This window comes from Orbicella franksi, chromosome 12 (assembly GCF_964199315.1).
Source record: "Orbicella franksi chromosome 12, jaOrbFran1.1, whole genome shotgun sequence".
NCBI lineage: Eukaryota > Metazoa > Cnidaria > Anthozoa > Scleractinia > Merulinidae > Orbicella > Orbicella franksi.
Window position 1 is genome coordinate 10,226,084 of NC_138156.1, and position 250,178 is coordinate 10,476,261.

Sequence of the window (250,178 nt, forward strand, 5' to 3'; positions counted from 1 at the left end):
TTTCCCAGAGTGCTTTAAAAAATGTGTTTGGAATATCTAGGAGTTTTGGGGAATAACTAAAACACATGAAATATTGTTGGAAATTTCTATAAATTTCCAAAGTGTCAAAATTAAAGATGAACTCAGTGCATGAATCAATTTCCGTACATTAGTAAAAATCAACACGATCATTTCTCTGTAGTTCCATCCTTTTTTATTGTTGTCAAGCTCCAAGGTAATTATTTCCAAAGAAATGTACATTAATTCCAGTTTAAGTCTGACAACTCAACATAAAACTATAGCACTGATAACATTGCTTTTTAGATCCAACATGATTTGTTAGTGTATATGTGCCCATATGGACCCTTAAATCAAACACCCAGAGTTTAACTGATAGAAAAATGGATGCTCTTAGATTTGATAAATAGATTAAGCAAAAAATTCCTGTCAGCATAAATGAATATATATTATTTACAATTCCAATAAAACCAAAAGTTTATATATGCATGTATATATTTAATATAATTATTGTAGATTCACACACATACCCATCACAGCCCACTGTTGAACAATTTTTGACTTGATCCTTTTTGAATTTAGGAAAAAGAGGAAGACATCTCTCTCAGATGTCATAAATGAAAAGCTCACAGTTTCCACACACCTGCTGTACATTTGTAAAACTGTACTGTGACATTCTCTGGACAAATTACCGGTAGTTTCATTAAAACAACGATATCTTAAGCAGCCTCTCATTGTCATACAATGTCTTGAAATTAAGGCCAGAATAGCCGTACAGGCATATTCTTTGGCAGAAAATGTCTTTTTCTTAGGAACCATTAGTTTCACTTTCATCAGGGGAGTCAAGTGAATGGCCGTCAGTGTCAGAGTTCTCAAATTCTTCAGAGGAGTCAGAACTAGAAACTTCAACATCATTATCTGAATCACTGTCTGTGGACAAATCTGAGTTGTTGTGTATTACATCAGTTGGTATTTCTGTAGTCTTTTCAGGTATATGCAACTCCATTTCATCAAATGCTTCTGTGAAGCTTCAATTCTTGCATAAAGGTTGACTCCACAATCCATCAAAGTCATCCACAACATTTTTGCCAACAGCCATCTCACTCAGGTGAGCCGAAGACTCTGAGGTGTTCTGTTCATGGTGCTGGAAATGATCTCCAGCAAAAAGTGATGCAAGAGAGGGAGATGACATCAACAGGCCTGTGAAGACTGCTTTAAGCGATTTTTGTGGTCGAATCTTGTAGATTTTGGTATGGGCATAGTGGGATCATCAATATGTTTCTTGTATTTCCTTGTCCTTGCGGTCACTTTAATTCATAACACAACAAAATCAAACGAATCAAAAAGATTGAGTCAGTGGGAAACAAATAAATAACTGACACAAATAAATGACAATGCAAATAAAAAAAACCTACATCTTGATGTATTGAAAAGACTATAGATCTCATATCATGTTAATCCTTATAAATAATTCAAAGGAAAAAATGACAAGCATTGCAAATTTATACTTGCTGCATTGTGCTGACTGGGTGTTGAAACATGTGGGCTCTCAAAATAGATTTGGTGGACTAATACAACAAGCTTAAGCTTATTTCGCAGAATTTATCTCGTTTCCTTAAGTCGATTTGAAACTTTTCAGGTGAATTTCGGCTTTTGGGGTTTTTAAAGAGCACACAATGCATCGCTTAGTTTGATTTATTTACAATTATAGCTTATCATAACAGAAAATCCCTATAAAATTGGATTCCTTACCTTTGCAGTGAACTTGATTTAAGTGCCTCACGATCCTTTGTTATCTTGACAACCGTCGAGAACAGATCAACCAGTTAAAGTACGTTCCATTTTCCTCCTTGATTTCTTCGTAAAAGGTCTGTGTAGTTTTTTCCTTTTGAAGCAAGACCCATCTTTCAAAAGACCACCAAAATCGCGTGGAAAGGGAAACAGACTTGCCATCGAAAGCGACTGGTCCGGCAGCCTCGTTGCCAGTCTCTCTCTCCTTCTTCTCCAGTTCCATTCTCTCCTCAACTGATCAACGGAACCAATCACAGCACGCCAATTTTCACCTGACTATCCTCGTGACTGAACGTGACAAAGATCGCGTTATTCATTCTCTTTTGGCGCCCATCTTTGAATTCAGCGTTAACGGTTGATCGCTCGTGCGTTTTAGATTTCACTTCCAAAATTATATCAAAATGGTTTTTGCTGCGGTCCTGTGACCAGAAGAAAACAGGGTGAGTGTCATTAACGAGAAACAAGTTATTCTTGGCGAAGATTTGGAGCTAAAGGAAAGTCTTACTGTGGATGTTTCAACGGGGAAAAATTCAAAGGGAAGATTAGCCGTATACAAAATTATTTGGTGAGTAATCGAATTCAAGTAACCTTATATTATACAAAGTAAATTCTTGTATTTAGACAGAAGCTTTTCAATGAACTTTATCATCACGAATCATACACGAGTGGGTCACTCAGTCATGGTATGAAATTAATTCTGGCTAAAGCAAAGTTGAAACAATTTCGGTTGCCCAGTCAGTGCGTGCCTAAACAATTTGATTTGCGAATAACAAGTAGTTTCTCTCGCCACACTTGTTCAAACAAAACAAATATAGCAGTTCTCTCTGATCCCAGTCAAAGTTCTTCACAAAAACTCCGACGAGGCAGCCACAGTGTGCATGAGTTTGATACGTGTCTCCTGTGTGTTTCAGCCTTACTGTATGGCAATCCGTGTTGATCTTCAATTTTTGTCCATCCGTATATTCCTTTGTGTTTACTCTATTATTTAAATGTTCCTTTAATGTTTTAAGTGTCTTTTTTAATATTTCTAATGTCTAAATTTGGCTAAAAACCGTGATAAATATATCCTCCAATTCGAGAGTTGATGATACACTGACAGAAGAAGGAAAACCTTGATTTAATCAACTGTAAGCTCAAGATTTATGTAACATATTTATCAATAGTATACAAGCACCTTCACAATTATCAAGTCTTCTCTTTTAACATTTCAACCAGCTTACAGTCAGGTCTTAATTAGCTGCATGTATTAAACTGTGAGCACATAAACATTTGGATCTCAGTCTTACAGTACCTCATATATAGCGCAATGTAATGTATTTTTTTAAAATTTGTTTTAGGTGTCATACAACAAAGATGACGATTAAGAGGCTAGCTGTTGACACCCTAATTAGAGGGCAACAAAAGAAGCTGCAGAATCACCAGAAATAACTGAACAGCAGCTAAGTTTGCCCAAACTCAGCCTTTTTTAATTTTAAGGAGTGTTTCAGTTTTGTTCTTACCATTGATTCCTTACAATCATGAAAATCCAGATTTGTTCCACATAATAACAATAATTTAAGCTACAATCTTGAGAATGGAAAATTGTTGGATTTCTAAACCAAAAAAGTAAGTAAATTATCTGAAAGAGTTCTCTTTTTATCAAACATGTAAAAGTTTGACCATCATATCTGTTTTCAGTTTTGCTTTTGATTCTTGATGTAATGAAAAAGAAACAGGATAGTTAATCTTATGTATAAATTCATGAAAGCAAATGTAATAAACCATTGATTTAAAACCTGTTTGATGTGATATCAGTGACTTTATTTGTTATTTTAATGCGGGGCATTAATCATCAAAATTTTGTCTGACCTACAAATGATACAAAATTCCCAGTTTTTCTCAGATTTTCCAAAAAATTCCAACCTATTCTCAAAAAATCCTACAAATTCCAAGTTATTCTCAGAAATTCCTAGGAATTTTTGGGAATTTTAAGGAATTTTCAAGGTGAGTATATTTCAGTTGGAATTCCTAGGAATTCCTAGGAATTCCAAGTCAGCTCTATGTAAACTTGGAATTCCTAGGAATTCCTAGGAATTCCAAGTCCGAATTACCGTGAAAATTCACACCTTAGATTCCTAGGAATTCCTAGGAATTTTTTCCTAGGAATTCTTAAAGTTATCTCACAAGGGTAGCGAGAATGACTTTTAGACAAGTACATCATAGTTACAGCTTACTGAGAGGATAGGCCAAAAAATTGGTTTTCATTTCTCCACACCCTGCTTATACTTAGTTATACTTTGCGAGATGGTGCAAACCGTTCCAGCAGAAGTGAAGAGCACTACATGTAATTGTATCTTCAAGTTAGATACAAAAATCTCCAACTTTACACAAGGGTACACTTATCTATTAACTTTTGATATTTTTGGGGGAGATATGGTAGAGATTTAGGAACTGAGTAAACAAAGCATATAATGATTAATTATAATGCTGTCTTTCTGCTTAAGGAGGCAATAAGAATGTCACCAAGCACAGGAGACAGTTTTGTTACATGATCAAAATTTCCATTACATTGAAAATGCATGCTCTTTTGTCAATGATCAAATCTACAGGTGGATATACACAACTTCTCCCACTTCATATGAATGTCCTAAATATAATGGGTGACACCTCAGAATGTCTGAAAAATTAACTACCCTGAAAATTGATGCTTGAAGTACAAACAGCCCTATGCATTTTAAGCTTGCTTGCCAATAGGAGAGGAGTGATGTGAGTAAACAATTGAAAATCTTTTATGTTGTACTTTCTGGTTGTGACTCCTGCAAGTCAAAACTACATAAGACAGAAATACCACTAACAGCTTACTTGTTAGGGGTTCAAGCAAAGTTTCCCAATAATGTATTCTTAAAATGCAGGAAACACTATTTTTTAAAGAAATACTTATTACAGTCAAACTCACAAAACTGTGAACACCTAAAATATGCCTGGAATGATTATTGTGTAATAACCAATCACAAGTGAGATCTCAAACCACATAAACCACAGAACAAAGATGTATTGCATAGGCCATGGAACTATAAATTCATGTATAGTTTTGGTTTTCGCTTTGTCCCAGGATAAACACTCTGTCTTTATATATTACTGAAAGTCCACATAATTGCTATCCTTTTGTATCAAGAACCACATCCAGTATTTTAATAGTTTGTGGGGTTTTGAAAAACAAGAATCCCCCGACGCTTACGGTTACTCAAGTAAAGCGATGGTTAATTTGACACAGCTATAAATAGGGATGAATAAAAATTTAAAATTTTGGTGGTTTCGCTAACTTTGGTATCATCTTTGGTTAAACTAGCAACTCAGTTTGCTCTCCAATAACTGCAAAGGTACCATGCACTTCAATTGTACAATTTTATAACAGTGGTTGGCCTTTTTAGGGACAACACATTATAGTACATTGGCCAAAATACAAATAGTCCAAAAACAAAGAACAGTCTAGAAAGTAAATTTAACAAAGCCTGCAATGATTACAGAATGATTAAGCCTCATTATTGTTTTAGTCAAGCAACACATACTTAGTATAAGCTTTCGCTGACAAGGATAGTACAAATCTGGAACAATATTCCCACAACTCTGGTTACCGTTGTACTATCTAGTGAAACCACAACCTGCATGCCTCTTGTATGATTTGTTTGTCAAATAGAACCAATAAATTGTATCCATTTTAGCATTCTGCAAACAGAATATAAATGGACATAAATAAATAAACAAATTAATTATTCAAAATTATTCCATTAAATTACTGTAACTAACATAATAGCCACCTAATTTGTTATAAACTACAACTAGATTCTAACCTGGGACCTACAGAAATTTGATTACCTATGATATTTTGAACTTTAACACCCAACATTTAAGTACATTGTATATGGGAGTAGACTCTTTTTCCTTTATGTTCTAAAGATACTAATTTATGCACTGCATCATTTACTCTATACTGATGATACTGCTTACAAAATTCAAACAGTTTAGCTGTTCTATATATTTAAATGATTCTGTGGTTATTTTATCAAAGGGCCTGTATGGTCGAATATTCCTTGATGGCCTATGTAATTTAGTAATGTACAAAGATGTTCCGATTTCACTTCCACTTTGCTGGCAATCAAATTGAAAATCGTCAGTGTAAAACGCAGACTGTGGACTGCAAACCGGGGTAAAATGCAGACTGAGAGTAAAATGCAGACTGCAGACTACAGACTTCATAAGTACATATCGTTTTATAATAATAGTATCAGGCGCTGGTCTTAAACATGATTATTCAGGCTAATTGCAGTGAAAGACTGTGCTCCGGTCAGCTGACTCGCGCTCCGGTTAGACTGAATATCACTCCAGTTGGCCTGGATATCACTTAGGTTAGCCTCCAGTGACACCGCGGAAATACGTTTTTTGACGTCACCGTAACTGGTCAGTGGTCATCACCATCAGGCTGTGCTGTCCTTCGATCGATCAGTTCTCCGAGATCAGTATTTTGGTTCGGTTTAAGGTCGAAAATATCCTTGATACTTCTCGTTATTGGTGAGTTTGACGTCCTTAAATGGGTTTTTAATACTCAAACAATGTTCCGGTAATGAATAGGGGTACAGGGGAGTCATTTTGTGTGGAGTAATGTGTGGTTTGCTGACTCGAACCTGGATCGTGTTGCTTCAGTCGCCCTCGCCTCAGAATTGTCGAAAACAACGATGGGTATCCAGCAAAGCAGAAGATTGGTTCTGTATGAAGCTTTTGCAAGGATTTTGAAGACTAGTTGGATTGCAAGTGTAATTTGTATGAAGTGGTTAAGGTACATGTAAGTCGGGACCGTTTTATTCACACTCACTTTGCGCCGACATGTGGTGCTTGTTCATTTAGATTATATTTCGCAACGCGTCAAAGAAACTTTGATAAGAATTTGTCGTTAAAGACTGGCTTGTTTGGCGTTTCTATCACCTTTCTGACTTTCTGCGCCTTTTGGAACAGGTGAAATAATTTTTTTGTACCTGCCGTTTGTTGTCAGAATAAAACATTTGTTCATTTCATTCACAAGATATTTCTCTATCATTAAAGATTGTTTAAGCCTACATTTATATATAATGATGGCGTTTGCGAAGGGAGTAGAGATCGAAAATATTGTGATTTGTTGGCGGCAGCGAACGCTGGAAATACTGAAAACATTCAACACCGCTCAATATGTTCGGTTCATAGACCATTTTTCCTCGCTTGAGGTCTTTTTTGTTTACATCGATTACTGTACATGTTGATAGTACATGGAAATTTTCAAGGCCGTTTCCTTGGACATGCATGCACAGGTAACTATATATTTTAAAATGCCCAAACACCTGAATTTGTTTACACGAAACCGCTTCCACTTATGGGATGTGGTCAAGTTTCACATCTTTTGATGCTGAAAAGACATTCAACATTTCAGAGAGGCAGTAATCAACTCTTCAATGAAACCCACTAGTTTATGTTGTTTACTCAGTCATTTGAAGCTTTTCGATTTCTATTTCCCAATCTTACATGTGCAGTGTATCAACTGATATAAATAATTGACTGTTGTTTTTCCTTTCATTTAATTTAATTCAGATGAGCTTTGCTCAATCACTACAAAATAATTTTTACATTGTATGTGCTTAATGAATCAGACATGTACATATCATGTGCTTTGAATCAATATGAAATTAATTATGATTCCCTTAGTCATAATATTGTATCATCCTCCCTTCTGTAAGATTCTTACTTAACTTGTAACCACTTTATTACAAGACATTATAGCACCTGATGGCAATAAATTATATAATTATATGCATTTATTTTTTTTCCTGTGATATTTGGCTAACAAGTGGGTTTGTTTATGCCACTGTGTCTCTGAATTGGCTTACTGTCGTCTACAAACCATTGGTAATGTATCTTCGCTACATCCAACTCAGATACTAGACACAAAAGCATGTATTAAACAACAGATACATTTCTTACAAATTAATATTTTTTTGGATTTAGTTCATCACTTAAGTTCTACAACATTGCTTTTCTCCAGTGAGAAATTTTGTGCAAAGTCTGAAGTTGTAAGTTGCAAAAACAAGTTCCGTCAGTAGTTACGAATCACTTAAAATCAGGCTCTGGTACTGTAAACTGAATGGCAGAAAGCGAGGAAATTAGAAATTGTCTCAAATACACAAGTGATAAAAGAGATAAACTTGACTGAAGTCTACAGACTCCTTTTTTTAGGTTTAGGGTTAAGGTTAGGCCTAAGGGACAAGGTGGGAGGTGCGGTGGCCTTGTGGTTAGTGTACTCAGCAATGGATCAAGGGGTCTGTGTTTGAGCCCTTGTCAAGGACATTGTGTTGTGTTTTTGGGCAAGACACTTTTACTCTCACGGTGCTTCTCTCCACAAAGGTGTACATATGGGTATTGGTGAATATAATGCTGGGGGTAACCCTGTGATTGACTAGCATCCTATCCGGCAGGGGGTAGTAGAAATACTCCTAGTCGGTTCATGCTACAGAACCCAAGATAAGCCTGGCCTGATGGGCCACACTTGGCTCTATGCAGACTTTACCTTTTACTTAGGGACAAGGTACTGCATCAAGTGGGGGAAGAGACGGTGGAGTCAGAACCTCCCACTTCCCATACCCTGTTCTCCCACTTACCATTCCTCTATCTCTTGACTCGCACCCTTGTTCATCCTGCTCCTGTCCCCTGTAAATTAAGAGACCCAAAACACATCTTAGTCATTTAGCTGCACACCCCTTGGGCATTTCCTTTTCCTTTGTTTTCAGCCTGGCTACTCTTACCCATGTCTTTCAAGTGAATGACCTATGACGTAACCACTGTCAAAGGGTTTCATTTTGGGCCTCATTTTGAGCCCAAGGGTGAATTTTTCTTTGCCCGTCGGCCTAGAAGTCTCTAAAGACACTAAATGAAAGTCAAGTAACATTTTCAGTTCTTGTTTTTGAAAGTATTTGAAGCCTTAATGAATGACAAAAATTAGCATTTTGCATTTCTCTCTGGATTCCTGCCCCCTATTCTCCCGGGCTCCTGCCCCCTGCCTCTCCCCACCATCAACAGATGGCTGAATGTTCAGGAGAGGAGTTGCCATATGGAGAGCATTGGTCACTGTTCTCTCAGTTGGTGTTTTTACAGCATTGATGTTGTGGAAATCATCCATGGACAGTATCTAAAAGGATTTTTGCTGAGCCAAAATAGAAAAAAATTTACAATAGGAGAAGTTTTCTATTGGGAAATCCAGATAATAGTAATATGTAAACAAATATTAATCTTAGAAAGTTATACAGAGTCTCAGGCTCTAAGGTAATGTGGTCAGAAATTATCTGGGTGGCCTTACAATCAGAAGATTGCTTTGTGAATACAGGGGGGGATAGCCTATTTGTAACTAAAAATGAAATTCATTTATTGAGTTTTAATTGGAAGTTGTTATTACCCAGATTTTATGGTATTTTTATTGTCTTGCAATAACATATGCATGTATTTTTAATTACCCTTTTAACAGCTTTGTATTCCATGACTTCTGCCATCTTTAGATAATCAGATGTCATGTACTTCTTGTGGTTTTTCTAATAGCTAAATAGCTTTTTTTCTAAACTCTAATAGCTATGCAACTAGTTTAAAATAATTTTCACACTTTAGAGGCGCTAAAAGCAAAATACAGAACTGCAATAATTCGAAATTATGACAAGAAACAAAGAAACAATAATAAACATGAAAATTTAAAATTTTATTTTCGCCAGCCTCAAGCTTACTGAAGTACAGTATAATTAAAATTGGGTAATTTATGATAAAACATACCTCGGTGAATTCTTCCCCGAGTTGAGTCCAGATTTTGAACCCTTTTAGGGATTCAGTCCTACACTTGTTACACCAACGTGTGCAAGATTTATACGAAGCACTGCTTCGATTTCGGCCAACTTGGTCCATAATTCGGTGATACCGAGTGGAGACAGGATGACCGTGTTTACTTACGCGAGTGCCCTCAATCGAACAAGTGGATGAACACGAGCTTGTCTTCCCGACGAATTTGATCGAAACGCCGTTGACATACCGACTCACACGGTTCAAGCCCATCAATTCAACAAACTTGAGAAGTTGATGTCCTCAGAACACCGCTACAGCAACACAAAAGCTGCTTAGTTTTAGCCTTAGCGCACATCGTAACGTAAATTGCCACTGGCTCGCCGCTTGCGACCATGAACTTTCACGAAACAACAACAATTTCACACCGTGTGCAGGTTCAGTTTTGCTTTGGCACAATATATAATATTAACTGAGAACTAACCAACAAATGAGCGGAGTCTAAAAGCTAAGTTTACAGTGTGCGCTCTAAGTTTTGTATCTTTTTGACTGTCGACAAGACTCGCTGCGTAAACAATGTAAAAGTTGCAGAAATTTTGTAGTTGTGTTAAGGTGTACCGCTGACCAGCAAAATACTGTATCGCGCCCCAAAAAACGTATTTCCGCGGTGTCGCCTCCAGTTACCCTGTTTTCGCTTAGGACTCAATGGTCAGTCTACATTTTAGTCTGTAGTTTGCAGTCCGCAGTCTACGTTTTACACTGACCGAATCAAAAATCTAGTGTAAAATAAGCCTACTTACACTGTAACATTGTAATCAACCCTAAAGCCTACCACTATCAACAATGAAAAATATCAGATGGCTTACCTCTTAATCTTTTCAAGAAAGTACCTATTCTTGTGTCAACATTTCATGGCGTTCAACTTCGAATTTTTCTGTTGCGGATCTTGTTAGACCTTTCGTGAACACGTTGCTTATGATCTGACATGTTTATAACTGAGCGTTAATTTTTCCGATACCTAATAAAGAGGAAAAATCACTTGAAACCTAAAAACTCTGATCAAAATGGTTAAATCCGACGTGTTTTGCAGGGTTATATACTTGCCACGAGCGGCGAATTAATGTCTTGTTCCCAGTGTTCCTCGGCCCCTCTCGAAAGGGGAAAATCCGCTGAGTGCAGGCGCAGGGCTACGTGAACGGCGACCCAACATGGGACGATTTGTGCAACGAACGTTCGAAGAGATCTAGATAGAAAAAAGTCGTGGGGCAGGGGGAAGGGGTGGCGTCTTAAGTTCCCCTGAAATCTGCCCATGAATTAAGGCTCAATTTTCGTTTTCATTATCACATCACCTAGACTGCGAGCAGTCTCTCTCTTCCTCGAAAATCCATGGGGAAGAACGCAAAACAAGTAAGCGCGCGAGCGTGACTCATGACTGTGAGCGTGACGTGCGAGCAACGATGCCGCGAGCCGCTAGTAGCGCGGACATCGGAAGACGGCTGCTAGCGGCTCGCGGCATTGCCATTCGTCGCTGGCACGTCACGCTCACAGTCACGCTCGCACGCTTACTTGTTTTGCGTTCTTTCCCACGGTTTTCGGTATAGCATGCGTGGAATGTGTTCAATACAGAAAAACCCTTTCTCTGTTCTTCTCACACGTTGATTTATTTGGTGCATACAATTCAGCCCAATAGCCCTTTAAGTTTAATGCTTAGCTTTTTTTATTTGCATTACAATGTAATCCATGCCATGCGGATGCCATGCAAGTTGGATTATAAACAATTTATTGGCTGAGGTTTTTGTGATATCCGGAATAATCAAGGTGGAGGTAAGTGAAGCTGATAACACTAACCGAGCCCTTGATTATTTCGGATATCACAAAAACCGAATCTAATAATTGTTTTCTTATACATTGATTTAAAGAAAATAACGACAAACGCATTATCGCACCGAACACAGTTTATTTTCGACAAGCCATCTTCTTACTTCGCTGTTCGTGAACTTGACGTTACTCTTGAAAATCATGCATGGCGCGCGCAACCTACAGATTATTCACTGATCTGCTAGCAGATTAGTGAATAATCTGTAGGTTGCGCTGTTTCCCAGAATTAACTGTAGTTTTTTTTTTAGCCAATGAGAAGACAGATGGTGACTACAATGTATAATGATTTTAACTATTAACAACATCCAATTAAAATTCTGAGGAGCTCCGCTTTTAGGCCTGGCTAAATCTTTATATTAGGCTAATGGAGATGGGCCGCTTGATGGGATCGCATTTTCACAAGTGGATTGACTAGAATGGGTTGCATTTTCAAAGGAGTTACTAGAATGGGGTCGCGCAAGAAAAGTTTGGATTTAAAAATGGGAAGATTCGCGGTGAAAAAGTTGTTACCATTCTACGTTCAGATTTACAAAGGTGTCACTTTATTTTAGGGTGAACTAGTTTTCATAAGGTAGGTGCATAAACAGAAAGTGACTAAATTAGGATTGCGAAAATTACATTTACTTAAAAGTGAGTAAGATAGACTCTAAATTGGCCACAGACTAGGGTATTTAAACAATAGAGTGTTTATGTCGAGGAATTATCGGCTGATAGTTGCCCCCGCGGAAATTTGATGTCCTTAACCCTTTGAATACCAACTACGCATAGCGTCATGGCAGCTGAAAAACCTGACTAAACGGTTAAAAACGGTATTTTTTGGCCAAAGTTTGGTATTCAAAGGGTTAAAACAAATACATGCCCGAGAAGCAAAGCTTCGAGGGCAAATATACTACTTTTAAGAAAATCAAATTTCCAAGGGCGACTATCAGACCGATAGTTCCGAGACATAAACACTCTGTTGTCTTTATTGTTCACCTCTAAATTTTCTTCCGCGCGCCAGTTCAAAAGTCATATATTAATTATTTTCAACTTTTTTAGATCAAAACCATGAAAGCCAAATAAAATTTGAAAAAGAAGACAGACAAAAACCCACTTAATACAATTCCAATTGTTCATTTTTCATAAACCCGCTTGGTTACAGAAAAAATTTCACGGACAAGTGCTATCCATCCTTTTATTTTCCTCGGACGGGCACTATGGGCTGATAGTCTCTCTCCGCGGCTGAACACGATCGCGACGTGTGATCAATTTAAACCAATACGAATCGGAGAAAATTTAGTGGTGACCTATAAAATGGGATAGGGGTTCTGAGGGGACAGCGGCCAATACCCAGTAAAAATTAAGGCCCCATCCCGGGTTACTACTGAGAGAATCAAGTCGCTTTTCATTTGCAAATCAATGCCAGTGAATAGTGGTGGTTATCATTACTGCTATTTCCATTGTTATGTTTTGTTAAACTACCACTGTTCAGCGTTCTAAACATGATTTATAGGTACCCTATGCTTAAACAAAATGTACTGTTAATACTGGGTTTCACTATAACGACGCTGATCGGCATTTAGGGACTTTGTGCGGAGGGGGGTGCGAACGCACTCGGTGCACATCCTCTAACTACAGGCCTGAGCTAGCAAGCGTGTAAAACTAATAATTAATTTCAAACACAATAATTAAACGAGTTCAAACACTTACCCAAAAATGTAGAAAAGCTACAAAAAATTGTGAAACCTAACCCCAGCTGTGCTCAAAGGATTTTGAATTCTGTGAAATCAATCGCGTAGATTGGTAGTTAAATAAATCAATCGCCCTTTAAACTTCCCCTGTTTACAAGCATAGAGCATCACGACAAATATGGGAAAATATTGAAAGAGTTTATTGACATTTCTTCACCTAACAGTTTTTATCTTACAAGACAAGCGCGAATCCACTTTTACCCGCTGGTACATTGTCACACTCATTATTAGTCTTGTTAATGTCACACAACATACACTACTGATTGTTTCAGTGTACAACAAATTCAAAATTAAAATGTTCTTTGTTAAGGACGCATCTTCTAAACTTAGGTGAACCTACAAATTACTCCGCTAAATAATTTTGAGACAAGTAATCTAAACTAGCTATAGCAATGATAGATATTGACAACTAATATCACACACTCTACCACTAATAAGGAAATATACTGGTTTTAGAACCCTTGAAATTTAAATTTTAAACAATGCAAGTTTTTAATCTTTTCCCCTCGAAACAATGCACACGTTACACTCGAAACGGAAAATAAATGTGGTAGCTACTTGAAAGGTAACTTTTCAGCTTCTTCTATTCTGTGAGTTTTTCTAATATGTAACGAACTAACGACTACCATTGACAAACAGTTTAAAATCATATATTTAACTTATAGCAATGAGTAAACCGATTCATATTACATTACAAGTGAGTGGGTGTATCTACTCAAAAATCTGAATGCGATGGTTCCGGTAGTCAGTCACTATCATCCTACCATCACTAAGAACTGCTGTAGAGATTGGAGTATAAAACTCTCCTATCCCGCTACCTTTTGTTCCAAACTTTTGTACAAACTTTCCACTCAGTTCAAACACCTGAACTCTGTTATTCTCTGCATCACAGACCATCAAGTGTCCTGCCTTGTTAACAGACAAGCAGCCAGGTTCATTGAACTCCCCGTCCCCCTCGCCCTCCTTTCCAAATTGGTAAACAAACTTCCCATCGCTATCGTGCACTTTGATACAGTGTTCATACCTGTCTGATACTATAAAATGGTTGTCATGTTGCACACAGTGATAGGGAAAGGTAAAAAAACCCTCTCCGCCAATTTTACGTAAAAACTGACCGCTAGGAGAAAAGATCTTGATTAGTTTGTTACTTGAATTAGCAACAATCTAATTTCCGTCACTGTCAATGGATAAACCATAAGGATCCTTGAGCTGGTGATCTAGATTTCCCTTTCCACCAAACTGGTTCAGGAACTGACCCTGCTCACTAACAACTTGGACTCGGTGGTTGTCACTGTCCACTACTACAATATGGCCATTCTTATCAAAAGCTATCCCAACAGGATAGTTAAACTCTCCCTGTTTATCACCCTTTCTACCAAACGATCTTAAGTCAGTTCCATCACTATTAAATACCCGAATTCTGTGTTTAATAAAATCAGTCACTGCAATTTCATTACGTTCATTCACTGCGACTCCCCAAAGGGCTAAAAACATTCCAGAAGCTGAGCCAGGTGGTCTAAACGATAGCACGGGTCTGAAATGTCTGGGTTTGACTTCAACAACAAAAGGGCTGCCATAAACGTGATCTTCATTTACCTTCACTGCCAAGTCACGTTTCCCGGTTTCTTTAGCGAAGTAACTGATCTTGAAGCTGCCGTCTTTGTTATCTTGAACTCGCGCTTTCGTTGTGCAGTCCTGTCCTTGATGATTTTTGATTTCCACTGTTACACAGTCACTCGCTTCATAACATTGTTCTCCATCAGCATTTGCTGTTGTCAAAACAAACTGTGCCTCAAGTCCAACAATAGCTTCACTTGTTCCTTTTCCTTGGGCGCTTGATTGATGCGCGCTAGTTTTGCTGATAAGTGTTTTGAAAGCGCCGATTCCTTCAGTGACGCTTTTCGCCATTAATGAATCGTTTTCTACGAAAATGAATCGACGAAAGCCTTCAAGGTCGCAGTCCACTTGGTCTTCTCCATCGATGACATCTTCCTTAAACATTGTGTTCAATGACTTTTCTAACTGTACAATCTCAGCGCTTGTGCTTCGCTTTAAAAGTGTTTCCGTTTTATCAATCCCTGTCTCGATAAGCTTTACTTGTTGGTCCCCATCGCGCTGTTCAGTTCGCAGACGTTCGTGAGATTCTTTTACTTGTTTGTCCACTTTGTTCGATATTTCCTTCTCCTTTGCTTCGATAACTGCCATCAAATGTTCAGCAAATCTGTGTACCTTTCGCTTGACGGCAGCGGCTTGTTGTTCAATATGAATGCAGTTCTCGTCAAGTTCAGCGATTTTGTTTCTCTTCTGTTGCGCTTTTTGTTTTTGCAATTCAATCGCTGATTTCACTTGTAACTTGCGTTCATTTGCAACTACCTCCAAAAGCATCTTGGCATGACCCTCATGATCTGTTAAAGCACAGGCGTTGCAGATTGCAACTTTACATCCCTTGCAAAAGAACTTCAGCTCTTCTTTTTCATGGTGTTTCTGTTGGCAAAATGCTGGTCGTTTTAACACGTCCTCGATGTCTTGATCTTGAAAGTCTTTAAGCGCCAACACTCGGTGTTCTTTGTTAACTCGAATGATGTTGTGCCCGGTAATACAGTCGTCACACCAGAATGCACAACACTGGAAACAGTACAAACTCTGTGCGCTTCTTTTGTCGCAATTTCCACATTTCACCCCCGTGGAATTACACTCTTTGATTGCCAACACATCTAGCAAACTGTTGATGCGAAAGTTGGTCGGCAAGTCCTTCAGGTTTCCACTGCTAGGGACTCTACTCTCTCTTCTACATTCTGGGCATGTAATGATATCATGGCGGCCACTCGTTCGTAGAATCCCGTTCAAGCAGTGAAGACAAAAACTGTGTAAACATGGCAGCTGTTTTGGATCAGTGAATGTGGTCATGCACACAGAACAGGATACTTCTTCGTCAAGATTGTCTAGTAAGGTTTTTATATCCATGATTAAAGGCAGAAAGACAAAATGGGTTTGGAGATGAAAACAACAACCTACAACAATGGAGCCTTGTGAAATAAAAATACCGTATTTATCAAACTATTAATATTGACCAATAACGAGAGATTATACATGCTGCATGACCTCTAGGAATTGTTTCTATTGGTCGCCGAGATTTCTAAGAATCTTGATCGCAAAAGTGTGACGGATTGCGAAACTCTTATGCAAGAGCCTCCCTGTCTCTCTCTTCGTCAAGAGACAATCATGCGTGTAAATATCAAAGCAAACAAATAACAAGCGTGACTGGTACATTTTGCAAAGTAGTATTTTTTGTAGGGAAATATTTGAAAACCAGTCCTCTCCAATTTATTTTACATTACCTCTTAAGAACACCCAGAATATGTTACCGTGATTTCAGCCAGCTAAGAGAAGGGCTGTAAAAAAAAAGGTTTATAACATTTGGAAAATGCTCATTTGTTTTATTCGGGTTCACGTGGTCTCCATATAAACAAGGGACATGCAAAGTTGAAGCGAAGAAAGCGTGCAAAAGGTGTTTTTTGTCAAAAATTCGTGACGTATTTGTCAGCTGATTGGCCTAATCACATTTTGCATATTCATGATGAGTATTGCTGATCTGAGGTGCTTGTTTGTCATTTTAAGGTATCTTACATCAAGGTCTACATCTAAAGTGCCCACCCATGTGCCAGCAACATAAATTTCAACTGGACTGAAGAATTTCTAAACGATTTATAAGAAATCCGTGTTGTTACGAATTACACCCACAGCCTTAGAGGAACACAGCCATGTTATCATAGAATTGAAAACAAACAAACAAACAAACACCAAGAAAATATACCTACAGTAGAAGTCATTTGCGTTCCCTCATGGGGTGAGAGATTCTCGCCCATATCAACTTTCTTTTCTCTGGTAAGTTCTCGCACGTTAAGAGATGCGCCACACTCGCGTTTCAGGTGCAGGAATCCCAAACAATGCTTGCCTAACTTTTTAAAAACTCCACTTTTAGCCCTCCACCAAATCTACGCACGTGTATTTCACTTGTGAAAAACTATCGATTTGCACAGGGTTTGGGTTGGACATTCTCGCCCATATCAACTTTCTTTACTCTCGTAAGTTCTCGCGCGCTTACAGATGCGCCACACTCGCGTTTCAGGTGCAGGGATCCCAACCAATCCTTACTAAACTTTTTAAAGATGCCACTTTTAGCCCTCACCCAATTCTACACACGTGTTTGATGTGCTTGGGTTAGACATTCTTTGTGCTTTATGTGCTTGGGTTGGATATTCTTGGGTTGGAGATTCCCGACCATATCAACTTTCTTTTCTCTCGTAAGTTCTCGCGCCTTTAGAGATGCCCCTCACTCGAGTTTTAAGTGCAGGGATCCCAACCAAACCTTACCAAACGTTTTAAAGATGCTACTTTTAGCCTTGCCCCAAATCTACACACGTGTATTTCACTTGTGGAAGTCTCTCGGTTTGTACAGTGCTTAGGTTGGACATTCCTGCCCATATCAACTTTCTTTTCTCTCGGAAGTTCTCGCACGTTTAGAGATACGCCACACTTGCGTTTTAGGTTCGGCAATTCCAAGCAATGCTTAGCTAACTTTTTAAAGATGCTACTTTTAGCCCTGCCGCAAATCAACACATGTTTTTTTCACTTTTGGAAAACAATCGATTTGCACAGTGTTTGGGTTGGAGATTCCCGCCAATATCAACTTTCCTTTCTCTCATAAGTTCTCGCGCGTTTAGAGATGCGCCACATCCGCACATTAGGTTCACGAATCCCAACCAATGCTTACCTAACTTTTTAAAGATGCTACTTTTAGCCCTCCCCGAAATCTACACACGTTTATTTTAGTTGTGGAATTCTATCGATTTGGACATTGCTTGGGTGAGAGATTCTTGCCACTATCAACTTTCTTTTCTTTCGCAAGTTTTCGCGCGTTTAGAGATGCGCCACACTTGTGTTTTAGCTGCAGGGATCCAAACCAATGCTTGCCTAACTTTTTTAAGATGCTGCTTTTAGCCCTCCCCCAAATCTACTCACGTGTATTTCGCTTGTGGAAGTATATCGATTTGGACAGTGCTTGGGTAAGAGATTCTCGCCACTATCAACTTTCTTTTGTCTCGTAAGTTCTCGCACGCTTAGAGATGCGCCACACTCGCGATTTAGGTGCAGGAATCCCAACCAGTGCTTACCTAACTTTTTAAAGATGCTACTTTTAGCACTTCCCCAAATCTACACACGTGTATTTTACTTGTTGAAGTCTTTCGATTTGGACAGTGCTTGCGTAAGAGATTCTCGCCCATAACAACTTTCTTTGCTCTTGTAAATTCTTCCGCGTTTAGAGATACGCCACACTCGCGTTTTAGGTGCGAGAATCCCAATAAATGCTTATTTTAGTTTTTAAAGATGCTACATTTAGTCCTCCCCCAAATCTACACACCTTTATTTTACTCGTGGAAGTCTATCGATTTGGACAGTGCTTGAGTGAGAAAGTTTCTCTCGTAAGTTCTCGTGCCTTTAAAGACGCGTCACACTCGCGTTTTGAATGCAGGGATCCCAACCAATGCTTACCTAAGTTTTTAAAGGTGCTACTTTTAGCCCTCCCCCAAATCTATACACGTGTTTGATGTGCTTGCGTTGGATATTCTTTGTGCTTGATTTTCTTTGGTTGGATATTAGTGGGTTGCAGATTCCCGCCCATATCAACTTTCTTTTATCTTGTATGTTCTCGCGCGTTTAGAGATGGGCCACACTCGAGTTCTAGGTGCAGGGATCCAAACCAATGCTTACCTAAATTTACAAAGATGCTACTTTTAGCCTTGCCCCAAATCTACACACGTGTATTTCACTTGTGGAAGTCTATCGATTTCGACAGTGCTTGAGTTGGACATTCTCGCCCATATCAACTTTCGTTTCTCTCGTATGTCCTCGCGCGTTTAGAGATGCGCCACACTCGCGTTTTAAGTGCGGGAATCCCAACCGATGCTTATCTAACTTTTTCAAGATGCTACTTTCCGCCTTGCCCCAAATCTCATACGTGTTTTTCACTAGTGGATGTCTACCGATTTGAAGAGTGCTTGGGTGTGCCATTCTTGCCTATATCAAGTTTGTTTTCTCTCGTAAGTTCTCGCGCGTTTAGAGATGCGCCACACTCGCTTTTAAGGTTCAAGAATCACAACCAATGCTTACCTAACTTTTTAAAGATGCTACCTTTAGCCCTCCCTAAAATCTACACACGTTTATTTTACTTGTGGAAGTCTATCGATTTGGACAGTGTTTGGGCGAAAGAATCTCGCACATATCATCTTTCTTTTCTCTCGTAAGTTTTCGTGCGTTTAGAGAAGCGCCACACTCGCGTTTTAAGTGCAGGGTCCTAAACAATGCTTACCTAACTTTTTAAAGGTGCTGGGTTTAGGCCTGCCCCAAATCTACACAAGTGTATTTCACTTGTTGAAGTCTTTCGATTTGCACACTGCTTGGGTTGGACATTTTAGCCCATATCAACTTTGTTTTCTCTCGTAAGTTCTCGCGCGTTTAGAGTTACGACACACTCGCGTTCAGGTAAAGGTATCCCATTCAATGCTTACCAAACCTTTTAAAGATGCTACTTTTAGTCTTGCCCCAAATCTACTCACGTGTTTTTCACTTGTGAAAACTATCGATTTGCACAGTGTTTGGGATGGAGATTCCTGCCCGTATTAACTTCGTTTTCTCTCGTAAGTTTTTGCGCGTTTCGAGCTTCGCCACACTCACGTTTTAGGTGCACGCATCCCAACCAATGCTTACCTAACATTTTAAAGAGGCTACTTTTAGCCCTGCCCCAAATCTACACACTTTTATTTCACTTGTGAAAGTCTATCGATTTGGACAGCGGTTGCTTGGGTGAGAGATTCTCGCCACTATCAACTTTCTTTCCTCTCGTAAGTTCTCGCGCGTTTAGAGATGGCACACGCTCGCGTTTTAGGTGCAGGGATCCCAACCAATGCTTACCTAACTTTTTAAAGGTGCTGGTTTTAGGCCTGCCCCAAATCTACACACTTGTATTTCACTTGTGAAAGTCTTTCGATTTGAACAGTGCTTGGGTGAGAGATCCTTGCGCATATCAATTTTCTTTCCTCTTGCAAGTTCTCGCGCGTTTAGACATGCGCCACACTTGCGCTTTACGTGCGGGAATCCCAACCAATGCTTACCTAGCTTTTTAAAAATGGTACTTTTAGCCCTGCCCCAAATCTACACACGTGTGTTTCACTTGTTGAAAACTATCGATTTGCACAGTTTTTGGGTTGGAGATTCCCGCCCATGCCAGCTTTCTTTTCTCTTGTAAGTTCTCCTGCGTTTAGATGTAAGACGGTCAAAACGGTCGACGTAGTTACGACAGATACGAATGTACGATTTAAGAGTTTATTGACAAAAATAGCTGAGACAATAACAAAATAAACGGGAACGAGTAACACAAGGGTTATTGAGAATATAGCATTCGAACTAAACTAGTGCTTGACTTGAGAACTTGAGTATAGCTCAGAATAAACCAACTGAATCAACTGAATTTGCTGAACAAATGGTTGCCAATTTATAACAGATTTGAGGAAAGTGTAGGAATAACTCTAAACCAAATAAGGCTAGGGAGTGTATTTGTTGCCCACGAATACAGGATTTAGCTAAGGGAACTAGGAGGTAACTTCTCCTACACAACAGGATTTAGCTAAGAGAAGTGTGTGGGAATGAATCACCAACACATACCAAAATAAGGTGTGTAAGGAAACCAAAATAATATAGGAAAATAACCCAAATAGTAAGAAGAAAAATAATAACACAACACTAATAAAAAAGTTTGAAAATTAGGACTGAAAATGAACTAAAGTGACCTTGTCACATAGAGATGCGCCACAATCGCGTTTTACGTGCGGGGATCCAAACCAATGCTTACCTAACTTTTTAAAGGTGCTGCTTTTAGCCCTCTTTCAAATCTGCATACGTGTATTTCACTTGTTAAAGTCTTTCGATTTGGACAGTGCTTGGGTGAGAGATCCTTGCCCATATCAACTTTCTTTTCTCTTTTAAGTTCTCGCGCTTTTAGAGAAGCGGCACACTTGAATTTTTGGTGCGGGAATCCCAACCAATGCTTACCTAACTTTGTAAAGGTGCTACTTTTTGCCCTCCCCCACATCTACACACCTGTATTTCACTTGTGGAAGTCTTTCGATTTGAACAGTGCTTGGGTGAGAGATTCTTGCCCATATCTACTTTCTTTTCTCTGGTAAGTTCTCCCGCGTTTAGAGATGCGCCACACTTGCGTTTTACGTGCGGGAATCCCAACCAATGCTTACCTAACTTTTTAAAGGTGCTACTTTTTATCTACACACGTGTTTTTCACTTGTGAAAAACTATGGATTTGGACAGTCTTTGGGTTGGAGATTCCCGCCCGTATCAGCTTTCTTTTGTCTCGTAGGTCCTCCCGATTTTAGAGATGCGCCACACTCGCGTTTTAGGAGCGGCATCCCAACCAATGCTTACCTAACTTTTTAAAGATGCTACTTTTAGCCCTCCATTAAATCTACACACCTTTATTTCACTTGTGGAAGTCTTTCGATTTGAACAGTACTTGGGTGCTGCTTTTAGCCCTCTTGCAAATCTGTACACGTGTATTTTACTTGTTAAAGTCTTTCGATTTGGACAGTGCTTGGGTGAGGGACCCTTGCCCATATCAACTTTCTTCTCTCTTGTAAGTTCGCGCGCGTTTAGAGATGCGCCACACTTGCAATTTAGGTGCGGGAATCCCAACCAATGCTTACCTAACTTTTTAAAGGTGCTACTTTTAGCCCTCCATTAAATCTATACACCTGTATTTCACTTGTGGAAGTCTTTCGATTTGAACAGTACTTGGGTGAGAGATTCTTGCCCATATCAACTTTCTTTTCTATTGTAAGTTCTCCCGCGTTTAGACATGCGCCACATTCGCGTTCTAGGTGCAGGGATCCCAACCAATGCTTACTTAATTTTTTATAGGTGCTGCTTTTAACCCTCCCCCAAATCTACACACGTGTACTTCACTTTTAAAGTCTCTCGATTTGGACAGTGCTTGGGTGAGAGATCCTTGCCCATGTCGACTTTCTTTTCTCTTGCAAGTTCTCGCGCGTTTAGAGATTCGCCACACTTGCGTTTTACGTGCGGGAATCCCAACCAATGCTTACCTAAGTTTTTAAAGGTTTTGTTTTTAGCCCTCTTGCAAATCTACACACGTGTATTTCACTTGTTAAGGTCTTTCGATTTGGAGAGTGCTTTGGTGAGAGATTCTTGCTCATATCAAGTGTTTTGTTTTCCATCGTAAGTTCTCGCGCGGTTAGAGATGCGCCACACTCGCGTTTTAGGTGCTGGGATTTTAATTAATGCTTACCTATCTATTTAAAGATGCTACTTTTAGCGCTACCCCAAATCTACGCACGTGTATTTTATTTGTTGAAGTCTTTAGATTTTAAGAGTGCTTGGCTGAGAGATTCTCGCCCGTATCAACTTTTTTTTCTCTCGGAAGTTCTCGCGCGTTTAGAGATGCGCCACACTCGCGTTTTTTGTCCGGAAATCCCAATCAATTCTTATCTAACGTTTTGGAAGGTGCTACTCTTAGCCCTGCCCCAAATCTACATACGTGTTTTTCACTTGTGGAAAACTATCGATTTGCACAGTGTTTGGGTTGGAAATTCCCGCCCATATCAGCTTTTTTTTCTCTCGTAAGTTGTTGCGCGTTTAGAGATGCGCCACACTCGCGTTTTAGGTGCGGGGATCCCAACCAATGCTTACGTAACTTTTTAAAGGTGCTGCTTTTAGCCCTCTTGCAAATCTACACACGTGCATTTCACTTGTTGAAGTCTTTCGATTTGGACAGTGCTTGACTGAGAGATCCCTGCCCATATCAACTTTGTTTTCTCTTGTAAGTTCTCGCGCGTTTAGAGATGCGCCACACTTGCATTTTAGGTGCAGGAATCCCAACCAATGCTTACCTAACTTTTTAAAGGTACTACTTTTAGCCCTCCCGCAAATCTACACAGCTGTATTTCACTTGTTGAGGTCTTTCGATTTCAACAGTGGTTGGGGGAGAGATTCTTGCCCATATCAACTTTTTTTCCTCTCGTAAGTTCTCGCGCGTTTAGAGATGGCACACGCTTGCGTTTTAGGTGCAGAGATCCCAACCAATGCTTACCTAACTTTTTAAAGATGCTGCTTTTAACCCTCCCCCAAATCTATACACGTGTATTTCACTTTTTAAAGTCTCTCGATGTGGACAGTGCTTGGGTGAGAGATCCTTGCCCATATCGACTTGCGTTTCCCTTGCAAGTTCTCGCGCGTTTAGGAATTCACCACACTTGCGTATTACGTGCGGGAATCCCAATCAATGCTTACCTAACTTTTTAAAGGTGCTACTTTTAGCCCTGCCCCAAATCTACACACGTGTGTTTCACTTGTGGAAAACTATCGATTTGCACAGTGTTTGGGTTGGAGCTTCCCGCCCATACCAGCTTTCTTTTCTCTCGTAAGTTCTCCCGCGTTTAGAGACGCGTCACACTCGCGTTTTAGGTGCGGGGATCCCAACCAATGCTTACCTAACTTTTTTAAGGTGCTTCTTTTAGCCCTCTTGGAAATCTACACACGTGCATTTCACTTTTTAAAGTCTTTTGATTTGGACAGTGCTATGGTGAGAGATCCTTGCCCATATCAACTTTTTTTTCCCTCGTAAGTTCTCGCGCGTTTAGAGATGCGCCACATTCGCGCCTTAGGTGCGGGGATTTTAATTAATACTAACCCATATTTTTAAAGATGCTACTTTTAGCGCTACCCTAAATCTACGCACGTGTATTTTATTTGTTGAAGTCTTTCGATTTGGACAGTGTTTGGGTGAGAGATTCTCTCCTATATCATTTTTTTTCTCTCTTGTAAGTTGTCGCGCGTTTAGAGATGCGCCACACTCGCGTTTTAGGTGCGGGGATCCCAACCAGTGCTTACCTAACTTTTTAAAGGTGCTGCTCTCAGCCTTCTTGAAAATCTACACACGTGTATTTGACTTATGGAAAACTATCGATTTGTACAGTGTTTGGGTTGGAGATTCCCGCCCATATCAACTTTGTTTTCTCTCGTAAGTTCTCGCGCGTTTAGAGATGCGCCACACTTGCGTTTTAGGTGCAGGGATCACAACCAATGCTTACCTGACTCTTGAAAGTAGCTACTTTTAGCCCTGCCCCAAATCTACACACGTGGTTTGTTACTTGTGGAAAACTTTCGATTAGCAGTGTTTGGGTTGGAGATTCCCGCCCATATCAACTTTGTTTTCTCTCGTAAGTTCTCGCGCGTTTAGAGATGCGCGACACTTGCGTTTTAGGTGCAGGGATCCCAACCAATGCTTACCTAACTCTTTAAAGGTGCTACTTTTAGCCCTGCCCCAAATCTACACACGTGTTTTTTTACTTGTGGAAAACTATTGATTTGCAGTGTTTGAGTTGGAGATTCCCTCCCAGATCAACTTTCTTTTCTTTCGTAAGTTCTTGCGCGTTTAGAGATGCGCCACAGTCTCGTTTTAGGTTCCCAACCACTGCTTACGTAACTTATTGAAGATGCTGGTTTTAGCCCTCCCCCAAATCTACACACGTTTATTTTACTTGAGGAAGTGTATCGATTAGGACAGTGCTTGTGTGAGAGATTCGCGCCCATATTAACTTTCCCATCTGCAAATCTTTGTAGGTCTCGTTTGACGGGAGTGGCTTGTTCTTCAATATGAATGCAGTTCTCGTCAAGTTCAGCGATTTTTTTTCTCTTGTGTTGCGCTTTTTGTTTGTGCAATTCAATCGCTGATTTCACTTGTAACTTGCGTTCAGTTGCAGCTACTTCCAAAAGCATCTTGGCATGACCTTCGTGATCTGTTAAAGCACAGGCGTTGCAAATGGCAACTTCACAGTCCCAGCAAAAGAACTTCAACTCTTCTTTTTTATGGTGTTTCTGCTGGCAAAAAGCTGGTCGTTTTAACACTTCCTCGATGTCTTGATCTTGAAATTCCTTAAGCGCCAACACTCGGTGTTCTTTGTTAACTGGAATTATGTTGTGCCCGGTGATACAGTCGTCACACCAGAATGCACAACACTGGAAACAGTACAAACTCTGTAGGCTACTTTTGTCGCAATTTCCACATTTCACTTCGGTGGAATTACACTCTTTGATTGCCAACACATCTAGCAAACTGTTGATGCGAAAGTTGGTCGGCAAGTCCTTCAGGTTTCCACTGCCAGGGACTCTACTCTCTCCTCTACATTCTGGGCAAGCTATGACATCATGGCGTCTACTCGTTCGTAGAATACCTTCCAAGCAGTGAAGACAAACACTGTGTAAACATGGCAGCTGTTTTGGATCAGTGAGTGTGGTCATGCACACAGAGCAGGATACTTCTTCATGACGATTGTCTAGCAAGGTTTTTATATCCATGTTTAAAGGCAGAAACAGAAAATGGGTTTGGAGATGAAAACAACAACCTCCAACAATGGAGCCCTGTGACATAAAAATACCGTCTTTATCAGACCGTTAATATTGGCCAATCACGAAAGATAAGACAAGCTGCACGATCTCTAGGAATTGTTTCTATTGGCCACCGTGACTTCCACGAATCTTGATCTCAAAAGTGTGACGGATTGCGAAACTTTGATGCAAGAGCCTCTCTGTCTTTCTCTTCGTCAAGAGACAATCATGCGTGTAAATCTCAAAGCAAACAAACAACAAGCATGACTGATACATTTTGCAAAGCAGTATTTTTTGAAGCAAAATATTTGAAAACCAGTCCTCTCCAATTTATTTTATATCACCTCTTAAGAACACCCAGAATATGTTACTGTGATTTTAGCCAGCTAAGAGAAGGGCGACAAGATATATTCCCAGGGGTCGGGGCTTGGGCTTCAATGTAGCAATATTTCCGGGAAACGTGCGACCTCAAACACAGCTATCCCTGAAAGACGAGCTCAATTTAATTCGCGATAGTTTCAACAGGGGAGGAAACAATGGAGAAAAGGTAAGCACTATTTTTCCGCTCTTGTATTCATTTGTGTTCACGAGCAGCTTTTCAGCTTTTGCTGCAGGTCAAATAGAAATTATGATAATAATCAAGTGATCAAGATTGGCATCGTCCGTGGTTCGTTACACATGGCAGCTCACCCGTCGAGATTCTTTTGATCATTAAATTCATAGCTTTAAACATTGTCAATACCAAGGTTGATGCAAGACTTTTGAGGAAAATGTGAATCGCAATCAAACCGAAGGTAATGTTGGGAATGATCAGATCAACTTGGTTGCGACTAGCATTGACTTTAACGCAGATCAGTTTGGATGTTCGACTTGTTGATGACGTACTATTGTTGATTTCCGAGAAAAGTACCGCGCTTGAAAGCGAAATCATTGTTTTAATTCTGAACAATATTTAGATTACTTAAATGAGCTCAATCAATCAGTCAGTTCCAGGTTGAATTTTAATGAGACTGCAGTGTTTTGCTGAATTTGAAATCCAGCCAAATTCACTCAATTGATGCCACTTTTACAATCAGAGGCTATTTCAAAATTGTGCGCATTAGTTTGTGTTTAAAGTGGTTTCTAGTATTTACTCTCTTATAGGAACGAGCACTTTAATTTCCTTTCGGCACAATAGGCTTTTGATTGAAATTTCGTGGTGGCTTTGTCTTCAAATATCATACCTAGAGCTCTCAGGTCAGTGATGTTATGAGTATCACTCACGCCGGCTAGTTTAAACACGAATCCATTGACCCAAGGATATCAAAACTGATTGATTTAATTCAATTCAGTTCATTTCTATAGCTTATGTCACCCACGGTCATAAAATAACACGTACTGAAACAAAACTCAAGAAAGTGCTGAAAGAAACGTAATATATACGAATACAAACCTTGCTTGCGTGACTAACAAGTTTTCTTTCTGTGGTCCAGAATTGAAATCAGACATTCTGTAGTCATGTTGAATACTTGGGTTCTCAAGTGACCACTTGTTTTAAATTTAACGCGTATCTAAGTATGCGCCGGAGAATTTTTTAAACTTTGCAACAGGTTTAATTGCTAGCCTTTCAATATTCTACTAAAACGAAGAACGTTTGTTAAAGGCTTATCTCCTAAATCTTAACGTGTCTATATATCACCGATTGTTTTGAAATCACGTTATCATAAACTTCCAAGTTTGTCATTTGCACTCAGCCATCTCAACCTTCCCCAGTGTTAACATGATCCTTCCTTTATTCTACTCTAAATTGGTAATTAAACTAATGTCTTAAGGCTTTTCTTAGAATTGAACGCATAGCTGCATACCACCACTGTATCATATCATAACGAATTGAACTCGCGCGAATCAGTCACGAACTGAGTGGGTCTGGCTTCACAGTCGCTTCTGGAGCACGCACAACAGGCGACCAGTAAAACCAGCCTAATATTTCTCTTGCAGGACGATCATCGTAATTGTTGCTCTGTTGGTGCTGATTGTGATTGCGTTGGCTGTAGTTCTTCCCGTCTATTTTTTTGTGATAAAAAAATCCGATCAATCATCTGACAATCCATCATCTGAAGATCCATCATCTGGTGGACCCTACAGAAAAGAGGCCGTCGCCACGGATACACCGCAATGCTCCCAAATCGGCAAGGACATTCTCAACGCCAACGGCTCGGCCGTGGATGCCGCCATCGCCGCCATGTTCTGCTTGGGGGTTATAAGCATGCATTCGTCCGGGATAGGAGGAGGTGGAGTAATGCTGGTGTACAACAGAAGCCTCCAGGAAGCCAGTGTCATCGACTTCAGAGAAACCGCTCCAGCACTAGCAAAAAGGGACATGTTTAAGGGCAACGAGGCGAAAGCCCAAAAAGGTATTCTTTTCCGCTTTGCACTCGGTGAAGACCTTTAATTGAAATATCAAGCAAATAATATAACGAGGTTCAGAAAAAGGCGGGAGAATGGCCGAACGGAAGAATGTTGCGGGTGCTGGATTTGACTGATTCAATATCCCGGATTCAACTCCCCAATTCTGATGACGTAACAAGCTCTTCTGCAGCGGTCACACGACAGCCCTGGGTTGAACTTGTCGGTAACACTATGGTGACTAGTCAATTAACCCGCCTTGCTCCTGCTGGGATTCTGTAGGCTGTAGCAAATTTACAAGCTATTCGTTTGTTAATTTTTCATGTCCGCAATTGGAACTGCATTCTATTGATGCCCCTGTAGCACTGATTCGGACACTTTAATTAAGTTTGTAATATCTCACACGTTTGAAGAAATAGGTTTGGGTTGTCCGGACTAAAGATGACCATTTAATTTTTTAAAACCTCGACTGATTTAAGCAAATACTACAAAGAGCACCTTAATATCTCCTTAGGTGGTCTGTCCATTGCCGTGCCTGGCGAGGTACGCGGTCAATACGAAGCTTGGGAAAAATACGGCTGGTTGCCATGGAAACAACTCGTTCAACCTGCCATCGATTTGGCCAGAAATGGATTTGAAATAACAGAAGCTGTGGAAGACGCTCTGAAAACGACTAAAGGAATCGAACAGGACATCAGAAATGATCCAGGATTGAGGTCAGTTCATTCATAGTCATGTAGTTACGTAACCTTTTTTTTTTTAGTTCCGCCACGTATCGACTCAGTTCAGAGGAAATTGTTCTTTCCTGCAAAGTGCAAAGTTGGTATCAACGAAACGCCTCTCTATCGCATGTCAAAAATAACGCACATGCACGTGACAAATCTAAACATACTCTTAGTAAATGTCACGAGAGGGTCACGTGTGTGAAGATTCTTTTTCTTACTTAATTCTCTCGAGCTTGGGCCTGACAAAGCTATAATTTTGTGTTGTTATTTTAATATTATTTCAGCGAACTGCTTCTGGATAAAAACAAAAAGCTTCGTAAAAAAGGAGACAAAATCAAGAACGAAAAGTATGCAAAGACCCTGGAACAAGTGCAAAACGAACCCAAATCGTTTTACAGTGGACTGCTGGCCAATGATATCGCGGAAGACATAAGAATAGTCAATGGGACCGTGTCTCTGGAAGATCTGAGGAAATACAAGTCGATCAGCAGAAAGCCATATAAGGGTGAACTCTCAGGCATGAATATGTATCTCACCCCACCCCCCACAAGCGGTGCTGTTTTAGCATTAATCTTGAACATTTTAAAAGGTGTGTGCTTAACCTAGTGTTTCCTTAAACGAGGTTAAGAGCCGAGAAAGGATTATTTGCAAACCACTTAAGTTCTTCGACGACAAATACAGTCGAACCTCCGGTTTCGTCCAGCTCTCGTAAGCGACCAGCTCTCCTCAGCAACCAGTTTTCCAAGATACCAAAATATTCCAAATCAAATCACCATATCTGGAACTTCTGGTATGCGACCACCTCTTGTAATCGACCACGACAACTTTTAGGCTAAAAGTTTGAAATTTTCTTTTGTTTGTAACCTCCTGTGAGCGACCACTCGACAGATATTAGAACGGAATTCGGATAATAAGTTGTTGTAACATTATCGCATTCCTGGACAGAACAAGAGACGGAAATTTCTCAATGAGAACTGACCGTACTTTTTATTCGAAATTGACTTAAGTCTCTGCAGTTACCATATGCTAATGAGGCAAAATTTTGACCCAGTATGGTCTAAGCTGTCGTAAGCGGCCAGCTAGGCTTGACATTTTGGGTGGTCGCTTACGAGAGGTTCCACTGTATTTGATATTACAGGATACAATCTGACGTCACCATTCAGTAATGACGTGAATTCCTCAGTATTGACGTATCATCGCATCATTGAAGCTTGCAAGTTCAGTTATGCATGGCGAAGTCGGCTTGGAGATCCAGCGTTTGATTCCGAGATAGACAAGGTGAGTTGAAGAGGCAGGAATCAAGAATAGCTCAGTTTTCATAATTAGGCGTGCCATGTCTCAGTAAATGCTCAATTCACACTCAGCGCTCAAGACGCATTCGACGTATGTTCAGAATAAACTCCATATTTATCTCGCATCTCGATCGACACAGATCCCTGCAGTGTACGGTCTTAATGGGCAGATGCGCGTGCGCTAGAAACGTCCAATCAAAGACACTGCACTGATCTACGTAGAGTTGCATGTACACCTTCATGTTCAGGATGGAATCGTTAATCGTTAATTGCAGAAATGGAGAGCGAAAGGTCTATTTATTCAAGCATAATCTCGATTGCTTTGTGTAGCATTGTTGAAAAAACTGAAGAGCGCGGTGCACAATGGCCAACTCCTTCTATGGCACGTGCCTGCAGGGAATCATGGTAGTTGTATTCATCAAAACGAATATCCATTCTAAGACGATAAATACGCTACCATGATTCCATGAAGGCTCATCTCATAAAGGGGAATTGGTCATTGCAAGTTTCAATGACAATTAAGTCTACGTGATACAACCAAGTGAAATGATCGCTCTCGATTTCTATGAGGTAATACGGTAGTAGTTCAACTATTAACTTAAACAAATCTGGAACTCATATTGTCTAATTGTTAATTGTTAATAGCAGGTGATTGCCTATCCAATCAAAATGGCAAGTTCGTGAGTAGATATCCATTAGTTTTTTTAGTCCATCAGAGAGTGGAGTTTCTGCAAGAATACTTTCTTAAAGTTTATACCACGTTTCACCACAGGTTGCTAGAAAGATGTTAAACCAAACAACAGGCGACCGTTTACGTCAGAAAATATGGGATAACATGACGCACGACAACGTATCATATTACGCGCAATCATTCTCAGACGCTGATTACGGCACAACACACGTGGCTGTTTTGGCGCCAAATGGTGACGCGGTTTCTGTAACAACCACAATCAACAGGAGGTAGGTTTGGAACTTCTTGTTAGTTATAAATCAATGATAAATCGAGATTTTCTGCTATTTAGCTAGAGTTCAGGAGCCCATCACTAGGAGCGTACAACTCCCATGCTAAGCCTCTGTCACGGCATTTTTACAGACCGGTCTATTTTGGGGCTTTTTTTCCCCCGAAATAGGTCATTTCCTGTCTACATGAACGCGCATCGGTAAAGAAAAAAATGGCGGCCTAAGATGGACATGTCGACAAAGTAAATACGCTAATTAAAAATTAAAACCGTGCTTGTGATTGGTCACTGAGGTTCTTGCGGTGGGGTGGAGGGGGTCCAAATTCGCGGTAAATTCAAACTAAAAATAGATCGGTCTGTGAAAACGCCGTGACAGGAATATGGGATAGTTGCAACATCCTAGTGTTGGGCTCCTGCCAGAGGTGCATTACAGTGTTGTTTTGTCTACTATTCGTAGGAGCAATCAAAACCCACTAAATGTATATTTTTTTGCCTTAAACTTAACGTGAGTTCTCGCAAAGTTGCCATAACAGCATGACATCATTACGAACGCCACGTTGCCAAGCAACCTCTCTGATGTCACTTACAGGCTCGTTCATGATTCTGGACAAACCCTTTTCCCTGCACAGCCTGTTAGCTGACATTTTGATTAAAAATCAGTTACCACATGACTGACGTACATTCTCACTGTTGTTTCTTGACAGATTTGGATCCAGATATCGATCTAACGTCACAGGAATCATCTACAACGACGAGATGGATGATTTTGACATTCCCGGTCACAACATAGTGGACGGTATTTCTCCATCTCCTTTTAACTTTCCCGAGCCAAACAAGCGACCTTTCTCGTCCATATCTCCCGCCATTTTGACAAACAACGACGGCAGAGTTCAGCTTGTGATCGGCGCCTCTGGCGGGAAAAGGATCACCACTGCCGTGTCTCTGGTATGTTTAATAGCATTATGTTTCGAACAAGAGAAAATGAAGGGTACGAGCCGGGTTCATCTGCCATACAGGACTTATTTCCAAGTTTATCACTCTCAGGTTATTTTTAGATCAATTCTGATTTTTCAAATCGCAGAAAGGTCCACGGATAGTTAATCATGTGACGCGAATTTTCTCACGTGGACTGCCCGCGTGAGAAAAACTTGACTTGACTTTACACTTAATTTGACTTTACACTTAATTTCATCCTCCAAGAAAACATTTGCGCAACGCTTGTCGTAACGTTACACGCGGGAGTACTGGGTACCACTCTAAAAATAACTTGCCAGGGATTATCTTTAGAATAAAACTTGGGAAATAACTCTCTTACCTAACCCTAACCCTTCATCCTCTCTTGATTTCAAACCCATAACTCTTACGATACAAGAACAAATACTTTAAAACACAAATGTGATTGGTGTTTTACATTAACCGTGAAATCGTCGTTATGAGACTCGGGCCAATTCATGTTCGTATACTGAGGTCTGTCAGCTTGGACTTAGGTTCTCTGTCTAAATTCAGCGGATAACAGTTTTGTTCACATGCGCAGGTGTTAATGAACAAGTTGTGGTTTGAACAATCCTTATCTGACGCGGTGGACAAGCCTCGACTGCATACTCAACTGGTGCCCGATCAGGATGTATCTTATGAAAAGATACCTTTTGACACTTCTGGCAAATATCGCATGTCACACGAAATATTGGAAGGTTTGGAAAAACGCGGGCACAACGTAACTGGCGCGGAATTCTTTGCCGTGGTGCAGGCAGTATTCCGAGACCCTAAAAAGGGAATATTCGCCAAATCAGACCCGAGGAAACACGGCGCGCCCGCGGGACAATAGAACACTTGTCCCGATGCCGATCTCGAAAACTCTTGTAGTATGATTACATTCACACTAGTATTGAAGAGTGACCAAAACATTATATTAGCTAGTAAAATTAGAGTTGCAGCTTTTGATACGCGAAACGTGTACTGAAATTAAGTATCTTGTTTTTTCAAAATCAGGGCCAGTTGTTTGTTACTCTTTCCAACCATAACAAAATGTTTCAATATGGGAAAAATCTTGTAGTTAATGAACGATATTGACGCATGATTCCGTGATTAATGAAAAACATTCATGCTTTGCATTTCTTCACTTATCTTTGTTTTTCATATCGACTCCATTTGATGTAATATGTTCATTTAAGCTCGTTCCCAGTTCCTTTGGGGTGCGTTTTGTCCCCTAGAGGCCTGAAAACGGGATAATGGTTTACTTTTTTCGACGCTGCTTAGCATTGATGAAAAATATGTCTTTACTTAGAAATCAGGATGCACATGTTGTAGATAGAATAAACAAAATCTTTTCAGTAATGTTTCCTGGAAGTGTTGGTTTCCAGCAAAATTGCAATGTTTGCGAGAAAAAACATGCATAACACACCCTTACATGAAAAAAGAAAAAGAAAGCACCGAGATAAGCAAAAGTCTCGGCTCCCAACTCCCGCCTTTTCCGTCCTGTTGCCGTATCCTGTAAATTAGGAGACTCCACAAATATCCTAGCCACTTAGCTGTGAGGTTCCTAGGCGAAAGCAAGTCTGTTTTTCAGCCCAGGCACGATATTTCGTTTGCTTGTTTGTCCTGAAGTCTCTCAGACGATTAATACAATTCATCAAATAGCATTTTGGGTTCTTGTCTTTGAAACATTCTAACGAATGAATAAATGACAAAACTTAACATTTTTCGTTTTTCCCTTGCTTCCTCCCCTCTTTGAACTCCCGTTTCCCTTATTTCCTCTCCCGTTTGCCGTACCTCTTCCGTATCGTCCTCCTCCCCCACCCCCCCCCCCCCCGAAGAAAGTTTCATTTGACTTATCAAGAAGTTTTTTCTCCATTTTAAAAGCGATCTGGGACAGGAAAACTCCAAGTGAATTTTGGCTGCTGTCTTCCCCTGTGAACAATGATTAAGTATCACGACAAAACTATGTGAAAATATTGAAACAATTTATTGACACTTCTCTAGCTAACATTTTCAGTCTTACAAGACAGCTTGTATCTGCCTTTAGCGAGTAAATAGCCACACGCTTTTTAATGTCACATAACATACAGTACTGCTTAGTTACAACAAATTCGGAATTGAAATAATCTTTGTGAAAGATATTTCCGCTAAACTTAGCTCAGCCTATCAGTTATACAGCTGAGACAAGTAATCTAAACTACCTATGGCAATGATAGATATTGACAACTAATATCACACAATCTACAACTATGTAATTAAGAAAACATAATGGTTTAGAACCCTTGAAATTTAAATTTTAAACAATGTAAGTTTTAAACAATGTAATGTAAATGTTACAGTCGAAACGGAAATTAAATATGATAACTATGACGGTACATTTTCAGCTATCTCTATTCTGTGAGATTTTATTATATGTAACCTGCTACAGACTAGCACCGACAGATAGTGCAAAATCATGTTCTAAACTTCACTCATAGCAATGAGGGAACTGATTCATATTACATCACAAGTGAGTGGAACATATCTATTCAAAAATCTGAATGCGATGGTTCCCGAAGTCAGCCACAACTATCCTACCATCACTAAGAACCGCTGTAGAGTCTGGAGTATGAAACTCTCCTATCCCGCTACCTTTTGTTCCAAACTTTTTTACAAACGTTCCACTCAGTTCAAACACCTGAACTCTGTGATTCCCTGTATCACAGACCATCAAGTGTCCTGCCTTGTTAACAGACAAGCAGCCAGGTCCATTCAACTCCCCTTCCCCCTCGCCCTGCTTTCCAAATTGGTAAACAAACTTCCCATCGCTATCGTGCACTTTGATACAGTGTTCACTCCTGTCTGATACTATAAAATTGTTGTCATGTTGCACACAGTGATAGGGAGAGGTAAAAGAACCCTCTCCGCCAATTTTACGTAAAAACTGACCGCTAGGAGAAAAGATCCTGATTAGTTTGTCACCTGAATCAGCAACAATATAATTTCCGTCACTGTCTATGGATAAACCATAAGGATCCCTGAGCTGGTGATCTAGATTTCCCTTTCCACCAAACTGGTTCAGGAATTGACCCTGCTCACTAAAAACTTGGACTCGGTGGTTATTATTGTCCACCACTACAATATGGCCATTCTTATCAAAAGCTATCCCGGTAGGAAAGTTAAACTCTCCCTGTTTATCACCATTTCTACCAAATGATCTTAAGTAAGTTCCATCACTACTAAATACCCGAATTCTCTGGTTAATAAAATCAGTCACTGCAATTTCATTACGTTCATTCACTGCGACTCCACAAAGGGCTAAAAACATTCCAGTTCGTCCAAACGATAGCACGGGTCTGAAATGTCTGGGTTTGACTTCAACAACAAAAGGGCTGCCATAAACGTGATCTTCATTTACCTTCACTGCCAAGTCACGTTTCCCGGTTTCTTTAGCGAAGTAACTGATCTTGAAGCTGCCGTCTTTGTTATCTTGCACTCGCGCTTTCGTTGTGCAGTCCTGTCCTTGATGATTTTTGATTTCCACTGTTACACAGTCACGCGCTTCATAACATTGTTCTCCATCAGCATTTGTTGTTGTCAAAACAAACTGTGCTTCAAGTCCAACAATAGCTTCACTTGTTCCTTTTCCTTGGGCGCTTGATTGATGCGCGCTAGTTTTGCTGATAAGTGTTTTGAAAGCGCCGATTCCTTCAGTGACGCTTTTCGCCATTAATGAATCGTTTTCTACGAAAATGAATCGACGAAAGCCTTCAAGGTCGCAGTCCACTTGGTCTTCTCCATCGATGACATCTTCCTTAAACATTGTGTTCAATGACTTTTCTAACTGTACAATCTCAGCGCTTGTGCCTCGCTTTAAAAGTGTTTCCGTTTTCTCAATCCCTGTCTCGATAAGCTTTACTTGTTTGTCCACTTCGTGCTGTTCAGTTCGCAGACGTTCTTGAGATTCTTTTACTTGTTTGTCCACTTTGTTCGATATCTCCTTCTCCTTTGCTTCGATAACTGCCATCAAATGTTCAGCAAATCTGTGTACCTTTCGTTTGACGGCAGCGGCTTGTTCTTTAATATGAATGCAGTTCTCGTCAAGTTCAGCGATTTTGTTTCTCTTCTGTTGCGCTTTTTGTTTTTGCAATTCAATCGCTGTTTTCACTTGTAACTTGCGTTCATTTGCAACTACCTCCAAAAGCATCTTGGCATGACCTTCATGATCTGTTAAAGCACAGGCGTTGCAAATGGCAACTTCACAGCCCTTGCAAAAGAACTTCAACTCTTCTTTTTCATGGTGTTTCTGTTGGCAAAATGCTGGTCGTTTTAACACTTCCTCGATGTCTTGATCTTGAAAGTCTTTAAGCGCCAACACTCGGTGTTCTTTGTTGACTCGAATTATGTTGTGCCCGGTTATACAGTCGTCACACCAGAATGCACAACACTGGAAACAGTACAAACTCTGCGCGCTTCTTTTGTCGCAATTTCCACATTTCACCCCCGTGGAATTACACTCTTTGATTGCCAACACATCTAGCAAACTGTTGATGCGAAAATTGGTCGGCAAGTCCTTCAGGTTTCCACTGCTAGGGACTCTACTCTCTCTTCTACATTCTGGGCATGTAATGATATCATGGCGGCCACTCGTTCGTAGAATCCCGTTCAAGCAGTGAAGACAAAAACTGTGTAAACATGGCAGCTGTTTTGGATCAGTGAATGTGGTCATGCACACAGAACAGGATACTTCTTCGTGAAGATTGTCTAGCAAGGTTTTTATATCCATGATTAAAGGCAGAAAGACAAAATGGGTTTGGAGATGAAAACAACAACCTACAACAATGGAGCCTTGTGAAATAAAAATACCGTATTTATCAAACTATTAATATTGACCAATAACGAGAGATTATACATGCTGCATGACCTCTAGGAATTGTTTCTATTGGTCGCCGAGATTTCTAAGAATCTTGATCGCAAAAGTGTGACGGATTGCGAAACTCTTATGCAAGAGCCTCCCTGTCTCTCTCTTCGTCAAGAGACAATCATGCGTGTAAATATCAAAGCAAACAAATAACAAGCGTGACTGGTACATTTTGCAAAGTAGTATTTTTTGTAGGGAAATATTTGAAAACCAGTCCTCTCCAATTTATTTTATATCACCTCTTAAGAACACCCAGAATATGTTACCGTGATTTCAGCCAGCTAAGAGAAGGGCTGTAAAAAAAAAGGTTTATAACATTTGGAAAATGCTCATTTGTTTTATTCGGGTTCACGTGGTCTCCATATAAACAAGGGACATGCAAAGTTGAAGCGAAGAAAGCGTGCAAAAGGTGTTTTTTGTCAAAAATTCGTGACGTATTTGTCAGCTGATTGGCCTAATCACATTTTGCATATTCATGATGAGTATTGCTGATCTGAGGTGCTTGTTTGTCATTTTAAGGTATCTTACATCAAGGTCTACATCTAAAGTGCCCACCCATGTGCCAGCAACATAAATTTCAACTGGACTGAAGAATTTCTAAACGATTTATAAGAAATCCGTGTTGTTACGAATTACACCCACAGCCTTAGAGGAACACAGCCATGTTATCATAGAATTGAAAAAACAAACAAACAAACAAACAAACACCAAGAAAATATACCTACAGTAGAAGTCGTTTGCGTTCCCTCATGGGGTGAGAGATTCTCGCCCATATCAACTTTCTTTTCTCTGGTAAGTTCTCGCACGTTAAGAGATGCGCCACACTCGCGTTTCAGGTGCAGGAATCCCAAACAATGCTTGCCTAACTTTTTAAAAACTCTACTTTTAGCCCTCCACCAAATCTACGCACGTGTATTTCACTTGTGAAAAACTATCGATTTGCACAGGGTTTGGGTTGGACATTCTCGCCCATATCAACTTTCTTTACTCTCGTAAGTTCTCGCGCGCTTACAGATGCGCCACACTCGCGTTTCAGGTGCAGGGATCCCAACCAATCCTTACTAAACTTTTTAAAGATGCTACTTTTAGCCCTCACCCAATTCTACACACGTGTTTGATGTGCTTGGGTTAGACATTCTTTGTGCTTTATGTGCTTGGGTTGGATATTCTTGGGTTGGAGATTCCCGACCACATCAACTTTCTTTTCTCTCGTAAGTTCTCGCGCGTTTGCAGATGCGCCACTCTCGCGTTTTAGGTGCAAGGATCCCAACCAATGCTTACCTAACTTTTTAAAGGTGCTGCTTTTAGCCCTCCCTCAAACCTACTCACGTGTTTGATGTGCTTGGGTTGGACATTCTTTGTGCTTGATTTGCTTGGGTTGGATATTCTTGGGTTGGAGATTCCCGTCCATATCAACTTTCTTTTCTCTCGTAAGTTCTCGGGCGTTTAGAGATGCGCCATAGTAGAGTTTTAGGTGCAGGGATCTCAAACAATGGTTACCTAACTTTTTAAAAATGCTACTTTTAGCCTTGCCCCAAATCTACACACGAGTATTTCACTTGTGGAAGTCTATCGATTTGGACAGTGCTCGGGTTGAAGATTCTCGCCCATATCAACTTCATATCAACGGAAGTTTTCGCGCGGTTAAAGATGCGCCACACTCGCGTTTTAGGTGCGGGAATCCTAACCAATGCTGACCTAACTTTTTAAAGATGCTACTTTCAGCCTTACCCCAAATCTAGACACGTGTTTTCCACTTGTGAAAAACTATCGATTTGCACAGTGTTTGGGTTGGAAATTCCTGCCCATATCAACTTCCTTTTCTCTCGTAAGTTCTCGCGCTTTTACAAACGCGCCACACTCGCGTTTTAGGTGCAGGGATTCCAACAGTTGCATACCTAACTTTTTAAAGGTGCTGCTTTTAGCCCTCCCCCAAATCTACACACTTGTTTGGTGTGCTTGGGTTGGACATTTTTTGTGCTTGATGTGCTTGTGTTGGAGATTCCGGACCATATCAACTTTATTTTATCTCGTAAGTTCTCGTGCCTTTAGAGATGCCCCTCACTCGAGTTTTAAGTGTAGGAATCCCAACCAATCCTTACGAAACGTTTTAAAGATGCTACTCTTAGCCTTGCCCCAAATCTACACACGTGTATTTCACTTGTGGAAGTCTCTCGGTTTGTACAGTGCTTAGGTTGGACATTCCTGCCCATACAAACTTTCTTTTCTCTCGGAAGTTCTCGCACGTTTAGAGATACGCCACACTTGCGTTTTAGGTTCGGCAATTCCAAGCAATGCTTAGCTAACTTTTTAAAGATGCTACTTTTAGCCCTGCCGCAAATCAACACATGTTTTTTTCACTTTTGGAAAACAATCGATTTGCACAGTGTTTGGGTTGGAGATTCCCGCCAATATCAACTTTCTTTTCTCTCATAAGTTCTCGCGCGTTTAGAGATGCGCCACACCCGCACATTAGGTTCACGAATCCCAACCAATGCTTACCTAACTTTTTAAAGATGCTACTTTTAGCCCTCCCCGAAATCTACACACGTTTATTTTACTTGTGGAATTCTATCGATTTGGACATTGTTTGGGTGAGAGATTCTTGCCACTATCAACTTTCTTTTCTTTCGCAAGTTTTCGCGCGTTTAGAGATGCGCCACACTTGTGTTTTAGCTGCAGGGATCCAAACCAATGCTTGCCTAACTTTTTTAAGATGCTGCTTTTAGCCCTCCCCCAAATCTACACACGTGTATTTCGCTTGTGGAAGTATATCGATTTGGACAGTGCTTGGGTAAGAGATTCTCGCCACTATCAACTTTCTTTTGTCTCGTAAGTTCTCGCACGCTTAGAGATGCGCCACACTCGCGATTTAGGTGCAGGAATCCCAACCAGTGCTTACCTAACTTTTTAAAGATGCTACTTTTAGCACTTCCCCAAATCTACACAAGTGTATTTCACTTGTTGAAGTCTTTCGATTTGCACACTGCTTGGGTTGGACATTTTAGCCCATATCAACTTTGTTTTCTCTCGTAAGTTCTCGCGCGTTTAGAGTTACGACACACTCGCGTTCAGGTAAAGGTATCCCATTCAATGCTTACCAAACCTTTTAAATATGCTACTTTTAGTCTTGCCCCAAATCTACTCACGTGTTTTTCACTTGTGAAAACTATCGATTTGCACAGTGTTTGGGATGGAGATTCCTGCCCGTTAACTTCGTTTTCTCTCGTAAGTTTTTGCGCGTTTCGAGCTTCGCCACACTCACGTTTTAGGTGCACGCATCCCAACCAATGCTTACCTAACATTTTAAAGAGGCTACTTTTAGCCCTGCCCCAAATCTACACACTTTTATTTCACTTGTGAAAGTCTATCGATTTGGACAGCGGTTGCTTGGATGAGAGATTCTCGCCACTATCGACTTTCTTTCCTCTCGTAAGTTCTCGCGCGTTTAGAGATGGCACACGCTCGCGTTTTAGGTGCAGGGATCCCAACCAATGCTTACCTAACTTTTTAAAGGTGCTGGTTTTAGGCCTGCCCCAAATCTACACACTTGTATTTCACTTGTGAAAGTCTTTCGATTTGAACAGTGCTTGGGTGAGAGATCCTTGCGCATATTAATTTTCTTTCCTCTTGCAAGTTCTCGCGCGTTTAGACATGCGCCACACTTGCGCTTTACGTGCGGGAATCCCAACCAATGCTTACCTAGCTTTTTAAAAATGGTACTTTTAGCCCTGCCCCAAATCTACACACGTGTGTTTCACTTGTTGAAAACTATCGATTTGCACAGTTTTTGGGTTGGAGATTCCCGCCCATGCCAGCTTTCTTTTCTCTTGTAAGTTCTCCTGCGTTTAGATGTAAGACGGTCAAAACGGTCGACGTAGTTACGACAGATACGAATGTACGATTTAAGAGTTTATTGACAAAAATAGCTGAGACAATAACAAAATAAACGGGAACGAGTAACACAAGGGTTATTGAGAATATAGCATTCGAACTAAACCAGTGCTTGACTTGAGACCTTGAGTATAGCTCAGAATAAACCAATTGAATCAACTGAATTTGCTGAACAAATGGTTGCCAATTTATAACAGATTTGAGGAAAGTGTAGGAATAACTCTAAACCAAATAAGGCTAGGGAGTGTATCTGTTGCCCACGAATACAGGATTTAGCTAAGGGAACTAGGAGGTAACTTCTCCTACACAACAGGATTTAGCTAAGAGAAGTGTGTGGGAATGAATCACCAACACATACCAAAATAAGGTGTAAGGAAACCAAAATAATGTAGGAAAATAACCCAAATAGTAAGAAGAAAAATAATAACACAACACTAATAAAAAAGTTTGAAACTTTTTAAAGGTGCTGCTTTTAGCCCTCTTTCAAATCTGCATACGTGTATTTCACTTGTTAAAATCTTTCGATTTGGACAGTGCTTGGGTGAGAGATCCTTGCCCATATCAACTTTCTTTTCTCTTTTAAGTTCTCGCGCTTTTAGAGAAGCGGCACACTTGAATTTTTGGTGCGGGAATCCCAACCAATGCTTACCTAACTTTGTAAAGGTGCTACTTTTTGCCCTCCCCCACATCTACACACCTGTATTTCACTTGTGGAAGTCTTTCGATTTGAACAGTGCTTGGGTGAGAGATTCTTGCCCATATCTACTTTCTTTTCTCTGGTAAGTTCTCCCGCGTTTAGAGATGCGCCACACTTGCGTTTTACGTGCGGGAATCCCAACCAATGCTTACCTAACTTTTTAAAGGTGCTACTTTTTATCTACACACGTGTTTTTCACTTGTGAAAAACTATCGATTTGGACAGTGTTTGGGTTGGAGATTCCCGCCCGTATCAGCTTTCTTTTGTCTCGTAGGTCCTCCCGATTTTAGAGATGCGCCACACTCGCGTTTTAGGAGCGGCATCCCAACCAATGCTTACCTAACTTTTTAAAGGTGCTACTTTTAGCCCTCCATTAAATCTACACACCTTTATTTCACTTGTGGAAGTCTCTCGATTTGAACAGTACTTGGGTGCTGCTTTTAGCCCTCTTGCAAATCTGTACACGTGTATTTTACTTGTTAAAGTCTTTCGATTTGGACAGTGCTTGGGTGAGAGATCCTTGCCCATATCAACTTTCTTCTCTCTTGTAAGTTCGCGCGCGTTTAGAGATGCGCCACACTTGCAATTTAGGTGCGGGAATCCCAACCAATGCTTACCTAACTTTTTAAAGGTGCTACTTTTAGCCCTCCATTAAATCTACACACCTGTATTTTACTTGTGGAAGTCTTTCGATTTGAACAGTACTTGGGTGAGAGATTCTTGCCCATATCAACTTTCTTTTCTATTGTAAGTTCTCCCGCGTCTAGACATGCGCCACATTCGCGTTCTAGGTGTAGGGATCCCAACCAATGCTTACTTAATTTTTTATAGGTGCTGCTTTTAACCCTCCCCCAAATCTACACACGTGTATTTCACTTTTAAAGTCTCTCGATTTGGACAGTGCTTGAATGAGAGATCCTTGCCCATGTCGACTTTCTTTTCTCTTGCAAGTTCTCGCGCGTTTAGAGATTCGCCACACTTGCGTTTTACGTGCGGGAATCCCAACCAATGCTTACCTAAGTTTTTAAAGGTTTTGTTTTTAGCCCTCTTGCAAATCTACACACGTGTATTTCACTTGTTAAGGTCTTTCGATTTGGAGAGTGCTTTGGTGAGAGATTCTTGCTCATATCAAGTGTTTTGTTTTCCATCGTAAGTTCTCGCGCGTTTAGAGAGGCGCCACACTCGCGTTTTTTGTCCGGAAATCCCAATCAATTCTTATCTAACTTTTTGGAAGGTGCTACTCTTAGCCCTGCCCCAAATCTGCATACGTGTTTTTCACTTGTGGAAAAGTATCGATTTGCACAGTGTTTGGGTTGGAAATTCCCGCCCATATCAGCTTTTTTTTCTCTCGTAAGTTGTTGCGCGTTTAGAGATGCGCCACAATCGCGTTTTAGGTGCGGGGATCCCAACCAATGCTTACGTAACTTTTTAAAGGTGCTGCTTCTAGCCCTCTTGCAAATCTACACACGTGCATTTCACTTGTTGAAGTCTTTCGATCTGGACAGTGCTTGACTGAGAGATCCCTGCCCGTATCAACTTTGTTTTCTCTTGTAAGTTCTCGCGCGTTTAGAGATGCGCCACACTTGCATTTTAGGTGCAGGAATCCCAACCAATGCTTACCTAACTTTTTAAAGGTACTACTTTTAGCCCTCCCGCAAATCTACACAGCTGTATTTCACTTGTTGAGGTCTTTCGATTTCAACAGTGGTTGGGGGAGAGATTCTTGCCCATATCAACCTTTTTTTCCTCTCGTAAGTTCTCGCGCGTTTAGAGATGGCTTGCGTTTTAGGTACAGAGATCCCAACCAATGCTTACCTAACTTTTTAAAGATGCTGCTCTCAGCCTTCTTGAAAATCTACACACGTGTATTTGACTTATGGAAAACTATCGATTTGTACAGTGTTTGGGTTGGAGATTCCCGCCCATATCAACTTTGTTTTCTCTCGTAAGTTCTCGCGCGTTTAGAGATGCGCCACACTGGCGTTGTAGGTGCAGGGATCACAACCAATGCTTACCTGACTCTTGAAAGTAGCTACTTTTAGCCCTGCCCCAAATCTACACACGTGGTTTGTTACTTGTGGAAAACTTTCGATTAGCAGTGTTTGGGTTGGAGATTCCCGCCCATATCAACTTTGTTTTCTCTCGTAAGTTCTCGCGCGTTTAGAGATGCGCGACACTTGCGTTTTAGGTGCAGGGATCACAACCAATGCTTACCTAACTCTTTAAAGGTGCTACTTTTAGCCCTGCCCCAAATCTACACACGTGTTTTTTTACTTGTGGAAAACTATTGATTTGCAGTGTTTGAGTTGGAGATTCCCTCCCAGATCAACTTTCTTTTCTTTCGTAAGTTCTTGCGCGTTTAGAGATGCGCCACAGTCTCGTTTTAGGTTCCCAACCACTGCTTACGTAACTTTTTGAAGATGCTGGTTTTAGCCCTCCCCCAAATCTACCACGTTTATTTTACTTGTGGAAGTGTATCGATTTGGACAGTGCTTGTGTGAGAGATTCGCGCCCATATTAACTTTCCCATCAAATGTTCTGCAAATCTTTGTAGGTCTGGTTTGACGGGAGTGGCTTGTTCTTCAATATGAATGCAGTTCTCGTCAAGTTCAGCGATTTTTTTTTTTCTTGTGTTGCGCTTTTTGTTTGTGCAATTCAATTGCTGATTTCACTTGTAACTTGCGTTCAGTTGCAGCTACTTCCAAAAGCATCTTGGCATGACCTTCATGATCTGTTAAAGCACAGGCGTTGCAAATGGCAACTTCACAGTCCCAGCAAAAGAACTTCAACTCTTCTTTTTTATGGTGTTTCTGCTGGTAAAAAGCTGGTCGTTTTAACACTTCCTCGATGTCTTGATCTTGAAATTCTTTAAGCGCAAACACGCGATGTTCTTTGTTAACTGGAATTATGTTGTGCCCGGTGATACAGTCGTCACACCAGAATGCACAACACTGGAAACAGTACAAACTCTGTAGGCTACTTTTGTCGCAATTTCCACATTTCACTTCGGTGGAATTACACTCTTTGATTGCCAACACATCTAGCAAACTGTTGATGCGAAAGTTGGTCGGCAAGTCCTTCAGGTTTCCACTGCCAGGGACTCTACTCTCTCCTCTACATTCTGGGCAAGCTATGACATCATGGCGTCTACTCGTTCGTAGAATACCTTCCAAGCAGTGAAGACAAACACTGTGTAAACATGGCAGCTGTTTTGGATCAGTGAGTGTGGTCATGCACACAGAGCAGGATACTTCTTCATGACGATTGTCTAGCAAGGTTTTTATATCCATGTTTAAAGGCAGAAACAGAAAATGGGTTTGGAGATGAAAACAACAACCTCCAACAATGGAGCCTTGTGACATAAAAATACCGTCTTTATCAGACCGTTAATATTGGCCAATCACGAAAGATAAGACAAGCTGCACGATCTCTAGGAATTGTTTCTATTGGCCACCGTGACTTCCACGAATCTTGATCTCAAAAGTGTGACGGATTGCGAAACTTTGATGCAAGAGCCTCTCTGTCTTTCTCTTCGTCAAGAGACAATCATGCGTGTAAATCTCAAAGCAAACAAACAACAAGCATGACTGGTATATTTTGCAAAGCAGTATTTTTTGAAGCAAAATATTTGAAAACCACTCCTCTCCAATTTATTTTATATCACCTCTTAAGAACACCCAGAATATGTTACTGTGATTTTAGCCAGCTAAGAGAAGGGTGACAAGATATATCCCCAGGGGTCGCAGCTTGGGCTTCAATGTAGCAATATTTCCGGGAAACGTGCGACCTCAAACACAGCTATCCCTGAAAGACGAGCTCAATTTAATTCGCGATGGTTTCAACAGGGGAGGAAACAATGGAGAAACGGTAAGCACTATTTTTCCGCTCTTGTATTCATTTGTGTTCACGAGCAGCTTTTCAGCTTTTGCTGCAGGTCAAATAGAAATTATGATAATAATCAACTGATCAAGATTGGCATTGTTTGTGGTTCGTTACACATGGCAGCTCACACATCAAGATTCTTTTGATCATTAAATTCATAGCTTTAAACATTGTCAATACCAAGGTTGATGCAAGACTTTTGAGGAAAATGTGAATGGCAATCAAACCGAAGGTAATGTTGGGAATGATCAGATCAACTTGGTTGCGACTAGCATTGACTTTAACACAGATCAGTTTGGATGTTCGCCTTGTTGATGACGTATTATTGTTGATTTCCGAGAAAAGTACCGTGCTTGAAAGCGAAATCATTGTTTTAATTCTGAACAATATTTAGATTATTTAAATGAGCTCAATCAATCAGTCAGTTCCAGGTTGAATTTTAATGAGACTGCAGTGTTTTGCTGAATTTGAAATCCAGCCAAATTCACTCAATTGATGCCACTTTTACAATCAGAGGCTATTTCAAAATTGTGCGCATTAGTTTGTGTTTAAAGTGGTTTCTAGTATTTACTCTCTTATAGGAACGAGCACTTTAATTTCCTTTCGGCACAATAGGCTTTTGATTGAAATTTCGTCGTGGCTTTGTCTTCAAATGTCATACCTAGAGCTCTCAGGTCAGTGATGTTTTGAGTATCACTCACGCCGGCTAGTTTAAACACGAATCCATTGACCCAAGGATATCAAAACTGATTGATTTAATTCAATTCAGTTCATTTCTATAGCTTATGTCACCCACGGTCATAAAATAACACGTACTGAAACAAAACTCAAGAAAGTGCTGAAAGAAACGTAATATATACGAATACAAACCTTGCTTGCGTGACTAACAAGTTTTCTTTCTGTGGTCCAGAATTGAAATCAGACATTCTGTAGTCATGTTGAATACTTGGGTTCTCAAGTGACCACTTGTTTTAAATTTAACGCGTATCTAAGTATGCGCCGGAGAATTTTTTAAACTTTGCAACAGGTTTAATTGCTAGCCTTTCAATATTCTACTAAAACGAAGAACGTTTGTTAAAGGCTTATCTCCTAAATCTTAACGTGTCTATATATCACCGATTGTTTTGAAATCACGTTATCATAAACTTCCAAGTTTGTCATTTACACTCAGCCATCTCAACCTTCCCCAGTGTTAACATGATCCTTCCTTTATTCTACTCTAAATCGGTAATTAAACTAATGTCTTAAGGCTTTTCTTAGAATTGAACGCATAGCTACATACCACCACTGTATCATATCATAACGAATTGAACTCGCGCGAATCAGTCACGAACTGAGTGGGTCTGGCTTCACAGTCGCTTCTGGAGCACGCACAACAGGCGACCAGTAAAACCAGCCTAATATTTCTCTTGCAGGACGATCATCGTAATTGTTGCTCTGTTGGTGCTGATTGTGATTGCGTTGGCTGTAGTTCTTCCCGTCTATTTTTTTGTGATAAAAAAATCCGATCAATCATCTGACAATCCATCATCTGAAGATCCATCATCTGGTGGACCCTACAGAAAAGAGGCCGTCGCCACGGATACACCGCAATGCTCCCAAATCGGCAAGGACATTCTCAACGCCAACGGCTCGGCCGTGGATGCCGCCATCGCCGCCATGTTCTGCTTGGGGGTTATAAGCATGCATTCGTCCGGGATAGGAGGAGGTGGAGTAATGCTGGTGTACAACAGAAGCCTCCAGGAAGCCAGTGTCATCGACTTCAGAGAAACCGCTCCAGCACTAGCAAAAAGGGACATGTTTAAGGGCAACGAGGCGAAAGCCCAAAAAGGTATTCTTTTCCGCTTTGCACTCGGTGAAGACCTTTAATTGAAATATCAAGCAAATAATATAACGAGGTTCAGAAAAAGGCGGGAGAATGGCCGAACGGAAGAATGTTGCGGGTGCTGGATTTGACTGATTCAATATCCCGGATTCAACTCCCCAATTCTGATGACGTAACAAGCTCTTCTGCAGCGGTCACACGACAGCCCTGGGTTGAACTTGTCGGTAACACTATGGTGACTAGTCAATTAACCCGCCTTGCTCCTGCTGGGATTCTGTAGGCTGTAGCAAATTTACAAGCTATTCGTTTGTTAATTTTTCATGTCCGCAATTCGGGAACTGCATTCTATTGATGCCCTTGTAGCACTGATTCGGACACTTAAATTAAGTTGGTAATATCTCACACGTTTGAAGAAATAGGTTTGGGTTGTCCGGACTAAAGATGACCATTTAATTTTTTAAAACCTCGACTGATTTAAGCAAATAATACAAAGAGCACCTTAATATCTCCTTAGGTGGTCTGTCCATTGCCGTGCCTGGCGAGGTACGCGGTCAATACGAAGCTTGGGAAAAATACGGCTGGTTGCCATGGAAACAACTCGTTCAACCTGCCATCGATTTGGCCAGAAATGGATTTGAAATAACAGAAGCTGTGGAAGACGCTCTGAAAACGACTAAAGGAATCGAACAGGACATCAGAAATGATCCAGGATTGAGGTCAGTTCATTCATAGTCATGTAGTTACGTAACCTTTTTTTTTTTAGTTCCGTCACGTATCGACTCAGTTCAGAGGAAATTGTTCTTTCCTGCAAAGTGCAAAGTTGGTATCAATGAAACGCCTCTCTATCGCATGTCAAAAATAACGCACATGCACGTGACAAATCTAAACATACTCTTAGTAAATGTCACGAGAGGGTCACGTGTGTGAAGATTCTTTTTCTTACTTAATTCTCTCGAGCTTGGGCCTGACAAAGCCATAATTTTGTGTTGTTATTTTAATATTATTTCAGCGAACTGCTTCTGGATAAAAACAAAAAGCTTCGTAAAAAAGGAGACAAAATCAAGAACGAAAAGTATGCAAAGACCCTGGAACAAGTGCAAAACGATCCCGAATCGTTTTACAGTGGACTGCTGGCCAATAATATCACGGAAGACATAAGAATAGTCAATGGGACCGTGACTCTGGAAGATCTGAGGAAATACAAGTCGATCAGCAGAAAGCCTTATAAGGGTGAACTCTCGGGCATGAATATGTACCTCACCCCACCCCCCACAAGCGGTGCTGTTTTAGCATTAATCTTGAACATTTTAAAAGGTGTGTGCTTAACCTAGTGTTTCCTTAAACGAGGTTAAGAGCCGAGAAAGGATTATTTGCAAACCACTTAAGTTCTTCGATGACAAATACACTCGAACCTCCGGTTTCGACCAGCTCTCGTAAGCGACCAGCTCTCCTCAGCAGCCAGTTTTCCAAGATACCAAAATAAAAATTAATATTCCAAATCAAATCACCATATCTGGAACTTCTGGTATGCGACCACCTCTCGTAAGCGACCACGACAACTTTTAGGCTAAAAGTTTGAAATTTTAACCTCCTGTAAGCGACCACTCGACAGATAATAGAACGGAATTCGGATAATAAGGTGTTGTAACATTATCGCATTCCTGGACAGAACAAGAGACGGAAATTTCTCAATGAGAACTGACCGTACTTTTTATTCGAAATTGACTTAAGTCTCTGCAGTTACCATATGATAATGAGGCAAAATTTTGACCTAGTACGGTCTAAGCTGTCGTAAGCGGCCAGCTAGGCTTGACACTTTGGGTGGTCGCTTACGAGAGGTTCCACTGTATTTGACATTACAGGATACAATCTGACGTCACCATTCAGTAATGACGTGAATTCCTCAGTATTGACATATCATCGCATCATTGAAGCTTGCAAGTTCAGTTATGCATGGCGAAGTCGGCTTGGAGATCCAGCGTTTGATCCAGAGATAGACAAGGTGAGTTGAAGAGGCAGGAATCAAGAATAGCTCAGTTTTCATAATTAGGCGTGCCATGTCTCAGTAAATGCTCAATTCACACTCACCGCTCAAGACGCATTCGACGTATGTTCAGAATAAACTCCATATTTATCTCGCATCTCGATCGACACAGATCCCTGCAGTGTACGGTCTTAATGGGCTGATGCGCATGCGTTAGAAACGTCCAATCAAAGACACTGCACTGATCTACGTAGAGTTGCATGTACACCTTCATGTTCAGGATGGAATCGTTAATCGTTAATTGCAGAAATGGAGAGCGAAAGGTCTATTTATTCAAGCATAATCTCGATTGCTTTGTGTAGCATTGTTGAAAAAACTGACGAGCGCGGTGCACAATGGCCAACTCCTTCTATGGCACGTGCCTGAGGGAATCATGGTAGTTGTATTCATCAAAACGAATATCCATTCTAAGACGATAAATACGCTACCATGATTCCCTGCAGGCTCATCTCATAAAGGGCAATGGGTCATTGCAAGTTTCAGTGACAATTAAGTCTACGTGATACAACCAAGTGAAATGATCGCTCTCGATTTCTATGAGGTAATACGGTAGTAGTTCAACTATCAACTTAAACAAATCTGGAACTCATATTGTCTAATTGTTAATTGTTAATAGCAGGTGATTGCCTATCCAATCAAAACGGCAAGTTCGTGAGTAGATATCCATTAGTTTTTTTAGTCCATCAGAGAGTGGAGTTTCTGCAAGAATACTTTTGTAAAGTTTATACCACGTTTCACCACAGGTTGCTAGAGAGATGTTAAACCAAACAACAGGCGACCGTTTACGTCAGAAAATATGGGATAACATGACGCACGACAACGTATCATATTACGCGCAATCATTCTCAGACACTGATTACGGCACAACACACGTGGCTGTTTTGGCGCCAAATGGTGACGCGGTTTCTGTAACAACTACAATCAACAGGAGGTAGGTTTGGAACTTGTTGTTAGTTATAAATCAATAATAAATCGAGATTTTCTACTATTTAGCTAGAGTTCAGGAGTCCATCACTAGGAGCGTACAACTCCCATGCTAAGCCTCTGTCACGGCATTTTTACACACCTGTCTGTTTTGGGGATTTTTTTTCCCGCGAAACAGGTCATTTCCGGTCTACATGAACGCGCATCGGTAAAGACAAAAATGGCGGCCTAAGATGGACATGTCGACAAAGTAAATACGCTAATTAAAAATTAAGACCGTGCTTGTGATTGGTGGTGGGGTGGAGGAGGTCCAAATTCGCGGTAAATTCAAACTAAAAATAGATCGGTCTGTGAAAACGCCGTGACAGGAATATGGGGTAGTTGCAACATCCTAGTGTTGGGCTCCTGCCAGAGGTGCATTACAGTGTTGTTTTGTCTACTATTCGTAGGAGCAATCAAAACCCACTAAATGTATATTTTTTTGCCTTAAACTTAACGTGAGTTCTCGCAAAGTTGCCATAACAGCATGACATCATTACGAACGCCACGTTGCCAAGCAACCTCTCTGATGTCACTTACAGGCTCGTTCATGATTCTGGACAAACCCTTTTCCCTGCACAGCCTGTTAGCTGACATTTTGACTAAAAATCAGTTACCACATGACTGACGTAGATTCTCACTGTTGTTTCTTGACAGATTTGGATCCAGATATCGATCTAACGTCACAGGAATCATCTACAATGACGAGATGGATGATTTTGACATTCCCGGTCACAACATAGTGGACGGTATTTCTCCATCTCCTTTTAACTTTCCCGAGCCAAACAAGCGACCTTTCTCGTCCATATCTCCCGCCATTTTGACAAACAACGACGGCAGAGTTCAGCTTGTTATCGGCGCCTCTGGCGGGAAAAGGATCACCACCGCCGTGTCACTGGTATGTTTAATGGCATTATGTTTCGAACAAGAGAAAATGAAGGGTACGAGCCGGGTTCATCTGCCAAACAGGACTAATTTCCAAGTTTATCACTCTCAGGTTATTTTTAGATCAGTTCTGATTTTTCAAATCGCAGAGAGGTCCAGGGATAGCTAATCATGTGACGCGAATTTTCTCACGTGGACTGCCCGCGTGAGAAAAACTTGACTTGACTTTACACTTAATTTGACTTCACACTTAATTTCATCCTCCAAGAAAACATTTGCGCAACGCTTGTCGTAACGTTACACGCGGGAGTACTGGGTACCACTCTAAAAATAACTTGCCAGGGATTACCTTTAGAATAAAACTTTAATGGGAAATAACTCTCTTACCTAACCCTAACCCTTCATCCTCTCTTGATTTCAAACCCATAACTCTTACGATACAAGAACAAATACTTTAAAACACAAATGTGATTGGTGTTTTACATTAACCGTGAAATCGTCGTTATGAGACTCGGGCCAATTCATGTTCGTATACCGAGGTCTGTCAGCTTGGACTTAGGTTCTCTGTCTGAATTCAGCGGATAACAGTTTTGTTCACATGCGCAGGTGTTAATGAACAAGTTGTGGTTTGAACAATCCTTATCTGACGCGGTGGACAAGCCTCGACTGCATACTCAACTGGTGCCCGATCAGGATGTATCTTATGAAAAGATACCTTTTGACACTTCTGGCAAATATCGCATGTCACGCGAAATATTGGAAGGTTTGGAAAAACGCGGGCACAACGTAACTGGCGTGGAATTCTTTGCCGTGGTGCAGGCAGTATTCCGAGACCCTAAAAAGGGAATATTCGCCAAATCAGACCCGAGGAAACATGGCGCGCCCGCGGGACAATAGAACACTTGTCCCGATGCCGATCTCGAAAACTCTCGTAGTATGATTACATTCACACTAGTTTTGAAGAGTGACCAAAACATTATATTAGCTAGTAAAATTAGAGTTGCAGCTTTTGATACGCGAAACGTGTACTGAAATTAAGTATCTTGTTTTTTCAAAATCAGGGCCAGTTGTTTGTTACTCTTTCCAACCATAACAAAATGTTTCAATATGGGAAAAATCTTGTAGTTAATGAACGATATTGACGCATGATTCCGTGATTAATGAAAAACATTCATGCTTTGCATTTCTGCACTTATCTTTGTTTTTCATATCGACTCCATTTGATGTAATATGTTCATTTAAGCTCGTTCCCAGTTCCTTTGGGGTGCGTTTTGTCCCCTAGAGGCCTGAAAACGGGATAATGGTTTACTTTTTTCGACGCTGCTTAGCATTGATGAAAAATATGTCTTTACTTAGAAATCAGGATGCACATGTTGCAGATAGAATAAACAAACTCTTTTCAGTAATGTTTCCTACAAGTGTTGGTTTCCAGCAAAATTGCAATGTTTGCGAGAAAAAACATGCATAACACATCCTTACATGAAAAAAGAAAAAGAAAGCACCGAGATAAGCAAAAGTCTCGGCTCCCAACTCCCGCCTTTTCCGTCCTGTTGCCGTATCCTGTAAATTAGGAGACTCTAAAAATATCCTAGCCACTTAGCTGTGAGGTTCCTAGGCGAAAGCAAGTCTCTTTTTCAGCCCAAGCACGATATTTCGACGATTAATACAATTCATGAAATAATATTTTGGGTTCTTGTCTTTCAAACATTCTAACGTATGAATAAATGACAAAACTTCCCATTTCTCGTTTCTCCCTCGCTTTCTCCCCTCTTTGAACTCCCGTTTCCCTTATTTCATCTCCCGTTAACCGTACCTCTCCCATATCCTCCTCCCTCCCCCCACTCCCGGAGAAAGATTCATTTGACTTATCAAGACGTTTTTTTTCATCATAAGAGCGATCTGGGACAGCAAAACTCCAAGTGAATTTTGGCTGCTGTCTTCCCTTGTGAACAATGATTAAGTATCACGACAAAACTATGTGAAAATATTGAAACAATTTATTGCCATTTCTCTAGCTAACATTTTCAGTCTTACAAGACAGCTTGTAACTGCCTTTAGCGAGTAAATAGCCACACGCTTTTTAATGTCACACAACATACAGTACTCCTTAGTTACAACAAATTCAGAATTGAAATGACTGTTGTGAAAGATATTTCCGCTAAACTTAGCTCAACCTATCAGTTATACAGCTGAGACAAGTAATCTAAACTACATATAGCAATGATAGATATTGACAACTAATCTCACACAATCTACAACTATGTAATTAAGAAAACATAATGGTTTAGAACCTTGAAATTTAAATTTTAAACAATGCAAGTTTTAAACAATGTAATGGAAATGTTACAGTCGAAACGGAAATTAAATATGGTAACTATAAAGGTAAATTTTTCAGATATCTCTATTCTGTGAGATTTTCTTACATGTAACCTGCTACAGACTAACAGCGACAAATAGTGCAAAATCATGTTCTAAACTTCACTGATAGCAATGAGGGAACTGATTCATATTACATCACAAGTGAGTGGATATATCTATTCAGAAATCTGAATGCGAGCGTTCCCGCAGTCAGTCAAAACTATCCTACCATCATTAAGAACTGCTGTAGAGAATGGGCTATCAAACTCTCCTATCCCGCTCCCTTTTGTTCCAAACTTTTTTACAAACTTTCCACTCAATTCAAACACCTGAGCTCTGTGATTCTCTGCATCACAGACCATCAAGTGTCCTGCCTTGTTGACAGACAAGTAATGAGGTTCATTCAACTCCCCGTCCCCCTCCCCCTGCTTTCCAAATTGGTAAACAAACTTCCCATCCCTATCGTGCACTTTGATACAGTGTTCATACCTGTCTGATACTATAAGATGGTTGTCATGTTGCACACAGTGATAGGGAAAGGTGAAAGAACCCTCTCCGCCAATTTCAAGTCCAACAATAGCTTCACTTGTTCCTTTTCCTTGGGCGCTTGATTGATGCGCGCTGGTTTTGCTGATAAATGTTTTGAAAGCGCCGATTCCTTCAGTGACGCTTTTCGCCATTAATGAATCGTTTTCTACGAAAATGAATCGACGAAAGCCTTCAAGGTCGGAGTCCACTTGGTCTTCTCCATCGATGATATCTTCCTTAAACATTGTGTTCAATGACTTTTCTAACTATACAATCTCAGCGCTTGGGCTTCGCCTTAAAAGTGTTTCCGTTGTTTCAATCCCTGTCTCGATAAGCTTTACTCGTTTGTCCACATCGCGCTGTTCACTTCGCAGACGTTCGTGAGATTCTTTTACTTGTTTGTCCACTTTGTTCGATATTTCCTTCTTCGATAACTGCCATCAAATGTTCAGCAAATCTGTGTACCTTTCGTTTGACGGCAGCAGCTTGTTTTTCAATATGAATGCAGTTCTCGTCAAGTTCAGCAATTTTGTCTCTCTTCTGTTGCGCTTTTTGCTTCTGCAATTCAATCGCTCATCTCATTTGTAATTTGCGTTCATTTGCAGCTACCTCCAAAAGCATCTTGGCATGACCTTCATGATCTGTTAAAGCACAGGCGTTGCAAATGGCCACTTCACAGCCCTTGCAAAAGAACTTCAACTCTTCTTTTTCATGGTGTTTCTGTTGGCAAAATGCTGGTCGTTTTAACACTTCCTCGATGTCTTGTCTTTAAGCGCCAGCTCACGGTGTTCTTTCAGTATTAGCTCGAGTTCAGTGTTGTGCGTCGTAACACAGTCGTCAAACGAGAATGCATGACACTGGAAGCAGTACAAGCTCTGTACGCTTCTTTTGTCGCAGTTTCTTCATTTCACTCCAGTGGAATTACACTCTTTGATTGCCCACATATCTAGCGAACTGCTGATGCGAAAGTTGGTCGGCAAGTTCTCCAGGTTTCCACTGCTAGGGACTCGTGAAGCCAAAAACTCTGTAAACATGGCAACTGTTTTGGATCTGCGAATGTGGTCATGCACACAGAGCAGGATACTTCTCCATGAAGATTGTTTAACAAAGCTTTTATATCCATGATTAAAGGCGGGAAGACAAACTGGGTTTAGAGATCAAAATACCTCCAACAATGGGGCCTTGTGATATAAAGATACCGTACTTATCAAACCATTATTATTGACCAATCACTAGAGGTTCGACATGCTCTCTGATGTGACTCAATACACCGATTCCAGAAAAAAACCGGAAGTTGCACGCAAGCGAGGCTTAATAGCCCTCGAGCTTTCAAAATGGCGGACGAAATGCTGGGGAAGAACGAAAAAATTTGAATGTATGTAGGTTAGAGCTACTTGTCTGGAGTAAATGTGGTAAAGAAAAGGAAAAGAGTTGGACAGAAGTGTTGTGCGGCTGCAAACTCTAATAATCGAAGCAAAAACCGACCTGATTTATCATTTCCACGACTGAGTTTCCTTCGGACAAGCTAGCCAGATAAACAAAGAAGAAAAAAGTGGGAAATACTTATGCAAAGGGGAGATGTCTATTTTACCTCGGTAGGAAATAATTGTTGTTTTTCCGAGCACTTCTTGCCAAGTGATTTTAAACTGAGTACACTTTTTGAAACTGGGAGCCGTACCCTCGGCTTTCCCTTGGGCAAAAGTTGATGAGGAATCTCTGTGTAGAGCGAAATATGTGATGCATCTGAGTCTGGCATATGAATACCCATCAGCTTCAATCAACTTAGGAATTAATCAGTTTTCATGCCTCTGAGGTAAACAAAAAAAGTTTCCCAAAAACAATGTTGAATGTGGAAGGACATTAGTGATTTAAATACAGCCATTGATGAAAAACATAAGGTGCAGAATAGACTGCAGAGAGATAACAGGTCAGACACCCAAGACCTGGACATCCAAAAGTGAACTTTACTCTGAATAAGTCTGACAACACATTTTAAGGCCTAGTAGGAATTTTCCTTAATGTCGTAGATTTGATAGACAGCTTGTACTGGCAAGCAGGAAGGTTATAATCTTCATCCATTCTATGCAACCAAGTAAATCAGAACTGACTATAATTTTAGTAACAATTTTCTAAGGAAGACTGTTTTCCAACCATGAACCAGAACTGCAAATGTAAGAATACAAGCTGAAATGGCTATTAGGAAAATAAATGGATGGCATGTATTTGATGGTGTAACTCCACTAAGGTTGTGTAGAGTTGTTAATCAACCCTGGATAGTGAGCTATTTGCTTGTAAACTGGCAGAAAAAAGTTATCTGATGTTTATTTGTCATTTGGTAGTGACTTTAAACAGAGTACATGATATTGTTCATCAGTGGTAATTAAACATTTGGTGATTTCCACCGTACTGAAATTGTGCATTATGTGGCTTCATGTTCTATTTTCTGGCACAGGGTGTAACATAGAAGGACGCATGGTAGAGCTGGTGTATAATTTTGCTAACAACATAAAAGTGCAATTGAATTTGACCTCATTGAGAATTTCCTACATCGTATGATCTTATAGATTCCCAATTGTTTTGAACTATTTTGAAATATTTATTCAAATATTCATCACCAGAGAAAAACTGGAAGTAGCTGAATTCTCTCATATTAGATGCTGGACAAACTTTTTGGACCTTTGATATACATTATTTATTCTGGCTTTAGCAATAATCACATCGTGTAAGGCCATCTCTAAGCATTAGGTAAGCCAATTCATATATAATATATTTATCATAAATTGTTCAATATTCTTTAGCATCTCCTTCTACCATTCTATGTCCAAGGCATTTTGCTCATTAAAAATTTGCAGTTACTTTCAATTTATAGCCAGGACATTCCAAAGTCTGTTCACAACAAAGAGTAGTTGTTGTACATTGTACATCATAAACTGAAGTTCATATGACTCTTGTTTACTTTTAAACCAGTGTCAAACATTTTGCACATTGATTTTATAAGGCAATCTTTCAGGGTCTCACTATCCATGACAATGACATTCCTAGCTTAAATTATTTCATGGAGATTGCCCTTACTTGGGTCTGTAACCTTAGTCCAGCTGGGGGACCCTGGGGAGGTCCCCAAAATTTCCCTTTTCTCTTGAACAAAAAAAAAGCATTTTGTTACTTGCACCTTCGTCGATCCCTGTTGATGCATCATTTCAGTGTACTTGTTCATTACTAGTTACTAGTTTTCTAGGCCATCTTTCATGGCATGTGACTGATAGTCTTTGTTACACTGTAGAACACGTCACTGATAATTTTATTGGTGATTTGACTGATGAATCAGCTTTGTGATTGCGTCCTACTCTGTAACGCAATGATGCTGTCACTGTACCGAACCCTTGCTTATACCATTCTTGGCGAGTAGATCGTGGTCTTGTTTGATACTCTGATTAGCATCTTTTGAAATTTTAAAGGATTTCCCTTTATTCTCTAACACCGATTGTTAATTTATGAAGAGAGATTGGATGTTCTCTAACTTGAGAAGACTGAAGTCGTCAGAGAAAAATGAATCAGCCGAAGGAAATTTTTTAAAGTGTTTTGTTGCAATATTCCCGATATCCGGCACAATTTTAAAATTTACTTCCGTAGCTTAAGTAAAGCATTCTTCGGGTCAGGGTCGAAAACTTTTACAATTTTCATTTCATTCAGATTCTTTTTCATAAACCGACCATGAACAAAGTTCTTTTAGGCAATAAAAATGGTGAGAACAGGTTGTTTTTGCGCATATTGGAGATCGAGACGATCGAAGGATGGAAAACATACCCGTCTAAAAGTTCCTTTATTTTGCCCCTTTGATTTATTCGGCGACTTTTAAGCCAGAATTTCGATTGGCTGAGTGTCAATTTTTCAATGTTCTTCGCTCACACTGACGCCGGGAATATCATCAGAAGAGAGATTGGCCTTTCTTCTTCGTTCGCCATGTTGCTTTAATTACCGCGAGGGCTATTAAGCCTCGTTTCGGTGCAACTTCCGGTTTTTTCTGGAATCGGTGTATTCTAAGAATTGTTTTTTGACCGCTAAGATTTCTAAGAATCTTGACCACAGTAGCGTGACGACAATGTGACCGAATGCGAAACTCTTAGACATTCAATAGTCTCTCGGTATCTCTCGCTAATTCTTCTTCTCTGGCTAGATCTCTTTCTGTCTCAGTTTGAGGACAATCACTGTTCCAAGGAAAATATCTCTAGAGGTGGAAGCTTGGGCTCTGCATTTTAACAATTTTTCCCGGAACGGGCGAACCGCCAACTAGTACTCTTGCGGAAAGTCAACTTGAAATTTCAGTAGTTGCAGGAGACAAAAATGAGCCAGCCATGAAATTCAGCAAAAGGTAAGTGCTATTTCTCTCTCTCTCTCTCTCTCTCTCTCTCTCTCTCTCTCTCTCTCTCTCTCTCTCTCTCTCTCTCTCTCTCTCTCTCTCTCTCTCTCTCTCTCTCTCTCTCTCTTTGTCGCATTCATTTGTGCTCCACCTTTCATCTTTTGCTTCAAGTCAAATTGGAATTATATAATCATCAACTGATTGAGATTAGTAGTGTCCATGGTGCGTTGGACGTGGCACCTCGCATCTTACGTTTGGCCATTAAAGTTCTTTTGATTATTAAATGCCCAGCTTTGATAAAGAATGAGAATAGCCAGGTTGATGCAAGACTTAATCAAGAAAAGCGAACAGGAATCAAGCCGAATATAATGCTGGGAAAGTTCGATTAGCTTGGTAGCGACTAGGACTTCAACGAAGATCAGTGTAATCCGACTTGCTTCGACTTGTTTGACAGTTGTTTCGACTGTTGTTGATTTCCGAGAAAAATTTTGCGTTTTAAAGCGTAAACACTGTTTTAATTTTCAATAATATTCAGAATATTTAACTAAACGAAATTTATACGCTTGCTCCAGGTAAAGCTGAAATCTAACGAGGCAGCAGTCAGAGTTCGCTATTTTGCCATGAAAGGATAATTCAAGATTTCCATACAGTCAAAGTGATTCTAACATTTACTCTCTTATAGGAACCCGCTTTAATTTGCTTTCAACGCTAGACTCTTGATTACTATTCAGTCGTCGCTTTGTTTTCAAATGTCATATCTAGAGCTACATCAATTATATTTTGCATACGCCATGAATATTTTAAAGTTCTGTAATAGGCGACGTTCGGTATATCAGTTTTCTAACATGGCTCCGAGGCTTTCAGGACAAACTTCTATATTTTGTGTTGGTTTCTTTGCATCTAAGTCTCTTTTGGGAATTGAGGGACAAAAGAAACTTAAAAAATTTACAATTTTGACCCGAAAGTCTCGGAGCCATGTTAGAATATTGGTATACCGAACGTGGCCTATTGTTGTCCCCGGGTAATTGTCACGGTCTATTGAAACACGCAAAAACATCAGGCACGCAACCTGATGAATGAATGAATGTTCTTAACAATACATTTGGTTAATCGAGTAGTTGCGTGTATAACTGCGATGATCAATCATATCATGCAAGTTTTATAATCCATATAATTACGCTAATCTGTTAACGAGCCTGATTCAAGTTTGTTTTGTCGTGACACCGGTTCGATACGAGGGTCGGTCGATTTTTTTTTTTTTTTTCGGTCTATTTCTTTACTTCTTTCGAAAACCAAAACATCTACTTAAAAAAAAAAAACCGTGCTGTCGAAGCTGCTAAAAGTAACCGTTTAAGTTTGCGTCGCGTCGAAATCCACCTTCGAAGGATTCGCTCCAAAAGATGCCGCTTGGAAAACTGAGTTTTTGCATACGTTATTTCTCGAAAATGAAGCGCAAATCAACAAGAACAATTACGGAACGATGCTTTTCATGTCACAACAAGTCAGTCTGCCAAAAATAAGCTCCCATATCCTGCAAACAATGAAAATCGGCCCAAAAAGCGATATAAGCCCTTTTTGCTCGAAATCCCTCAATTATGCTTCGTATTTTGAATTAGTATTGGTATTTAAATGCAAACTAAACTTAAGGAATGGTAAGCGTGCAGCGTGCAACTATCGCGTTATGGATGCACGCGGGAGGTTGCTAAGCACGAAAGAAGCGTAAGAGTCGCACGAGGCTATCGCCTCGTGCGACTCTCAATCTCGTCCGGCTTACATGAAGTGAAAAGCGCGATAAACCGCGCGAAAATGTTCAGTCAAAAATCTGACAAAGTGACACATTAAAACTTTTCTTGGATCGCGGCGAGTTAGTAGTTTCTAGGGCAAGCAAACAATTTCAAACTGCTCAGTTAACCCAAATATCAAGCTGGCAACGAACGAAAATTGCACTCGGTAATAGCGTTTCTCAAAAAATTGGCTAAGCTTAAATTTGGATTAGTTTTCCGAAGAATTGAAAACAAACTGCACATGGTTGAAGCTTCTGGTGGTTGAGCTCTCTGTCCTTCACGGCCTCTTCGGCAAAAGAAAAGAACACTGAATATGGAACCAGACATTTCTTAAAAGCGAGAGTGAAGAAGAAAACGAACAAACACCCCTGGCTTTGAGCTGTTTGAGATGCTCTTATTCAATAGCAGTTACGTTTTCCTTTCCACTGCGTTTTAAATTTGATGAGTCGCGCGTCTAAGGCTGAACTTGAACACACAAATGGCTTTTAAAAATGATCTGTCACTTTCGTTACTTGGTAAAATAAGCTTTAATGAACAGAAGACTGCGGGTTAAAGGAAACTGTCAGAAATGCTGGAAATATTAATGTAAGCATATATTTGTGCACGATGCAGTCTTTCCTTCGAGCGGCTGTTTCTTCAAGTCCTTCAGGTGTTCAATTCACGATCGCGTGACAAGCATTCGAGCAAAATTAAAACCCGGGAGCTGAAATAATTCATCATAGGCTACCAATATTTGATAAAACTTCCTTTATTAAAGCTCAGAAAAACTATTACCTTTAACGTTTTTGGAACAGAAGGATTTCGTATGTAAGACTTCACAAACAGAGATTTGTTAAAGCTTTCTTGTTTCGTTCGCCTAAAGCATTTAAATAGCTTTCGATGCCAGAAAAGTTTTACAATGAAAGCTTGTGCTGAATTTATTGTCGTCAAATCGCTAGAAATTCTCTCTAAAATTCCCGCTATGCACTATTAACCTCGAAAGGTTGATACAGACCAGTTTGTTGTTTTTTGTGGTCCGTCTCCGAGTGCTGAGTCCCTTTGTTCAACCAGCCAATTCAACTCCACTAGTAAATTCGCAAATTTATTAGGTGGAGGTCCGGCAAGAAACTTAAGCTCGAAATTTAGTAGCTCACACTAATAATATTCCTCTTCTCCGGAAGAATTATTAGATTTTTCCATATTTTAGGAGAAGAAAAGTAGGAATTATGTTTTACAAAGCGTCAACATCGATGAAAAAAAATTGCCGAAAAAAAGTACAAATAAACAAACTCACGTAAGCGTGCAACCCACGGGCAAATGAATAGAGCGTATTAGCCAATCAGAGCGCGCGCTTCGTTAAGGCTATGTTATAAAAGATAATATATTTATACAAAACTGGAAAAATATGTATACACAGATAACTACTAGGTACTTACTAAATGTATAGAATAAAGGGAATGACAGGCAACGAAGAGATATTTAATCGTAAAACAGTTGATATAAAAGATATAGATAGATCACTAAACTTTTTTTCATAGTTCTTTAAAAGACCATTTCTGAAAGCAGATAGGTAGAATGCTTACTTAGGTGGTGATGACTAGTAATCTTTTGTAAATGCTTATGGGCTTTCTAGTTCCCCGGAGAATTTTTTAAACTTTGCCAAAAGGTGTATTTTATTAAACATGGCGACCATTAGACTTAAAGGTAAGAGCATTTTTGACAGGTAACACTGTTACCAGTGGAGGTGCAGTGGTCTCATGGTTAGTTTGCTCGCCTCGGGCTGTTTGAGTTCGGGTTTGGCACCAACTGATCTAGGGTGGCTGTATATCGATCCATTCATTGAAGCACAAACGCTGTAAAGTATCAACATACAGAGTCGCCCGTTCCAGTTATTTTACAGTTATTCACCTCCTTGACGATCAGATGTTTTCTTTTGATCGTGGCTTGTGCACAGAATTGAAATGACCGAGTACAGAGAAGTTCGAATTCAATCACACCGACATAGGAGCAATATGCATATGCGAGCAATGAATTGTTCAAGCATTTTCTTTTATATCTTCACGTATCTATATCATCACCGATATTTTGTTTCGAGTTTAAGTCATCCTAAATTGCAAGTTTGTAAATTGCCAGTTAGTAAAACCAACCTGTTTCTCTTGTAGTTGTTGTTTGCTGATCCTTGGTGGGATATTCCTGATTGTCGTGATTGTGCTTGCTATAGTTCTTCCCGTCTATTTTTTGGTGATAAAAAAATCCGATCCATCATCTGGTGGACCCTACAAAAGAGAGGCCGTCGCCACGGATACACCGCAATGCTCCCAAATCGGCAAGGACATTCTCAACGCCAACGGCTCGGCCGTGGATGCCGCCATCGCCGCCATGTTCTGCTTGGGAGTTGTAAGCATGCATTCGTCGGGGATAGGAGGAGGTGGAGTAATGCTGGTGTACAACAGAAGCCTCCAGGAAGCCAGTGTCATCGACTTCAGAGAAACCGCTCCAGCACTAGCAAAAAGGGACATGTTTAAGGGCAACGAGGCGAAAGCCCAAAAAGGTATTCTTTTCCGCTTTGTCTGCAACGACGACTTCTGAAAATATGAACAAAATAGTATAACGAGGTCCAGAAAAAGCCACGAGAATGGCCGAATGGTAGAATGGACTGGGTACTGGATTTAACTGATTTTGCAGCGGTCACACAAGAGCCCTGCATACTATTGTGACTAATCAATTGGCCCGCCTTCTGCCAGGTTGGGATTCAGTGTAGCAAATTTACAAGCTATTCGTTTGTTAATTTTGCGTGCCCGCAATCGGAACTGCACATGGTGTTAATGTCCCTCAGCTTTTAACACTGACTCGGACTGTCAACTGGCTAGTAATTCTCACATTTTGATGAAACATTTTCGGGTTCTTTGGACTAAAGATGACCGTTTAAATTTTTAAAACCTCGACTAATTTAAGCAAATACTGCAAAGACTATCTTAACTTCTTCTTAGGTGGTCTGTCCATTGCCGTGCCTGGCGAGGTACGCGGTCAACACGAAGCCTGGAAACGATATGGCTGGTTGCCATGGAAACAACTCGTTCAACCCGCCATCGATTTGGCCAGAAATGGATTTGAAATAACAAAAGCTGTGGACGATGCTCTGAAAACGACAAAAGGAATCAAACAGGACATCAGAAATGATCCAGGATTGAGGTCAGTTCATATCACCTGCTAACTCAATTACAAGCAGTAGAGGATAAAGCGTAAGAGTGTTAATGCCCAGTGTAGCCCTTATTCCTGAGGTAATCCTTCTCAAGTTATTTTTAACTGTGTTATCTAGTGCACGCACGGATCATTGCAATGTTACCACCCGCTTGCTGCGTTTTCGGAAAAAATTCATGTAAAGCTGCTAGGGCTGTCCCGGCACGTGAACAAAATACACGTCACTGGATGGATTGATTCTAGGATTTCCAAAACCGGGAGCTGGTGATCTAAAAATAAATTGACAAGGATTACTTGAGAAATAAAGCCTATAAAGGGGAGTATCTATTTTCCCTTCATCTTCTCTTGGTTACAAGATGGTCTAATGCAAATCTAAACATACTCTTAGTAAATTTCATGCATGAGGGATGTCACATGTGTAAAAGTTCTGAATCTTACTTCGTTCTCTCTAGCCTGGTAATGCCACGATACTGAGTTGTTGTTTTCAATATGATTTCAGCGAACTGTTTCTGGATAAAAACAAAAAGCTTCGTAAAAAAGGAGATAAAATCAAGAACGAAAAGTATGCAAAGACCCTGGAACAAGTGCAAAACAATCCCGAATCGTTTTACAGTGGACAGTTGGCCAATGATATCGCGAAAGATATGAGAATAATCAATGGGGCCGTGACTCTGGAAGATCTGAGGAAATACAAGTCGATCAGCAGAACGCCATATAAGGGTGAACTCTCGGGCATGAATATGTACCTCACCCCACCCCCCACAAGCGGTGCCGTTTTAGCGCTAATCTTGAACATTTTAAAAGGTGGGTGTTGTTCTTCAAAGTTTTTTTTTTCCTTATTTTACTCTCTGTCACCTGAGTTGGAAGAGGTCATCAACATCAAACATTCTTGAAAAGATATATGTGACAGAAAATATCTTGATCCTTGCTTAATTTAAATTAACAAATCGACGTCAGTGTTTCATGCGTCTGTCCTGTTATTCATCATGAATTTCGTCTTAACATTTTCAAAGTAGCTGTGGATCTACGAGGCGATAGCCGAGTGGATCTGCGGTGCTTTTTGATAAAAGCAAATAGCCAAATTATCCGGTTTCGCTCGTTAATGCATCGTATAAATTATAAATTCATGTGTCTGTCCGCTTATAGAGCGTTTTCACATGACGTCATGGCAGCCATATCGGTGTTCCAAAACAATGAAACGGCGGCCATGTCGGTGTACCAAACCAATCCTGTGGGAATTGAACTCTTTTCTTATGTAAACACTTTCTTTTGTTCCAAATAAATTTGCATGGCTGTTGCCCACGTGAGGGAAAACGCTCTATTGACAATGAAACTTAGCCAATGAGCGCGCGAGAGTTTTTGCAGTTATCGTAAAAAGTCACCTGGAACCAAATAGTAAAACACTCCTGTGGCAACCTAGTGTTTCCTTAAACTGCAAAGCATAGAAACAAATTCTTGGGTGCTCTAAAATAGAAGAAAAAACCTAATGTAACTAAGGGTTAAGAGCGGAGTAAGGATTCTTTACCAAAACGTTAAAGTTATTCGATGACAAACATTTGACATTTCAGGATACAATCTGACGTCACCATTCAGTAATGACGTGAACGCCTCAGTGCTGACGTATCACCGCATCATTGAAGCTTTTAAGTTCAGTTATGCATGGCGCAGTCGGCTTGGAGATCCAGACTTTAATTCACAAATAGAAAAGGTGAGTTAATGAAATAGGGAACAAGAATAGCTTAGTCTGCATGACTTTGAGTAGCATGTGTCACTAAATGGTCAAGCCCCACTCTCCGCTCAAGACATATCCGACTTTTGATCAGAATAAAATCCGTATTTACCTCGCATCTCGCATGTTCATAGTGTATAGTTATGGGTGGGCAGAAAACAGCTAATCAGAGACACTATACTTAATCTGCGCAGAGTGAGATCTTCATGATCAAATCATTAACAAGACGATCTAAGATCGTAAGTCGCGCTGTAGCTAGATGCGCTACTAGCTACGAGTGTTGATCATTTGCGGTGCGCAGCGATTCTAAAAATAGCATGTACTGATGCATGTCTCAAAGAAATATCATTAAACCGTAATCATCACGAAAACATCGCTTATTTTAACTGACCGATAGATGAAAGTGAAAGCTACGGTAATCGTAGTGAAGTTGATTTGAATTGTGACGTCACTTATGTGTTTGAGGAGATTGGGGTCACTGTCTTCTTCTCTCACCCTGTTCACTGCGGTTATTTCATATGTACACAGTCTGCACTTCTCTGAGTTCATAATAATATTGTCACCAAGTGAGTGTTTATAGATCTTTATAATAGCCTGGAAACCTGTATACATATACAAAGATAGATATTTGCCCAAAAACTCTCTGCAACTCGACGACTTTCGATTCAGTGTTGACCGTGTAGAATGCCGTTTCTTTCTCATCTTTTGTACAAACTTGACACTGTCATTATTGCTCCTAATTCACGCGATCAAACTTAAAAATCGTAACCATTTAATAAATTAAGTCAAGAATCTGGGATATGATAGACGATTGATAGGTAAACATCCTCGCCAAGAGATAAGACTTCTGCAGTTTTTCATTCGCGCGTTATCGGGAAAAATATTCATTGAGCTTTGGCGGCCGTAAATTTACAGAAACATCTGTCATTGAGTTTTGCAATTGAAACAAAAAGTTATTACTCCAGAGTTCCGACACGTTGAAATTGGTACTTCTTCTAGGGCAAGAATTGTTCAGTTAGCAGGAACTTAAGCGATAACTCATCGTTTGACCTACGCGACAGCCCTCTCGGGGCGCCATTTGATGTCACGCAACGCAAAAGCTTCGAAAATCAAACTTGCCCTATTACAAAACGAAGAATCTTGTCGAGCTAAAACGTTGTGAAACGTCAAGTTCCTAAAGGATCTTATATCTGATAAAACTAAAACCTCCGAAGAAAAGGTAATTTTTTTTAAAATATGACTGCATCGCATGAAAACCAAGAATACATCACCACGTTATTTGATACCACACAAACACTCGACAACACTAATGGAAAAATAACAGCTGATAATGCACTCTGTTTGAGCAAAAACAAAATAAATGTAGTGATCATGACAGAGGTCACATAAATATGACCATTCCGTTTCTCTTCACCCTGATGAAAGCCACTTTTGCAGTCAAACATGGCGTCTTTGTTATAGTTTCCTTAGTTTTATCACGATACACCTTGTCTTTATCAGAGCCCCTCCCAGGGGTTTTAGGGAACGAGGGAACTGGAGCATTTATTTTCAGGGAACAGGGGATATGTTCAGTTTATTTTCAGGGAACAAGGGAACTCTTGAGTAGATTTTTGGGAACAAGGGAACACCAATCTATTTTCAATAATATGTTCTTTTTTTTTAACTTTCCGAACCCCTAAAATATAAAATCTATTACGTACTTGAGTGTCATGCTAGATTATTTCGAAATGATTATTATTACGAGCTTCGCAAGGCATCTTGGGAATGCTTGTTTCCCCCAGGCAGTCGAGAGACTAGAGCAAGTTTACTCCTTTGACAAAAAGTGTGTTGATGCGGTTATGAGCCTTATTGGTACCACAGCTGTGACACAAGACCCTCAAGGAACTGTTTCATCTGTTGTCATGGAAGATGAAAGAAGGATCCTGAAGTCTCTGCGTAACATCAAGGACCTGCTGGACCGTTTTAATCCAAGCCTTACCACCAAGTTTAGTATCAAAAGTCTTCTAACGCTTGTCGTCGAAAACACATTTTCAGAAATGAGAAGTGGTGCCACTGACATGCCCCTACAGCTTGAATTCGATTACAGATTCAGCAGGGCAATCAAGGAACGGTTGAAGAGGCAATGTTTTACACCATTTGCTTACTTCACAGCTCCGAAGTCCTATTACCCACAGGTTTTCACCACCACACATTACAAGGATTTACCCAAGTTATGCCCTCCAAAGGCACACAAACTATCAGAGAAGTAAGTGAGTGAAATGAGGAACTGGAGAGCAATGTATGGTCAGAGTGTCCCCCAGAAAACAGTGCGAAACATAACAACAAAGGACAATCCAGGAACTCTGCCCATAAATCTGTATGCAACTGACTCTCCGACTGTACAGCCCCTAGATTTCACAGTGCTGAGTGAAGCAGCATCAGTCCCAGTGCCGCATAGGGAAACAACAGAGACTTTTTATAAACAAAGCCAGATTGTCTGTGTTAAAGCTGATTCCAGTGATACTCGTCAGTTGTTCATAATGGCCTGTCTGCAAGAAAATGAGAGTGTTGGCATGAAGAGGGTGAAAGCCAAAGTGTTCATTCAAGATCCTTTCAATCCAGTGCTTTTCACGGAAGATGAAGAGAGATATGTCGATGTAAGCAACATTGTTTGTGCCCTAACCTGCTATAACTACCGTGAAGATATCCTAGAGCTTGAAGAAGGTGATCTTATCCTTCTCCTTGATGTGCTTCACCATACCAATGAAGTCGTAACTGTCGCAGAGGCAGCTGAGACAGTTGAGATGACAGAAACTGCAGCCAATGAAGTACAGCATGAGCGGATCTTAAGGAGAAGAAAGGGGCGGTTCGAAAGCGATTTTTTCTACTATGAATAGAAAGGTAAAACAAGCAAACGAATATGCGGAACAATGATAAACATTTTTGGGGATCAAGGGAACGGTGCAAAAATTTTTCGGGATCCAAGGAACATGAGCTAAAAACATATTTGGGAACAAGGGGTTTTATTAATGGGGAACAAGGGATAAAATCCAAAAATATCAAGGGATCATGGGAACATGTACCCCCCTGGGAGGGGCTCTTATCAGCACTTAAAACTTTCGTAAATTCTGAAGTATCACTCTGTCCACATTTTCTGTTCATTGATAACTCATATAAGTCATTTGATTTCTGGTTCAGTTGGTTCTAGTAAGACCTTCGCTAAATCATTCGATTCTCTCGCTATTTTGAGTTCGCGGAACGACCCGTTTCGAAATATACGCTCATTGACTACGCCATCTTTTAGAGTGGATCTACCGCAAATGGTGAGCGGGTCTGTATGTTCGAACGTAGAAAAGATGGCGCCATCTGTTAACATATTCGTCATAAATTTTTTCCTTCCGGCATCGGCTCCGACATCGTGAAAAGAAAGTTGAGGCTTAACGACGAGTCTGCGGTATTGCCCATTGCACGTGACTGAACTTTGATACGAAATACGAGGGTAAACCTATAGTCGGTTCGCCCAACTAATTAATCGTTAATTTCAGAAACTGAGATTAAACGGTCGGTTTTTTTAAGCACAACGTCGATTTCTATGCGTACGAAATTATTGAAACAACTGATAAGCCCGCGCATACGACGACAATGAAAGTGTGAGCGATACATGTACCATGCGAACAAAAGAAAGTGGTCATGATGTAGTTCATGATGACAATTTCAATCGTATTTTATTTCTTAATTTACACTTTACAGCTGGACTTGCCCTCGGATAGCTAGTGCTAGTCTAGGCGGGCCAGTCTATCAAGATATGGTTGCAAATGTTTTTTTATTAGTTAATAGGAAAATAGAAAGTTAGGAAAAATGTGAATAAAAGAAAAAGGTGGGAAAAGAATGAGAAAAGAAGTGAGGGGTTATCAGATTTATGAGATAATTTTTCTTTTACTACTACTGATATTTTAATTTACAAATAATCTGGTGAACCTCAATGAAGGAATCTTCGTCTTCAAGAACACTTAGTAGTTTGTTTTTAATTCTGAGTTTGAATGATTTCTTTTGGTAGTTCTCCCAGGGAGCTTGGCATCGCATTCCTTAGTTTACCACCAATTCTTAAAAACGCGTTTTTTTTTAATTTCAAGTTTTGAGGGTTTTATGTAAAAAACTATCGGAAGTAGAAGAGCGTGTGCTGCTGTAAAAATGGACACTGAACGGTTTCGTATATAAATTACGTATGTTAATTGGAGCAGAAGCAGATAAAGTTTTATAGTATAAAAAGTTTAAAGGCAAAAACTTAGCGTTAATAAACAGTGGAACGAGTAAACCACCTCAGAGAAATCTCGATCTCATAATCTAATTTTTCGTAGTAGATGGCTGCCTAATCAATCAAATTGCAAGACTGTGAATAGTCTTCCAGCGAATTATTCGAACGAGTCACAGAAACATGTCCTTCAGTCCATCAGAGGGTGGCGTTTTTCCAAGAATACTTTCTTAAAGTCTGCACAACGTTTCACCACAGGTTGCTAGAAAGATGTTAAGTCAAGAAACAGGCGACCGGTTACGTCACAAAATACGGGATAGCATGACGTTTAAGGATGTGAAATATTACGCGCAATCATTCTCAGACGCTGATTACGGCACAACGCACGTGGCTGTTTTGGCGCCAAATGGTGACGCGGTTTCCGTGACATCTACAATCAACAGGAGGTAGGTTTAAAACTTCTTGCGAGTGATTAATTAACTCTTTTTGTCTTTGATGGTTGAGTAAATTTTCCTTTCGACCCTCACTTAGAACCTTGCAATCACGTTTAGCCAGAGGTGCATTATAGTGTCGTTTGGCCGACTGCTTGTAGAAGCACTCAAAAAATTATCAAATCTTTATTTGTTAGCCTTAAACTTAACGTGAGTTCTGCAAACGCTGTGATGTAAGCATGACGTCATCACGTACATCGAGTTGACAAGCACCCTCTCTGATGACATTCACAGGCTCGATCATGATTCTCAAATTTGAGATGTTTCTTGACAGATTTGGATCCAGATATCGATCTAACGTCACCGGAATCATCTACAACGACCAGATGGACGATTTTGACATTCCCGGTCACAACATAGTGGACGGTATTTCTCCATCTCCTTTTAACTTTCCCGAGCCAAACAAGCGACCTTTCTCGTCCATATCTCCCGCCATTTTGACAAACGACGACGGCAGAGTTCAGCTTGTTATCGGCGCCTCAGGCGGGAAAAGAATCACCACCGCCGTGTCACTGGTATGTTTAATGGCATCATATTTCGAACAAGAGAAAATGAAGGGTACGATAGTTCATCCGCCATACAGGACTTATTTCCAAGTTTATCACTCTCATGTTATTTTTTAGCCTGCGAACGCAGACGTATTTCCGGCTGTCGCTTGTCTCCGCCGAAAATAACGTCTTCGAACCCGAGCCAGGAAACGATTTCTGTAACGTAGGAATTCTAATAAGCCAATCACAGTTTAGCTCAAATAGCCCCAGAACTACTGCGCGAGGTATTCGCTGCGAGGAGCACTCGAGTTTCATTTTACCATGGAATCTGATTGGCCAAAGAGAAAACAAAAGTCATTACGTCACAGAAATCGTTTCCTGGCGCGGGTTCGCAGACGTTATTTTCGGCGGAGACAAGGGGCAGCCGGAAATAAGTCTGCGTTCGCAGGCTAGTTATTTTTAGATCAACTCTGATTTTTCAAATCGCAGAAGCGTCCAGGGATAGCTAATCATGTGACACGAATTTTCGCACGTGGATAGCCCGGCTGAGCGACATAATAACACGGTTATACACTTAATTTCATCCTCCAAGAAAATATTTGCGCAACACTCGTCGTAACATTATACGCGGGTGCACTGAGCTGGGTACCATCTCTAAAAATAACTTGCCAGCAGGGATTACCTAAAATAAAACTTTAATGGGAAATAACTCTCTTACTTTATCCTCTCTTGATTTCAAACCCATAAATCTTAAGATATAAGAACAAATGCTCTAAATTACAAATGTGATTGGTGTTTTACCTCTACCGTTATAATGTAGATACAACCCTACGCGCGCTCTGATTGTTAAAAAACCCATGTTTTATCAGAGTATAAAACATAGAAAAAGCGTGTTTTATTGTTTTGCGCGTGTTAAGTCTATATCATAAAGAAAATGAACTCCGGACATTTGAGAACACTCGAGAAATCTTACTCGCGTTCTCAAATGCCCATCGTGTTTTATCACAGTGTAATACACGGCTTAGGCTTCTTTATTCATTAATGAAATCGTCGTTATAAGGCTCGGGCTAATGCATGTTCGTATACCGAAGTCTCTCAGCCTGAATTTAGGTTCCCTGTCTGTGTTCAGTGGATAACAGTTTTGTCCACATGCGCAGGTGTTAATGAACAAGTTGTGGTTTGAACAATCCTTATCTGACGCGGTGGACAAGCCTCGACTGCATACTCAACTGGTGCCCAATCAGGATGTATCGTATGAAAAAATACCTTTTGATACTTCTGGGAAATACCGCATGTCACGCGAAATATTGGAAGGTTTGAAAAAACGCGGGCACAACGTAACTGGCGTGGAATTCTTTGCTGTGGTGCAGGCAGTATTCCGAGACCCTGAAAAGGGAATATTCGCCAAATCAGACCCGAGGAAACATGGCGCGCCCGCGGGACAATAGAACGATTGTCCCGATGCCGATCCCGAAAACTCTGGTAGTATGATTCCATTCACACTAGTATTGAAGAGTGACCAAAACACTATATTAGCTAGCGAATTTCGAGTTACAGCGTTTGATACGTGAAACGTGTACTGGAAACTTAAAAGTCATCATCAAAAAGAATTATTAGCCCTAGAAACCGGCTAGATTAAGCATCTTGTTATTCCCAGCTTAGGGCCAGTTTGTAACTCTTTCCAACCTATACAAAATGTTTGAATATGGAAATAATTTCTTGTAGTTAATGAACGATATTAACTCATGATTCCGTGATCAATGAAAGACATTCATACTGTGCATTTCTGCCCTTCTCTTTGCTTTTCATATCGACTCCATTTGTTACAATATCTTCATTTAATCTCGTTCCTAGTTCCTTTGAGATGGGTTTTGCCCGCAAGAGGCCTGTGAACGGGACTATGGTTTACTTTCCTCGACTCTGCTTGGGACTGATAGATGTCTTTGCTTAGAAATGAGAATGTACATGCTGTAGATAGAATAAATAGAATGTTATCAGAAGTGTTTCCTGTAAGTGTTGGTTTCAACTAAAACTTCAATATATGCAAGAGAAAAACATGCACAACACATCTTTACATTGAAAAATATGACAAAACTTAAGAATTAACAGCTTCGCCTAAATATCAACTAGATTTGGAAATAGCGAAAAAATAGAATTTCTTCAAACTCGCCCACAATGAAGCCCCACGGGCACTAGTTACAAAAATATTGTTTTAAGTTCGATAAATCAAAAAGTATTTTTTTTCCTCAATTTTTTCGTTTCGATGCCCCAAATAGGCCCTTTGCAGCTGGGGTCACGTGACCAAATTTTTCCTATAAAATTTTTATATTATGGGCTTTAACTTAAAGAATGCCAGAAATGGAAAGAGTGCATCGAAAATATCAAAATGGCCAAGTTTGAGGCCCGTGGAATTAAAGAGTAAGTTTATACGACAGTTTGAATTTTCCGAAAATTTAGAGGATTTGTATGGAAAATGTTGCTGGAGAGCAAGGCCTTGCTCTCCAACAACCTTTTCCATACAAATCTTCTTATTCTTTTAAAAATTTGGAGCGTCATAAAATCTCCTTCTTTAATGATGGGGGCCTCAAACTTGGCCATTTTGATATTTTCGATGCGCTCTTTCCATTTCTGGCATTCTTTAAGTTGTAGCCCATAATTTTATGAAAAACAGGTCACGTGATGGCTTAGCTGCAAAGGGCCTATTGGCCAAAATCCATCGAAAATGAGCGGCATATTCAGAGGCTCGTAAACTGAAAAGTAAAAATCTTCATTACAAACTGATTGTACGTCGTATTTGTACTTCCTTTCTTGTCTATTTAGAGCTAAATAGATCGTGATTTGATTAGAACTTAAATATTTGACGAATTTTCTAAATTAACGGCCCAAAACAGCTTTACAAGAGGTCTTCATTTAGCCTATTTTCAAATGCTAAAAAGGCGTTCTGTTACACGGCTTTTCCCAAAATGACTAGTTTGGTCTCAAAGAGCATTGTTTCTTCTTCAAATCAGTGAAATAAAATTTTTGGGTAAATAAAATCGCGAGCGCTGAGATAGCGAACTAAATGCAGCACTTCCTCCTGAAAACGTGACCTTTGACCGGAGCGTAACGAAACCGATTACTGCAAGAAAACCCGGAAGAAAAGCAAACGCTTCATTATTTCTAAACAGTTTCTAGTGATATCTCTCCGAAACCATGATTGCAAGAAACTATTTCCAGATATGAAATCTTACAGGGTCAAAGAAGGAGCTAAAGGGCGCATTTTGACACAATAACTTTGTTTGCTGAGAATTGAAGTCAATGACCGTTAACGAATTCCAGTGAAATTTGCAAACTTGAAGTATGTTAGCCGATACTTACCTGAATATTTATATTTATGGAAGAGTCGTCTTCTAGGATTAACCTTCAAAAGAAGCTGGACCCAGATTTGGAAACCTCTAAAAGAAGAAATGTTTAAAATTCCGTGACCTGCCTGATGCTATAAATTCCATGCACATGCCAACCGCATGTTTGTCGTAAAACCAACTGAACTCCACTGACAGTTTCCATGGGCAACCCCAAAATAAACAATTCCCAAAAATGTAAAGTGAAATTGGCTGTCTTCATGAACAGTTAGAAGCTAGAGTCAAGTTCCATTACCTTTAAAAAGTGCTTGATTTTATTTGTTTGCGTCGACTTTGTTCACTACTCTCACGTTTGAATGCCGCGAATCGGTCACGCCAAAACAGTGGAGACCGTGCAGACTGCAGACACTTGTTTGGGCTTTTCATTGTGACTCCTTTTTTTGGGTCTAGTTACAAAATAGTGTTAAATATATCTGAAAGTTTGTCATTTATCCACAGGCTGCACAAGCGCAGTATTTGACTTTTGATTCAATAGACAAACGCGTACAAGACTGTGTATGGGAAACTTACTCAGTGTGCACGACCGATACTACGCAGTATTCGAACGTGACAGTAACTACTGAGTGAACAACGTAGAATCAAGCCCTTTTAAAAGGCAATGGAACTTGATTCTAGCTTCTATAACTGTTCATGAAGACAGCCAATTTCACTTTACATTTTTGGGGATTGTTTATTTTGCGGTTGCCCATGGAAACTGTCAGAGGAGTTAAGTGAGTTTTACGACAAACATGCGGTCGGCATATGCATGGAATTTAAGCTAATTTATAGCAGCGGGCAGGTCACGGAACATTAACATTTCTTCTTTTAGAGGTTTCCAAATCTGGATCCAGCTTCTTTTGAAGGTTGATCCAAGAAGACGACTCTACTATTAATATAAATATTCAGGTAAGTATCGGCTGACATACTTCAACTTTGCAAATTTCACTGGAATTGACTGCAATTCAATTCTCAGCAAACAAAGTTATTGTGTCAAAATGCGCCCTTTAGCTCCGTCTTTGACCCTGCAAGATTTCATAGCTGGAAATAGTTTCTTGCAATCATGGTTTCGGAGAGATATCACTAGAAATTGTTTCAAAATAACGAAGCGTTTGCTTTTCTTCCGGGTTTTTCGTGCATTAATTGGTTTCGTTACGCTCGGGTCAAAGGTCACGTTTTCAGGAGGAAGTGCTGCATTTAGTTCGCTATCTCAGCGCTCGCGATTTTATTTACCCAAAAATTTTATTTCACTAATTTGAAGAAGAAACAATGCTCTTTCAGACCAAACTAGTCATTTTGGGAAAAGCCGTGTAACAGAACGCCTTTTTAGCATTTGAAAATAGGCTAAATGTAGACCTCTTGTAAAGCTGTTTTGGGCCGTTAATTTAGAAAATTCGTCAAATATTTAAGTTCTAATCAAATCACGATCTATTTAGCTCTAAATAGACAAGAAAGGAAGTACAAATACGACGTACAATCAGTTTGTAATGAAGATTTTTACTTTTCAGTTTACGAGCCTCTGAATATACCGCTCATTTTCGATGGATTTTGGCCAATTTGGGGCATCGAAACGAAAAAATTGAGGAAAAAAATAAATTTTCATTTATCGAACTTAAAACGATATTTTTGTAACTAGTGCCCGTGGGGCTTCATTGTGGGCGAGTTTGAAGAAATTCGATTTTTTCGCTATTTCCAAGCCAAGTTGATATTTAGGCGAAGCTGCTCTTAACATTTTTCGTTTCTCCCTCGCTCCTCCCCTCTTTGAACTCCTGTTTCCCTTATTTCTTCTCCCGTTTACCGTACCCCTTCCGTGTCCTCCTCCCCCCCCCCCCCCACCCGAGAAAGTTTCATTTGATTTATCAAGAAGTTTTCTCTGCATTTTAAGAGCGATCAGAGACAGCAAAATTCCAAGTGGATTTTGGCTGCTGTCTTCGGTTTGTAAACTTCCCCTTTGAACAAACATTAAGTATCACGACAAAATATGGGAAAATATTGAAACAATTTATTGACATTTCTCTATCTAACATTTTCAGTCCTACAAGACAGCTTGTATATGCCTTTAGCGAGGAAAACGCAAAATTCAGAATTAAAATGATCTTTGTGAAAGATATTTCCATTAAACTTAGCTCAACCTATCAGTTATACAGTTGGGTCATTTCTGAGACAAGTAATCTAAACTTACTATGGCAATGATAGATATTGACAACTAATATTACACAATCTACCACTAATAAGGAAACAAAATGGTTTAGAACTCTTGAAATTTAAATTCTAAACAATGAAAGTTTGCAGTCTTTTCCCCTTGAAACAAACCATTTGGTACATTCGAAACAGAAATTAAATAAGGTAGCTATCACGGCCAATCGATCGATCGATCGATCAATCAATCAATCAATCAATCAATCAATTAATGATTTAATTAATTAATTCTTTATTTAACCCTCGCAACGGTAACTTTTTAGCTTTTTCTATTCTGTGAGATTTTCTAGTATGTAACCAATTACAGATCACCAGTGAAAAATAGTTCAAAATCATGTTCTCAATTTTATTGATAGCAATGAGGGAATTGATTGGTATTACTGAAATCACAGATGAGTGGATATATCTATTCAAAAATATGAATGTGGTGGTTCCGCAAGTCAGTTACAACTATCCTCCCATCACTAAGAACTGCTGTAGAGACTGGACGAAATAACTCTCCTATCCCGCTCCCTTTTGTTCCAAACTTTTTTAGAAACTTTCCACTTTGTTCAAACACCTGAACGGGAAGTGGGGGGGAGGGGGAGTTTTGGTAAAAGGACAACAAGGTGACTGGGACGCCAGCGATTGCAAAATAACAAGGTTGCGAAATTTCAGCGCTCGTGTAATATTAACTCAGGGAATGGATTTCTACCTATTTCCACATGACCTTTTGTGTATTTAAGGATGAAGTTAAGCAAGATACTGAGTGGTTGCTTCCTGTCCTAGACAGTGACTGCCTTGAACTGACCACTTAAGCATCTGTTGGCAGAGTTACGATTGAATGAACATTGATTTGCTTGTAATTAGCACTGCTAAAAAGATACGCGCGTATAACTAATACTTATTTTGTAGGCCCCATATTAAGTGACTTCAAATATTCACTCAAAGAGAGTCCAAATTTGGGAAAAGCGATAACGTTCTTGTGAAATCTAATGGCGGCGGTAATCGATACATTACTAATCTGTTGGCTAAATCAATCTCCCAAACAAATCGTCGCAATTAAACTTCACCTGTTTATCATCAACAAAACATCACAACACGTTTGAGCAAAAATTGGCACAGTTTATAATATCTCTCAGTTAGTACGCGCGTTGTGATTGGTCAATTTAGCGGGCCGTATTCTCCTGTACGGCCCGCTAAAATTTCAAGTTGTTTTTGTTGCCAAACTGTTCCGCGATTTATCGCCAATTGTTCTTAACATTTATAGAAAGTAAAAATTTAAAACTTTCTTTTACCCTAAATTGTGTATTAAAGCGTGCTAACGACTTAAAAACGATTTCAAATTGGCTCGTTTTGCTTTTGACGTGCGTCAGAAATTTGAAGCCGCTCCGTGCGAATAGAAATCGTTCACGAACGCGCGTCAGGCGCACAGTAGAGATATAATAAATATCTTACTAACCTCGTCCTCTCGGTCCGTAATGTAGGTTACGGATCCTCGTTTTTTCCCCTTCGATTTTTGGCCCGCGTGCTTTGCGCTTGGGCCATAAATCGATGGGGGAAAAAACTCGGTCTGTAAGTTACAGAACGGACCTCGAACTCGGTTAGTAAGAGGTATTTATTAACATTTCTCTACACCTAAATTAAAAGAGTCTACATAATTTTCAATCTTAACAATCGTGGATGCCTTTTAGGCACTGAAGTGAATAGTCAAACGCATTATGTAATGTTACAAAACATACATGCACTACTGCTTTTTAACACAAATTCAGAATAAAGATGTTCTTTGGAAGAGATATGTCCACTAATTAAACGTGGTTCAACCTACAAGTCATACTGCTATGTTGTTTCTGAGACCAGTAATTTAAACTATCTAACAATGATTAATATCACACAATTTACTTGTGTTATAACACAAACTGAATCCCACTGTTTGTTTGTAGCACTGATTGAACAATATAATGCCTGCTAAAGAAACTTCGATAAGAGTTCGTTAAAAGCGCTAAAGTAATTTTGAGGAACTTATATTTACAACAGCTCAGCCTAAGAGTTATTGAAACAAGTAGTAGATCATTGTCTATCAAGGACAAGGAAATATAACGGTTTAGATACCCTAACGTTAAAGTAACATGTAATACACGAGAAACCTATAATAAAAGAAACAGCTATGCATTTAATTTTCCAGTTATATCATCTGAGTGAGAATTCCTAATTTGTAACTTATAACTACGTTATAACGTTTGTTGCCTGGAATAAAAGGCTGACAAAGAGTTTAAAATTAATTGATAATAGTGAAGGGAACTAATTCATATCACGTCAAAAGTGAGGGGATATATCTATTCAAATATTTAAAGGCGGCCATTCCAGTAATCAGTAACAAGTCAACTATCCTACCATCACTAAGAATTGCTGTAGAGACCAGGTGATTAAACTGTCCAACCTCGCTGCCTACTATACTGTTCCAAACCTTGTGATTAGCTTTCCACTTAGTTCAAACACCTGAACTCTGTGATTCGATTAATCACAAACCATGATGTGTCCAGCCTTGTTAACTGACAAGAAATGAGATTCATTGAACCCCCTTGCCCCAAACTCCTTCTCTCCAAATTTGTATAAAAAAACTCCCCTCCCTATCGGGAACTTTGACACAGTGTTCCTCCCCGTCTGACACAATAAGATATTTGTCATATTGAACACAGTGGTTGGCAAGGTTGAAAGAACCCTTTCCGCCAATTTTACGCAAAAACGGGCCTCTAGGAGAAAAGATCTTTATAAGTTTGTTAATCGGCAACAATATAATTTCCTTCACTGCCTACAGAAACACCTTGAGGATTCTGAAGCTGGTGATCAAGACTTCCCTTGTTCACCCAGCTGGCTCAGGTACTCACCCTGCCTTTGTTTTTGTGGTCAGAAATGTCGTAGATTAATTCCTGTAGTTTCATTCTTGATCTAGAATGATTATATTCCAATGTTTTCCATTTGAAAACTTCTTTTTTAGTACTATCGTTATGATACAACTATTTCTATACACACTGTACATTTTAATTAGCTGGGTCAAGAAGTGGTCACTATCAGGTCATTCCACCTATTAGACCTAAAATTTCAAGTGGAACCCTCCATTCAACCTTCGCAACACACCGAGATAAATACAGTACTAATTACAGTAGAACATTAGATTATCCAAATAATGTTCTACTGAAGGACAACATTTTATGCTTACATCAAGATAAGTTCACCACTCGTAATGAGGAGTCGGACATCCCTACACTAAGATAATAATGTCGTGTTATAAACCGTGTCATCCCCTTCGTCAGGTCTCAACAGAGAGAATGCCAACCAATACTACATGTAGTAATAGTAGCTGCCATGTAGTCAGTTGCTAACTCCCATATCTACACACAAAATTATCCTAACATTCCATTGCCCGATCTTCACACACGCTTTTGGCGACAGCAATTTCGTCGGCGGTTTATACGTCATTCGCTGCTTCGCACGTTGTTCCAACCGGGTGTTAACATCTTTTACCCCTGCTTCCCGATAGGGTGCAGTGGTAGTTCTAGCTTCGGTTTCTGTAATAAATAGCATTTTCTGGGAGCGGGTTATCAGCCCGCCGCCCAACCCCCAACCTGGAGGACCAGGGGCTGTTCTTCGTCTGGCCTCTACCCTTCGACCAATCCGGCATGGTTAGACCTGCCAGGGAACAAAGTCCCCGCCGGCACAGCTCTCCAGGTCATGGAGACACACAAGCTTCACCACCACGGCAAGGTGTCAGCCCAAGGTGAAGACACACAAAATTACCTTTATTTAATAGCTTTACCTGACGTCCACCATTGGCCTTTCCGTACTCCAGGCCTGTCACTTTATGTTCATGTGCTTCGTGCTTTATCTGATAGGTAACACAGACACTTTAATAAGTAACATACTGTATGTATGCAACATTATGTCCACAACGTTCAAACAATGATCAATCAATGAATCAGTCATGTAAAATTAATACAGACTGCTGAAAAGTGTGCATTAAAATAAAGGGTAGTGCATTATTTAGATTATTGTGGGGGTGGGGGGGGGGGTAGGAGGAGCCAATTTCTCAAAAAAGGCAACTGAAGCAGTTGAGGAGGAAAACATGTTGTGCAGGCTTGGAAAAATGTCATGCTTACAACTGCTTACCTATGGTCAGGGTAAGAGTTAATCTCCATCGTTTGGACGTATGCAAAAATGGTGACATAGATGCTGTGAAAAGTTTAATTCAAGCCACAGAAAGAGTGGCATACATTGTATATCTGTCCAGCAACATTTTGTGTGACTGCATTGGTAATCAGTTTTTAAATAACCTTTCTGGTGTAGGCATGAAGTTTGAAGAAAAACAATTTTGTGAAAGTTTACTGTCAGAATCATTATTTTCAGTTATTTGCTTATCATAATTTTTCCTCTTTAAAAGAATAGCGTTTTTTGTGGAAAGAGAAATTTCATATAATTCAAAGATTACCTGCCATGTCAATCATTATTCATAGGGAAATTCATAGTTTTGCTCACAGAGTACTGATATTTGACAATACTGCATTGAAAATAGGCATTACTAATTTCCTGTGTTAAAACCAAAAATCTAACCATCAAAACACAGTATTTATATTCAATACTCTGACAAATTTGACTTCTGATAAATGCATGTACTAAACAAGTAAAGAATTTGACTTTATATGGCTTTTCACGAGGCACTAGTTGCAAGAAGTAAAGCTGTTCACCATCAAATTAAGTTGACAAATTATTTGTGACATCATGATATTATGGCTTAATAACCATGTAAGATTTTTATTTCCTTCTCGAGCAAACTGTAATAAACTGGTGAACTAGTCGTTTCTCTCCCGCGCCCCCCTCGGGGTAAAGGGAAGAGACGGCTGAAATTCAGACTACTGGTGAACTACATGTACATTGAAATATGATTTAATTCTGGTGCAGTCAATGTAAAACACAGACTAGCTGCGGACTGCAAACTGCGAACCAGGGTAACGAACGAACCAGGGTGCTTTCTATACCTTTTGGGGTTAAAAACGCAGTTTTGTTACCTCTTAGGGTGTTTAGCCTCAAAAGGTCCTCAGCGGGAGCTTTTGCGGTACTTTTTAGGGTATTGAGCTCAAAAATATGACAGGAGATAGTGTCTTATGTGAGAATTGGTACCTCTTAGGGGAGAAGAAAATTTCAAACCACGCCCGCAAACAAGGATCTTGGCACCTCTTAGGAGTTCTTTTCAAAATTTCCGACCAGCACCCCTGTCTTTTTTATCTGGGAGTTCCCCTGGGCCCTTCCCCTCCCTCTTAACCTGCCGTTATGGTTGATTGCTTGGCTGGGGAAGATAGACGTCGAAGAGAGCGAGAAATAGGATGTTTCAAGTCTGAGTGCTGTAAGGTTGGCATTGTTTTGTTCCCTCTGATGTTGATAATCGTGTTAGTGACTTTTTAGTATACCCCTATTAGAGGGATATAATTTTATGCCAGCCAACTCGTTCGACTCTTACTGATGTTTTGTTAATGTTTTTAAAAATCTGACCACCGGTAGGCCATAGGGTAGGCCACAGGGTAGGCCATGGCCCACACCATGGTCTATTGGCCTAGGCCATGGCGTACCCCACGTTTTGTCCACACCCAGTACAAAATATATTTAAGGCAGTCAATACAAACGAAACTGGCACCAATCCCAGGGTGGGAGGGAAGGGGAAATACAGTGTAGGCCACTTGCCAACTGCCAAAGTGACTTGTGCAATTAAGACTTATGTTGAATACGCTCGGTCCATGAACTATCCCTATAATGGCCTTGTTTCCATGACAGCCATTGTCTCGCTTAACATTCCTGAAGGCGTTTTGTTCACAGACTCTGTTAAGCAGCTTGAAAATGATATGTGTTTTCACGAGTAAGATTATGTTTCATTTAGGTAATTTGAGCAGAGCACGCTGGCAAATAAATCAATTTGAATATTATGGTGGGAGATCCAAACAAAGCTTGTACATGTACAGTGTATGTGCGTTCTTCTCCTTAAAATAACTGTTTTTATGCGCTTAGTTTGTCTTTTGTGTCCAACGAAGGAACCGATTTCAGTAAAGACTTAAAGATTGCTTGCAATTAGAAGCAGGAGAGAATAACGGAGGCATATTTTCATCATTCGCTGAGAAAAAAAGTGTTCCGTAGAAGGAAAATTGTGTGGGGTGTTGAAAGGCCACAATTTTATTCTGGTTTGAAAACCTGGTTTTCAACCACTACACAGATAACTTTTGACCGGGACATTTCCGTTTCTCACTGCAAACCAACATGAGACGCATGATTCTAGCAAAGACGCGAGTTTTAAACACTAAGCTGTTGTATTTCCGATTTGACAGCCCTGTCAGATGAATAACCGCAAGCAACTACCCATTGGCCGACATAAATTGCCATTTCGCTTCAGCTACCTGGTTTGGTGGATAAAATTTAATGAGCATTCCATTGAAGTTAAAAGCGAGTTGGAAAAGGAACTGTTTTCACAGGATTTCCGGTTGTCACTCACCAAGCAACCTGTCAAATTGCTTGTGAAAACACGGCCAATATAGAGTAGGTACCCAGCCTGAAGTAGAATTACTGCCAGAGGGGGGCATGAGGATTTGTGATGTTGATGTTTTTTTAATGTAATTTTTTTTGGGTGCAGTGAATAAAATCCCACCTTGCGGTGTTGAGGTACTCTCAAACCTTACCGTGTGTGACGTTTGTGCTTTTCATGCTGCGGTGTTTGGTGAAATGAAATTACATGTATTTGTGACCGTAAACGGGAAAACGTACCTTAACGCTTATCCGTTTAGCTAACGGATAGTTATTAACCGCGCGGCCATGGGCCGAGCGCGGTTCTAGGTTTACCCGTGGTTTTTTTTTTTTTTTTTTTGTCGGTGACCAGACGCAGACCTCCGCTCCGCCAAACTTTGAGTCACGAAACGTGTGATGTTTTTCCGCCAGAAGCTGTTAAAACATAAATACACGGACAATTTTACGGATATTATTTTCTTTTTTGTGGGTAAAATATATTTTCTTCTCGTTTTACCAAAGCGTTGGATTCAAAGGGAATAATAAATACGCTAAAAAAAGGTATTACGTCAGCCATGGAATGCGCTGACTTTGCAGCTTTCACTTTCGCTACGTGACAAATAAGATCGTGTTTACTTTGCAAGTTTATTTCGGCAGAACGGACGGTCATTAATTTATTTGTAATTTTGCGAGTATTTCTTGTGGTTTTAGGCAAATGAAGTAAATCCTTTGACTGTTTCATCGCAGCGAGTTCATAGATCGGAAGGAAAATTAAATATTTGCAAGCCAAGCAAAGAACGTGTCAGAACGTGCAAAGATTACGTCATTGATAGGGAAATAACCACCGTACTAAAGATAGCCGTAGATAACGCAATTCTTGAATTATGTGACTCGTCTGACATCTTTGCTAACCCTTAACTCAAGGGAAAAAAACTAATTAAATTTAATCGTGACTTTAAAGAAAGAAAGCGATTTGTAATAGTGTTCGTATCTTCATGCCCATACGTATCCCGAAGAAAGTTCCAGATTAAGACTATTATGTCATCGGAGATGTCACAACGGCTACGACTGATGGTGCGATAATAGAGTTTGTGTTGACATGGTTGATCAAGTGCTGTGATGTCTACAGTAATCAATGAATCATCAAAGATTGCTTTGGAATATGCACTGCGTTGCGACTGTAGTACTAAGAAAACAGTTAAATTTTAAAAGCGCGGTTATAAGATCTAACAGATCTTCTTGTTGGCCTTCAAAGCATTCTAACGTTTTGTCCTAACGTTCTAACGGTTATCTAATTGTGCCTAACGGATGATCAAAGCGTTCTAACGCTTTCTCCTAACGTTCTAACGGCAAACTAAGTATGCCTAACGGATGAAGAAAACGTTCTAACGGTTGCGCAATTAGTTCTAACGGATGACTGGAGCCATTTAACGGTTGTCTAATGGTCTACATCTAAGGACGTTTAACGTTTGTCTAACGGTTTACATCTGAGGACTTTTAATGAACGAATAGCGTAGCTTTCAGTCCCATGTTATAAACACACAATCGTGCCAAACCATTATTACACCCCTGTTATTAGTCTTACACTCACGATTTTAAAAAGCGAATCACAAAGTGCCGATTTCATCAGTCGTCGATGAGACAAACGTTAAAAAAATTATTTCCACGGTGAGCATTGAAAGCAAAACTCTATATCTTCATATTAAACTTTATATCGACACTTATAACTGTCGATCGACACTTACAACTGTCGATTACTAGTTTTAAGTGTCGATCGACAGTTATTATTATGTGTCGATCGACACTTATAACTGTCGATCGCTAGTTATAAGTGTCGATCGACACTTATAACTAGCGATCGACAGTTATTAAAAGTCGAAACAAAAAATAAAGAGATACTTTCGATAACCCTTCTAAGTCACCGTACGTTTGACACTGTGTTAGGCTACCACATTCTACTTCAACACGTGTCATGCCATTCTAACGGAATCGTTACCCGTTTAACGGATGCTAGTTTATTCTAACGGATCCTAACGGCTTCTCTAGCCGTGCTAACGGACACAGAGTTTTTGCTAACGGTTATGCTGTCCCCGTCTAACGGTCTAATGCTAACGGCTAACGGATACATGTCTCTTGCTAACGGTTGCACTCACCGTTCTGACGGCCTGATGCTAACGTCTAACAGTTGGGCTAACGCCTCTAACGTTACAAAACTTTCTAACGGATGACTAACGGATGCTTAACGCTTTTGCCCGTCTAACGGATAAGCGTTAAGGTACGCTTTCCCGTGCACGGTCACATTTGCAGTGCTAGGGTTTCTTGCATGACCTTTCTCAAACCTAAATTTGACCTAAATTTAACATGTAAACTTTATTAACAATTTTTTAGAAACAGATTTCACTAAAAAAGTTAACGTTAAAAAGTAACGACGTTTCGACCATTCGACGGTCATTTTCAAGTTAAAAAGTAAAATTTTTGCACGCGTTCAAATATATACAATCGATTATATTGTGAAGCTGAGTGAGGGGTGGATTTCATTCAATCCACGTAAAGGATAAGCACGGAAAGGATCCAGAGACCACTGGAAGCAATTTCAGGATTTTGGAAAAATGTCATAGTAAACTCGACTGTTTGACTTTTGAAATGCTTTTTATTCGTAAACTTCAACCAAGATTGACCAGAGTGACTCGATCCGCGCGAAGCTATTTACTTAATTATTTTTTGTATTGTTTGTATGTAAATATTTTGGAGTTTTAGTCAGTGTCTCATTAGCATTCTTATAATCAATTGTATATATTTGGGCACATGCAAAAATTTTACTTTTCAACTTGAAAATGACCGTCGAACGGTGGAAACGTCGTTACTTTTTAACGTTAACTTTTTTAGTGAAAACTTCATTAACCGGTGCTAATTTATGACGAACACATACCATTTTGTTTAATTTGTACCAAAATACAGACCAACGCTGTCTAGTTAATCAGCTGCCAATCTGAAGCTGTTTTCATTTATATGTTACTTGACGAGCAACTTGGCCTCTGCCACCTGGAAATCCTGGAAATTCTGGAAATGCCGAGGCCAAATGTATTATTGACTGAGTAGTTTTTTTCTACAAAAAAGGATGAGGAGGCGAAAACTACCAGTCCCAAAATAAATTCACAGATGTCATGTCAGCAGGGAAGAAAGAAGGCTTTGTAAGGTTAGGGAGTGGATTTGGTAAGTTCGTAACTTAGACATCTTTACCTTTTTTTTCATGTCTTTGTTGCTTTCCTTTACATCTGAATGACTTAAATTAGTCCTTATAGTCTAGGGTCATCCAGAGATCATTATAATACCAGTCTATACTTGCTCCAGATTTTTTTGAACGATTATCGATATATCCAAAAAGCAATTTTCTCAGTCAGGACGTAGACTGCTGGCAGTCTGTTTTTCTCTTGAAATTCAGCGGGGGTTACGAGGCGAGATGCTTTAGCCTAAAGGGGAATTGGACGAGACATGGGTGCTGCATGCACTTCCTTACTCGGCCATACCGCCCTTGTCCCGCCTTCTTTCCTACTTGGCCACCTCCATATCGCCCTTTTGCATTTGCGCTGACTAAACACTCGTTTAAGTGACCCTTGAAAAAAAAAATGGCTGCCAGCAGACTAGTCAGGATGGGGCTCCAGTCAGTGGGTTATGCAAAGAAAAGTGAGCAAAGTAATAGAAGAGAGGGATCTGGGATAAAGGCCATCTCTCGAGGCTCCCCTCTTTTTTCCTTTGTTTGCTTCCTTCACAAAAGGTTTCTTCAAAAGAACAAGAAAATGATTGTCAGGCATCAGCAGTATCAACCTGTAGGCAATGAAAGGCGTTGTGATGTGTTTATTTTCTGGAAAATTATTGAGAACTGGTATAAAAGTATTATGTCAAGTGTAGATGTACAAATCATGGGGCTAAAACTTTGTGTAGTAGTGACGGTGTTTAGTTGACTTTTCTCACGGTGATGTGGTGTTTGTTAATATTTTTTGTGGTGTTGCAGTGTTCCGATCCCCCTCCCGCCACCATGTCCCCCACCTCCCAGATAAAACTACAGCCTAAATAATATAAGGGATAGCTATATAGCCTGATGTTACGAAATATCTGATGTTAAAAAAATTACGTAAGTGCAGTGGCTGTACCGTTCTGCGCCCCACACATACCTTAGTACACTGATAGTTTAGAACCGCATCAGTTGTCTACCGATGCATCCATTTACGGTTAACACTCACTAATGGAAGTAACACAATATATAGTTAAAAAGTCCGAGCTGTAGTCTGCAGTCTGGATTTTGCCCTCAGTCTGCATTTTATCCCCGGTCTGCAGTCTGCAGTCTGTAATCTGCAGTCGGCAGTCCGTATCTGCACCCCGCAGTCTTCGTTTTTGTCGAGATTTTAATCCTCGAGATAACGATTCATTTTGGTCAAATAAATGTATCAAAGCATATAAAAGTCTTTTCAACCATTTAAGGAATCAAAAGTAGATACAAAGAAAATAAAACTTATTATACCGAGGATGTTCAAAGCCGGCACTTGATATAATCTTGGGGTCGCTTGCTGTTTCTGGCTCTTGAATAAGTGAGCGAATTTTGTTCCAGTTTGTTCCACTGGCAAAACTTTTTGTCTGGGACACGTTTGGGAACATTTCTTGTAATGCAGACACGGCATTAGGCAGAGGACGGGGAGAAGCTTGCAAGCACCTGCCAAGGTGAAGAAGGAGCGGAAAATTATTTGCAACATTCTCGTCCCCATAGCCCTTTTCGCTTCTCTTAGCCGGCTGAGGGCCTTGGCACGAGAGTCGGCTCTGAAGACATCGGGGTGCTTACCATTTGTCAGAATAAACCGGTTGGGATGACCGTTGTATAATGGAAAGGGTTTTTCCAAAATCAGCAAACCAACCGGACGAGATGGCGCTTACCATTTGCAATTCGATTTCTCGTAATTGTTTTCGGCTGATGAGATACTGGAAACTGGAAAATTTACCAAATGGCAAGGAAATTTCCGCCGTTCCGTTCCGAACGGAAAAAGAGGACTACCTCTGAAGGTAATCTACAATTTCCTAACGGATTTTCCGGAAAATTACTGTTCCATTTGACTTAACTTTCAACCGAAATTTCCGGATTTTTTTGCTAAATGGTAAGCACCCCGGATTTTCGAGTCCTAGATTCTAGGACTTCATGATTGCAGTCGTGATGTTTCTATATACTGTATGGGATTGACGATGGCGGCGTCGAGGCAGGATTTGAGGAATCTTTGTCTCAGGCCTTAAATGGTATCAATTTGGAGACTGTTTCCGTCAGTGAAGACCAGAAAGAGGTGATAAGGAACATTGTTGTTTTAACGAAAGACATTAATTTTTTTACCTGCTTTGGCAAGTCATTGATTTTTCAGTTATTGGCTTTTGTTTTTGACTCCTTAAAATATGCGAGATCAGACCGTGAGGCAAAACGATTTGCAGGTCAGCTGTCTAATGGTTCGGAATACTGAGTCATTGAGCGAGGTTTAAATTAAAGATATCAAGCAATCGAAGTATCCAATAATTTATGACTTCCCGGAGGCATTTGTTGGAAAATTAAGGAAGTCATTGGATTGTGAAGATATGAAACGCAATATGAGGGCTGTCGTAATTGATGAAGTGTATCTCGTTGTAGAATGGCAAGTATTTAATATCTCTCTTGAGTTATTTCCATTTACTACAGTATAATATACGGCTTTGTAAGTCAACGAATTTTGCTCAGCAAATATCCTTTAGGGCCAAAGAATGTGACAAATAAAATTTTGTACCTTTTTTGAAATAGTCAACATGTCTTCTTGTAGATGGCTTTTTGTGTACAAGAAATGTAATTCAGCTTCTTTATTTAGTTTTGCCCCACCTTCTCTAATTGAGGGTGGAATTCTCTGATTAGGTTCCAAATTATTACAGTGAATGGTGGCATTGTTTGTGTGATCATCATTTCTATTTTATCGATGCACTCAGACAATCCCAATCCTGCATGAGTGGCTCTCAAACTGTAAAGTTAGTCTGCAACACTTTGATATACTAGTATATACTAGTGCAAAATGTGGAAATTTAATTGGCTGAGATACTTGTATACTATCACTGATCACACGAAGTTTTACTGTAATACATTTTAAATCTTGTGCTATCTTCGGTAGCCTGTTAATCCCAAAACTGATCGACGTCAATTATCTCCATAAACAAATGAAACACATCAGCAGGAAGACAGGTGATGAGAATTAATTGTTTGATGTACCACCATTTTTGACCTTCATTAACAGGATTATGATTCATTTGTTTCGGGGGTGGAAGCGGAATAATGAATAATGAATATCGGCTTAAAAAATAAAATGAATGAGGAATATATAGGGTTTGGACATTCAGAATAAAGAATTATACGGTTTTCCGTAAAAGAATAATGAATAATAAACCGTGTCCGACAAAGGGAACAAACGTTTAATATCAAACGTGTTGTCATTGATGCCATATATGACCATATATGACGCGCAAAATTAGCGCAATTCAGTCTGTGTTCAATACCTATATTTTCCTCATAGCTGAGTTCAGTCTGCGACACCACTGTTTCTACGGTAAACATTATTTGATCTATCTTTGGCGAGCACTGTGTGGGACTGGCTAATCTTGAATATAAAGTTGATGGAATTGTTCGACAAACTCGAAACGGAATAATGAATATCGAGCAAAATTGAATAAGGAATAGTGAATAACTCAGAAAAAAATGAATGGAATAACGAATGAGAGAGATCCAATTATTCCGCTTCCACCCCCGAATTTGTTTGCCGCTAGCACACAGCTAAAAACATACCTGTGTAAACAGGGTACATATTCCGAAAGCTCTACAATTTGATGGACTTTCACTCAAAGAGATTTCAGACTTGAGAAATGCGATAGCAGCTGATAGCGTTTTTGAGAAATCTAATGCGAGCTTATAATATCAAAAGATATTTAACATTTTATGAAATCAATCTCCCAGACGTACAATCAAATAGATCAAACGTCGTTTAAATTTCTCCTCTTTACCATCGTCAAACGTTAAATATCACGACAAATATGGGAAAATATAAAATCAGTTTATTAGGATTTCTTTTCCTATGATTTTTAATCTTACAACTGAGAGAAGTGTGCATCCACTTTAGCCGGCCTGCTGATACATCATCACAATTATTCTTAGTCTTGTTTAAAATGTCACACAACATACACTACTGATTGTTCAAATTCAGAGTTAAAATTTTCCTACTGGAAGAGGTTTCTTCCTAAACTTAGTTTAAACCTCAAATTATACGTACAGGCGGTTCACTTCTTATCAGGCGGCTAAACTAGCTAGAGCAATGACAGATATTTGTAACTAATATCACACAATCTACCACTAAAGAGCAAATATAATATAATTTTTTTTTGAAACAATGTGAGCTTTCAGTCTTTTCCCTTTGAAACAAAACATGTGTTACATTCGAAACGAAAAATAAATGAGGTACCTATAAAGGTAACTATTCAGCTTTTTCTATTCTGTGAGATTTTCTAATACATCACCAACTACAGACTACCAGTGACAAATAGTTTAAAACCATAATTTTAACTGATAGCAAAGAGAGAACCGATTCATATTACATCACAAGTGAGTGGATATATCTATTCAAAAATCTGAATGCGATCGTTCCAGTAGTCAGACACTACTATCCTACCATCACTAAGAACTGCTGTAGAGACTGGGCGATCAAACTCTCCTATCCCGTTCCCCGTTTTTCCAAACTTTTTTAGAAACTTTCCATTCAGTTCAAACACCTGAACTCTGTGATTTTCTGTGTCACAGATCATCAGGTGTCCTGCCTTGTTAACAGACAAGCAATAAGGATCATTGAACTCCCCGTCCCCGTCCCCCTCCTTTCCAAATTGGTAAACAGAATTCCCATCCCTATCAAATACTTTGATACAGTGTTCACCACTGTCTGATACTATAAAATGGTTGTCATATTGCACACAGTGAAGGGGGAAGGTGAAAGAACCCTTTCCGCAAATTTTACGTAAAAACTGACCACTAGGAGAAAAGACCTTGATTAGTTTGTTACTTGAATCAGCAACAATATAATTTCCGTCACTGTCTATGGATAAACCATAAGGATCCTGAAGCTGGTGATCTAGATTTCCCTTTCCACCAAACTGATTCAGGAACTCACCCTGCTCACTAAAAACTTGCACTCGGTGGTTATTACTGTCCACCACTACAATATAGCCATTGTTATCAAAAGCTATCCCAGCAGGCCAGCGTAATTCTCCTTGTTTATCACCAAACCTACCAAACGATCTTAAGTAAGTTCCATCACTACTAAATACCTGAATTCTGCCGTTACCAACCTCAGTCACTGCAATTTCATTACGTTCATTCACTGCCACTCCCCAGGGACTGTTAAGCATCCCAGCAGCTGACCTTCGTTGTCCAAACCATGGCACGGGTCTGAACTGTCTGGGTTTGATTTCAAAAGCAAAAGGGCTGCCGCAAACGTGATCTTCATTTACCTTCACTGACAAGTCACATTTTCCAGTTTCTTTAGCGAAGTAACTGATCTTGTGGCTGCCGTCTTTGTTATCTTGGACTCGCGCTTTCGTCGCACAGTCCTGTCCTCGGTGATTTCTGATTTCCACTGTTATGGAGTCACGCGCTTCGTAACATTGTTCTCCTTCAGCATTTCTTGTTGTCAAAACAAACTGTGCTTCAAGTCCAACAATAGCTTCACTTGTTCCTTTTCCTTGGGCGCTTGATTGATGCGCGCTAGTTTTGCTGATAAATGTTCTGAAAGCGCCGATTCCTTCAGTGACGCTTTTCGCCATTAATGATTCGTTTTCTACGAAAACGAATCGACGAAAGCCTTCAAGGTCGCAGTCCACTTGGTCTTCTCCATCGCTGACTTCTTCCTCAACCATGGTGATTAATGACTTGTCAAACTGCATAATCTCAACACTTCTTCCTCGCTTTAGAAGTGTTTCCGTTTTTTCAATCCATGTCTCGATAAGCTTTACTTGTTTGTTCACATCGCGCTGTTCAGTTCGCAGACGTTCTTGAGATCCTTTTACTTGTCTGTCCACTTTGTTTAATATTTCATTCTTCTTCGCTTCGATAACTGCCATCAAATGTTCAGCAAATCTCTGTACGTCTCGTTTGACGGCAGCGGCTTGTTCTTCAATATGAATGCAGGTCGTGTCAAGTTCAGCAATTTTGTTTCTCTTCTGTTGTGCTTTTTGCTTTTGTGATTCAATCGCCGATTGCACTTGTGACTGTCGTTCATTTGCAGCTTCTTCCAAATGTATTTTGGCATGACCTTCGTGAAGAATGGCAACACAGGAATTGCAAATAGCAACTTTACATTCCTTGCAAAAGAACTTCAACTGGTCTTTTTCATGGTGTCTCAATTGGCAAAATGCTGGGCGTTTTAACACTTCCTCGATGTCTTGATCTTCGAAATCTTTAATCGCCAACACACGGTGTTCTTTATTAGCTCGAATTATGTTGTGCGCCGAAATACAGTCGTCACACCAGAATGCACAACACTGGAAGCAGTACAAACTCTGTCCGCTTTTTTTGTCGCAATTTCCACATTTCACTCCGGTAGAATTACACTCTTTGATTGCCAACACATCTAGCAAACTGTTGATGCGAAAGTTGGTCGGTAAGTCCCTCAGGTTTCCACTTCCAGGGACTCTACTCTCTCCTCTACATTCTGGGCAAGTTATGATATCATGGCGGCCACTCGTTCGTAGAATCCCGTTCAAGCAGTGAAGACAAAAGCTGTGTAAACATGGCAGCTGTTTGGGATCTGTGAATGTAGTCATGCACACAGAACAGGATACTTCTTCATGAAGATTGTCTAGCAAGGTTTTTATATCCATGTTTAAAGACAGAAACACAAAATTGGTTTCGAGATAAAAACAACAACCGACAACAATGGAGCCTTGTGATATAAAAATACCGTATTTATCAGACTGTTAATATTGACCAATCACGAGAGATTAGACAGACTGCATGACTACTAGGAATTGTTTCTATTGGCCGCCGAGGTTTTAGTCTGCTGGCAGCCAGTTTTTTTTCTCTAAGGGTTACTACGACGAGTGTTTAGTTATCGCGAACGAAAACGGGCAGTACAGTATGGCTGTGGCTGAGTAGGGAAGAAGGCGGGACAAGGGCGCCCATGTCTCGTCCCATTCTCGCCTCATAACCTCTACTGAATTTCGAAAGAAAAACAGACTGCCAGCAGTCTACCGAGATTTATACGAATCTTGATCACAAAAGTGTGACGGATTGCTAAACTCTTATGCAAGAGCGTCTCTGTCTCTCTATTCGTCAAGAGACAATCATGCGAGTAAATCTCAAACCAAACAAATAATAAGCATGACTCGTACATTTTGCGTAACAGTATTTTTTGAAGTGAAATATTTGAAAACCAATCCTCTCCAATTTCTTTTATATCATCTCTTAAGAACACCCAAAATGTGTTACTGTGATTTCAGCCAGCTCTCAGCAAAACAAAAGAGACGGGCGACAAGATATATCCCCAGGGGTAGAGGCTTGGGCTTCATTGTGACAATATTTCCAAGAAGCCTGCGACCTCAAACACAACTAGCACTCAAAGACGAGCTCAATTTAATTCACGGTAGTTCCAACTAGAGGAGAAACAATGGATAAACGGTAAGCGGAGCTATTTGTTTCCGTTGTCGTATTCATTTGTGCTCACGAGCAGCTTTTCAGCTTTTGCTGCAGGTCAAATAGAAATCATGATAATAATCAACTGAAGATTTGCATCGTCCGTGGTTCGTTACACAATTGGCTGCTCGCGCATCGTGATTCTTTTAATCATTAAATTCATAGCTTTAAACATTGTCAATACCAAGGTTGATGCAAGACTTTTGAGGAAAATGTGAATGGCAATCAAACCGAAAGTGATGCTGAGAATGATCAGATCAACTTGGTGGCGACTAGCACTGACTTTAAGGCAGATCAGTTTGGATGTCCGACTTGTTGATATCGTACTATTGTTGATATCCGAGAAAAGAACCGTGCTTGAAAGCGAAAACATGGTTTTCATTTTCAATAATATTTAGAATATTTAATTGAGCTCAATGTTATCTTGTCTGCTCCAGGTGAAGCTTTATTTTAATGAGCCTGCAGTGTTTTGCTAAATTTAAAATTCAGCCAAATTTACTCAACTGATGGCACTTTAACGACGTGACACTATTTCAAGATTGTGTGCATTATATTTAGTTTGCGTTCAACTGAAATGGAGCCTAGTATTTATTCTCTTATAGGAACCAGCACTTTAATTTCATTTCGGCGTGATAGGCTTTTGATCGCAATTATGTCCTTTCTTTGTCTTCAAACCTAGAGCTCTCTATCAGTCATGTTTTGCATATTGCATGAATATCAAGCTCTGTAAGGGCCGGGTCGCACTAAAGCCAATTTGAGCCAATTTTGTTTGTACAAGTAATAAATCTGTCACCAAGTAGTGTAAAATAAGTGCGACCCCCAGTTGCAAAAAGTGGCCAATTTTTTGCGGATTGCCAAAATTTCGCCAATCTTCAAAGGAGCCGAAGTGCTACCTCGGAGGCTTCGAAATTTTGGCAAAGCAAACAATTTTGTTTTTTTAACCATTTAACTGTCATATTTTTTAAAACATGTCTGGATAAAATTACGGCGAGAAAATTACTTTGACGGCTAGTCCAGTTTAGCGCGTGCGATGGCGGGTCAAAATCATTTTTTATCCGGTCAATCTGACGCTTTTTACAGTTATTTCAATGCAAACGAGGAATATGAGCAGCGTTTTTATTCAAATTCTTATGACTCGTACCCTGGATCCGGTTACTGGCGAGACAATTTTCTTCGATCGCAAGTGGCGCAAGCAACAACACAAACGCAAGCCGAGCAAAATCTGCTGGTCCAATAGCTGGTTTTCACATGACGTCACCGAAATTCGAACTACAAAACTATTGATCTTCCTGAGATTTTACTTAAATGATGTATAAGAGCAGCTGAAAACTAATATTCATACAAATTTTCGCTCCGAATGGGTTCTTGGTTTTGTGATACACTGAACTTGAATTTCTAAGCTTTTGCGTGACGCGGTATTTACATGACGGCCTAGAGAGCTGTCATGATGGTTAAAAAGTGACTTATTTCGGGGAACTTGGCCATCTGAACAGTTCATGTCTTAGAAAAAGTGTTATTTTAATGTTTTAGAGTTCCTCGAGGAATAAATTCACGCTTTTCTGGCAAAACTCAGTAACAGATGTTTGTTGGTTTCCGGCCGCCATGTTGGTGCCCATACGGATGGGCACCAGCATGGCGTCTCCATACAAATCTCTATCTACATCTACATTATGGGGGTCTTGCAAAGGGAGGCATGCTCCCATCACTGCAAGACATTAAATAAAAAGCAGGGTGGGGGGTGGGGGGGTTAAAAAACCTTTAAAATATATAATAAAATATGTACATAGATTAAGATTAAAAAATTAGAACCTAAATAAACTGTCATCATTCTAATCTAAGAGCATTCTTGAATAATTGACTTTTTTTAACATCTAAAACATCGTTAGGTAAGGCGTTCCATTCTCTAATAGTTCTACAATAAAATGAGTTCCTATAGCTTTCTGTGTTCGGAGTTAGTTCGATCATCTTGTCTTTGTGAAAAGATCGAAGTTGACAATTACGCCTTTTGATATAGCATGCGATTTCTAATGCTGATTCACCATGAATTGCTTTATGAAGTAATGTGAGGCGAGCAGATTTCCTTCTGTTTTGAAGGGATGGCCATTCCAAATCGTTAAGTAAATTGGAAACAGTTCCCAGTGTTCGCTGCCAACAGTTCTTCACAAATCGAGCAGCTCGCCGTTGGACATCTTCTATTTGCTTTATATGCTTGTCAATCCAGGAATCCCACACCGGGCTTGCATATTCCAGATGAGGTCTCACTAGTGCTTTATAAGCTAATTCTTTAATTGATTCAGGGCAGTTGCCAAGATTTATTTTTTTCTCTATAAATTTGGGTAAAAAATTTCTCCGCATATCTCGCATAAGAAAAATTGTTGTGACCAGAATTTTGGCGAGAGTCTTTGCATATCTACCTTCTTTCATTTCCCAGATTCTGGACTTTATCTATTGACCGGTTTTGATCTTTATTTTGATCTATTTTGAATTGCGTGACACTGAAAACCAGCAATTATGTTGCGAACATCACGAGTTGCTGGAGAGCGCAGAGTCAAGAACATGCAGCGTGGCGAAAAATCTGCGAAGAGTTAAACTCTCGCATGGGATCTAATAAAATACTAATTGAGAAATATAGATCTTGTGACGTATATTTCAATCAGTAACGTTTTGGTTCAAACATGTTGGTCTAATGCGACCACTGCCAAAATTTGGAACTTGCGAAATTTTTGCCAATTTTTTTCCTCGCCCAAAATTGGAAATATGTGAATTCGCTCTAGTGGGACCCGGCACTTAGTAATTGTCACGCTAGACTGCTGGCAGTCTGTTTTTCTCTCGAAATTCAGCAGGGGTTATGAGGCGAGACGTTTTCATCTCGCCTTCTTCCCTACTCGGCCATACCGCCCTTGTCCCGCCTTCTTCCCCACTCGGCCACCGCGATACTGCCCTTTTTCGTTCGCGATGACTAAACACTCACCCTAGTGACCCTTAGAGAAAAAAACGGCTGCCAGCAGACTATTGTCACGCCGGCTAGTTTGAACACGCTTTCATTGACCCATGGTACACCAGCACTTAATTAGTTCATTTCCCTAGATAATTTATGTCACTAACGGTCATAAAATAACATGTACTGAAACATGTACTAAAACAAAAAGTTGAAGTCGAAGTTGAGGTTGAAAACTTAGGTTACTGGACGGAACAGAATAAGATTACAAAACCTTGCCTGCGTGACTGACAAATTTCCTTTCCGAGTCAACTGGGTAAGACATTACTTTAGTTTGGATACTTAGGTTGCCATGGTTGGTAACCGTTTGTGACGCATTACATTTCTCTGTCCAAAATCTTGATAACAATGGGGTGACAGGCCTGCACAACTCCCATCCACGTGTAATAGCCAGTCAAAGCTTTGCTCTAACGAGTATATCCTTTAGAGATCTGCCCCTTTTGTACGAGACAATAGCGGGATCTTTGAATATTCTTCTAAGCAATGGTTGTTGTTGAATTAAATACCAATTCTGCATAAGTATTTGCTTTTAGTTAGGCACTGATGGGGGATTTTGTGTGACAAAACGCAAGATTCGCGTGTCTTGTTTCTCTCCTCAAATGTAATTTCTGCGAGAGTTGTTGAAACGAGAGTTTCAGGATACCCTCTTTCGATGAGATTTGATTTAAATTGTGAAATAGCAGCTATAAATGCTGTTTCAGAGGAGTTGGTTTGTTATATCAGTAAGATGATTATAACTTCTTTACCAATGATTATGCACTGTTCGTTTGATTATTTCTAGAATGCATCGATCTCTCAAAGTACACATGCTGTTAAGTATCACCGTGCAGGCTCGTTAATCACAATTATTTTATAATCAGATTTACGCCTTTGGATGATCAGATGTTCCGTAATCTCATCGCTTGGTTGATCATTTATTTTCGTGAGTTAATATGGAAATTTAATTTTGATCACGCCTGCTCACTCTTAAACGTAAACGTATCTATATATATCATCACCGATATTTTGTTTTGAGTTTAAGTTATCCTAAATTCTTAATTTTTCATCAGCGATCAGCCATCTTAACTTCTCCAATCTTAACTGGTCTTGCTTTATTCTGTTCTACATCGGTGAGCTATTAGGGACTTTAAGATATAGTACGGCTAGGCTATAGTACGGCGGCAGATAGTGAAGATCGCTTCCGGTGACGTCATGACGCGCGTACCAGAACGGCTTTCCCGCCGTAGCCTTGCCATCTACTACGGGAAAGTGCCTGGTCTCACGTACTCTTCACTACGTGAGTATAAGCCTACTTCTCATTTTAACGCTTTTTTCACTGTTTGAACAGCCTAGTTTGAAGATAAAGTTCTTAATCATAAAAATCAGTTCTAAGATTATTGTTTCTTTGTCATTTGTACAGAACGCGAGGTGATCAATTCAGTCAGATTAGTATTGGGCCGAACAGCCGTAGATAAGAAAGCTTCGTATGTTCTAATCTGAGCTATAATTGTTTATTACTACTCAAAATGTATTTTATTTTAATCGAAAGTTTTGTATTTTCGGGCTTAACACGTAATCGTTGTACGAACAACCTGTCCGTGTTGAAATCGAGCTTTTTTATATCAGAGTTTATATTTTGTTTTGTGGTTCAGTGGAATTACAGGCGGTTCTATCAAGTTCTAAAAGGCAAATCTGAGTTCTGAGAGATGTAAGACGGATACAGGAGAAGGAAACCATCGTCATTAATCAAGTCTATTTCGTATGAAAGTAGAATAATCTCTGGTTTCCTTGAAAGTAGTCATTTTTGTAAAGACAGGTAGAGACTGCACATACCGTTGCCGTACATAAAATCTTAATCATTTGAGTTTGGCGGGTAAAACACCGTTGTCAGCCTAGTCCTTCATGGGCAAAGTAGCCATAGTTGCACTCGCCGTAGCGTATCTTAAAGTCCCTATTATCTTATGGCCCGGGTCGTCATAAGCGGTACTTGGACAAATGCAATTTTTTTTCACAATAACTGTCTAATTTCTCGCGCGCTGATTGGCTCATTTTTATCATTAATAAGAGTACAGACGGATAACATTTTAATTTATGCAAGGTTTCAAATGTAACTTACAGCTGTCAAACTGTCAATTCTTCAACCAATGAGATTTTATGGACTTTTAAAGTAGCCAATCAAAAAGCGAGAAAAGCTATTGACAATGTTCGCGTCATTTTGAATAAAATTCACATATCTTTGTTTACGGCAAGTTTACGGCGTCTTTTCCCCTCATTTATTCCCGGCATTTGACCATTTTGGGGTCTTGTTATTGTAAAAAACAAATTGACGTCAGTTTTTTATGCCTCTGTCCTCTTAGTGATGATAAATTTTGTCATAACACTGTCAAAGTTTACTGCGAAACCACTCGCCCTCGGCTCGTGCCTCCACAGCCACTTTGACAATGTTATGACGCAATTTATCATCTATAAGAGGACAGACGCATAAAAACCTGTGGTCAATTTGTTAAAATTATTCTACCCTATACAGAGGGAAACTTTTCGCCGTTTATGACATTTTAATAACTGCGAAATTTTCCCTCGGTATATAATAAAATGGTAAAATATACTTATAAAGCTCTTTGCGAAACTTTATTAAATTTCTGTAGAAAAATTAACTGAAAAATTTTAATTTATATATATACCCGTCTGTTCCTTAGCTGTTCCTTAGAAAGTCACTCAGAGAGTCATATTGCAGCAGGCATGACATATTCTGAACGTTCTCGGTATTCTTGAACGAGAATAGATTTGTGTTCGAATGAGCGAATACACATTATTCTTTGTAACAGCTTTATCTAGAACTGCGTAACTGTGTTATGCTGTCGGATTGAAGCCGGCAACAATGTATGTATTGTTTTTCTTGTTTCTTGAAGCAAATACGCTTATAGAGAACAAAAATGCAGTAAAAGAGGCAAAGCTCTGTAAATTACAAAAGAAAAAAAACAACAACAACAACAACAACTGGATAGCACGAAAGGGCGATGCCGAAATGTAATCAAAGGCTCCCTGAGCCAGCTCATGGATGACTTGTTGACTTTTGCCACCGAAGTGGAAGTAAAGTCTGCATGTGAGCCAAGTGGCCCATCAGGTCGGCACTTATCCCGGTTTCTGTAGCATGAAGCGACTAGGAGTATTTCTACTACCCCCGGATGGGATGCTAATCGATTGCAGGGTTACTCCCACAATTAAATTTGCCAGTACTTATTTATACACCTGAGTGGATAGAGGCACTGTGACAGTTAAGTGTCTTACTCAAGAACACAACACAATGTTCCCAGCCAGGGCGCGAGGCCAGACTGCTCGAAATAGAAAAGAAATACAAAAATCAAATAACAGGTTGTTTACACAGACAGCTTATAAATTTTAAAATGGATAATACTTAATTTTGATATGAATTGGAGCATTGTTATCATATTAACTTGTACATGATGTAGTGTCAAAGAATAACAACAGTCTGTTTCAAAATGAAATCATTAAATGAGAGTTCACCATATTTACCAGTCAGTCCAAAATTGACCATATAATTATGTATATGAGTCAGCAGTGCATTTTGGGTCAAGGTAAATTGGTTATGGACCTTGTTCAGTCAACATTATGGCACAGCTGTATAACAATGATTACTATTATGCAAGAATTACAATACATGATTTTAAAATTTATTTTAGACAACCAAATCGAGAATGCCAGGACTGCCAAGAGTATTTTGCCAAATTTCACTTAAGTGAGACATGGATATTGGCAAAATCTTGTTTACTTTAGGCTAAGTCAAACATAAACAATTTGTAGCTTGCAGGAAAGGCTTTCCTTTCATATACATGTAGCTTCTTGCCTGGAGCCCCTTTCAAAAACCTAATGTGGCCCACTAGATCTTATTTCTGGAATAAATAATCAATTAATGTTTGAAATCCCCGTTCTGTTAAGTCTTATAATACCTCCAGCCTGAAAAAAAGTGCACCTTTAGTCAACTGTAGCAAGAAGTCCCCCAGCTTGGTGCAATACAATAACAAGGATACTACATATTGTAGCGCATGCAAGTAACATAACAATAATTTTCTTTATTATATGGCTGGCTCCGTGAGCGGGTAAGATGAATCAAATCCTGCGCTGTGATTGGCTACCCGAGCGGGCAAGATGGAGCTATCTCGCCCGCTCGGGACTACCCGCCGTGTCCCGCAAGAAAAATTTCCCCGAAAGCCATATAATAAATCATTTATTGACCAAGCTTGTTTGGTCAAGATGGCTGGATATTGGCCTCGTTCTTTTTCTGCGAGTTTATGGACCGAGACGGAGTCGAGGTCCATAAACACGCGAAAAAAGAACTTGGCCAACATCCAGCTATCTTGACCTCACACTTGGTCAATAACTCATACTTCTTGGAAACAACAATCACGGTATTTTATTCCTATATATCTTGGTAATTGTTTGTGCTAGTCTCACTAGCAATGCCATAATACTAAACAAGATTGCAGATACGTTTCTGCTAATAGATTTTTGCAACGATTACAGAACATACTTATGTTGACAAGTATCAAGCATTCTCTTCTCCATAATTCAAGTTTTGATGTCAATTTGTTTAAATCTCTCATTTCTAGGAGCAAAAAAAAAATATCTACATCATCAGCCACCATGCGTCCGGCTTTTTGACACAATTGAACAGCATGTCTTTGTCGCAAACAAATAGATCTACACAGTCTCGTGGACTTAATTTGTTCATCCATCACTAAAATATTGCAGTGTATATTTACTCAATCGTACATGTAGGTTGCCTTGCATATCATCTGTGAAGAAATTTTCACTCTGGTCGAACTGCATGGAATACAAAAGAAATGTAGTGTGAACGACAACAAAACTAAAAGATAAGGCAATTCGACATTTTTTTCCCCTAAGTATTTAAAAACAAGCTTACAAATTTCGAGCTTGCGATACTAACACAGGCAGAATTTCAATGTGTGCGTACAAAATAAAACAATAGAGAAACAATGAAACCAAAACCTAACAAGAATTTAAGCTTACCTTAGACTACACAACGACAGAGAGCGAGTGGAAACCATCAAATTCTCTTGCCAAGAAAAAAAGCTAATCACGATCTTACTTTCTGCTTTGTCTTCCCGGGTGTCTTGCATCAATTCTTTGACCTCGTCATAAATACCTCTACCAGCTTTCATCTAGGTGTGAGCAAAAGCCGATAGGCAAAAAACAACATATTTACGAAAGAAAATGACATGAAACCAAAATGGCCGACTTCAATCTTCGAGGTGTTCGACAAACTCGTACCAGGCTCTCGATTTATCGGGCAAAAATGTACGCCTTTCTAGTCCCCCCTGGTCAAAGAACCTTCCTGAAGACGAATGAACACTCGTGGACAAAAACAATACTTAGAAGGGGAGGTAGGAGAAAATTGTTTAATCCAGGTTTAATGAATAAATTAGTTAGAATCGACTGACTGAGTGAGTGAGCGCCATCCGACTGCCTCCTAAGCTCATGGATGTTACATAACATCCATGAGCAAAAAGGAAAACAAAAGTATTTGATTATTTCTCTGCTTTTAAGGAAAAGATCGTCTGAACAATAGCAATTTATTTCGCATGTTTGCACTCGACCTTTTAAAACTCAATAATGGACACCAATCGCCTTGTAAGTGTAAAGAATATATCGTGGGTAGCGTTACGTTTTTTAAAACGTAATCTGTTTTTGGTTCAAGGTGTATAAACTCATATAGCGACAGGTAGCCTCGTGTCTTACAATTCAGGGAGTAATCGCGCGAGTAATTGCAAAATCGGACGAGCGCGAAGCGCGAAGCCGATTTGAAAATACGAGCACGATTAGTCCCTGAATTGTACGAGACGAGGTCTAATTATTAATTAATCGCATCTATAACAAATTTCGGAATTTCGAGAATTTTGTTATAGATACGATTAACAGCATAAGCGGTTAACCCTAATCAGTAATATGGAACATAGTAACTCTTTTCTAGAAAGACTTTGGATGACTGGAAACTTTCCTTCCGTGAATTTTTAGTCCACAGAATGTGAACAGATGCAGGAGAAAATTGTGAACAGATGCATGCTTAATTAGAGAAACAAAAGCCAGTAAAAGAGGTATAGCGCTGTAAATCACAAAACAAAATATATCCACAGGGATAGTAACAAAGGAAGGCCAAATGCAACAGAAGAACGGAAAAGGGATAACTTGTATTATTTTTTCTCTGATATTTCACAATAGAAATTTATTTCGCTTGATTCGACTCGACCTTTTAAAACCTGAAACAAATTGCGTTATACTAGTAATGCATATAGCGTGGGGAATGTCACTTTTTTAAAAAAATACGGAATCTTTTTTTGTTCAAAAAGCAGTTTTACTTAATATTCGTTTTAACAAAAAAGGTAATAAGTAACGTCTCGGTTTGCTAGGGCTTCTCGTTACAGCTTTGGTTATAAATATCAATACTTTAAAAGCAATGAAGAGAACAAAAAATCCATTTTTTTTTTTTTTTATTTAAGCAGTGCTTTTGTGAGCTAATGGATTAAGACGATTACTGAAAAAATAGAGAAAAGAAGCAGTGATACAATTACTGCCGCGTCCTAAGAATTCCTCCTTGACTAGAGTGAGGTGTCCATCAGAGTGGGTGCCCATGGTGTTGTGGGCCTATATACAACCAGAAAAATCCGAACGCAACCTAACCATCAACCCGTGTAGCAAGCGTTTCTGTAGTAAAGTGCGAACGAGTAGAGTCTGCTCACGTTGAACTAGAGGCGAGAGCAAAAACAAACAAACAAACAAACAACAGCAACAACAACAAAAAAAAAACAGACGGAGTCGAAGGTAACTTTGTGGATATTTTTTGTTCCAGACCCAATTTTCGCCTGGCCAGAACGTTGAGTGTTTGTAGAAGAACGCTTGTTACTAATCAAAGTTTGCTACTCAAGCTACCAACCATTAAGCACCGCGCTCCTTGTTTCAAGCTCTTTGCCGACGAAGCGCAACAGCGCCGGTCAACAGTGTGTAGAAACAAGGCAAGGAAAACACTCCGTTTCAGTTCTTGAATTTCAAAAGAATGGCATCAGTAAGAATTGTTGCACGGTTTGTCTGGACATATTGAGTTAAGACAAGTAACATATCAGTTCAGTCAGTTTCTGTAATACACGAGTGATTCGGCTAACGTGTTTACATCCATTTGCCACCCACTTCAGATCACGTGTGGGAATATGCATAAACAGAACAACTGTAATTTCCCAAATGAATCATCGCATGATCTGAATTGAGCGCCGCCAAGGATGTAGACGCGTCAGCCAAATCCGTCTGTACAGTTCTCTGCTCAGTGACCTGGCCTTTTCGCAGTTAATGACATTCAATAACTGCGAAATTTGTCGTTCAAATATATTTACAGAGGGAGATTTTTCCCAGATAATGACATTTCAAGAACTGCTACATTTGTGATTTAGATATATATACCGAGGGAGACTTTCCGCCGTTAATGATTTCATAATTACATATCACAATTACATATCTCTTATTTGAAAAAAAAGTCAACAACCAGTTTAATGTAATGCTAAGGTTCAGAAACCTTATTTGCAAAGACATTTTAGTGAAACTGTATAAGGCCTACATACTCCCTCATTTTGATTATTGCTCAACAGTTTGGCACTTTTGCAGTGCAAACAACAGGGACAACTGAAATAGAAGCTCTTAACAAAAGGATTCTGAGATTCATTCTAAGCGATTTTGAATCGCCTTATAATGTGTTGCTAGACAGGGTAAACTGTCTCCAACTTCATGATCAACGCATCTGTAAATTCCTTACTATTTTGTACAAAAGTCTATTTTTCACTAGCTATCCGACCTATATGAGAAACATGTTCTCGTTCTGTTCTACTTCATACAACATGCGTGGAAACTATATACTGGAAATGCCCAAACCTAAAACTACAACTTTTGGTCTCCACTCCTTTACTTATCTGGCAACAAAAGAATGGAATTCTCTACCCAATTTTATAAGGTTATGTAACTTCTCAGACTTCAAAAAGCACATCAGTAAAGCCAATTCATGAAACATGTAAACGACAATTTTATAATTAGTTAATATAAGTCATATAAGTAGTTTTTTTGAAAAACATTTCAGAATAAAAACTAGCGGTAAAAAACGACGTTTCGATCTCTCTGAGATCATTTTCAAGTTGCAGAAAAAACGAATGAAATATACATATATAAGTACAAATTAGGGCGTGAGAATGTCAAACGATAAAATATGTAAATACAAGCGCTAAAATGTAAGTGTTAAAATAATAAAATAATATGCTATAAAAAAAAAACCTATATAAATAACTTTGCACGGATTGAATCTGACTGTTTGTTCAAGGTTGGCTTAAGGTCCTTTATAAAGAGCATTTCGTAGATCATGCAGTCGAATTTACTTTGGCACTTTCTCAAGATCTTAAAATCACGATATATGTCACTTGGGACTGTTCCGTGCTGCTCTTTGATGTGATTCCCGATTGAAGACAATCCCTTGTGTTCCTACTAAGCCACCTTGATCTCATAATCTAATTTTTCATAGTAGATGGCTGCTTAATCAATCAAATTGCAAGACTGAATAGTCTTCCAGTGAATTATACGAACGAGTTACAAAAACATGTTTTTCAGTCCATCAGAGAGTGGAGCTTTCCAAGAATACTTTCTATAAGTTTACACAACGTTTCACCGCAGGTTGCTAGAAAGATGTTAAGTCAGGAAACAGGCGACCGGTTACGTCACAAAATACGGGATAGCATGACGTACAAGGATGTGAAATATTACGCGGAATCATTCTCAGACGCTGATTACGGCACAACCCACGTGGCTGTTTTGGCGCCAAATGGTGACGCGGTTTCCGTGACAACCACAATCAACAGGAGGTAGGTTTAGAACTTCTTACGAGTTATTAATTAACTCTTTTTGCCTTTGATGGTTGAGTAAATTACCCTTTCGACCTTCAGTAAGAACCTTCCAATTACGCTTAGCCAGAGCTGCATTATAGTGTCGTTTTGCCGAATGCTTGTAGGAGCATTCAAAGACAATCAAATCTTTATTTGTTAGCCTTAAACTTAACGTGAGTTCTCCAAACGTTGTGATATCAGCATGACGTCATCACGTACATGGAGTTGACAAGCAACCTCTCTAATGACATTCGCAGGCTCGATCATGATTCTCGACAAAAGGTACACAACCTATTAATTGACATTTCGATTGAATATCAGTTACCACTGTCGTTCCGTTTTCACCGTTGTTTTTGACAGACTTGGATCCAAATATCGATCTAACGTCACAGGAATCATCTACAACGACCAGATGGATGATTTTGACATTCCCGGTCACAACATAGTGGACGGTATTTCTCCATCTCCTTTTAACTTTCCCGAGCCAAACAAGCGACCTTTCTCGTCCATATCTCCCGCCATTTTGACAAGCGACGAAGGCAGAGTTGAACTTGTTATCGGCGCCTCTGGCGGGAAAAGGATCACCACCGCCGTGTCACTGGTATGTTTAATGGCATAATCATATTTTAAACAAGAGAAAATAAAGGGTACGAGAGTTCATCCGCCATACAGGACTTATTACCAAGTTTATCACTCTCAGGTTATTTTTAGATCGATTCTGATTTTTCAAATCACAGAAAGGTCCAGGGATAGTTAGTCATTTGACACGAATTTTCTCACGGGGACAGCCCGAGCGACTTAAAAAAACGACTTTACACTTAATTCCATCGTCTAAGAAAACATTTGCGCAACGCTCGTCGAAGCATTATACGCGGAAGTACTAAATACCATCTCTAAAAATAACTTGCCGGGGATTACCTTTAGAATCAGACTTTAATGGAAAAATAACTATCTTATTTTATCCTCCCTTGATTTCAAACCCATAACTCTGAAGATACAAGAACAAATGCTCTAAAATACAAATGCGATTGGTGTTTTCACATCAATCGTGAAATCGTCATTATGAGACTGGGGCCAAGTCATGTTCGTATACCTAAGTCTCTCAGCTTGGACTTAGGTTCTCTGTCTGTCTTCAGCGGATAACAGTTTTGTTCGCATGCGCAGGTGTTAATGAACATGCTGTGGTTTGAACAATCCCTATTTGACGCAGTGGACAAGCCTCGACTGCATACTCAACTGGTGCCCGATCAGGATGTATCTTATGAAAAGATACCTTTTGACACTTCTGGCAAATATCGCATGTCACGCGAAATATTGGAAGGTTTGGAAAAACGCGGACACAACGTAACTGGCGTGGAATTCTTTGCCGCGGTGCAGGCAATATTCCGAGACCCTGAAAAGGGAATATTAGCCAAGTCAGACCCGAGGAAACATGGCGCGCCCGCGGGACAATAGAACAATTGTCCTGATGCCGATCCCGAAAACTCTCCTAGTATGATTACATTCACACTAGTTTTGAAGAGTGACCAAAACATTATATTAGCTATCAAAGTTAGAGTTACAGCTTTTGATACGCGAAACGTGTACTGAAATAAGTATCCTGTTTTTTCAAAATTAGGGCCAGTTTGTTACTCTTTCCAACCATGACAAAATGTTTCAATATGGGAAAAATCTTGTAGTTAATGAACGATATTGACGCATGATTCCGTGATTAATGAAAAACATTAATGGTTTGCATTTCTGCACTTATCTTTGTTTTTCATATCGACTGCATTTGATGTAATATGTTCATTTAAGCTCGTTTCCAGTTCCTTTGGGGTGCGTTTTGTCCCCTAGAGGCCTGAAAACGGGATAATCGTTTACTTTTTTCGACGCTGCTTAGCATTGATAAAAAATATGTCTTACTTAGAAATGAGGATGTACATGTTGTAGATAGAATAAACAAAATCTTTTCAGTAATGTTTCCTGCAAGTGTTGGTTTCCAGCAAAATTGCAATGTTTGCAAGAAAAAACATGCATAACACATCCTTACATGAAAAAAGAAAAAGAAAACACTGAGCTGAGCAAAAGTCTCGGCTCCCAACCCCCGCCTTTTTACGTCCTCTTGCCGTATCCTGTAAATTAGGAGACTCTAAAAATATCCTAGCCACTTAGCTGTGAGGTTCCTAGGCGAAAGCAAGTCTCTTTTTCAGCCCATGCACGATATTTCGATTGCTTGTTTGTCCTGAAGTCTCACGGACGATTAATACAATTCATGAAATAATATTTTGGGTTCTTGTCTTTGAAACATTCTAACGTATGAATAAATGACGAAACTTCACATTTCTCGTTTCTCCCTCGCTTTCTCCCCTGCTAGAACTCCCGTTTCCCTTATTTCATCTCCCGTTAACCGTACCTCTCCCACATCCTCCTCCCTCCCCCACCCCCGGAGAAAGTTTCATTTGACTTAGCAAGACATTTTTTCTTCATTTTAAGAGCGATCTGGGACAGCAAAACTCCAAGTGAATTTTGGCTACTGTCTTCCCCTGTGAACAAGCATTAAGTATCACGACAAAACTATGTGAAAATATTGAAACAATTTATTGGCATTTCTCTACCTAACATTTTCAGTCTTACAAGACAGCTTGTATCTGCCTTAAGCGAGTAAATAGCCACACGCTTTTTAATGTCACATAACAGACAGTACTGCTTAGTAACAACAAATTCAGAATTGAAATGATCTTTGTGAAAGATATTTCCGCTAAACTTAGCTCAACCTATCAGTCATACAGTTGAGTCATTTCTGAGACAAGTAATATAAACCACTTATAGCAATGATAGATATTGACAACTGATACCACACAATCTACCACTATATAATTAAGAAAACATAATGGTTTAGAACACTTGAAATTTAAATTTTAAACAATGTAAGTTTTAAACAATGTAATGTAAATGTCACAGTAGAAACGGAAATTAAATATAGTAACTATAAAGGTAAATTTTCAGCTATCTCTATTCTGTGAGATTTTCTTATATGTAACCTGCTACAGACTAACAGCGACAAATGGTGCAAAATCATGTTCTAAATTTAAGCGATAGCAACGAGGGAACTGATTCATATTACATCACAAACGAGTGGAACATATCTATTCAAGAATCTGAATGCGATCGTTCCCGCAGTCAGTCACAACTATCCTACCATCACTAAGAACTGCCGTAGAGACTGGAATATCAAACTCTCCTATCCCGCTCCCTTTATTTTCAAACATTTTCAGAAACTTTCCACTCAGTTAAAACACCTGAACTCTGTGATTCCTAATATCACAGACCATCAAGTGTCAGGCAACGAGTATTGAGTAACGACTATTGAACTCCCTGTCCCCCTCCCCCTTCTTTCCAAATTGGTAAACAAAATTCCCATCCCCATCAAATACTTTGATACAGTGTTCATTCCTGTCTGATACTATAAGATGGTTGTCATATTGGACACAGTGGATGGGAAAGGTAAAAGAGCCCTCTCCGCCAATTTAACGTAAAAACTGACCAGTAGGAGAAAAGGTCTGGATTAGTTTGTTATTTGAATCAGCAACAATATAATTTCCGTCACTCTCTATGGATAAACCATAAGGATCCTGAAGCTGGTGATCAAGACTTCCTTGTTCACCAAACTGGTTCGGGAACTCATCCTCCTCTCTAAAAACTTGGACTCGGTGGTTATCACTGTCCACCACTACAATATGGCCATTGTTATCAAAAGCTATCCCAGCAGGAAAGTTAAATTCGCCCTGTTTATCAACCTTTCTACCAAACGATCTTAAGTAAGTTCCATCACTACTAAATACCTGAATTCTGTGGTTACTAAAATCAGTCACTGCAATTTCATTACGTTCATTCACTGCCACTCCCGAATGACGGCGAAGCATTCCAGCAGCTGGCTCTTGTTGCCCAAACGATAAGACGGGCCTGAAATGTCTCGGTTTGACGTCAACAACAAAAGGGCTGCCATAAACGTGTTCTTCATTTACTTTCACTGACAAGTTACGTTTCTCGGTTTCTTTAGCGAAGTAACTGATGTTGTAGCTGCCGTCTTTGTTATCTTGGACTGGCGCTTTCGTCACACAGTCCTGTCCTTGCTAATTTTTGATTTCCACTGTCACGCAGTCACTCCCGTAATAACATTGTTCTCCATCAGCATTTCTTTCTGTCAAAATAAACTGTGCTTCAAGTCCAACAGTAGCTTCACTTGTTCCTTCTCCTTGCGCGCTTGATTGATGCGCACTAGATTTGCTGATAAGTGTTTTGAAAGCGTCGATTCTTTCAGTGACGATTTTCGCCATTAATGAATCGTTTTCTACGAAAGTGAATCGACGAAAGCCTTCAAGGTCGCAGTCTACTTGCTCTTCTCCATCGATGACATCTTCCTTAAACATTGTGTTAAATGACTTTTCTAACTGTACAATCTCAGCGCTTGTGCTTTCGCTTTAAAAGTGTTTCCGTTTTCTCAATCCCTGTCTCGATAAGCTTTATTTGTTTGTCCACATCGCGCTGTTCAGTTTGCAGACGTTCTTGAGATTCCTTTACTTGTTTGTCCACTTTGTTCTATATTTCCTTCTCCTTCGCTTCGACAACTGCATGATGGGACGCACGGGACTTCTACTGTAAGTACCGCAGAGAAATGGTAGGAAATTTTCATAGCATTCCTTACATACTCTCCCTAGGGTTGTTCGTCTTGCGGCCAGGGAAGGCGTCATAATCTGTTCCAGTGACATGTCGATGATATTAAATAAAAAATAAACCAGAAAGGGCCGATGGAATATGAGACAAGCTTTAAAATGAAGTCACGATATTAATAGTGCTTTAAAAGTAAATAGTGCGTTCGAGTCATTCCCGATGCTTTCAAATGATGGCGGACTCCACCGACGCCAATAATCTGGAACAAAACAAGGTCATTATATATCGGATCACGTCTAAACACACGCGAAGAAAGACTTGGGCAGGAAAAAAACGTGAGCGGACAAAACCGGGGAATGCCGATAAATCAAGTAATCCCCCAATAATGAACGAATTACACAACATGAACCTTCCTCTGCTTCTCCTCCTGAACCAAGTTCAGATCCACAAACTGAACTTAAAGGTACCAAAGTGCCTACGAATGGATGCTGAGCGCGGCGAGCAGACGTAAATGTCTTGTTTACGCAATGAAAGCCATCACAATAAACTCTGAGCTTGCATCGGGATGCTTGTCCGGGCGTAAAGGAGCGTTTGATTAATCAATCAAACACAGATCTTAAGGAATAAAAGCCCAGATGATCTGGAATACTTGTCTGAGTATGTCGTTAGCAGTGGGAGTCACTTGCAGTATTATCATGCTCGGCAATTGAAGTTATTGTATAGAAAATATCGCACAATTATACAGCCGAGGGCAAAAAAAAAAAAAAGAAAGAAAAAAGCGCGAGGAGAAACTTAGTACATGGAGCTCAGATACATTGTCAATGCTTTAGTAGACCATGCACGGCTACCAATCGCTTGACCAATCGCTTGACCAATCGCTTGGCCAATGGCTCGTACACGCAACGAATCGTAAAAGTCCGTAAGTTACGACCTGCGAAACAAGTGAGCCCACCTCCCATCCCCTGAAAATAAAGGAACTAAGGTTCAAAAGTATAATTATTTTTCCAATCAATAACCTAAATAACGTACGATAAACTGATGACGATTCAACTAGGGAAGGTGTAGCTTATTCCAGGAGGCGTCATAAGGCGCCCTGGTAAAACAAACCTCGCAAAATTTTCATCAAGTATGAAATTATCAAAATTGACAACTTTGCATCATTATTAACAGGAACGCATAAAAAGAATGTTTCATCATATTGAAATAAGAAACTCGACCAGAGCAGTTAAATATTTATAAAGCAGACTAACGTAGCAGTGCATCATGAACGGTAAAAATAGTTTAAGGTATCTTAAGTCACGGCCTACATCTAAAATGCCCACCCATGTGCCAGCAACATAAATTTCAACTGGACTAAAGAATTTCTAAACAATTTATAAGAAATCAGTGTTTTTACGAATTACACCCACACCTTAGAGGAATACAGCCCTGTTATCATAGAATTAAAAAAAAAAAAAAAAAAAAACACCAGGAAAATATATGTACAGTAGAAGTTATTTGCGTTCCCGCATGGGGTGAGAGATTCCAACCCATATAGTCTTTCGTTTCTCTCGTAAGTTCTCGCACGTTCAGAGATGCGCCACACTCGCGTTTTAGAGGTAGGGATCCCAACCAATGCTTACCTAACTTTTTAAAAACTCTACTTTTAGCCCTCCACCGAATCTACACACGTGTATTTCACTTGTGGAAGTCTATCGATTTGGACAGTGCTTGGGTGAGAGACTCTCGCCACTATCAACTTTGTTTTCTCTCGTAAGTTCTCGCGCCACAGTCCCGTTTTAAGTGCGAGAATCCCAACCAATGCCTAGCTAACTTTTTGAACATGCTAATTTTAGCCCTGCCCCAAATCTACACACGTGTTTTTCACTTATAGAAAACTATCGATTTGCACAATGTTTGGGTTGGAGATTTCCGTCCATATCAACTTTCTTTTCTCTCGTAAGTTCTCGTGCATTTACAGATGCGCCACACTCGCGTTTTAGGTGCAAGAATCCCAACCAATGCTTACCTAACTTTTTAAAGGTGCTGGTTTTAGCCCTCCCTCAAATCTAAACACGCATTTCATCTGCTTGCGTTAGACATTCTTTGTACTTCACGTACTTGGGTTGCATATTCTTGGGTTGGAGATTACCACCCATATCAACTTTCTTTTCTCTCGTAAGCTCTCGCGCATTTAGAGATGCGCCATACTCGAGATTTAGGTGCAGGGATGCCAACCAATGCTTACCTAACCTTTTAAAGATGCTACTATTAGCCTAGCCCCAAATCTACACACGTGTATTTCACTTGTGGAAGTCTATCGATTTGGACAGTGCTTGGGCTGTACATTCGTGCCCATATAAACTTTCTTTTCTCTTGTAAGTTCTCGCACGTTTAGAGATGCGCCACACTAACGTTTTAGGTTCTGCAATCCTAACCAATGCTTACCTAACTTTTTAAAGATGTTACTTTTAGCCCTCCCCCAAATCTACACACGTGTATTTCACTTGTGGAAGTCTATCGATTTGGACAGTGCTTGGGTAAGAGATTTTCGCCCACATCAACTTTTTTTTCTCTCGTAAGTTCTCGCGCGTTTAAAGATGCGCCAAACTCGCGTTTTACGTGCAGGGATCCCACACAGTGCTTACCTAACTTTTTAAACGAGCTGCTTTTACCCCTCCCACAAATCTACACAGGTGTACTTCACTTGTTGAAGTCTTTCGATTTGGACAGTGCTTGGGTGAGAGATTTTCGCCCATATCAACTTTCTTTTCTCTTGTAAGTTCTCGCGCATTTAGAAATGCGCCACATTCGCGTTTTAGGTTCGGGAATCCCAACCCATGCTTACCTAACTCTTTAAAGGTGCCGGTTTTAGCCCTCCCCCAAATCTAAACACGTATTTGATGTGCTTGCGTTGGACATTCTTTGTGCTTCATGTACTTGGGTTGCATATTCTTGGGTTGGAGATTCCCACCCATATATACTTTGTTTTCTCTCGTAAGTTCTCGCGCATTTAGAAATGCCCCAAATTCGAGTTTTAGGTGCAGGGATGCCAACCAATGCTTACCTAACCTTTTAAAGATGCTACTATTAGCCTTGCTTCAAATCTACACACGTGTATTTCACTTGTGGAAGTCTATCGATTTGGACAGTGCTTGGGTTGTACATTCGTACCCATATAAACTTTCTTTTCTCTTGTAAGTTCTCGCACGTTTAGAGATGCGCCACACTCGCGTTTTATGTTCTGCAATCCCAGCCAATGCTTACCTAACTTTTTAAAAATGCTACTTTTAGCCTTGCCCCAAATCTACACCCGTGTATTTCACTCGTAGAAGTGTATGGATTTGGACAGTGCTTGGAATGGACATTCTTAACCATATCAGCTTTCTTTTCTCTCGTAACTTCTCGCGCGTTTAGAGATGCGCCACACTCGAATTTTAATTGCAAGGGTCCCAACCAATGCTTACCTAACCTTTTAAAGATGCTGCTTTTAGTCCTCCTCCAAATCTACACACGTGTATATTACTTGTGGAAGTCTATCGATTTGGACAGTGTTTGGGTGAGAGATTCTCGCCCATATCTCGCGTTTTAGGTGCTGGAATCCCAACCAATACTTATCTAACTTTTTAAAGATGCTACTTTTTAGCCCTGCCACAAATCTACACACGTGTTTTTCAATTGTGAAAAACTATCGATTTGCACAGTGTTTGGGTTGGACTTTCCTGCCCATATCAACTTTCTTTTCTCTCGTAAGTTCTCGCGCCTTTAGAGATGCGCCACACGCGCGTTTTAAGTGCAGTGATCCCAACCAACGCTTATCTAAGTTTTTAAAGATGCTACTTTTAGTCCTCCCCAAAATCTACACACGTGTTTGATGTGTTTGCGTTGGACATTCTTCGTGCTTGATGTGCTTTGGTTGAATATTCATGGGTTAAAGATTCCCGCCCATGTCAACTTTGTTTTCTCTTTTATGTTCTTACAAGTTTAGAGATGGGCCACACTTGCGTTTTAGGTGCAGGGATCCGAACCAATGGTTACCTAACTTTTTAAAGATGCTACTTTTAGCCTTGCTTCAAATCTAAACACGTGTATTTCACTTGTGAAAGTCTATTGATTTGGACAGTGCTTGGGTTGGACATTCTCGCCCATATCAACTTTCTTTTCTCTCGGAAGTTCTCGCGCGTTTAGAGATGAGCGAAACTTGCGTTTTAGGTGCAGGGATCCGAACCAATGGTTACCTAACTTTTTAAAGATGCTACTTTTAGCCTTGCTTCAAATCTAAACACGTGTATTTCACTTGTGAAAAACTATCGATTTGCACATTGTTTAGGTTGGATATTCCTGCCCATATCAATTTTCTTTTCTCTCGTAAGTTCTCGCGCGTTTAGAAATGTGCCGCACTTGCGCTTTAGGTGCAGGGTTCCCAACCAATGCTTACCTCACTTTTAAAAGAGGCTTCTTTTAGTCCTGCCCCAAATCTACACACTTTTATTTCACTTGTGGAAGTCTATCGATTTGGACAGTGCTTGGGTGAGAGATTCTCCCCACTATTACCTTTGTTTTCTCTCGTAAGTTCTCGCGTGTTTAGAGATGCCCCACACTCGCGTTTTAGGTGCAGGGATCTCAACCAATGCTTACCTAACTTTTTAAAGATGCTACTTTTAGCCCTCCCCCAAATCTACACACTTGTATTTAACTTGTGAAAGTCTTTCGATTTGGACAGTGTTTGGGTGAGCGATTCTTGCCCATATCAACTTTCTTTTCTCTCGTAAGTTCTCCCGCGTTTAGAGATGCGCAACACTCGCGTTTTAGGTGCGGGAATCCCAGCCAATGCATACCTACATTTTTAAAGATGCTACTTTTAGTTCTGCCCCAAACCTACACACGTGTTTTTCACTTGTGGAAAACTATCTATTTGCCCAGTGTTTGGGTTAGAGATTCCCGCCCATATCAACTTTCTTTTCTCTCGTAAGTTCTCGCACATTTAGAGATGCGCCACACTCGCGTTTTAGATGCGGGAATCGCAACTAATCCTTACCTAACTTTTTAAAGGTGCTGCTTTTAGCCCTCTCCCAAATCTACACACGTGTATTTTATTTGGTAAAGTCTTGCCATTTGGACAGTGCTTGGGTGAGAGATTCTTGCCCATATCAACTTTCTTTTCTCTCGTAAGTTATCGCGCGTTTAGTGATGCGCCACACGTGTTTTAGGTGTGGGAAGCCCAACCAATGCTTACGTAAGTTTTTGAAGATGCTAGTTTTAGCCTTGCCCCAAATCTACACACGTGTCTTTCTTTTGTGGAAAACTATCCATTTGCACAATGTTTGGGTTGGAGATTCCCGCCCATATCAACTTTCTTTTCTCTTGTAAGTTCTCGCGCTTTTAGAGATGCGCCACACTCGGGTTTTAGGTGCAGGGATCCCAGCCAATGCTTACCTAACTTTTCAAAGGTACTACTTTTAGCCCTCCCCCAAATCTACACACCTGTTTTTCACTTCTTGAAGCCTTTCGTTTTGGACAGTGCTTGGGTGAGGGATTCTCGCCCATATCATCTTTCTTTTCTCTCGTAAGTTCTTATGCCTTTAGAGATACGCCACACTCGCGTTTTAAGTGCAGGGTCCTAACCAATGCTTGCCTAAGGTTTTAAAGATGCTAATTTTAGCCCATCCCAAAATCTACACACGTTTATTTAACTTCTGGAAGTCTTTCGATTTGGACAGTGCTTGGGTGAGAGATTCTCGCCGATATCAACTTTCTTTTGTGTCGTAAATTCTCCGGCGTTTAGAGATGCGCCACACTTGCGTTTTAGGTGCAGGGATCCTAAACAATGCTTACCTAACTTTTTAAAGAGGCTACTTTTAGCCCTTCTCCAAATCTACACACGTTTATTTCACTTGTGGAAGTCTATCGATTTGGACAGTGCTTGGGTGGGAGACTCTCGCCACTATCAACTTTTTTTTCTCTCGTAAGTTCTCGGGCGTTTAGAGATGCCCGACACTTGCGTTTTTGGTGCCTGGATCTCAACCAATGCTTACCTAACTTTTTAAAGGTGCTACCTTTAGCCCTCCCCCAAGTCTACATACGTGTATTTCACTTGTGGAAGTCTTTCGATTTGGACAGTGTTTGGGTGAGAGATTCTCGCCCATATCAACTTTCTTTTTTCTCGTAAGTTCTTCCGCGTTTAGAAATGCGCCACATTCGCGTTTTAGGTGCAGGCATTCCAAACAATGCTTACCTAACTTTTTAAAGATGCTGCTTTTAGCCCTCCCCCAAATCTACAAACGTGTATTTCACTTGTTAAAGTCTTTCGATTTGGACAGTGCTATGGCGAGAGAGCCTTGCTTATATCAACTTTCTTTTCTCTCGTAAGTTCTCGCGCGTTTAGAGATTCGGCACACTCTCGTTTTAGGTGCAGGGATCCCAACCAATGCTTACCTAACTTTTTAAACATGCTTCTTACAGCCCTCCCCCAAATCTAGACATGTGTTTTTCACTTGTGGAAGCTATCGATTTGCTTAGTGTTTGGGTTGGAGATTCCCGCCCATATCAACTTTCTTTTCTCTGGTATGTTTTCGCGCGTTTAGAGATGCGCCACTCTCGCGTTTTAGGTGCACGGATCCTAACTTTTTAAACATGCTACTTTTAGCCCTGCTTTAAATCTACACACGTGTTTTTCACTTGTGGAAAATTGTCGATTTGCCCAAGTGCTTGGGTTTGAGATTCCCGCCCATATCAACTTTCTTTTCTCTTGTAAGTTGTCGCGCGTTTAGAGATGCGCCACACTTGCGTTTTTGGTGCAGAGATGCCAACCAATGCTTACCTAAGTTTTTAAAGATGCTACTTTGATCCCTGCCCCAAATCTACACACGTGTTTTTTTTTATCTGTGGAAAACTATCGATTTGCACTGTGTTTGGGTTGGAGATTTCCGCCCACATCAACTTTCTTTTCTTTCGTAAGTTCTCGCGCGTTGAGAGATGCGCCATAGTCGCGTTTTAGGTTCCGGAATCCCAACCAATGCTTACCTAACGTTTTGAAGATACTGCTTTTAGCCCTCCTTCAAATCTACACACGTTTATTTTACTTGTGGAAGTCTATTGATTTGCACAGTGCTTGGGTGAGAGATTCATGCCCGTATCAACTTTCCGATCAAATGTTTTGCAAATCTGTGTAGGTTTTGTTTGACGGCAGCGGCTTGGTCTTCAATATGAATGCAGTTCTCTTCAAGTTCAGCAATTTTGTTTCCCTTCTGTTGCGCTTTTTGTTTTTGCAATTCAATCGCTGATTTTACTTGTAACTTGCGTTCAGTTGCAGCTACTTCCAAAAGCATCTTGGCATGACCTTCGTGATCTGTTAAAGCACAGGCGTTGAAAATGGCAACTTAACAGTCCTTACAAAAGAACTTCAACTCTTCTTTTTCATGGTGTTTCTGCTGGCAAAATGCTGGTCGTTTTGACACTTCCTCGATGTCTTGATCTTGAAAGTCTTTCAACGCTAGCACACGGTGTTCTTTACTAGCTCGGATTATGTTGTGTGCGGTAATACAGTCGTCACCCCAGAATGTACAACACTGGAAACAGTACAAACTCTGTGCGCTTCTTTTGTCGCAGTTTCCACATTTCACTCTGGAGGAATTACACTCTTTGATTGCCAACACATCTAGCAAACTGTTGATGCGAAAGTTGGTCGGTAAGTCCTTCAGATTTCCACTCCGTTAGGGACTCCACTCTCTCTTCTACACTCTGGGCAAGCTATGACATCATGGCGGCCACTCGCTCGTAGAATACCGTTCAAGCAGTGAAGACAAAACTGTGTAAACATGGCAGCTGTTTTGGATCAGTGAATGTGATCATGCACATAGAACAGGATACTTCTTCGTGAAGATTGTTTCGCAAGGTTTGTATATTCATGATTAAAGGCGGAGAGACAAACTGAGGCTCGAGATGACAACGCCTCCAACAATGGAGCCTTGTAATATAAAAAAATACCGTACTTATCAGACTTTTAATATTGACCAGTCACAAGAGGTTTGACTTTCTGTAATGTCTGACTTCTTTGAATTGTTTACACTTTGATTACCAAGATTCCTAGGAATCCTCAGAATAGCGTGACCTATGAAGAAGATTGCGAAACAGCGAGCTGCCTTTACAGGTTATAGACTTTCTGCATCAGTCTATGTGCATCTTTTTGTTGGAAAACCATCTCCATCAAATCTCCATCACTTGTCTCTGATGAATTGAAGATGTTCTTTGGTTTCTTTAAGAAATTTATCGAAATTGTCTACAATTCAGGAATAAACATTCCCGGGAAGAGAGGGGAAGGGGAGTTTGGGTAAAAGGACAACAAAATGACTGGGACGCCAGCGATTGCAAAATAACAAGGTTGGGAAATTTCAACACTCGTGTATTATCAACTCTGGGAATGGATTTCTAGCTATTTCCACATGACGTTTTGTTTTTAAGGATGAAGTTAATAAGTTACGTGGTAATATTCACACAAAGAGACTCCAGTTTTGGGAAAGCGATAACGTTCTGGTGAAATCTAATTGCGGCGGTAATCAATAGATTACTAATCTGTTGGCTAAATCAATCTCTTAAATAAATCATCGGAATTAAACTTTTCTTGTTCACCATCGACTAACCATCACTACAAGTGTTAGCAAAAATTGTCACAATTTATTAACATTTCTCTTCACCTAAATTAAACCGTGAATCCCATTTAGGCACTGAAGTCAACAGTTAAACGCATTATGTAATGTTACAAAATATACACTATACTATTGCTTTTTAACACAAATTCAGAATTAAGATGTTCTTTGGAAGAGATATGTCCACTAAAAGTTGTTCAAGCTACAAGTCATACTGCTGTGTGGTTTCTGAGACCAGTAATCTAAACTATCTATAACAATGACTAATAACACACAATTTTCGTGTTTCAAGGTTCAGTCCATGAGTGAGCAAATCAAGCAAATTGGAAGACAGGATATTAAGATTAAACACGCTCTTTTTATTTTTACATCTTAGAAAAGTTTAAGCCTGAAACTGTTATTACAAAGGTAGATCATTCTATAGCCATGGCTTTCACGCTCAGCTTTCACAATTCATTGTTTCCCTAAACCTGGTTCCCAGGGCTTTTCCCTTAGGTTCGAACAATCTTTAAGGAGAAAGCCTTGGGAACGAGGTTGTGTTTCCCTGACTTTTTTTTCAAATTGTCAATTTTTCCTGAGCCAAAATAAAACTCCATGACATTTCTCTGACCTTGAAGAACTTTTTTTCCATGCACACCATTTCCCAACTTGTTGCAATCATAATAACTGAGAAACTGGCATTGCCGAGTGAAAAAGTTTGATTAAATTTACTGAAATGTTTGTTTCCCTCTTCTTGTTACATGTTGAGAAACCTACATGAATGACAGACCAATTTCTTGTCCAAAGCACTAGTCGCTTCGCCTGCTTCGAAACCTAACCAGCCTTAAGAACCCAGTGAGAGCCCAAGGTTCGGGTACAACCTTTAGCTTACTCCCTTTCTGATGCGAGGTCCGCACTTAAAGCACTGGCTACATAACACAGTCATGCAAAAGTGACACCAAAGGTAATTACTTCTAGATACAAAAAATTGCCAACAAGCGCTCAGACCCCCACTCGGCCAATATGGCGATCGAAAAAAATGCGGACAAATATTTGGCCGAAATATGACCTAGAAATTCCCGGCGTGAGCAGGCGGTTTTCCCCCAGTACGAGGGAAAAATAAACTGAGATGTATGGGTTATTGACCAAGTGTGAGGTCAAGATGGCTGGATATTGGCCAAGTTCTTTTTTTGCGTGTTTATGGACCGAGACGGAGTCGAGGTCCATAAACTCGCAAAAAACAGAACGAGGCCAATATCCAGCCATCTTGACCGAACAAGCTTGGTCAATAAAGAATTTATCATATGGCTTTCGGGGAAATTTTTCTTGTGGGAGACGGCGGGTAGTCCCGAGCGGGCAAGATAGCTCCATCTTGCCCGCTCGGGTAGCCAATCACAGCGCAGGATTTGATTCATCTTGCCCGCTCACGGAGCTAGCCATATAATAAAAATAAGTCTTCCGTCCCTTTCCGTCCTGCTCCTGAGACTCAAAACATGTCCTAGCCATTTAGCTGCGCAATTCTTAGGCGGGAGTAAGTCTTTTTTTCAGCCGAAGCACGAATTTTTGTTTGCTTGGTTGCTCAGAAGTCCCAGAAACGATAAATACAAGTCCCGCACATTTTGGGTTCTTGTTTCTGAAATATTGTAACGTATCAATACATGGAAAAACTCGTTTGGCATTTCTTCTTCGCTTCCCGCCCTCTTCGAACTCCCGCATTTCGCTATTTCCTCTCCCACTTCTTGTTCCCTTTCCGTCTTCACCTCTCAGTATCCTAAACTACAGCGAATGATGGAAGGACAGCAAAAGGAGAGAAAGTGGGAGTTTTGGCTGTTGTCTGTGGCCTGTCTCTCTTCCTTGCACACTATCCATTTAACTAGATCGGAGTTTCGCGCTCATGGACAAGTTAATGCAAATAAAGAATCAATGGCTCGGGCCCGGGGCTAGAGGGGGTACTTCCCATTTGTAGGCTAATGGGGATGGGCCGCTCAATGGGGTCGCATTTTCACAAGTAGATTGACTAGAATGGGTTGCATTTTTAAAGAATGGGGTCGCGCATTTTCGAGATTTCTGTGGCAAGAAAAGTTTGGATTTAAAAATGGGAAGATTTGCGGTGAAAAAGTTGTTACCGTTCTACGTTCAGTTTTACAAAGGTGTCACTTCATATTAGGATGAAGTAGTTTTCATAAGGTAGGTGCATAAACAGAAAGTGATTAAATTGGGATCGCGAAAATTACATTTAACTAAAAGTGAGTAAGATGGGCTCTAAATTGGCCACAGAATAGACTATTTAAACAATAGATTGTTTATGTCGCGGAATTATCGGCTGATAGTTGCCCCCGCGGAAATTTGATGCTCTTAAAACAAATACATGCCCGAGAAGCGAAGCTTCGAGGGCAAATATGCTAAATTAGAGAAAACCAAATTTCCAAGGGCGACTATGAAACCGATAGTTCCGAGACATAAACACTCTATTGTCTTTACTGTTCACCTCTAAATTTTCTTCCGCGCGCCAGTTCAAAAGTCATATATTAATTATTTTCAACTTTTTTAGATGAAAGAGATGAAAGCCATGCATGAAAGCCAAATGTAAATTTGAAAAAGAAGACAGAGAAAAACCCACCTAATACAATTCCAATTGTTTATTTTTTATAAACCCGCTCTTTTACAGAAAAAATTTCACGGACAAGTACTATCCATCCTTTTATTTTCCTCGGACGGGCACTATGGGTTGATAGTGTCTCTTCGCGGCTGAACACTATCGCGACACGTGATCAATTTAAACCAATACGAATCGGAGAAAATTTAGGGGTGAACTATAAAATGGTATAGTGGTTCTGAGGGGACAGCGGCATATACCCAATAAAAATTGTAGCCGCATCCCGGGTTACTAGAGAATCGAGTCGCTTTTTATTTGCAAATCAATGCCAGTAAATAGTGGTAGTGATCGTTACTGCTATTTCCATTGTTATGTTTTGTTAAACTACCACTGTTCAGTATTTTAAAACTGATTTATAGGTACCCTATACTTTAACAAAATGTACTGTAAATACCAGGCTTCACTATAACGACGCTGATCGGCATTTAGGGACTTTGTGCGGAGGGAGCTGCGAACGCACTCGGTGCACATTCCCTAACTACAGGCCTGAGCTAGCACGCGTGTAAAACTAATAATTAATTTCAAGCTCAATAATGAAACGAGCTCAAGTATTCACCCAAAAATGTAGAAAGGCTACAACATATTGTGAAACCTAATCGGGGCTGTACTCAGGGCATTATGAATTCTATGAAATCAATCACGTAGATTGGCAGTTAAATAAAACAATCGCCCTTTAAACTTCCCCTGTTTACATGCATAAAGTATCACGACAAATATGGGAAAATATTGAAACAGTTTATTGACATTTCTTCACCTAACAGTTTTTATCTTACAAGAGAAGCGCGTATCTACTTTTACCCGCTGGTACATTGTCACACCCATTATTAGTCTTGTTAATGTCACACAACATACACTACTGATTGTTTCAGTGTACAACAAATTCCAAATTAAAATGTTCTTTGTTAAGGACGCATCTTCTAAACTTAGGTGAACCTACAAATTACACCGCTAAGTCAGTTTTGAGATAAGTAATCTAAACTAGCTATAGCAATGATAGATATTGGCAACTAAGATCAGACAATCTACCACTAATAAGGAAATATAATGGTTTAAAACACTTGAAATTTAAATTTTAAACAAAGTGAGTTTTCCGTCTTTTCTCCTCGAAACAAAACATATGTTACACTCGAAACGGAAAATAGATGAGTAGCTACTTGAAAGGTAACTTTTCAGCTATTTCTATTCTGTGAGTTTTCTAATATGTAACCAATTCAACTACAGACTACCAGTGACAAATGGTTTAAAATCATGTATTTCACTAATAGCAATGAGAGAACCGATTCATATTACATGGCAAGTGAGTGGATATATCTATTCAAAAATCTGGATGCGATGGTTGTGGTAGTCAGTCACTACTATCCTACCATCACTAAGAACTGCTGTAGCGAGTGGGCCAACAAACTCTCCTATCCCGCTCCCTCTTATTCCAAATGTTTTTACAAACTTTCCACTCAGTTCAAACACCTGAACTCTATGATTTGCTGAATCACAAACCATCAGTTGTCCTGCCTTGTTAACTAACAAGCAACGAGGACTACTGAACTCCCCGTCCCCCTCCCCCTTCTTTCCAACCTTATACAGGAAATTCCCATCCCTATCTAATACATCGATACAGTGTTTATCCTTGTCTGATACTATAAGATGGTTGTCATATTGCACACAGTGATAAGGAAAGGTGAAAAAACCCTCTCCGCCAATTTTACATAAAAACCGACCACTGGGAAAAAAGATCTTGATTAGTTTGTTATTTGAATCAGCAACAATATAATTTCCGTCACTGTCTATGGATAAACCAAAAGGATCCTTGAGCTGGTGATCTAGATTTCCCTTTCCACCAAACTGGTTCAGGAACTCACCCTGCTCACTAAAAACTTGCACTCGGTGATTATCACTGTCTACCAGTATAATGTGGTCATTGTTATCAAAAGCTATCCCAACAGGATAGTTAAATTCTCCCTGTTTATCACACTTTCTACCAAACGATCTTAGGTAAGTTCCATCACTACTAAATATTTGAATTCTGTTATTACCTTCATCAGTCACTGCAATTTCATCACTTTTATTCACTGCCACTCCCCGTGGACCGTTAAACATTCCAGCAGCTGACCCTCGTTGCCCAAACGATAGCACGGGTCTAAACTGTCTGGGTTTAACTTCAACAACGAAAGGGCTGCCATAAACGTGATCTTCATTTACCTTCACTGACAAGTCACGTTTTTCAGTTTCTTTAGCGAAGTAACTGATCTTGTAGCTGCCATCTTTGTTATCTTGGACTCGCACTTTCGTCACACAATCCTCTCCCTGATGATTTTTGATTCCCACTGTTATGGAGTCACGCGCTTCATAACATTGTTCTCCTTCAGCATTTCTTGTTGTCAAAACAAACTGTGCTTCAAGACCGACGATAGCTTCACTTGTTCCGTTTCCTTGGACACTTGACTGATTCGCACTAGTTTTGCTGATAAATGTTTGGAAAGCGCCGATTCCTTCAGTGACAGTTTTCGCCATTACTGATTCGTTTTCTGTGAAAATGAATCGACGAAAGCCTTCAAGGTCACAACCTACTTGGTTTCCAACATCGCTGACATCTTCCTTAAACATTGTGGTCAGTGACTTGTCTAACTGTACAATCTCAGCGCTTGTGCTTCGCTTTAAAAGTGTGTCAGTTTTTTCAATCCCTGTCTCGATAAGCTTTACGTTCTTGTCCAGATTGCGCTGTTCAGTTCGCAGAGGCTCGAGAGATTCTTTAACTTGTATGTCCACTTTGTTCAATATTTCCTTCTCCTTGGCTTCGATAACTGCCATCAAATGTTCAGCAAATCTGTGTACCTTTCGTTTGACGGCAGCGGCTTGTTCTTCAATGTGAATACAGTTCTCGTCAAGTTCAGCGATTTTGTTTCTCTTCTGTTGCGCTTTTTGTTTTTGCAATTCAATCGCTTTTTTCACTTGTAACTTGCGTTCATTTGCAGCTACTTCCAAAAGCATCTTGGCATGACCCTCGTGATCCGTTAAAGCACAGGCGTTGCAAATGGCAACTCCACAGTCCTTGCAAAAGAACTTCAACTCTTCTTTTTCATGGTGTTTCTGCTGGCAAAACGCTGGTCGTTTTAACACTTCCTCGATGTCTTGATCTTGAAAGTCTTTAAGCGCCAACACTCGGTGTTCTTTGTTGACTCGAATTATGTTGTGCCCGGTGATGCAGTCGTCACACCAGAATACACAACACTGGAAGCAGTACAAACTCTGTACGCTCTTTTTGTCGCAATTTCCACACTTCACTCCGGTGGAATTACATTCTTTGATTGCCAACACATCTAGCAAACTGTTGATGCGAAAGTTGGTCGGCAAGTCCTGCAGCTTTCCACTTTCAGGGACTCTACTCTCTCTTCTACATTCTGGGCAAGCTATGACATCATGGCGGCCACTCGTTCGTAGAATACCTTCCAAGCAGTGAAGACAAAAACTGTGTAAACATGGCAGCTGTTTTGGATCTGTGAATGTGGTCATGCACACAGAACAGGATACTTCTTCATGAAGATTGTCTAGCAAGGTTTTTATATCCATGATTTAAGGCGGAGAGACAAACTTGGTATCGAGATGAGAACGCCTCCAACAATGGAGCCTTCTGATATAAAAATACTGTATTTATCAGATTGTTAATATTGACCAATCACGAGAGGTTTGACTTTCTATTATGTCTGACTTCTTAGAATTGTTTACACTTTGATTGCCAAGATTTCTAGGAATCCTCAAAATAGCGTGACCTATGAAGACGATTGCGAAACTGCGAGGTGTGCTTTGCAGGTTATACACTTTGTGAATCAGTCTGTCTACTTCTTTTTGTTGCAAAACCTAAATCTCCATCACTTGTGTCTGATGAATAGAAGATGTTCTTTGGTTCGTTTAAGAAATTTATCGAAATTGTCTAAAAGGATAAACATTCCTGGGAAGAGGGGGGAGGGTGAGTTTGGGTAAAAGAACAACAAAATGACTGGGACGTCAGCGATTGCAAAATAACAAGATTGGGAAATTTCAACGCTCGTGTAATATTAACTCTGGGAATGGTTTCTAGCTATTTCCACATTTCCTTTAATGTATTTAAGGATGAAGTTAAGTAAGTTACCGGGTGAATGCTTCCTGTCCTAGACCGTGACTGCCCTGAACTGACCATTTAAACCTCTGCTGGCAGAGTTACGATTGAGTGAACATTCATTTGCTCGTAATTAGCACAGCTAAAAACATACGCGGGTATAACTACTAACACTTATTTTGTAGGCTCATAATTAGGTGCCTTCAAATATTCACTCAAAGAGAGTCCAGATTTGGGAAAAATCTAACGGCGGAGGTAATCAATAGATTACTAATCTGTTGGCTAAATCAATCTCTCAAATAAATCATCCCAATCTAACTACACCTGTTTATCATCGGCAAAATATCAGAACAAGTTTGAACAAATATTGCCACAGTTTATTAACATTTCTCTACAACCTAAATGAAAAGAGTCTACATAATTTTCAATCTTACCAGCGTGAATCCCTTTAAGGCAAGTAAATAGCAACATGCATGCATTATTTAATGTCGCCCAACATAAACTGGTGCTAATGAATTAAAATATTTTTTGTGGAAGATACGTCCACTAAACGTTGTTCAACTTATAAGTTATACTGCTGGGGCGTTTCTGAGACCAAGGACTTATTTATAACAATGATTGACAACTAATATCACACAATTTACTCGTATTACAAAACAAATCCCGCTATTTGTTTGTTGCCTGCTAAAGAAACTTCGATAAGAATTCGTTAAAAGCGCCAAAGTAATTTTGAGGAACTGATATTTACAACAGCTCAGCCTAAAGTTACTCTGTTGGACTACTTACGTAACAAGTAATGGATCTTCCACTGGCAAAATAAGATACTATAACGGTTTAGGAACCCTGACGTTCGAGGAACACGTAATACATGAGAAGCAGATAATAAAAGAAGTAGCTATGCATTTAATTTTTCAGTCATATTAACCGAGTGAGTTTTCGTAATTTGTATCTTGAGTCTTGTGATAATAAATACCGTATTTATTACATAAATTTTATTTGCCACCAAATAAAAGCGTTTATGGCTTCTACCCACGCTCCTAGAGTTACTTTAAACGCAGTGTTAAATTTTCAACCAAGAGATTAAGATGATGAGGAAAGGCTGGGAGTACTGAACGGTCGAACTAAATGGGCACGGGGTCATAAAGTACAAACTTGATTGAGCAATAGTCTCAAGACCATCACAAGACAATCTTGTGACTTCGAGAACAATAGCAAATTCATTGGTAATAGTCACGAGTTTCACTGGAAAATAACTTAGCCTCGCTTTCAGCGATCGGTATAGGACGGGGCATGTTTCTCGAGTTCGTCCTCTTTGTCTCCAGACCTGACACACGCAGCGAGTTCGACCCTCCTCCTGCCTTCCTCCATCTCTTTTATATTATATGTATTTGTGATTTAGGCCCTTTTCCTTTTTTCTCGCGCTCTCACCTCTGCAAGAGCTTAGCAAATTATAATAATTCGTTAATAATGTATTTCATATTAGTTTTAATCAATAAATCGGCCATTCTGCGTGGCCAAAATTTATCCCAACGACGACTTGTCTGGTTTCGATTTCTTGCCGAGCGCTCTAGCAAACAAAGCTCGACTGTTGACCTAGAAAATTGACATAGGTACAGCTTCATACTTATAACTTTGGAAACAAGGGAAGAAGACATAAAGACTGTTAATATTGACCAACCACGAGAAGTTTGACATTCTGTCTGAGTTGGAGCTTATGGCTCCGCTCACGACTTTTCACTAGGTCGTAAGCTCTCTTGCGACTCCGACTCCAACTCCGTGGCTAGTGAAAACCAGTCTTAATGCGTAAAATTTTAATGGAAGTGTCACCCAACGAAATCAAGGCAAGGTTTCGGCCATTTCACATGTGACGACGTTTGTGAAGCGAAGTATTACTGTAAAACACTTTGAATCTTGCCCTATCTTCGTTGCCTTTAATCCCAAAACTGATCAACGTCAATTATCTCCATAAAGAAATAAACACATCAGCAGGAAGACCGGTGATGAGAATTAAGGCAATAATGAAATTAAACTGGGTGATAATGTTTGATGTACCACCACTTTTGACCTCCATGACAGAATTAATATATAGATTTAGGCCAGCCTAAAAGCAGAGCTCCTCAGTTATTTTTCGGAATGTTGTTACTAATGAAAATAATCCAACATGTATGTGAGGTAAATTACGAATGATTTAATAGTTTCAGCCGGAACTAGTATTACATCAGCAGATCGAGGTGTAAGATGGTGTGATTATGAAACATAGAGCCACGATTTCAAGGATTTCTGGGAAGCCACTAAAAATCTTGATCACATAACAGAACTGTCTTCTGTGCTTTTTGGTGGCATTTCTTGTTCTTTCCTACCTTATTTAGAAAGACAAGGCATTGTTATTAATCATTATATTCTTCCTTAGTTAACATGGGGACTCCCTCACAAAAGAAGTTTACACATTTTTTTGTTGTGGGGACTGATTGAAATGCAGTGGTTACAATATACTCAGTCCCTGAATCTCTACCAAATGAAATCTCACAAAAATACCAAAACAGTATACATATGTGAAAAGTTGGAAAGTTTTGTTTTCTAACTTGTCCCCAAAGATACATTTAGCCATCTTCACTATTGTACAGAGTCTCCTCCTGCTGGAAGGGTTTGCAATAAGCAAAATCACCCTCCCATGAATGGTAATTACGATATTTTTTTTTGCTGATCATGAATACTTGCATAGGCTTCTAATAATAATTTTATTATTCAATTTCAATGTGATAATTGTTCTTTTTCTCGACTGGCATTGTGGACTACAACAGCTGTTTTTGGGTTCCATTAATTAATTTTGCTATGATTAAATTATACCAAGAATTATCAGTAAGCTAAGAGGAAGTTATATTATGTACATGTATTTTGTCTGCACTACACAACCAAATGCACTCCAAGGTTATCAGGCATAGGTACATTTGTCAGAAGAGCCCAGCATATCCAAGATATGTTTTGATTGACATATCAATTAAGATAATTTACAGCAAAATGGATAAAAAATACATCAATATCCTACAAGCACCAAAGCCAGACATGGGGTTACAAGGCAATCATTTAAACAACAGATTGAAATAATTTATAAATTAGAGAACACTATTTCTACAACAGAATGGAACAAATTAACCTTATCGGACATTGCGAATGGTAAAGCTGTCTGTAGAATGTCACAAATTTCTCAACCCTTTCTTTCTACAAAAATGCTAATCCTGAAACTTTGCTTAAGACCCAGTTCTCCATTTCGTGTTGACAAAATATCAATTTATGCCATGTCCAATGCAGATTATCACAAAATTGATTTAAAAGCTCAATAAATATCATTTTAAAGCCAAAAAGCCAATTATTTAAATAAACCATGAGTAAATTATCTCTAAGAAAAACTGATTAATTTAACAGGCACTTAAAAATAATTAGTTAATATGTGTTTCTTAATAATGTAATGCAGTGTATCTGTCACAATGTTGCAGCTATGATATTACTACAAACAGGATGGGTTGCAGAACTGAACCTCCAAGTCAGTTTATTCAATGAACTTGGTGCAGAATTTATAATCCCATCAAGTTGTCTGTAAATACAGAGAAACCAAACAAAGCATTACAATCATAAGTAATGAATTACTGAACTCTTTTACGTGTATGAACAGTGTATGTTCCATTAATATTGGGATCTCTCAGAAGCTGCATCCATGACAAATTAATTTGTTCCCAGATGCATTTGTTGATAGAACTTTTCACAAATTAATATCTCTGTCATAACAGTGATCTCTGTGTTCTACAACAATTAGTACACAAGAAAAATACACTCAGTAAGATATTGTTTACAATAAAAATCAATGCCTCTAAGCAATCATAAGGACCTTAAATTTATATTTCCTCAGAAATATCTCACCAGGCCATGGTTGCTTTGAAAATCTTTGATGTTTTAATACAGGCTCCCCATCTGTAAACTGTTCATATATTGACTGACAGGAACAGGCATGTAATTCCTTTCTTTGATATACAGTGTACTTCATTGTTAGTTGTTTACTGAGTGTTCGTAGTGAATCAAATGCTAGGGGTTGGTACTCCAACTTTCACTGTGGCAGGCTCTGCCCTAAGATACAAAGCAAACTTACATGACTTTTACGAACTTCGCCACTTGCTTTCGAGAGCAAATGCAATTTGCTTCAAACAAGAAACTGGAACATTGAGGGTTACAACAATGTGCACAGTCCCAATCACAGGGTCATCCAGGCTGTTTGGTCGTACATATAACTGTAAAACTGTATATGAGTTCAGCTTCCAGAAGAAAATCAGAGTTCGTCAGGATAAATACTGATGTTCTTGCTTACTCAATGAATGAATGTGCAGTTCCAGAAGATATTCACACCCAACACCCATTCATGGCCAGTCTTTAGAAATTCCAAATTAAAGTATCAGGAATCAAGAGTTCTAAGAGAGAAAAACCCTCCATGTGGGGTATGAATCTTTTCTTGAAGAAAACAATGTCTGAGAAATCATTAATTACAAAATAATGTTTAAGAAACATCTTACCTTTCAGAGAAGTTTGTAATCTACACTGTCTGGCCAGTTCATATATTTGACAAGTTGACACTGGGCATGTTTGTAAATTTGTGCCCTTCAACATCACATTACTATGTAGTAGCACTGGTCAACTAAAAACAGCATAATTTGGTTAATTAATATACACTGTACATTATTAGGTTGAAATATTCGTGTAGCTTGTTGCACATCAACAGATAGAGAAACTATTTGCACCTGAATCATAACGAGTGAAAAATCATGCATGAGACATTTACATGTACATGTAACAGCCCTTCACCTCAGAACCATCACAGATATGATATGATATTTTTAAACTTTCTGAAATTTCAAATTATTCAAGATTAACATATGCACATACATCATCTGGGGCAACCCTAAAACACTGAATTTGGAAACCGAAATCCCGAATCCAGAATCTGGATTCTGGAATCTGGAACCAAAAACCAGAATCTGGAATCCAGATATTATGAATGATGATAGAAATAATTCACTTCAGCAATGTCTAATAAATAAATATGAGCAAAAATTATTTTGTTGTTATTTATTTTCTTGGCTTTACTTCAGCCACAGACTGTAATTGCTAAAAAATTATTGACTAGTTCTGAACAACCCTTAGCTATATATCTGGCCCGGTTGTCCAAAAGCTGCATAAAGCTATCCATTGGGTACATCACTATCCAGTCAGGGTTACTGATTTTTTGGGTGGATAGAGTTACTCATAGCCTGCGAGGAGGCTCTAGTATCTGTCTCTAGTGTCTGAGCAGGCTAAATAGGTGTCTAGTGTTTTTCTGCATTGGCATGTCACCAAGAGCCTTCATGCGGCTTTGCCACTCACGCCCCCAGCCCAAACACGAGAGCCTGCTCATAGGCTAAGTTACCCATCTTTTGTTCAAGCTGGCCCTGGTGAGAGCCTGGTTCTTGTCTAGATCAAATTGCTCTGAGAAGACTGGTGAGCAGCACATTAACAACAAGCTATTATAGGCTATTGCAGTGAGTTTCTGGCAGTCTTTTAGCATCTTTTAACAACATGTGGTCTGATCTGTTAGCAAATGAGAAGCAGATGGAAGTAAGTGTGCAACATTTCTAGAAATTGTTTTAATATGATGGCCGCCAAGAATATGAAATGCTGATTTGTCACAGTATCAGTGTGGAAATTGTGTTAATCTGGAATTGGTCTTGTATCTGTTGGAAAAATCAAATTTCATATTTAGACCAGACGGGTTAGCCTTTGGACTTCAAAAGTGGAGGGCGTGACCGTCAATGTACAGGGGCTGCCACTGACGGATATCCTGTTCTCTATGACATTTTCTATCTTGTTCAGTATCTACTAGAGATAAAGGATAAATTTACACTTCTGGTAAATTGAAGATCACTTATTAAACAAAATGGCAATTACCAGCAAGCTTATTTTAAGAACTCTCGAGGTGCTTGGAATAAAATTAAGACGCACTTTACTGAGATTCTCATAATCATAGCCCTCACTAAACATAACGGTTGCACGATTTCAACAGATGGGGAATTTTTGTTTCAAAAAAGGTTAAGTTTGAGGTCCTTTTTACTTGGCAGCTTACTTTTTACAGTTGAAAAGCTAAGCAAAACAATTTTCACGTATTTGAAGAACTTATTTTCTTTGATTTGCGGATTCCGGTTTCTGGTTTCTGGATTCCGGTTTTTGGTTCCAGATTCCGGATTCTGGTTTCTGGGTTTTAGGGTTGCCCCATTGTTAACAGAGTGTTTGCTTCACATTCAGTTTACACATGGCTGTTATCCAGCATAGGCAGACTTATAAGTTTTCCTTCAAAAATATATTGCAATAACTATTAATGCATCTTTCATTACTTATTCTTGTGATGAAATGACACGAAATCCAAGAACAAGAAGTCATAAGCATAAAACTAACTTACGTGGTAGTGCTTACAGTTCCTCTTACTGTCTGCATATGTTGTCCATAAACTGGTGCTGCCTGGACAATGTACTCATTATTTTTCTGATCACACCTTTTAAAACGTCACTGTTATATAATTTGTCCTGAAAAAGCAATACATGAAATGTTATGCCTTTGGCACTCACCAAATACCTTTACATGATGTATAATGTACACCATATCAACATTCACAATTCTTTTTACTTTCATAATTTGTAACTCTTTTGTGTCATTTTCCCTCACTTGAAGACAGGACTTCCACATTAGGTGATAATTTGCCTCTGGAATCTCTATGAATTCACAGGGAGTGATAACAATTAAATCATGACTAATTTTAGCAAAGGAGGCATTCAAATGTCAGATTTTAATGCTAAGTTGATACTGTAACTTTACATTACTCTTCGTATATATATATAACCTCTCAATTATTGCACCTATAGACAGAAGGTGTGCTGGGGGAAGAAATGTTCTAAACTCTCTGAACTTTTCCCCCTTACCTGTAATAGGATGACCGCAGAGACATCCGCGGTGAATTGGCCATGTACATCGAATGGATGAGGGCCACATTCCCAAGCAACTCTTGTATGGAGAACTAGTACAAGGAAAAAGGCTGGTAGGACGACCGAAGCTCCGTTTCAAGGACGTGGCGAAGAGGGACATGCAGGCCATTGGTCTTCCAATCGATTCGTGGGAGACTCTTGCCAGTGACAGGAGTGCATGGAAAACAAATTGCACTGAAGCCCTACGAGAGGGAGAAAAGCTTCTGCACATCACAGTGGATACCAGGAGAGAACGTCAGAAGGCCAGGGCCCTTGCTCCACCTACTGATTCCACTTATGTCTGTGGTTCTTGTCACCGCATCTGCCGATCACGAATCGGACTCCAAAGCCATCTCAGAAAATGTTTAAGGAAATGTACAATTACTAACACACGCTAAAATTATGGCCTAGATTGTCCGATAATGCCAATACAACATATAATACATTATGAACTACATGTACGGTTTGTAACCAACACCAACATCAGGTGATGTATACACATGTATATTTTGTTGTCGTCTGTAATCATAAAAAAATAAAAATTTAAAATCCTCCATGAAGTTCATACTCAATAACACTGCTACATGTAGCGCTGTTACTGGAAATCAATTTAAGTGAAATTGTTGAAACAGCTCTGTCAAAATTGTTTCTAGCAGTTAAGGCAGGATAACAGAATATACATGTAGCACACAGCAAAGGCTAGAGATACTAAAATAAAATAAAATAAAATAATCAACACTAAAACGAATGTAATTCTTTACTTGAAAATTATTCTCCCGTAATGCCCATGGGCCAATTACAGGCATGCTAAAAAGTCCTAACACAAAGTAAAAGGAAATTAAGAAAAGTATTGCTTTTTTCCAGAAAATTGTAGCGACTGAAGACAATGATGGAACACTCTGAGAGTGCATTCTATCAACCTGATGAGATAAAATTTAAGGAGAATAGAGAATTCACAAAGTTATATCACAAACGAATTGGTAAAGGACAGGAGAAAGGAAACTGTACAGCCACGAAGAAACTGAAACTTTCTTCGACGAGCAAAAAAGTATGCATGCACAACAAAGAAAACAGTCAGTGACATTCATTTAATAAGTTAGTTAATAAAAAATTAGTGTGAAGAAGAGAGCAGAGAGATCAGAGAGAGTGGGGATAGGAGAGCGCTCTCTCCAACTAAATTGTGTATATATGTATGTAAAAGTTATTCTTATATAATTACCGAGAAATGGTCAGGGCAAGAACTTCTATTACACTGTTCAATTTACCGAGTTAATTAGTACCATCTCACTTTTTAGGAACATTTCCATATTAAGTGTAAATACCGCATCGGGGAATAACCTCTTATTAAGAAAATAGGGTCCATGTACCCCCAACCAAAAGCAATGGCACAAATAAAATGAAACAGCCATTCAAAATCAAAGCAGAGCTTTATTTGCAGACAGGATTGCCATGCATAATCGTCTAATCGACATTTTGGACTATATAAGCATTTCACCAAACCGAACTAATTGGACAGACAACAAAATAAAACGAGGAAATCTACATTATAAACACAAGATGCATATCACTACATCTGAGCTCGAGTATCAACAGCAATTAATCCCTTCTCAATGAAAGGTGACCGAATAAAAGAGAGGATAAAGAAAATTCGTTTAAGCTTGCGGTGTTAAAGTTTAAAAATTATTCACGCTTAAATTTGAATATTACTGAGAGTCTGTATTTTTGCCGACGGCTTAATTTAGCTTTGCAGTCATTTTATTGGCAGTACCTTTACCAGTCTTCAACCAAATTAACCTCGGAATTCACAAAAGCATTTCGCCAAACCGAATAAATTGAACTAACAAAACGAGGAAATCTCCATACTTTGTGATCACAATATGCAAATATTCACATAGGAACAAAAGTAAATTTAGGAAATCCTGTTCGCTTCGGCTTAAAATGGTTTGTAGACCTTTCTTGGTTTTCAAAAACAGAATAAGAAATTTTAGCAGTCTACGAAGCGGCAGTGCTAACTTACTCAGAGAAAACTTCAAAACTCGCCCGGCCGTGTTTACAAGTACGGTTTTGGTTAAGCATATTTTTAGACGTGAGGTTATAAGCTTAAGTTGACGACGAAAATCGACAGAAAACTTAATTTGTTTACAACTTACAGCAACCTCCAAAGTGACCCACGTGTTATTGTTTAGAGACGAGCGAAATTAAAACGATGAAATTTTTAAAATCTCTTACAGCATGGCTTCAAATAAGGAAGATTTTTAATGGATTCCAATTGAAAATAAGCTTATATCGCCGAGGCAACTTGTTAATTTTCATTGCAAACGCAACAACAAAAGTCACTTACCGCAAGTTGGCAATTCAGTTTGGCCAGTGTAAATCTTCCAGGCAGAAACTTGCAGCAAAAGTTGTGAAGACTGAACTGACGTTATATTTTCGATACATCAACGAATCAACCACTTCTTTCCGCTACGTTTACTGTTTTGTAATTTTCCTAAAACACTCCGGTACGTTTGATTCCTCTTGTTCATCACCTGACCAAATCAGGTGACTTTTGAATTTTCTTGCACGGCTGCACAGCATCACGTTCGCGCGAATTTTGAACTTGGCCATGGGGAGGTCGGCAGTCTTCTGCATCAATTTGTCGGGTACTTTCGCCTCCTTTCTATAGCCCTCGTTAGCTTTGGTTCACGGCATTGTTCGGTATTATTTCACCTCCTTTCTCTAGCCCTTGACTAGCTATAATTCACGGCATTGTTCAGTACTGTTTCGCCTCCTTCCCCAGCGCTGGCCCGCTCGGCAGTCTTTCGCGATCTTCTTCGCTAATTCTTTGCCTGTTAATTCTTGCTTTCTGTTTTTTGCTTCAGTGCAACCCTGTCTTAAAAATATTAAATCAACCTCCGCCATCGTTTTTCTTTAAAAATCCCGCCAAGAAAAATGGCATTCTCCCGCTATAAACCATAAGGATCCTGAAGTTGGTGATCAAGACTTCCTCTACCACCAAACCGGTTCAGGAACTCACCCCGCTCATTAAAAACTTGCACTCGGTGGTTATTACTGTCCACCACTACAATATGGCGATTGTTATCAAAAGCTATCCCAGCAGGAAATGTAAAAAATTAACTCGCCACGCGGTACTCCCTGAGATTTTGAAGTGCTTAGGCACTGTTTATCAATCTTGTTTTAGAATTTAAAGGTTAAATTGATCATTTGACTTGCGGCATGTTTCACCTCTGCGACTCACCTAAATGACCTCACTATGTCTTTACTGTGGGTTAAATTAGCCAATCATTTCGACAAGAGCATGGAAAGCACTCACATCGGTCATTTATTTCTATATTGCAGCGAAAAAGCAGCTCTTACGTGACGTTCAATTTCAATAATTCTGTCTGGATTCGCAAAAACATAGCCACAGAATTTGACTTGTCACTAATAATTTTGATACAATTCTGTCCTAGAGCTAGCTTTTCACAAGGCTTATCGTTGCTCAAATAAAAGGAAATAACTCTGCCTTTATGCCTTTTGAGGCCAGTAAGACTAAATTCACTGTCTTTCCGTTGAATCATGCGTTGTACAATTTAATTAAGAGTGCTTTTGATATGAAATTGGAGTCTAAATCAACACGAACTTACAGAGATCAAAACTGCGGCGGAGAGTTGATCTATAGCTTTCTAAAGGCCTGCATCGTCCTAAATGGACTGAACAAGAGCTTCCTACATCGAGAATCGATTGAACTTCAAACAAACTAGGCACTCAACATGTTGTCGCTGCGTCAATTACTGACCGGAAGCCATGCAAATAAATTTCTTCCGCGCTAGCAAATCACAGACAGTCTTCCGTTAGCGACATCAAAGTTCAGAGCAAATAACGCCAACAGCAGCTAGAAATGTCTAGTCCATTGCACGTCTAAGCCCTAACTTGATGTCTGCTGTCTAAAGTAAGCACAACATTACCGCCACAGTGCAAACGGTCTACTATCATGGGGCTAAATTTAATGACGTCCCGTTTCAGTACATCTCAGGACCGCTTCAAGTACGATAATGGACGACGCTTGCTAGCAAATCGTTAGACTTGCACCTTCATTGGACTTAAGGTTACAGTATACCTTCGGGTCGGCAATTTTCTTCAAATTTGGATTTTTGGGTCAAAATAGTGGTCGAAGAATAATCTCTAATTTCTGAAAAAATTTTTTGAAAAAGGCTAAATATTGGCGGAGAAATGGCGGTTTTACGTTTTCACCGGAAGTAAAAGTTTACCTCTTGATTGACAGCCCTATGGCGCGTATGCAATCAACCGAGACGATTTTCGCGGGAATTACCTATATGGATGTCACGAATTGACTACTCAGTTGATCAGCATTGTTGTTCTGACCACCCAGCATTTTTGATATTAGGCGTGTCTCTATTAAGTTATAAGTAAACATAGACCACGTTTAAACCATGGACCGGTTCGAAAAAGCGAAAACAGCGAAGAACGAATGAAAATACATCAATGAGTGAAGAAGCGAAAGTTCGCCACGCGGATGAAGCTATAGTTATCGTGTAAGGCGGGCAAATATTCGTGGTAAGAGAAAAGAAAGGTTCTGTAAAAATTTCGGAACTTGACAGCAATAACAGGGATGCTGACAGAGACTCTTCTGATGAGTCCGATATCGACGAATCGTCGGACTCATTGAGACCATTTGAAATATTATCCATGCACAGTTGCCCACACACAGTTGCTCTCCGCGCTGTCTTTTGTTTGTTTCCTTCGCTTAGCCACTCTAGCGTTCGTATCCTTTTTAGTCTTCCCCATTTTGCCTGACCAGCTTCAAGAAAAACCGAGCTACAGAAAAATTATCTCTCTGCCTTCGGTTCCTTGAGCGCATTGCGAAACACAAGAGTTTTTTAGAGATTCTCGCGTAAATTTCACCAGGAGGTTAACGGTAGTAAAGTTTCCCTGCACTGATTGGCTTAGTTATCTGAGAACCCATTTGAAGGCGTTTGTGGGCGGAGTTTGTTTGCGAAGCAGAAAATTTTTCTTAGCGCTGTTTTCTCGAATAAATTTTTTCACTTGAAGCAGACACTTTAAAGAGTTATAATTCAAAGGGAATTTGTTCAATTGCTCTTAAATTTGGACAGTGGCTAGTTTAACATATAAACTACAAAAGCATGTCTGGGAATTGTTAATTTCGAAATACTTTTTCTTCGTGAGCGATTTTTGTACGATCACTCCACATTTTTTAAATCCTATTTCGAAAATGTTCTGTAACTTTTTACTGCAATCGAATATGCCAAAACGCAGACACGTTTTTTAAGCGCTTTGAGCCCTGAAACCGAGGAAAAAATTAAATTGGCGAAAAACAAAATTCGCCTTGACTTGTAGCTTTCGAAAGGTGATTTCGGGCGCTCGCATTTAGTGGTCGTGAAAAATTCGACAATTCATTTTCTTTCAAAATTCTTGGTATAGTTTGATAGCTAGCTCCATAAGCTTTAATTTGATATAGGGGTTTAGGTATCTACAGCTTAAACTGCACGCGCTACATCGCTTGCGCGCGAGACACCCCTGAAGGTATACTGTAACCTTAATGATGTATGGCACGCTAATCGGTCAGCTCCTTCTCAGAGTCACCGCGCGAACTGAAATTCAGACGAGTGTAGCCTGGGCTAAACTTAACACGATAAATAATTTTAAAAAAAATAGATAAATAAATGAAACATGCAGCAAGAAGTTCTCTACATTTCTTGTTAGGTAAGATTTACAAGTTGCTGCCATAGCGAAAGCAAGAAAAAAAAATCAATAAAAAGATAGAAAACGCTTGATTTAGTCTTTAACACTGGTTTCATAAATCCAGACATCGTATTCATTTGTGCTCACGAGCAGCTTTTCAGCTTTTGCTGCAGGTCAAATTGAATCTATAATAATAATCAAGTGATGAAGATTTGCATCGTCCGCAGTTCGTTACACATGGCTGCTCACACATCGGGATTCTTTTGATCACAAAATGCATAGCTTCAAAAATTGTCAATACAAAGGCTGATGCAAGGGTTAACGAAGAAAATTTGAATGGCCATCAAACCGAAAATGATACTGGGAATGATCAGATCAACTTGGTTGTGACTAGCGCTGACAGATCAGTTTGGATGTTCGACTTGCTGATGTCGTACTATTGTTGATTTCCGAGAAAAGTAGCGCGTTTTAACGCGACAATTGCAGTTACCATATGCTAATGAGGCAAAATTTTGACCCAACATGGTCTAAGCTATCGTAAGCGATCACCTAGGCTAGACATTTTGGTTGGTCGCTTACGAGAGGTTCCACTGTATTTGACAATTTAGGATACAATCTGACGTCGCCATTCAGTAATGACGTGAATTCCTCAGTATTGACGTATCACCGCATCATTGAAGCTTGCAAGTTCAGTTATGCATGGCGAAGTCGGCTTGGAGATCTAGCGTTTGATTCAGAGATAGACAAGGTGAGTTGAAGAGGCAGGAATCAAGAATAGCTCAGTTTTCATAATTAGGCGTGCCATGTCTCAGTAAATGCTCAATTCACACTCACCGCTCAAGACGCATTCGACGTATGTTCAGAATAAACTCCATATTTACCTAGCAACACTTGTTCCGTTTCCTTGGACACTCGACTGATTCGCACTAGTTTTGCTAATAAATGTTTTGAAAGCGCCGATTCCTTCGGTGACGGTTTTCGCCATTAGTGATTCGTTTTCTGCGAAAAAGAATTGACGAAAGCCTTCAAGGTCATAGGCCACTTGGTCTTCTCCATCGCTGACTTCTTCCTGCCGGAAAGGTTGTGTTTAATGATTTGTCTAACCGTACAATCTCAGCGCTCGTTCTTCGCTTTAAAAGAGTTTCCATTTTTTCAATCCCTGTCTCGATAAGCTTTACTCGTTTGTCCACATCGCGCTGTCGAGTTCGCAGACGTTCGTGACTTTCTTTTACTTGTATGTCCATTTTGTTCGATATTTTCTTCTTCGCCTTGATAACTGCCATCAAATCTTCAGCAAATCTGTGTACGTCACGTTAGACGGCAGCGGCTTGTTCTTCAATATGAATGCAGTTTTCGTCTAGTTCAGCGATTCTGTTTCTCTTCTGCTGCGGTTTTTGTTTTTGTGATTCAATCGCCGATTTCACTAGTAACTTGCGTTCACTTGCAGCTTCTTCCAAATGTAATTTGGCATGACCTCCGTGAAGAATGGCAACCGACAGGAATTGCAAATGGCAACTTCACAGTCCTTCAGGCAAAAGAACTTTAACTCTTCGTTTTCGTGGTGTTTCTGCTGGCAAAATGCTGGACGTTTTAACACCGCTTCGATGTCTTGATCTCTTAAGTATTGACTGAAGCGCCAGCACACGGTGTTCTTTCAGTATTAGCTCGAGTTATGTTGTGCGCCGCAACACAGTCGTCACACGAGAATGTATGACACTGGAAGCAGTACAAACTCTGTACGCTTCTTTTGTCGCAATTTCTTCATTTCACTCCGGTGGAATTACACTCTTTGATTGCCCACATATCTAGCAAACTGTTGATGCGAAAGTTGGTCGGCAAGGTCTCCAGGTTTCCACTGCTAAGGACTCGTGAACCCAAAAACTGTGTAAACATGGCAACTGTTTTGGATCCGCTGCGAATGTGGTCATGCACACAGAACAGGATACTTATCCATGAAGATCGTTTAGCAAAGTTTTATTTCCATGATTAAAGGCGGAAAGACAAACTGGGTTTAGAGATCAAAATACCTCCAACAATGGGGCCTTGTGATATAAAGATACCGTATTTATTAGACTATTAGTATTGAGCAATCACGAGAGGGTCGACATGCTGTCTTATGTGAGTCAATTCTAAAAATTGTTTTTTGACTGCCAAGATTTCTAAGAATCTTGATCGCAATAGTGTGATGACCATGTCACCGAATGCGAAACTCTCAGACATGCAGTAGTCTCTCCGTATCTCTCGCTAATTCTTCTTCTCTGTCTCTCTGTGTCTCAGTTTGAGGACAATCATTGTTCCAAGGAAAATATCTCTAGAGGTGGAAGCTTGGGCTCTGCATTTTAACAATGTTTCAAGGAAAGGGCGAATCGCCAACTAGTACTATTTCGATCTCAATAGTTGCAGGAGACGAAAATAAGCCAGCCAAGAAATTCAACAAACGGTGAGTGTAATTTTTTTTCTCTCTCTCTCTTTGTCGCATTCATTTGTGCTCCACCTTTCATCTTTTGCTTCAAGTCAAATTGATATTAATCATCAACTGATCGAGATTGGTAGTGTCCGTGGTGCGTTGCACGTGGCACCTCGCGTCTTCAGTTTGGCCATCGAAGTTCTTTTGATTATTAAATGCCCAGCTTTGATAAAGAATGACAATAGCCAGGATGATGCAAGACTTAATGAAGAAGCTTAAATGTACAGAAGACTGCGGGGTAAAGGAAACTGTCAGAAATGCTGGAAATGTAAGCATATATTTGTGCACGATGCCGTCTTTCCTTCGAGCGGCTGTTTCTTCAAGTCCCTCAGATGTTCAATTCACGATCGCGTGACAAGCATTCGAGCAAAACTAAAACCTGGGAACTGAAATAATTCATCAGAGGCTACCAATATTTGATAAAACTTCCTTTATTAAAGCTCAGAAAAACTATTACCTTTAACGTTTTTGGAACAGAAGGATTTCGTATGTAAGACTTCACAAACAGAGATTTGTTAAAGCTTTCTTGTTTCGTTCGCCTAAAGCATTTAAATAGCTTTCGATGCCAGAAAAGTTTTACAATGAAAGCTTGTGCTGAATTTATTGTCGTCAAATCGCTAGAAATTCTCTCTAAAATTCCCGCTATGCACTATTAACCTCGAAAGGTTGATACAGACCAGTTTGTTGTTTTTTGTGGTCCGTCTCCGAGTACTGAGTCCCTTTGTTCAACCAGCCAATTCAACTCCACTAGTAAATTCGCAAATTTATTAGGTGGAGGTCCGGCAAGAAACTTAAGCTCGAAATTTAGTAGCTCACACTAATAATATTCCTCTTCTCCGGAAGAATTATTAGATTTTTCCATATTTTAGGAGAAGAAAAGTAGGAATTATGTTTTACAAAGCGTCAACATCGATGAAAAAAAATTGCCGAAAAAAAGTACAAATAAACAAACTCACGTAAGCGTGCAACCCACGGGCAAATGAATAGAGCGTATTAGCCAATCAGAGCGCGCGCTTCGTTAAGGCTATGTTATAAAAGATAATATATTTATACAAAACTGGAAAAATATGTATACACAGATAACTACTAGGTACTTACTAAATGTATAGAATAAAGGGAATGACAGGCAACGAAGAGATATTTAATCGTAAAACAGTTGATATAAAAGATATAGATAGATCACTAAGCTTTTTTTCACAGTTCTTTAAAAAAACATTTCTGAAAGCAGAATGCTCACCTAGGTGGTGATGACTAGTAATCTTTTGTAAATGCTTATGGGCTTTCTAGTTCCCCGGAGAATTTTTTAAACTTTGCCAAAAGGTGTATTTTATTAAACATGGTGACCATTAGACTTAAAGGTAAGAGCATTTTTGACAGGTAACACTGTTACCAGTGGAGGTGCAGTGGTCTCATGGTTAGTTTGCTCGCCTCGGGCTGTTCGAGTTCGGGTTTGGCACCAACTGATCTAGGGTGGCTGTATATCGATCCATTCATTGAAGCACAAACGCTGTAAAGTATTAACATACAGAGTCGCCAGTTCCAGTTATTTTACAGTTATTCACCTCCTTGACGATCAGATGTTTTATTTTCATCGTGGCTTGTGCACAGAATTGAAATGACCGAGTACAGAGAAGTTCGAATTCAATCACACCGACATAGGAGCAATATGCATATGCGAGCAATGAATTGTTCAAGCATTTTCTTTTATATCTTCACGTATCTATATCATCAGCTATATTTTGTTTCGAGTTTAAGTCATCCTAAATTGCAAGTTTGTAAATTGCCAGTCAGTAAAACCAACCTAATGTTTCTCTTGTAGTTGTTGTTTGCTGATCCTTGGTGGGATATTCCTGATTGTCGTGATTGTGCTTGCTATAGTTCTTCCCGTCTATTTTCTTGTGATAAAAAAATCCGATCCATCATCTGGTGGACCCTACAAAAGACAGGCCGTCGCCACGGATACACCGCAATGCTCCCAAATCGGCAAGGACATTCTCAACGCCAACGGCTCGGCCGTGGATGCCGCCATCGCCGCCATGTTCTGCTTGGGAGTTGTAAGCATGCATTCGTCGGGGATAGGAGGAGGCGGAGTAATGCTGGTGTACAACCGAAGCCGCCAGGAAGCCAGTGTCATCGACTTCAGAGAAACCGCTCCAGCACTAGCAAAAAGGGACATGTTTAAGGGCAACGAGGAGAAAGCCCAAAAAGGTATTCTTTTCCGCTTTGTCTGCAACGACGACTTCTGAAAATATGAACAAAATAGTATAACGAGGTCCAGAAAAAGCCACGAGAATGGCCGAATGGTAGAATGGACTGGGTACTGGATTTAACTGATTTTGCAGCGGTCACACAAGAGCCCTGCATACTATTGTGACTAATCAATTGGCCCGCCTTCTGCCAGGTTGGGATTCAGTGTAGCAAATTTACAAGCTATTCGTTTGTTAATTTTGCGTGCCCGCAATCGGAACTGCACATTGTGTTAATGTCCCTCAGCTTTTAACACTGACTCGGACTGTCAACTGGCTAGTAATTCTCACATTTTGATGAAACATTTTTGGGTTCTTTGGACTAAAGATGACCGTTTAAATTTTTAAAACCTCGACTAATTTAAGCAAATACTGCAAAGACTATCTTAACTTCTTCTTAGGTGGTCTGTCCATTGCCGTGCCTGGCGAGGTACGCGGTCAACACGAAGCCTGGAAACGATATGGCTGGTTGCCATGGAAACAACTCGTTCAACCTGCCATCGATTTGGCCAGAAATGGATTTGAAATAACAAAAGCTGTGGACGATGCTCTGAAAACGACAAAAGGAATCGAACAGGACATCAGAAATGATCCAGGATTGAGGTCAGTTCATATCACCTGCTAACTCAATTACAAGCAGTAGAGGATAAAGCGTAAGAGTGTTAATGCCCAGTGTAGCCCTTATTCCTGAGGTAATCCTTCTCAAGTTATTTTTAACTGTGTTATCTAGTGCACGCACGGATCATTGCAATGTTACCACCCGCTTGCTGCGTTTTCGGAAAAAATTCATGTAAAGCTGCTAGGGCTGTCCCGGCACGTGAACAAAATACGCGTCACTGGATGGATTGATTCTAGGATTTCCAAAACCGGGAGCTGGTGATCTAAAAATAAATTGACAAGGATTACTTGAGAAATAAAGCCTATAAAGGGGAGTATCTATTTTCCCTTCATCTTCTCTTGGTTACAAGATGGTCTAATGCAAATCTAAACATACTCTTAGTAAATTTCATGCATGAGGGATGTCACATGTGTAAAAGTTCTGAATCTTACTTCGTTCTCTCTGGTCTGGTAATGCCACGATACTGAGTTGTTGTTTTCAATATGTTTTCAGCGAACTGTTTCTGGATAAAAACAAAAAGCTTCGTGAAAGAGGAGATAAAATCAAGAACGAAAAGTATGCAAAGACCCTGGAACAAGTGCAAAACAATCCCGAATCGTTTTACAGTGGACAGTTGGCCAATGATATCGCGAAAGATATGAGAATAATCAATGGGGCCGTGACTCTGGAAGATCTGAGGAAATACAAGTCGATCAGCAGAACGCCATATAAGGGTGAACTCTCGGGCATGAATATGTACCTCACCCCGCCCCCCACAAGCGGTGCCGTTTTAGCGCTAATCTTGAACATTTTAAAAGGTGGGTGTTGTTCTTCAAAGTTTTTTTTGTCCTTATTTTATTCTCTGTCACCTGAGTTGGAAGAGGTCATCAACATCAAACATTCTTGAAAAGATATATATGACAGAAAATATCTTGATCCTTGCTTAATTTAAATTAACAAATCGACGTCAGTGTTTCATGCGTCTGTCCTGTTATTGATCATGAATTTCGTCTTAACATTTTCAAAGTAGCTGTGGATCTACGAGGCGATAGCCGAGTGGATCCGCGGTGCTTTTTGACAAAAGCAAATAGCCAAATTGTCCGGTTTCGCTCGTTAATGCATCGTATAAATTATAAATTCATGTGTCTGTCCGCTTATAGAGCGTTTTCACATGACGTCATGGCAGCCATATCGGTGTTCCAAAACAATGAAACGGCGGCCATGTCGGTGTACCAAACCAATCCTGTGGGAGTTGAACTCTTTTCTTATGTAAACTTTTTCTTTTGTTCTAAATAAATTTGCATGGCTGTTGCCCACGTGAGTGAAAACGCTCTATTGAGAATGAAACTTAGCCAATGAGCGCGCGAGAGTTTTTGCAGTTATCGTAAAAAGTCACCTGGAACCAAATAGTAAAACACTCCTGTGGCAACCTAGTGTTTCCTTAAACTGCAAAGCATAGAAACAAATTCTTGGGTGCTCTAAAATAGAAGAAAAAACCTAATGTAACTAAGGGTTAAGAGCGGAGTAAGGATTCTTTACCAAAACGTTAAAGTTATTTGATGACAAACATTTGACATTTCAGGATACAATCTGACGTCACCATTCAGTAATGACGTGAACGCCTCAGTGCTGACATATCACCGCATCATTGAAGCTTTTAAGTTCAGTTATGCATGGCGCAGTCGGCTTGGAGATCCAGACTTTAATTCACAAATAGAAAAGGTGAGTTAAAATGAAACAGGGAACAAGAATAGCTTAGTCTGCATGACTTTGAGTAGCATGTGTCACTAAATGGTCAAGCCCCACTCTCCGCTCAACACATATCCGACTTTTGATCAGAATAAAATCCGTATTTACCTCGCATTTCGCATGTTCATAGTGTATAGTTATGGGTGGGCAGAAAACAGCTAATCAGAGACACTATACTTAATCTGGGCAGAGTGAGATCTTCATGATCAAATCATTAACAAGACAATCTAAGATCGTAAGTCGCGCTGTAGCTAGATGCACTACTAGCTACGAGTGTTGATCATTTGCGGTGCGCAGCGATTCTAAAAATAGCATGTACTGATGCATGTCTCAAAGAAATATCATTAAACCGTAATCATCACGAAAACATCGCTTATTTTAACTGACCGATAGATGAAAGTGAAAGCTACGGTAATCGTAGTGAAGTTGATTTGAATTGTGACGTCACTTATGTGTTTGAGGAGATTGGGGTCACTGTCTTCTTCTCTCACCCTGTTCACTGCGGTTATTTCATATGTACACAGTCTGCACTTCTCTGAGTTCAAAATAATATTGTCACCAAGTGAGTGTTTATAGATCTTTATAATAGCCTGGAAACCTGTATACATATACAAAGATAGATATTTGCCCAAAAACTCTCTGCAACTCGACGACTTTCGATTCAGTGTTGACCGTGTAGAATGCCGTTTCTTTCTCATCTTTTGTACAAACTTGACACTGTCATTATTGCTCCTAATTCACGCGATCAAAATTAAAAATCGTAACCATTTAATAAATTAAGTCAAGAATCTGGGATATGATAGACGATTGATAGATAAACATCCTCGCCGAGAGATAAGACTTCTGTAGTTTTTCATTCGCGCGTTATCGGGAAAAATATTTATTGAGCTTTGGCGGCCGTAAATTTACAGAAACATCTGTCATTGAGTTTTGCAATTGAAACAAAAAGTTATTACTCCAGAGTTCTGACACGTTGAAATTTTGTACTTCTTCTAGGGCAAGAATTGTTCAGTTAGCAGGAACTTAAGCGATAACTCATCGTTTGACCTACGCGACAGCCCTCTCGGGGCGCCATTTGATGTCACGCAACGCAAAAGCTTCGAAAATCAAACTTGCCCTATTACAAAACGAAGAATCTTGTCGAGCTAAAACGTTGTGAAACGTCAAGTTCCTAAAGGATCTTATATCTGATAAAACTAAAACCTCCGAAGAAAAGGTAATTTTTTTAAAAATATGACTGCATCGCATGAAAACCAAGAATACATCACCACGTTATTTGATACCACACAAACACTCGACAACACTAATGGAAAAATAACAGCTGATAATGCACTCTGTTTGAGCAAAAACAAAATAAATGTAGTGATCATGACAGAGGTCACATAAATATGACCATTCCGTTTCTCTTCACCTTGATGAAAGCCACTTTTTGCAGTCAAACATGGCGTCTTTGTTATAGTTTCCTTAGTTTTATCACGATACACCTTGTCTTTATCAGAGCCCCTCCCAGGGGTTTTAGGGAACAAGGGAACTGGAGCATTTATTTTCAGGGAACAGGGGATATGTTCAGTTTATTTTCAGGGAACAAGGGAACTCTTGAGTAGATTTTTGGGAACAAGGGAACACCGATCTATTTTCAATAATATGTTCTTTTTTTTTAACTTTCCGAACCCCTAAAATATAAAATCTATTACGTACTTGAGTGTCATGCGAGATTATTTCGAAATGATTATTATTACGAGCTTCGCAAGGCATCTTGGGAATGCTTGTTTCCCCCAGGCAGTCGAGAGACTAGCGCAAGTTTACTCCTTTGACAAAAAGTGTGTTGATGCGGTTATGAGCCTTATTGGTACCACAGCTGTGACACAAGACCCTTAAGGAACTGTTTCATCTGTTGTCATGGAAGATGAAAGAAGGATCCTGAAGTCTCTGCGTAACATCAAGGACCTGCTGGACCGTTTTAATCCAAGCCTTACCACCAAGTTTAGTATCAAAAGTCTTCTAACGCTTGTCGTCGAAAACACATTTTCAGAAATGAGAAGTGGTGCCACTGACATGCCCCTACAGCTTGAATTCGATTACAGATTCAGCAGGGCAATCAAGGAACGGTTGAAGAGGCAATGTTTTACACCATTTGCTTACTTCACAGCTCCGAAGTCCTATTACCCACAGGTTTTCACCACCACACATTACAAGGATTTACCCAAGTTATGCCCTCCAAAGGCACACAAACTATCTGAGAAGCAAGTGAGTGAAATGAGGAACTGGAGAACAATGTATGGTCAGAGTGTCCCCCAGAAAACAGTGCGAAACATAACAACAAAGGACAATCCAGGAACTCTGCCCATAAATCTGTATGCAACTGACTCTCCGACTGTACAGTCCCTAGATTTCACAGTGCTGAGTGAAGCAGCAGCAGTCCCAGTGCCGCATAGGGAAACAACAGAGACTTTTTATAAACAAAGCCAGATTGTCTGTGTTAAAGCTGATTCCAGTGATACTCGTCAGTTGTTCATAATGGCCTGTCTGCAAGAGAATGTGAGTGTTGGCATGAAGAGGGTGAAAGCCAAAGTGTTCATTCAAGATTCTTTCAATCCAGTGCTTTTCACGGAAGATGAAGAGAGATATGTCGATGTAAGCAACATTGTTTGTGCCCTAACTTGCTATAACTACCGTGAAGATATCCTAGAGCTTGAAGAAGGTGATGTTATCCTTCTCCTTGATGTGCTTCACCATACCAATGAAGTCGTGACTGTCGCAGAGGCAGCTGAGACAGTTGAGATGACAGAAACTGCAGCCAATGAAGTACAGCATGAGCGGATCTTAAGGAGAAGAAAAGGAAGGTTCGAAAGCGATTTTTTCTACTATGAATAGAAAAGTAAAACAAGCAAACAAATATGCGGAACAATGATAAACATTTTTGGGGATCAAGGGAACGGTGCAAAAATTTTTCGGGATCAAAGGATTATGAGCTAAAACATATTTGGGAACAAGGGGTTTTATTAATGGGGAACAAGGGATAAAATCCAAAAATATCAAGGGATCATGGGAACATGTACCCCCCTGGGAGGGGCTCTTATCAGCACTTAAAACTTTCGTAAATTCTGAAGTATCACTCTGTCCACATTTTCTGTTCATTGATAACTCATATAAGTCATTTGATTTCTGGTTCAGTTGGTTCTAGTAAGACCTTCGCTAAATCATTCGATTCTCTCGCTATTTTGAGTTCGCGGAACGACCCGTTTCGAGATATACGCTCATTGACTACGCCATCTTTTAGAGTGGATCTACCGCAAACGGTGAGCGGGTCTGTGTGTTCGAACGTAGAAAAAATGGCGCCATCTGTTAACATATTCGTCATAAATTTTTTCTTTCCCGCATCGGCTCCGACATCGTGAAAAGAAAGTTGAGGCTTTACGACGAGTCTGCAGTATTGCCCATTGCACGTGACTGAGCTTTGATACGAAATACGAGGGTAAACTTATAGTCGGTTCGCCCAACTAATTAATCGTTAATTTCAGAAACTGAGATTAAACGGTCGGTTTGTTTAAGCACAACGTCGATTTCTATGCGTACGAAATTATTGAAACAACTGATAAGCCCGCGCACACGACGACAATGAAAGTGTGAGTGCACCATGCGAACAAAAGAAAGTGGTCATGATGTAGCTTATGATGACAATTTCAATCGTATTTTATTTCTTAATTTACACTTTACAGCTGGACTTGCCCTCGGATAGCTAGTGCTAGTCTAGGCGGGCCAGTCTATCAAGATATGGTTACAAATGTTTTTTATTAGTAAATAGGAAAATAGAAAGTTAGGAAAAATGTGAATAAAAGAAAAAGGTGGAAAAAGAATGAGAAAAGAAGTGTGGGGTCGTCAGATTTATGAAAATTTTTTTTTTTTACTACCACTGATATTTTAATTTACAAATAATCTGGTGAACCTCAATGAAGGAATCTTCGTCTTCGAGAACACTTAGAAGTTGGTTTTTAATTCTGAGTTTGAATGATTTCTTTTGGTAGTTCTCCCAGGGAGCTTGGCATCGCATTCCTTAGTTTGCCGCCAATTCTTAAAAACGCGGGTTTTTTTTTATTTCAAGTTTTGAGGGTTTTATGTAAAAACCTATCGGAAGTAGAAGAGCGTGTGCTGCTGTAAAAATGGACACTGGACGGTTTCGTATATAAATTACGTATATTAATTGGAGCAGAAGCAGTGCTAAAGTCGTGCATCAATTCAGATAAAGTTTTGTAGTATAAAAAGTTTAAAGGCAAAAACTTAGCGTTAATCGTAACAGTGGAACGAGTAAACCACCTCAAAGAAATCTCGATCTCATAATCTAATTTTTCGTAGTAGATGGCTGCCTAATCAATCAAGTTGCAAGACTGTGAATAGTCTTCCAGCGAATTATTCGAACGAGTCACAGAAACATGTTCTTCAGTCTATCAGAGAGTGGCGTTTTTCCAAGAATACTTTCTTAAAGTCTGCACAACGTTTCACCACAGGTTGCTAGAAAGATGTTAAGTCAAGAAACAGGCGACCGGTTACGTCACAAAATACGGGATAGCATGACGTTCAAGGATGTGAAATATTACGCGCAATCATTCTCAGACGCTGATTACGGTACAACGCACGTGGCTGTTTTGGCGCCAAATGGTGACGCGGTTTCCGTGACATCTACAATCAACAGGAGGTAGGTTTAGAACTTCTCGCGAGTTATTAATTAACTCTTTTTGTCTTTGATGGTTGAGTAAATTTTCCTTTCGACCCTCACTTAGAACCTTGCAATCACGTTTAGCCAGAGGTGCATTATAGTGTCGTTTGGCCGAATGCTTGTAGGAGCACTAAAAAAATTATCAAATCTTTATTTGTTAGCCTTTAACTTAACGAGAGTTTTGCAAACGTTGTGATATAAGCATGACGTCATCACTTACATCGAGTTGACAAGCACCCTCTCTGATGACATTCACAGGCTCGATCATGATTCTCAAATTTGAGATGTTTCTTGATAGATTTGGATCCAGATATCGATCTAACGTCACCGGAATCATCTACAACGACCAGATGGACGATTTTGACATTCCCGGTCACAACAAAGTGGACGGTATTTCTCCATCTCCTTTTAACTTTCCCGAGCCAAACAAGCGACCTTTCTCGTCCATATCTCCCGCCATTTTGACAAACGACGACGGCAGAGTTCAGCTTGTTATCGGCGCCTCAGGCGGGAAAAGAATCACCACCGCCGTGTCACTGGTATGTTTAATGGCATCATATTTCGAACAAGAGAAAATGAAGGGTACGAGAGTTCATCCGCCACACAGGACTTATTTCCAAGTTTATCACTCTCATGTTATTTTTTAGCCTGCGAACGCAGACGTATTTCCGGCTGTCGCTTGTCTCCGCCGAAAAAAACGTCTTCGAACCCGAGCCAGGAAACGATTTCTGTAACGTAGGAATTCTAATAAGCCAATCACAGTTTAGCTCAAATAGCCCCAGAACTACGGCGCGAGGTATTCGCTGCGAGGAGCACTCGAGTTTCATTTTACCATGGAATCTGATTGGCCTAAGAGAAAACAAAAGTCATTACGTCACAGAAATCGTTTCCTGGCGCCGGTTCGCAGACGTTATTTTCGGCGGAGACAAGGGGCAGCCGGAAATAAGTCTGCGTTCGCAGGCTAGTTATTTTTAGATCAACTCTGATTTTTCAAATCGCAGAAGCGTCCAGGGATAGCTAATCATGTGACACGAATTTTCGCACGTGGATAGCCCGGCTGAGCGACATAATAACACGGTTATACACTTAATTTCATCCTCCAAGAAAATATTTGCGCAACACTCGTCGTAACATTATACGCGGGTGTACTGAGCTGGGTACCATCTCTAAAAATAACTTGCCTGCTGGGATTACCTATAAAATAAAACTTTAATGGGAAATAACTCTCTTACTTTATCCTCTCTTGATTTCAAACCCATAAATCTTAAGATATAAGAACAAATGCTCTAAATTACAAATGTGATTGGTGTTTTACCTCTACCGTTATAACGTAGATACAACCCTACGCGCGCTCTGATTGGTCAAAAACCCATGTTTTATCAGAGTATAAAACATAGAAAAAGCGTGTTTTATTGTTTTGCGCGTGTTAAGTCTATATCATAAAGAAAATGAACTCCGGACATTTGAGAACACTCGAGAAATCTTACTCGCGTTCTCAAATGCCCGTCGTGTTTTATCACAGTGTAATACACGGCTTAGGCTTCTTTATTCATTAATGAAATCGTCGTTATAAGGCTCGGGCTAATGCATGTTCGTATACCGAAGTCTCTCAGCCTGAATTTAGGTTCCCTGTCTGTGTTCAGTGGATAACAGTTTTGTCCACATGCGCAGGTGTTAATGAACAAGTTGTGGTTTGAACAATCCTTATCTGACGCGGTGGACAAGCCTCGACTGCATACTCAACTGGTGCCCAATCAGGATGTATCGTATGAAAAAATACCTTTTGATACTTCTGGGAAATACCGCATGTCACGCGAAATATTGGAAGGTTTGAAAAAACGCGGGCACAACGTAACTGGCGTGGAATTGTTTGCTGTGGTGCAGGCAGTATTCCGAGACCCTGAAAAGGGAATATTCGCCAAATCAGACCCGAGGAAACATGGCGCGCCCGCGGGACAATAGAACGATTGTCCCGATGCCGATCCCGAAAACTCTGGTAGTATGATTCCATTCACACTAGTATTGAAGAGTGACCAAAACACTATATTAGCTAGCGAATTTGGAGTTACAGCGTTTGATACGTGAAACGTGTACTGGAAACTTAAAAGTCATCATCAAAAAGAATTATTAGCCCTAGAAACCGGCTAGATTAAGCATCTTGTTATTCCCAGCTTAGGGCCAGTTTGTAACTCTTTCCAACCTATACAAAATGTTTGAATATGGAAATAATTTCTTGTAGTTAATGAACGATATTAACTCATGATTCCGTGATCAATGAAAGACATTCATACTGTGCATTTCTGCCCTTCTCTTTGCTTTTCATATCGACTCCATTTGTTACAATATCTTCATTTAATCTCGTTCCTAGTTCCTTTGAGATGGGTTTTGCCCGCAAGAGGACTGTGAACGGGATTATGGTTTACTTTCCTCGACTTGCTTAGAAATGAGAATGTACATGCTGTAGATAGAATAAATAGAATGTTATCAGAAGTGTTTCCTGTAAGTGTTGGTTTCAACTAAAACTTCAATATATGCAAGAGAAAAACATGCACAACACATCTTTACATTGAAAAATATGACAAAACTTAAGAACAGCTTCGCCTAAATATCAACTAGATTTGGAAATAGCGAAAAAATCGAATTTCTTCAAACTCGCCCACAATGAAGCCCCACGGGCACTAGTTACAAAAATATTGTTTTAAGTTCGATAAATCAAAAAGTATTTTTTTCCTCAATTTTTTCGTTTCGATGCCCCAAATTGGCCAAAATCCATCGAAAATGAGCGGCATATTCAGAGGCTCGTAAACTGAAAAGTAAAAATCTTCATTACAAACTGATTGTACGTCGTATTTGTACTTCCTTTCTTGTCTATTTAGAGCTAAATAGGTTGTGATTTGATTAGAACTTAAATATTTGACGAATTTTCTAAATTAACGGCCCAAGACAGCTTTACAAGAGGTCTTCATTTAGCCTATTTTCAAATGCTAAAAAGGCGTTCTGTTACACGGCTTTTTCCAAAATGACTAGTTTGGTCTGAAAGAGCATTGTTTCTTCTTCAAATTAGTGAAATAAAATTTTTGGGTAAATAAAATCGCGAGCGCTGAGATAGCGAACTAAATGCAGCACTTCTTCCTGAAAACGTGACCTTTGACCCGAGCGTAACGAAACCGATTACTGCAAGAAAACCCGGAAGAAAAGCAAACGCTTCGTTATTTCTAAACAATTTCTAGTGATATCTCTCCGAAACCATGATTGCAAGAAACTATTTCCAGATATGAAATCTTACAGGGTCAAAGAAGGAGCTAAACGGCGCATTTTGACACAATAACTTTGTTTGCTGAGAATTGAAGTCAATGACCGTTAACGAATTCCAGTGAAATTTGCAAACTTGAAGTATGTTAGCCGATACTTACCTGAATATTTATATTTATGGAAGAGTCGTCTTCTAGGATTAACCTTCAAAAGAAGCTGGACCCAGATTTGGAAACCTCTAAAAGAAGAAATGTTTAAAATTCCGTGACCTGCCCGATGCTATAAATTCCATGCACGTGCCAACCGCATGTTTGTCGTAAAACCAACTGAACTCCACTGACAGTTTCCATGGGCAACCCCAAAATAAACAATTCCCAAAAATGTAAAGTGAAATTGGCTGTCTTCATGAACAGTCAGAAGCTAGAGTCAAGTTCCATTACCTTTAAAAAGTGCTTGATTTTATTTGTTTGCGTCGACTTTGTTCACTACTCTCACGTTCGAATGCCGCGAATCGGTCACGCCAAAACAGTGCAGACCGTGCAGACTGCAGACACTTGTTTGGGCTTTTCATTGTGACTCCTTTTTTTGGGTCTAGTTACAAAATAGTGTTAAATATATCTGAAAGTTTGTCATTTATCCACAGGCTGCACAAGCGCAGTATTTGACTTTTGATTCAATAGACAAACGCGTACAAGACTGTGTATGGGAAACTTACTCAGTGTGCACGACCGATACTACGCAGTATTCGAACGTGACAGTAACTACTGAGTGAACAACGTAGAATCAAGCCCTTTTAAAAGGCAATGGAACTTGATTCTAGCTTCTATAACTGTTCATGAAGACAGCCAATTTCACTTTACATTTTTGGGGATTGTTTATTTAGCGGTTGCCCATGGAAACTGTCAGAGGAGTTAAGTGAGTTTTACGACAAACATGCGGTCGGCATGTGCATGGAATTTAAGCTAATTTATAGCAGCGGGCAGGTCACGGAATTTTAACATTTCTTCTTTTAGAGGTTTCCAAATCTGGATCCAGCTTCTTTTGAAGGTTGATCCAAGAAGACGACTCTACTATTAATATAAATATTCAGGTAAGTATCGGCTAACATACTTCAAGTTTGCAAATTTCACTGCAATTGACTGCAATTCAATTCTCAGCAAACAAAGTTATTGTGTCAAAATGCGCCCTTTAGCTCCTTCTTTGACCCTGCAAGATTTCATAGCTGGAAATAGTTTCTTGCAATCATGGTTTCGGAGAGATATCACTAGAAATTGTTTAGAAATAACGAAGCGTTTGCTTTTCTTCCGGGTTTTTCGTGCATTAATTGGTTTCGTTACGCTCGGGTCAAAGGTCACGTTTTCAGGAGGAAGTGCTGCACTTAGTTCGCTATCTCAGCGCTCGCGATTTTATTTACCCAAAAATTTTATTTCACTAATTTGAAGAAGAAACAATGCTCTTTCAGACCAAACTAGTCATTTTGGGAAAAGCCGTGTAACAGAACGCCTTTTTAGCATTTGAAAATAGGCTAAATGAAGACCTCTTGTAAAGCTGTTTTGGGCCGTTAATTTAGAAAATTCGTCAAATATTTAAGTTCTAATCAAATCACAATCTATTTAGCTCTAAATAGACAAGAAAGGAAGTACAAATACGACGTACAATCAGTTTGTAATGAAGATTTTTACTTTTCAGTTTACGAGCCTCTGAATATGCCGCTCATTTTCGATGGATTTTGGCCAATTTGGGGCATCGAAACGAAAAAATTGAGGAAAAAAATAAATTTTGATTTATCGAACTTAAAACGATATTTTTGTAACTAGTGCCCGTGGGGCTTCATTGTGGGCGAGTTTGAAGAAATTCGATTTTTTCGCTATTTCCAAGCCATGTTGATATTTAGGCGAAGCTGCTCTTAACATTTTTCGTTTCTCCCTCGCTTCCTCCCCTCTTTGAACTCCTGTTTCCCTTATTTCTTCTCCCGTTTACCGTACCCCTCCCGTATCCTCCTCCCCCCCCCCCCCCACCCGAGAAAGTTTCATTTGATTTATCAAGAAGTTTTTTCTGCATTTTAAGAGCGATCAGAAACAGCAAAATTCCAAGTGGATTTTGGCTGCTGTCTTCGGTTTGTAAACTTCCCCTTTGAACAAACATTAAGTATCACGACAAAATATAGGAAAATATTGAAACAATTTATTGACATTTCTCTACCTAACATTTTCAGTCCTACAAGACAGCTTGTATATGCCTTTAGCGAGGAAAACGCAACACGCTTTATAATGTCACACAACATACAGTACTGCTTAGTAACAAAAAATTCAGAATTAAAATGATCTTTGTGAAAGATATTTCCACTAAACTTAGCTCAACCTATCAGTTATACAGTTCGGTCATTTCCGAGACAAGTAATCTAAACTAACTATGGCAATGATAGATATTGACAACTAATATTACACAATCTACCACTAATAAGGAAACAAAATGGTTTAGAACTCTTGAAATTTAAATTCTAAACAATGAAAGTTTGCAGTCTTTTCCCCTTGAAACAAACCACTTGGTACATTCGAAACAGAAATTAAATAAGGTAGCTATCACGGTCAATCGATCGATCGATCGATCAATCAATCAATCAATCAATCAATTAATGATTCAATTAATTAATTCTTTATTTAACCCTCGCAACGGTAACTTTTTAGCTTTTTCTATTCTGTGAGATTTTCTAGTATGTAACCAATTACAGATCACCAGTGAAAAATAGTTCAAAATCATGTTCTCAATTTTATTGATAGCAATGAGGGAATTGATTGGTATTACTGAAATCACAGATGAGTGGATATATCTATTCAAAAATATGAATGTGGTGGTTCCGCAAGTCAGTTACAACTATCTTCCCATCACTAAGAACTGCTGTAGAGACTGGACGAAATAACTCTCCTATCCCGCTCCCTTTTGTTCCAAACTTTTTTAGAAACTTTCCACTTTGTTCAAACACCTGAACGGGAAGTGGAGGGAGGGGGAGTTTTGGTAAAAGGACAACAAGGTGACTGGGACGCCAGCGATTGCAAAATAACAAGGTTGCGAAATTTCAGCGCTCGTGTAATATTAACTCAGGGAATGGATTTCGAGCTATTTCCACATGACCTTCTGTGTATTTAAGGATGAAGTTAAGCAAGATACTGAGTGGTTGCTTCCTGTCCTAGACAGTGACTGCCTTGAACTGACCACTTAAGCATCTGTTGGCAGAGTTACGATTGAGTGAACATTGATTTGCTTGTAATTAGCACTGCTAAAAAGATACGCGCGTATAACTAATACTTATTTTGTAGGCCCCATATTAAGTGACTTCAAATATTCACTCAAAGAGAGTCCAAATTTGGGAAAAGCGATAACGTTCTTGTGAAATCTAATGGCGGCGGTAATCGATACATTACTAATCTGTTGGCTAAATCAATCTCCCAAACAAATCGTCGCAATTAAACTTCACCTGTTCATCATCAACAAAACATCACAACACGTTTGAGCAAAAATTGGCATAGTTTATAATATCTCTCAGTTAGTACGCGCGTTGTGATTGGTCAATTTAGCGGGCCGTATTCTCCTGTACGGCCCGCTAAAATTTCAAGTTGTTTTTGTTGCCAAACTGTTCCGCGATTTATCGCCAATTGTTCTTAACATTTATAGAAAGTAAAAATTTAAAACTTTCTTTTACCCTAAATTGTGTATTAAAGCGTGCTAACGACTTAAAAACGATTTCAAATTGGCTCGTTTTGCTTTTGACGTGCGTCAGAAATTTGAAGCCGCTCCGTGCGAATAGAAATCGTTCACGAACGCGCGTCAGGCGCACAGTAGAGATATAATAAATATCTTACTAACCTCGTCCTCTCGGTCCGTAATGTAGGTTACGGATCCTCGTTTTTTCCCCTTCGATTTTTGGCCCGCGTGCTTTGCGCTTGGGCCATAAATCGATGGGGGAAAAAACTCGGTCTGTAACTTACAGAACGGACCTCGAACTCGGTTAGTAAGAGGTATTTATTAACATTTCTCTACACCTAAATTAAAAGAGTCTACATAATTTTCAATCTTAACAATCGTGGATGCCTTTTAGGCACTGAAGTGAATAGTCAAACGCATTATGTAATGTTACAAAACATACATGCACTACTGCTTTTTAACACAAATTCAGAATAAAGACGTTCTTTGGAAGAGATATGTCCACTAATTAAACGTGGTTCAACCTACAAGTCATACTGCTATGTTGTTTCTGAGACCAGTAATTTAAACTATCTAACAATGATTAATATCACACAATTTACTTGTGTTATAACACAAACTGAATCCCACTGTTTGTTTGTAGCACTGATTGAACAATATAATGCCTGCTAAAGAAACTTCGATAAGAGTTCGTTAAAAGCGCTAAAGTAATTTTGAGGAACTTATATTTACAACAGCTCAGCCTAAGAGCTATTGAAACAAGTAGTAGATCATTGTCTATCAAGGACAAGGAAATATAACGGTTTAGATACCCTAACGTTAAAGTAACATGTAATACACGAGAAACCGATAATAAAAGAAATAGCTATGCATTTAATTTTCCAGTGATATCAACTGAGTGAGAATTCCTAATTTGTAACTTATAACTACGTTATAACATTTGTTGCCTGGAATAAAAGGCTGACAAAGAGTTTAAAATTAATTGATAGCAGTGAACGGAACTGATTCATATCACGTCAAAAGTGAGGGGATGTATCTATTCAAATATTTAAAGGCGGCCATCCCAGTAGTCAGTAACAAGTCAACTATCCTACCATCACTAAGAATTGCTGTAGAGACCAGGTGATTAAACTGTCCAACCTCGCTGCCTACTATACTGTTCCAAACCTTGTGATTAGCTTTCCACTTAGTTCAAACACCTGAACTCTGTGATTCGATTAATCACAAACCATGATGTGTCCAGCCTTGTTAACTGACAAGAAATGAAATTCATTGAACCCCCCTGCCCCAAACTCCTTCTTTCCAAATTTGTATAAAAAAAACTCCCCTCCCTATCGAGAACTTTGACACAGTGTTCCTCCCGGTCTGACACAATAACATATTTGTCATATTGAACACAGTGGTTGGCAAGGTTGAAAGAACCCTTTCCGCCAATTTTACGCAAAAACGGGCCTCTAAGTTTTTTATCTTAATCGGCAACAATATAATTTCCTTCACTGCCTACAGATACACCTTGCGGATTCTGAAGCTGGTGATCAAGACTTCCCTTATTCACCCAGCTGGCTCAGGTACTCACCCTGCCTTTGTTTTTGTGGTCAGAAATGTCGTAGATTAATTCCTGTAGTTTCATTCTTGATCTAGAATGATTATATTTCAATGTTTTCCATTTGAAAACTTCTTTTTTAGTACTATCGTTATGATACAACTATTTCTATACACACTGTACATTTTAATTAGCTGGGTCAAGAAGTGGTCACTATCAGGTCATTCCACCTATTAGACCTAAAATTTGGAACCCTCCATTCAACCTTCGCAACACACCGAGATAAATACAGTACTAATTACAGTAGAACACTAGATTATCCAAATAATGTTCCACTGAAGGACAACATTTTATGCTTACATCAAGATAAGTTCACCACTCGTAATGAGGAGTCGGACATCCCTACACTAAGATAATAATGTCGTGTTATAAACCGTGTCATCCCCTTCGTCAGGTCTCAACAGAGAGAATGCCAACCAATACTACATGTAGTAATAGTAGCTGCCATGTAGTCAGTTGCTAACTCCCATATCTACACACAAAATTACCTTTTTTTAATAGCTTTACCTGACGTCCACCATTGGCCTTTCCGTACTCCAGGCCTGTCACTTTATGTTCATGTGCTTCGTGCTTTATCTGATAAGTAACACAGACACTTTAATAAGTAACATACTGTATGTATGCAACATTATGTCCGCAACGTTCAAACAATGATCAATCAATGAATCAGTCATGTAAAATTAATACAGACCGCTGAAAAGTGTGCATTAAAATAAAGGGTAGTGCATTATTTAGATTATTGTGGGGGTGGGGGGGGGGGGGGTAGGAGGAGCCAATTTCTCAAAAAAGGCAACTGAAGCAGTTGAGGAGGAAAACATGTTGTGCAGGCTTGGAAAAATATCATGCTTACAACTGCTTACCTATGGTCAGGGTAAGAGTTAATCTCCATCGTTTGGACGTATGCAAAAATGGTGACATAGATGCTTTGAAAAGTTTAATTCAAGCCACAGAAAGGGTGGCATACATTGTATATCTGTCCAGCAACATTTTGTGTGACTGCATTGGTAATCAGTTTTTAAATAACCTTTCTGGTGTAGGCATGAAGTTTGAAGAAAAACAATTTTGTGAAAGTTTACTGTCAGAATCATTATTTTCAGTTATTTGCTTATCATAATTTTCCCTCTTTAAAAGAATAGCGTTTTTTATGGAAAGAGAAATTTCATATAATTCAAAGATTACCTGCCATGTCAATCATTATTCATAGGGAAATTCATAGTTTTGCTCACAGAGTACTGATATTTGAAAATACTGCATTGAAAATAGGCATTACTAATTTCCTGTGTTAAAACCAAAAATCTAACCATCAAAACACAGTATTTATATTCAATACTCTGACAAGTTTGACTTCTGATAAATGCATGTACTAAACAAGTAAAGAATTTGACTTTATATGGCTTTTCACGAGGCACTAGTTGCAAGAAGTAAAGCTGTTCACCATCAAATTAAGTTGACAAATTATTTGTGACATCATGATATTATGGCTTAATAACCATGTAAGATTTTTATTTCCTTCTCGAGCAAACTGTAATAAACTGGTGAACTAGTCGTTTCTCTCCCGCGCCCCCCTCGGGGTAAAGGGAAGAGACGGCTGAAATTCAAACTACTGGTGAACTACATGTACATTGAAATATGATTTAATTCTGGTGCAGTCAATGTAAAACACAGACTGCGGACTGCAAACTGCGAACCAGGGTAACGAACGAACCAGGGTGCTTTCTATACCTTTTGGGGTTAAAAACGCAGTTTTGTTACCTCTTAGGGTGTTTAGCCTCAAAAGGTCCACAGCGGGAGCTTTTGCGGTACTTTTTAGGGTATTGAGCTCAAAAATATGACAGGAGATAGTGTCTTATGTGAGAATTGGTATCTCTTAGGGGAGAAGAAAATTTCAAACCACGCCCGCAAACAAGGATCTTGGCACCTCTTAGGAGTTCTTTTCAAAATTTCCGACCAGCACCCCTGTCTTTTTTATATGGGAGTTCCCCTGGGCCCTTCCCCTCCCTCTTAACCTGCCGTTATGGTTGATTGCTTGGCTGGGGAAGATAGACGTCGAAGAGAGCGAGAAATAAGATGTTTCAAGTCTGAGTGCTGTAAGGTTGGCATTGTTTTGTTCCCTCTGATGTTGATAATCGTGTTAGTGACTTTTCAGTATACCCCTATTAGAGGGATATAATTTTATGCCAGCTAACTCGTTCAACTCTCACTGATGTTTTGTTAATGTTTTTAAAAATCTGACCACCGGTAGGCTATAGGGTAGGCCACAGGGTAGGCCATGGCCCACTCCATGGTCTATTGGCCTAGGCCATGGCGTACCCCACGTTTTGTCCACACCCAGTACAAAATATATTTAAGGCTGTCAATACAAACGAAACTGGCACCAATCCCAGGGTGGGAGGGAAGGAGAAATACAGTGTAGGCCACTTGCCAACTGCCAAAGTGGCTTGTGCAATTAAGACTTATGCTGAATACGCTCGGTCCATAAACTATCCCTATAATGGCCTTGTTTCCATGACAGCCATTGTCTCGCTTAACATTCCTGAAGGCGTTTTGTTCACAGACTCTGTTAAGCAGCTTGAAAATGATATGTGTTTTCACGAGTAAGATTATGTTTCATTTAGGTAATTTGAGCAGAGCACGCTGGCAAATAAATCAATTTGAATATTATGGTGGGAAATCCAAACAAAGCTTGTACATGTACAGTGTACGTGCGTTCGTCTCCTTAAAATAACTGTTTTTATGCGCTTAGTTTGTCTTTTGTGTCCAACGAAGGAACCGATTTCAGTAAAGACTTAAAGATTGCTTGCAATTAGAAGCAGGAGAGAATAACGGAGGCATATTTTCCTCATTCGCTGAGAAAAAAAATGTTCCGTAGAAGGAAAATTGTGTGGGTTGTTGAAAGGCCACAATTTTATTCTGATTTGAAAACCTGGTTTTCAACCACTACACAGATAACATTTGACCGGGACATTTCCGTTTCTCACTGCAAACCAACATGAGACGCATGATTCTAGTAAAGACGCGAGTTTTAAACACTAAGCTGTTGTATTTCCGATTTGACAGCCCTGTCAGATGAATAACCGCAAGCAACTACCCATTGGCCTACATAAATTGCCATTTCGCTTCAGCTACCTGGTTTGGTGGATAAAATTTAATGAAGCATTCCATTGGAGTTTGCCGACTCTCTTAACTTTAAGCGAGTTGGAAAAGGAACTGTTTTTACAGGATTTCCGGTTGTCACTCACCAAGCAACCTGTCAAATTGCTTGTGAAAACACGGCCAATATAGAGTAGGTACCCAGCCTGAAGTAGAATTACTGCCAGAGGGGGGCATGAGGATTTGTGATGTTGATGTTTTTTCAATGTAATTTTTTTTAGGTGCAGTGAATAAAATCCCACCTTGCGGTGTTGAGGTGCTCTCAAACCCTACGGTGTGTGACGTTTGTGCTTTTCATGCTGCGGTGTTTGGTGAAATGAAATTACATGTATTTGTGACCGTAAACGGGAAAACGTACCTTAACGCTTATCCGTTTAGCTAACGGATAGTTATTGGCCTTCAAAGCATTCTAACGTTTTGTCCTAACGTTCTAACGGTTATCTAATTGTGCCTAACGGATGATCAAAGCGTTCTAACGCTTTCTCCTAACGTTCTAACGGCAAACTAAGTATGCCTAACGGATGAAGAAAACGTTCTAACGGTTGCGCAATTAATTCTAACGGATGACTGGAGCCGTTTAACGGTTGTCTAACGGTCTACATCTAAGGACGTTTAACGTTTGTCTAACGGTTTACATCTAAGGACTTTTAACGAACGAATAGCGTAGCTTTCAGTCCCATGTTATAAACACACAATCGTGCCAAACCATTATTACACCCCTGTTATTAGTCTTACACTCACGATTTTAAAAAGCGAATCACAAAGTGCCGATTTCATCAGTCGTCGATGAGACAAACATTAAAAAAATTATTTCCACTGTCGATCGACACTTATAACTGTCGATTACTAGTTATAAGTGTCGATCGACAGTTATTATTATGTGTCGATCGACACTTATAACTGTCGATCGCTAGTTATAAGTGTCGATCGACACTTATAACTAGCGATCGACAGTTATTAAAAGTCGAAACAAAAAATAAAGAGATACTTTCGATAACCCTTCTAAGTCACCGTACGTTTCACACTGTGTTAGGCTACCACATTCTACTTCAACACGTGTCATGCCATTCTAACGGAATCGTTACCCGTTTAACGGATGCTAGTTTATTCTAACGGATCCTAACGGCTTCTCTAGCCGTGCTAACGGACACAGAGTTTTTGCTAACGGTTATGCTGTCCCCGTCTAACGGTCTAATGCTAACGGCTAACGGATACATGTCTCTTGCTAGCGGTTGCACTCTCCGTTCTAACGGCCTGATGCTAACGTCTAACAGTTGGGCTAACGCCTCTAACGTTAGAAAACTTTCTAACGGATGACTAACGGATGCTTAACGCTTTTGCCCGTCTAACGGATAAGCGTTAAGGTACGCTTTCCCGTGTGCGGTCACATTTGGAGTGCTAGGGTTTCTTGCATGACCTTTCTCAAACCTAAATTTGACCTAAATTTAACATGTAAACTTTATTAACAAATTTTTAGAAACAGATTTCACTAAAAAAGTTAACGTTAACGACGTTTCGACCATTCGACGGTCATTTTCAAGTTAAAAAGTAAAATTTTTGCATGCGTTCAAATATATACAATCGATTATATTGTGAAGCTGAGTGAGGGGTGGATTTCAATCAATCCACGTAAAGGATAAGCACGGAAAGGATCCAGAGACCACTGGAAGCAATTTCAGGATTTTGGAAAAATGTCATAGTAAACTCGACTGTTTGACTTTTGAAATGCTTTTTATTCGTAAACTTCAACCAAGATTGACCAGAGTGACTCGATCCGCGCAAAGCTATTTACTTAATTATTTTTTGTATTGTTTGTATGTAAATATTTTGGAGTTTTAGTCAGTGTCTCATTAGCATTCTTATAATCAATTGTATATATTTGGGCACATGCAAAAATTTTACTTTTCAACTTGAAAATGACCGTCGAACGGTGTAAACGTCGTTACTTTTTAACGTTAACTTTTTTAGTGAAAACTTCATTAACCGATGCTAATTCATGACGAACACATACCATTTTGTTTAATTTGTACCAAAATACAGACCAACGCTGTCTAGTTGATCAGCTGCCAATCTGAAGCTGTTTTCATTTATATGTAACTTGACGAGCAACTTGACCTCTGCCACCTGGAAATCCTGGAAATTCTGGAAATGCCGAGGCCAAATGTATTATTGACTGCGTAGTTTTTTTCTACAAAAAAGGATGAGGTGGCGAAAACTACCAGTCCCAAAATAAATTCACAGATGTCATGTCAGCAGGGAAGAAAGAAGGCTTTGTAAGGTTAGGGAGTGGATTTGGTAAGTTTGTAACTTAGACATCTTTACCTTTTTTTTTCCTGTCTTTGTTGCTTTCCTTTACATCTGAATGACTTAAATTAGTCCTTATAGTCTAGGGTCATCCAGAGATCATTATAATACCAGTCTATACTTGCTCCAGATTTTTTTGAACGATTATCGATATATCCAAAAAGCAATTTTCTCAGTCAGGATGTAGACTGCTGGCAGTCTGTTTTTCTCTTGAAATTCAGCGGGGGTTACGAGGCGAGATGCTTTAGCCTAAAGGGGAATTGGACGAGACATGGGTGCTGCACGCACTTCCTTACTCGGCCATACCGCCCTTGTCCCGCCTTCTTTCCTACTTGGCCACCTCCATATCGCCCTTTTGCATTTGCGCTGACTAAACACTCGTTTAAGTGACCCTTGGAAAAAAAATGGCTGCCAGCAGACTAGTCAGGATGGGGCTCCAGTCAGTGGGTTATGCAAAGAAAAGTGAGCAAAGTAATAGAAGAGAGGGATCTGGGATAAAGGCCATCTCTCGAGGCTCCCCTCTTTTTTCCTTTGTTTGCTTCCTTCACAAAAGGTTTCTTCAAAAGAACAAGAAGATGATTGTCAGGCATCAGCAGTATCAACATGTAGGCAATGAAAGGCGTTGTGATGTGTTTATTTTCTGGAAAATTATTGAGAACTGGTATAAAAGTATTATGTCAAGTGTAGATGTACAAATCATGGGGCTAAAACTTTGTGTTGTAGTGACGGTGTTTAGTTGACTTTTCTCACGGTGATGTGGTGTTTGTTAATATTTTTTGTAGTGTTGCAGTGTTCCGATCCCCCTCCCGCCACCATGTCCCCCACCTCCCAGATAAAACTACAGCCTAAGTAATATAAGGGATAGCTATATAGCCTGATGTTACGAAATATCTGATGTTAAAAAAATTACGTAAGTGCAGTGGTTGTACCGTTCTGCGCCCCACACATACCTTAGTACACTGATAGTTTAGAACCGCATCAGTTGTCTACCGATGCATCCATTTACGGTTAACACTCACTAATGGAAGTAAAAAGTCCGAGCTGTAGTCTGCAGTCTGGATTTTGCCCTCAGTCTGCATTTTATCCCCGGTCTGCAGTCTGCAGTCTGTAATCTGCAGTCGGCAGTCCGTATCTGCACTCCGCAGTCTTCGTTTTTGCCGAGATTTTAATCCTCGAGATAACGATTCGTTTTGGTCAAATAAATGTATCAAAGCATATAAAAGTCTTTTCAACCATTTAAGGAATCAAAAGTAGATACAAAGAAAATAAAACTTATTATACCGAGGATGTTCAAAGCCGGCACTTGATATAATCTTGGGGTCGCTTGCTGTTTCTGGCTCTTGAATAAGTGAGCGAATTTTGTTCCAGTTTGTTCCATTGGCAAAACTTTTTGTCTGGGACACGTTTGGGAACATTTCTTGTAATGCAGACACGGCATTAGGCAGAGGACGGGGAGAAGCTTGCAAGCACCTGCCAAGGTGAAGAAGGAGCGGAAAATTATTTGCAACATTCTAGTCCCCATAGCCCTTTTCGCTTCTCTTAGCCGGCTGAGGGCCTTGGCACGAGAGTCGGCTCTGAAAACATCGGGGTGCTTACCATTTGTCAGAATAAACCGGTTGGGATGACCGTTGTATAATGGAAAGGGTTTTTCCAAAATCAGCAAACCAACCGGACGAGATGGCGCTTACCATTTGCAATTCGATTTCTCGTAATTGTTTTCGGCTGATGAGAGACTGGAAACTGGAAAATTTACCAAATGGTAAGGACATTTCCGCCGTTCCGTTCCGAACGGAAAAAGAGGACTATCTCTGAAGGTAATCTACAATTTCCTAACGGATTTTCCGGAAAATTACTGTTCCATTTGACTTTCAACCGAAATTTCCGGATTTTTTTGCTAAATGGTAAGCACCCCGGATTTTCGAGTCCTAGATTCTAGGACTTCATGATTGCAGTCGTGATGTTTCTATATACTGTATGGGATTGACAATGGCGGCGTCGAGGCAGGATTTGAGGAATCTTTGTCTCAGGCCTTAAATGGTATCAATTTGGAGACTGTTTCCGTCAGTGAAGACCAGAAAGAGGTGATAAGGAACATTGAAAGTGAAGAATGATCATCGCAATTAATTTTCCAATTTAAGCAATTGGAAAGAAGAAGCCTGAAAAAATCAGGGCTTCAACGGGATTCTCGCTCCCAATGTGTGGCTTCATAGCTCAGTTGGTAGAGCATCGCACCGGTATCGCGGAGGTCACGGGTTCGAATCCCGTTGAAGCCCTGATTTTTTCAGGCTTCTTCTTTCCAATTGCTTAAATTGGAAAATTAACTGCGATGATCATTCTTCACTTTCATCTACAACCGCAGTTCATATATGAATTATTTCATATAAACTTCACATAAGGAACATTGTTGTTTTAACGAAAGACATTAATTTTTTTACCTGCTTTGGCAAGTCATTGATTTTTCAGTTATTGGCTTTTGTTTTTGACTCCTTTAAATGCGAGATCAGACCGTGAGGCAAAACGATTTGCAGGTCAGCTGTCTAATGGTTCGGAATACTGAGTCATTGAGCGAGGTTTAAATTAAAGATATCAAGCAATCGAAGTATCCAATAATTTATGACTTCCCGGAGGCATTTGTTGGAAAATTAAGGAAGTCATTGGATTGTGGAGATATGAAACGCAATATGAGGGCTGTCGTAATTGATGAAGTATATCTCGTTGTAGAATGGCAAGTATTTAATATCTCTCTTGAGTTATTTCCATTTACTACAGTACAATATACGGCTTTGTAAGTGAACGAATTTTGCTCAGCAAATATCCTTTAGGGCCAAAGAATGTGACAAATAAAATTTTGTACCTTTTTTGAAATAGTCAACATGTCTTCTTGTAGATGGCTTTTTGTGTACAAGAAATGTAATTCAGCTTCTTTATTTAGTTTTGCCCCACCTTCTCTAATTGAGGGTGGAATTTTCTGATTAGGTTTCAAATTATTACAATGAATGGTGACATTGTTTGTGTGATCATCATTTCTATTTTATCGATGCACTCAGACAATCCCAATCCTGTATGAGTGGCTCTCAAACTGTAAAATTAGTCTGCAACACTTTGATATACTAGTATATACTAGTGCAAAATGTGGAAATTTAATTGGCTGAGCTACTTGTATACTATCACTGATCACACGAAGTTTTACTGTAATACATTTTAAATCTTGTGCTATCTTCGGTAACCTGTTAATCCCAAAACTGATCGACGTCAATTATCTCCATAAACAAATGAAACACATCAGCAGGAAGACAGGTGATGAGAATTAATTGTTTGATGTACCACCATTTTTGACCTTCATTAACAGGATTATGATTCATTTGTTTCGGGGGTGGAAGCGGAATAATGAATAATGAATATCGGCTTAAAAAATAAAATGAATGAGGAATATATAGGGTTTGCACATTCAGAATAAAGAATTATACGGTTTTCCGTAAAAGAATAATGAGTAATAAACCGTGTCCGACAAAGGGAACAAACGTTTAATATCAAACGTGTTGTCATTGATGCCATATATGACCATATATGACGCGCAAAATTAGCGCAATTCAGTCTGTGTTCAATACCTATATTTTCCTCATAGCTGAGTTCAGTCTGCGACACCACTGTTTCTACGGTAAACATTATATGATCTATCTTTGGCGAGCACTGTGTGGGACTGGCTAATCTTGAATACAAAGTTGATGGAATTGTTCGACAAACTCGAAACTTTGCTCGACAAACTCGAAACGGAATAATGAATATCGAGCAAAATTGAATAAGGAATAGTGAATAACTCAGAAAAAAATGAATGGAATAACGAATGAGAGAGATCCAATTATTCCGCTTCCACCCCCGAATTTGTTTGCCGCTAGCACACAGCTAAAAACATACCTGTGTAAACAGGGTACATATTCCGAAAGCTCTACAATTTGATGGACTTTCACTCAAAGAGATTTCAGACTTGAGAAATGCGATAGCAGCTGATAGCGTTTTTGAGAAATCTAATGCGAGCTTATAATATCAAAAGATATTTAACATTTTATGAAATCAATCTCCCAGACGTACAATCAAATAGATCAAACGTCGTTTAAATTTCTCCTCTTTACCATCGTCAAACGTTAAATATCACGACAAATATGGGAAAATATAAAATCAGTTTATTAGGATTTCTTTTCCTATGATTTTTAATCTTACAACTGAGAGAAGTGTGCATCCACTTTAGCCGGCCTGCTGATACATCATCACAATTATTCTTAGTCTTGTTTAAAATGTCACACAACATACACTACTGATTGTTCAAATTCAGAGTTAAAATTTTCCTAGTGGAAGAGGTTTCTTCCTAAACTTAGTTTAAACCTCAAATTATACGTACAGGCGGTTCACTTCTTATCAGGCGGCTAAACTAGCTAGAGCAATGACAGATATTTGTAACTAATATCACACAATCTACCACTAAAGAGCAAATATAATATAATATTTTTTTGAAACAATGTGAGCTTTCAGTCTTTTCCCTTTGAAACAAAACATGTGTTACATTCGAAACGAAAAATAAATGAGGTACCTATAAAGGTAACTATTCAGCTTTTTCTATTCTGTGAGATTTTCTAATACATCACCAACTACAGACTACCAGTGACAAATAGTTTAAAACCATAATTTTAACTGATAGCAAAGAGAGAACCGATTCATATTACATCACAAGTGAGTGGATATATCTATTCAAAAATCTGAATGCGATCGTTCCAGTAGTCAGACACTACTATCCTACCATCACTAAGAACTGCTGTAGAGACTGGGCGATCAAACTCTCCTATCCCGCTCCCCGTTTTTCCAAACTTTTTTAGAAACTTTCCATTCAGTTCAAACACCTGAACTCTGTGATTTTCTGTGTCACAGATCATCAGGTGTCCTGCCTTGTTAACAGACAAGCAATAAGGATCATTGAACTCCCCGTCCCCGTCCCCCTCCTTTCCAAATTGGTAAACAGAATTCCCATCCCTATCAAATACTTTGATACAGTGTTCACCACTGTCTGATACTATAAAATGGTTGTCATATTGCACACAGTGAAGGGGGAAGGTGAAAGAACCCTTTCCGCAAATTTTACGTAAAAACTGACCACTAGGAGAAAAGACCTTGATTAGTTTGTTACTTGAATCAGCAACAATATAATTTCCGTCACTGTCTATGGATAAACCATAAGGATCCTGAAGCTGGTGATCTAGATTTCCCTTTCCACCAAACTGATTCAGGAACTCACCCTGCTCACTAAAAACTTGCACTCGGTGGTTATTACTGTCCACCACTACAATATAGCCATTGTTATCAAAAGCTATCCCAGCAGGCCAGCGTAATTCTCCTTGTTTATCACCAAACCTACCAAACGATCTTAAGTAAGTTCCATCACTACTAAATACCTGAATTCTGCCGTTACCAACCTCAGTCACTGCAATTTCATTACGTTCATTCACTGCCACTCCCCAGGGACTGTTAAGCATCCCAGCAGCTGACCTTCGTTGTCCAAACCATGGCACGGGTCTGAACTGTCTGGGTTTGATTTCAAAAGCAAAAGGGCTGCCGCAAACGTGATCTTCATTTACCTTCACTGACAAGTCACATTTTCCAGTTTCTTTAGCGAAGTAACTGATCTTGTGGCTGCCGTCTTTGTTATCTTGGACTCGCGCTTTCGTCGCACAGTCCTGTCCTCGGTGATTTCTGATTTCCACTGTTATGGAGTCACGCGCTTCGTAACATTGTTCTCCTTCAGCATTTCTTGTTGTCAAAACAAACTGTGCTTCAAGTCCAACAATAGCTTCACTTGTTCCTTTTCCTTGGGCGCTTGATTGATGCGCGCTAGTTTTGCTGATAAATGTTCTGAAAGCGCCGATTCCTTCAGTGACGCTTTTCGCCATTAATGATTCGTTTTCTACGAAAACGAATCGACGAAAGCCTTCAAGGTCGCAGTCCACTTGGTCTTCTCCATCGCTGACTTCTTCCTCAACCATGGTGATTAATGACTTGTCTAACTGCATAATCTCAACACTTCTTCCTCGCTTTAGAAGTGTTTCCGTTTTTTCAATCCATGTCTCGATAAGCTTTACTTGTTTGTTCACATCGCGCTGTTCAGTTCGCAGACGTTCTTGAGATCCTTTTACTTGTCTGTCCACTTTGTTTAATATTTCATTCTTCTTCGCTTCGATAACTGCCATCAAATGTTCAGCAAATCTCTGTACGTCTCGTTTGACGGCAGCGGCTTGTTCTTCAATATGAATGCAGGTCGTGTCAAGTTCAGCAATTTTGTTTCTCTTCTGTTGTGCTTTTTGCTTTTGTGATTCAATCGCCGATTGCACTTGTGACTGTCGTTCATTTGCAGCTTCTTCCAAATGTATTTTGGCATGACCTTCGTGAAGAATGGCAACACAGGAATTGCAAATAGCAACTTTACATTCCTTGCAAAAGAACTTCAACTGGTCTTTTTCATGGTGTCTCAATTGGCAAAATGCTGGGCGTTTTAACACTTCCTCGATGTCTTGATCTTCGAAATCTTTAATCGCCAACACACGGTGTTCTTTATTAGCTCGAATTATGTTGTGCGCCGAAATACAGTCGTCACACCAGAATGCACAACACTGGAAGCAGTACAAACTCTGTCCGCTTTTTTTGTCGCAATTTCCACATTTCACTCCGGTAGAATTACACTCTTTGATTGCCAACACATCTAGCAAACTGTTGATGCGAAAGTTGGTCGGTAAGTCCCTCAGGTTTCCACTTCCAGGGACTCTACTCTCTCCTCTACATTCTGGGCAAGTTATGATATCATGGCGGCCACTCGTTCGTAGAATCCCGTTCAAGCAGTGAAGACAAAAGCTGTGTAAACATGGCAGCTGTTTGGGATCTGTGAATGTAGTCATGCACACAGAACAGGATACTTCTTCATGAAGATTGTCTAGCAAGGTTTTTATATCCATGTTTAAAGACAGAAACACAAAATTGGTTTCGAGATAAAAACAACAACCGACAACAATGGAGCCTTGTGATATAAAAATACCGTATTTATCAGACTGTTAATATTGACCAATCACGAGAGATTAGACAGACTGCATGACTACTAGGAATTGTTTCTATTGGCCGCCGAGGTTTTAGTCTGCTGGCAGCCAGTTTTTTTTCTCTAAGGGTTACTACGACGAGTGTTTAGTTATCGCGAACGAAAACGGGCAGTACAGTATGGCTGTGGCTGAGTAGGGAAGAAGGCGGGACAAGGGCGCCCATGTCTCGTCCCATTCTCGCCTCATAACCTCTACTGAATTTCGAAAGAAAAACAGACTGCCAGCAGTCTACCGAGATTTATACGAATCTTGATCACAAAAGTGTGACGGATTGCTAAACTCTTATGCAAGAGCGTCTCTGTCTCTCTATTCGTCAAGAGACAATCATGCGAGTAAATCTCAAACCAAACAAATAATAAGCATGACTGGTACATTTTGCGTAACAGTATTTTTTGAAGTGAAATATTTGAAAACCAATCCTCTCCAATTTCTTTTATATCATCTCTTAAGAACACCCAAAATGTGTTACTGTGATTTCAGCCAGCTCTCAGCAAAACAAAAGAGACGGGCGACAAGATATATCCCCAGGGGTAGAGGCTTGGGCTTCATTGTGACAATATTTCCAAGAAGCCTGCGACCTCAAACACAACTAGCACTCAAAGACGAGCTCAATTTAATTCACGGTAGTTCCAACTAGAGGAGAAACAATGGATAAACGGTAAGCGGAGCTATTTGTTTCCGTTGTCGTATTCATTTGTGCTCACGAGCAGCTTTTCAGCTTTTGCTGCAGGTCAAATAGAAATCATGATAATAATCAACTGAAGATTTGCATCGTCCGTGGTTCGTTACACAATTGGCTGCTCGCGCATCGTGATTCTTTTAATCATTAAATTCATAGCTTTAAACATTGTCAATACCAAGGTTGATGCAAGACTTTTGAGGAAAATGTGAATGGCAATCAAACCGAAAGTGATGCTGAGAATGATCAGATCAACTTGGTGGCGACTAGCACTGACTTTAAGGCAGATCAGTTTGGATGTCCGACTTGTTGATATCGTACTATTGTTGATATCCGAGAAAAGAACCGTGCTTGAAAGCGAAAACATGGTTTTCATTTTCAATAATATTTAGAATATTTAATTGAGCTCAATGTTATCTTGTCTGCTCCAGGTGAAGCTTTATTTTAATGAGCCTGCAGTGTTTTGCTAAATTTAAAATTCAGCCAAATTTACTCAACTGATGGCACTTTAACGACGTGACACTATTTCAAGATTGTGTGCATTATATTTAGTTTGCGTTCAACTGAAATGGAGCCTAGTATTTATTCTCTTATAGGAACCAGCACTTTAATTTCATTTCGGCGTGATAGGCTTTTGATCGCAATTATGTCCTTTCTTTGTCTTCAAACCTAGAGCTCTCTATCAGTCATGTTTTGCATATTGCATGAATATCAAGCTCTGTAAGGGCCGGGTCGCACTAAAGCCAATTTGAGCCAATTTTGTTTGTACAAGTAATAAATCTGTCACCAAGTAGTGTAAAATAAGTGCGACCCCCAGTTGCAAAAAGTGGCCAATTTTTTGCGGATTGCCAAAATTTCGCCAATCTTCAAAGGAGCCGAAGTGCTACCTCGGAGGCTTCGAAATTTTGGCAAAGCAAACAATTTTGTTTTTTTAACCATTTAACTGTCATATTTTTTAAAACATGTCTGGATAAAATTACGGCGAGAAAATTACTTTGACGGCTAGTCCAGTTTAGCGCGTGCGATGGCGGGTCAAAATCATTTTTTATCCGGTCAATCTGACGCTTTTTACAGTTATTTCAATGCAAACGAGGAATATGAGCAGCGTTTTTATTCAAATTCTTATGACTCGTACCCTGGATCCGGTTACTGGCGAGACAATTTTCTTCGATCGCAAGTGGCGCAAGCAACAACACAAACGCAAGCCGAGCAAAATCTGCTGGTCCAATAGCTGGTTTTCACATGACGTCACCGAAATTCGAACTACAAAACTATTGATCTTCCTGAGATTTTACTTAAATGATGTATAAGAGCAGCTGAAAACTAATATTCATACAAATTTTCGCTCCGAATGGGTTCTTGGTTTTGTGATACACTGCACTTGAATTTCTAAGCTTTTGCGTGACGCGGTATTTACATGACGGCCTAGAGAGCTGTCATGATGGTTAAAAAGTGACTTATTTCGGGGAACTTGGCCATCTGAACAGTTCATGTCTTAGAAAAAGTGTTATTTTAATGTTTTAGAGTTCCTCGAGGAATAAATTCACGCTTTTCTGGCAAAACTCAGTAACAGATGTTTGTTGGTTTCCGGCCGCCATGTTGGTGCCCATACGGATGGGCACCAGCATGGCGTCTCCATACAAATCTCTATCTACATCTACATTATGGGGGTCTTGCAAAGGGAGGCATGCTCCCATCACTGCAAGACATTAAATAAAAAGCAGGGTGGGGGGTGGGGGGGTTAAAAAACCTTTAAAATATATAATAAAATATGTACATAGATTAAGATTAAAAAATTAGAACCTAAATAAACTGTCATCATTCTAATCTAAGAGCATTCTTGAATAATTGACTTTTTTTAACATCTAAAACATCGTTAGGTAAGGCGTTCCATTCTCTAATAGTTCTACAATAAAATGAGTTCCTATAGCTTTCTGTGTTCGGAGTTAGTTCGATCATCTTGTCTTTGTGAAAAGATCGAAGTTGACAATTACGCCTTTTGATATAGCATGCGATTTCTAATGCTGATTCACCATGAATTGCTTTATGAAGTAATGTGAGGCGAGCAGATTTCCTTCTGTTTTGAAGGGATGGCCATTCCAAATCGTTAAGTAAATTGGAAACAGTTCCCAGTGTTCGCTGCCAACAGTTCTTCACAAATCGAGCAGCTCGCCGTTGGACATCTTCTATTTGCTTTATATGCTTGTCAATCCAGGAATCCCACACCGGGCTTGCATATTCCAGATGAGGTCTCACTAGTGCTTTATAAGCTAATTCTTTAATTGATTCAGGGCAGTTGCCAAGATTTATTTTTTTCTCTATAAATTTGGGTAAAAAATTTCTCCGCATATCTCGCATAAGAAAAATTGTTGTGACCAGAATTTTGGCGAGAGTCTTTGCATATCTACCTTCTTTCATTTCCCAGATTCTGGACTTTATCTATTGACCGGTTTTGATCTTTATTTTGATCTATTTTGAATTGCGTGACACTGAAAACCAGCAATTATGTTGCGAACATCACGAGTTGCTGGAGAGCGCAGAGTCAAGAACATGCAGCGTGGCGAAAAATCTGCGAAGAGTTAAACTCTCGCATGGGATCTAATAAAATACTAATTGAGAAATATAGATCTTGTGACGTATATTTCAATCAGTAACGTTTTGGTTCAAACATGTTGGTCTAATGCGACCACTGCCAAAATTTGGAACTTGCGAAATTTTTGCCAATTTTTTTCCTCGCCCAAAATTGGAAATATGTGAATTCGCTCTAGTGGGACCCGGCACTTAGTAATTGTCACGCTAGACTGCTGGCAGTCTGTTTTTCTCTCGAAATTCAGCAGGGGTTATGAGGCGAGACGTTTTCATCTCGCCTTCTTCCCTACTCGGCCATACCGCCCTTGTCCCGCCTTCTTCCCCACTCGGCCACCGCGATACTGCCCTTTTTCGTTCGAGATGACTAAACACTCACCCTAGTGACCCTTAGAGAAAAAAACGGCTGCCAGCAGACTATTGTCACGCCGGCTAGTTTGAACACGCTTTCATTGACCCATGGTACACCAGCACTTAATTAGTTCATTTCCCTAGATAATTTATGTCACTAACGGTCATAAAATAACATGTACTGAAACATGTACTAAAACAAAAAGTTGAAGTCGAAGTTGAGGTTGAAAACTTAGGTTACTGGACGGAACAGAATAAGATTACAAAACCTTGCCTGCGTGACTGACAAATTTCCTTTCCGAGTCAACTGGGTAAGACATTACTTTAGTTTGGATACTTAGGTTGCCATGGTTGGTAACCGTTTGTGACGCATTACATTTCTCTGTCCAAAATCTTGATAACAATGGGGTGACAGGCCTGCACAACTCCCATCCACGTGTAATAGCCAGTCAAAGCTTTGCTCTAACGAGTATATCCTTTAGAGATCTGCCCCTTTTGTACGAGACAATAGCGGGATCTTTGAATATTCTTCTAAGCAATGGTTGTTGTTGAATTAAATACCAATTCTGCATAAGTATTTGCTTTTAGTTAGGCACTGATGGGGGATTTTGTGTGACAAAACGCAAGATTCGCGTGTCTTGTTTCTCTCCTCAAATGTAATTTCTGCGAGAGTTGTTGAAACGAGAGTTTCAGGATACCCTCTTTCGATGAGATTTGATTTAAATTGTGAAATAGCAGCTATAAATGCTGTTTCAGAGGAGTTGGTTTGTTATGTCAGTAAGATGATTATAACTTCTTTACCAATGATTATGCACTGTTCGTTTGATTATTTCTAGAATGCATCGATCTCTCAAAGTACACATGCTGTTAAGTATCACCGTGCAGGCTCGTTAATCACAATTATTTTATAATCAGATTTACGCCTTTGGATGATCAGATGTTCCGTAATCTCATCGCTTGGTTGATCATTTATTTTCGTGAGTTAATATGGAAATTTAATTTTGATCACGCCTGCTCACTCTTAAACGTAAACGTATCTATATATATCATCACCGATATTTTGTTTTGAGTTTAAGTTATCCTAAATTCTTAATTTTTCATCAGCGATCAGCCATCTTAACTTCTCCAATCTTAACTGGTCTTGCTTTATTCTGTTCTACATCGGTGAGCTATTAGGGACTTTAAGATATAGTACGGCTAGGCTATAGTACGGCGGCAGATAGTGAAGATCGCTTCCGGTGACGTCATGACGCGCGTACCAGAACGGCTTTCCCGCCGTAGCCTTGCCATCTACTACGGGAAAGTGCCTGGTCTCACGTACTCTTCACTACGTGAGTATAAGCCTACTTCTCATTTTAACGCTTTTTTCACTGTTTGAACAGCCTAGTTTGAAGATAAAGTTCTTAATCATAAAAATCAGTTCTAAGATTATTGTTTCTTTGTCATTTGTACAGAACGCGAGGTGATCAATTCAGTCATATTAGTATTGGGCCGAACAGCCGTAGATAAGAAAGCTTCGTATGTTCTAATCTGAGCTATAATTGTTTATTACTACTCAAAATGTATTTTATTTTAATCGAAAGTTTTGTATTTTCGGGCTTAACACGTAATCGTTGTACGAACAACCTGTCCGTGTTGAAATCGAGCTTTTTTATATCAGAGTTTATATTTTGTTTTGTGGTTCAGTGGAATTACAGGCGGTTCTATCAAGTTCTAAAAGGCAAATCTGAGTTCTGAGAGATGTAAGACGGATACAGGAGAAGGAAACCATCGTCATTAATCAAGTCTATTTCGTATGAAAGTAGAATAATCTCTGGTTTCCTTGAAAGTAGTCATTTTTGTAAAGACAGGTAGAGACTGCACATACCGTTGCCGTACATAAAATCTTAATCATTTGAGTTTGGCGGGTAAAACACCGTTGTCAGCCTAGTCCTTCATGGGCAAAGTAGCCATAGTTGCACTCGCCGTAGCGTATCTTAAAGTCCCTATTATCTTATGGCCCGGGTCGTCATAAGCGGTACTTGGACAAATGCAATTTTTTTTCACAATAACTGTCTAATTTCTCGCGCGCTGATTGGCTCATTTTTATCATTAATAAGAGTACAGACGGATAACATTTTAATTTATGCAAGGTTTCAAATGTAACTTACAGCTGTCAAACTGTCAATTCTTCAACCAATGAGATTTTATGGACTTTTAAAGTAGCCAATCAAAAAGCGAGAAAAGCTATTGACAATGTTCGCGTCATTTTGAATAAAATTCACATATCTTTGTTTACGGCAAGTTTACGGCGTCTTTTCCCCTCATTTATTCCCGGCATTTGACCATTTTGGGGTCTTGTTATTGTAAAAAACAAATTGACGTCAGTTTTTTATGCCTCTGTCCTCTTAGTGATGATAAATTTTGTCATAACACTGTCAAAGTTTACTGCGAAACCACTCGCCCTCGGCTCGTGCCTCCACAGCCACTTTGACAATGTTATGACGCAATTTATCATCTATAAGAGGACAGACGCATAAAAACCTGTGGTCAATTTGTTAAAATTATTCTACCCTATACAGAGGGAAACTTTTCGCCGTTTATGACATTTTAATAACTGCGAAATTTTCCCTCGGTATATAATAAAATGGTAAAATATACTTATAAAGCTCTTTGCGAAACTTTATTAAATTTCTGTAGAAAAATTAACTGAAAAATTTTAATTTATATATATACCCGTCTGTTCCTTAGCTGTTCCTTAGAAAGTCACTCAGAGAGTCATATTGCAGCAGGCATGACATATTCTGAACGTTCTCGGTATTCTTGAACGAGAATAGATTTGTGTTCGAATGAGCGAATACACATTATTCTTTGTAACAGCTTTATCTAGAACTGCGTAACTGTGTTATGCTGTCGGATTGAAGCCGGCAACAATGTATGTATTGTTTTTCTTGTTTCTTGAAGCAAATACGCTTATAGAGAACAAAAATGCAGTAAAAGAGGCAAAGCTCTGTAAATTACAAAAAAAAAAACAACAACAACAACAACTGGATAGCACGAAAGGGCGATGCCGAAATGTAATCAAAGGCTCCCTGAGCCAGCTCATGGATGACTTGTTGACTTTTGCCACCGAAGTGGAAGTAAAGTCTGCATGTGAGCCAAGTGGCCCATCAGGTCGTCACTTATCCCGGTTTCTGTAGCATGAAGCGACTAGGAGTATTTCTACTACCCCCGGATGGGATGCTAATCGATTGCAGGGTTACTCCCACAATTAAATTTGCCAGTACTTATTTATACACCTGAGTGGATAGAGGCACTGTGACAGTTAAGTGTCTTACTCAAGAACACAACACAATGTTCCCAGCCAGGGCGCGAGGCCAGACTGCTCGAAATAGAAAAGAAATACAAAAATCAAATAACAGGTTGTTTACACAGACAGCTTATAAATTTTAAAATGGATAATACTTAATTTTGATATGAATTGGAGCATTGTTATCATATTAACTTGTACATGATGTAGTGTCAAAGAATAACAACAGTCTGTTTCAAAATGAAATCATTAAATGAGAGTTCACCATATTTACCAGTCAGTCCAAAATTGACCATATAATTATGTATATGAGTCAGCAGTGCATTTTGGGTCAAGGTAAATTGGTTATGGACCTTGTTCAGTCAACATTATGGCACAGCTGTATAACAATGATTACTATTATGCAAGAATTACAATACATGATTTTAAAATTTATTTTAGACAACCAAATCGAGAATGCCAGGACTGCCAAGAGTATTTTGCCAAATTTCACTTAAGTGAGACATGGATATTGGCAAAATCTTGTTTACTTTAGGCTAAGTCAAACATAAACAATTTGTAGCTTGCAGGAAAGGCTTTCCTTTCATATACATGTAGCTTCTTGCCTGGAGCCCCTTTTAAAAACCTAATGTGGCCCACTAGATCTTATTTCTGGAATAAATAATCAATTAATGTTTGAAATCCCCGTTCTGTTAAGTCTTATAATACCTCCAGCCTGAAAAAAAGTGCACCTTTAGTCAACTGTAGCAAGAAGTCCCCCAGCTTGGTGCAATACAATAACAAGGATACTACATATTGTAGCGCATGCAAGTAACATAACAATAATTTTCTTTATTATATGGCTGGCTCCGTGAGCGGGTAAGATGAATCAAATCCTGCGCTGTGATTGGCTACCCGAGCGGGCAAGATGGAGCTATCTCGCCCGCTCGGGACTACCCGCCGTGTCCCGCAAGAAAAATTTCCCCGAAAGCCATATAATAAATCATTTATTGACCAAGCTTGTTTGGTCAAGATGGCTGGATATTGGCCTCGTTCTTTTTCTGCGAGTTTATGGACCGAGACGGAGTCGAGGTCCATAAACACGCGAAAAAAGAACTTGGCCAACATCCAGCTATCTTGACCTCACACTTGGTCAATAACTCATACTTCTTGGAAACAACAATCACGGTATTTTATTCCTATATATCTTGGTAATTGTTTGTGCTACTCTCACTAGCAATGCCATAATACTAAACAAGATTGCAGATACGTTTCTGCTAATAGATTTTTGCAACGATTACAGAACATACTTATGTTGACAAGTATCAAGCATTCTCTTCTCCATAATTCAAGTTTTGATGTCAATTTGTTTAAATCTCTCATTTCTAGGAGCAAAAAAAAATATCTACATCATCAGCCACCATGCGTCCGGCTTTTTGACACAATTGAACAGCATGTCTTTGTCGCAAACAAATAGATCTACACAGTCTCGTGGACTTAATTTGTTCATCCATCACTAAAATATTGCAGTGTATATTTACTCAATCGTACATGTAGGTTGCCTTGCATATCATCTGTGAAGAAATTTTCACTCTGGTCGAACTGCATGGAATACAAAAGAAATGTAGTGTGAACGACAACAAAACTAAAAGATAAGGCAATTCGACATTTTTTTCCCCTAAGTATTTAAAAACAAGCTTACAAATTTCGAGCTTGCGATACTAACACAGGCAGAATTTCAATGTGTGCGTACAAAATAAAACAATAGAGAAACAATGAAACCAAAACCTAACAAGAATTTAAGCTTACCTTAGACTACACAACGACAGAGAGCGAGTGGAAACCATCAAATTCTCTTGCCAAGAAAAAAAGCTAATCACGATCTTACTTTCTGCTTTGTCTTCCCGGGTGTCTTGCATCAATTCTTTGACCTCGTCATAAATACCTCTACCAGCTTTCATCTAGGTGTGAGCAAAAGCCGATAGGCAAAAAACAACATATTTACGAAAGAAAATGACATGAAACCAAAATGGCCGACTTCAATCTTCGAGGTGTTCGACAAACTCGTACCAGGCTCTCGATTTATCGGGCAAAAATGTACGCCTTTCTAGTCCCCCCTGGTCAAAGAACCTTCCTGAAGACGAATGAACACTCGTGGACAAAAACAATACTTAGAAGGGGAGGTAGGAGAAAATTGTTTAATCCAGGTTTAATGAATAAATTAGTTAGAATCGACTGACTGAGTGAGTGAGCGCCATCCGACTGCCTCCTAAGCTCATGGATGTTACATAACATCCATGAGCAAAAAGGAAAACAAAAGTATTTGATTATTTCTCTGCTTTTAAGGAAAAGATCGTCTGAACAATAGCAATTTATTTCGCATGTTTGCACTCGACCTTTTAAAACTCAATAATGGACACCAATCGCCTTGTAAGTGTAAAGAATATATCGTGGGTAGCGTTACGTTTTTTAAAACGTAATCTGTTTTTGGTTCAAGGTGTATAAACTCATATAGCGACAGGTAGCCTCGTGTCTTACAATTCAGGGAGTAATCGCGCGAGTAATTGCAAAATCGGACGAGCGCGAAGCGCGAAGCCGATTTGAAAATACGAGCACGATTAGTCCCTGAATTGTACGAGACGAGGTCTAATTATTAATTAATCGCATCTATAACAAATTTCGGAATTTCGAGAATTTTGTTATAGATACGATTAACAGCATAAGCGGTTAACCCTAATCAGTAATATGGAACATAGTAACTCTTTTCTAGAAAGACTTTGGATGACTGGAAACTTTCCTTCCGTGAATTTTTAGTCCACAGAATGTGAACAGATGCATGCTTAATTAGAGAAACAAAAGCCAGTAAAAGAGGTATAGCGCTGTAAATCACAAAACAAAATATATCCACAGGGATAGTAACAAAGGAAGGCCAAATGCAACAGAAGAACGGAAAAGGGATAACTTGTATTATTTTTTCTCTGATATTTCACAATAGAAATTTATTTCGCTTGATTCGACTCGACCTTTTAAAACCTGAAACAAATTGCGTTATACTAGTAATGCATATAGCGTGGGGAATGTCACTTTTTTAAAAAAATACGGAATCTTTTTTTGTTCAAAAAGCAGTTTTACTTAATATTCGTTTTAACAAAAAAGGTAATAAGTAACGTCTCGGTTTGCTAGGGCTTCTCGTTACAGCTTTGGTTATAAATATCAATACTTTAAAAGCAATGAAGAGAACAAAAAATCCATTTTTTTTTTTTTTATTTAAGCAGTGCTTTTGTGAGCTAATGGATTAAGACGATTACTGAAAAAATAGAGAAAAGAAGCAGTGATACAATTACTGCCGCGTCCTAAGAATTCCTCCTTGACTAGAGTGAGGTGTCCATCAGAGTGGGTGCCCATGGTGTTGTGGGCCTATATACAACCAGAAAAATCCGAACGCAACCTAACCATCAACCCGTGTAGCAAGCGTTTCTGTAGTAAAGTGCGAACGAGTAGAGTCTGCTCACGTTGAACTAGAGGCGAGAGCAAAAACAAACAAACAAACAAACAACAGCAACAACAACAAAAAAACAGACGGAGTCGAAGGTAACTTTGTGGATATTTTTTGTTCCAGACCCAATTTTCGCCTGGCCAGAACGTTGAGTGTTTGTAGAAGAACGCTTGTTACTAATCAAAGTTTGCTACTCAAGCTACCAACCATTAAGCACCGCGCTCCTTGTTTCAAGCTCTTTGCCGACGAAGCGCAACAGCGCCGGTCAACAGTGTGTAGAAACAAGGCAAGGAAAACACTCCGTTTCAGTTCTTGAATTTCAAAAGAATGGCATCAGTAAGAATTGTTGCACGGTTTGTCTGGACATATTGAGTTAAGACAAGTAACATATCAGTTCAGTCAGTTTCTGTAATACACGAGTGATTCGGCTAACGTGTTTACATCCATTTGCCACCCACTTCAGATCACGTGTGGGAATATGCATAAACAGAACAACTGTAATTTCCCAAATGAATCATCGCATGATCTGAATTGAGCGCCGCCAAGGATGTAGACGCGTCAGCCAAATCCGTCTGTACAGTTCTCTGCTCAGTGACCTGGCCTTTTCGCAGTTAATGACATTCAATAACTGCGAAATTTGTCGTTCAAATATATTTACAGAGGGAGATTTTTCCCAGATAATGACATTTCAAGAACTGCTACATTTGTGATTTAGATATATATACCGAGGGAGACTTTCCGCCGTTAATGATTTCATAATTACATATCACAATTACATATCTCTTATTTGAAAAAAAAGTCAACAACCAGTTTAATGTAATGCTAAGGTTCAGAAACCTTATTTGCAAAGACATTTTAGTGAAACTGTATAAGGCCTACATACTCCCTCATTTTGATTATTGCTCAACAGTTTGGCACTTTTGCAGTGCAAACAACAGGGACAACTGAAATAGAAGCTCTTAACAAAAGGATTCTGAGATTCATTCTAAGCGATTTTGAATCGCCTTATAATGTGTTGCTAGACAGGGTAAACTGTCTCCAACTTCATGATCAACGCATCTGTAAATTCCTTACTATTTTGTACAAAAGTCTATTTTTCACTAGCTATCCGACCTATATGAGAAACATGTTCTCGTTCTGTTCTACTTCATACAACATGCGTGGAAACTATATACTGGAAATGCCCAAACCTAAAACTACAACTTTTGGTCTCCACTCCTTTACTTATCTGGCAACAAAAGAATGGAATTCTCTACCCAATTTTATAAGGTTATGTAACTTCTCAGACTTCAAAAAGCACATCAGTAAAGCCAATTCATGAAACATGTAAACGACAATTTTATAATTAGTTAATATAAGTCATATAAGTAGTTTTTTTGAAAAACATTTCAGAATAAAAACTAGCGGTAAAAAACGACGTTTCGATCTCTCTGAGATCATTTTCAAGTTGCAGAAAAAACGAATGAAATATACATATATAAGTACAAATTAGGGCGTGAGAATGTCAAACGATAAAATATGTAAATACAAGCGCTAAAATGTAAGTGTTAAAATAATAAAATAATATGCTATAAAAAAAAAACCTATATAAATAACTTTGCACAGATTGAATCTGACTGTTTGTTCAAGGTTGGCTTAAGGTCCTTTATAAAGAGCATTTCGTAGATCAGGCAGTCGAATTTACTTTGGCACTTTCTCAAGATCTTAAAATCACGATATATGTCACTTGGGACTGTTCCGTGCTGCTCTTTGATGTGATTCCCGATTGAAGACAATCCCTTGTGTTCCTACTAAGCCACCTTGATCTCATAATCTAATTTTTCATAGTAGATGGCTGCTTAATCAATCAAATCGCAAGACTGAATAGTCTTCCAGTGAATTATACGAACGAGTTACAAAAACATGTTTTTCAGTCCATCAGAGAGTGGAGCTTTCCAAGAATACTTTCTATAAGTTTACACAACGTTTCACCGCAGGTTGCTAGAAAGATGTTAAGTCAGGAAACAGGCGACCGGTTACGTCACAAAATACGGGATAGCATGACGTACAAGGATGTGAAATATTACGCGGAATCATTCTCAGACGCTGATTACGGCACAACCCACGTGGCTGTTTTGGCGCCAAATGGTGACGCGGTTTCCGTGACAACCACAATCAACAGGAGGTAGGTTTAGAACTTCTTACGAGTTATTAATTAACTCTTTTTGCCTTTGATGGTTGAGTAAATTACCCTTTCGACCTTCAGTAAGAACCTTCCAATTACGCTTAGCCAGAGCTGCATTATAGTGTCGTTTTGCCGAATGCTTGTAGGAGCATTCAAAGACAATCAAATCTTTATTTGTTAGCCTTAAACTTAACGTGAGTTCTCCAAACGTTGTGATATCAGCATGACGTCATCACGTACATGGAGTTGACAAGCAACCTCTCTAATGACATTCGCAGGCTCGATCATGATTCTCGACAAAAGGTACACAACCTATTAATTGACATTTCGATTGAATATCAGTTACCACTGTCGTTCCGTTTTCACCGTTGTTTTTGACAGACTTGGATCCAAATATCGATCTAACGTCACAGGAATCATCTACAACGACCAGATGGATGATTTTGACATTCCCGGTCACAACATAGTGGACGGTATTTCTCCATCTCCTTTTAACTTTCCCGAGCGAAACAAGCGACCTTTCTCGTCCATATCTCCCGCCATTTTGACAAGCGACGAAGGCAGAGTTGAACTTGTTATCGGCGCCTCTGGCGGGAAAAGGATCACCACCGCCGTGTCACTGGTATGTTTAATGGCATAATCATATTTTAAACAAGAGAAAATAAAGGGTACGAGAGTTCATCCGCCATACAGGACTTATTACCAAGTTTATCACTCTCAGGTTATTTTTAGATCGATTCTGATTTTTCAAATCACAGAAAGGTCCAGGGATAGTTAGTCATTTGACACGAATTTTCTCACGGGGACAGCCCGAGCGACTTAAAAAAACGACTTTACACTTAATTCCATCGTCTAAGAAAACATTTGCGCAACGCTCGTCGAAGCATTATACGCGGAAGTACTAAATACCATCTCTAAAAATAACTTGCCGGGGATTACCTTTAGAATCAGACTTTAATGGAAAAATAACTATCTTATTTTATCCTCCCTTGATTTCAAACCCATAACTCTGAAGATACAAGAACAAATGCTCTAAAATACAAATGCGATTGGTGTTTTCACATCAACCGTGAAATCGTCATTATGAGACTGGGACCAAGTCATGTTCGTATACCTAAGTCTCTCAGCTTGGACTTAGGTTCTCTGTCTGTCTTCAGCGGATAACAGTTTTGTTCGCATGCGCAGGTGTTAATGAACATGCTGTGGTTTGAACAATCCCTATTTGACGCAGTGGACAAGCCTCGACTGCATACTCAACTGGTGCCCGATCAGGATGTATCTTATGAAAAGATACCTTTTGACACTTCTGGCAAATATCGCATGTCACGCGAAATATTGGAAGGTTTGGAAAAACGCGGACACAACGTAACTGGCGTGGAATTCTTTGCCGCGGTGCAGGCAATATTCCGAGACCCTGAAAAGGGAATATTAGCCAAGTCAGACCCGAGGAAACATGGCGCGCCCGCGGGACAATAGAACAATTGTCCTGATGCCGATCCCGAAAACTCTCCTAGTATGATTACATTCACACTAGTTTTGAAGAGTGACCAAAACATTATATTAGCTATCAAAGTTAGAGTTACAGCTTTTGATACGCGAAACGTGTACTGAAATAAGTATCCTGTTTTTTCAAAATTAGGGCCAGTTTGTTACTCTTTCCAACCATGACAAAATGTTTCAATATGGGAAAAATCTTGTAGTTAATGAACGATATTGACGCATGATTCCGTGATTAATGAAAAACATTAATGGTTTGCATTTCTGCACTTATCTTTGTTTTTCATATCGACTCCATTTGATGTAATATGTTCATTTAAGCTCGTTTCCAGTTCCTTTGGGGTGCGTTTTGTCCCCTAGAGGCCTGAAAACGGGATAATCGTTTACTTTTTTCGACGCTGCTTAGCATTGATAAAAAATATGTCTTACTTAGAAATGAGGATGTACATGTTGTAGATAGAATAAACAAAATCTTTTCAGTAATGTTTCCTGCAAGTGTTGGTTTCCAGCAAAATTGCAATGTTTGCAAGAAAAAACATGCATAACACATCCTTACATGAAAAAAGAAAAAGAAAACACTGAGCTGAGCAAAAGTCTCGGCTCCCAACCCCCGCCTTTTTACGTCCTCTTGCCGTATCCTGTAAATTAGGAGACTCTAAAAATATCTTAGCCACTTAGCTGTGAGGTTCCTAGGCGAAAGCAAGTCTCTTTTTCAGCCCATGCACGATATTTCGATTGCTTGTTTGTCCTGAAGTCTCACGGACGATTAATACAATTCATGAAATAATATTTTGGGTTCTTGTCTTTGAAACATTCTAACGTATGAATAAATGACGAAACTTCACATTTCTCGTTTCTCCCTCGCTTTCTCCCCTGCTAGAACTCCCGTTTCCCTTATTTCATCTCCCGTTAACCGTACCTCTCCCATATCCTCCTCCCTCCCCCACCCCCGGAGAAAGTTTCATTTGACTTAGCAAGACATTTTTTCTTCATTTTAAGAGCGATCTGGGACAGCAAAACTCCAAGTGAATTTTGGCTACTGTCTTCCCCTGTGAACAAGCATTAAGTATCACGACAAAACTATGTGAAAATATTGAAACAATTTATTGGCATTTCTCTACCTAACATTTTCAGTCTTACAAGACAGCTTGTATCTGCCTTAAGCGAGTAAATAGCCACACGCTTTTTAATGTCACATAACAGACAGTACTGCTTAGTAACAACAAATTCAGAATTGAAATGATCTTTGTGAAAGATATTTCCGCTAAACTTAGCTCAACCTATCAGTCATACAGTTGAGTCATTTCTGAGACAAGTAATATAAACCACTTATAGCAATGATAGATATTGACAACTGATACCACACAATCTACCACTATATAATTAAGAAAACATAATGGTTTAGAACACTTGAAATTTAAATTTTAAACAATGTAAGTTTTAAACAATGTAATGTAAATGTCACAGTCGAAACGGAAATTAAATATAGTAACTATAAAGGTAAATTTTCAGCTATCTCTATTCTGTGAGATTTTCTTATATGTAACCTGCTACAGACTAACAACGACAAATGGTGCAAAATCATGTTCTAAATTTAAGCGATAGCAACGAGGGAACTGATTCATATTACATCACAAACGAGTGGAACATATCTATTCAAGAATCTGAATGCGATCGTTCCCGCAGTCAGTCACAACTATCCTACCATCACTAAGAACTGCCGTAGAGACTGGAATATCAAACTCTCCTATCCCGCTCCCTTTATTTTCAAACATTTTCAGAAACTTTCCACTCAGTTAAAACACCTGAACTCTGTGATTCCTAATATCACAGACCATCAAGTGTCAGGCAACGAGTATTGAGTAACGACTATTGAACTCCCTGTCCCCCTCCCCCTTCTTTCCAAATTGGTAAACAAAATTCCCATCTCTATCAAATACTTTGATACAGTGTTCATTCCTGTCTGATACTATAAGATGGTTGTCATATTGGACACAGTGGATGGGAAAGGTAAAAGAGCCCTCTCCGCCAATTTAACGTAAAAACTGACCAGTAGGAGAAAAGGTCTGGATTAGTTTGTTATTTGAATCAGCAACAATATAATTTCCGTCACTCTCTATGGATAAACCATAAGGATCCTGAAGCTGGTGATCAAGACTTCCTTGTTCACCAAACTGGTTCGGGAACTCATCCTCCTCTCTAAAAACTTGGACTCGGTGGTTATCACTGTCCACCACTACAATATGGCCATTGTTATCAAAAGCTATCCCAGCAGGAAAGTTAAATTCGCCCTGTTTATCAACCTTTCTACCAAACGATCTTAAGTAAGTTCCATCACTACTAAATACCTGAATTCTGTGGTTACTAAAATCAGTCACTGCAATTTCATTACGTTCATTCACTGCCACTCCCGAATGACGGCGAAGCATTCCAGCAGCTGGCTCTTGTTGCCCAAACGATAAGACGGGCCTGAAATGTCTCGGTTTGACGTCAACAACAAAAGGGCTGCCATAAACGTGTTCTTCATTTACTTTCACTGACAAGTTACGTTTCTCGGTTTCTTTAGCGAAGTAACTGATGTTGTAGCTGCCGTCTTTGTTATCTTGGACTGGCGCTTTCGTCACACAGTCCTGTCCTTGCTAATTTTTGATTTCCACTGTCACGCAGTCACTCCCGTAATAACATTGTTCTCCATCAGCATTTCTTTCTGTCAAAACAAACTGTGCTTCAAGTCCAACAGTAGCTTCACTTGTTCCTTCTCCTTGCGCGCTTGATTGATGCGCACTAGATTTGCTGATAAGTGTTTTGAAAGCGTCGATTCTTTCAGTGACGATTTTCGCCATTAATGAATCGTTTTCTACGAAAGTGAATCGACGAAAGCCTTCAAGGTCGCAGTCTACTTGCTCTTCTCCATCGATGACATCTTCCTTAAACATTGTGTTAAATGACTTTTCTAACTGTACAATCTCAGCGCTTGTGCTTTCGCTTTAAAAGTGTTTCCGTTTTCTCAATCCCTGTCTCGATAAGCTTTATTTGTTTGTCCACATCGCGCTGTTCAGTTTGCAGACGTTCTTGAGATTCCTTTACTTGTTTGTCCACTTTGTTCTATATTTCCTTCTCCTTCGCTTCGACAACTGCATGATGGGACGCACGGGACTTCTACTGTAAGTACCGCAGAGAAATGGTAGGAAATTTTCATAGCATTCCTTACATACTCTCCCTAGGGTTGTTCGTCTTGCGGCCAGGGAAGGCGTCATAATCTGTTCCAGTGATATGTCGATGATATTAAATAAAAAATAAACCAGAAAGGGCCGATGGAATATGAGACAAGCTTTAAAATGAAGTCACGATATTAATAGTGCTTTAAAAGTAAATAGTGCGTTCGAGTCATTCCCGATGCTTTCAAATGATGGCGGACTCCACCGACGCCAATAATCTGGAACAAAACAAGGTCATTATATATCGGATCACGTCTAAACACACGCGAAGAAAGACTTGGGCAGGAAAAAAACGTGAGCGGACAAAACCGGGGAATGCCGATAAATCAAGTAATCCCCCAATAATGAACGAATTACACAACATGAACCTTCCTCTGCTTCTCCTCCTGAACCAAGTTCAGATCCACAAACTGAACTTAAAGGTACCAAAGTGCCTACGAATGGATGCTGAGCGCGGCGAGCAGACGTAAATGTCTTGTTTACGCAATGAAAGCCATCACAATAAACTCTGAGCTTGCATCGGGATGCTTGTCCGGGCGTAAAGGAGCGTTTGATTAATCAATCAAACACAGATCTTAAGGAATAAAAGCCCAGATGATCTGGAATACTTGTCTGAGTATGTCGTTAGCAGTGGGAGTCACTTGCAGTATTATCATGCTCGGCAATTGAAGTTATTGTATAGAAAATATCGCACAATTATACAGCCGAGGGCAAAAAAAAAAAAAAGAAAGAAAAAAGCGCGAGGAGAAACTTAGTACATGGAGCTCAGATACATTGTCAATGCTTTAGTAGACCATGCACGGCTACCAATCGCTTGACCAATCGCTTGGCCAATGGCTCGTACACGCAACGAATCGTAAAAGTCCGTAAGTTACGACCTGCGAAACAAGTGAGCCCACCTCCCATCCCCTGAAAATAAAGGAACTAAGGTTCAAAAGTATAATTATTTTTCCAATCAATAACCTAAATAACGTACGATAAACTGATGACGATTCAACTAGGGAAGGTGTAGCTTATTCCAGGAGGCGTCATAAGGCGCCCTGGTAAAACAAACCTCGCAAAATTTTCATCAAGTATGAAATTATCAAAATTGACAACTTTGCATCATTATTAACAGGAACGCATAAAAAGAATGTTTCATCATATTGAAATAAGAAACTCGACCAGAGCAGTTAAATATTTATAAAGCAGACTAACGTAGCAGTGCATCATGAACGGTAAAAATAGTTTAAGGTATCTTAAGTCACGGCCTACATCTAAAATGCCCACCCATGTGCCAGCAACATAAATTTCAACTGGACTAAAGAATTTCTAAACAATTTATAAGAAATCAGTGTTTTTACGAATTACACCTACACCTTAGAGGAATACAGCCCTGTTATCATAGAATTAAAAAAAAAAAAAAAAAAAAACACCAGGAAAATATATGTACAGTAGAAGTCATTTGCGTTCCCGCATGGGGTGAGAGATTCCAACCCATATAGTCTTTCGTTTCTCTCGTAAGTTCTCGCACGTTCAGAGATGCGCCACACTCGCGTTTTAGAGGTAGGGATCCCAACCAATGCTTACCTAACTTTTTAAAAACTCTACTTTTAGCCCTCCACCGAATCTACACACGTGTATTTCACTTGTGGAAGTCTATCGATTTGGACAGTGCTTGGGTGAGAGACTCTCGCCACTATCAACTTTGTTTTCTCTCGTAAGTTCTCGCGCCACAGTCCCGTTTTAAGTGCGAGAATCCCAACCAATGCCTAGCTAACTTTTTGAACATGCTAATTTTAGCCCTGCCCCAAATCTACACACGTGTTTTTCACTTATAGAAAACTATCGATTTGCACAATGTTTGGGTTGGAGATTTCCGCCCATATCAACTTTCTTTTCTCTCGTAAGTTCTCGTGCATTTACAGATGCGCCACACTCGCGTTTTAGGTGCAAGAATCCCAACCAATGCTTACCTAACTTTTTAAAGGTGCTGGTTTTAGCCCTCCCTCAAATCTAAACACGCATTTCATCTGCTTGCGTTAGACATTCTTTGTACTTCACGTACTTGGGTTGCATATTCTTGGGTTGGAGATTACCACCCATATCAACTTTCTTTTCTCTCGTAAGCTCTCGCGCATTTAGAGATGCGCCATACTCGAGATTTAGGTGCAGGGATGCCAACCAATGCTTACCTAACCTTTTAAAGATGCTACTATTAGCCTAGCCCCAAATCTACACACGTGTATTTCACTTGTGGAAGTCTATCGATTTGGACAGTGCTTGGGCTGTACATTCGTGCCCATATAAACTTTCTTTTCTCTTGTAAGTTCTCGCACGTTTAGAGATGCGCCACACTAACGTTTTAGGTTCTGCAATCCTAACCAATGCTTACCTAACTTTTTAAAGATGTTACTTTTAGCCCTCCCCCAAATCTACACACGTGTATTTCACTTGTGGAAGTCTATCGATTTGGACAGTGCTTGGGTAAGAGATTTTCGCCCACATCAACTTTTTTTTCTCTCGTAAGTTCTCGCGCGTTTAAAGATGCGCCAAACTCGCGTTTTACGTGCAGGGATCCCACACAGTGCTTACCTAACTTTTTAAACGAGCTGCTTTTACCCCTCCCACAAATCTACACAGGTGTACTTCACTTGTTGAAGTCTTTCGATTTGGACAGTGCTTGGGTGAGAGATTTTCGCCCATATCAACTTTCTTTTCTCTTGTAAGTTCTCGCGCATTTAGAAATGCGCCACATTCGCGTTTTAGGTTCGGGAATCCCAACCCATGCTTACCTAACTCTTTAAAGGTGCCGGTTTTAGCCCTCCCCCAAATCTAAACACGTATTTGATGTGCTTGCGTTGGACATTCTTTGTGCTTCATGTACTTGGGTTGCATATTCTTGGGTTGGAGATTCCCACCCATATATACTTTGTTTTCTCTCGTAAGTTCTCGCGCATTTAGAAATGCCCCAAATTCGAGTTTTAGGTGCAGGGATGCCAACCAATGCTTACCTAACCTTTTAAAGATGCTACTATTAGCCTTGCTTCAAATCTACACACGTGTATTTCACTTGTGGAAGTCTATCGATTTGGACAGTGCTTGGGTTGTACATTCGTACCCATATAAACTTTCTTTTCTCTTGTAAGTTCTCGCACGTTTAGAGATGCGCCACACTCGCGTTTTATGTTCTGCAATCCCAGCCAATGCTTACCTAACTTTTTAAAAATGCTACTTTTAGCCTTGCCCCAAATCTACACCCGTGTATTTCACTCGTAGAAGTGTATGGATTTGGACAGTGCTTGGAATGGACATTCTTAACCATATCAGCTTTCTTTTCTCTCGTAACTTCTCGCGCGTTTAGAGATGCGCCACACTCGAATTTTAATTGCAAGGGTCCCAACCAATGCTTACCTAACCTTTTAAAGATGCTGCTTTTAGTCCTCCTCCAAATCTACACACGTGTATATTACTTGTGGAAGTCTATCGATTTGGACAGTGTTTGGGTGAGAGATTCTCGCCCATATCTCGCGTTTTAGGTGCTGGAATCCCAACCAATACTTATCTAACTTTTTAAAGATGCTACTTTTTAGCCCTGCCACAAATCTACACACGTGTTTTTCAATTGTGAAAAACTATCGATTTGCACAGTGTTTGGGTTGGACTTTCCTGCCCATATCAACTTTCTTTTCTCTCGTAAGTTCTCGCGCCTTTAAAGATGCGCCACACGCGCGTTTTAAGTGCAGTGATCCCAACCAACGCTTATCTAAGTTTTTAAAGATGCTACTTTTAGTCCTCCCCAAAATCTACACACGTGTTCGATGTGTTTGCGTTGGACATTCTTCGTGCTTGATGTGCTTTGGTTGAATATTCATGGGTTAAAGATTCCCGCCCATGTCAACTTTGTTTTCTCTTTTATGTTCTTACAAGTTTAGAGATGGGCCACACTTGCGTTTTAGGTGCAGGGATCCGAACCAATGGTTACCTAACTTTTTAAAGATGCTACTTTTAGCCTTGCTTCAAATCTAAACACGTGTATTTCACTTGTGAAAGTCTATTGATTTGGACAGTGCTTGGGTTGGACATTCTCGCCCATATCAACTTTCTTTTCTCTCGGAAGTTCTCGCGCGTTTAGAGATGAGCGAAACTTGCGTTTTAGGTGCAGGGATCCGAACCAATGGTTACCTAACTTTTTAAAGATGCTACTTTTAGCCTTGCTTCAAATCTAAACACGTGTATTTCACTTGTGAAAGTCTATTGATTTGGACAGTGCTTGGGTTGGACATTCTCGCCCATATCAACTTTCTTTTCTCTCGGAAGTTCTCGCGCGTTTAGAGATGAGCGAAACTTGCGTTTTAGGTGCAGGGATCCGAACCAATGGTTACCTAACTTTTTAAAGATGCTACTTTTAGCCTTGCTTCAAATCTAAACACGTGTATTTCACTTGTGAAAAACTATCGATTTGCACATTGTTTAGGTTGGATATTCCTGCCCATATCAATTTTCTTTTCTCTCGTAAGTTCTCGCGCGTTTAGAAATGTGCCGCACTCGCGCTTTAGGTGCAGGGTTCCCAACCAATGCTTACCTCACTTTTAAAAGAGGCTTCTTTTAGTCCTGCCCCAAATCTACACACTTTTATTTCACTTGTGGAAGTCTATCGATTTGGACAGTGCTTGGGTGAGAGATTCTCCCCACTATTACCTTTGTTTTCTCTCGTAAGTTCTCGCGTGTTTAGAGATGCCCCACACTCGCGTTTTAGGTGCAGGGATCTCAACCAATGCTTACCTAACTTTTTAAAGATGCTACTTTTAGCCCTCCCCCAAATCTACACACTTGTATTTAACTTGTGAAAGTCTTTCGATTTGGACAGTGTTTGGGTGAGCGATTCTTGCCCATATCAACTTTCTTTTCTCTCGTAAGTTCTCCCGCGTTTAGAGATGCGCAACACTCGCGTTTTAGGTGCGGGAATCCCAGCCAATGCATACCTACATTTTTAAAGATGCTACTTTTAGTTCTGCCCCAAACCTACACACGTGTTTTTCACTTGTGGAAAACTATCTATTTGCCCAGTGTTTGGGTTAGAGATTCCCGCCCATATCAACTTTCTTTTCTCTCGTAAGTTCTCGCACATTTAGAGATGCGCCACACTCGCGTTTTAGATGCGGGAATCGCAACTAATCCTTACCTAACTTTTTAAAGGTGCTGCTTTTAGCCCTCTCCCAAATCTACACACGTGTATTTTATTTGGTAAAGTCTTGCCATTTGGACAGTGCTTGGGTGAGAGATTCTTGCCCATATCAACTTTCTTTTCTCTCGTAAGTTATCGCGCGTTTAGTGATGCGCCACACGTGTTTTAGGTGTGGGAAGCCCAACCAATGCTTACGTAAGTTTTTGAAGATGCTAGTTTTAGCCTTGCCCCAAATCTACACACGTGTCTTTCTTTTGTGGAAAACTATCCATTTGCACAATGTTTGGGTTGGAGATTCCCGCCCATATCAACTTTCTTTTCTCTTGTAAGTTCTCGCGCTTTTAGAGATGCGCCACACTCGGGTTTTAGGTGCAGGGATCCCAGCCAATGCTTACCTAACTTTTTAAAGGTACTACTTTTAGCCCTCCCCCAAATCTACACACCTGTTTTTCACTTCTTGAAGCCTTTCGTTTTGGACAGTGCTTGAGTGAGGGATTCTCGCCCATATCATCTTTCTTTTCTCTCGTAAGTTCTTATGCCTTTAGAGATACGCCACACTCGCGTTTTAAGTGCAGAACTTACCTAAGGTTTTAAAGATGCTAATTTTAGCCCATCCCAAAATCTACACACGTTTATTTAACTTCTGGAAGTCTTTCGATTTGGACAGTGCTTGGGTGAGAGATTCTCGCCGATATCAACTTTCTTTTGTGTCGTAAATTCTCCGGCGTTTAGAGATGCGCCACACTTGCGTTTTAGGTGCAGGGATCCTAAACAATGCTTACCTAACTTTTTAAAGAGGCTACTTTTAGCCCTTCTCCAAATCTACACACGTTTATTTCACTTGTGGAAGTCTATCGATTTGGACAGTGCTTGGGTGGGAGACTCTCGCCACTATCAACTTTTTTTTCTCTCGTAAGTTCTCGGGCGTTTAGAGATGCCCGACACTTGCGTTTTTGGTGCCTGGATCTCAACCAATGCTTACCTAACTTTTTAAAGGTGCTACCTTTAGCCCTCCCCCAAGTCTACATACGTGTATTTCACTTGTGGAAGTCTTTCGATTTGGACAGTGTTTGGGTGAGAGATTCTCGCCCATATCAACTTTCTTTTTTCTCGTAAGTTCTTCCGCGTTTAGAAATGCGCCACATTCGCGTTTTAGGTGCAGGCATTCCAAACAATGCTTACCTAACTTTTTAAAGATGCTGCTTTTAGCCCTCCCCCAAATCTACAAACGTGTATTTCACTTGTTAAAGTCTTTCGATTTGGACAGTGCTATGGCGAGAGAGCCTTGCTTATATCAACTTTCTTTTCTCTCGTAAGTTCTCGCGCGTTTAGAGATTCGGCACACTCTCGTTTTAGGTGCAGGGATCCCAACCAATGCTTACCTAACTTTTTAAACATGCTTCTTACAGCCCTCCCCCAAATCTAGACATGTGTTTTTCACTTGTGGAAGCTATCGATTTGCTTAGTGTTTGGGTTGGAGATTCCCGCCCATATCAACTTTCTTTTCTCTGGTATGTTTTCGCGCGTTTAGAGATGCGCCACTCTCGCGTTTTAGGTGCACGGATCCTAACTTTTTAAACATGCTACTTTTAGCCCTGCTTTAAATCTACACACGTGTTTTTCACTTGTGGAAAATTGTCGATTTGCCCAAGTGCTTGGGTTTGAGATTCCCGCCCATATCAACTTTCTTTTCTCTTGTAAGTTGTCGCGCGTTTAGAGATGCGCCACACTTGCGTTTTAGGTGCAGAGATGCCAACCAATGCTTACCTAAGTTTTTAAAGATGCTACTTTGATCCCTGCCCCAAATCTACACACGTGTTTTTTTTTATCTGTGGAAAACTATCGATTTGCACTGTGTTTGGGTTGGAGATTTCCGCCCACATCAACTTTCTTTTCTTTCGTAAGTTCTCGCGCGTTGAGAGATGCGCCATAGTCGCGTTTTAGGTTCCGGAATCCCAACCAATGCTTACCTAACGTTTTGAAGATACTGCTTTTAGCCCTCCTTCAAATCTACACACGTTTATTTTACTTGTGGAAGTCTATTGATTTGCACAGTGCTTGGGTGAGAGATTCATGCCCGTATCAACTTTCCGATCAAATGTTTTGCAAATCTGTGTAGGTTTTGTTTGACGGCAGCGGCTTGGTCTTCAATATGAATGCAGTTCTCTTCAAGTTCAGCAATTTTGTTTCCCTTCTGTTGCGCTTTTTGTTTTTGCAATTCAATCGCTGATTTTACTTGTAACTTGCGTTCAGTTGCAGCTACTTCCAAAAGCATCTTGGCATGACCTTCGTGATCTGTTAAAGCACAGGCGTTGAAAATGGCAACTTAACAGTCCTTACAAAAGAACTTCAACTCTTCTTTTTCATGGTGTTTCTGCTGGCAAAATGCTGGTCGTTTTGACACTTCCTCGATGTCTTGATCTTGAAAGTCTTTCAACGCTAGCACACGGTGTTCTTTACTAGCTCGGATTATGTTGTGTGCGGTAATACAGTCGTCACCCCAGAATGTACAACACTGGAAACAGTACAAACTCTGTGCGCTTCTTTTGTCGCAGTTTCCACATTTCACTCTGGAGGAATTACACTCTTTGATTGCCAACACATCTAGCAAACTGTTGATGCGAAAGTTGGTCGGTAAGTCCTTCAGATTTCCACTCCGTTAGGGACTCCACTCTCTCTTCTACACTCTGGGCAAGCTATGACATCATGGCGGCCACTCGCTCGTAGAATACCGTTCAAGCAGTGAAGACAAAACTGTGTAAACATGGCAGCTGTTTTGGATCAGTGAATGTGATCATGCACATAGAACAGGATACTTCTTCGTGAAGATTGTTTCGCAAGGTTTGTATATTCATGATTAAAGGCGGAGAGACAAACTGAGGCTCGAGATGACAACGCCTCCAACAATGGAGCCTTGTAATATAAAAAAATACCGTACTTATCAGACTTTTAATATTGACCAGTCACAAGAGGTTTGACTTTCTGTAATGTCTGACTTCTTTGAATTGTTTACACTTTGATTACCAAGATTCCTAGGAATCCTCAGAATAGCGTGACCTATGAAGAAGATTGCGAAACAGCGAGCTGCCTTTACAGGTTATAGACTTTCTGCATCAGTCTATGTGCATCTTTTTGTTGGAAAACCATCTCCATCAAATCTCCATCACTTGTCTCTGATGAATTGAAGATGTTCTTTGGTTTCTTTAAGAAATTTATCGAAATTGTCTACAATTCAGGAATAAACATTCCCGGGAAGAGAGGGGAAGGGGAGTTTGGGTAAAAGGACAACAAAATGACTGGGACGCCAGCGATTGCAAAATAACAAGGTTGGGAAATTTCAACACTCGTGTATTATCAACTCTGGGAATGGATTTCTAGCTATTTCCACATGACGTTTTGTTTTTAAGGATGAAGTTAATAAGTTACGTGGTAATATTCACACAAAGAGACTCCAGTTTTGGGAAAGCGATAACGTTCTGGTGAAATCTAATTGCGGCGGTAATCAATAGATTACTAATCTGTTGGCTAAATCAATCTCTTAAATAAATCATCGGAATTAAACTTTTCTTGTTCACCATCGACTAACCATCACTACAAGTGTTAGCAAAAATTGTCACAATTTATTAACATTTCTCTTCACCTAAATTAAACCGTGAATCCCATTTAGGCACTGAAGTCAACAGTTAAACGCATTATGTAATGTTACAAAATATACACTATACTATTGCTTTTTAACACAAATTCAGAATTAAGATGTTCTTTGGAAGAGATATGTCCACTAAAAGTTGTTCAAGCTACAAGTCATACTGCTGTGTGGTTTCTGAGACCAGTAATCTAAACTATCTATAACAATGACTAATAACACACAATTTTCGTGTTTCAAGGTTCAGTCCATGAGTGAGCAAATCAAGCAAATTGGAAGACAGGATATTAAGATTAAACACGCTCTTTTTATTTTTACATCTTAGAAAAGTTTAAGCCTGAAACTGTTATTACAAAGGTAGATCATTCTATAGCCATGGCTTTCACGCTCAGCTTTCACAATTCATTGTTTCCCTAAACCTGGTTCCCAGGGCTTTTCCCTTAGGTTCGAACAATCTTTAAGGAGAAAGCCTTGGGAACGAGGTTGTGTTTCCCTGACTTTTTTTTCAAATTGTCAATTTTTCCTGAGCCAAAATAAAACTCCATGACATTTCTCTGACCTTGAAGAACTTTTTTTCCATGCACACCATTTCCCAACTTGTTGCAATCATAATAACTGAGAAACTGGCATTGCCGAGTGAAAAAGTTTGATTAAATTTACTGAAATGTTTGTTTCCCTCTTCTTGTTACATGTTGAGAAACCTACATGAATGACAGACCAATTTCTTGTCCAAAGCACTAGTCGCTTCGCCTGCTTCGAAACCTAACCAGCCTTAAGAACCCAGTGAGAGCCCAAGGTTCGGGTACAACCTTTAGCTTACTCCCTTTCTGATGCGAGGTCCGCACTTAAAGCACTGGCTACATAACACAGTCATGCAAAAGTGACACCAAAGGTAATTACTTCTAGATACAAAAAATTGCCAACAAGCGCTCAGACCCCCACTCGGCCAATATGGCGATCGAAAAAAATGCGGACAAATATTTGGCCGAAATATGACCTAGAAATTCCCGGCGTGAGCAGGCGGTTTTCCCCCAGTACGAGGGAAAAATAAACTGAGATGTATGGGTTATTGACCAAGTGTGAGGTCAAGATGGCTGGATATTGGCCAAGTTCTTTTTTTGCGTGTTTATGGACCGAGACGGAGTCGAGGTCCATAAACTCGCAAAAAACAGAACGAGGCCAATATCCAGCCATCTTGACCGAACAAGCTTGGTCAATAAAGAATTTATCATATGGCTTTCGGGGAAATTTTTCTTGTGGGAGAGGGCGGGTAGTCCCGAGCGGGCAAGATAGCTCCATCTTGCCCGCTCGGGTAGCCAATCACAGCGCAGGATTTGATTCATCTTGCCCGCTCACGGAGCTAGCCATATAATAAAAATAAGTCTTCCGTCCCTTTCCGTCCTGCTCCTGAGACTCAAAACATGTCCTAGCCATTTAGCTGCGCAATTCTTAGGCGGGAGTAAGTCTTTTTTTCAGCCGAAGCACGAATTTTTGTTTGCTTGGTTGCTCAGAAGTCCCAGAAACGATAAATACAAGTCCCGCACATTTTGGGTTCTTGTTTCTGAAATATTGTAACGTATCAATACATGGAAAAACTCGTTTGGCATTTCTTCTTCGCTTCCCGCCCTCTTCGAACTCCCGCATTTCGCTATTTCCTCTCCCACTTCTTGTTCCCTTTCCGTCTTCACCTCTCAGTATCCTAAACTACAGCGAATGATGGAAGGACAGCAAAAGGAGAGAAAGTGGGAGTTTTGGCTGTTGTCTGTGGCCTGTCTCTCTTCCTTGCACACTATCCATTTAACTAGATCGGAGTTTCGCGCTCATGGACAAGTTAATGCAAATAAAGAATCAATGGCTCGGGCCCCGGGCTAGAGGGGGTACTTCCCATTTGTAGGCTAATGGGGATGGGCCGCTCAATGGGGTCGCATTTTCACAAGTAGATTGACTAGAATGGGTTGCATTTTTAAAGAATGGGGTCGCGCATTTTCGAGATTTCTGTGGCAAGAAAAGTTTGGATTTAAAAATGGGAAGATCTACGTTCAGTTTTACAAAGGTGTCACTTCATATTAGGATGAAGTAGTTTTCATAAGGTAGGTGCATAAACAGAAAGTGATTAAATTGGGATCGCGAAAATTACATTTAACTAAAAGTGAGTAAGATGGGCTCTAAATTGGCCACAGAATAGACTATTTAAACAATAGATTGTTTATGTCGCGGAATTATCGGCTGATAGTTGCCCCCGCGGAAATTTGATGCTCTTAAAACAAATACATGCCCGAGAAGCGAAGCTTCGAGGGCAAATATGCTAAATTAGAGAAAACCAAATTTCCAAGGGCGACTATGAAACCGATAGTTCCGAGACATAAACACTCTATTGTCTTTACTGTTCACCTCTAAATTTTCTTCCGCGCGCCAGTTCAAAAGTCATATATTAATTATTTTCAACTTTTTTAGATGAAAGAGATGAAAGCCATGCATGAAAGCCAAATGTAAATTTGAAAAAGAAGACAGAGAAAAACCCACCTAATACAATTCCAATTGTTTATTTTTTATAAACCCGCTCTTTTACAGAAAAAATTTCACGGACAAGTACTATCCATCCTTTTATTTTCCTCGGACGGGCACTATTTAACAATTATTCCATGAAACCGCGTTGGATATGAAGTGATAAATAACCAACGAGCGCGTAGCGCGAGTTGGTTATGATCACTTCATATCCAACAAGGTCGAATGGAATAATTGTTTTAGTATATTCTTAATCGGGTTTTTGCCGCCGATTTTTATTTCAACAATTTTACAGAGCGGAAAATTTTTAAACTTGGCGCACTGTTTTCCATATAAGGTAAAACTCCGACTAATGGCTCATAGTCGGAGTTTTTGAGCCAATCAGAGAGCTAGAAATGCAATAGTCGGAGCTGAGAATATACTAAGGGTTGATAGTGTCTCTTCGCGGCTGAACACTATCGCGACACGTGATCAATTTAAACCAATACGAATCGGAGAAAATTTAGGGGTGAACTATAAAATGGTATAGTGGTTCTGAGGGGACAGCGGCATATACCCAATAAAAATTGTAGCCGCATCCCGGGTTACTAGAGAATCGAGTCGCTTTTTATTTGCAAATCAATGCCAGTAAATAGTGGTAGTGATCGTTACTGCTATTTCCATTGTTATGTTTTGTTAAACTACCACTGTTCAGTATTTTAAAACTGATTTATAGGTACCCTATACTTTAACAAAATGTACTGTAAATACCAGGCTTCACTATAACGACGCTGATCGGCATTTAGGGACTTTGTGCGGAGGGAGCTGCGAACGCACTCGGTGCACATTCCCTAACTACAGGCCTGAGCTAGCACGCGTGTAAAACTAATAATTAATTTCAAGCTCAATAATGAAACGAGCTCAAGTATTCACCCAAAAATGTAGAAAGGCTACAACATATTGTGAAACCTAATCGGGGCTGTACTCAGGGCATTATGAATTCTATGAAATCAATCACGTAGATTGGCAGTTAAATAAAACAATCGCCCTTTAAACTTCCCCTGTTTACATGCATAAAGTATCACGACAAATATGGGAAAATATTGAAACAGTTTATTGACATTTCTTCACCTAACAGTTTTTATCTTACAAGAGAAGCGCGTATCTACTTTTACCCGCTGGTACATTGTCACACCCATTATTAGTCTTGTTAATGTCACACAACATACACTACTGATTGTTTCAGTGTACAACAAATTCCAAATTAAAATGTTCTTTGTTAAGGACGCATCTTCTAAACTTAGGTGAACCTACAAATTACACCGCTAAGTCAGTTTTGAGATAAGTAATCTAAACTAGCTATAGCAATGATAGATATTGGCAACTAAGATCAGACAATCTACCACTAATAAGGAAATATAATGGTTTAAAACACTTGAAATTTAAATTTTAAACAAAGTGAGTTTTCCGTCTTTTCTCCTCGAAACAAAACATATGTTACACTCGAAACGGAAAATAGATGAGTAGCTACTTGAAAGGTAACTTTTCAGCTATTTCTATTCTGTGAGTTTTCTAATATGTAACCAATTCAACTACAGACTACCAGTGACAAATGGTTTAAAATCATGTATTTCACTAATAGCAATGAGAGAACCGATTCATATTACATGGCAAGTGAGTGGATATATCTATTCAAAAATCTGGATGCGATGGTTGTGGTAGTCAGTCACTACTATCCTACCATCACTAAGAACTGCTGTAGCGAGTGGGCCAACAAACTCTCCTATCCCGCTCCCTCTTATTCCAAATGTTTTTACAAACTTTCCACTCAGTTCAAACACCTGAACTCTATGATTTGCTGAATCACAAACCATCAGTTGTCCTGCCTTGTTAACTAACAAGCAACGAGGACTACTGAACTCCCCGTCCCCCTCCCCCTTCTTTCCAACCTTATACAGGAAATTCCCATCCCTATCTAATACATCGATACAGTGTTTATCCTTGTCTGATACTATAAGATGGTTGTCATATTGCACACAGTGATAAGGAAAGGTGAAAAAACCCTCTCCGCCAATTTTACATAAAAACCGACCACTGGGAAAAAAGATCTTGATTAGGTTGTTATTTGAATCAGCAACAATATAATTTCCGTCACTGTCTATGGATAAACCAAAAGGATCCTTGAGCTGGTGATCTAGATTTCCCTTTCCACCAAACTGGTTCAGGAACTCACCCTGCTCACTAAAAACTTGCACTCGGTGATTATCACTGTCTACCAGTATAATGTGGTCATTGTTATCAAAAGCTATCCCAACAGGATAGTTAAATTCTCCCTGTTTATCACCCTTTCTACCAAACGATCTTAGGTAAGTTCCATCACTACTAAATATTTGAATTCTGTTATTACCTTCATCAGTCACTGCAATTTCATCACTTTTATTCACTGCCACTCCCCGTGGACCGTTAAACATTCCAGCAGCTGACCCTCGTTGCCCAAACGATAGCACGGGTCTAAACTGTCTGGGTTTAACTTCAACAACGAAAGGGCTGCCATAAACGTGATCTTCATTTACCTTCACTGACAAGTCACGTTTTTCAGTTTCTTTAGCGAAGTAACTGATCTTGTAGCTGCCATCTTTGTTATCTTGGACTCGCACTTTCGTCACACAATCCTCTCCCTGATGATTTTTGATTCCCACTGTTATGGAGTCACGCGCTTCATAACATTGTTCTCCTTCAGCATTTCTTGTTGTCAAAACAAACTGTGCTTCAAGACCGACGATAGCTTCACTTGTTCCGTTTCCTTGGACACTTGACTGATTCGCACTAGTTTTGCTGATAAATGTTTGGAAAGCGCCGATTCCTTCAGTGACAGTTTTCGCCATTACTGATTCGTTTTCTGTGAAAATGAATCGACGAAAGCCTTCAAGGTCACAACCTACTTGGTTTCCAACATCGCTGACATCTTCCTTAAACATTGTGGTCAGTGACTTGTCTAACTGTACAATCTCAGCGCTTGTGCTTCGCTTTAAAAGTGTGTCAGTTTTTTCAATCCCTGTCTCGATAAGCTTTACGTTCTTGTCCAGATTGCGCTGTTCAGTTCGCAGAGGCTCGAGAGATTCTTTAACTTGTATGTCCACTTTGTTCAATATTTCCTTCTCCTTGGCTTCGATAACTGCCATCAAATGTTCAGCAAATCTGTGTACCTTTCGTTTGACGGCAGCGGCTTGTTCTTCAATGTGAATACAGTTCTCGTCAAGTTCAGCGATTTTGTTTCTCTTCTGTTGCGCTTTTTGTTTTTGCAATTCAATCGCTTTTTTCACTTGTAACTTGCGTTCATTTGCAGCTACTTCCAAAAGCATCTTGGCATGACCCTCGTGATCCGTTAAAGCACAGGCGTTGCAAATGGCAACTCCACAGTCCTTGCAAAAGAACTTCAACTCTTCTTTTTCATGGTGTTTCTGCTGGCAAAACGCTGGTCGTTTTAACACTTCCTCGATGTCTTGATCTTGAAAGTCTTTAAGCGCCAACACTCGGTGTTCTTTGTTGACTCGAATTATGTTGTGCCCGGTGATGCAGTCGTCACACCAGAATACACAACACTGGAAGCAGTACAAACTCTGTACGCTCTTTTTGTCGCAATTTCCACACTTCACTCCGGTGGAATTACATTCTTTGATTGCCAACACATCTAGCAAACTGTTGATGCGAAAGTTGGTCGGCAAGTCCTGCAGCTTTCCACTTTCAGGGACTCTACTCTCTCTTCTACATTCTGGGCAAGCTATGACATCATGGCGGCCACTCGTTCGTAGAATACCTTCCAAGCAGTGAAGACAAAAACTGTGTAAACATGGCAGCTGTTTTGGATCTGTGAATGTGGTCATGCACACAGAACAGGATACTTCTTCATGAAGATTGTCTAGCAAGGTTTTTATATCCATGATTTAAGGCGGAGAGACAAACTTGGTATCGAGATGAGAACGCCTCCAACAATGGAGCCTTCTGATATAAAAATACTGTATTTATCAGATTGTTAATATTGACCAATCACGAGAGGTTTGACTTTCTATTATGTCTGACTTCTTAGAATTGTTTACACTTTGATTGCCAAGATTTCTAGGAATCCTCAAAATAGCGTGACCTATGAAGACGATTGCGAAACTGCGAGGTGTGCTTTGCAGGTTATACACTTTGTGAATCAGTCTGTCTACTTCTTTTTGTTGCAAAACCTAAATCTCCATCACTTGTGTCTGATGAATAGAAGATGTTCTTTGGTTCGTTTAAGAAATTTATCGAAATTGTCTAAAAGGATAAACATTCCTGGGAAGAGGGGGGAGGGTGAGTTTGGGTAAAAGAACAACAAAATGACTGGGACGTCAGCGATTGCAAAATAACAAGATTGGGAAATTTCAACGCTCGTGTAATATTAACTCTGGGAATGGTTTCTAGCTATTTCCACATTTCCTTTAATGTATTTAAGGATGAAGTTAAGTAAGTTACCGGGTGAATGCTTCCTGTCCTAGACCGTGACTGCCCTGAACTGACCATTTAAACCTCTGCTGGCAGAGTTACGATTGAGTGAACATTCATTTGCTCGTAATTAGCACAGCTAAAAACATACGCGGGTATAACTACTAACACTTATTTTGTAGGCTCATAATTAGGTGCCTTCAAATATTCACTCAAAGAGAGTCCAGATTTGGGAAAAATCTAACGGCGGAGGTAATCAATAGATTACTAATCTGTTGGCTAAATCAATCTCCCAAATAAATCATCCCAATCTAACTACACCTGTTTATCATCGGCAAAATATCAGAACAAGTTTGAACAAATATTGCCACAGTTTATTAACATTTCTCTACACCTAAATGAAAAGAGTCTACATAATTTTCAATCTTACCAGCGTGAATCCCTTTAAGGCAAGTAAATAGCAACATGCATGCATTATTTAATGTCGCCCAACATAAACTGGTGCTAATGAATTAAAATATTTTTTGTGGAAGATACGTCCACTAAACGTTGTTCAACTTATAAGTTATACTGCTGGGGCGTTTCTGAGACCAAGGACTTATTTATAACAATGATTGACAACTAATATCACACAATTTACTCGTATTACAAAACAAATCCCGCTATTTGTTTGTTGCCTGCTAAAGAAACTTCGATAAGAATTCGTTAAAAGCGCCAAAGTAATTTTGAGGAACTGATATTTACAACAGCTCAGCCTAAAGTTACTCTGTTGGACTACTTACGTAACAAGTAATGGATCTTCCACTGGCAAAATAAGATACTATAACGGTTTAGGAACCCTGACGTTCGAGGAACACGTAATACATGAGAAGCAGATAATAAAAGAAGTAGCTATGCATTTAATTTTTCAGTCATATTAACCGAGTGAGTTTTCGTAATTTGTATCTTGAGTCTTGTGATAATAAATACCGTATTTATTACATAAATTTTATTTGCCACCAAATAAAAGCGTTTATGGCTTCTACCCACGCTCCTAGAGTTACTTTAAACGCAGTGTTAAATTTTCAACCAAGAGTTTAAGATGATGAGGAAAGGCTGGGAGTACTGAACGGTCGAACTAAATGGGCACGGGGTCATAAAGTACAAACTTGATTGAGCAATAGTCTCAAGACCATCACAAGACAATCTTGTGACTTCGAGAACAATAGCAAATTCATTGGTAATAGCCACGAGTTTCACTGGAAAATAACTTAGCCTCGCTTTCAGCGATCGGTATAGGACGGGGCATGTTTCTCGAGTTCGTCCTCTTTGTCTCCAGACCTGACACACGCAGCGAGTTCGACCCTCCTCCTGCCTTCCTCCATCTCTTTTATATTATATGTATTTGTGATTTAGGCCCTTTTCCTTTTTTCTCGCGCTCTCACCTCTGCAAGAGCTTAACAAATTATAATAATTCGTTAATAATGTATTTCATATTAGTTTTAATCAATAAATCGGCCATTCTGCGTGGCCAAAATTTATCCCAACGACGACTTGTCTGGTTTCGATTTCTTGCCGAGCGCTCTAGCAAACAAAGCTCGACTGTTGACCTAGAAAATTGACATAGGTACAGCTTCATACTTATAACTTTGGAAACAAGGGAAGAAGACATAAAGACTGTTAATATTGACCAACCACAAGAAGTTTGACATTCTGTCTGAGTTGGAGCTTATGGCTCCGCTCACGACTTTTCACTAGGTCGTAAGCTCTCTTGCGACTCCGACTCCAACTCCGTGGCTAGTGAAAACCAGTCTTAATGCGTAAAATTTTAATGGAAGTGTCACCCAACGAAATCAAGGCAAGGTTTCGGCCATTTCACATGTGACGACGTTTGTGAAGCGAAGTATTACTGTAAAACACTTTGAATCTTGCCCTATCTTCGTTGCCTTTAATCCCAAAACTGATCAACGTCAATTATCTCCATAAAGAAATAAACACATCAGCAGGAAGACCGGTGATGAGAATTAAGGCAATAATGAAATTAAACTGGGTGATAATGTTTGATGTACCACCACTTTTGACCTCCATGACAGAATTAATATATAGATTTAGGCCAGCCTAAAAGCAGAGCTCCTCAGTTATTTTTCGGAATGTTGTTACTAATGAAAATAATCCAACATGTATGTGAGGTAAATTACGAATGATTTAATAGTTTCAGCCGGAACTAGTATTACATCAGCAGATCGAGGTGTAAGATGGTGTGATTATGAAACATAGAGCCACGATTTCAAGGATTTCTGGGAAGCCACTAAAAATCTTGATCACATAACAGAACTGTCTTCTGTGCTTTTTGGTGGCATTTCTTGTTCTTTCCTACCTTATTTAGAAAGACAAGGCATTGTTATTAATCATTATATTCTTCCTTAGTTAACATGGGGACTCCCTCACAAAAGAAGTTTACACATTTTTTTGTTGTGGGGACTGATTGAAATGCAGTGGTTACAATATACTCAGTCCCTGAATCTCTACCAAATGAAATCTCACAAAAATACCAAAACAGTATACATATGTGAAAAGTTGGAAAGTTTTGTTTTCTAACTTGTCCCCAAAGATACATTTAGCCATCTTCACTATTGTACAGAGTCTCCTCCTGCTGGAAGGGTTTGCAATAAGCAAAATCACCCTCCCATGAATGGTAATTACGATATTTTTTTTTGCTGATCATGAATACTTGCATAGGCTTCTAATAATAATTTTATTATTCAATTTCAATGTGATAATTGTTCTTTTTCTCGACTGGCATTGTGGACTACAACAGCTGTTTTTGGGTTCCATTAATTAATTTTGCTATGATTAAATTATACCAAGAATTATCAGTAAGCTAAGAGGAAGTTATATTATGTACATGTATTTTGTCTGCACTACACAACCAAATGCACTCCAAGGTTATCAGGCATAGGTACATTTGTCAGAAGAGCCCAGCATATCCAAGATATGTTTTGATTGACATATCAATTAAGATAATTTACAGCAAAATGGATAAAAAATACATCAATATCCTACAAGCACCAAAGCCAGACATGGGGTTACAAGGCAATCATTTAAACAACAGATTGAAATAATTTATAAATTAGAGAACACTATTTCTACAACAGAATGGAACAAATTAACCTTATCGGACATTGCGAATGGTAAAGCTGTCTGTAGAATGTCACAAATTTCTCAACCCTTTCTTTCTACAAAAATGCTAATCCTGAAACTTTGCTTAAGACCCAGTTCTCCATTTCGTGTTGACAAAATATCAATTTATGCCATGTCCAATGCAGATTATCACAAAATTGATTTAAAAGCTCAATAAATATCATTTTAAAGCCAAAAAGCCAATTATTTAAATAAACCATGAGTAAATTATCTCTAAGAAAAACTGATTAATTTAACAGGCACTTAAAAATAATTAGTTAATATGTGTTTCTTAATAATGTAATGCAGTGTATCTGTCACAATGTTGCAGCTATGATATTACTACAAACAGGATGGGTTGCAGAACTGAACCTCCAAGTCAGTTTATTCAATGAACTTGGTGCAGAATTTATAATCCCATCAAGTTGTCTGTAAATACAGAGAAACCAAACAAAGCATTACAATCATAAGTAATGAATTACTGAACTCTTTTACGTGTATGAACAGTGTATGTTCCATTAATATTGGGATCTCTCAGAAGCTGCATCCATGACAAATTAATTTGTTCCCAGATGCATTTGTTGATAGAACTTTTCACAAATTAATATCTCTGTCATAACAGTGATCTCTGTGTTCTACAACAATTAGTACACAAGAAAAATACACTCAGTAAGATATTGTTTACAATAAAAATCAATGCCTCTAAGCAATCATAAGGACCTTAAATTTATATTTCCTCAGAAATATCTCACCAGGCCATGGTTGCTTTGAAAATCTTTGATGTTTTAATACAGGCTCCCCATCTGTAAACTGTTCATATATTGACTGACAGGAACAGGCATGTAATTCCTTTCTTTGATATACAGTGTACTTCATTGTTAGTTGTTTACTGAGTGTTCGTAGTGAATCAAATGCTAGGGGTTGGTACTCCAACTTTCACTGTGGCAGGCTCTGCCCTAAGATACAAAGCAAACTTACATGACTTTTACGAACTTCGCCACTTGCTTTCGAGAGCAAATGCAATTTGCTTCAAACAAGAAACTGGAACATTGAGGGTTACAACAATGTGCACAGTCCCAATCACAGGGTCATCCAGGCTGTTTGGTCGTACATATAACTGTAAAACTGTATATGAGTTCAGCTTCCAGAAGAAAATCAGAGTTCGTCAGGATAAATACTGATGTTCTTGCTTACTCAATGAATGAATGTGCAGTTCCAGAAGATATTCACACCCAACACCCATTCATGGCCAGTCTTTAGAAATTCCAAATTAAAGTATCAGGAATCAAGAGTTCTAAGAGAGAAAAACCCTCCATGTGGGGTATGAATCTTTTCTTGAAGAAAACAATGTCTGAGAAATCATTAATTACAAAATAATGTTTAAGAAACATCTTACCTTTCAGAGAAGTTTGTAATCTACACTGTCTGGCCAGTTCATATATTTGACAAGTTGACACTGGGCATGTTTGTAAATTTGTGCCCTTCAACATCACATTACTATGTAGTAGCACTGGTCAACTAAAAACAGCATAATTTGGTTAATTAATATACACTGTACATTATTAGGTTGAAATATTCGTGTAGCTTGTTGCACATCAACAGATAGAGAAACTATTTGCACCTGAATCATAACGAGTGAAAAATCATGCATGAGACATTTACATGTACATGTAACAGCCCTTCACCTCAGAACCATCACAGATATGATATGATATTTTTAAACTTTCTGAAATTTCAAATTATTCAAGATTAACATATGCACATACATCATCTGGGGCAACCCTAAAACACTGAATTTGGAAACCGAAATCCCGAATCCAGAATCTGGATTCTGGAATCTGGAACCAAAAACCAGAATCTGGAATCCAGATATTATGAATGATGATAGAAATAATTCACTTCAGCAATGTCTAATAAATAAATATGAGCAAAAATTATTTTGTTGTTATTTATTTTCTTGGCTTTACTTCAGCCACAGACTGTAATTGCTAAAAAATTATTGACTAGTTCTGAACAACCCTTAGCTATATATCTGGCCCGGTTGTCCAAAAGCTGCATAAAGCTATCCATTGGGTACATCACTATCCAGTCAGGGTTACTGATTTTTTGGGTGGATAGAGTTACTCATAGCCTGCGAGGAGGCTCTAGTATCTGTCTCTAGTGTCTGAGCAGGCTAAATAGGTGTCTAGTGTTTTTCTGCATTGGCATGTCACCAAGAGCCTTCATGCGGCTTTGCCACTCACGCCCCCAGCCCAAACACGAGAGCCTGCTCATAGGCTAAGTTACCCATCTTTTGTTCAAGCTGGCCCTGGTGAGAGCCTGGTTCTTGTCTAGATCAAATTGCTCTGAGAAGACTGGTGAGCAGCACATTAACAACAAGCTATTATAGGCTATTGCAGTGAGTTTCTGGCAGTCTTTTAGCATCTTTTAACAACATGTGGTCTGATCTGTTAGCAAATGAGAAGCAGATGGAAGTAAGTGTGCAACATTTCTAGAAATTGTTTTAATATGATGGCCGCCAAGAATATGAAATGCTGATTTGTCACAGTATCAGTGTGGAAATTGTGTTAATCTGGAATTGGTCTTGTATCTGTTGGAAAAATCAAATTTCATATTTAGACCAGACGGGTTAGCCTTTGGACTTCAAAAGTGGAGGGCGTGACCGTCAATGTACAGGGGCTGCCACTGACGGATATCCTGTTCTCTATGACATTTTCTATCTTGTTCAGTATCTACTAGAGATAAAGGATAAATTTACACTTCTGGTAAATTGAAGATCACTTATTAAACAAAATGGCAATTACCAGCAAGCTTATTTTAAGAACTCTCGAGGTGCTTGGAATAAAATTAAGACGCACTTTACTGAGATTCTCATAATCATAGCCCTCACTAAACATAACGGTTGCACGATTTCAACAGATGGGGAATTTTTGTTTCAAAAAAGGTTAAGTTTGAGGTCCTTTTTACTTGGCAGCTTACTTTTTACAGTTGAAAAGCTAAGCAAAACAATTTTCACGTATTTGAAGAACTTATTTTCTTTGATTTGCGGATTCCGGTTTCTGGTTTCTGGATTCCGGTTTTTGGTTCCAGATTCCGGATTCTGGTTTCTGGGTTTTAGGGTTGCCCCATTGTTAACAGAGTGTTTGCTTCACATTCAGTTTACACATGGCTGTTATCCAGCATAGGCAGACTTATAAGTTTTCCTTCAAAAATATATTGCAATAACTATTAATGCATCTTTCATTACTTATTCTTGTGATGAAATGACACGAAATCCAAGAACAAGAAGTCATAAGCATAAAACTAACTTACGTGGTAGTGCTTACAGTTCCTCTTACTGTCTGCATATGTTGTCCATAAACTGGTGCTGCCTGGACAATGTACTCATTATTTTTCTGATCACACCTTTTAAAACGTCACTGTTATATAATTTGTCCTGAAAAAGCAATACATGAAATGTTATGCCTTTGGCACTCACCAAATACCTTTACATGATGTATAATGTACACCATATCAACATTCACAATTCTTTTTACTTTCATAATTTGTAACTCTTTTGTGTCATTTTCCCTCACTTGAAGACAGGACTTCCACATTAGGTGATAATTTGCCTCTGGAATCTCTATGAATTCACAGGGAGTGATAACAATTAAATCATGACTAATTTTAGCAAAGGAGGCATTCAAATGTCAGATTTTAATGCTAAGTTGATACTGTAACTTTACATTACTCTTCGTATATATATATAACCTCTCAATTATTGCACCTATAGACAGAAGGTGTGCTGGGGGAAGAAATGTTCTAAACTCTCTGAACTTTTCCCCCTTACCTGTAATAGGATGACCGCAGAGACATCCGCGGTGAATTGGCCATGTACATCGAATGGATGAGGGCCACATTCCCAAGCAACTCTTGTATGGAGAACTAGTACAAGGAAAAAGGCTGGTAGGACGACCGAAGCTCCGTTTCAAGGACGTGGCGAAGAGGGACATGCAGGCCATTGGTCTTCCAATCGATTCGTGGGAGACTCTTGCCAGTGACAGGAGTGCATGGAAAACAAATTGCACTGAAGCCCTACGAGAGGGAGAAAAGCTTCTGCACATCACAGTGGATACCAGGAGAGAACGTCAGAAGGCCAGGGCCCTTGCTCCACCCACTGATTCCACTTATGTCTGTGGTTCTTGTCACCGCATCTGCCGATCACGAATCGGACTCCAAAGCCATCTCAGAAAATGTTTAAGGAAATGTACAATTACTAACACACGCTAAAATTATGGCCTAGATTGTCCGATAATGCCAATACAACATATAATACATTATGAACTACATGTACGGTTTGTAACCAACACCAACATCAGGTGATGTATACACATGTATATTTTGTTGTCGTCTGTAATCATAAAAAAATAAAAATTTAAAATCCTCCATGAAGTTCATACTCAATAACACTGCTACATGTAGCGCTGTTACTGGAAATCAATTTAAGTGAAATTGTTGAAACAGCTCTGTCAAAATTGTTTCTAGCAGTTAAGGCAGGATAACAGAATATACATGTAGCACACAGCAAAGGCTAGAGATACTAAAATAAAATAAAATAAAATAATCAACACTAAAACGAATGTAATTCTTTACTTGAAAATTATTCTCCCGTAATGCCCATGGGCCAATTACAGGCATGCTAAAAAGTCCTAACACAAAGTAAAAGGAAATTAAGAAAAGTATTGCTTTTTTCCAGAAAATTGTAGCGACTGAAGACAATGATGGAACACTCTGAGAGTGCATTCTATCAACCTGATGAGATAAAATTTAAGGAGAATAGAGAATTCACAAAGTTATATCACAAACGAATTGGTAAAGGACAGGAGAAAGGAAACTGTACAGCCACGAAGAAACTGAAACTTTCTTCGACGAGCAAAAAAGTATGCATGCACAACAAAGAAAACAGTCAGTGACATTCATTTAATAAGTTAGTTAATAAAAAATTAGTGTGAAGAAGAGAGCAGAGAGATCAGAGAGAGTGGGGATAGGAGAGCGCTCTCTCCAACTAAATTGTGTATATATGTATGTAAAAGTTATTCTTATATAATTACCGAGAAATGGTCAGGGCAAGAACTTCTATTACACTGTTCAATTTACCGAGTTAATTAGTACCATCTCACTTTTTAGGAACATTTCCATATTAAGTGTAAATACCGCATCGGGGAATAACCTCTTATTAAGAAAATAGGGTCCATGTACCCCCAACCAAAAGCAATGGCACAAATAAAATGAAACAGCCATTCAAAATCAAAGCAGAGCTTTATTTGCAGACAGGATTGCCATGCATAATCGTCTAATCGACATTTTGGACTATATAAGCATTTCACCAAACCGAACTAATTGGACAGACAACAAAATAAAACGAGGAAATCTACATTATAAACACAAGATGCATATCACTACATCTGAGCTCGAGTATCAACAGCAATTAATCCCTTCTCAATGAAAGGTGACCGAATAAAAGAGAGGATAAAGAAAATTCGTTTAAGCTTGCGGTGTTAAAGTTTAAAAATTATTCACGCTTAAATTTGAATATTACTGAGAGTCTGTATTTTTGCCGACGGCTTAATTTAGCTTTGCAGTCATTTTATTGGCAGTACCTTTACCAGTCTTCAACCAAATTAACCTCGGAATTCACAAAAGCATTTCGCCAAACCGAATAAATTGAACTAACAAAACGAGGAAATCTCCATACTTTGTGATCACAATATGCAAATATTCACATAGGAACAAAAGTAAATTTAGGAAATCCTGTTCGCTTCGGCTTAAAATGGTTTGTAGACCTTTCTTGGTTTTCAAAAACAGAATAAGAAATTTTAGCAGTCTACGAAGCGGCAGTGCTAACTTACTCAGAGAAAACTTCAAAACTCGCCCGGCCGTGTTTACAAGTACGGTTTTGGTTAAGCATATTTTTAGACGTGAGGTTATAAGCTTAAGTTGACGACGAAAATCGACAGAAAACTTAATTTGTTTACAACTTACAGCAACCTCCAAAGTGACCCACGTGTTATTGTTTAGAGACGAGCGAAATTAAAACGATGAAATTTTTAAAATCTCTTACAGCATGGCTTCAAATAAGGAAGATTTTTAATGGATTCCAATTGAAAATAAGCTTATATCGCCGAGGCAACTTGTTAATTTTCATTGCAAACGCAACAACAAAAGTCACTTACCGCAAGTTGGCAATTCAGTTTGGCCAGTGTAAATCTTCCAGGCAGAAACTTGCAGCAAAAGTTGTGAAGACTGAACTGAAGTTATATTTTCGATACATCAACGAATCAACCACTTCTTTCCGCTACGTTTACTGTTTTGTAATTTTCCTAAAACACTCCGGTACGTTTGATTCCTCTTGTTCATCACCTGACCAAATCAGGTGACTTTTGAATTTTCTTGCACGGCTGCACAGCATCACGTTCGCGCGAATTTTGAACTTGGCCATGGGGAGGTCGGCAGTCTTCTGCATCAATTTGTCGGGTACTTTCGCCTCCTTTCTATAGCCCTCGTTAGCTTTGGTTCACGGCATTGTTCGGTATTATTTCACCTCCTTTCTCTAGCCCTTGACTAGCTATAATTCACGGCATTGTTCAGTACTGTTTCGCCTCCTTCCCCAGCGCTGGCCCGCTCGGCAGTCTTTCGCGATCTTCTTCGCTACTTCTTTGCCTGTTAATTCTTGCTTTCTGTTTTTTGCTTCAGTGCAACCCTGTCTTAAAAATATTAAATCAACCTCCGCTATCGTTTTTCTTTAAAAATCCCGCCAAGAAAAATGGCATTCTCCCGCTATAAACCATAAGGATCCTGAAGTTGGCGATCAAGACTTCCTCTACCACCAAACCGGTTCAGGAACTCACCCCGCTCATTAAAAACTTGCACTCGGTGGTTATTACTGTCCACCACTACAATATGGCGATTGTTATCAAAAGCTATCCCAGCAGGAAATGTAAAAAATTAACTCGCCACGCGGTACTCCCTGAGATTTTGAAGTGCTTAGGCACTGTTTATCAATCTTGTTTTAGAATTTAAAGGTTAAATTGATCATTTGACTTGCGGCATGTTTCACCTCTGCGACTCACCTAAATGACCTCACTATGTCTTTACTGTGGGTTAAATTAGCCAATCATTTCGACAAGAGCATGGAAAGCACTCACATCGGTCATTTATTTCTATATTGCAGCGAAAAAGCAGCTCTTACGTGACGTTCAATTTCAATAATTCTGTCTGGATTCGCAAAAACATAGCCACAGAATTTGACTTGTCACTAATAATTTTGATACAATTCTGTCCTAGAGCTAGCTTTTCACAAGGCTTATCGTTGCTCAAATAAAAGGAAATAACTCTGCCTTTATGCCTTTTGAGGCCAGTAAGACTAAATTCACTGTCTTTCCGTTGAATCATGCGTTGTACAATTTAATTAAGAGTGCTTTTGATATGAAATTGGAGTCTAAATCAACACGAACTTACAGAGATCAAAACTGCGGCGGAGAGTTGATCTATAGCTTTCTAAAGGCCTGCATCGTCCTAAATGGACTGAACAAGAGCTTCCTACATCGAGAATCGATTGAACTTCAAACAAACTAGGCACTCAACATGTTGTCGCTGCGTCAATTACTGACCGGAAGCCACGCAAATAAATTTCTTCCGCGCTAGCAAATCACAGACAGTCTTCCGTTAGCGACATCAAAGTTCAGAGCAAATAACGCCAACAGCAGCTAGAAATGTCTAGTCCATTGCACGTCTAAGCCCTAACTTGATGTCTGCTGTCTAAAGTAAGCACAACATTACCGCCACAGTGCAAACGGTCTACTATCATGGGGCTAAATTTAATGACGTCCCGTTTCAGTACATCTCAGGACCGCTTCAAGTACGATAATGGACGACGCTTGCTAGCAAATCGTTAGACTTGCACCTTCATTGGACTTAAGGTTACAGTATACCTTCGGGTCGGCAATTTTCTTCAAATTTGGATTTTTGGGTCAAAATAGTGGTCGAAGAATAATCTCTAATTTCTGAAAAAATTTTTTGAAAAAGGCTAAATATTGGCGGAGAAATGGCGGTTTTACGTTTTCACCGGAAGTAAAAGTTTACCTCTTGATTGACAGCCCTATGGCGCGTATGCAATCAACCGAGACGATTTTCGCGGGAATTACCTATATGGATGTCACGAATTGACTACTCAGTTGATCAGCATTGTTGTTCTGACCACCCAGCATTTTTGATATTAGGCGTGTCTCTATTAAGTTATAAGTAAACATAGACCACGTTTAAACCATGGACCGGTTCGAAAAAGCGAAAACAGCGAAGAACGAATGAAAATACATCAATGAGTGAAGAAGCGAAAGTTCGCCACGCGGATGAAGCTATAGTTATCGTGTAAGGCGGGCAAATATTCGTGGTAAGAGAAAAGAAAGGTTCTGTAAAAATTTCGGAACTTGACAGCAATAACAGGGATGCTGACAGAGACTCTTCTGATGAGTCCGATATCGACGAATCGTCGGACTCATTGAGACCATTTGAAATATTATCCATGCACAGTTGCCCACACACAGTTGCTCTCCGCGCTGTCTTTTGTTTGTTTCCTTCGCTTAGCCACTCTAGCGTTCGTATCCTTTTTAGTCTTCCCCATTTTGCCTGACCAGCTTCAAGAAAAACCGAGCTACAGAAAAATTATCTCTCTGCCTTCGGTTCCTTGAGCGCATTGCGAAACACAAGAGTTTTTTAGAGATTCTCGCGTAAATTTCACCAGGAGGTTAACGGTAGTAAAGTTTCCCTGCACTGATTGGCTTAGTTATCTGAGAACCCATTTGAAGGCGTTTGTGGGCGGAGTTTGTTTGCGAAGCAGAAAATTTTTCTTAGCGCTGTTTTCTCGAATAAATTTTTTCACTTGAAGCAGACACTTTAAAGAGTTATAATTCAAAGGGAATTTGTTCAATTGCTCTTAAATTTGGACAGTGGCTAGTTTAACATATAAACTACAAAAGCATGTCTGGGAATTGTTAATTTCGAAATACTTTTTCTTCGTGAGCGATTTTTGTACGATCACTCCACATTTTTTAAATCCTATTTCGAAAATGTTCTGTAACTTTTTACTGCAATCGAATATGCCAAAACGCAGACACGTTTTTTAAGCGCTTTGAGCCCTGAAACCGAGGAAAAAATTAAATTGGCGAAAAACAAAATTCGCCTTGACTTGTAGCTTTCGAAAGGTGATTTCGGGCGCTCGCATTTAGTGGTCGTGAAAAATTCGACAATTCATTTTCTTTCAAAATTCTTGGTATAGTTTGATAGCTAGCTCCATAAGCTTTAATTTGATATAGGGGTTTAGGTATCTACAGCTTAAACTGCACGCGCTACATCGCTTGCGCGCGAGACACCCCTGAAGGTATACTGTAACCTTAATGATGTATGGCACGCTAATCGGTCAGCTCCTTCTCAGAGTCACCGCGCGAACTGAAATTCAGACGAGTGTAGCCTGGGCTAAACTTAACACGATAAATAATTTTAAAAAAAATAGATAAATAAATGAAACATGCAGCAAGAAGTTCTCTACATTTCTTGTTAGGTAAGATTTACAAGTTGCTGCCATAGCGAAAGCAAGAAAAAAAAATCAATAAAAAGATAGAAAACGCTTGATTTAGTCTTTAACACTGGTTTCATAAATCCAGACATCGTATTCATTTGTGCTCACGAGCAGCTTTTCAGCTTTTGCTGCAGGTCAAATTGAATCTATAATAATAATCAAGTGATGAAGATTTGCATCGTCCGCAGTTCGTTACACATGGCTGCTCACACATCGGGATTCTTTTGATCACAAAATGCATAGCTTCAAAAATTGTCAATACAAAGGCTGATGCAAGGGTTAACGAAGAAAATTTGAATGGCCATCAAACCGAAAATGATACTGGGAATGATCAGATCAACTTGGTTGTGACTAGCGCTGACAGATCAGTTTGGATGTTCGACTTGCTGATGTCGTACTATTGTTGATTTCCGAGAAAAGTAGCGCGTTTTAACGCGACAATTGCAGTTACCATATGCTAATGAGGCAAAATTTTGACCCAACATGGTCTAAGCTATCGTAAGCGATCACCTAGGCTAGACATTTTGGTTGGTCGCTTACGAGAGGTTCCACTGTATTTGACAATTTAGGATACAATCTGACGTCGCCATTCAGTAATGACGTGAATTCCTCAGTATTGACGTATCACCGCATCATTGAAGCTTGCAAGTTCAGTTATGCATGGCGAAGTCGGCTTGGAGATCTAGCGTTTGATTCAGAGATAGACAAGGTGAGTTGAAGAGGCAGGAATCAAGAATAGCTCAGTTTTCATAATTAGGCGTGCCATGTCTCAGTAAATGCTCAATTCACACTCACCGCTCAAGACGCATTCGACGTATGTTCAGAATAAACTCCATATTTACCTAGCAACACTTGTTCCGTTTCCTTGGACACTCGACTGATTCGCACTAGTTTTGCTAATAAATGTTTTGAAAGCGCCGATTCCTTCGGTGACGGTTTTCGCCATTAGTGATTCGTTTTCTGCGAAAAAGAATTGACGAAAGCCTTCAAGGTCATAGGCCACTTGGTCTTCTCCATCGCTGACTTCTTCCTGCCGGAAAGGTTGTGTTTAATGATTTGTCTAACCGTACAATCTCAGCGCTCGTTCTTCGCTTTAAAAGAGTTTCCATTTTTTCAATCCCTGTCTCGATAAGCTTTACTCGTTTGTCCACATCGCGCTGTCGAGTTCGCAGACGTTCGTGACTTTCTTTTACTTGTATGTCCATTTTGTTCGATATTTTCTTCTTCGCCTTGATAACTGCCATCAAATCTTCAGCAAATCTGTGTACGTCACGTTAGACGGCAGCGGCTTGTTCTTCAATATGAATGCAGTTTTCGTCTAGTTCAGCGATTCTGTTTCTCTTCTGCTGCGGTTTTTGTTTTTGTGATTCAATCGCCGATTTCACTAGTAACTTGCGTTCACTTGCAGCTTCTTCCAAATGTAATTTGGCATGACCTCCGTGAAGAATGGCAACCGACAGGAATTGCAAATGGCAACTTCACAGTCCTTCAGGCAAAAGAACTTTAACTCTTCGTTTTCGTGGTGTTTCTGCTGGCAAAATGCTGGACGTTTTAACACCGCTTCGATGTCTTGATCTCTTAAGTATTGACTGAAGCGCCAGCACACGGTGTTCTTTCAGTATTAGCTCGAGTTATGTTGTGCGCCGCAACACAGTCGTCACACGAGAATGTATGACACTGGAAGCAGTACAAACTCTGTACGCTTCTTTTGTCGCAATTTCTTCATTTCACTCCGGTGGAATTACACTCTTTGATTGCCCACATATCTAGCAAACTGTTGATGCGAAAGTTGGTCGGCAAGGTCTCCAGGTTTCCACTGCTAAGGACTCGTGAACCCAAAAACTGTGTAAACATGGCAACTGTTTTGGATCCGCTGCGAATGTGGTCATGCACACAGAACAGGATACTTATCCATGAAGATCGTTTAGCAAAGTTTTATTTCCATGATTAAAGACGGAAAGACAAACTGGGTTTAGAGATCAAAATACCTCCAACAATGGGGCCTTGTGATATAAAGATACCGTATTTATTAGACTATTAGTATTGAGCAATCACGAGAGGGTCGACATGCTGTCTTATGTGAGTCAATTCTAAAAATTGTTTTTTGACTGCCAAGATTTCCAAGAATCTTGATCGCAATAGTGTGATGACCATGTCACCGAATGCGAAACTCTCAGACATGCAGTAGTCTCTCCGTATCTCTCGCTAATTCTTCTTCTCTGTCTCTCTGTGTCTCAGTTTGAGGACAATCATTGTTCCAAGGAAAATATCTCTAGAGGTGGAAGCTTGGGCTCTGCATTTTAACAATGTTTCAAGGAAAGGGCGAATCGCCAACTAGTACTATTTCGATCTCAATAGTTGCAGGAGACGAAAATAAGCCAGCCAAGAAATTCAACAAACGGTGAGTGTAATTTTTTTTCTCTCTCTCTCTTTGTCGCATTCATTTGTGCTCCACCTTTCATCTTTTGCTTCAAGTCAAATTGATATTAATCATCAACTGATCGAGATTGGTAGTGTCCGTGGTGCGTTGCACGTGGCACCTCGCGTCTTCAGTTTGGCCATCGAAGTTCTTTTGATTATTAAATGCCCAGCTTTGATAAAGAATGACAATAGCCAGGATGATGCAAGACTTAATGAAGAAGCTTAAATGTACAGAAGACTGCGGGGTAAAGGAAACTGTCAGAAATGCTGGAAATGTAAGCATATATTTGTGCACGATGCCGTCTTTCCTTCGAGCGGCTGTTTCTTCAAGTCCCTCAGATGTTCAATTCACGATCGCGTGACAAGCATTCGAGCAAAACTAAAACCTGGGAACTGAAATAATTCATCAGAGGCTACCAATATTTGATAAAACTTCCTTTATTAAAGCTCAGAAAAACTATTACCTTTAACGTTTTTGGAACAGAAGGATTTCGTATGTAAGACTTCACAAACAGAGATTTGTTAAAGCTTTCTTGTTTCGTTCGCCTAAAGCATTTAAATAGCTTTCGATGCCAGAAAAGTTTTACAATGAAAGCTTGTGCTGAATTTATTGTCGTCAAATCGCTAGAAATTCTCTCTAAAATTCCCGCTATGCACTATTAACCTCGAAAGGTTGATACAGACCAGTTTGTTGTTTTTTGTGGTCCGTCTCCGAGTACTGAGTCCCTTTGTTCAACCAGCCAATTCAACTCCACTAGTAAATTCGCAAATTTATTAGGTGGAGGTCCGGCAAGAAACTTAAGCTCGAAATTTAGTAGCTCACACTAATAATATTCCTCTTCTCCGGAAGAATTATTAGATTTTTCCATATTTTAGGAGAAGAAAAGTAGGAATTATGTTTTACAAAGCGTCAACATCGATGAAAAAAAATTGCCGAAAAAAAGTACAAATAAACAAACTCACGTAAGCGTGCAACCCACGGGCAAATGAATAGAGCGTATTAGCCAATCAGAGCGCGCGCTTCGTTAAGGCTATGTTATAAAAGATAATATATTTATACAAAACTGGAAAAATATGTATACACAGATAACTACTAGGTACTTACTAAATGTATAGAATAAAGGGAATGACAGGCAACGAAGAGATATTTAATCGTAAAACAGTTGATATAAAAGATATAGATAGATCACTAAGCTTTTTTTCACAGTTCTTTAAAAAAACATTTCTGAAAGCAGAATGCTCACCTAGGTGGTGATGACTAGTAATCTTTTGTAAATGCTTATGGGCTTTCTAGTTCCCCGGAGAATTTTTTAAACTTTGCCAAAAGGTGTATTTTATTAAACATGGTGACCATTAGACTTAAAGGTAAGAGCATTTTTGACAGGTAACACTGTTACCAGTGGAGGTGCAGTGGTCTCATGGTTAGTTTGCTCGCCTCGGGCTGTTCGAGTTCGGGTTTGGCACCAACTGATCTAGGGTGGCTGTATATCGATCCATTCATTGAAGCACAAACGCTGTAAAGTATTAACATACAGAGTCGCCAGTTCCAGTTATTTTACAGTTATTCACCTCCTTGACGATCAGATGTTTTATTTTCATCGTGGCTTGTGCACAGAATTGAAATGACCGAGTACAGAGAAGTTCGAATTCAATCACACCGACATAGGAGCAATATGCATATGCGAGCAATGAATTGTTCAAGCATTTTCTTTTATATCTTCACGTATCTATATCATCAGCTATATTTTGTTTCGAGTTTAAGTCATCCTAAATTGCAAGTTTGTAAATTGCCAGTCAGTAAAACCAACCTAATGTTTCTCTTGTAGTTGTTGTTTGCTGATCCTTGGTGGGATATTCCTGATTGTCGTGATTGTGCTTGCTATAGTTCTTCCCGTCTATTTTCTTGTGATAAAAAAATCCGATCCATCATCTGGTGGACCCTACAAAAGACAGGCCGTCGCCACGGATACACCGCAATGCTCCCAAATCGGCAAGGACATTCTCAACGCCAACGGCTCGGCCGTGGATGCCGCCATCGCCGCCATGTTCTGCTTGGGAGTTGTAAGCATGCATTCGTCGGGGATAGGAGGAGGCGGAGTAATGCTGGTGTACAACCGAAGCCGCCAGGAAGCCAGTGTCATCGACTTCAGAGAAACCGCTCCAGCACTAGCAAAAAGGGACATGTTTAAGGGCAACGAGGAGAAAGCCCAAAAAGGTATTCTTTTCCGCTTTGTCTGCAACGACGACTTCTGAAAATATGAACAAAATAGTATAACGAGGTCCAGAAAAAGCCACGAGAATGGCCGAATGGTAGAATGGACTGGGTACTGGATTTAACTGATTTTGCAGCGGTCACACAAGAGCCCTGCATACTATTGTGACTAATCAATTGGCCCGCCTTCTGCCAGGTTGGGATTCAGTGTAGCAAATTTACAAGCTATTCGTTTGTTAATTTTGCGTGCCCGCAATCGGAACTGCACATTGTGTTAATGTCCCTCAGCTTTTAACACTGACTCGGACTGTCAACTGGCTAGTAATTCTCACATTTTGATGAAACATTTTTGGGTTCTTTGGACTAAAGATGACCGTTTAAATTTTTAAAACCTCGACTAATTTAAGCAAATACTGCAAAGACTATCTTAACTTCTTCTTAGGTGGTCTGTCCATTGCCGTGCCTGGCGAGGTACGCGGTCAACACGAAGCCTGGAAACGATATGGCTGGTTGCCATGGAAACAACTCGTTCAACCTGCCATCGATTTGGCCAGAAATGGATTTGAAATAACAAAAGCTGTGGACGATGCTCTGAAAACGACAAAAGGAATCGAACAGGACATCAGAAATGATCCAGGATTGAGGTCAGTTCATATCACCTGCTAACTCAATTACAAGCAGTAGAGGATAAAGCGTAAGAGTGTTAATGCCCAGTGTAGCCCTTATTCCTGAGGTAATCCTTCTCAAGTTATTTTTAACTGTGTTATCTAGTGCACGCACGGATCATTGCAATGTTACCACCCGCTTGCTGCGTTTTCGGAAAAAATTCATGTAAAGCTGCTAGGGCTGTCCCGGCACGTGAACAAAATACGCGTCACTGGATGGATTGATTCTAGGATTTCCAAAACCGGGAGCTGGTGATCTAAAAATAAATTGACAAGGATTACTTGAGAAATAAAGCCTATAAAGGGGAGTATCTATTTTCCCTTCATCTTCTCTTGGTTACAAGATGGTCTAATGCAAATCTAAACATACTCTTAGTAAATTTCTTACTTCGTTCTCTCTGGTCTGGTAATGCCACGATACTGAGTTGTTGTTTTCAATATGTTTTCAGCGAACTGTTTCTGGATAAAAACAAAAAGCTTCGTGAAAGAGGAGATAAAATCAAGAACGAAAAGTATGCAAAGACCCTGGAACAAGTGCAAAACAATCCCGAATCGTTTTACAGTGGACAGTTGGCCAATGATATCGCGAAAGATATGAGAATAATCAATGGGGCCGTGACTCTGGAAGATCTGAGGAAATACAAGTCGATCAGCAGAACGCCATATAAGGGTGAACTCTCGGGCATGAATATGTACCTCACCCCGCCCCCCACAAGCGGTGCCGTTTTAGCGCTAATCTTGAACATTTTAAAAGGTGGGTGTTGTTCTTCAAAGTTTTTTTTGTCCTTATTTTATTCTCTGTCACCTGAGTTGGAAGAGGTCATCAACATCAAACATTCTTGAAAAGATATATATGACAGAAAATATCTTGATCCTTGCTTAATTTAAATTAACAAATCGACGTCAGTGTTTCATGCGTCTGTCCTGTTATTGATCATGAATTTCGTCTTAACATTTTCAAAGTAGCTGTGGATCTACGAGGCGATAGCCGAGTGGATCCGCGGTGCTTTTTGACAAAAGCAAATAGCCAAATTGTCCGGTTTCGCTCGTTAATGCATCGTATAAATTATAAATTCATGTGTCTGTCCGCTTATAGAGCGTTTTCACATGACGTCATGGCAGCCATATCGGTGTTCCAAAACAATGAAACGGCGGCCATGTCGGTGTACCAAACCAATCCTGTGGGAGTTGAACTCTTTTCTTATGTAAACTTTTTCTTTTGTTCTAAATAAATTTGCATGGCTGTTGCCCACGTGAGTGAAAACGCTCTATTGAGAATGAAACTTAGCCAATGAGCGCGCGAGAGTTTTTGCAGTTATCGTAAAAAGTCACCTGGAACCAAATAGTAAAACACTCCTGTGGCAACCTAGTGTTTCCTTAAACTGCAAAGCATAGAAACAAATTCTTGGGTGCTCTAAAATAGAAGAAAAAACCTAATGTAACTAAGGGTTAAGAGCGGAGTAAGGATTCTTTACCAAAACGTTAAAGTTATTTGATGACAAACATTTGACATTTCAGGATACAATCTGACGTCACCATTCAGTAATGACGTGAACGCCTCAGTGCTGACATATCACCGCATCATTGAAGCTTTTAAGTTCAGTTATGCATGGCGCAGTCGGCTTGGAGATCCAGACTTTAATTCACAAATAGAAAAGGTGAGTTAAAATGAAACAGGGAACAAGAATAGCTTAGTCTGCATGACTTTGAGTAGCATGTGTCACTAAATGGTCAAGCCCCACTCTCCGCTCAACACATATCCGACTTTTGATCAGAATAAAATCCGTATTTACCTCGCATTTCGCATGTTCATAGTGTATAGTTATGGGTGGGCAGAAAACAGCTAATCAGAGACACTATACTTAATCTGGGCAGAGTGAGATCTTCATGATCAAATCATTAACAAGACAATCTAAGATCGTAAGTCGCGCTGTAGCTAGATGCACTACTAGCTACGAGTGTTGATCATTTGCGGTGCGCAGCGATTCTAAAAATAGCATGTACTGATGCATGTCTCAAAGAAATATCATTAAACCGTAATCATCACGAAAACATCGCTTATTTTAACTGACCGATAGATGAAAGTGAAAGCTACGGTAATCGTAGTGAAGTTGATTTGAATTGTGACGTCACTTATGTGTTTGAGGAGATTGGGGTCACTGTCTTCTTCTCTCACCCTGTTCACTGCGGTTATTTCATATGTACACAGTCTGCACTTCTCTGAGTTCAAAATAATATTGTCACCAAGTGAGTGTTTATAGATCTTTATAATAGCCTGGAAACCTGTATACATATACAAAGATAGATATTTGCCCAAAAACTCTCTGCAACTCGACGACTTTCGATTCAGTGTTGACCGTGTAGAATGCCGTTTCTTTCTCATCTTTTGTACAAACTTGACACTGTCATTATTGCTCCTAATTCACGCGATCAAAATTAAAAATCGTAACCATTTAATAAATTAAGTCAAGAATCTGGGATATGATAGACGATTGATAGATAAACATCCTCGCCGAGAGATAAGACTTCTGTAGTTTTTCATTCGCGCGTTATCGGGAAAAATATTTATTGAGCTTTGGCGGCCGTAAATTTACAGAAACATCTGTCATTGAGTTTTGCAATTGAAACAAAAAGTTATTACTCCAGAGTTCTGACACGTTGAAATTTTGTACTTCTTCTAGGGCAAGAATTGTTCAGTTAGCAGGAACTTAAGCGATAACTCATCGTTTGACCTACGCGACAGCCCTCTCGGGGCGCCATTTGATGTCACGCAACGCAAAAGCTTCGAAAATCAAACTTGCCCTATTACAAAACGAAGAATCTTGTCGAGCTAAAACGTTGTGAAACGTCAAGTTCCTAAAGGATCTTATATCTGATAAAACTAAAACCTCCGAAGAAAAGGTAATTTTTTTAAAAATATGACTGCATCGCATGAAAACCAAGAATACATCACCACGTTATTTGATACCACACAAACACTCGACAACACTAATGGAAAAATAACAGCTGATAATGCACTCTGTTTGAGCAAAAACAAAATAAATGTAGTGATCATGACAGAGGTCACATAAATATGACCATTCCGTTTCTCTTCACCTTGATGAAAGCCACTTTTTGCAGTCAAACATGGCGTCTTTGTTATAGTTTCCTTAGTTTTATCACGATACACCTTGTCTTTATCAGAGCCCCTCCCAGGGGTTTTAGGGAACAAGGGAACTGGAGCATTTATTTTCAGGGAACAGGGGATATGTTCAGTTTATTTTCAGGGAACAAGGGAACTCTTGAGTAGATTTTTGGGAACAAGGGAACACCGATCTATTTTCAATAATATGTTCTTTTTTTTTAACTTTCCGAACCCCTAAAATATAAAATCTATTACGTACTTGAGTGTCATGCGAGATTATTTCGAAATGATTATTATTACGAGCTTCGCAAGGCATCTTGGGAATGCTTGTTTCCCCCAGGCAGTCGAGAGACTAGCGCAAGTTTACTCCTTTGACAAAAAGTGTGTTGATGCGGTTATGAGCCTTATTGGTACCACAGCTGTGACACAAGACCCTTAAGGAACTGTTTCATCTGTTGTCATGGAAGATGAAAGAAGGATCCTGAAGTCTCTGCGTAACATCAAGGACCTGCTGGACCGTTTTAATCCAAGCCTTACCACCAAGTTTAGTATCAAAAGTCTTCTAACGCTTGTCGTCGAAAACACATTTTCAGAAATGAGAAGTGGTGCCACTGACATGCCCCTACAGCTTGAATTCGATTACAGATTCAGCAGGGCAATCAAGGAACGGTTGAAGAGGCAATGTTTTACACCATTTGCTTACTTCACAGCTCCGAAGTCCTATTACCCACAGGTTTTCACCACCACACATTACAAGGATTTACCCAAGTTATGCCCTCCAAAGGCACACAAACTATCTGAGAAGCAAGTGAGTGAAATGAGGAACTGGAGAACAATGTATGGTCAGAGTGTCCCCCAGAAAACAGTGCGAAACATAACAACAAAGGACAATCCAGGAACTCTGCCCATAAATCTGTATGCAACTGACTCTCCGACTGTACAGTCCCTAGATTTCACAGTGCTGAGTGAAGCAGCAGCAGTCCCAGTGCCGCATAGGGAAACAACAGAGACTTTTTATAAACAAAGCCAGATTGTCTGTGTTAAAGCTGATTCCAGTGATACTCGTCAGTTGTTCATAATGGCCTGTCTGCAAGAGAATGTGAGTGTTGGCATGAAGAGGGTGAAAGCCAAAGTGTTCATTCAAGATTCTTTCAATCCAGTGCTTTTCACGGAAGATGAAGAGAGATATGTCGATGTAAGCAACATTGTTTGTGCCCTAACTTGCTATAACTACCGTGAAGATATCCTAGAGCTTGAAGAAGGTGATGTTATCCTTCTCCTTGATGTGCTTCACCATACCAATGAAGTCGTGACTGTCGCAGAGGCAGCTGAGACAGTTGAGATGACAGAAACTGCAGCCAATGAAGTACAGCATGAGCGGATCTTAAGGAGAAGAAAAGGAAGGTTCGAAAGCGATTTTTTCTACTATGAATAGAAAAGTAAAACAAGCAAACAAATATGCGGAACAATGATAAACATTTTTGGGGATCAAGGGAACGGTGCAAAAATTTTTCGGGATCAAAGGATTATGAGCTAAAACATATTTGGGAACAAGGGGTTTTATTAATGGGGAACAAGGGATAAAATCCAAAAATATCAAGGGATCATGGGAACATGTACCCCCCTGGGAGGGGCTCTTATCAGCACTTAAAACTTTCGTAAATTCTGAAGTATCACTCTGTCCACATTTTCTGTTCATTGATAACTCATATAAGTCATTTGATTTCTGGTTCAGTTGGTTCTAGTAAGACCTTCGCTAAATCATTCGATTCTCTCGCTATTTTGAGTTCGCGGAACGACCCGTTTCGAGATATACGCTCATTGACTACGCCATCTTTTAGAGTGGATCTACCGCAAACGGTGAGCGGGTCTGTGTGTTCGAACGTAGAAAAAATGGCGCCATCTGTTAACATATTCGTCATAAATTTTTTCTTTCCCGCATCGGCTCCGACATCGTGAAAAGAAAGTTGAGGCTTTACGACGAGTCTGCAGTATTGCCCATTGCACGTGACTGAGCTTTGATACGAAATACGAGGGTAAACTTATAGTCGGTTCGCCCAACTAATTAATCGTTAATTTCAGAAACTGAGATTAAACGGTCGGTTTGTTTAAGCACAACGTCGATTTCTATGCGTACGAAATTATTGAAACAACTGATAAGCCCGCGCACACGACGACAATGAAAGTGTGAGTGCACCATGCGAACAAAAGAAAGTGGTCATGATGTAGCTTATGATGACAATTTCAATCGTATTTTATTTCTTAATTTACACTTTACAGCTGGACTTGCCCTCGGATAGCTAGTGCTAGTCTAGGCGGGCCAGTCTATCAAGATATGGTTACAAATGTTTTTTATTAGTAAATAGGAAAATAGAAAGTTAGGAAAAATGTGAATAAAAGAAAAAGGTGGAAAAAGAATGAGAAAAGAAGTGTGGGGTCGTCAGATTTATGAAAATTTTTTTTTTTTACTACCACTGATATTTTAATTTACAAATAATCTGGTGAACCTCAATGAAGGAATCTTCGTCTTCGAGAACACTTAGAAGTTGGTTTTTAATTCTGAGTTTGAATGATTTCTTTTGGTAGTTCTCCCAGGGAGCTTGGCATCGCATTCCTTAGTTTGCCGCCAATTCTTAAAAACGCGGGTTTTTTTTTATTTCAAGTTTTGAGGGTTTTATGTAAAAACCTATCGGAAGTAGAAGAGCGTGTGCTGCTGTAAAAATGGACACTGGACGGTTTCGTATATAAATTACGTATATTAATTGGAGCAGAAGCAGTGCTAAAGTCGTGCATCAATTCAGATAAAGTTTTGTAGTATAAAAAGTTTAAAGGCAAAAACTTAGCGTTAATCGTAACAGTGGAACGAGTAAACCACCTCAAAGAAATCTCGATCTCATAATCTAATTTTTCGTAGTAGATGGCTGCCTAATCAATCAAGTTGCAAGACTGTGAATAGTCTTCCAGCGAATTATTCGAACGAGTCACAGAAACATGTTCTTCAGTCTATCAGAGAGTGGCGTTTTTCCAAGAATACTTTCTTAAAGTCTGCACAACGTTTCACCACAGGTTGCTAGAAAGATGTTAAGTCAAGAAACAGGCGACCGGTTACGTCACAAAATACGGGATAGCATGACGTTCAAGGATGTGAAATATTACGCGCAATCATTCTCAGACGCTGATTACGGTACAACGCACGTGGCTGTTTTGGCGCCAAATGGTGACGCGGTTTCCGTGACATCTACAATCAACAGGAGGTAGGTTTAGAACTTCTCGCGAGTTATTAATTAACTCTTTTTGTCTTTGATGGTTGAGTAAATTTTCCTTTCGACCCTCACTTAGAACCTTGCAATCACGTTTAGCCAGAGGTGCATTATAGTGTCGTTTGGCCGAATGCTTGTAGGAGCACTAAAAAAATTATCAAATCTTTATTTGTTAGCCTTTAACTTAACGAGAGTTTTGCAAACGTTGTGATATAAGCATGACGTCATCACTTACATCGAGTTGACAAGCACCCTCTCTGATGACATTCACAGGCTCGATCATGATTCTCAAATTTGAGATGTTTCTTGATAGATTTGGATCCAGATATCGATCTAACGTCACCGGAATCATCTACAACGACCAGATGGACGATTTTGACATTCCCGGTCACAACAAAGTGGACGGTATTTCTCCATCTCCTTTTAACTTTCCCGAGCCAAACAAGCGACCTTTCTCGTCCATATCTCCCGCCATTTTGACAAACGACGACGGCAGAGTTCAGCTTGTTATCGGCGCCTCAGGCGGGAAAAGAATCACCACCGCCGTGTCACTGGTATGTTTAATGGCATCATATTTCGAACAAGAGAAAATGAAGGGTACGAGAGTTCATCCGCCACACAGGACTTATTTCCAAGTTTATCACTCTCATGTTATTTTTTAGCCTGCGAACGCAGACGTATTTCCGGCTGTCGCTTGTCTCCGCCGAAAAAAACGTCTTCGAACCCGAGCCAGGAAACGATTTCTGTAACGTAGGAATTCTAATAAGCCAATCACAGTTTAGCTCAAATAGCCCCAGAACTACGGCGCGAGGTATTCGCTGCGAGGAGCACTCGAGTTTCATTTTACCATGGAATCTGATTGGCCTAAGAGAAAACAAAAGTCATTACGTCACAGAAATCGTTTCCTGGCGCGGGTTCGCAGACGTTATTTTCGGCGGAGACAAGGGGCAGCCGGAAATAAGTCTGCGTTCGCAGGCTAGTTATTTTTAGATCAACTCTGATTTTTCAAATCGCAGAAGCGTCCAGGGATAGCTAATCATGTGACACGAATTTTCGCACGTGGATAGCCCGGCTGAGCGACATAATAACACGGTTATACACTTAATTTCATCCTCCAAGAAAATATTTGCGCAACACTCGTCGTAACATTATACGCGGGTGTACTGAGCTGGGTACCATCTCTAAAAATAACTTGCCTGCTGGGATTACCTATAAAATAAAACTTTAATGGGAAATAACTCTCTTACTTTATCCTCTCTTGATTTCAAACCCATAAATCTTAAGATATAAGAACAAATGCTCTAAATTACAAATGTGATTGGTGTTTTACCTCTACCGTTATAACGTAGATACAACCCTACGCGCGCTCTGATTGGTCAAAAACCCATGTTTTATCAGAGTATAAAACATAGAAAAAGCGTGTTTTATTGTTTTGCGCGTGTTAAGTCTATATCATAAAGAAAATGAACTCCGGACATTTGAGAACACTCGAGAAATCTTACTCGCGTTCTCAAATGCCCGTCGTGTTTTATCACAGTGTAATACACGGCTTAGGCTTCTTTATTCATTAATGAAATCGTCGTTATAAGGCTCGGGCTAATGCATGTTCGTATACCGAAGTCTCTCAGCCTGAATTTAGGTTCCCTGTCTGTGTTCAGTGGATAACAGTTTTGTCCACATGCGCAGGTGTTAATGAACAAGTTGTGGTTTGAACAATCCTTATCTGACGCGGTGGACAAGCCTCGACTGCATACTCAACTGGTGCCCAATCAGGATGTATCGTATGAAAAAATACCTTTTGATACTTCTGGGAAATACCGCATGTCACGCGAAATATTGGAAGGTTTGAAAAAACGCGGGCACAACGTAACTGGCGTGGAATTGTTTGCTGTGGTGCAGGCAGTATTCCGAGACCCTGAAAAGGGAATATTCGCCAAATCAGACCCGAGGAAACATGGCGCGCCCGCGGGACAATAGAACGATTGTCCCGATGCCGATCCCGAAAACTCTGGTAGTATGATTCCATTCACACTAGTATTGAAGAGTGACCAAAACACTATATTAGCTAGCGAATTTGGAGTTACAGCGTTTGATACGTGAAACGTGTACTGGAAACTTAAAAGTCATCATCAAAAAGAATTATTAGCCCTAGAAACCGGCTAGATTAAGCATCTTGTTATTCCCAGCTTAGGGCCAGTTTGTAACTCTTTCCAACCTATACAAAATGTTTGAATATGGAAATAATTTCTTGTAGTTAATGAACGATATTAACTCATGATTCCGTGATCAATGAAAGACATTCATACTGTGCATTTCTGCCCTTCTCTTTGCTTTTCATATCGACTCCATTTGTTACAATATCTTCATTTAATCTCGTTCCTAGTTCCTTTGAGATGGGTTTTGCCCGCAAGAGGACTGTGAACGGGATTATGGTTTACTTTCCTCGACTTGCTTAGAAATGAGAATGTACATGCTGTAGATAGAATAAATAGAATGTTATCAGAAGTGTTTCCTGTAAGTGTTGGTTTCAACTAAAACTTCAATATATGCAAGAGAAAAACATGCACAACACATCTTTACATTGAAAAATATGACAAAACTTAAGAACAGCTTCGCCTAAATATCAACTAGATTTGGAAATAGCGAAAAAATCGAATTTCTTCAAACTCGCCCACAATGAAGCCCCACGGGCACTAGTTACAAAAATATTGTTTTAAGTTCGATAAATCAAAAAGTATTTTTTTCCTCAATTTTTTCGTTTCGATGCCCCAAATTGGCCAAAATCCATCGAAAATGAGCGGCATATTCAGAGGCTCGTAAACTGAAAAGTAAAAATCTTCATTACAAACTGATTGTACGTCGTATTTGTACTTCCTTTCTTGTCTATTTAGAGCTAAATAGGTTGTGATTTGATTAGAACTTAAATATTTGACGAATTTTCTAAATTAACGGCCCAAGACAGCTTTACAAGAGGTCTTCATTTAGCCTATTTTCAAATGCTAAAAAGGCGTTCTGTTACACGGCTTTTTCCAAAATGACTAGTTTGGTCTGAAAGAGCATTGTTTCTTCTTCAAATTAGTGAAATAAAATTTTTGGGTAAATAAAATCGCGAGCGCTGAGATAGCGAACTAAATGCAGCACTTCTTCCTGAAAACGTGACCTTTGACCCGAGCGTAACGAAACCGATTACTGCAAGAAAACCCGGAAGAAAAGCAAACGCTTCGTTATTTCTAAACAATTTCTAGTGATATCTCTCCGAAACCATGATTGCAAGAAACTATTTCCAGATATGAAATCTTACAGGGTCAAAGAAGGAGCTAAACGGCGCATTTTGACACAATAACTTTGTTTGCTGAGAATTGAAGTCAATGACCGTTAACGAATTCCAGTGAAATTTGCAAACTTGAAGTATGTTAGCCGATACTTACCTGAATATTTATATTTATGGAAGAGTCGTCTTCTAGGATTAACCTTCAAAAGAAGCTGGACCCAGATTTGGAAACCTCTAAAAGAAGAAATGTTTAAAATTCCGTGACCTGCCCGATGCTATAAATTCCATGCACGTGCCAACCGCATGTTTGTCGTAAAACCAACTGAACTCCACTGACAGTTTCCATGGGCAACCCCAAAATAAACAATTCCCAAAAATGTAAAGTGAAATTGGCTGTCTTCATGAACAGTCAGAAGCTAGAGTCAAGTTCCATTACCTTTAAAAAGTGCTTGATTTTATTTGTTTGCGTCGACTTTGTTCACTACTCTCACGTTCGAATGCCGCGAATCGGTCACGCCAAAACAGTGCAGACCGTGCAGACTGCAGACACTTGTTTGGGCTTTTCATTGTGACTCCTTTTTTTGGGTCTAGTTACAAAATAGTGTTAAATATATCTGAAAGTTTGTCATTTATCCACAGGCTGCACAAGCGCAGTATTTGACTTTTGATTCAATAGACAAACGCGTACAAGACTGTGTATGGGAAACTTACTCAGTGTGCACGACCGATACTACGCAGTATTCGAACGTGACAGTAACTACTGAGTGAACAACGTAGAATCAAGCCCTTTTAAAAGGCAATGGAACTTGATTCTAGCTTCTATAACTGTTCATGAAGACAGCCAATTTCACTTTACATTTTTGGGGATTGTTTATTTAGCGGTTGCCCATGGAAACTGTCAGAGGAGTTAAGTGAGTTTTACGACAAACATGCGGTCGGCATGTGCATGGAATTTAAGCTAATTTATAGCAGCGGGCAGGTCACGGAATTTTAACATTTCTTCTTTTAGAGGTTTCCAAATCTGGATCCAGCTTCTTTTGAAGGTTGATCCAAGAAGACGACTCTACTATTAATATAAATATTCAGGTAAGTATCGGCTAACATACTTCAAGTTTGCAAATTTCACTGCAATTGACTGCAATTCAATTCTCAGCAAACAAAGTTATTGTGTCAAAATGCGCCCTTTAGCTCCTTCTTTGACCCTGCAAGATTTCATAGCTGGAAATAGTTTCTTGCAATCATGGTTTCGGAGAGATATCACTAGAAATTGTTTAGAAATAACGAAGCGTTTGCTTTTCTTCCGGGTTTTTCGTGCATTAATTGGTTTCGTTACGCTCGGGTCAAAGGTCACGTTTTCAGGAGGAAGTGCTGCACTTAGTTCGCTATCTCAGCGCTCGCGATTTTATTTACCCAAAAATTTTATTTCACTAATTTGAAGAAGAAACAATGCTCTTTCAGACCAAACTAGTCATTTTGGGAAAAGCCGTGTAACAGAACGCCTTTTTAGCATTTGAAAATAGGCTAAATGAAGACCTCTTGTAAAGCTGTTTTGGGCCGTTAATTTAGAAAATTCGTCAAATATTTAAGTTCTAATCAAATCACAATCTATTTAGCTCTAAATAGACAAGAAAGGAAGTACAAATACGACGTACAATCAGTTTGTAATGAAGATTTTTACTTTTCAGTTTACGAGCCTCTGAATATGCCGCTCATTTTCGATGGATTTTGGCCAATTTGGGGCATCGAAACGAAAAAATTGAGGAAAAAAATAAATTTTGATTTATCGAACTTAAAACGATATTTTTGTAACTAGTGCCCGTGGGGCTTCATTGTGGGCGAGTTTGAAGAAATTCGATTTTTTCGCTATTTCCAAGCCATGTTGATATTTAGGCGAAGCTGCTCTTAACATTTTTCGTTTCTCCCTCGCTTCCTCCCCTCTTTGAACTCCTGTTTCCCTTATTTCTTCTCCCGTTTACCGTACCCCTCCCGTATCCTCCTCCCCCCCCCCCCCCACCCGAGAAAGTTTCATTTGATTTATCAAGAAGTTTTTTCTGCATTTTAAGAGCGATCAGAAACAGCAAAATTCCAAGTGGATTTTGGCTGCTGTCTTCGGTTTGTAAACTTCCCCTTTGAACAAACATTAAGTATCACGACAAAATATAGGAAAATATTGAAACAATTTATTGACATTTCTCTACCTAACATTTTCAGTCCTACAAGACAGCTTGTATATGCCTTTAGCGAGGAAAACGCAACACGCTTTATAATGTCACACAACATACAGTACTGCTTAGTAACAAAAAATTCAGAATTAAAATGATCTTTGTGAAAGATATTTCCACTAAACTTAGCTCAACCTATCAGTTATACAGTTCGGTCATTTCCGAGACAAGTAATCTAAACTAACTATGGCAATGATAGATATTGACAACTAATATTACACAATCTACCACTAATAAGGAAACAAAATGGTTTAGAACTCTTGAAATTTAAATTCTAAACAATGAAAGTTTGCAGTCTTTTCCCCTTGAAACAAACCACTTGGTACATTCGAAACAGAAATTAAATAAGGTAGCTATCACGGTCAATCGATCGATCGATCGATCAATCAATCAATCAATCAATCAATTAATGATTCAATTAATTAATTCTTTATTTAACCCTCGCAACGGTAACTTTTTAGCTTTTTCTATTCTGTGAGATTTTCTAGTATGTAACCAATTACAGATCACCAGTGAAAAATAGTTCAAAATCATGTTCTCAATTTTATTGATAGCAATGAGGGAATTGATTGGTATTACTGAAATCACAGATGAGTGGATATATCTATTCAAAAATATGAATGTGGTGGTTCCGCAAGTCAGTTACAACTATCTTCCCATCACTAAGAACTGCTGTAGAGACTGGACGAAATAACTCTCCTATCCCGCTCCCTTTTGTTCCAAACTTTTTTAGAAACTTTCCACTTTGTTCAAACACCTGAACGGGAAGTGGAGGGAGGGGGAGTTTTGGTAAAAGGACAACAAGGTGACTGGGACGCCAGCGATTGCAAAATAACAAGGTTGCGAAATTTCAGCGCTCGTGTAATATTAACTCAGGGAATGGATTTCGAGCTATTTCCACATGACCTTCTGTGTATTTAAGGATGAAGTTAAGCAAGATACTGAGTGGTTGCTTCCTGTCCTAGACAGTGACTGCCTTGAACTGACCACTTAAGCATCTGTTGGCAGAGTTACGATTGAGTGAACATTGATTTGCTTGTAATTAGCACTGCTAAAAAGATACGCGCGTATAACTAATACTTATTTTGTAGGCCCCATATTAAGTGACTTCAAATATTCACTCAAAGAGAGTCCAAATTTGGGAAAAGCGATAACGTTCTTGTGAAATCTAATGGCGGCGGTAATCGATACATTACTAATCTGTTGGCTAAATCAATCTCCCAAACAAATCGTCGCAATTAAACTTCACCTGTTCATCATCAACAAAACATCACAACACGTTTGAGCAAAAATTGGCATAGTTTATAATATCTCTCAGTTAGTACGCGCGTTGTGATTGGTCAATTTAGCGGGCCGTATTCTCCTGTACGGCCCGCTAAAATTTCAAGTTGTTTTTGTTGCCAAACTGTTCCGCGATTTATCGCCAATTGTTCTTAACATTTATAGAAAGTAAAAATTTAAAACTTTCTTTTACCCTAAATTGTGTATTAAAGCGTGCTAACGACTTAAAAACGATTTCAAATTGGCTCGTTTTGCTTTTGACGTGCGTCAGAAATTTGAAGCCGCTCCGTGCGAATAGAAATCGTTCACGAACGCGCGTCAGGCGCACAGTAGAGATATAATAAATATCTTACTAACCTCGTCCTCTCGGTCCGTAATGTAGGTTACGGATCCTCGTTTTTTCCCCTTCGATTTTTGGCCCGCGTGCTTTGCGCTTGGGCCATAAATCGATGGGGGAAAAAACTCGGTCTGTAACTTACAGAACGGACCTCGAACTCGGTTAGTAAGAGGTATTTATTAACATTTCTCTACACCTAAATTAAAAGAGTCTACATAATTTTCAATCTTAACAATCGTGGATGCCTTTTAGGCACTGAAGTGAATAGTCAAACGCATTATGTAATGTTACAAAACATACATGCACTACTGCTTTTTAACACAAATTCAGAATAAAGACGTTCTTTGGAAGAGATATGTCCACTAATTAAACGTGGTTCAACCTACAAGTCATACTGCTATGTTGTTTCTGAGACCAGTAATTTAAACTATCTAACAATGATTAATATCACACAATTTACTTGTGTTATAACACAAACTGAATCCCACTGTTTGTTTGTAGCACTGATTGAACAATATAATGCCTGCTAAAGAAACTTCGATAAGAGTTCGTTAAAAGCGCTAAAGTAATTTTGAGGAACTTATATTTACAACAGCTCAGCCTAAGAGCTATTGAAACAAGTAGTAGATCATTGTCTATCAAGGACAAGGAAATATAACGGTTTAGATACCCTAACGTTAAAGTAACATGTAATACACGAGAAACCGATAATAAAAGAAATAGCTATGCATTTAATTTTCCAGTGATATCAACTGAGTGAGAATTCCTAATTTGTAACTTATAACTACGTTATAACATTTGTTGCCTGGAATAAAAGGCTGACAAAGAGTTTAAAATTAATTGATAGCAGTGAACGGAACTGATTCATATCACGTCAAAAGTGAGGGGATGTATCTATTCAAATATTTAAAGGCGGCCATCCCAGTAGTCAGTAACAAGTCAACTATCCTACCATCACTAAGAATTGCTGTAGAGACCAGGTGATTAAACTGTCCAACCTCGCTGCCTACTATACTGTTCCAAACCTTGTGATTAGCTTTCCACTTAGTTCAAACACCTGAACTCTGTGATTCGATTAATCACAAACCATGATGTGTCCAGCCTTGTTAACTGACAAGAAATGAAATTCATTGAACCCCCCTGCCCCAAACTCCTTCTTTCCAAATTTGTATAAAAAAAACTCCCCTCCCTATCGAGAACTTTGACACAGTGTTCCTCCCGGTCTGACACAATAACATATTTGTCATATTGAACACAGTGGTTGGCAAGGTTGAAAGAACCCTTTCCGCCAATTTTACGCAAAAACGGGCCTCTAAGTTTTTTATCTTAATCGGCAACAATATAATTTCCTTCACTGCCTACAGATACACCTTGCGGATTCTGAAGCTGGTGATCAAGACTTCCCTTATTCACCCAGCTGGCTCAGGTACTCACCCTGCCTTTGTTTTTGTGGTCAGAAATGTCGTAGATTAATTCCTGTAGTTTCATTCTTGATCTAGAATGATTATATTTCAATGTTTTCCATTTGAAAACTTCTTTTTTAGTACTATCGTTATGATACAACTATTTCTATACACACTGTACATTTTAATTAGCTGGGTCAAGAAGTGGTCACTATCAGGTCATTCCACCTATTAGACCTAAAATTTGGAACCCTCCATTCAACCTTCGCAACACACCGAGATAAATACAGTACTAATTACAGTAGAACACTAGATTATCCAAATAATGTTCCACTGAAGGACAACATTTTATGCTTACATCAAGATAAGTTCACCACTCGTAATGAGGAGTCGGACATCCCTACACTAAGATAATAATGTCGTGTTATAAACCGTGTCATCCCCTTCGTCAGGTCTCAACAGAGAGAATGCCAACCAATACTACATGTAGTAATAGTAGCTGCCATGTAGTCAGTTGCTAACTCCCATATCTACACACAAAATTACCTTTTTTTAATAGCTTTACCTGACGTCCACCATTGGCCTTTCCGTACTCCAGGCCTGTCACTTTATGTTCATGTGCTTCGTGCTTTATCTGATAAGTAACACAGACACTTTAATAAGTAACATACTGTATGTATGCAACATTATGTCCGCAACGTTCAAACAATGATCAATCAATGAATCAGTCATGTAAAATTAATACAGACCGCTGAAAAGTGTGCATTAAAATAAAGGGTAGTGCATTATTTAGATTATTGTGGGGGTGGGGGGGGGGGGGGTAGGAGGAGCCAATTTCTCAAAAAAGGCAACTGAAGCAGTTGAGGAGGAAAACATGTTGTGCAGGCTTGGAAAAATATCATGCTTACAACTGCTTACCTATGGTCAGGGTAAGAGTTAATCTCCATCGTTTGGACGTATGCAAAAATGGTGACATAGATGCTTTGAAAAGTTTAATTCAAGCCACAGAAAGGGTGGCATACATTGTATATCTGTCCAGCAACATTTTGTGTGACTGCATTGGTAATCAGTTTTTAAATAACCTTTCTGGTGTAGGCATGAAGTTTGAAGAAAAACAATTTTGTGAAAGTTTACTGTCAGAATCATTATTTTCAGTTATTTGCTTATCATAATTTTCCCTCTTTAAAAGAATAGCGTTTTTTATGGAAAGAGAAATTTCATATAATTCAAAGATTACCTGCCATGTCAATCATTATTCATAGGGAAATTCATAGTTTTGCTCACAGAGTACTGATATTTGAAAATACTGCATTGAAAATAGGCATTACTAATTTCCTGTGTTAAAACCAAAAATCTAACCATCAAAACACAGTATTTATATTCAATACTCTGACAAGTTTGACTTCTGATAAATGCATGTACTAAACAAGTAAAGAATTTGACTTTATATGGCTTTTCACGAGGCACTAGTTGCAAGAAGTAAAGCTGTTCACCATCAAATTAAGTTGACAAATTATTTGTGACATCATGATATTATGGCTTAATAACCATGTAAGATTTTTATTTCCTTCTCGAGCAAACTGTAATAAACTGGTGAACTAGTCGTTTCTCTCCCGCGCCCCCCTCGGGGTAAAGGGAAGAGACGGCTGAAATTCAAACTACTGGTGAACTACATGTACATTGAAATATGATTTAATTCTGGTGCAGTCAATGTAAAACACAGACTGCGGACTGCAAACTGCGAACCAGGGTAACGAACGAACCAGGGTGCTTTCTATACCTTTTGGGGTTAAAAACGCAGTTTTGTTACCTCTTAGGGTGTTTAGCCTCAAAAGGTCCACAGCGGGAGCTTTTGCGGTACTTTTTAGGGTATTGAGCTCAAAAATATGACAGGAGATAGTGTCTTATGTGAGAATTGGTATCTCTTAGGGGAGAAGAAAATTTCAAACCACGCCCGCAAACAAGGATCTTGGCACCTCTTAGGAGTTCTTTTCAAAATTTCCGACCAGCACCCCTGTCTTTTTTATATGGGAGTTCCCCTGGGCCCTTCCCCTCCCTCTTAACCTGCCGTTATGGTTGATTGCTTGGCTGGGGAAGATAGACGTCGAAGAGAGCGAGAAATAAGATGTTTCAAGTCTGAGTGCTGTAAGGTTGGCATTGTTTTGTTCCCTCTGATGTTGATAATCGTGTTAGTGACTTTTCAGTATACCCCTATTAGAGGGATATAATTTTATGCCAGCTAACTCGTTCAACTCTCACTGATGTTTTGTTAATGTTTTTAAAAATCTGACCACCGGTAGGCTATAGGGTAGGCCACAGGGTAGGCCATGGCCCACTCCATGGTCTATTGGCCTAGGCCATGGCGTACCCCACGTTTTGTCCACACCCAGTACAAAATATATTTAAGGCTGTCAATACAAACGAAACTGGCACCAATCCCAGGGTGGGAGGGAAGGAGAAATACAGTGTAGGCCACTTGCCAACTGCCAAAGTGGCTTGTGCAATTAAGACTTATGCTGAATACGCTCGGTCCATAAACTATCCCTATAATGGCCTTGTTTCCATGACAGCCATTGTCTCGCTTAACATTCCTGAAGGCGTTTTGTTCACAGACTCTGTTAAGCAGCTTGAAAATGATATGTGTTTTCACGAGTAAGATTATGTTTCATTTAGGTAATTTGAGCAGAGCACGCTGGCAAATAAATCAATTTGAATATTATGGTGGGAAATCCAAACAAAGCTTGTACATGTACAGTGTACGTGCGTTCGTCTCCTTAAAATAACTGTTTTTATGCGCTTAGTTTGTCTTTTGTGTCCAACGAAGGAACCGATTTCAGTAAAGACTTAAAGATTGCTTGCAATTAGAAGCAGGAGAGAATAACGGAGGCATATTTTCCTCATTCGCTGAGAAAAAAAATGTTCCGTAGAAGGAAAATTGTGTGGGTTGTTGAAAGGCCACAATTTTATTCTGATTTGAAAACCTGGTTTTCAACCACTACACAGATAACATTTGACCGGGACATTTCCGTTTCTCACTGCAAACCAACATGAGACGCATGATTCTAGTAAAGACGCGAGTTTTAAACACTAAGCTGTTGTATTTCCGATTTGACAGCCCTGTCAGATGAATAACCGCAAGCAACTACCCATTGGCCTACATAAATTGCCATTTCGCTTCAGCTACCTGGTTTGGTGGATAAAATTTAATGAAGCATTCCATTGGAGTTTGCCGACTCTCTTAACTTTAAGCGAGTTGGAAAAGGAACTGTTTTTACAGGATTTCCGGTTGTCACTCACCAAGCAACCTGTCAAATTGCTTGTGAAAACACGGCCAATATAGAGTAGGTACCCAGCCTGAAGTAGAATTACTGCCAGAGGGGGGCATGAGGATTTGTGATGTTGATGTTTTTTCAATGTAATTTTTTTTAGGTGCAGTGAATAAAATCCCACCTTGCGGTGTTGAGGTGCTCTCAAACCCTACGGTGTGTGACGTTTGTGCTTTTCATGCTGCGGTGTTTGGTGAAATGAAATTACATGTATTTGTGACCGTAAACGGGAAAACGTACCTTAACGCTTATCCGTTTAGCTAACGGATAGTTATTGGCCTTCAAAGCATTCTAACGTTTTGTCCTAACGTTCTAACGGTTATCTAATTGTGCCTAACGGATGATCAAAGCGTTCTAACGCTTTCTCCTAACGTTCTAACGGCAAACTAAGTATGCCTAACGGATGAAGAAAACGTTCTAACGGTTGCGCAATTAATTCTAACGGATGACTGGAGCCGTTTAACGGTTGTCTAACGGTCTACATCTAAGGACGTTTAACGTTTGTCTAACGGTTTACATCTAAGGACTTTTAACGAACGAATAGCGTAGCTTTCAGTCCCATGTTATAAACACACAATCGTGCCAAACCATTATTACACCCCTGTTATTAGTCTTACACTCACGATTTTAAAAAGCGAATCACAAAGTGCCGATTTCATCAGTCGTCGATGAGACAAACATTAAAAAAATTATTTCCACTGTCGATCGACACTTATAACTGTCGATTACTAGTTATAAGTGTCGATCGACAGTTATTATTATGTGTCGATCGACACTTATAACTGTCGATCGCTAGTTATAAGTGTCGATCGACACTTATAACTAGCGATCGACAGTTATTAAAAGTCGAAACAAAAAATAAAGAGATACTTTCGATAACCCTTCTAAGTCACCGTACGTTTCACACTGTGTTAGGCTACCACATTCTACTTCAACACGTGTCATGCCATTCTAACGGAATCGTTACCCGTTTAACGGATGCTAGTTTATTCTAACGGATCCTAACGGCTTCTCTAGCCGTGCTAACGGACACAGAGTTTTTGCTAACGGTTATGCTGTCCCCGTCTAACGGTCTAATGCTAACGGCTAACGGATACATGTCTCTTGCTAGCGGTTGCACTCTCCGTTCTAACGGCCTGATGCTAACGTCTAACAGTTGGGCTAACGCCTCTAACGTTAGAAAACTTTCTAACGGATGACTAACGGATGCTTAACGCTTTTGCCCGTCTAACGGATAAGCGTTAAGGTACGCTTTCCCGTGTGCGGTCACATTTGGAGTGCTAGGGTTTCTTGCATGACCTTTCTCAAACCTAAATTTGACCTAAATTTAACATGTAAACTTTATTAACAAATTTTTAGAAACAGATTTCACTAAAAAAGTTAACGTTAACGACGTTTCGACCATTCGACGGTCATTTTCAAGTTAAAAAGTAAAATTTTTGCATGCGTTCAAATATATACAATCGATTATATTGTGAAGCTGAGTGAGGGGTGGATTTCAATCAATCCACGTAAAGGATAAGCACGGAAAGGATCCAGAGACCACTGGAAGCAATTTCAGGATTTTGGAAAAATGTCATAGTAAACTCGACTGTTTGACTTTTGAAATGCTTTTTATTCGTAAACTTCAACCAAGATTGACCAGAGTGACTCGATCCGCGCAAAGCTATTTACTTAATTATTTTTTGTATTGTTTGTATGTAAATATTTTGGAGTTTTAGTCAGTGTCTCATTAGCATTCTTATAATCAATTGTATATATTTGGGCACATGCAAAAATTTTACTTTTCAACTTGAAAATGACCGTCGAACGGTGTAAACGTCGTTACTTTTTAACGTTAACTTTTTTAGTGAAAACTTCATTAACCGATGCTAATTCATGACGAACACATACCATTTTGTTTAATTTGTACCAAAATACAGACCAACGCTGTCTAGTTGATCAGCTGCCAATCTGAAGCTGTTTTCATTTATATGTAACTTGACGAGCAACTTGACCTCTGCCACCTGGAAATCCTGGAAATTCTGGAAATGCCGAGGCCAAATGTATTATTGACTGCGTAGTTTTTTTCTACAAAAAAGGATGAGGTGGCGAAAACTACCAGTCCCAAAATAAATTCACAGATGTCATGTCAGCAGGGAAGAAAGAAGGCTTTGTAAGGTTAGGGAGTGGATTTGGTAAGTTTGTAACTTAGACATCTTTACCTTTTTTTTTCCTGTCTTTGTTGCTTTCCTTTACATCTGAATGACTTAAATTAGTCCTTATAGTCTAGGGTCATCCAGAGATCATTATAATACCAGTCTATACTTGCTCCAGATTTTTTTGAACGATTATCGATATATCCAAAAAGCAATTTTCTCAGTCAGGATGTAGACTGCTGGCAGTCTGTTTTTCTCTTGAAATTCAGCGGGGGTTACGAGGCGAGATGCTTTAGCCTAAAGGGGAATTGGACGAGACATGGGTGCTGCACGCACTTCCTTACTCGGCCATACCGCCCTTGTCCCGCCTTCTTTCCTACTTGGCCACCTCCATATCGCCCTTTTGCATTTGCGCTGACTAAACACTCGTTTAAGTGACCCTTGGAAAAAAAATGGCTGCCAGCAGACTAGTCAGGATGGGGCTCCAGTCAGTGGGTTATGCAAAGAAAAGTGAGCAAAGTAATAGAAGAGAGGGATCTGGGATAAAGGCCATCTCTCGAGGCTCCCCTCTTTTTTCCTTTGTTTGCTTCCTTCACAAAAGGTTTCTTCAAAAGAACAAGAAGATGATTGTCAGGCATCAGCAGTATCAACATGTAGGCAATGAAAGGCGTTGTGATGTGTTTATTTTCTGGAAAATTATTGAGAACTGGTATAAAAGTATTATGTCAAGTGTAGATGTACAAATCATGGGGCTAAAACTTTGTGTTGTAGTGACGGTGTTTAGTTGACTTTTCTCACGGTGATGTGGTGTTTGTTAATATTTTTTGTAGTGTTGCAGTGTTCCGATCCCCCTCCCGCCACCATGTCCCCCACCTCCCAGATAAAACTACAGCCTAAGTAATATAAGGGATAGCTATATAGCCTGATGTTACGAAATATCTGATGTTAAAAAAATTACGTAAGTGCAGTGGTTGTACCGTTCTGCGCCCCACACATACCTTAGTACACTGATAGTTTAGAACCGCATCAGTTGTCTACCGATGCATCCATTTACGGTTAACACTCACTAATGGAAGTAAAAAGTCCGAGCTGTAGTCTGCAGTCTGGATTTTGCCCTCAGTCTGCATTTTATCCCCGGTCTGCAGTCTGCAGTCTGTAATCTGCAGTCGGCAGTCCGTATCTGCACTCCGCAGTCTTCGTTTTTGCCGAGATTTTAATCCTCGAGATAACGATTCGTTTTGGTCAAATAAATGTATCAAAGCATATAAAAGTCTTTTCAACCATTTAAGGAATCAAAAGTAGATACAAAGAAAATAAAACTTATTATACCGAGGATGTTCAAAGCCGGCACTTGATATAATCTTGGGGTCGCTTGCTGTTTCTGGCTCTTGAATAAGTGAGCGAATTTTGTTCCAGTTTGTTCCATTGGCAAAACTTTTTGTCTGGGACACGTTTGGGAACATTTCTTGTAATGCAGACACGGCATTAGGCAGAGGACGGGGAGAAGCTTGCAAGCACCTGCCAAGGTGAAGAAGGAGCGGAAAATTATTTGCAACATTCTAGTCCCCATAGCCCTTTTCGCTTCTCTTAGCCGGCTGAGGGCCTTGGCACGAGAGTCGGCTCTGAAAACATCGGGGTGCTTACCATTTGTCAGAATAAACCGGTTGGGATGACCGTTGTATAATGGAAAGGGTTTTTCCAAAATCAGCAAACCAACCGGACGAGATGGCGCTTACCATTTGCAATTCGATTTCTCGTAATTGTTTTCGGCTGATGAGAGACTGGAAACTGGAAAATTTACCAAATGGTAAGGACATTTCCGCCGTTCCGTTCCGAACGGAAAAAGAGGACTATCTCTGAAGGTAATCTACAATTTCCTAACGGATTTTCCGGAAAATTACTGTTCCATTTGACTTTCAACCGAAATTTCCGGATTTTTTTGCTAAATGGTAAGCACCCCGGATTTTCGAGTCCTAGATTCTAGGACTTCATGATTGCAGTCGTGATGTTTCTATATACTGTATGGGATTGACAATGGCGGCGTCGAGGCAGGATTTGAGGAATCTTTGTCTCAGGCCTTAAATGGTATCAATTTGGAGACTGTTTCCGTCAGTGAAGACCAGAAAGAGGTGATAAGGAACATTGAAAGTGAAGAATGATCATCGCAATTAATTTTCCAATTTAAGCAATTGGAAAGAAGAAGCCTGAAAAAATCAGGGCTTCAACGGGATTCTCGCTCCCAATGTGTGGCTTCATAGCTCAGTTGGTAGAGCATCGCACCGGTATCGCGGAGGTCACGGGTTCGAATCCCGTTGAAGCCCTGATTTTTTCAGGCTTCTTCTTTCCAATTGCTTAAATTGGAAAATTAACTGCGATGATCATTCTTCACTTTCATCTACAACCGCAGTTCATATATGAATTATTTCATATAAACTTCACATAAGGAACATTGTTGTTTTAACGAAAGACATTAATTTTTTTACCTGCTTTGGCAAGTCATTGATTTTTCAGTTATTGGCTTTTGTTTTTGACTCCTTTAAATGCGAGATCAGACCGTGAGGCAAAACGATTTGCAGGTCAGCTGTCTAATGGTTCGGAATACTGAGTCATTGAGCGAGGTTTAAATTAAAGATATCAAGCAATCGAAGTATCCAATAATTTATGACTTCCCGGAGGCATTTGTTGGAAAATTAAGGAAGTCATTGGATAGTGAAGATATGAAACGCAATATGAGGGCTGTCGTAATTGATGAAGTATATCTCGTTGTAGAATGGCAAGCATTTAATATCTCTCTTGAGTTATTTCCATTTACTACAGTATAATATACGGCTTTGTAAGTGAACGAATTTTGCTCAGCAAATATCCTTTAGGGCCAAAGAATGTGACAAATAAAATTTTGTACCTTTTTTGAAATAGTCAACATGTCTTCTTGTAGATGGCTTTTTGTGTACAAGAAATGTAATTCAGCTTCTTTATTTAGTTTTGCCCCACCTTCTCTAATTGAGGGTGGAATTTTCTGATTAGGTTTCAAATTATTACAATGAATGGTGACATTGTTTGTGTGATCATCATTTCTATTTTATCGATGCACTCAGACAATCCCAATCCTGTATGAGTGGCTCTCAAACTGTAAAGTTAGTCTGCAACACTTTGATATACTAGTATATACTAGTGCAAAATGTGGAAATTTAATTGGCTGAGCTACTTGTATACTATCACTGATCACACGAAGTTTTACTGTAATACATTTTAAATCTTGTGCTATCTTCGGTAACCTGTTAATCCCAAAACTGATCGACGTCAATTATCTCCATAAACAAATGAAACACATCAGCAGGAAGACAGGTGATGAGAATTAATTGTTTGATGTACCACCATTTTTGACCTTCATTAACAGGATTATGATTCATTTGTTTCGGGGGTGGAAGCGGAATAATGAATAATGAATATCGGCTTAAAAAATAAAATGAATGAGGAATATATAGGGTTTGGACATTCAGAATAAAGAATTATACGATTTTCCGTAAAAGAATAATGAATAATAAACCGTGTCCGACAAAGGGAACAAACGTTTAATATCAAACGTGTTGTCATTGATGCCATATATGACCATATATGACGCGCAAAATTAGCGCAATTCAGTCTGTGTTCAATACCTATATTTTCCTCATAGCTGAGTTCAGTCTGCGACACCACTGTTTCTACGGTAAACATTATTTGATCTATCTTTGGCGAGCACTGTGTAGGACTGGCTAATCTTGAATACAAAGTTGATGGAATTGTTCGACAAACTCGAAACTTTGCTCGACAAACTCGAAACGGAATAATGAATATCGAGCAAAATTGAATAAGGAATAGTGAATAACTCAGAAAAAAATGAATGGAATAACGAATGAGAGAGATCCAACTATTCCGCTTCCACCCCCGAATTTGTTTGCCGCTAGCACACAGCTAAAAACATACCTGTGTAAACAGGGTACATATTCCGAAAGCTCTACAATTTGATGGACTTTCACTCAAAGAGATTTCAGACTTGAGAAATGCGATAGCAGCTGATAGCGTTTTTGAGAAATCTAATGCGAGCTTATAATATCAAAAGATATTTAACATTTTATGAAATCAATCTCCCAGACGTACAATCAAATAGATCAAACGTCGTTTAAATTTCTCCTCTTTACCATCGTCAAACGTTAAATATCACGACAAATATGGGAAAATATAAAATCAGTTTATTAGGATTTCTTTTCCTATGATTTTTAATCTTACAACTGAGAGAAGTGTGCATCCACTTTAGCCGGCCTGCTGATACATCATCACAATTATTCTTAGTCTTGTTTAAAATGTCACACAACATACACTACTGATTGTTCAAATTCAGAGTTAGAATTTTCTTAGTGGAAGAGGTTTCTTCCTAAACTTAGTTTAAACCTCAAATTATACGTACAGGCGGTTCACTTCTTATCAAGCGGCTAAACTAGCTAGAGCAATGACAGATATTTGTAACTAATATCACACAATCTACCACTAAAGAGCAAATATAATATAATTTTTTTTTTGAAACAATGTGAGCTTTCAGTCTTTTCCCTTTGAAACAAAACATATGTTACATTCGAAACGAAAAATAAATGAGGTACCTATAAAGGTAACTATTCAGCTTTTTCTATTCTGTGAGATTTTCTAATACATCACCAACTACAGACTACCAGTGACAAATAGTTTAAAACCATAATTTTAACTGATAGCAATGAGAGAACCGATTCATATGACATCACAAGTGAGTGGATATATCTATTCAAAAATCTGAATGCGATCGTTCCAGTAGTCAGACACTACTATTCTACCATCACTAAGAACTGCTGTAGAGACTGGGCGATCAAACTCTCCTACCCCGCTCCCCATTTTTCCAAACTTTTTTAGAAACTTTCCATTCAGTTCAAACACCTGAACTCTGTGATTTTCTGTGTCACAGATCATCAGGTGTCCTGCCTTGTTAACAGACAAGCAATAAGGATCATTGAACTCCCCGTCCCCCTCCCCCTCCTTTCCAAATTGGTAAACAGAATTCCCATCCCTATCAAATACTTTGATACAGTGTTCACCACTGTCTGATACTATAAAATGGTTGTCATATTGCACACAGTGAAGGGGGAAGGTGAAAGAACCCTTTCCGCAAATTTTACGTAAAAACTGACCGCTAGGAGAAAAGACCTTGATTAGTTTGTTACTTGAATCAGCAACAATATAATTTCCGTCACTGTCTATGGATAAACCATAAGGATCCTGAAGCTGGTGATCTAGATTTCCCTTTCCCCCAAACTGATTCAGGAACTCACCCTGCTCACTAAAAACTTGCACTCGGTGGTTATTACTGTCCACCACTACAATATAGCCATTGTTATCAAAAGCTATCCCAGCAGGCCAGCGTAATTCTCCTTGTTTATCACCAAACCTACCAAACGATCTTAAGTAAGTTCCATCACTACTGAATACCTGAATTCTGCCGTTACCAACCTCAGTCACTGCAATTTCATTACGTTCATTCACTGCCACTCCCCAGGGACTGTTAAGCATCCCAGCAGCTGACCTTCGTTGTCCAAACCATGGCACGGGTCTGAACTGTCTGGGTTTGATTTCAAAAGCAAAAGGGCTGCCGCAAACGTGATCTTCATTTACCTTCACTGACAAGTCACATTTTCCAGTTTCTTTAGCGAAGTAACTGATCTTGTGGCTGCCGTCTTTGTTATCTTGGACTCGCGCTTTCGTCGCACAGTCGTGTCCTCGGTGATTTCTGATTTCCACTGTTATGGAGTCACGCGCTTCATAACATTGTTCTCCTTCAGCATTTCTTGTTGTCAAAACAAACTGTGCTTCAAGTCCAACAATAGCTTCACTTGTTCCTTTTCCTTGGGCGCTTGATTGATGCGCGCTAGTTTTGCTGATAAATGTTCTGAAAGCGCCGATTCCTTCAGTGACGCTTTTCGCCATTAATGATTCGTTTTCTACGAAAACGAATCGACGAAAGCCTTCAAGGTCGCAGTCCACTTGGTCTTCTCCATCGCTGACTTCTTCCTCAACCATTGTGATTAATGACTTGTCTAACTGCATAATCTCAACGCTTCTTCCTCGCTTTAGAAATGTTTCCGTTTTTTCAATCCATGTCTCGATAAGCTTTACTTGTTTGTCCACATCGCGCTGTTCAGTTCGCAGACGTTCTTGAGATCCTTTTACTTGTCTGTCCACTTTGTTTAATATTTCCTTCTTCTTCGCTTCGATAACTGCCATCAAATGTTCAGCAAATCTCTGTACGTCTCGTTTGACGGCAGCGGCTTGTTCTTCAATATGAATGCAGGTCGTGTCAAGTTCAGCAATTTTGTTTCTCTTCTGTTGTGCTTTTTGCTTTTGTGATTCAATCGCCGATTGCACTTGTGACTTTCGTTCATTTGCAGCTTCTTCCAAATGTATTTTGGCATGACCTTCGTGAAGAATGGCAACACAGGAATTGCAAATAGTAACTTTACATTCCTTGCAAAAGAACTTCAGCTCGTCTTTTTCATGGTGTCTCAATTGGCAAAATGCTGGGCGTTTTAACACTTCCTCGATGTCTTGATCTTCGAAATCTTTAATCGCCAACACACGGTGTTCTTTATTAGCTCGAATTATGTTGTGCGCCGAAATACAGTCGTCACACCAGAATGCACAACACTGGAAGCAGTACAAAGTCTGTCCGCTTTTTTTGTCGCAATTTCCACATTTCACTCCGGTAGAATTACACTCTTTGATTGCCAACACATCTAGCAAACTGTTGATGCGAAAGTTGGTCGGTAAGTCCCTCAGGTTTCCACTTCCAGGGACTCTACTCTCTCTTCTACATTCTGGGCAAGTTATGATATCATGGCGGCCACTCGTTCGTAGAATCCCGTTCAAGCAGTGAAGACAAAAGCTGTGTAAACATGGCAGCTGTTTGGGATCTGTGAATGTAGTCATGCACACAGAACAGGATACTTCTTCATGAAGATTGTCTAGCAAGGTTTTTATATCCATGTTTAAAGACAGAAACACAAAATTGGTTTCGAGATAAAAACAACAACCGACAACAATGGAGCCTTGTGATATAAAAATACCGTAGTTATCAGACTGTTAATATTGACCAATCACGACAGATTAGACAGACTGCATGACTACTAGGAATTGTTTCTATTGGCCGCCGAGATTTTACTCTGCTGGCAGCCAGTTTTTTTTCTCTAAGGGTTACTAGGACGAGTGTTTAGTTATCGCGAACGAAAACGGGCAGTACAGTATGGCTGTGGCTGAGTAGGGAAGAAGGCGGGACAAGGGCGCCCATGTCTCGTCCCATTCCCCTCGCCTCATAACCTCTACTGAATTTCGAAAGAAAAACAGACTGCCAGCAGTCTACCGAGATTTCTACGAATCTTGATCACAAAAGTGTGACGGATTGCTAAACTCTTATGCAAGAGCGTCTCTGTCTCTCTATTCGTCAAGAGACAATCATGCGAGTAAATCTCAAACCAAACAAATAACAAGCATGACTGGTACATTTTGCGTAACAGTATTTTTTGAAGTGAAATATTTGAAAACCAATCCTCTCCAATTTCTTTTATATCATCTCTTAAGAACACCCAAAATGTGTTACTGTGATTTCAGCCAGCTCTCAGCAAAACAAAAGAGACGGGCGACAAGATATATCCCCAGGGGTAGAGGCTTGGGCTTCATTGTGACAATATTTCCGGGAAGCCTGCGACCTCAAACACAACTAGCACTCAAAGACGAGCTCAATTTAATTCACGGTAGTTCCAACTAGAGGAGAAACAATGGATAAACGGTAAGCGGAGCTATTTGTTTCCGTTCTCCTATTCATTTGTGCTCATGAGCAGCTTTTCAGCTTTTGCTGCAGGTCAAATAGAAATCATGATAATAATCAACTGATCAAGATTGGCATCGTCCGTGGTTCGTTACACAATTGGCTGCTCGCGCATCGTGATTCTTTTAATCATTAAATTCATAGCTTTAAACATTGTCAATACCAAGGTTGATGCAAGAGTTTTGAGGAA

At 39.6% G+C, this 250,178-nt stretch overlaps 16 protein-coding genes, 1 long non-coding RNA gene and 3 pseudogenes across 19 annotated transcripts in view; 7 read left to right on the forward strand and 13 right to left on the reverse strand.

Moving 5' to 3' along the window:
* Positions 1–12,966: 12,966 nt before the first annotated feature.
* LOC145462615 (E3 ubiquitin-protein ligase TRIM45-like) lies at positions 12,967–38,977 on the reverse strand. Its single transcript, XM_081446182.1, has 2 exons — positions 34,327–38,977; positions 12,967–13,711 (listed from the first exon to the last, which is right to left on the reverse strand). The coding sequence occupies exon 1, from the start codon at positions 36,787–36,789 to the stop codon at positions 34,549–34,551; it is 2,241 nt and encodes a 746-aa protein (XP_081302308.1). The 5' UTR covers positions 36,790–38,977; the 3' UTR covers positions 12,967–13,711; positions 34,327–34,548.
* On the reverse strand, positions 13,703–16,508 carry LOC145462616 (E3 ubiquitin-protein ligase TRIM71-like). Its single transcript, XM_081446184.1, has one exon. It carries the CDS (start codon positions 16,176–16,178, stop codon positions 14,379–14,381), a length of 1,800 nt encoding a protein of 599 aa, XP_081302310.1. The 5' UTR covers positions 16,179–16,508; the 3' UTR covers positions 13,703–14,378.
* On the reverse strand, positions 16,587–26,006 carry LOC145463607 (E3 ubiquitin-protein ligase TRIM56-like). Its single transcript, XM_081447373.1, has 2 exons — positions 24,842–26,006; positions 16,587–16,606 (listed from the first exon to the last, which is right to left on the reverse strand). The coding sequence occupies exons 1-2, from the start codon at positions 25,728–25,730 to the stop codon at positions 16,587–16,589; spliced, it is 909 nt and encodes a 302-aa protein (XP_081303499.1). The 5' UTR covers positions 25,731–26,006.
* On the forward strand, positions 26,139–33,847 carry LOC145462617 (glutathione hydrolase 1 proenzyme-like). The gene is made up of 8 exons (XM_081446185.1): positions 26,139–26,235; positions 27,666–28,081; positions 28,588–28,789; positions 29,083–29,387; positions 29,937–30,076; positions 30,863–31,050; positions 31,754–31,994; positions 32,584–33,847. The coding sequence occupies exons 1-8, from the start codon at positions 26,225–26,227 to the stop codon at positions 32,872–32,874; spliced, it is 1,794 nt and encodes a 597-aa protein (XP_081302311.1). The 5' UTR covers positions 26,139–26,224; the 3' UTR covers positions 32,875–33,847.
* A 6,300-nt stretch (positions 38,978–45,277) lies between the features above and the next one.
* LOC145462915 (glutathione hydrolase 1 proenzyme-like) lies at positions 45,278–53,354 on the forward strand. Its single transcript, XM_081446582.1, has 8 exons — positions 45,278–45,382; positions 46,813–47,228; positions 47,737–47,938; positions 48,232–48,536; positions 49,085–49,224; positions 50,010–50,197; positions 50,887–51,127; positions 51,721–53,354. Exons 1-8 carry the CDS (start codon positions 45,348–45,350, stop codon positions 52,009–52,011), a joined length of 1,818 nt encoding a protein of 605 aa, XP_081302708.1. The 5' UTR covers positions 45,278–45,347; the 3' UTR covers positions 52,012–53,354.
* Positions 53,355–57,658: 4,304 nt separating this feature from the next.
* LOC145464129 (glutathione hydrolase 1 proenzyme-like) lies at positions 57,659–107,666 on the forward strand. Of its 2 annotated transcripts, none has more exons than XM_081447945.1 (8): positions 57,659–58,369; positions 62,283–62,671; positions 63,111–63,312; positions 63,821–64,125; positions 64,890–65,029; positions 104,792–104,979; positions 105,361–105,601; positions 106,165–107,666. In XM_081447945.1, the coding sequence occupies exons 1-8, from the start codon at positions 58,353–58,355 to the stop codon at positions 106,453–106,455; spliced, it is 1,773 nt and encodes a 590-aa protein (XP_081304071.1). In that variant the 5' UTR covers positions 57,659–58,352; the 3' UTR covers positions 106,456–107,666. The 2 variants fall into 2 exon arrangements, with proteins under 2 accessions (XP_081304071.1, XP_081304070.1); XM_081447944.1 differs by lacking the exons at positions 104,792–104,979; positions 105,361–105,601; positions 106,165–107,666 and adding exons at positions 69,540–69,727; positions 70,047–70,287; positions 71,418–72,358.
* Positions 89,436–94,445, reverse strand: LOC145464114 (E3 ubiquitin-protein ligase TRIM71-like). Its single transcript, XM_081447929.1, has one exon. The coding sequence runs from the start codon at positions 92,262–92,264 to the stop codon at positions 90,012–90,014; it is 2,253 nt and encodes a 750-aa protein (XP_081304055.1). The 5' UTR covers positions 92,265–94,445; the 3' UTR covers positions 89,436–90,011.
* Positions 94,860–96,813, reverse strand: LOC145464102 (uncharacterized). Its single transcript, XM_081447915.1, has one exon. The coding sequence runs from the start codon at positions 95,497–95,499 to the stop codon at positions 94,900–94,902; it is 600 nt and encodes a 199-aa protein (XP_081304041.1). The 5' UTR covers positions 95,500–96,813; the 3' UTR covers positions 94,860–94,899.
* Positions 107,667–108,003: 337 nt separating the features above from the next.
* On the reverse strand, positions 108,004–117,591 carry LOC145463547 (E3 ubiquitin-protein ligase TRIM71-like; annotated as a pseudogene).
* A 1,718-nt stretch (positions 117,592–119,309) lies between these two features.
* On the reverse strand, positions 119,310–125,178 carry LOC145464112 (E3 ubiquitin-protein ligase TRIM71-like). Its single transcript, XM_081447927.1, has one exon. The coding sequence runs from the start codon at positions 124,474–124,476 to the stop codon at positions 122,224–122,226; it is 2,253 nt and encodes a 750-aa protein (XP_081304053.1). The 5' UTR covers positions 124,477–125,178; the 3' UTR covers positions 119,310–122,223.
* A 247-nt stretch (positions 125,179–125,425) lies between these two features.
* Positions 125,426–131,966, reverse strand: LOC145463110 (uncharacterized). The gene is made up of 4 exons (XR_014041293.1): positions 131,478–131,966; positions 129,562–129,683; positions 128,918–129,121; positions 125,426–128,594 (listed from the first exon to the last, which is right to left on the reverse strand). It is a non-coding gene; the product is annotated as an uncharacterized LOC145463110 (long non-coding RNA).
* A 10,057-nt stretch (positions 131,967–142,023) lies between these two features.
* Positions 142,024–154,775, forward strand: LOC145464133 (glutathione hydrolase 1 proenzyme-like; the record flags this gene model as incomplete). Its single annotated transcript, XM_081447949.1, has 7 exons — positions 142,024–142,414; positions 142,854–143,055; positions 143,564–143,868; positions 144,633–144,772; positions 149,305–149,492; positions 149,812–150,052; positions 151,185–154,775. Coding segments are annotated over 7 exons (1,758 nt in total), but the record flags the coding sequence as incomplete, so codon positions are not given.
* A 12,912-nt stretch (positions 154,776–167,687) lies between these two features.
* LOC145464113 (E3 ubiquitin-protein ligase TRIM71-like) lies at positions 167,688–173,011 on the reverse strand. Its single transcript, XM_081447928.1, has one exon. The coding sequence runs from the start codon at positions 170,514–170,516 to the stop codon at positions 168,264–168,266; it is 2,253 nt and encodes a 750-aa protein (XP_081304054.1). The 5' UTR covers positions 170,517–173,011; the 3' UTR covers positions 167,688–168,263.
* A 100-nt stretch (positions 173,012–173,111) lies between these two features.
* LOC145464428 (uncharacterized) lies at positions 173,112–174,254 on the reverse strand. The gene has a single exon (XM_081448317.1). The coding sequence runs from the start codon at positions 173,749–173,751 to the stop codon at positions 173,152–173,154; it is 600 nt and encodes a 199-aa protein (XP_081304443.1). The 5' UTR covers positions 173,752–174,254; the 3' UTR covers positions 173,112–173,151.
* An 8,660-nt stretch (positions 174,255–182,914) lies between these two features.
* On the forward strand, positions 182,915–185,268 carry LOC145463883 (glutathione hydrolase 1 proenzyme-like). The gene is made up of 3 exons (XM_081447677.1): positions 182,915–183,198; positions 183,580–183,820; positions 184,384–185,268. The coding sequence occupies exons 1-3, from the start codon at positions 183,023–183,025 to the stop codon at positions 184,672–184,674; spliced, it is 708 nt and encodes a 235-aa protein (XP_081303803.1). The 5' UTR covers positions 182,915–183,022; the 3' UTR covers positions 184,675–185,268.
* Positions 185,269–186,283: 1,015 nt separating this feature from the next.
* On the reverse strand, positions 186,284–195,986 carry LOC145464117 (E3 ubiquitin-protein ligase TRIM71-like; annotated as a pseudogene).
* Positions 195,987–198,808: 2,822 nt separating this feature from the next.
* LOC145464107 (E3 ubiquitin-protein ligase TRIM71-like) lies at positions 198,809–210,659 on the reverse strand. The gene is made up of 4 exons (XM_081447921.1): positions 210,149–210,659; positions 208,233–208,354; positions 207,589–207,792; positions 198,809–207,265 (listed from the first exon to the last, which is right to left on the reverse strand). Exon 4 carries the CDS (start codon positions 203,146–203,148, stop codon positions 200,896–200,898), a length of 2,253 nt encoding a protein of 750 aa, XP_081304047.1. The 5' UTR covers positions 203,149–207,265; positions 207,589–207,792; positions 208,233–208,354; positions 210,149–210,659; the 3' UTR covers positions 198,809–200,895.
* A 10,035-nt stretch (positions 210,660–220,694) lies between these two features.
* LOC145464134 (glutathione hydrolase 1 proenzyme-like) lies at positions 220,695–233,408 on the forward strand (the record flags this gene model as incomplete). The annotated part of the gene is made up of 7 exons (XM_081447950.1): positions 220,695–221,085; positions 221,525–221,726; positions 222,197–222,501; positions 223,266–223,405; positions 227,938–228,125; positions 228,445–228,685; positions 229,818–233,408. Coding segments are annotated over 7 exons (1,758 nt in total), but the record flags the coding sequence as incomplete, so codon positions are not given.
* A 12,912-nt stretch (positions 233,409–246,320) lies between these two features.
* LOC145464111 (E3 ubiquitin-protein ligase TRIM71-like) lies at positions 246,321–249,156 on the reverse strand. The gene has a single exon (XM_081447926.1). It carries the CDS (start codon positions 249,148–249,150, stop codon positions 246,898–246,900), a length of 2,253 nt encoding a protein of 750 aa, XP_081304052.1. The 5' UTR covers positions 249,151–249,156; the 3' UTR covers positions 246,321–246,897.
* A 704-nt stretch (positions 249,157–249,860) lies between these two features.
* LOC145463885 (glutathione hydrolase 1 proenzyme-like) overlaps positions 249,861–250,178 on the forward strand; it is a 24,191-nt pseudogene continuing 23,873 nt past the window's right edge. Inside the window, exon 1 of the transcript XR_014041370.1 lies at positions 249,861–249,949. The product of XR_014041370.1 is annotated as a glutathione hydrolase 1 proenzyme-like (transcript). The remainder of the gene's footprint in view (positions 249,950–250,178) is intronic.

Coding starts and splice junctions, on each gene's coding strand:
- LOC145464112 (XM_081447927.1), bottom strand. CDS start 124,476: ATGGATATAAAAACCTTGCTAGACAATCTTCATGAAGAAGTATCCTGT.
- LOC145464129 (XM_081447945.1), top strand. Junction 64,126..64,889: donor AATCTTGAACATTTTAAAAG/GTGGGTGTTGTT, acceptor TTGACATTTCAG/GATACAATCTGACGTCACCA. Junction 104,980..105,360: donor ACAACCACAATCAACAGGAG/GTAGGTTTAGAA, acceptor TGTTTTTGACAG/ACTTGGATCCAAATATCGAT.
- LOC145464111 (XM_081447926.1), bottom strand. CDS start 249,150: ATGGATATAAAAACCTTGCTAGACAATCTTCATGAAGAAGTATCCTGT.
- LOC145463883 (XM_081447677.1), top strand. CDS start 183,023: ATGTTAAGTCAGGAAACAGGCGACCGGTTACGTCACAAAATACGGGAT. Junction 183,199..183,579: donor ACAACCACAATCAACAGGAG/GTAGGTTTAGAA, acceptor TGTTTTTGACAG/ACTTGGATCCAAATATCGAT. Junction 183,821..184,383: donor TCACCACCGCCGTGTCACTG/GTATGTTTAATG, acceptor TCGCATGCGCAG/GTGTTAATGAACATGCTGTG.
- LOC145462617 (XM_081446185.1), top strand. Junction 30,077..30,862: donor TTGATTCCGAGATAGACAAG/GTGAGTTGAAGA, acceptor GTTTCACCACAG/GTTGCTAGAAAGATGTTAAA. Junction 31,995..32,583: donor TCACCACTGCCGTGTCTCTG/GTATGTTTAATA, acceptor TCACATGCGCAG/GTGTTAATGAACAAGTTGTG.
- LOC145462615 (XM_081446182.1), bottom strand. CDS start 36,789: ATGGATATAAAAACCTTGCTAGACAATCTTCACGAAGAAGTATCCTGT.
- LOC145462915 (XM_081446582.1), top strand. CDS start 45,348: ATGGTTTCAACAGGGGAGGAAACAATGGAGAAACG. Junction 47,939..48,231: donor AGAAATGATCCAGGATTGAG/GTCAGTTCATTC, acceptor ATATTATTTCAG/CGAACTGCTTCTGGATAAAA. Junction 50,198..50,886: donor ACAACTACAATCAACAGGAG/GTAGGTTTGGAA, acceptor GTTTCTTGACAG/ATTTGGATCCAGATATCGAT.
- LOC145464113 (XM_081447928.1), bottom strand. CDS start 170,516: ATGGATATAAAAACCTTGCTAGACAATCTTCATGAAGAAGTATCCTGT.
- LOC145462616 (XM_081446184.1), bottom strand. CDS start 16,178: ATGGATATAAAAACCTTACTAGACAATCTTGACGAAGAAGTATCCTGT.
- LOC145463607 (XM_081447373.1), bottom strand. CDS start 25,730: ATGTCACAGGGCTCCATTGTTGGAGGTTGTTGTTTTCATCTCCAAACC. Junction 16,607..24,841: donor TAATCGATACACTTCCTCAA/GTAAAATAAACG, acceptor TTTTTTTTACAG/CCCTTCTCTTAGCTGGCTGA.
- LOC145464114 (XM_081447929.1), bottom strand. CDS start 92,264: ATGGATATAAAAACCTTGCTAGACAATCTTCATGAAGAAGTATCCTGT.
- LOC145464102 (XM_081447915.1), bottom strand. CDS start 95,499: ATGAAAGAAGGTAGATATGCAAAGACTCTCGCCAAAATTCTGGTCACA.
- LOC145464428 (XM_081448317.1), bottom strand. CDS start 173,751: ATGAAAGAAGGTAGATATGCAAAGACTCTCGCCAAAATTCTGGTCACA.
- LOC145464107 (XM_081447921.1), bottom strand. CDS start 203,148: ATGGATATAAAAACCTTGCTAGACAATCTTCATGAAGAAGTATCCTGT.